General features: G+C 50.6%; 1 protein-coding gene across 1 annotated transcript; it reads right to left on the reverse strand.

The window, feature by feature from the left end:
• Nucleotides 1-18973: 18973 nt before the first annotated feature.
• Nucleotides 18974-211058, reverse strand: KCNB1 (potassium voltage-gated channel subfamily B member 1). Its single transcript, XM_066587903.1, has 2 exons — nt 210492-211058; nt 18974-22942 (listed from the first exon to the last, which is right to left on the reverse strand). The coding sequence occupies exons 1-2, from the start codon at nt 211056-211058 to the stop codon at nt 20903-20905; spliced, it is 2607 nt and encodes an 868-aa protein (XP_066444000.1). The 3' UTR covers nt 18974-20902.
• Nucleotides 211059-288358: the final 77300 nt, after the last annotated feature.

Consider the following 288358-nt stretch of genomic DNA (forward strand, 5'->3'; position numbering starts at 1 on the left):
AGTCATGTCTGGTCCCTATATATTAGGACAAGTACTAAGGGTGTCCTGTGTAGTCATGTCTGGTCCCTATATATTAGGACAAGTACTAAGGGTGCCCTGTGTAGTCATGTCTGGTCTATATATTAGGACAAATACTAAGGGTGTCCTGTGTAGTCATGTCTGGTCTATATATTAGGACAAGTACTAAGGGTGCCCTGTGTAGTCATGTCTGGTCTATATATTAGGACAAGTACTAAGGGTGTCCTGTGTAGTCATGTCTGGTCCCTATATATTAGGACAAGTACTAAGGGTGCCCTGTGTAGTCATGTCTGGTCCCTATATATTAGGATAAGTACTAGGGGTGTCCTGTGTAGTCATGTCTGGTCCCTATATATTAGGACAAGTACTAAGGGTGTCCTGTGTAGCCATGTCTGGTCTATATATTAGGACAAGTAGTAAGGGTGTCCTGTGTAGTCATGTCTGGTCCCTATATATTAGGACAAGTACTAAGGGTGTCCTGTGTAGCCATGTCTGGTCTATATATTAGGACAAGTACTAAGGGTGCCCTGTGTAGTCATGTCTGGTCTGCTATATATTAGGATAAGTACTAGGGGTGTCCTGTGTAGTCATGTCTGGTCCCTATATATTAGGACAAGTACTAAGGGTGCCCTGTGTAGCCATGTCTGGTCTATATATTAGGACAAGTAGTAAGGGTGTCCTGTGTAGTCATGTCTGGTCCCTATATATTAGGACAAGTACTAAGGGTGCCCTGTGTAGTCATGTCTGGTCTATATATTAGGACAAGTACTAAGGGTGTCCTGTGTAGTCATGTCTGGTCTATATATTAGGACAAATACTAAAGGTGTCCTGTGTAGTCATGTCTGGTCTATATATTAGGACAAGTACTAAGGGTGTCCTGTGTAGTCATGTCTGGTCCCTATATATTAGGACAAGTACTAAGGGTGTCCTGTGTAGTCATGTCTGGTCCCTATATATTAGGACAAGTACTAGGGGTGTCCTGTGTAGTCATGTCTGGTCCCTATATATTAGGACAAGTACTAAGGGTGTCCTGTGTAGTCATGTCTGGTCCCTATATATTAGGACAAGTACTAAGGGTGTCCTGTGTAGTCATGTCTGGTCCCTATATATTAGGACAAGTACTAAGGGTGCCCTGTGTAGTCATGTCTGGTCCCTATATATTAGGACAAGTACTAAGGGTGTCCTGTGTAGTCATGTCTGGTCTATATATTAGGACAAGTACTAAGGGTGCCCTGTGTATTCATGTCTGGTCTATATATTAGGACAAGTACTAAGGGTGTCCTGTGTATTCATGTCTGGTCTATATATTAGGACAAGTACTAAGGGTGCCCTGTGTAGTCATGTCTGGTCCCCTATATATTAGGACAAGTACTAAGGGTGTCCTGTGTAGTCATGTCTGGTCCCCTATATATTAGGACAAGTACTAAGGGTGTCCTGTGTAGTCATGCCTGGTCCCTATATATTAGGACAAGTACTAAGGGTGCCCTGTGTAGTCATGTCTGGTCTCCTATATATTAGGACAAGTACTAAGGGTGTCCTGTGTAGTCATGTCTGGTCTCCTATATATTAGGACAAGTACTAAGGGTGTCCTGTGTATTCATGTCTGGTCTATATATTAGGACAAGTACTAAGGGTGTCCTGTGTAGTCATGTCTGGTCCCCTATATATTAGGACAAGTACTAAGGGTGTCCTGTGTAGTCATGTCTGGTCTATATATTAGGACAAGTACTAAGGGTGCCCTGTGTAGTCATGTCTGAGTCCCCTATATATTAGGACAAGTACTAAGGGTGTCCTGTGTATTCATGTCTGGTCTATATATTAGGACAAGTACTAAGGGTGCCCTGTGTAGTCATGTCTGGTCTCCTATATATTAGGACAAGTACTAAGGGTGTCCTGTGTAGTCATGTCTGGTCTCCTATATATTAGGACAAGTACTAAGGGTGCCCTGTGTAGTCATGTCTGGTCTATATATTAGGACAAGTACTAAGGGTGTCCTGTGTAGTCATGTCTGGTCCCTATATATTAGGACAAGTACTAAGGGTGCCCTGTGTAGCCATGTCTGGTCCCTATATATTAGGACAAGTACTAAGGGTGCCCTGTGTAGCCATGTCTGGTCCCTATATATTAGGACAAGTACTAAGGGTGCCCTGTGTAGTCATGTCTGGTCTATATATTAGGACAAGTACTAAGGGTGTCCTGTGTAGCCATGTCTGGTCCCTTTATATTAGGACAAGTACTAAGGGTGCCCTGTGTAGTCATGTCTGGGTCCCTATATATTAGGACAAGTACTAAGGGTGCCCTGTGTAGTCATGTCTGGGTCCCTATATATTAGGACAAGTACTAAGGGTGCCCTCTGTAGTCATGTCTGGTCCCCTATATATTAGGACAAGTACTAAGGGTGTCCTGTGTAGTCATGTCTGGTCTCTATATATTAGGACAAGTACTAAGGGTGCCCTGTATAGTCATGTCTGGTCCCTATATATTAGGACAAATACTAAGGGTGCCCTGTGTAGCCATGTCTGGTCCCTATATATGAGGACAAGTACTAAGGGTGCCCTGTGTAGTCATGTCTGGTCCCTATATATTAGGACAAGTACTAAGGGTGTCCTGCGTAGTCATGTCTGGTCCCTATATATTAGGACAAGTACTAAGGGTGCCCTGTGTAGTCATGTCTGGTCTATATATTAGGACAAGTACTATGGGTGTCCCGTGTAGTCGTGTCTGGTCCCTATATATTAGGACAAGTACTAAGGGTGTCCTGTGTAGTCATGTCTGGTCTATATATTAGGACAAGTACTAAGGGTGTCCTGTGTAGTCATGTCTGGTCCCTATATATTAGGACAAATACTAAGGGTGCCCTGTGTAGCCATGTCTGGTCCCTATATATTAGGACAAGTACTAAGGGTGCCCTGTGTAGTCATGTCTGGTCTATATATTAGGACAAGTACTAAGGGTGTCCTGTGTAGTCATGTCTCGTCCCTATATATTAGGACAAGTACTAAGGGTGTCCTGTGTAGTCATGTCTGGTCCCTATATATTAGGACAAGTACTAAGGGTGTCCTGTGTAGTCATGTCTGGTCTATATATTAGGACAAGTACTAAGGGTGTCCTCTGTAGTCATTTCTGGTCCCCTATATATTAGGACAAGTACTAAGGGTGTCCTGTGTAGTCATGTCTGGTCCCTACATATTAGGACAAGTACTAAGGGTGCCCTGTGTAGTCGTGCCTGGTCTATATATTAGGACAAGTACTAAGGGTGCCCTGTGTAGCCATGTCTGGTCCCTATATATTAGGACAAGTACTAAGGGTGTCCTGTGTAGCCATGTCTGGTCCCTATATATTAGGACAAGTACTAAGGGTGTCCTGTGTATTCATGTCTGGTCTATATATTAGGACAAGTACTAAGGGTGCCCTGTGTAGTCATGTCTGGTCTCCTATATATTAGGACAAGTACTAAGGGTGTCCTGTGTAGTCATGTCTGGTCTCCTATATATTAGGACAAGTACTAAGGGTGTCCTGTGTAGTCATGTCTGGTCTATATATTAGGACAAGTACTAAGGGTGTCCTGTGTAGTCATGTCTGGTCCCTATATATTAGGACAAGTACTAAGGGTGCCCTGTGTAGTCATTTCTGGTCCCCTATATATTAGGACAAGTACTAGGGGTGTCCTGTGTAGTCATGTCTGGTCCCTATATATTAGGACAAGTACTAAGGGTGCCCTGTGTAGTCATGTCTGGTCCCTATATATTAGGACAAGTACTATGGGTGTCTTGTGTAGTCGTGTCTGGTCCCTATATATTAGGACAAGTACTAAGGGTGTCCTGTGTAGTTATGTCTGGTCTATATATTAGGACAAGTACTAAGGGTGTCCTGTGTAGTCATGTCTGGTCCCTATATATTAGAACAAATACTAAGGGTGCCCTGTGTAGCCATGTCTGGTCCCTATATATTAGGACAAGTACTAAGGGTGCCCGGTGTAGTCATGTCTGGTCTATATATTAGGACAAGTACTAAGGGTGTCCTGTGTAGTCATGTCTGGTCCCTATATATTAGGACAAGTACTAAGGGTGCCCTGTGTAGTCATGTCTGGTCTATATATTAGGACAAGTACTAAGGGTGTCCTGTGTAGCCATGTCTGGTCCCTTTATATTAGGACAAGTACTAAGGGTGCCCTGTGTAGTCATGTCTGGGTCCCTATATATTAGGACAAGTACTAAGGGTGCCCTGTGTAGTCATGTCTGGGTCCCTATATATTAGGACAGGTACTAAGGGTGCCCTCTGTAGTCATGTCTGGTCCCCTATATATTAGGACAAGTACTAAGGGGGCCCTGTATAGTCATGTCTGGTCCCTATATATTAGGACAAATACTAAGGGTGCCCTGTGTAGCCATGTCTGGTCCCTATATATGAGGACAAGTACTAAGGGTGCCCTGTGTAGTCATGTCTGGTCTATATATTAGGACAAGTACTAAGGGTGTCCTGTGTAGTCATGTCTGGTCTCTATATATTAGGACAAGTACTAAGGGTGCCCTGTATAGTCATGTCTGGTCCCTATATATTAGGACAAATACTAAGGGTGCCCTGTGTAGCCATGTCTGGTCCCTATATATGAGGACAAGTACTAAGGGTGCCCTGTGTAGTCATGTCTGGTCCCTATATATTAGGACAAGTACTAAGGGTGTCCTGCGTAGTCATGTCTGGTCCCTATATATTAGGACAAGTACTAAGGGTGCCCTGTGTAGTCATGTCTGGTCTATATATTAGGACAAGTACTATGGGTGTCCCGTGTAGTCGTGTCTGGTCCCTATATATTAGGACAAGTACTAAGGGTGTCCTGTGTAGTCATGTCTGGTCTATATATTAGGACAAGTACTAAGGGTGTCCTGTGTAGTCATGTCTGGTCCCTATATATTAGGACAAATACTAAGGGTGCCCTGTGTAGCCATGTCTGGTCCCTATATATTAGGACAAGTACTAAGGGTGCCCTGTGTAGTCATGTCTGGTCTATATATTAGGACAAGTACTAAGGGTGTCCTGTGTAGTCATGTCTCGTCCCTATATATTAGGACAAGTACTAAGGGTGTCCTGTGTAGTCATGTCTGGTCCCTATATATTAGGACAAGTACTAAGGGTGTCCTGTGTAGTCATGTCTGGTCTATATATTAGGACAAGTACTAAGGGTGTCCTCTGTAGTCATTTCTGGTCCCCTATATATTAGGACAAGTACTAAGGGTGTCCTGTGTAGTCATGTCTGGTCCCTACATATTAGGACAAGTACTAAGGGTGCCCTGTGTAGTCATGTCTGGTCTATATATTAGGACAAGTACTAAGGGTGTCCTGTGTAGTCATGTCTGGTCTCCTATATATTAGGACAAGTACTAAGGGTGCCCTGTGTAGCCATGTCTGGTCCCTATATATTAGGACAAGTACTAAGGGTGTCCTGTGTAGCCATGTCTGGTCCCTATATATTAGGACAAGTACTAAGGGTGCCCTGTGTAGTCATGTCGGGTCCCTATATATTAGGAGAAGTACTAAGGGTGTCCTGTGTAGTCATGTCTGGTCTATATATTAGGACAAGTACTAAGGGTGTCCTGTGTAGTCATGTCTGGTCTCCTATATATTAGGACAAGTACTAAGGGTGCCCTGTGTAGTCATGTCTGGTCCCTATATATTAGGACAAGTACTAAGGGTGTCCTGTGTAGTCATGTCTGGTCCCTATATATTAGGACTAGTACTAAGGGTGTCCTGTGTAGTCATGTTTGGTCTCATATATATTTGGACAAGTACTAAGGGTGTCCTGTGTAGTCATGTCTGGTCTATATATTAGGACAAGTACTAAGGGTGTCCTGTGTAGTCATGTCTGGTCCCTATACATTAGGACAAGTACTAAGGGTGCCCTGTGTAGTCATGTCTGGTCTCCTATGTATTAGGACAAGTACTAAGGGTGCCCTGTGTAGTCATGTCTGGTCTATATATTAGGACAAGTACTATGGGTGTCCCGTGTAGTCGTGTCTGGTCCCTATATATTAGGACAAGTACTAAGGGTGTCCTGTGTAGTCATGTCTGGTCTATATATTAGGACAAGTACTAAGGGTGTCCTGTGTAGTCATGTCTGGTCCCTATATATTAGGACAAATACTAAGGGTGCCCTGTGTAGCCATGTCTGGTCCCTATATATTAGGACAAGTACTAAGGGTGCCCTGTGTAGTCATGTCTGGTCTATATATTAGGACAAGTACTAAGGGTGTCCTGTGTAGTCATGTCTCGTCCCTATATATTAGGACAAGTACTAAGGGTGTCCTGTGTAGTCATGTCTGGTCCCTATATATTAGGACAAGTACTAAGGGTGTCCTGTGTAGTCATGTCTGGTCTATATATTAGGACAAGTACTAAGGGTGTCCTCTGTAGTCATTTCTGGTCCCCTATATATTAGGACAAGTACTAAGGGTGTCCTGTGTAGTCATGTCTGGTCCCTACATATTAGGACAAGTACTAAGGGTGCCCTGTGTAGTCATGTCTGGTCTATATATTAGGACAAGTACTAAGGGTGTCCTGTGTAGTCATGTCTGGTCTCCTATATATTAGGACAAGTACTAAGGGTGCCCTGTGTAGCCATGTCTGGTCCCTATATATTAGGACAAGTACTAAGGGTGTCCTGTGTAGCCATGTCTGGTCCCTATATATTAGGACAAGTACTAAGGGTGCCCTGTGTAGTCATGTCTGGTCCCTATATATTAGGAGAAGTACTAAGGGTGCCCTGTGTAGTCATGTCTGGTCTATATATTAGGACAAGTACTAAGGGTGTCCTGTGTAGTCATGTCTGGTCTCCTATATATTAGGACAAGTACTAAGGGTGCCCTGTGTAGTCATGTCTGGTCCCTATATATTAGGACAAGTACTAAGGGTGTCCTGTGTAGTCATGTCTGGTCCCTATATATTAGGACTAGTACTAAGGGTGTCCTGTGTAGTCATGTTTGGTCTCATATATATTTGGACAAGTACTAAGGGTGTCCTGTGTAGTCATGTCTGGTCTATATATTAGGACAAGTACTAAGGGTGTCCTGTGTAGTCATGTCTGGTCCCTATACATTAGGACAAGTACTAAGGGTGCCCTGTGTAGTCATGTCTGGTCTCCTATGTATTAGGACAAGTACTAAGGGTGCCCTGTGTAGCCATGTCTGGTCTATATATTAGGACAAGTACCAAGGGTGTCCTGTGTAGTCATGTTTGGTCCCCTATATATTAGGACAAGTACCATGGGTGTCCTGTGTAGTCATGTCTGGTCCCCTATATATTAGGACAAGTACTAAGGGTGCCCTGTGTAGTCATGTCTGGTCCCTATATATTAGGACAAGTACTAAGGGTGCCCTGTGTAGTCATGTCTGGTCCCTATATATTAGGACAAGTACTAAGGGTGGCCTGTGTAGTCATGTCTGGTCCCTATATATTAGGACAAGTACTAAGGGTGTCCTGTGTAGTCATGTCTGGTCTATATATTAGGACAAGTACTAAGGGTGTCCTGTGTAATCATGTCTGGTCTATATATTAGGACAAGTACTAAGGGTGTCCTGTGTAGTCATGTCTGGTCTATATATTAGGACCAGTACTAAGGGTGCCCTGTGTAGCCATGTCTGGTCTATATATTAGGACAAGTACCAAGGGTGCCCTGTGTAGTCATGTCTGGTCCCCTATATATTAGGACAAGTACTAAGGGTGCCCTGTGTAGCCATGTCTGGTCCCTATATATTAGGACAAGTACTAAGGGTGTCCTGTGTAGTCATGTCTGGTCTGTATATATTAGGACAAGTACTAAGGGTGCCCTGTGTAGTCATGTCTGGTCCCTATATATTAGGACAAGTACTAAGGGTGCCCTGTGTAGTCATGTCTGGTCCCTATATATTAGGACAAGTACTAAGCGTGTCCTGTGTAGTCATGTCTGGTGCCTATATATTAGGACAAGTACTAAGGGTGTCCTGTGTAGTCATGTCTGGTCCCTATATATTAGGACAAGTACTAAGGGTGCCCTGTGTAGTCATGTCTGGTCTATATATTAGGACAAGTACTAATTGTGCCCTGTGTAGTCATGTCTGGTCTATATATTAGGACAAGTACTAAGGGTGCTCTGTGTAGTCATGTCTGGTCTATATATTAGGACAAGTACTAAGGGTGCCCTGTGTAGTCATGTCTGGTCTATATATTAGGACAAGTACTAAGGGTGTCTTGTGTAGTCATGTCTGGTCTATATATGAGGACAAGTACTAAGGGTGTCCTGTGTAGTCATGTCTGGTCTGTTTATATTAGGACAAGTACTAAGGGTGCCCTCTGTAGTCATGTCTGGTCCCTATATATTAGGACAAGTACTAAGGGTGTCCTGTGTAGTCATGTCTGGTCCCCTATATATGAGGACAAGTACTAAGGGTGTCCTGTGTAGTCATGTCTGGTCTATATATTAGGACAAGTACTAAGGGTGTCCTGTGTAGTCATGTCTGGTCTATATATTAGGACAAGTACTAAGGGTGCCCTGTGTAGTCATGTCTGGTCTATATATTAGGACAAGTACTAAGGGTGCCCTGTGTAGTCATGTCTGGTCTATATATTAGGACAAGTACTAAGGGTGTCCTGTGTAGTCATGTCTGGTCTATATATATTAGGACAAGTACTAAGGGTGCCCTGTGTAGTCATGTCTGGTCCCTATATATTAGGACAAGTACTAAGGGTGTCCTGTGTAGCCATGTCTGGTCTATATATATTAGGACAAGTACTAAGGGTGTCCTGTGTAATCATGTCTGGTCTATATATTAGGACAAGTACTAAGGGTGTCCTGTGTAGTCATGTCTGGTCTATGTATTAGGACCAGTACTAAGGGTGTCCTGTGTAATCATGTCTGGTCTATATATTAGGACAAGTACTAAGGGTGTCCTGTGTAGTCATGTCTGGTCTATGTATTAGGACCAGTACTAAGGGTGCCCTGTGTAGTCATGTCTGGTCTATATATTAGGACAAGTACTAAGGGTGTCCTGTGTAGTCATGTCTGGTCTATATATTAGGACAAGTACTAGGGGTGTCCTGTGTAGTCATGTCTGGTCCCTACATATTAGGACAAGTACTAAGGGTGTCCCGTGTAGTCATGTCTGGTATGTATATTAGGACAAGTACTAAGGGTGCCCTGTGTAGTCATGTCTGGTCTATATATTAGGACAAGTACTAAGGGTGTCCTGTGTAGTCATGTCTGGTGTATATATTAGGACAAGTACTAGGGGTGTCCTGTGTAGTCATGTCTGGTCCCTACATATTAGGACAAGTACTAAGGCTGCCCTGTGTAGTCATGTCTGGTCCCCTATATATTAGGACAAGTACTAAGGGTGCCCTGTGTAGTCATGTCTGGTACCTATATATTAGGACAAGTACTAAGGGTGTCCTGTGTAGTCATGTCTGGTCCCTATATATTAGGACAAGTACTAAGGGTGCCCTGTGTAGTCATGTCTGGTCCCTATATATTAGGACAAGTACTAAGGGTGCCCTGTGTAGTCATGTCTGGTCCCTATATATTAGGACAAGTACTAAGGGTGCCCTGTGTAGTCATGTCTGGTCTCCTATGTATTAGGACAAGTACTAAAGGTGCCCTGTGTAGTCATGTCTGGTCTCCTATGTATTAGGACAAGTACTAAAGGTGCCCTGTGTAGTCATGTCTGGTCCCTATATATTAGGACAAGTACTAAGGGTGCCCTGTGTAGTCATGTCTGGTCCCTATATATTAGGACAAATACTAAGGGTGCCCTGTGTAGCCATGTCTGGTCTATATATTAGGACAAGTACCAAGGGTGTCCTGTGTAGTCATGTCTGGTCCCCTATATATTAGGACAAGTACCATGGGTGTCCTGTGTAGTCATGTCTGGTCCCTATATATTAGGACAAGTACTAAGGGTGCCCTGTGTAGTCATGTCTGGTCCCTATATATTAGGACAAGTACTAAGGGTGCCCTGTGTAGTCATGTCTGGTCCCTATATATTAGGACAAGTACTAAGGGTGTCCTGTGTAGTCATGTCTGGTCTATATATTAGGACAAGTACTAAGGGTGCCCTGTGTAGTCATGTCTGGTCTCTATATATTAGGACAAGTACTAAGGGTGCCCTGTGTAGTCATGTCTGGTCTCTATATATTAGGACAAGTACTAAGGGTGCCCAGTGTAGTCATGTCTGGTCCCTATATATTAGGACAAGTACTAAGGGTGTCCTGTGTAGTCATGTCTGGTCTATATATTAGGACAAGTACTAAGGGTGTCCTGTGTAATCATGTCTGGTCTATATATTAGGACAAGTACTAAGGGTGTCCTGTGTAGTCATGTCTGGTCTATATATTAGGACCAGTACTAAGGGTGCCCTGTGTAGCCATGTCTGGTCTATATATTAGGACAAGTACCAAGGGTGCCCTGTGTAGTCATGTCTGGTCCCCTATATATTAGGACAAGTACTAAGGGTGCCCTGTGTAGCCATGTCTGGTCCCTATATATTAGGACAAGTACTAAGGGTGTCCTGTGTAGTCATGTCTGGTCTGTATATATTAGGACAAGTACTAAGGGTGCCCTGTGTAGTCATGTCTGGTCCCTATATATTAGGACAAGTACTAAGGGTGCCCTGTGTAGTCATGTCTGGTCCCTATATATTAGGACAAGTACTAAGCGTGTCCTGTGTAGTCATGTCTGGTGCCTATATATTAGGACAAGTACTAAGGGTGTCCTGTGTAGTCATGTCTGGTCCCTATATATTAGGACAAGTACTAAGGGTGCCCTGTGTAGTCATGTCTGGTCTATATATTAGGACAAGTACTAATTGTGCCCTGTGTAGTCATGTCTGGCCTATATATGAGGACAAGTACTAAGGGTGCCCTGTGTAGTCATGTCTGGTCTCTATATATTAGGACAAGTACTAAGGGTGTCCTGTGTAGTCATGTCTGGTCTATATATTAGGACAAGTACTAAGGGTGTCCTGTGTAGTCATGTCTGGTCTATATATTAGGACAAGTACTAAGGGTGCCCTGTGTAGTCATGTCTGGTCTATATATTAGGACAAGTACTAAGGGTGCCCTGTGTAGTCATGTCTGGTCTATATATTAGGACAAGTACTAAGGGTGTCCTGTGTAGTCATGTCTGGTCTATATATATTAGGACAAGTACTAAGGGTGCCCTGTGTAGTCATGTCTGGTCCCTATATATTAGGACAAGTACTAAGGGTGTCCTGTGTAGTCGTGTCTGGTCTATATATTAGGACAAGTACTAAGGGTGTCCTGTGTAATCATGTCTGGTCTATATATTAGGACAAGTACTAAGGGTGTCCTGTGTAGTCATGTCTGGTCCCTATATATTAGGATAAGTACTAAGGGTGCCCTGTGTAGTCATGTCTGGTCTATATATTAGGACAAGTACTAAGGGTGTCCTGTGTAGTCATGTCTGGTCTATGTATTAGGACCAGTACTAAGGGTGCCCTGTGTAGTCATGTCTGGTCTATATATTAGGACAAGTACTAAGGGTGTCCTGTGTAGTCATGTCTGGTCTATATATTAGGACAAGTACTAGGGGTGTCCTGTGTAGTCATGTCTGGTCCCTACATATTAGGACAAGTACTAAGGGTGTCCCGTGTAGTCATGTCTGGTATGTATATTAGGACAAGTACTAAGGGTGCCCTGTGTAGTCATGTCTGGTACCTATATATTAGGACAAGTACTAAGGGTGTCCTGTGTAGTCATGTCTGGTCCCTATATATTAGGACAAGTACTAAGGGTGCCCTGTGTAGTCATGTCTGGTCCCTATATATTAGGACAAGTACTAAGGGTGCCCTGTGTAGTCATGTCTGGTCCCTATATATTAGGACAAGTACTAAGGGTGTCCTGTGTAGTCATGTCTGGTGCCTATATATTAGGACAAGTACTAAGGGTGTCCTGTGTAGTCATGTCTGGTCCCTATATATTAGGACAAGTACTAAGGGTGCCCTGTGTAGTCATGTCTGGTCTATATATTAGGACAAGTACTAATTGTGCCCTGTGTAGTCATGTCTGGTCTATATATTAGGACAAGTACTAAGGGTGTCCTGTGTAGTCAAGTCTGGTCCCCTATATATTAGGACAAGTACTAAGGGTGTCCTGTGTAGTCATGTCTGGTCTATATATTAGGACAAGTACTAAGGGTGCCCTGTGTAGTCATGTCTGGTCCCTATATATTAGGACAAGTACTAAGGGTGTCCTGTGTAGTCATGTCTGGTCTATATATTAGGACAAGTACTAAGGGTGTCCTGTGTAATCATGTCTGGTCTATATATTAGGACAAGTACTAAGGGTGTCCTGTGTAGTCATGTCTGGTCCCTATATATTAGGACAAGTACTAAGGGTGCCCTGTGTAGTCATGTCTGGTCTATATATTAGGACCAGTACTAAGGGTGTCCTGTGTAGTCATGTCTGGTCTATATATTAGGACCAGTACTAAGGGTGTCCTGTGTAGTCATGTCTGGTCTATATATTAGGACCAGTACTAAGGGTGCCCTGTGTAGTCATGTCTGGTATGTATATTAGGACAAGTACTAAGGGTGTCCTGTGTAGTCATGTCTGGTCCCTATATATTAGGACTAGTACTAAGGGTGCCCTGTGTAGTCATGTCTGGTATGTATATTAGGACAAGTACTAAGGGTGCCCTGTGTAGTCATGTCTGGTATGTATATTAGGACAAGTACTAAGGGTGCCCTGTGTAGTCATGTCTGGTCTCCTGTATATTAGGACAAGTACTAAGGGTGTCCTGTGTAGTCATGTCTGGTCCCTATATATTAGGACAAGTACTAAGGGTGCCCTGTGTAGTCGTGTCTGGTCCCTATATATTAGGACAAGTACTAAGGGTGTCCTATGTAGTCATGTCTGGTCCCTATATATTAGGACAAGTACTAAGGGTGCCCTGTGTAGTCATGTCTGGTATGTATATTAGGACAAGTACTAAGGGTGCCCTGTGTAGTCATGTCTGGTCCCTATATATTAGGACAAGTACTAAGGGTGCCCTGTGTAGTCATGTCTGGGTCCCTATATATTAGGACAAGTACTAAGGGTGTCCTGTGTAGTCATGTCTGGTCCCCTATATATTAGGACAAGTACTAAGGGTGTCCTGTGTAGTCATGTCTGGTCCCCTATATATTAGGACAAGTACTAAGGGTGTCCTGTGTAGTCATGTCTGGTCCCCTATATATTAGGACAAGTACTAAGGGTGTCCTGTGTAGTCATGTCTGGTCCCTATATATTAGGACAAGTACTAAGGGTGCCCTGTGTAGTCATGTCTGGTCTATATATTAGGACAAGTACTAAGGGTGCCCTCTGTAGTCATGTCTGGTCCCTATATATTAGGACAAGTACTAAGGGTGTCCTGTGTAGTCATGTCTGGTCCCTATATATTAGGACAAGTACTAAGGGTGCCCTGTGTAGTCATGTCTGGGTCCCTATATATTAGGACAAGTACTAAGGGTGTCCTGTGTAGTCATGTCTGGTTCCCTATATATTAGGACAAGTACTAAGGGTGCCCTGTGTAGTCATGTCTGGTCTATATATTAGGACAAATACTAAGGGTGTCCTGTGTTATCATGTCTGGTCTATATATTAGGACAAGTACTAAGGGTGCCCTGTGTAGTCATGTCTGGTCCCTATATATTAGGACAAGTACTAAGGGTGCCCTGTGTAGTCATGTCTGGTGACTATATATTAGGACAAGTACTAAGGGTGTCCTGTGTAGTCATGTCTGGTCTATATATTAGGACAAATACTAAGGGTGTCCTGTGTAGTCATGTCTGGTCTATATATTAGGACAAGTACTAAGGGTGTCCTGTGTAGCCATGTCTGGTCCCTATATATTAGAACAAGTACTAAGGGTGCCCTGTGTAATCATGTCTGGTCTCCTATATATTAGGACAAGTACTAAGGGTGTCCTGTGTAGTCATGTCTGGTCCCTATATATAAGGACAAGTACTAAGGGTGTCCTGTGTAGTCATGTCTGGTCTATATATTAGGACAAGTACTAAGGGCCCCCTGTGTAGTCATGTCTGGTCCCTATATACTAGGACAAGTACTAGGTGCCCCCTGTGTAGTCATGTCTGGTCCCTATATATTAGGACAAGTACTAAGGGTGCCCTGTGTAGTCATGTCTGGTCCCTATATATTAGGACAAGTACTAAGGGTGTCCTGTGTAGTCATGTCTGGTCTATATATTAGGACAAGTACTAAGGGTGCCCTGTGTAGTCATGTCTGGTCCCTATATATTAGGACAAGTACTAAGGGTGCCCTGTGTAGTCATGTCTGGTTCCTATATATAAGGACAAGTACTAAGGGTGCCCTGTGTAGCCATGTCTGGTCTATATATTAGGACAAGTACTAAGGGTGCCCTGTGTAGTCATGTCTGGTCCCTATATACTAGGACAAGTACTAGGGGCCCCCTGTGTAGTCATGTCTGGTCCCTATATATTAGGACAAGTACTAAGGGTGCCCTGTGTAGTCATGTCTGGTCCCTATATATTAGGACAAGTACTAAGGGTGTCCTGTGTAGTCATGTCTGGTCTATATATTAGGACAAGTACTAAGGGCCCCCTGTGTAGTCATGTCTGGTCCCTATATATTAGGACAAGTACTAAGGGTGCCCTGTGTAGTTATGTCTGTTCCCTATATACTAGGACAAGTACTAGGGGCCCCCTGTGTAGTCATGTCTGGTCCCTATATACTAGGACAAGTACTAGGGGCCCCCTGTGTAGTCATGTCTGGTCTATATATTAGGACAAGTACTAGGGGCCCCCTGTGTAGTCATGTCTGGTCTATATATTAGGACAAGTACTAAGGGCCCCTGTGTAGTCATGTCTGGTCCCTATATATTAGGACAAGTACTAAGGGTGTCCTGTGTAGTTATGTCTGTTCCCTATATACTAGGACAAGTACTAGGGGCCCCCTGTGTAGTCATGTCTGGTCCCTATATACTAGGACAAGTACTAGGGGCCCCCTGTGTAGTCATGTCTGGTCCCTATATACTAGGACAAGTACTAGGGGCCCCCTGTGTAGTCATGTCTGGTCCCTATATACTAGGACAAGTACTAGGGGCCCCCTGTGTAGTCATGTCTGGTCCCTATATACTAGGACAAGTACTAGGGGCCCCCTGTGTAGTCATGTCTGGTCTATATATTAGGACAAGTACTAGGGGCCCCCTGTGTAGTCATGTCTGGTCCCTATATACTAGGACAAGTACTAGGGGCCCCCTGTGTAGTCATGTCTGGTCCCTATATACTAGGACAAGTACTAGGGGCCCCCTGTGTAGTCATGTCTGGTCCCTATATACTAGGACAAGTACTAGGGGCCCCCTGTGTAGTCATGTCTGGTCTATATATTAGGACAAGTACTAGGGGCCCCCTGTGTAGTCATGTCTGGTCTATATATTAGGACAAGTACTAAGGGCCCCTGTGTAGTCATGTCTGGTCCCTATATATTAGGACAAGTACTAAGGGTGTCCTGTGTAGTCATGTCTGGTCCCTATATATTAGGACAAGTACTAAGGGTGCCCTGTGTAGTCATGTCTGGTCTATATATATTAGGACAAGTACTAAGGGTGCCCTGTGTAGTTATGTCTGTTCCCTATATACTAGGACAAGTACTAGGGGCCCCCTGTGTAGTCATGTCTGTTCCCTATATACTAGGACAAGTACTAGGGGCCCCCTGTGTAGTCATGTCTGGTCCCTATATACTAGGACAAGTACTAGGGGCCCCCTGTGTAGTCATGTCTGGTCCCTATATACTAGGACAAGTACTAGGGGCCCCCTGTGTAGTCATGTCTGGTCCCTATATACTAGGACAAGTACTAGGGGCCCCCTGTGTAGTCATGTCTGGTCTATATATTAGGACAAGTACTAGGGGCCCCCTGTGTAGTCATGTCTGGTCCCTATATACTAGGACAAGTACTAGGGGCCCCCTGTGTAGTCATGTCTGGTCCCTATATACTAGGACAAGTACTAGGGGCCCCCTGTGTAGTCATGTCTAGGTCCATTATAAGGAGAATAACGTCTCTTGACCTGTTTGTCCCTCCATATATGAGTATATAACTTATAGGCGTTGTATATAATACAGTTCTCTACATTGTGGTTTGTAGGACATCCATCCTCTGTAAGTTCATTTCCATTGTATCGACTTCTCCCAGATATGTTGATTGGGGGGAGGTGACCCCAATAATCCCAGTAGGTGGGTATCCCCTTGTGGCCCTCACTTGTGCATCACTAAGGCCTCTTTCAGAGGGGCGACTTACCGCGATTTCTGTGCGACACTGGTGTGTTCTCTCACGGCAGTGTTGTGATTTTGTTGAGCGTCTCTTAATTACTGTTTTCGGAGGAGCTTGAAATATTAGCCCTACCCTGAAAATACACCCTAGCTATATACAAACCCCCAAGCATTACATCACCTGTGAGACGCTGTTCGCTTTGCCGCACGTCTTATTCTGAAGCTCCGGCACACTTGTGTGTAGTTTTCAGGTACCGCTTCCTGGTTAGGGGGGGGCTCATAAATCCCACCTCCAGGAAGCACTGGCTGTGATTGGCTGAGGTGTGATGCTTGAGAACCAATCAGAGCCAGTGCTTCATGGAGGCGGGATTTATGAATCCTCTAACCAGGATGCGGTGGCTGAACACTGCAGACAACTGCTGTAGTACTCCGGGAAGAGAAGTGCAGTAGCGCAGCCGGCGCCTGTCTTTTTTTTTAATGCAGCTAGGGGTTATTTCAGGGTCAACCAGTTCGCCTTCCTGCTGTAAAGGTTGCATCATATCGCATGAAAACCGCCAGTTCATGCGATGCAACAGAAAGGAAGGCTCCATAGGGAAGTGTGGAAAACAGTTTGGGAACACACTTTATTATCACAATGTAGCAGCCTAGTACATCTGGCTCATGTGACGGAGCGCACAGGAGGCCCGGGCCTCACATACACGCCACTTGTAGCGCCGGCGCATCGCGGGGTCTGGTCGCCCGTGTGAAAGCGGCCTAAGGTTCACAGACACAAGTGATGCAGGGCAGCAGAACCCTCATGAGCCGCTGCTACGTAGAAACCGCCGGCACACTGATGAGGGGCGCGCCTCCAGACTGGGGGCGCTGCTCAATACCCTCTCATTGCTCTTCTGTATAATGGGGGCCAGAATCTGTCCCCTATGGCATCTATAGGCGCGTGTATTGAGCATGGGCAATGATATGATGGGCGGAGCTGTCGCCATCATCTATGGGGCTAGAACAGTACGACCACAGCGCCACCTATTGGAAGGTGACTTCCCTATAAGTCAATGTTCGGTTTTTCAGCAGCCTTCACCACCCCTAAGGACATAAAGCAAACCAACGTCTTCACCAGAAGTTAAGGCCCATCATCTGCAGATAGGCTGTCGGGGTCTTGGCTGTCAAGGCCTGGGGCAAGGTGGAACGGTTTCTTGCTATCCATTGAGTGGCGCTGTGGAGGTACTCTGCAGAGAACCATGCATGGCCTATATAAGGCTCTCTCCACTAATTTGGTGCCGTCCTCAATGAGAAACGCTCCTCTAGGTATGGGGAGGAAGAGTTGTGCCCGCCGCTGGCAGAGGCGGAGCTGGCGGTCCTTTCTGACCGTTCCCTTTTCTTGCTGTCACAGTTGGGGTTATTCCGCAGATCCCATATAGAGCCACATGGTAACCTTGGCTTGTGTCTGCACTGGCAGCCGCTGGGTCTTCCCCATGTCTCGTGCATTGTGTGACCCCCCCCCAGCCTCCGGTAATGATCAGACGGAGCCTCGTTAGTCACTTAATATTATTAAACATTACAAGGACATGGATTCCATTCTCCACAAAAAGGAAATTAAAAAAATCGAGCAGTCGAAGCGCCCTGGACACGTCTGACCAACGCAAACACGGACACATATTGCATATATTGATGATAACAGTCCCGTCATGAGACCCTCCCTCCAGCGCTGCAGTCCAGGGGATGAGTCCATGTTCTCCGGAGGATGTCGGACCACACAGCGAGGGACTCAGAAACAACCAGAAATGGAACATTTCACACTAAAGAACTGTTGTCAGAAAACCAAACTAACTGCTGGTGGGGCCCCCCAGAGGCGGAAAGTAAAGTCCGGGCCCCAACCCCAATACTTCCTCTATAGTACTGGTCTAAGCCTCAGGGGCCGCATGCAACTGCACCCAGACCGCAGACTCCTGGCTAATAACACCCCGAGGAGCCGCCCTCCGTCACAAGCCATGGATTCACTGACATCATTGAGGTCCGAGGAGCCGTTACACATTGCCGACTACAGCAGCCCGCTCTGGGGCTCCGCATGGGGCCCGACATCTACAAGGAGAGTTGCATCAGTCGGATGTCCTCTGCGTTGTGACGTTAAATGATTTCCCAACATCACGTATGTCAGCAGCCATGTTGGCGACACAATGTAACAACACATCTAGATTCAAGAAAATCTGAAGGACTGGAAAAAGACCATTTGTCACTCCGGCTGCTTGGACTGAGCAACCCGATTATCTGGAAGGGATTGGGAACCAACTGTCTGCTCTTTGTGACTTCTAGCCGCGTCCCTCCATCCTTGGAGCCCAACCCCTTTGTGTGACTTAGCTCCTTCCTCCGTGACAAGTCACCCTGCTCCTTCATCTCCTGTTTGACCACCAAATCTGCTCCTCTATGTGAATACTGGAGCGCCCTCTCTCTGGTGACCGCTTGCACCATTTATTGGGTTTGACTGCTGTTCTCAACCCTTCATCCTGTGTGACCTCTACCCCCTCCTATTCATCCTCTGTGTGACTGTTGGTCCCTGCCCTCCGTCCTGAGTGAACTCTAACAGCGACTCCATCCTCTGTATGACCTCTAACCCCGCCTCTTCATCCTCTGTGTGACCTGTAACCCCTCCTCTTTATGACTATTGGTCCCACCCCTCCATCCTGTGACCTGTAACACAACCTTTCCATCCTCTTTGTGGCCTTTAACCCCATCCCTCCATCCTCTGTGCGACCTGTAACCCCTCCTCTGTGTGACCGTGGGCCCCACTCCTCCATCCTCTGTGTGACCTTTAACCCTGGCTCTTCATCCTCTGTGTGACCTTTAACCCTGGCTCTTCATCCTCTGTGTGACCTTTAACCCCGGCTCTCCATCCTCTGTGTGACCTCTAACCCTGGCTCTCTATCCTGTGTGACCTGTAACACAACCTTTTCATCCTGTGTGACCTTTAACCCCGTCTCTCCATCCCCTGTGTGACCTGTAACCCCTCCTCTGTGGGTCCCACCCCTCCATCCTCTGTGTGACCTCTAACCCCATCTCTCCATCCTCTGTGCGACCTGTAACCCCTTCCTCTGCTGGTCCCACCCCTCCATCCTCTGTGACCTCTAACCCTGCCTCTCTATCCTCTGTGTGAGCTGTAACCCCTCCTCTGTGTGACTATTGGTCCCATCCCTCCGTCCTCTTTGTGACCTCTAACCCCACCGTTCCATCCTACGTGTGACTGCTGGTCCTGCCTCTGCATCCTCTATGTGACCTCTAACCTCACTTCTCCATCCTCTGTGTGACCTGTAACCCCTCCTCTGTGTGACTGCTGGTCTCAGCCCTCCATCATCTGTGTGACCGTTAACCCTGCCCCTCCATCCTCTGTGTCGTGACTTGCGTGCTTTGGTTGGATGTGCAGGACTCCCACCAATCATCTCACTGTCGCCTCTGAGTTGTTGCCAAGTTTGGCGCTGAATGATTCCATATTCCACACAAGCTTTCCTAATGGTCCTACAAGCCGACCGAGGCAGATGGGATGGGCCACTGACTAGGGTGCCATTTCTTTGTACAGACAATTGGACGCTGTAGTAATGGTGGGCCACTGAGACCTCTGCAATGGAGGCACCACATCAGACTGGAAGACGTCCGCTCTGGGGCAGGAATCACTAACCCTGGTTAAGGGTGCACCCTGGCACCTCTGTCTGGAGAGCTCATCCCTCAGGGCAGTAGCACATTATTACCCACAATGGATTGCATCAAAGGGCAGTACACTATGGGACCTGGCCCAATGCTCCTGGAGAGTCGGATATAAGTTCAGGGAAGATACGTGAGCCACAGACTTCCATTGGAGATTTCATCTGGTGCTCAGTACCTTCTTGTTTCATAGTGCTCCGCAGTACATAGACCGGACCCTGGACACATCCGCCATCATTACCCAGAATCCCTTGGACCGGGCATGTGCACCTCACTTTCACTGCACTATAAAGAATTTAGCTGCACTTTAAAGTAAAGGAAAACTGGAGGTGTTTGTGTGAGAGTCGCAGAACCCACCGTGTACCAGAAGCTCAAGGACCCCCCACATCATGGCCGACACCTCGGGGCCCCTCCTAGCAGTTACTCCTTACAAAAAACATAGAGGCACAAATTAAAGGGCTGAGGCTTCTCCAGCATGGACAAAAGAAAAGACCTCCCCAGAAATGAAAGATTCGTGCAGCTACAGAAGGTGTGAGGACCCTCTAGAACACTTTAGGATGCGCCAATAGAAACGCTGAATGATAGCAAACAGCTAGAATGAGGCCAATGCGCGAACAATCTCCTGCCAGTGGTGACGACTGGTGCAACTGACATCGAGCGAGAGACTGGAAGAGCTCAGCCACCTGCTCCCCAGAAACGTGGTGGCCACTGACCACACTGAGAAGCCTTATTGACAGGCCCCTCCATCACAAACAAATGCAGTGTACAATGACATAAAAAGCAGGACATCTGAATTACGTGATTTTGTTTTTTGGTCACAATGGCTTTCTAGAAACAAGTCCAGTAAAGGAGATCAAATCAATCCGAGTTGTCAGTGCAAGAGGAGGCCATGCAGAAGCTCATGGTGCATGTATGATCATTCCTCCCTGTGTCACATCCGGGGCTCGTGTGTGTGTGAACGTCCTCCTCCACCCGGTAACACATGGACCTCTGGGGAAATATGGTTGTCCATCTTGACAGGCTGCATAATCCCCCGACTATTTCCAGTAATCCCTTCTGTGGAATATATGCAGTTGTGTCCAAGGAAACGTGCGGAGCTCGCTAGTGCGACGCTCTCCAGGTGATTCTTCTCTGTTCTGTGGAGAGGGTCCCTTTGCTTTCGGTGACCACTGTTGGTTATGTTATAGTTTGGACTCATAGTGCCCAGAAACTGTTTGGAAGGACTGGAATCTAAGCCATCAAGCAGCTGACCCTCATCATCTGTGTCAGCATCTATGTACTTATTTACATTAGCATCATGAAAAGTGAAAGCTATTGCCATACGTTTCTCAGGGGATCTGGAAGGCGTTCGCGCGCTCGCCGTCGTGTACTGAGATGTTTCAGGACTACGAATGGATTGCTCAGAGAAATAAGAGCTGTCTAACTTTACCTGCCCTGGCCTGTGCTCGGTAGGGCTCATTATGTTCTGTGGAGGTATGATTGTCCTTGTGTCACCTTCCAAAAAGTTGACCTTTAGAGATCTTAGCATGAGAGGGTTTTTCACTTTGACAAGACTTTTTGGACTCTCCAATATATATGCCGAATGGCGATTCCTGTCGGTTCTTGGACTGATTTGGGCGAAGCTTTCACCACTCACATCCATGGACAGGGGCCTATCACTCGGTGTGTCCTGCCCTGAATGTAGGTTGGTTTTATATGGCAGAATTGCCATTGGACTATAAGAGAATCTACTAGAATCTGGGAAGTCAGCAGTGCAACTTATAAAGCTGTCTATACTGGACATGCTCCTCATATCATTGATGCCCTCCTTGTGAGTAGTGAGCAGTGGCACAGCGGGGCAGGGAAGGCCTTCCATTTCCAGTTCTTCTGTCAGTTTGCCGGATGGGTTGGAGTCTTTAGAGTTAAGGATGGGCTGGGATTGAGTTTTTGCCATCTTGCTGTACATATCCTCCAGCTGCTGAACATTGAGATGTTGTGGACTGGAACAAGAGCGAGTCTTCTCCGGAGAGCCTTGTTCCTTTGCATCGAAAGACTTGTTAGAACTGGTCTCGGACAAGGTTCTCTTTGTCCATTTCCACTTGCTGGGGGTTAAATGGTTATCCTGCAGCTTCTCTCTCTTCCCCATCCCATCTTCGGTCTTTTCCATCACAACGTCCATCAGTTCTATGCTGCGGCCAAAGGCGTCTTTCATGTTCATGGAGACAATGCTGCCATTTCGTTTAGCCCTTTCCAGAGCTTCTCGTCGTTTAATGGCTTTTTCCTGACGTTTCTGTTCTTTGTAGAACTCGGAGAAATTGTTTACGATGATTGGAATGGGAAGAGCGATCACCAGCACCCCGGCAATGCAGCACAATCCTCCCACAATCTTACCCAGAAGAGTCTTTGGGTAGATGTCACCATATCCCACCGTGGTCATGGTGATGGTTGCCCACCAGAAGGATGCTGGAATACTTTTGAATTTTGTATCGTCCTCATCCTTTTCTGCAAAGAAAACCAGACTTGAAAAGATCATGATTCCCATGGCTAGGAACAGAATGAGAAGTCCAAGTTCATTGTAGCTCCTTCGTAGCGTGAACCCTAAAGACTGCAGCCCTGTTGAATGTCTGGCCAGCTTCAGGATTCGCAGTATCCTCATGATACGGAAAATCTGCACCACCCGCCGGACGTTCTGGAACTGAAGTACACTTTTGTTTGATTCTGTGAGGAATATGGTAACGTAGTACGGGAGGATCGCTAATAGATCAATGACATTAAGAGGTCCCTTAAAAAACTTCCATTTGTTAGGTGATGACAAGAATCGCAGCAGGTACTCCATGGTAAACCACGCTATGCAGACTGCCTCCACGTGTGCCAACTGGGGGTTGTCTGTTGTTTGCCCAAACTCGTCTAGACCTTGTAGTTCTGGAAGTGTGTTTAGTGACAAGGCAATTGTAGATAAGACGATGAAGAGGATAGAAATGATTGCCAGAATCTGCAACAAAAACAGAGAGAGGCTCATTAGTCACAGAACGTTTAACCTGATGACTACATCAACTAACGAGCGCACGAACTGAGGGCATTAGGCGCCATTCACATCTGTGCCCTGCAGCTCCAGTCTGCTTCTGTTCTTCGGCACCAGAGCTGAACACTGAAAATGCCGGAACCAAATGATGTAAAGCGGACCCCATTCATTGTAATGTTTTTGGGGGGTTTCTGGCACTTTCCTGTATGACATCATACAGCGCAGCACGCTCTTTATCTGCCAGATCTGCAGCAGCGGCTCTGAGTGGAGCCTACCACATACAAGTGAGGATTGCCTGTGTGGCGCAGGCGCTGGCCGTACTGAGGGGGGCACGAACTCATCCAGAAGTACTACAGATACATAAAGGATACATGATGGGGCGTGCCAGCGCCATTCTAAGTGTCAGCATCAGTCCGATTTTATTTGCATTTCTTTACTTGTGTTTGTCATCTTTTCGCTCATACATTGTGCGGAGGGAGTATATTGTTAGTCCGCTTGTGGGTTGCAGTTTCCGCTGCTTTGCAAAGTCGAGTAATTAGGGGCGGAGTTATGGCCCATTTACACGTGACGATTATCACTCAGTTTGTTAAGATAATGTAGTGGCCCAGTATATCCATTTCTGGCCCCCTCTATAAAGTCATACATGTCATGTCTTATGTAGATGCTCTGTGCAAAACTGTCTCGTCATTCTGTTATGTGTATTGCACAGCTGCAGCAAGTGAGAGGTTAATGTCTGCAAAGCCTGGAGACTGTCTTAAATGTATCCGTTTATGTCCTGGACATGGTATGAGAGAGGCTATAAAAGTGAGTGTTTGAGAGCGGGAATAGGGTTCATGTCTTCTGGAGGCGGAGTCAGGAGGTCCAGCTACATGGGGGCACCTTTAGCCCTCGTGTAGTGAAGCATGGAGGAGGAGGAGAGGTTTTTCGGCTTAAATGTGCATGTGAAGAGGAAGGAGTAAGCCTCACCTAAGCAGAGCGGGAGCAACCGTGAGTGCTGGTCAAGGCCCAGTACAGAGGTACTGTCTATGTGATAATTTCCTACGCAGTGATCGAGTGGATCACAGTGTAGAGGTACACCCATTCTGTTCTGAAGTCTGGATCACCGGGTGAAAGTTTTACTGTTCAAGTCTGTTGCTTTCCTGCACTGTCCTTGCTCTAAATTGTGCCTTGTATCGTTGAAGTTTGCCAAGTATAGTTTATTTCAGGACCTAATCATTCCCAGGGACCTGAGGTACTTCATATCTGTCTGCGGCTCATTTTATTCTCTGCCAGAGTTCATTCATGCTTTAGAGAAGTCCAGATATACGAGATCAATAGACTCCCCCCGGTCCAGCCTAGAGCTTACTTCATCGTAGAAGCTGATCAGATTGGTCTGACATGATCGACCCTTCATGAATCCGTGCTGGTGAGGAGTTATCCTGTTGTTCTCCTTGAGGTATTTTAGGATGGCGTCTCTCAGAAACCCCTCAAATATTTTTCTAGTTACTGAAGTGAGACTTACTGGCCTGTAGTTACCAGGCTCTCTTTTGGTCCCCTTTTTGTATATTGGAACCACACTGGTAATACGCCAATCCAGTGGTACAACCCTGGTCTCTATAGTGTCCATAAATATAAGAAATAGCGGTCTGTCTATTACATCACTTCGTTCCCTTAGAACTCTTGGGTGTATTTCATCCGTGCCCAGCAAATTTATCGATTTTTGATCCTCCTTAGCCCGGTTCTGCACTACCTCTTGATCCAGGGATCTAGACAACCTTCTCACTAGGAGTCTCACTAGGGGTCTCACTAGGGGTCTCACTAGGGGTCTCACTAGGGGTCTCACTAGGAGTCTCACTAGGAGTCTCACTAGGAGTCTCACTAGGGGTCTCACTAGGGGTCTCACTAGGGGTCTCACTAGGGGTCTCACTCTTTCAGTAATTAGCCCGAAACAGCTAAAATATTTTGGTGAAGACCATCCTATTTGTCCTATTTTTAACGCCCTCCCCAAAATTTACACAGACCATTTTCCTTCCAACCTTAGACCATCATTGCTAGCAGGGTTTCCTTCTTTGGCTGGATACGCGGCTCCAGCCGCTGGTCACCCAAGTTCCAGGCTTCCTTAAAGGGGTTGTCTCGCGCCGAAACTTTTTTTTTTTTCTCAATAGACCCCCCGTTCGGCGCGAGACAAACCCAAGGGATGGGTTAAAAAAATATATATATATTACTTACCCGAATCCCCGCTGTGCGACGACTTCTTTCTTCCTTCTCCAAGATGGCCGCCGGGATCTTCACCCACGATGCACCGTGGGTCTTCTCCCATGGTGCACCGTGGGCTCTGTGTGGTCCATTGCCGATTCCAGCCTCCTGATTGGCTGGAATCGGCACACGTGACTGGGCGGAGCTACGATGACGACGCGGTGACCAGCTCTCCGACACGAGCGGCCCCATTCACAAGGCAGAAGACCGGACTGCGCAAGCGCGTCTAAAAACGCCAGAAGACAGCGAAATTAGACGGATCCATGGCGACGGGGACGCCAGCAACGGAGGGGGTAAGTGAATAACTTCTGTATGGCTCATAATTAATGCACGATGTACATTACAAAGTGCATTAATATGGCCATACAGAAGTGTATAGACCCACTTGCTACCGCGGGACAACCCCTTTAAGGACATTACATTTGTTTTACAGGTTCTGGACCAATTGCAATGGAAGGAATGTTACAGGGGCCCCTTGTGCCGTCCGGGCTCCATACTCTCCATGCCGCACCATGAGGCCCAGCTTGCCATCACAGATCATTTGGACACTTTCAGCAGTTATTCTTGTGACCTACAGGATACTTCAGAATGGGGACTACTTGATTTACAACTCTCTGGATGTCCCATTGTATGTGGCTTGGTGGGAAGATATTTCTGTGGACAATATTGTGAGTTATGGATGACCTATGGATGAGGTCAGAATATCGGATTCCAGATCTTCTTCACAAAAGGTTTTTCCATTATCTAAATGACAATTAGTGAAAGAGAATTATTCATTGGGGCCACAAGGGCCCGTTCACAACCAGCAGATTACATGCAGGAAGCTCAAACTATGACTAACAGGTTCCGACGACGGGGTTACCCAGCACACCCCCGTCAGACAAGAAGGCCAGGGATATCTGTCACACAATAGGAGCGCATTGAGGGCGGTCACCCCGGGTTTCCCCACTCCTCACTCCGGTCGTTTCTCTGCTCTTGTTAAGCGAGTTCGTAATAATCTAGCCATTCTGTGACCAGAATACTTCCTGCTCACATCCCGGGCAGCGGCATTCAGTTTGTGGTGCTAGCAATAAACGTATCCAATCCCAATGGGTTCCATCCAAAGGGCTGCTCTCGGTGTAGTCTGTGTAAGAGCATGCTACACACCAATGACCCTAAATACCACATTCACCCGTTCACCAGCTGCAGTGCCACCCATGGGATCTACCGGATTGTTGCAGTTTACGTCGGGTACATTATGTGGGGTGCGCTTCCAGGAAACTGACAACACGGATTGCAGAACACATTCCCAATAGAGGAGGCCGGTCCCTATCGGCGCTGCGGAGCCCGCTGGCCACATTACACACAGGTAATCGGCATACAAAGGGGCTTCAAACCCACAAGAGGAGGCAACTGGCAAGAGAGCTTTTTGGATCCTGAAGTTGAACCCCAGGACTCCCAAGGGTTTGCTCTACATTCCCGACTAGGTGCCGCATTCATGTTTATGACATAGGGGGTCAAAGTCTACACCTGAGGGGTCTTTTTGTATGCAGTATGGCATGATCTCGTGCTGTGAGATGTACATAGGGGCTTCCACACGCTTCAGTACAGTGATGACCCACAACTGCCCATCGCACCCATGCAAAGGCAAGAGAAGAGGGAAGGAAAGGGAAAAAAGAAGAGCTAGAAGCGGTGGATATATTGTGGCGTCTCTTCTGTCCCCGCTTCGATCACTGCTGTATTCTGCTTTATATACCTCAATGCTCTGTCCCATCCATGCACGGTATGTCATACCAGACGGGAGCCTCTGTCATACATGAAGGCCCTTTCCGTGCTTTAGGCCTCATGAGCGGATCTGGGCGACTGTCTCTGCAGCAATACCCCTCCATAGCCTGCTATGGAAAAACGATTGTTCATGCACACGAGCGGAGACCGACTGCAGTTCCCACTCGTGGATGAAAAATCGCAGCATGCTCCATTTGACTGCGGTTCTCGCACAGACAGCATCCATTGAAGTCAATGGAAATCGGCCGACTCGTAGCCCATCTGCAATTGACATTGCTGATTCTGCGGGAAAAGCAGGAAAAAAAATCTGTGGTGCGCTTGTCTGACAGTGAGCCGTGCGGCCCATCCGCAGTACAAACGAAGATCAAGTAAAGCAGGTACCTGCGGACGCCGCTGCTGCCAGGGCCAGATTCCGCCCCACCCATGCGAATGCGGCCTAAAGTTGAATACAAGTACGACCAAGGGCTCATACCACGATAATGTCTCGCTTCACATATACCAATGGCCTGTTCCTATGCTTGATGCACAGGGGGTTAAGTTCACACCTGAGGGGGGTCATCTGCACACATGATGTCATTTGTTCAGTATGCTGCCTATGACTAAGGCAGACCTTCTCCCGAAACACGTCAGTGTGCACAGGCTGCAGCTTTTAACAATGCTAGTGTCATGGCACATAAACTGTTAAGTTTAAGAATGCAATAAGTGTATGTATTTCTATCTTGACTGGACTATTGAACCTTACATAGAAACTAAAACCTATGTTATGTCGAGCTGGAATTAAGAATAATAAGATAAGGGAAGTTAAACAGAAAGACAGTAATACTAAACTATATTAACTTCAAGACATACAGATTTGGCAGAAATAGACTATAATGAGATAACAATACCCTGACTGCAGCTTGTCTAGGTGAGCCTCTCAGTGATTTCCTTATCTAGGTGAGCCTCTTGGTGATTTCCTTATCTAGGTGAGCCTTAAGACCTTTGGGACTGTTTTTCTCAGCAGATGTCAATAAGCCTTCTGATCAATAGTCTTTGTAACCTTTGTATGATAACGCCCTCTTCTCTTTCTGTATAACAACTTGCAATGTCTTCAATTAAACAAAACTCCCTTGAGTTTTCATGAGAAGCGTCTTGGTATAACATGAAGTGCCTCGCGCTATTCATAGATACTACTAGCAATCTTCTCATCATGGGCTTCCATATCTACCAATTTGGCTCCTGGCAACCAGGTCATCAGATCGATACCAGTGTGGTCTAATAACACTAGCATAGTTCAGGGCTTCAAGTTTCTCTGCATCCTTTTGGATCATACCTGTCCATTTTCAACCATATACATGTGGTGGGTTGAACCCTATTCTGTGTTTCATGCATCACATTGTGGGCTCATGTTCAGTCTGTGATCTATTATTATTCCCCAAGTCTGTTTGACATGTGCTGCTGCTTAGCCCAATTCCTCCCATTCTCCTTCCAGGGAATTAATATCATATACAGACCCTTGTTTCTTAAATGTACGGACTCTATAGTGGCGGGTCTGTTCCACTGCTTTGTGCAGAATCCATGCGTGCCTGCCCGCAGCCATGGGACATTTTCTCACCTCTCCGGATCCGGCGCAGGTCGCCTCCATCACGGTCGAATATTCTTTCTTCAGCACGGCGGATATGTCCGGGCGCATAGGCAGTGCTTTTGTTAAAAAAATCTCCTGCTTTCCTGCAGATCCACAACGCGTCTACAGACTACGACTTTAATGGAAGACGTCCCTGCGGGATCCGCAGGAGAATAGAGCATGCTGTGATTTCTTCCTGCGTGTGCGATCCGCACACCGGGAAAAAAATTAAAAATCACATCCGCATGCTTTTTACTGTTTTGCGGACGCTCATGCATTCCAATGGCTGGTTGATTGGCGGTGCCCCCACGTGGGTTTTGGAAATCAAATCTGCCCGTGGACATTAGGCCTTATTTGGGTTTATGAGAGATTGCTCCAGTCACACCACCCTGATCAGCTTCCACGAGGAGGTAAGTTCTACAAGGACCGGGGAGTCACTGGATCTTGTGTATCTGGACTCTACCAAAGGGTTTGATGCTGTGCCGCATGAAAGGTTGGTATATAACATGAGATGCTTGGTCTGGGGAGAATGTGTGTAAGGGGGTAACTGGGCAGTGATAGAAAACAGAGGGGGTTATAAATGGGACATACTCTGATTGGGTCACTGATACTAGTGGGGCACAACAGGGGACAGTATTAGAGGGGTCACTGTTACTAGTAGGGCACAAAAGGGGACAGTATTGGAGGGATCACCATAATTAGTGGGGTACCAAGGGAGCAGTATTGGAGAGGGTCACTGTTACTAGTTGGGTACCACATGGGCAATATTGGAGGGGTTACTGATACTACTGCGGTACCACAGGGAGCAATATTGGTTGGGTCACTGTTACTAGTGGGGGATTATAAGGGGCGGTATTGGAGGGGTTACTGTTACTAGTGGGGTACCACAGGGGGCAGTATTGGAGGGATCACCATAATTAGTGGGGTACCAAGGGAGCAGTATTGGAGGGGGTCACTGTTACTAGTTGGGTACCACAGGGGGCAGTATTGGAGGGGTTACTGATACTAGTGGGGTACCACAGGGGGCAGTATTGGAGGGGTTACTGATAGTAGTGGGGCAGCACAGATGGGTGTAAAAGCTAAGAAAGGTGTGAACTGCCAAGAGTCTGACTGGAGCCCCCCATCATGCTGCCCAGTTGGGCCAGTTGCCGCTATCACCATACATTACTGGCGCTCTATTCTGCGATTGACCCCTTCCAGACATTGACAAGAAGCAGAGGTACACTAAGGCTGCTGGCCTCTGATTGGTCACAATGGTCTGCACCCCCACTATTTCTGGTCAAAGGTCGTCATTATAGGGACCCCCGCGGGGAAGCAGCTTCTCTCCTGGCTGGCTCAGTGTCTCCCTCTACAGGAGGCCTTGACTATGACTGATCATCCCGCAGCTGGTCACACCTATAAGTAGAGAGATGAGAAGGATCTCCTTATCCCGGAGTGGCGTCAGAGCTGCAAGATTATACAAGGCACTTCATTAACACTTCAGGGGCCGCTGCAGACATCTGGCTTTATCAGGACCAGATGGGGGCGCTGAGATGACAGGACTAGTGGGGACAGTCCCGTCCTGACTGCTGGGGTGGATGACATGCGCTACCTGGGCGTCACTGAACAGATGGGACCCCAACCCTGTCCCCCTGAGTCAGACTAAGCGCAATGTATTCTGTGTACAATCACCTGGGCATTGTCTGCAGACGAGCCCTACTTGGACAAGCTCTGAGCCCTGGGTGGAGGGTCAAAGAGCCCTGGGTGGAGGGTCAAAGAGCCCTGGCAGGAGGGTCAAAGAGCCCTGGCAGGAGGGTCAAAGAGCCCTGGCAGGAGGGTCAAAGAGCCCTGGCAGGAGGGTCAAAGAGCCTGGCAGGAGGGTCAAAGAGCCCTGGCAGGAGGGTCAAAGAGCCCTGGCAGGAGGGTCAAAGAGCCCTGGCAGGAGGGTCAAAGAGCCCTGGCAGGAGGGTCAAAGAGCCCTGGGTGGAGGTCCTTGTCCCTCACTGTTGTGAATGACATCCGACAGGAGAATCCGTGGCCTGGGGGGGGGGGGGGGGGGCGCCGCTTCTCTCGCTCAGCAGAGGACAGTTAAAGGGGTTGTCTCACGCCGAAACGTTTTTTTTTTTTATTCAATAGGCCCCCCGTTCGGTGCGAGACAAACCCAAGGGATGGGTTAAAAAAACAAAACAGTTTAGTACTTACCTGAATCCCCGCGCTGCGGCGACTTCTTTCTTCCTTTACCAAGATGGCCGCCAGGAACTTCACCCACGATGCACCGCGGGTCTTCTCCCATGGTGCACCGTGGGCTCTGTGCGGTCCACTGCCAATTCCAGCCTCCTGATTGGCGGGAATCGGCACACGTGACGGGGCGGAGCTACGAGGACCAGCTCACCGACACGAGCGGCCCCATTCAGAAGGGAGAAGACCGGACTGCGCAAGCGCGTCTAATCGGGCGATTAGACGCTGAAAATTAGACGGCACCATGGAGACGAGGACGCCAGCAACGGAACAGGTAAGTGAATAACTTCTGTATGGCTCATAATTAATGCACGATGTATATTACAAAGTGCATTAATATGGCCATACAGAAGTGTATAGACCCACTTGCTGCCTCGGGACAACCCCTTTAAGGGTAAGTGTAATAGGATTGTAGTTACTATATAGAGCTGAGTAAGCCAGGGAAACACAACCGTGTCCAGCTATGGATGGGATCAGCCTCATAGATCGTCAGCTCTTGGGTTCACTGCTGAATGCATGACCCAACTGCTGGTTCACACGAGGCGGCAGCGCAGCACCATCCGCAGGTAGGGAGACTTTAGGGGATCAGGACATCAATGGTCACTTCTGCCTCCATTGCTGACGTGACCACCGCGGCGGCAGCGCTCCTCCGTCTGTGTGCCGAGAAGTAGAAGGTGCAGAAGATCCGCATCTCAGGCAAATCAACACCAAAGTGGCGCAAGTTCACCTTTGTGGAATCCTCAGGGGATTTTCTGCAGCTCATGTGAATGGATAAAGCGGAGGACTCCCTGACCGCGCCGCCACAGGCCAACGCTCCGGCTTCTATCCCTCACTAGGAGCGGCGCACTCCATCACAAAGCTGTATTAACGGTGCAAACACGACGCCCGCTCTGCAGCGTCCGGGATTCTCAGCGCCGACACAAACGATTTCATAGGATATTAAACCATCTTGATTCCGCAGCAGATGGGCGTATCAGAGATTACCCTGGGGCAGGCATAGGGATCGCCAGACGCCATCATATATCGCCGCGTGTCCATCCGTGAAATGCAACCTCAGCACTGAATGCAAGATGGTTCACAAGACCCCAGTATTGGCAGCCTCATCTCAAAGTCCCCTCTGTTGTCTCCCAGTGCCGGGGAGCCGACTACATTACACACTGCAGAGTCACATGACTAACCTACCTGACCACCGATCAAAGTGCTAACGGTCACTTGTCCGTCTGTCCGTGTGTGCTGTGTGAGTTACATGCAGAGCCTGACAGCACCTGTGATGTCAGTAACTGGCTCTTAGCTCTGCCCTCTGATCACATGACAGTGATGTCATCACAGGTACTTATCCTTGTGCAGTGAATGAGGAATTATGGGAGGACTACATCCTCCACAACCCAATGCGGCCTCGGTTGCTATGGATACAGCAGTACTCAGTCTGGCAGTTTCTAGTTGCACACCTGTGTGGAGACCCCAATAAATGACACCTCACAAATGTGCCATACATGGCTGGTGGGGCATACTGACCAAAAACATTGACGCATCGTCCTTCCATCTCCTGAACGTAATATGATGTCATCTCCAGTGCAAACCCTGCCAACACCGATCCAGCCTTCATCTAACCCTCAACTGTCCGGTGTTGGAAACATCGCTGTCGTGGAAACAGGTCATCACAGAGGGTCCAACACCACCGTGAAGCTGATGCCAACATGTCACCACAGAGGGTCCATCGCCACCGTGAAGCTGATGGAAACATGTCACCACAGAGGGTCCAACACCACCGTGAAGCTGATGCCAACATGTCACCACAGAGGGTCCAACGCCGCAGTGAAGCTGATGCCAACATGTCACCACAGAGGGTCCAACTCCACCGTGAAGGTACTGCAAACATGTCACCACAGAGGGTCCAACGCCGCTGTGAAGCTGATGCATACATGGCTGGTGGGGCATACTGACCAAAAACATTGACGCATCGTCCTTCCGTCTCCTGAATGTAATATGATGTCATCTCCAGTGCAAACCCTGCCAACACCGATCCAGCCTTCATCTAACCCTCAACTGTCCGGTGTTGGAACACACCATCGCTGTCGTGGAAACAGGTCATCACAGAGGGGTCAACGCCGCAGTGAAGCTGATGGAAACACGTCACCACAGAGGGTCCAACTCCACCGTGAAGCTGATGGAAACACGTCACCACAGAGGGTCCAACTCCACCGTGAAGCTGATGGAAACATGTCACCACAGAGGGGTCAACGCCACCGTGAAGCTGATGCCAACATGTCAGCACAGAGGGTAAAACGCCACCGTGAAGCTGATGGAAACATGTCACCACAGAGGGTCCAACACCACCGTGAAGCTGATGCCAACATGTCACCACAGAGGGTCCAACGCCACCGTGAAGCTGATGGAAACAGGTCACCACAGAGGGTCCAACACCACCGTGAAGCTGATGCCAACATGTCACCACAGAGGGTCCAACGCCACCGTGAAGCTGATGGAAACATGTCAACACAGAGGGTCCATCCCCACCGTGAAGCTGATGGAAACATGTCACCACAGAGGGTCCATCGCCACCGTGAAGCTGATGCAAACATGTTACCACAGAGGGTCCAACGCCACCATGAAGCTAATGGAAACATGTCACCACAGAGGGTCCAACACCACCGTGAAGCTAATGGAAACATGTCACCACAGAGGGTCCAACGCCACCGTGAAGCTGATGCCAACATGTCAGCACAGAGGGTCCAACGCCTCCGTGAAGCTGATGCCAACATGTCAGCACAGAGGGTCCAACGCCTCCGTGAAGCTGATGCCAACATGTCAGCACAGAGGGTCCAACGCCTCCGTGAAGCTGATGCCAACATGTCACCACAGAGGGTCCAACGCCACCGTGAAGCCGATGCAAACATGTCACCACAGAGGGTCCAACGCCACCGTGAAGCCGATGCAAACATGTCACCACAGAGGGTCCAACGCCTCCGTGAAGCTGATGCCAACATGTCAGCACAGAGGGTCCAACGCCTCCGTGAAGCTGATGCCAACATGTCACCACAGAGGGTTCAACGCCACCGTGAAGCTACTGCAAACATGTCACCACAGAGGGTCCAACGCCTCCGCGAAGCTGATGCCAACATGTCAGCATAGAGGGTCCAACGCCTCCGTGAAGCTGATGCCAACATGTCACCACAGAGGGTCCAACGTCACCGTGAAGCTACTGCAAACATCTCACCACAGAGGGTTCAACGCCGCTGTGAAGCTGATGCATACATGGCTGGTGGGGCATATTGACCAAAAACATTGATGCATCGTCCTTCTGTCTCCTGAATGTAATATGATGTCATCTCCAGTGCAAACCCTGCCAACACCGATCCAGCCTTCATCTAACCCTCAACTGTCCGGTGTTGGAACACGCCATCGCTGTCGTGGAAACATGTCACCACAGAGGGTCCAACGCCACCATGAAGCTAAAGCAAACATGTCACCACAGAGAGTCCAACACCACCGTGAAGCTGATGCAAACATGTCATCACAGAGGGTCCAACTCCACTGTGAAGCTGATGCAAACATGTCTCCACATAGGGTCCAACGCCACCATGAAGCTGATGCCAACATGTCACCACAGAGGGTCCAACGCCACCATGAAGCTGATGCCAACATGTCACCACAGAGGGTCCAACAACACCGTGAAGCCGATGCAAACATGTCATCACAGAGGGTCCAACGCCACCATGAAGCTGATGCCAACATGTCATCACAGAGGGTCCAACGCCACCGAGAAGCTGATGCAAACATGTCATCACAGAGGGTCCAACGCCTCCGTGAAGGTACTGCAAACATGTCACCACAGAGGGTCCAACGCCACCGTGAAGCTGATGCCAACATGTCACCAAAGAGGGTCCAACACCACCGTGAAGCTGATGCCAACATGTCACCACAGAGGGTTCAACGCCACCGTGAAGCTGATGCAAACATGTCATCACAGAGGGTCCAACGCCTCCGCGAAGCTGATGCCAACATGTCAGCACAGAGGGTCCAACACCACCGTGAAGCTGATGCCAACATGTCACCACAGAGGGTCCAACACCACCGTGAAGCTGATGCCAACATGTCACCACAGAGGGTCCAACGCCACCGTGAAGCTACTGCAAACATGTCACCACAGAGGGTCCAACGCCTCCGCGAAGCTGATGCCAACATGTCAGCACAGAGGGTCCAACGCCACCGTGAAGCTGATGCCAACATGTCACCACAGAGGGTCCAACGCCACCGTGAAGCTGATGGAAACACGTCACCACAGAGGGTCCAACTCCACCGTGAAGCTGATGGAAACATGTCACCACAGAGGGGTCAACGCCACCGTGAAGCTGATGCCAACATGTCAGCACAGAGGGTAAAACGCCACCGTGAAGCTGATGGAAACATGTCACCACAGAGGGTCCAACACCACCGTGAAGCTGATGCCAACATGTCACCACAGAGGGTCCAACGCCACCGTGAAGCTGATGCCAACATGTCACCACAGAGGGTCCAACGCCACCGTGAAGCTGATGCCAACATGTCACCACAGAGGGTCCAACACCACCGTGAAGCTGATGCCAACATGTCACCACAGAGGGTCCAACGCCACCGTGAAGCTGATGGAAACATGTCAACACAGAGGGTCCATCGCCACCGTGAAGCTGATGGAAACATGTCACCACAGAGGGTCCATCGCCACCGTGAAGCTGATGCAAACATGTTACCACAGAGGGTCCAACGCCACCATGAAGCTAATGGAAACATGTCACCACAGAGGGTCCAACACCACCGTGAAGCTAATGGAAACATGTCACCACAGAGGGTCCAACGCCACCGTGAAGCTGATGCCAACATGTCAGCACAGAGGGTCCAACGCCTCCGTGAAGCTGATGCCAACATGTCAGCACAGAGGGTCCAACGCCTCCGTGAAGCTGATGCCAACATGTCAGCACAGAGGGTCCAACGCCTCCGTGAAGCTGATGCCAACATGTCACCACAGAGGGTCCAACGCCACCGTGAAGCCGATGCAAACATGTCACCACAGAGGGTCCAACGCCACCGTGAAGCCGATGCAAACATGTCACCACAGAGGGTCCAACGCCTCCGTGAAGCTGATGCCAACATGTCAGCACAGAGGGTCCAACGCCTCCGTGAAGCTGATGCCAACATGTCACCACAGAGGGTTCAACGCCACCGTGAAGCTGATGCAAACATGTCATCACAGAGGGTCCAACGCCACCGTGAAGCTACTGCAAACATGTCACCACAGAGGGTCCAACGCCTCCGCGAAGCTGATGCCAACATGTCAGCACAGAGGGTCCAACGCCTCCGTGAAGCTGATGCCAACATGTCACCACAGAGGGTCCAACGTCACCGTGAAGCTACTGCAAACATCTCACCACAGAGGGTTCAACGCCGCTGTGAAGCTGATGCATACATGGCTGGTGGGGCATATTGACCAAAAACATTGAGGCATCGTCCTTCTGTCTCCTGAATGTAATATGATGTCATCTCCAGTGCAAACCCTGCCAACACCGATCCAGCCTTCATCTAACCCTCAACTGTCCGGTGTTGGAACACGCCATCGCTGTCGTGGAAACATGTCACCACAGAGGGTCCAACGCCACCATGAAGCTAAAGCAAACATGTCACCACAGAGAGTCCAACAGCACCGTGAAGCTGATGCAAACATGTCATCACAGAGGGTCCAACGCCACCGTGAAGCCGATGCAAACATGTCACCACATAGGGTCCAACTCCACTGTGAAGCTGATGCAAACATGTCTCCACATAGGGTCCAACGCCACCATGAAGCTGATGCCAACATGTCACCACAGAGGGTCCAACGCCACCATGAAGCTGATGCCAACATGTCACCACAGAGGGTCCAACAACACCGTGAAGCCGATGCAAACATGTCATCACAGAGGGTCCAACGCCACCATGAAGCTGATGCCAACATGTCATCACAGAGGGTCCAACGCCACCGAGAAGCTGATGCAAACATGTCATCACAGAGGGTCCAACGCCTCCGTGAAGGTACTGCAAACATGTCACCACAGAGGGTCCAACGCCACCGTGAAGCTGATGCCAACATGTCACCAAAGAGGGTCCAACACCACCGTGAAGCTGATGCCAACATGTCACCACAGAGGGTTCAACGCCACCGTGAAGCTGATGCAAACATGTCATCACAGAGGGTCCAACGCCTCCGCGAAGCTGATGCCCACATGTCAGCACAGAGGGTCCAACACCACCGTGAAGCTGATGCCAACATGTCACCACAGAGGGTCCAACACCACCGTGAAGCTGATGCCAACATGTCACCACAGAGGGTCCAACGCCACAGTGAAGCTACTGCAAACATGTCACCACAGAGGGTCCAACGCCTCCGCGAAGCTGATGCCAACATGTCAGCACAGAGGGTCCAACGCCACCGTGAAGCTGATGCCAACATGTCACCACAGAGGGTCCAACGCCACCGTGAAGCTGATGGAAACACGTCACCACAGAGGGTCCAACTCCACCGTGAAGCTGATGGAAACATGTCACCACAGAGGGGTCAACGCCACCGTGAAGCTGATGCCAACATGTCAGCACAGAGGGTAAAACGCCACCGTGAAGCTGATGGAAACATGTCACCACAGAGGGTCCAACACCACCGTGAAGCTGATGCCAACATGTCACCACAGAGGGTCCAACGCCACCGTGAAGCTGATGCCAACATGTCACCACAGAGGGTCCAACGCCACCGTGAAGCTGATGCCAACATGTCACCACAGAGGGTCCAACACCACCGTGAAGCTGATGCCAACATGTCACCACAGAGGGTCCAACGCCACCGTGAAGCTGATGGAAACATGTCAACACAGAGGGTCCATCGCCACCGTGAAGCTGATGGAAACATGTCACCACAGAGGGTCCATCGCCACCGTGAAGCTGATGCAAACATGTTACCACAGAGGGTCCAACGCCACCATGAAGCTAATGGAAACATGTCACCACAGAGGGTCCAACACCACCGTGAAGCTAATGGAAACATGTCACCACAGAGGGTCCAACGCCACCGTGAAGCTGATGCCAACATGTCAGCACAGAGGGTCCAACGCCTCCGTGAAGCTGATGCCAACATGTCAGCACAGAGGGTCCAACGCCTCCGTGAAGCTGATGCCAACATGTCAGCACAGAGGGTCCAACGCCTCCGTGAAGCTGATGCCAACATGTCACCACAGAGGGTCCAACGCCACCGTGAAGCCGATGCAAACATGTCACCACAGAGGGTCCAACGCCACCGTGAAGCCGATGCAAACATGTCACCACAGAGGGTCCAACGCCTCCGTGAAGCTGATGCCAACATGTCAGCACAGAGGGTCCAACGCCTCCGTGAAGCTGATGCCAACATGTCACCACAGAGGGTTCAACGCCACCGTGAAGCTGATGCAAACATGTCATCACAGAGGGTCCAACGCCACCGTGAAGCTACTGCCAACATGTCACCACAGAGGGTCCAACGCCTCCGCGAAGCTGATGCCAACATGTCAGCACAGAGGGTCCAACGCCTCCGTGAAGCTGATGCCAACATGTCACCACAGAGGGTCCAACGTCACCGTGAAGCTACTGCAAACATCTCACCACAGAGGGTTCAACGCCGCTGTGAAGCTGATGCATACATGGCTGGTGGGGCATATTGACCAAAAACATTGATGCATCGTCCTTCTGTCTCCTGAATGTAATATCATGTCATCTCCAGTGCAAACCCTGCCAACACCGATCCAGCCTTCATCTAACCCTCAACTGTCCGGTGTTGGAACACACCATCGCTGTCGTGGAAACATGTCACCACAGAGGGTCCAACGCCACCATGAAGCTAAAGCAAACATGTCACCACAGAGAGTCCAACACCACCGTGAAGCTGATGCAAACATGTCATCACAGAGGGTCCAACGCCACCGTGAAGCCGATGCAAACATGTCACCACATAGGGTCCAACTCCACTGTGAAGCTGATGCAAACATGTCTCCACATAGGGTCCAACGCCACCATGAAGCTGATGCCAACATGTCACCACAGAGGGTCCAACGCCACCATGAAGCTGATGCCAACATGTCACCACAGAGGGTCCAACAACACCGTGAAGCCGATGCAAACATGTCATCACAGAGGGTCCAACGCCACCATGAAGCTGATGCCAACATGTCATCACAGAGGGTCCAACGCCACCGAGAAGCTGATGCAAACATGTCATCACAGAGGGTCCAACGCCTCCGTGAAGGTACTGCAAACATGTCACCACAGAGGGTCCAACGCCACCGTGAAGCTGATGCCAACATGTCACCAAAGAGGGTCCAACACCACCGTGAAGCTGATGCCAACATGTCACCACAGAGGGTTCAACGCCACCGTGAAGCTGATGCAAACATGTCATCACAGAGGGTCCAACGCCTCCGCGAAGCTGATGCCAACATGTCAGCACAGAGGGTCCAACACCACCGTGAAGCTGATGCCAACATGTCACCACAGAGGGTTCAACGCCACCATGAAGCTGATGCAAACATGTCATCACAGAGGGTCCAACGCCTCCGCGAAGCTGATGCCAACATGTCACCACAGAGGGTCCAACACCACCGTGAAGCTGATGCCAACATGTCACCACAGAGGGTCCAACGCCACCGTGAAGCTACTGCAAACATGTCACCACAGAGGGTCCAACGCCTCCGCGAAGCTGATGCCAACATGTCAGCACAGAGGGTCCAACGCCACCGTGAAGCTGATGCCAACATGTCACCACAGAGGGTCCAACGCCACCGTGAAGCCGATGCAAACATGTCACCACAGAGGGTCCAACGCCACCGTGAAGCTGATGCCAACATGTCACCACAGAGGGTTCAACGCCACCGTGAAGCTGATGCAAACATGTCATCACAGAGGGTCCAACGCCACCGTGAAGCTACTGCAAACATGTCACCACAGAGGGTCCAACGCCTCCACGAAGCTGATGCCAACATGTCAGCACAGAGGGTCCAACGCCTCCGCGAAGCTGATGCCAACATGTCAGCACAGAGGGTCCAACGCCTCCGTGAAGCTGATGCAAACATCTCACCACAGAGGGTTCAACGCTGCTGTGAAGCTGATGCATACATGGCTGGTGGGGCATATTGACCAAAAACATTGATGCATCGTCCTTCTGTCTTCTGAATGTAATATGATGTCATCTCCAGTGCAAACCCCGCCAACACCGATCCAGCCTTCATCTAACCCTCAACTGTCCGGTGTTGGAACACACCATCGCTGTCGTGGAAACATGTCATCACAGAGGGTCCAACGCCACCGTGAAGCTGATGGAAACATGTCACCACAGAGGGTCCAACGCCACCATGAAGCTAAAGCAAACATGTCACCACAGAGAGTCCAACACCACCGTGAAGCTGATGCAAACATGTCATCACAGAGGGTCCAACGCCACCGTGAAGCCGATGCAAACATGTCACCACATAGGGTCCAACTCCACTGTGAAGCTGATGCAAACATGTCTCCACATAGGGTCCAACGCCACCATGAAGCTGATGCCAACATGTCACCACAGAGGGTCCAACGCCACCATGAAGCTGATGCCAACATGTCACCACAGAGGGTCCAACAACACCGTGAAGCCGATGCAAACATGTCATCACAGAGGGTCCAACGCCACCATGAAGCTGATGCCAACATATCACAGAGGGTCCAACGCCACCGAGAAGCTGATGCAAACATGTCATCACAGAGGGTCCAACGCCACCGTGAAGCTGATGCCAACATGTCACCAAAGAGGGTCCAACACCACCGTGAAGGTACTGCAAACATGTCACCACAGAGGGTCCAACGCCACCATGAAACTACTGCAAACATATCACCACAGAGGGTCCAACGCCACCGTGAAGCTGATGCCAACATGTCACCACAGAGGGTCCAACGCCACCGTGAAGCCGATGCAAACATGTCACCACAGAGGGTCCAACGCCACCGTGAAGCTGATGCAAACATGTCACCACAGAGGGTCCAACGCCTCCGTGAAGCTGATGCCAACATGTCAGCACAGAGGGTCCAACGCCTCCGTGAAGCTGATGCCAACATGTCACCACAGAGGGTTCAACGCCACCGTGAAGCTGATGCAAACATGTCATCACAGAGGGTCCAACGCCACCGTGAAGCTACTGCAAACATGTCACCACAGAGGGTCCAACGCCTCCGTGAAGCTGATGCCAACATGTCACCACAGAGGGTCCAACGCCTCCGTGAAGCTGATGCCAACATGTCACCACAGAGGGTCCAACGCCTCCGTGAAGGTACTGCAAACATCTCACCACAGAGGGTCCAACGCCACCGTGAAGGTACTGCAAACATCTCACCACAGAGGGTTCAACGCCGCTGTGAAGCTGATGCATACATGGCTGGTGGGGCATATTGACCAAAAACATTGATGCATCGTCCTTCCGTCTCCTGAATGTAATATGATGTCATCTCCAGTGCAAACCCCGCCAACACCGATCCAGCCTTCATCTAACCCTCAACTGTCTGGTGTTGGAACACACCATCACTGTCGTGAAAACATGTCATCACAGAGGGTCCAACGCCACCGTGAAGCTGATGGAAACGTCACCACGGAGAGTCCAACACCGCCGTGAAGCCGATGCAAACATGTCATCACAGAGGGTCCAACGCCACCGTGAAGCCAATGCAAACATGTCACCACATAGGGTCCAACTCCACCGTGAAGCCGATGCAAACATGTCTCCACATAGGGTCCAACGCCACCGTGAAGCTGATGCCAACATGTCACCACAGAGGGTCCAACGCCACCATGAAGCTGATGCCAACATGTCACCACAGAGGGTCCAACGCCACCATGAAGCTGATGCCAACATGTCACCACAGAGGGTCCAACAACACCGTGAAGCCGATACAAACATGTCATCACAGAGGGTCCAACGCCACCATGAAGCTGATGCCAACATGTCATCACAGAGGGTCCAACGCCACCGAGAAGCTGATGCAAACATGTCAGCACAGAGGGTCCAACGCCTCTGTGAAGGTACTGCAAACATGTCACCACAGAGGGTCCAACGCCACCGTGAAGCTGATGCCAACATGTCACCAAAGAGGGTCCAACACCACCGTGAAGGTACTGCAAACATGTCACCACAGAGGGTCCAACGCCACCATGGAAACTACTGCAAACATGTCATCACAGAGGGTCCAACGCCACCGTAAAGGTACTGCAAACATGTCACCGCAGAGGGTCCAACGCAGCCGTGAAGCTGATGCATACATGTCATCACAGAGGAGTCAACGCCACCGTGAAGCTAAAGCAAACATGTCACCACAGAGGGTCCAACGCCACCGTGAAGCTGATTCCAACATGTCACCAAAAAGGGTCCAACGCCACCGTGAAGGTACTGGAAACATGTCACCACAGAGGGTCCAACGCCACCATGAAACTACTGCAAACATGTCATCACAGAGGGTCCAACGCCACCATGAAACTACTGCAAACATGTCATCACAGAGGGTCCAACGCCACCGTGAAGCTAAAGCAAACATGTCACCACAGAGGGTCCAACGCCACCGTGAAGGTACTGCAAACATGTCACCACAGAGGGTCCAACGCCACCATGAAACTACTGCAAACATGTCATCACAGAGGGTCCAACGCCACCGTGAAGCTGATGCCAACATGTCACCAAAGAGGGTCCAACGCCATCGTGAAGGCACTGCAAACATGTCACCACAGAGGGTCCAACGCCACCGTGAAGCTAAAGCAAACATGTCACCACAGAGGGTCCAACGCCACCGTGAAGGTACTACAAACAAGTCACCACAGAGGGTCCAACGCCACCATGAAATTACTGCAAACATGTCATCACAGAGGGTCCAACGCCACCGTGAAGCTGATGCCAACATGTCACCAAAGAGGGTCCAACGCCATCGTGAAGGCACTGCAAACATGTCACCACAGAGGGTCCAACGCCACCGTGAAGCTAAAGCAAACATGTCACCAAAGAGGGTCCAACGCCACCGTGAAGGTACTGCAAACATGTCACCACAGAGGGTCCAACGCCACCATGAAACTACTGCAAACATGTCACCACAGAGGGTCCAACGCCACCGTGAAGCTGATGCCAACATGTCACCACAGAGGGTCCAACGCCACCGTGAAGCCGATGCAAACATGTCACCACAGAGGGTCCAACGCCACCGTGAAGCTGATGCCAACATGTCACCACAGAGGGTCCAACGCCACCGTGAAGCTGATTCCAACATGTCACCAAAAAGGGTCCAACGCCACCGTGAAGGTACTGGAAACATGTCACCACAGAGGGTCCAACGCCACCATGAAACTACTGCAAACATGTCATCACAGAGGGTCCAACGCCACCGTGAAGCTGATGCCAACATGTCACCAAAGAGGGTCCAACGCCATCGTGAAGGCACTGCAAACATGTCACCACAGAGGGTCCAACGCCACCGTGAAGCTAAAGCAAACATGTCACCACAGAGGGTCCAACGCCACCGTGAAGCCGATGCAAACATGTCACCACATAGGGTCCAACTCCACTGTGAAGCTGATGCAAACATGTCTCCACATAGGGTCCAATGCCACCATGAAGCTGATGCCAACATGTCACCACAGAGGGTCCAACGCCACCATGAAGCTGATGCCAACATGTCACCACAGAGGGTCCAACAACACCGTGAAGCCGATGCAAACATGTCATCACAGAGGGTCCAACGCCACCATGAAGCTGATGCCAACATATCACAGAGGGTCCAACGCCACCGAGAAGCTGATGCAAACATGTCATCACAGAGGGTCCAACGCCACCGTGAAGCTGATGCCAACATGTCACCAAAGAGGGTCCCACACCACCGTGAAGGTACTGCAAACATGTCACCACAGAGGGTCCAACGCCACCATGAAACTACTGCAAACATATCACCACAGAGGGTCCAACGCCACCGTGAAGCCGATGCAAACATGTCACCACAGAGGGTCCAACGCCTCCGTGAAGCTGATGCCAACATGTCACCAGAGAGGGTTCAACGCCACCGTGAAGCTGATGCAAACATGTCATCACAGAGGGTCCAACGCCACCGTGAAGCTACTGCAAACATGTCACCACAGAGGGTCCAACGCCTCCGTCAAGGTACTGCAAACATCTCACCACAGAGGGTCCAACGCCACCGTGAAGGTACTGCAAACATATCACCACAGAGGGTTCAACGCCGCTGTGAAGCTGATGCATACATGGCTGGTGGGGCATATTGACCAAAAACATTGATGCATCGTCCTTCCGTCTCCTGAATGTAATATGATGTCATCTCCAGTGCAAACCCCGCCAACACCCATCCAGCCTTCATCTAACCCTCAACTGTCCGGTGTTGGAACACACCATCGCTGTCGTGGAAACATGTCATTACAGAGGGTCCAACGCCACCGTGAAGCTGATGGAAACATGTCACCACAGAGGGTCCAACGCCACCATGAAGCTAAAGCAAACATGTCACCACAGAGAGTCCAACACCGCCGTGAAGCCGATGCAAATATGTGACCACAGAGGGTCCAACGCCACCGTGAAGCCGATGCAAACATGTCACCACATAGGGTCCAACTCCACCGTGAAGCCGATGCAAACATGTCTCCACATAGGGTCCAACGCCACCATGAAGCTGATGCCAACATGTCACCAAAGAGGGTCCAACGCCATCGTGAAGGTACTGCAAACATGTCATCACAGAGGGTCCAACGCCACCGTGAAGCTGATGCCAACATGTCACCAAAGAGGGTCCAACGCCATCGTGAAGGCACTGCAAACATGTCACCATAGAGGGTCCAACGCCACCGTGAAGCTAAAGCAGACATGTCACCACAGAGGGTCCAACGCCACCGTGAAGGTACTACAAACATGTCACCACAGAGGGTCCAACGCCACCATGAAATTACTGCAAACATGTCATCACAGAGGGTCCAACGCCACCGTGAAGCTGATGCCAACATGTCACCAAAGAGGGTCCAACGCCATCGTGAAGGCACTGCAAACATGTCACCACAGAGGGTCCAACGCCACCGTGAAGCTAAAGCAAACATGTCACCACAGAGGGTCCAACGCCACCGTGAAGGTACTGCAAACATGTCACCACAGAGGGTCCAACGCCACCATGAAACTACTGCAAACATGTCACCACAGAGGGTCCAACGCCACCGTGAAGCTGATGCCAACATGTCACCACAGAGGGTCCAACGCCACTGTGAAGCCGATGCAAACATGTCACCACAGAGGGTCCAACGCCACCGTGAAGCTGATGCCAACATGTCACCACAGAGGGTCCAACGCCACCGTGAAGCTGATTCCAACATGTCACCAAAAAGTGTCCAACGCCACCGTGAAGGTACTGGAAACATGTCACCACAGAGGGTCCAACGCCACCATGAAACTACTGCAAACATGTCATCACAGAGGGTCCAACGCCACCGTGAAGCTAAAGCAAACATGTCACCACAGAGGGTCCAACGCCACCGTGAAGGTACTGCAAACATGTCACCACAGAGGGTCCAACTCCACTATGAAACTACTGCAAACATGTCATCACAGAGGGTCCAACGCCACCATGAAGCTAAAGCAAACATGTCACCACAGAGAGTCCAACACCGCCGTGAAGCCGATGCAAACATGTCATCACAGAGGGTCCAACGCCACCGTGAAGCCGATGCAAACATGTCACCACATAGGGTCCAACTCCACCGTGAAGCTGATGCAAACATGTCTCCACATAGGGTCCAACGCCACTATGAAGCTGATGCCAACATGTCACCACAGAGGGTCCAACGCCACCATGAAGCTGATGCCAACATGTCACCACAGAGGGTCCAACAACACCGTGAAGCCGATACAAACATGTCATCACAGAGGGTCCAACGCCACCATGAAGCTGATGCCAACATGTCATCACAGAGGGTCCAACGCCACCGAGAAGCTGATGCAAACATGTCAGCACAGAGGGTCCAACGCCTCTGTGAAGGTACTGCAAACATGTCACCACAGAGGGTCCAACGCCACCGTGAAGCTGATGCCAACATGTCACCAAAGAGGGTCCAACACCACCGTGAAGGTACTGCAAACATGTCACCACAGAGGGTCCAACGCCACCATGAAACTACTGCAAACATGTCATCACAGAGGGTCCAACGCCACCGTAAAGGTACTGCAAACATGTCACCACAGAGGGTCCAACGCAGCCGTGAAGCTGATGCATACATGTCATCACAGAGGAGTCAACGCCACCGTGAAGCTAAAGCAAACATGTCACCACAGAGGGTCCAACGCCACCGTGAAGCTGATTCCAACATGTCACCAAAAAGGGTCCAACGCCACCGTGAAGGTACTGGAAACATGTCACCACAGAGGGTCCAACGCCACCATGAAACTACTGCAAACATGTCATCACAGAGGGTCAAACGCCACCATGAAACTACTGCAAACATGTCATCACAGAGGGTCCAACGCCACCGTGAAGCTAAAGCAAACATGTCACCACAGAGGGTCCAACGCCACCGTGAAGGTACTGCAAACATGTCCCCACAGAGGTTCCAACGCCACCATGAAACTACTGCAAACATGTCATCACAGAGGGTCCAACGCCACCGTGAAGCTGATGCCAACATGTCACCAAAGAGGGTCCAACGCCATCGTGAAGGCACTGCAAACATGTCACCACAGAGGGTCCAACGCCACCGTGAAGCTAAAGCAAACATGTCACCACAGAGGGTCCAACGCCACCGTGAAGGTACTGCAAACATGTCATCACAGAGGGTCCAACGCCACCGTGAAGCTGATGCCAACATGTCACCAAAGAGGGTCCAACGCCATCGTGAAGGCACTGCAAACATGTCATCACAGAGGGTCCAACGCCACCGTGAAGCTAAAGCAAACATGTCACCACAGAGGGTCCAACGCCTCCGTGAAGGTACTGCAAACATGTCACCACAGAGGGTCCAACGCCACCGTGAAGGTAGTGCAAACATGTCACCACAGAGGGTCCAACGCCACCATGAAACTACTGCAAACATGTCATCACAGAGGGTCCAACGCCACCGTGAAGCTGATGCCAACATGTCACCAAAGAGGGTCCAACGCCATCGTGAAGGCACTGCAAACATGTCACCACAGAGGGTCCAACGCCACCGTGAAGCTAAAGCAAACATGTCACCACAGAGGGTCCAACGCCACCGTGAAGCTGATGCCCACATGTCACCAAAAAGGGTCCAACGCCACCGTGAAGGTACTGCAAACATATCACCACAGGGGGTCCAACGCCAACCTGAAGCTAAAGCAAACATGTCACCACAGACGGTTCAACGGCACCGTGAAGGTACTGCAAACATGTCACCACAGAGGGGTGGGTCAATGCCGCTGTGAAGCTGCTGCAAACATGGCACCACAGAGGGGTCAACGCCACTGTGAAGCTAATGCAAACATGTCACGACAGAGGGTCCAACGCCACCGTGAAGCTAATGCATACATGTCACCGCAGAGGGTCCAACGCCGCCAAAAACCAAATACAAACTTGTCACCACCGAGCGGTCAACGCAGCTGTGAAGCTGATGCCAACATGTCACCACAGAGGGTCCAACGCCACCATGAAACTACTGCAAACATGTCATCACAGAGGGTCCAACGCCACCGTGAAGCTGATGCCAACATGTCACCAAAGAGGGTCCAACGCCATCGTGAAGGCACTGCAAACATGTCATCACAGAGGGTCCAACGCCACCGTGAAGCTAAAGCAAACATGTCACCACAGAGGGTCCAACGCCACCGTGAAGGTACTGCAAACATGTCACCACAGAGGGTCCAACTCCACTATGAAACTACTGCAAACATGTCATCACAGAGGGTCCAACGCCACCATGAAGCTAAAGCAAACATGTCACCACAGAGAGTCCAACACCGCCGTGAAGCCGATGCAAACATGTCATCACAGAGGGTCCAACGCCACCGTGAAGCCGATGCAAACATGTCACCACATAGGGTCCAACTCCACCGTGAAGCTGATGCAAACATGTCTCCACATAGGGTCCAACGCCACTATGAAGCTGATGCCAACATGTCACCACAGAGGGTCCAACGCCACCATGAAGCTGATGCCAACATGTCACCACAGAGGGTCCAACAACACCGTGAAGCCGATACAAACATGTCATCACAGAGGGTCCAACGCCACCATGAAGCTGATGCCAACATGTCATCACAGAGGGTCCAACGCCACCGAGAAGCTGATGCAAACATGTCAGCACAGAGGGTCCAACGCCTCTGTGAAGGTACTGCAAACATGTCACCACAGAGGGTCCAACGCCACCGTGAAGCTGATGCCAACATGTCACCAAAGAGGGTCCAACACCACCGTGAAGGTACTGCAAACATGTCACCACAGAGGGTCCAACGCCACCATGAAACTACTGCAAACATGTCATCACAGAGGGTCCAACGCCACCGTAAAGGTACTGCAAACATGTCACCACAGAGGGTCCAACGCAGCCGTGAAGCTGATGCATACATGTCATCACAGAGGAGTCAACGCCACCGTGAAGCTAAAGCAAACATGTCACCACAGAGGGTCCAACGCCACCGTGAAGCTGATTCCAACATGTCACCAAAAAGGGTCCAACGCCACCGTGAAGGTACTGGAAACATGTCACCACAGAGGGTCCAACGCCACCATGAAACTACTGCAAACATGTCATCACAGAGGGTCAAACGCCACCATGAAACTACTGCAAACATGTCATCACAGAGGGTCCAACGCCACCGTGAAGCTAAAGCAAACATGTCACCACAGAGGGTCCAACGCCACCGTGAAGGTACTGCAAACATGTCCCCACAGAGGGTCCAACGCCACCATGAAACTACTGCAAACATGTCATCACAGAGGGTCCAACGCCACCGTGAAGCTGATGCCAACATGTCACCAAAGAGGGTCCAACGCCATTGTGAAGGCACTGCAAACATGTCACCACAGAGGGTCCAACGCCACCGTGAAGCTAAAGCAAACATGTCACCACAGAGGGTCCAACGCCACCGTGAAGGTACTGCAAACATGTCATCACAGAGGGTCCAACGCCACCGTGAAGCTGATGCCAACATGTCACCAAAGAGGGTCCAACGCCATCGTGAAGGCACTGCAAACATGTCATCACAGAGGGTCCAACGCCACCGTGAAGCTAAAGCAAACATGTCACCACAGAGGGTCCAACGCCTCCGTGAAGGTACTGCAAACATGTCACCACAGAGGGTCCAACGCCACCGTGAAGGTACTGCAAACATGTCACCACAGAGGGTCCAACGCCACCATGAAACTACTGCAAACATGTCATCACAGAGGGTCCAACGCCACCGTGAAGCTGATGCCAACATGTCACCAAAGAGGGTCCAACGCCATCGTGAAGGCACTGCAAACATGTCATCACAGAGGGTCCAACGCCACCGTGAAGCTAAAGCAAACATGTCACCACAGAGGGTCCAACGCCTCCGTGAAGGTACTGCAAACATGTCACCACAGAGGGTCCAACGCCACCGTGAAGGTACTGCAAACATGTCACCACAGAGGGTCCAACGCCACCATGAAACTACTGCAAACATGTCATCTCAGAGGGTCCAACGCCACCGTGAAGCTGATGCCAACATGTCACCAAAGAGGGTCCAACGCCATCGTGAAGCTAAAGCAAACATGTCACCACAGAGGGTCCAACGCCACCGTGAAGCTGATGCCCACATGTCACCAAAAAGGGTCCAACGCCACCGTGAAGGTACTGCAAACATATCACCACAGGGGGTCCAACGCCAACCTGAAGCTAATGCAAACATGTCACGACAGAGGGTCCAACGCCACCGTGAAGCTAATGCATACATGTCACCGCAGAGGGTCCAACGCCGCCAAAAACCAAATACAAACTTGTCACCACCGAGCGGTCAACGCAGCTGTGAAGCTAATGCAAACATGTCACCACAGAGGGTCCAACGCAGCCGTGAAGCCGATGCAAACATGTCACCACAGAGGGTCCAACGCCACCGGGGAGCTAATGCAAATACGTCAGCACAGAGGGGTCAACGCTGCCAGAAAGCTACTGCAAACATGTCACCACAGATGGTCCAACACCACTGTGAAGCCGATGCAAACATGTCACCGCAGCGGGGCCAATACCGCCGTGAAGATGATATAAACATGTTACCACAGAAGGGTCAGCACCACAGTGAAGATGATACAAACATGTCAACACAGAGGGTTCTACGCTGCTCATATGCGAAAGCATTGTAGCAGAGTTGTGTGTCTGAGGTGCAGGCAGCAGAGCTGTGTGTGTGTGACACGCATGCAGCAGAGCTGTGTGTGTGACGTGCCTGTAGGGGATCTGTGCGTGCGTGACATGCAGGTAGCAGGGCTGTGCGTGCGTGACATGCAGGTAGCAGGGCTGTGCGTGCGTGACATGCAGGTAGCAGGGCTGTGCGTGCGTGACATGCAGGTAGCAGGGCTGTGCGTGCGTGACATGCAGGTAGCAGGGCTGTGCGTCAGTGACATGCATGTAACAGGGCTGTGCGTCAGTGACATGCATGTAACAGGGCTGTGCGTCAGTGACATGCATGTAACAGGGCTGTGCGTCAGTGACATGCATGTAACAGGGCTGTGCGTCAGTGACATGCATGTAACAGGGCTGTGCGTGTGTGACATGCATGTAACAGGGCTGTGCGTGTGTGACATGCATGTAGCAGAGCTGTTCGTGTGTGACATGCAAGTAGCAGAGGTGTGCTGTCAGGACAGGATCCGGGATAATGGAAGTCCCTGAGAAAACCAGCAACCCCTGTACCTGCCTACTTGCCCCCCTGGGCTAACCCACAGGGCGACAACTGGGCGGTGGTCCCTACACTAAACTAGGGAACGACAAACAGACATAGGAGATAAACAAGCAGTAGAATGGTCAGCCTATCCGGGTCGGCGATAGGAAGGTACGCGGTACTAAGGGGTCAGGCAAAAGCGAAGTCAAGTCCACAAAGCAGAAAGTCAGAAAGCAGGGATCACAACAGGAGTCAAACAATATGCGGGTGCAGCTGGAAGACCAAACTAACACTGGCAAGGCTGGAAGGAACTCCACAGGATTGATAACCTGCGAAACAGTAAACGGACCAATGAACGGAGGAGCAAGTTTCAGGGAAGGAACCTTAAGTCTCAAATTCTTGGATGACAATAAGACTTGTTCCCCGACCACAAAAGGCTCCGAGATCGTACATCTTTTCTTAGAGTATTGATGCAGTTTCTCTTGGGAGCCCTGAAGGTTCTTCCGAACCTGGGCTCAAACTGTGCCCAGCTCATCAGAGGATATGTCAGCGGCCGGATGGTCCGAAACAAAAGGAGTAGAGAGCGAGAACCGAGGATGGAACCCGTAATTACAGAAAAACGGTGACAATTGAGAAGACGAGTTAACATGGTTGTTAATTGCAAATTCGGCGAGAGGTAAGTAGTTGGCCCACTGAAACTGGTTATCAGAGACAAAAAGTCGCAGGTACTGGATCAGTTCTTGATTCATCCGTTCCGTTTGTCCGTTACTCTCAGGATGGAAGGCGGAGGAAAAAGACAAATTAACATTTAGACTTTTACAGAAAGCTCGCCAGAAGCGAGCGACGAACTGTACCCCTCTATCTGACACAATGTCCTCGGGGATCCCATGCAGCCGAACAATCTCCTTGATGAACATTTCAGACAGAAGTCTGGCGTTAGGCAACTTGCAAAGTGGAACGAAATGCGACATTTTGGAGAAAAGGTCAACTATGACCCAAATGACCGTTTTCCCCAGCGAGGATGGCAGATCAGTAATAAAATTCATGGACAGATGGGACCATGGCCTGGGTGGAATGGGCAAGGGAAGAAGAGGACCCTCAGGACGTCTTATGAAATTCTTCACCCTGCGCAAACCTGACATGCTGACACAAATAACCGTACATCCCTGGCCATATGCGGCCACCAATAGACTCTGGATAGTAACTCTTGAGTACCCCTGATACCGGGGTGACCAGCTAGGACTGAAGCATGTGTCTCCTCTAACACCTTCAATCTCAGAGATAAAGGAACAAAAAGTTTGCCTTCTGGAAGGGCTTTAAGGGCCAATTGTTGAGCAGCGTGTATAAGAGGTGAAAGGTCGGAGGAGACAGCAGCAAGAACCACCCCAGGGGAGAGAATACTCTCAGGCTCAGACTCAGAAGGTTCTGGGGTACCAAAACTCCTAGACAGGGCATCAGCCTTGACATTCTTTGAGCCGGGTCTGTAAGTCACAACAAAATTGAACCCAGAAAAGAACAAGGCCCAGCGGGCTTGCCGAGAGTTCAACCTCTTAGTGGAGTCTAAATAAGTGAGGTTCTTATGGTCTGTGAGTGCCGTGATCTGGTGGCGAGCCCCTTCCAAAAAATGCCTCCACTCCTCAAAAGTCAACTTAATAGCCAGTAATTCCAGGTTGCCTATATCGTAGTTCCGTTCAGTAGATGAGAACTTTCTAGAAAAATAGGCACACGGTCCAAGGTTAGTGAGTGTGGAGGGACCTTGGGACAGTACCGCTCCCACACCAAACTCCGAGGCATGTACCTCCACCACAAACGGGCAGGAAAGATCAGGTTGTACAAGGATGGGCGCTGAAGAGAACGCCGCCTTTAGGGTATCAAAGGCCATAAGGGCGTCGGAAGACCAGGTATTCACATCTGCTCCCTTTCTGGTGAGATCCGTTAAAGGTTTAGCCACCACGGAGAAGTTTTTAATGAACTTGCGATAATAATTAGCAAAGCCAAGGAAGCGTTGAAGAGCCTTCTAGGTACCTGGCCGGGCCCACTGCATGATGGCTTTCACCTTCCCAGAATCCATCTGGATATCACACGGCGTGATGATATACCCTAAAAAAGATATTATTTGTACCCCGAAAACACATTTCTATAGCTTTGCAAAGAGCTTGTTAAGTCTGAGTCGAGCCAACACGGTCCGAACATGTGCACGGTGGCTCGCCAAGTCGGAGGTAAAAATCAGAATGTCATCTAGGTATACGACGACGAACACCCCCATGATATCCTGAAACACAGAATTCATGTACCCCTGAAAAATGGCTGGGGCGTTACATAACCCAAAGAGCATGACTAGGTATTCAAAGTGACCGAGAGGCGTATTAAAAGCGGTCTTCTACTCATCCCCTTCCCGAATGCGAATGAGATTGTAAGCTCCCCTGAGGTCAAGCTTCAAAAACCACTGGGCACCGGCAACCTGGTTCAGGTCGGGAATGAGCGGAAGAGTGTACTGGTTTCTGACCGTGATCTTATTTAGCTCTCTATAGTCAATACAGGGCCGGAGACCCCCATCCTTTTTCTCGAGAAAGAAAAAAACGGCACCCACTGGGGATTCTGAGGGTCAGATGTGCCCCTTGGCCAAGCTGTCCTGGATATAGTCTTTAATGGACTCTCTCTCTGGAATGGTAACATTATAGATGTTACATTTAGGGAGTTTGGCCCCAGGAACCAAATCAATCTTACAATCCCATTCCCTATGAGGGGGCAAGGCTTCAGACAATTGCTTAGAGAAGACGTTCGAAAACTCAGAGAGGTAATCCGGTAGAGCAATCCCCTCACAGGTGGAGATATCCACCTCCACCGGACGCAGGTGATTGGCACAGCGGGAACCCCACTCAACCAGTTCCAACGTGTCCCAATTAACTACAGGATTGTGCTCCCGTAGCCAGGGTAGACCTAAGACGACGTCCACAGACAAGTCTCTCATCACAAGAAATGTGCAGGACTCAACATGTAGGGCTCCTATAGTAAACCTTACCTCAGGGGTAACCAGATTAACTAGACCTGCCTGCAATGAAGTGGAATCAACCCCTGAAACCAAAATCGGAGTTTCTAAGCGTAACAAAACCCCGGACAGTTGAGCCACAGAATTATAATTAACGATATTTGCAGCAGTCCCAGAATCAACGAAGGCTTGCCCAGCACGGTAGAAAGAAGGGAATTCTGGGGTGCAGGGCAATAACATCTTGGACACCACAGGGAGTACCTTAGCTCCTAGACAGTCCTCCCGACAGCTGCCTAAGAGCAGAACCTTTCCTGCCGCGGCTTCTTTCCGCAGGTCACAATGCGATGACCCGACTCCCCACAGTAGAGACAGAGATTCTTCTTTAGGCAATATTCCCGTCGTTGTTTAGGGTTCATGGTTCCAAGCTCCATGGGCTCTGCGGTGGGAGGTGATAAAGTCGGGTCATTAGAAGAAGTGGACGTGGGGAGTGGACTGGTCCAAGTGGAGTGGCTGGCTCTTAAGCGTCGGTCGGCCCGAATAGCCAGCGACATGGCTTGCTCCAAGGTTCTAGGCTCCGGGTGGGCCACGAGTAGGTCCTTAAGACCCTCAGACAGACCGGCCAAAAATAAATCTTTTAAGGCAGCGTCATTCCACCCGTATTCCGTACAATATTGGTGAAATTGGGAACAGTAGTCTTCCGCCATCTTGCAACCCTGGCGCAGGGCCAGAAGTTTAGAAACTGCGTAGCCAGCTCGGTCAGGTTTGTCATAAATTTGGTCCAAGGTGGGAAAAAAGCCGTCAAGGGACAGTCGGGTGGGAGGGTCAGCAGGTAACGAGAAGACCCAATTTTGGGGCTCTCCCCTCAGGCAGGTAATTACGATTCCCACTTTCTGGTATTCAGTACCGGAGGAGTGGGGTCGGAGGTCAAAGTAGAGCTTGCAGCTCAGCTGGAAGACCAAACTAACACTGGCAATGCTGGAAGGAACTCCTGCCCCGGCAGCTGATTGGGGCGGGGAGCCTGTCAGCAGAAGGGCCCAATCAAGGAGACACTGGGAACACGGGCCCCAGCCTTGCTGAACAGAGGGACGCCGAGGAGGCACGCCTGGAAGTCATGGAAATAGGGACGCGCCGCGGGGAGGCACCCGCTGCGTCCCTAGCAACCCGGCGGGGACCAGAGTTACAGCGGCCAGGGGATATCACTAGAACCGGGACTCCCCTGCGCCGCGCTCCTGCAACCCGGGTGGTAGGACCGGCAGTGCGGGCGCAGAGGCCACGAGAGTTGCCGGTTCTGACATGTGCATTTGTGAGAAGTGCATGTTGCATAGCTGTGTGTTTGTGATATGAACGTAGCACAGCTGTGTGCGAGAGGTGCATATAGCAGAGCTGTGTGTGTGTGTGACGTGCATGCAGCAGAGCTGTGTGTGTGACGTGCATGCAGCAGAGCTGTGTGTGTGACGTGCATGCAGCAGAGCTGTGTGTGTGACGTGCATGCAGCAGAGCTGTGTGTGTGACGTGCATGCAGCAGAGCTGTGTGTGAGACGTGCATGCAGCAGAGCTGTGTGTGAGACGTGCATGCAGCAGAGCTGTGTGTGAGACGTGCATGCAGCAGAGCTGTGTGTGAGACGTGCATGCAGCAGAGCTGTGTGTGTGACGTGCATGCAGCAGAGCTGTGTGTGACGTGCATGCAGCAGAGCTGTGTGTGTGACGTGCATGCAGCAGAGCTGTGTGTGTGACGTGCATGCAGCAGAGCTGTGTGTGTGACGTGCATGCAGCAGAGCTGTGTGTGACGTGCATGCAGCAGAGCTGTGTGACGTGCATGCAGCAGAGCTGTGTGACGTGCATGCAGCAGAGCTGTGTGACGTGCATGCAGCAGAGCTGTGTGACGTGCATGCAGCAGAGCTGTGTGTGACACGTGCATGCAGCAGAGCTGTGTGACGTGCATGCAGCAGAGCTGTGTGACGTGCATGCAGCAGAGCTGTGTGTGACGTGCATGCAGCAGAGCTGTGTGTGACACGTGCATGCAGCAGACCTGTGTGTGACACGTGCATGCAGCAGACCTGTGTGTGTGTTACGTGCATGCAGCAGACCTGTGTGTGTGTTACGTGCATGCAGCAGACCTGTGTGTGTTACGTGCATGCAGCAGAGCTGTGTGTGTGTTACGTGCATGCAGCAGAGCTGTGTGTGTGTTACGTGCATGCAGCAGAGCTGTGTGTTACGTGCATGCAGCAGAGCTGTGTGCGTGTTACGTGCATGCAGCAGAGCTGTGTGTGTGTTACGTGCATGCAGCAGAGCTGTGTGTGTGTTACGTGCATGCAGCAGAGCTGTGTGTGTGTTACGTGCATGCAGCAGAGCTGTGTGTGTGTTACGTGCATGCAGCAGAGCTGTGTGTGTTACGTGCATGCAGCAGAGCTGTGTGTGACGTGCATGCAGCAGAGCTGTGTGTGACACGTGCATGCAGCAGAGCTGTGTGTGACGTGCATGCAGCAGAGCTGTGTGTGTGACGTGCATGCAGCAGAGCTGTGTCTGTGACGTGCATGCAGCAGAGCTGTGTCTGTGACGTGCATGCAGCAGAGCTGTGTCTGTGACGTGCATGCAGCAGAGCTGTGTCTGTGACGTGCATGCAGCAGAGCTGTGTGTGACGTGCATGCAGCAGAGCTGTGTGTGACGTGCATGCAGCAGAGCTGTGTGTGACGTGCATGCAGCAGAGCTGTGTGTGTGACGTGCATGCAGCAGATCTGTGTGTGTGACGTGCATGCAGCAGAGCTGTGTGTGTGTGACGTGCATGCAGCAGAGCTGTGTGTGTGTGACGTGCATGCAGCAGAGCTGTGTGTGTGACGTGCATGCAGCAGAGCTGTGTGTGTGACGTGCATGCAGCAGAGCTGTGTGTGTGACGTGCATGCAGCAGAGCTGTGTGTGTGACGTGCATGTAGCAGAGCTGTGTTGTGCATTGCGCCACCAAAAATACTGATACTAGTAATTATTAGGAAACTATAGTACCTGCATACAGGTCATATGTTCTACCTGGGGTCAGGGGTATTAGGAGTTTTACATTGTGTGATTTAGATTGTGAGCTCCTGGGGTCGAGGATGATGGGAGTGATACATTGTTTGATGGGGGGATTAGATTGTGAGTTCCTGGGGTCAGTAATGATAAGATTAATACATAGTGTGTGATCGAGGGATTAGATTGTGAGCTCCTGAGGTCAGGGATGATGGGAGTGATACATTGTGTGTGATGGGGGATTAGATTGTGAGCTCCTGTGGTCAGGGATGATGGGTGTGATACATTGTGTGATGGGGGGGATTAGATTGTGAGCTCCTGGGGTCGGATGATAGGAGTGATACATTGTGTGATGGGGGGATTAGATTGTGAGCTCCTGGGGTCAGGGATGATGGGAGTGATACATTGTGTGATGGGGGGATTAGATTGTGAGCTCCTGGGCTCAGTGATGATGGGAGTGATACATTGTGTGTGGTGGGGGATTAGATTGTGAGCTCCTGTGGTCAGGGATGATGGGAGTGATACATTGTGTGATGGGGGATTAGATTGTGAGCTTCTGGGGTCAGTAATGATGGGAGTGATACATAGTGTGTAATGGGGGATTAGATTGTGAGCTCCTGGGGTCAGGGATGATGGGAGTTATACATTGTGTGATGGATTTGATTGTCAGCTCTTGGGGTCAGGGATGATGGGAGTGATACATTGTGTGATGGGGGGATTAGATTGTGAGCTCCTGGGGTCAGGGATGATGGGAGTGATACATTGTGTAATGGGGGATTAGATTGTGAGCTCCTGGGGTCAGGGATGATGGGGGTGATACATTGTGTGTGATGAGGGGATTAGATTGTGAGCTCCTGGGGTCAGGGATGATGGGAGTGATACATTGTGTGAGATGGGATTAGATTGTGAGCTCCTGGGGTCAGGGATGATGGGAGTGAAACATTGTGTGTGATGGGGGATTAGATTGTGAGCTCCTGGGGTCAGGGATGATGGGGGGGATTAGATTGTGAGCTCCTGGGGTCAGGGATGATGTGAGTGATACATTGTGTGATGAGGAATTAGATTGTGAGCTCCTGGGGTCAGGGATGATGGGAGTGATACATTGTGTGATGGGATTAGATTGTGAGCTCCTGGGGTCAGGGATGATGGGGGGGATTAGATTGTGAGCTCCTGGGGTCAGGGATGATGGGAGTGATACATTGTGTGTGATGGGGTGATTAGATTGTGAGCTCCTGGGGTCGGGCATGATGGGAGTGATACATTGTGTGATGGGATTAGATTGTGAGCTCCTGGGGTCAGGGATGATGGGAGTGATACATTGTGTGTTATGGGGGATTAGATTGTGAGCTCCTGGGATCAGGGATGATGGGAGTGATACATTGTGTGTGATGGGGGGATTAGATTGTGAGCTGCTGGGGTCAGGGATGATGGGAGTGATACATTGTGTGATGGAGGATTAGATTGTGTGCTCCTGGGGTCAGGGATGATGGGAGTCATACATTGTGTGATGGGGGGATTAGATTGTGAGCTCCTGGGGTCAGGGATGATGGGAGTGATACATTGTGTGTGATGGGGGGATTAGATTGTGAGCTCCTGGGGTCAGGGATGATGGGAGTGATACACTGTGTGTGGTGGGGGATTAGATTGTGAGCTCCTGGGGTCAGGGATGATGGGAGTGATACATTGTGTGTGATGGGGGGATTAGATTGTGAGCTGCTGGGGTCAGGGATGATGGGAGTGATACATTGTGTGATGGAGGATTAGATTGTGAGCTCCTGGGGTCAGGGATGATGGGAGTGATACATTGTGTGATGGGGGGATTAGATTGTGAGCTCCTGGGGTCAGGGATGATGGGAGTCATACATTGTGTGATGGGGGGATTAGATTGTGAGCTCCTGGGGTCAGGGATGATGGGAGTGATACATTGTGTGTGATGGGGGATTAGATTGTGAGCTCCTGGGGTCAGGGATGATGGGAGTGATACATTGTGTGTGATGGGGGATTAGATTGTGAGCTCCTGGGGTCAGGGATGATGGGAGTGATAAATTGTGTGTGATGGGGGGGATTAGATTGTGAGCTTCTGGGGTCAGGGATGATGGGGGTGATACATTGTGTGATGGGGGGATTAGATTGTGAGCTCCTGGGGTCAGGGATGATGGGAGTGATACATTGTGTGATGGGGGATTAGATTGTAAGCTCCTGGGGTCAGGGATGATGGGAGTGATACATTGTGTGTGATGGGGGGATTAGATTGTGAGCTCCTGGGGTCAGGGATGATGGGAGTGATACATTGTGTGATGGGGGATTAAATTGTAAGCTCCTGGGGTCAGGGATGATGGGAGTGATACATTGTGTGTGATGGGGGATTACGTTGTGAGCTCCTGGGGTCAGGGATGATGGGAGTGATACATTGTGTGATGGGGGGATTAGATTGTGAGCTCCTGGGGTCAGGGATGATGGGAGTGATACATTGTGTGTGATGGGGGGGATTAGATTGTGAGCTTCTGGGGTCAGGGAGGATGGGGGTGATACATTGTGTGTGATGGGGGGGATTAGATTGTGAGCTACTGGGGTCGGGGATGATGGGAGTGATACATTGTGTGTGATGGGGGGATTAGATTGTGAGCTCCTGGGGTCAGGGATGATGGGAGTGATACATTGTGTGTGATGGGGGGATTAGATTGTGAGTTCCTGGGGTCAGGGATGATGGGAGTGATACATTGTGTGTGATGGGGGGGATTCGATTGTGAGCTCCTGGGGTCAGGGATGATGGGAGTGATACATTGTGTGTGATGGGGGGATTAGATTGTGAGCTCCTGGGGTCAGGGATGATGGGAGTGATACATTGTGTGTGATGGGGGGATTAGATTGTGAGTTCCTGGGGTCAGGGATGATGGGAGTGATACATTGTGTGTGATGGGGGATTAGATTGTGAGCTCCTGGGGTCAGGGATGATGGGAGTGACACATTGTGTGTGATGGGGGATTAGATTGTGAGCTCCTGGGGTCAGGGATGATGGGAGTGATAAATTGTGTGTGATGGGGGGATTAGATTGTGAGCTTCTGGGGTCAGGGATGATGGGGGTGATACATTGTGTGATGGGGGGATTAGATTGTGAGCTCCTGGGGTCAGGGATGATGGGAGTGATACATTGTGTGTGATGGGGGGGATTAGATTGTGAGCTCCTGGGGTCAGGGATGATGGGGGTGATACATTGTGTGTGATGGGGGATTAGATTGTGAGCTCCTGGGGTCAGGGATGATGGGAGTGACACATTGTGTGTGATGGGGGATTAGATTGTGAGCTCCTGGGGTCAGGGATGATGGGAGTGATAAATTGTGTGTGATGGGGGGATTAGATTGTGAGCTTCTGGGGTCAGGGATGATGGGGGTGATACATTGTGTGATGGGGGGATTAGATTGTGAGCTCCTGGGGTCAGGGATGATGGGAGTGATACATTGTGTGTGATGGGGGGGATTAGATTGTGAGCTCCTGGGGTCAGGGATGATGGGGGTGATACATTGTGTGATGGGGGGGATTAGATTGTGAGCTCCTGGGGTCAGGGATGATGGGAGTGATACATTGTGTGTGATGAGGGGGATTAGATTGTGAGCTCCTGGGGTCAGGGATGATGGGATTGAAACATTGTTTCTGATGGGGGGATTAGATTGTGAGCTCCTGGGATCAGGGATGATGGGAGTGATACATTGTGTGTGATGGGGGGATTAGATTGTGAGCTGCTGGGGTCAGGGATGATGGGAGTGATACATTGTGTGATGGGTGGGATTAGATTGTGAGCTGCTGGGGTCGGGGATGATGGGAGTGATACATTGTGTGATGGGGGGATTAGATTGTGAGCTCCTGGGGTCAGGGATGATGGGAGTGATACATTGTGTGTGATGGTGGGATTAGATTGTGAGCTCCTGGGGTCAGGGATGATGGGAGTGATACATTGTGTGATGGGGGATTAAATTGTGAGCTCCTGGGGTCAGGGATGATGGGACTGATACATTGTGTGATGGGATTAGATTGTGAGCTCCTGGGGTCAGGGATGATGGGAGTGATACATTGTGTGTGATGGAATTAGATTGTGAGCTCCTGGGATCAGGGATGATGGGAGCGATACATTGTGTGTGATGGGGGGATTAGATTGTGAGCTCCTGGGGTCAGGGATGATGGGAGTGATACATTGTGTGTGATGGGGGGATTAGATTGTGAGCTCCTGGGGTCAGGGATGATGGGAGTGATACATTGTGTGATGGAGGATTAGATTGTGTGCTCCTGGGGTCAGGGATGATGGGAGTCATACATTGTGTGATGGGGGGATTAGATTGTGAGCTCCTGGGGTCAGGGATGATGGGAGTGATACATTGTGTGTGATGGGGGGATTAGATTGTGAGCTCCTGGGGTCAGGGATGATGGGAGTGATACGTTGTGAGATGGGATTAGATTGTGAGCTGCTGGGGTCAGGGATGATGGGAGTCATACATTGTGTGATGGGTGGGATTAGATTGTGAGCTCCTGGGGTCAGGGATGATGGGAGTGATACATTGTGTGTGATGGGATTAGATTGTGAGCTGCTGGGGTCAGGGATGATGGGAGTCATACATTGTGTGATGGGTGGGATTAGATTGTGAGCTCCTGGGGTCAGGGATGATGGGAGTGATACATTGTGTGTGATGGGGGGATTAGATTGTGAGCTGCTGGGGTCAGGGATGATGGGAGTGATACATTGTGTGATGGAGGATTAGATTGTGTGCTCCTGGGGTCAGGGATGATGGGAGTGATACATTGTGTGATGGGGGGATTAGATTGTGAGCTCCTGGGGTCAGGGATGATGGGAGTGATACATTGTGTGTGATGGGGGATTAGATTGTGAGCTCCTGGGGTCAGGGATGATGGGAGTGATACATTGTGTGTGATGGGGGATTAGATTGTGAGCTCCTGGGGTCAGGGATGATGGGAGTGATACATTGTGTGTGATGGGGGATTAGATTGTGAGCTCCTGGGGTCAGGGATGATGGGAGTGATACATTGTGTGTGATGGGGGATTAGATTGTGAGCTTCTGGGGTCAGGGATGATGGGGGTGATACATTGTGTGATGGGGGGATTAGATTGTGAGCTCCTGGGGTCAGGGATGATGGGAGTGATACATTGTGTGATGGGGGATTAGATTGTAAGCTCCTGGGGTCAGGGATGATGGGAGTGATACATTGTGTGTGATGGGGGATTACATTGTGAGCTCCTGGGGTCAGGGATGATGGGAGTGATACATTGTGTGATGGGGGGATTAGATTGTGAGCTCCTGGGGTCAGGGATGATGGGAGTGATACATTGTGTGTGATGGGGGGATCAGATTGTGAGCTTCTGGGGTCAGGGAGGATGGGGGTGATACATTGTGTGTGATGGGGGGGATTAGATTGTGAGCTCCTGGGGTCGGGGATGATGGGAGTGATACATTGTGTGTGATGGGGGGATTAGATTGTGAGCTCCTGGGGTCAGGGATGATGGGAGTGATACATTGTGTGTGATGGGGGGATTAGATTGTGAGCTTCTGGGGTCAGGGATGATGGGGGTGATACATTGTGTGATGGGGGGATTAGATTGTGAGCTCCTGGGGTCAGGGATGATGGGAGTGATACATTGTGTGTGATGGGGGGATTAGATTGTGAGCTTCTGGGGTCAGGGATGATGGGGGTGATACATTGTGTGATGGGGGGATTAGATTGTGAGCTCCTGGGGTCAGGGATGATGGGAGTGATACATTGTGTGTGATGGGGGGATTAGATTGTGAGCTCCTGGGGTCAGGGATGATGGGAGTGATACATTGTGTGTGATGGGATTAGATTGTGAGCTCCTGGGGTCAGGGATGGTGGGATTGAAACATTGTTTCTGATGGGGGGATTAGATTGTGAGCTCCTGGGGTCAGGGATGATGGGAGTGATACATTGTGTGATGGGGGGATTAGATTGTGAGCTCCTGGGGTCAGGGATGATGGGGGTGATACATTGTGTGTGATGGGGGGATTAGATTGTGAGCTGCTGGGGTCAGGGATGATGGGAGTGATACATTGTGTGTGATGGGGGATTAAATTGTGAGCTTCTGGGGTCAGGGATGATGGGGGTGATACATTGTGTGTGATGGGGGGGATTAGATTGTGAGCTTCTGGGGTCAGGGATGATGGGGGTGATACATTGTGTGTGATGGGATTAGATTGTGAGCTCCTGGGGTCGGGGATGATGGGAGTGATACATTGTGTGTGATGGGATTAGATTGTGAGCTCCTGGGGTCAGGGATGATGGGAGTGATACATTGTGTGATGGGATTAGATTGTGAGCTCCTGGGGTCAGGGATGATGGGAGCGATACATTGTGTGATGGGTGGGATTAGATTGTGAGCTGCTGGGGTCGGGGATGATGGGAGTGATACATTGTGTGTGATGGGGGATTAAATTGTGAGCTCCTGGGGTCAGGGATGATGGGACTGATACATTGTGTGTGATGGGGGGGATTAGATTGTGAGCTTCTGGGGTCAGGGATGATGGGGGTGATACATTGTGTGTGATGGGATTAGATTGTGAGCTCCTGGGGTCGGGGATGATGGGAGTGATACATTGTGTGTGATGGGATTAGATTGTGAGCTCCTGGGGTCAGGGATGATGGGAGCGATACATTGTGTGTGATGGGGGGATTAGATTGTGAGCTGCTGGGGTCAGGGATGATGGGAGTGATACATTGTGTGATGGAGGATTAGATTGTGTGCTCCTGGGGTCAGGGATGATGGGAGTCATACATTGTGTGATGGGGGGATTAGATTGTGAGCTCCTGGGGTCAGGGATGATGGGAGTGATACATTGTGTGATGGGATTAGATTGTGAGCTCCTGGGGTCAGGGATGATGGGAGTGATACATTGTGTGATGGGATTAGATTGTGAGCTCCTGGGGTCAGGGATGATGGGAGTGATACATTGTGTGTGATGGGGGGATTAGATTGTGAGCTCCTGGGGTCAGGGATGATGGGAGTAATACATTGTGTGTGGTGGGGGATTAGATTGTGAGCTCCTGGGGTCAGGGATGATGGGAGTGATACATTGTGTGTGATGGGGGGATTAGATTGTGAGCTGCTGGGGTCAGGGATGATGGGAGTGATACATTGTGTGATGGAGGATTAGATTGTGTGCTCCTGGGGTCAGGGATGATGGGAGTGATACATTGTGTGTGATGGGGGATTAGATTGTGAGCTCCTGGGGTCAGGGATGATGGGAGTGATACATTGTGTGATGGGGGGATTAGATTGTGAGCTCCTGGGGTCAGGGATGATGGGAGTGATACATTGTGTGTGATGGGGGATTAGATTGTGAGCTTCTGGGGTCAGGGATGATGGGGGTGATACATTGTGTGATGGGGGATTAGATTGTGAGCTCCTGGGGTCAGGGATGATGGGAGTGATACATTGTGTGTGATGGGGGATTAGATTGTGAGCTCCTGGGGTCAGGGATGATGGGAGTGATACATTGTGTGTGATGGGGGATTAGATTGTGAGCTTCTGGGGTCAGGGATGATGGGGGTGATACATTGTGTGATGGGGGATTAGATTGTGAGCTTCTGGGGTCAGGGATGATGGGAGTGATACATTGTGTGTGATGGGGGGATTAGATTGTGAGCTCCTGGGGTCAGGGATGATGGGAGTGATAAATTGTGTGTGATGGGGGGGATTAGATTGTGAGCTTCTGGGGTCAGGGATGATGGGGGTGATACATTGTGTGATGGGGGGATTAGATTGTGAGCTCCTGGGGTCAGGGATGATGGGAGTGATACATTGTGTGATGGGGGATTAGATTGTAAGCTCCTGGGGTCAGGGATGATGGGAGTGATACATTGTGTGTGATGGGGGATTACATTGTGAGCTCCTGGGGTCAGGGATGATGGGAGTGATACATTGTGTGATGGGGGGATTAGATTGTGAGCTCCTGGGGTCAGGGATGATGGGAGTGATACATTGTGTGTGATGGGATTAGATTGTGAGCTCCTGGGGTCAGGGATGATGGGAGTGATACATTGTGTGTGATGGGGGGATCAGATTGTGAGCTTCTGGGGTCAGGGAGGATGGGGGTGATACATTGTGTGTGATGGGGGGGATTAGATTGTGAGCTCCTGGGGTCGGGGATGATGGGAGTGATACATTGTGTGTGATGGGGGGATTAGATTGTGAGCTCCTGGGGTCAGGGATGATGGGAGTGATACATTGTGTGTGATGGGGGATTAGATTGTGAGCTCCTGGGGTCAGGGATGATGGGAGTGATACATTGTGTGTGATGGGGGGATTAGATTGTGAGCTTCTGGGGTCAGGGATGATGGGGGTGATACATTGTGTGATGGGGGGATTAGATTGTGAGCTCCTGGGGTCAGGGATGATGGGAGTGATACATTGTGTGTGATGGGGGGGGGGGGGATTAGATTGTGAGCTCCTGGGGTCAGGGATGATGGGAGTGATAAATTGTGTGTGATGGGGGGATTAGATTGTGAGCTTCTGGGGTCAGGGATGATGGGGGTGATACATTGTGTGATGGGGGATTAGATTGTGAGCTCCTGGGGTCAGGGATGATGGGAGTGATACATTGTGTGATGGGATTAGATTGTGAGCTCCTGGGATCAGGGATGATGGGTGTGATACATTGTGTGATGGGGGGATTAGATTGTGAGCTCCTGGGGTCAGGGATGATGGGAGTGATACATTGTGTGTGATGGGGGGATTAGATTGTGAGCTCCTGGGGTCAGGGATGATGGGAGTGATACATTGTGTGTGATGGGATTAGATTGTGAGCTCCTGGGGTCAGGGATGGTGGGATTGAAACATTGTTTCTGATGGGGGGATTAGATTGTGAGCTCCTGGGATCAGGGATGATGGGAGTGATACATTGTGTGATGGGGGATTAGATTGTGAGCTCCTGGGGTCAGGGATGATGGGGGTGATACATTGTGTGTGATAGGGGGATTAGATTGTGAGCTGCTGGGGTCAGGGATGATGGGAGTGATACATTGTGTGATGGGTGGGATTAGATTGTGAGCTGCTGGGGTCAGGGATGATGGGGGTGATACATTGTGTGTGATGGGATTAGATTGTGAGCTCCTGGGGTCGGGGATGATGGGAGTGATACATTGTGTGTGATGGGATTAGATTGTGAGCTCCTGGGGTCAGGGATGATCGGAGTGATACATTGTGTGATGGGATTAGATTGTGAGCTCCTGGGGTCAGGGATGATGGGAGTGATACATTGTGTGTGATGGGGGGATTAGATTGTGAGCTCCTGGGGTCAGGCATGATGGGAGTGATACATTGTGTGATGGGGGATTAGATTGTGAGCTCCTGGGGTCAGGCATGATGGGAGTGATACATTGTGTGTGATGGATTAGATTGTGAGATCCTGGGGTCAGGGATGATGGGAGTGATACATTGTGTGTGATGGGGGGATTAGATTGTGAGCTCCTGGGGTCAGGGATGATGGGTGTGATACATTGTGTGATAGAGGATTAGATTGTGAGCTCCTGGGGTCAGGGATGATGGCAGTGATACATTGTGTGATGGGGGGGATTAGATTGTGAGCTCCTGGGGTCAGGGATGATGGGAGTGATACATTGTGTGTGATGGGGGATTAGATTGTGAGCTCCTGGGGTCAGGGATGATGGGAGTGATACATTGTGTGATGGGGGATTAGATTGTGAGCTCCTGGGGTCAGGCATGATGGGAGTGATACATTGTGTGTGATGGGGGGATTAGATTGTGAGCTTCTGGGGTCAGGGATGATGGGAGTGATACATTGTGTGATGGGGGGATTAGATTGTGAGCTCCTGGGGTCAGGGATGATGGGAGTGATACATTGTGTGTGATGGGGGGTTAGATTGTGAGCTCCTGGGGTCAGGGATGATGGGAGTGATACATTGTGTGATGGGGGATTAGATTGTGAGCTCCTGGGGTCAGGGATGATGGGAGTGATACATTGTGTGATGGGGGGATTAGATTGTGAGCTCCTGGGGTCAGGGATGATGGGAGTGATACATTGTGTGTGATGGGGGGATTAGATTGTGAGCTGCTGGGGTCAGGGATGATGGGAGTGATACATTGTGTGATGGAGGATTAGATTGTGTGCTCCTGGGGTCAGGGATGATGGGAGTGATACATTGTGTGTGATGGGGGATTAGATTGTGAGCTCCTGGGGTCAGGGATGATGGGAGTGATACATTGTGTGTGATGGGGGATTAGATTGTGAGCTCCTGGGGTCAGGGATGATGGGAGTGATACATTGTGTGATGGGGGGGATTAGATTGTAAGCTCCTGGGGTCAGGGATGATGGGAGTGATACATTGTGTGTGATGGGGGATTAGATTGTGAGCTCCTGTGGTCAGGGATGATGGGAGTGATACATTGTGTGTGATGGGGGATTAGATTGTGAGCTCCTGGGGTCAGGGATGATGGGCGTGATACATTGTGTGTGATGGGGAATTAGATTGTGAGCTCCTGGGGTCAGGGATGATGGGAGTGATACATTGTGTGTGATGGGGGATTAGATTGTAAGCTCCTGGGGTCAGGGATGATGGGAGTGATACATTGTGTGTGATGGGGGATTAGATTGTGAGCTCCTGTGGTCAGGGATGATGGCAGTGATACATTGTGTGATGGGATTAGATTGTGAGCTCCTGGGATCAGGGATGATGGGAGTGATACATTGTGTGTGATGGGGGATTAGATTGTGAGCTCCTGGGGTCAGGGATGATGGGAGTGATACATTGTGTGATGGTGGGATTAGATTGTGAGCTCCTGGGGTCAGGGATGATGGGAGTGATACATTGTGTGATGTGGGATTAGATTGTGAGCTCCTGGGGTCAGGGATGATGGGAGTGATACGTTGTGTGATGGGATTAGATTGTGAGCTCCGGGGGTCAGGGAAGATGGGAGCGATACATTGTGTGATGAGGAATTAGATTGTGAGCTCCTGGGGTCAGGGATGATGGGAGTGATACATTGTGTGATGGGATTAGATTGTGAGCTCCTGGGGGTCAGGGATGATGGGAGTGATACATTGTGTGATGAGGAATTAGATTGTGAGCTCCTGGGGTCAGGGATGATGGGAGTGATACATTGTGTGATGGGATTAGATTGTGAGCTCCTGGGGTCAGGGATGATGGGGGGGATTAGATTGTGAGCTCCTGGGGGCAGGGATGATGTGAGTGATACATTGTGTGATGAGGAATTAGATTGTGAGCTCCTGGGGTCAGGGATGATGGGAGTGATACATTGTGTGATGGGATTAGATTGTGAGCTCCTGGGGTCAGGGATGATGGGGGGGATTAGATTGTGAGCTCCTGGGGGCAGGGATGATGGGAGTGATACATTGTGTGATGGGGGATTAGATTGTGAGCTCCTGGGGTCAGGGATGATGGCAGTGATACATTGTGTGTTATGGGGGATTAGATTGCGAGCTCCTGGGATCAGGGATGATGGGAGTGATACATTGTGTGTGATGGGGGGATTAGATTGTGAGCTCCTGGGGTCAGCGATGATGGGAGTGATACATTGTGTGATGGGATTAGATTGTGAGCTCCTGGGGTCAGGGATGATGGGAGTCATACATTGTGTGATGGGGGGGATTAGATTGTGAGCTCCTGGGGTCAGGGATGATGGGAGTGATGCATTGTGTGATGGGGGATTAGATTGTGAGCTCCTGGGGTCAGGGATGATGGGGGTGATACATTGTGTGTGGTGGGGGATTAGATTGTGAGCTCCTGGGGTCAGGGATGATGGGAGTGATACATTGTGTGTGATGGGGGGGATTAGATTGTGAGCTGCTGGGGTCAGGGATGATGGGAGTGATACATTGTGTGATGGAGGATTAGATTGTGTGCTCCTGGGGTCAGGGATGATGGGAGTGATACATTGTGTGTGATGGGGGATTAGATTGTGAGCTCCTGGGGTCAGGGATGATGGGTGTGATACATTGTGTGATGGGGGGGATTAGATTGTGAGCTCCTGGGGTCAGGGATGATGGGAGTGATACATTGTGTGATGGGGGATTAGATTGTGAGCTCCTGGGGTCAGGGATGATGGGAGTCATACATTGTGTGATGGGGGGATTAGATTGTGAGCTCCTGGGGTCAGGGATGATGGGAGTGATACATTGTGTGTGATGGGGGATTAGATTGTGAGCTCCTGGGGTCAGGGATGATGGGTGTGATAGATTGTGTGATGGGGGGGATTAGACTGTGAGCTCCTGGGGTCAGGGATGATGGGAGTGATACATTGTGTGATGGGGGATTAGATTGTGAGCTCCTGGGGTCAGGGATGATGGGAGTCATACATTGTGTGATGGGGGGATTAGATTGTGAGCTCCTGGGGTCAGGGATGATGGGAGTGATACATTGTGTGTGATGGGAGGATTAGATTGTGAGCTCCTGGGGTCAGGGATGATGGGAGTGATACATTGTGTGTGATGGGGGATTAGATTGTGAGCTCCTGGGGTCAGGGATGATGGGAGTGATACATTGTGTGATAGGGGGATTAGATTGTGAGCTCCTGGGGTCAGGGATGATGGGAGTGATACATTGTGTGTGATGGGGGGGATTAGATTGTGAGCTCCTGGGGTCAGGGATGATGGGAGTGATACATTGTGTGTGATGGGGGGATTAGATTGTGAGCTCCTGGGGTCAGGGATGATGGGGGTGATACATTGTGTGATGGGGGGATTAGATTGTGAGCTCCTGGGGTCAGGGATGATGGGAGTGATACATTGTGTGATGGGGGATTAGGTTGTAAGCTCCTGGGGTCAGGGATGATGGGAGTGATACATTGTGTGTGATGGGGGGATTAGATTGTGAGCTCCTGGGGTCAGGGATGATGGGAGTGATACATTGTGTGATGGGGGGATTAGATTGTGAGCTCCTGGGGTCAGGGATGATGGGAGTGATACATTGTGTGTGATGGGGGTATTACATTGTGAGCTCCTTGGGTCGGGGATGATGGGAGTGATACATTGTGTGATGGGATTAGATTGTGAGCTCCTGGGGTCAGGGATGATGGGAGTGATACATTGTGTGATGGGATTAGATTGTGAGCTCCTGGGGTCAGGGATGATGGGAGTGATACATTGTGTGTGATGGATTAGATTGTGAGCTCCTGGGGTCGGGGATGATGGGAGTGATACATTGTGTGATGGGGGATTAGATTGTAAGCTCCTGGGGTCAGGGATGATGGGAGTGATACATTGTGTGTGATGGGGGGATTAGATTGTGAGCTCCTGGGGTCAGGGATGATGGGAGCGATACATTGTGTGATGGGTGGGATTAGATTGTGAGCTGCTGGGGTCGGGGATGATGGGAGTGATACATTGTGTGTGATGGGGGATTAAATTGTGAGCTCCTGGGGTCAGGGATGATGGGACTGATACATTGTGTGTGATGGGATTAGATTGTGAGCTCCTGGGGTCGGGGATGATGGGAGTGATACATTGTGTGTGATGGGATTAGATTGTGAGCTCCTGGGGTCAGGGATGATGGGAGTGATACATTGTGTGATGGGATTAGATTGTGAGCTCCTGGGGTCAGGGATGATGGGAGCGATACATTGTGTGTGATGGGGGGATTAGATTGTGAGCTGCTGGGGTCAGGGATGATGGGAGTGATACATTGTGTGATGGAGGATTAGATTGTGTGCTCCTGGGGTCAGGGATGATGGGAGTCATACATTGTGTGATGGGGGGATTAGATTGTGAGCTCCTGGGGTCAGGGATGATGGGAGTGATACATTGTGTGATGGGATTAGATTGTGAGCTCCTGGGGTCAGGGATGATGGGAGTGATACATTGTGTGATGGGATTAGATTGTGAGCTCCTGGGGTCAGGGATGATGGGAGTGATACATTGTGTGTGATGGGGGGATTAGATTGTGAGCTCCTGGGGTCAGGGATGATGGGAGTAATACATTGTGTGTGGTGGGGGATTAGATTGTGAGCTCCTGGGGTCAGGGATGATGGGAGTGATACATTGTGTGTGATGGGGGGATTAGATTGTGAGCTGCTGGGGTCAGGGATGATGGGAGTGATACATTGTGTGATGGAGGATTAGATTGTGTGCTCCTGGGGTCAGGGATGATGGGAGTGATACATTGTGTGTGATGGGGGATTAGATTGTGAGCTCCTGGGGTCAGGGATGATGGGAGTGATACATTGTGTGATGGGGGGATTAGATTGTGAGCTCCTGGGGTCAGGGATGATGGGAGTGATACATTGTGTGTGATGGGGGATTAGATTGTGAGCTTCTGGGGTCAGGGATGATGGGGGTGATACATTGTGTGATGGGGGATTAGATTGTGAGCTCCTGGGGTCAGGGATGATGGGAGTGATACATTGTGTGTGATGGGGGATTAGATTGTGAGCTCCTGGGGTCAGGGATGATGGGAGTGATACATTGTGTGTGATGGGATTAGATTGTGAGCTCCTGGGGTCAGGGATGATGGGAGTGATACATTGTGTGATGGGGGATTAGATTGTGAGCTCCTGGGGTCAGGGATGATGGGAGTGATACATTGTGTGTGATGGGGGGATTAGATTGTGAGCTCCTGGGGTCAGGGATGATGGGAGTGATAAATTGTGTGTGATGGGGGGGATTAGATTGTGAGCTTCTGGGGTCAGGGATGATGGGGGTGATACATTGTGTGATGGGGGGATTGGATTGTGAGCTCCTGGGGTCAGGGATGATGGGAGTGATACATTGTGTGATGGGGGATTAGATTGTAAGCTCCTGGGGTCAGGGATGATGGGAGTGATACATTGTGTGTGATGGGGGATTAGATTGTGAGCTCCTGGGGTCAGGGATGATGGGAGTGATACATTGTGTGTGATGGGGGGATCAGATTGTGAGCTTCTGGGGTCAGGGAGGATGGGGGTGATACATTGTGTGTGATGGGGGGGATTAGATTGTGAGCTCCTGGGGTCGGGGATGATGGGAGTGATACATTGTGTGTGATGGGGGGATTAGATTGTGAGCTCCTGGGGTCAGGGATGATGGGAGTGATACATTGTGTGTGATGGGGGATTAGATTGTGAGCTCCTGGGGTCAGGGATGATGGGAGTGATACATTGTGTGTGATGGGGGGATTAGATTGTGAGCTTCTGGGGTCAGGGATGATGGGGGTGATACATTGTGTGATGGGGGGATTAGATTGTGAGCTCCTGGGGTCAGGGATGATGGGAGTGATACATTGTGTGTGATGGGGGGGGGATTAGATTGTGAGCTCCTGGGGTCAGGGATGATGGGAGTGATAAATTGTGTGTGATGGGGGGATTAGATTGTGAGCTCCTGGGGTCAGGGATGATGGGAGTGATACATTGTGTGTGATGGGATTAGATTGTGAGCTCCTGGGGTCAGGGATGGTGGGATTGAAACATTGTTTCTGATGGGGGGATTAGATTGTGAGCTCCTGGGATCAGGGATGATGGGAGTGATACATTGTGTGATGGGGGATTAGATTGTGAGCTCCTGGGGTCAGGGATGATGGGGGTGATACATTGTGTGTGATAGGGGGATTAGATTGTGAGCTTCTGGGGTCAGGGATGATGGGGGTGATACATTGTGTGATGGGGGGATTAGATTGTGAGCTCCTGGGGTCAGGGATGATGGGAGTGATACATTGTGTGTGATGGGGGATTAGATTGTGAGCTCCTGGGGTCAGGGATGATGGGGGTGATACATTGTGTGTGATGGGGGGGATTAGATTGTGAGCTCCTGGGGTCAGGGATGATGGGAGTGATACATTGTGTGTGATGGGATTAGATTGTGAGCTCCTGGGGTCAGGGATGGTGGGATTGAAACATTGTTTCTGATGGGGGGATTAGATTGTGAGCTCCTGGGATCAGGGATGATGGGAGTGATACATTGTGTGTGATGGGGGGATTAGATTGTCAGCTCCTGGGGTCAGGGGTGATGGGATTGAAACATTGTTTCTGATGGGGGGATTAGATTGTGAGCTCCTGGGGTCAGGGATGATGGGAGTGATACATTGTGTGATGGGGGATTAGATTGTGAGCTCCTGGGGTCAGGGATGATGGGGGTGATACATTGTGTGTGATAGGGGGATTAGATTGTGAGCTCCTGGGGTCAGGGATGATGGGAGTGATACATTGTGTGTGATGGGGGATTACGTTGTGAGCTCCTGGGGTCAGGGATGATGGGAGTGATACATTGTGTGTGATGGGGGATTAGATTGTGAGCTCCTGGGGTCAGGGATGATGGGAGTGATACATTGTGTGATGGGGGGATTAGATTGTGAGCTCCTGGGGTCAGGGATGATGGGAGTGATACATTGTGTGATGGGTGGGATTAGATTGTGAGCTGCTGGGGTCAGGGATGATGGGAGTGATACATTGTGTGTGATGGGGGGGATTAGATTGTGAGCTTCTGGGGTCAGGGATGATGGGGGTGATACATTGTGTGATGGGGGATTAGATTGTGAGCTCCTGGGGTCGGGGATGATGGGAGTGATACATTGTGTGTGATGGGATTAGATTGTGAGCTCCTGGGGTCAGGGATGATCGGAGTGATACATTGTGTGATGGGATTAGATTGTGAGCTCCTGGGGTCAGGGATGATGGGAGTGATACATTGTGTGTGATGGGGGGATTAGATTGTGAGCTCCTGGGGTCAGGCATGATGGGAGTGATACATTGTGTGATGGGGGATTAGATTGTGAGCTCCTGGGGTCAGGCATGATGGGAGTGATACATTGTGTGTGATGGATTATATTGTGAGATCCTGGGGTCAGGGATGATGGGAGTGATACATTGTGTGTGATGGGGGGATTAGATTGTGAGCTCCTGGGGTCAGGGATGATGGGTGTGATACATTGTGTGATAGAGGATTAGATTGTGAGCTCCTGGGGTCAGGGATGATGGGAGTGATACATTGTGTGATGGGGGGGATTAGATTGTGAGCTCCTGGGGTCAGGGATGATGGGAGTGATACATTGTGTGATGGGGGATTAGATTGTGAGCTCCTGGGGTCAGGGATGATGGGGGTGATACATTGTGTGATGGGGGGGATTAGATTGTAAGCTCCTGGGGTCGGGGATGATGGGAGTGATACATTGTGTGATGGGGGGGATTAGATTGTGAGCTCCTGGGGTCAGGGATGATGGGAGTGATACATTGTGTGATGGGGGATTAGATTGTGAGCTCCTGGGGTCAGGGATGATGGGGGTGATACATTGTGTGATGGGGGGATTAGATTGTGAGCTCCTGGGGTCAGGGATGATGGGAGTGATACATTGTGTGATGGGGGGGATTAGATTGTAAGCTCCTGGGGTCGGGGATGATGGGAGTGATACATTGTGTGATGGGGGGGATTAGATTGTGAGCTCCTGGGGTCAGGGATGATGGGAGTGATACATTGTGTGATGGGGGATTAGATTGTGAGCTCCTGGGGTCGGGGATGATGGGAGTGATACATTGTGTGATGGGGGGGATTAGATTGTGAGCTCCTGGGGTCAGGGATGATGGGAGTGATACATTGTGTGATGGGGGATTAGATTGTGAGCTCCTGGGGTCAGGGATGATGGGAGTGATACATTGTGTGATGGGGGGGATTAGATTGTAAGCTCCTGGGGTCAGGGATGATGGGAGTGATACATTGTGTGTGATGGGATTAGATTGTGAGCTCCTGGGGTCAGGGATGATGGGAGTGATACATTGTGTGGGATGGGGGGATTAGATTGTGAGCTCCTGGGGTCAGGGATGATGGGAGTGATACATTGTGTGTGATGGGGGATTAGATTGTGAGCTCCTGGGGTCAGGGATGATGGGCGTGATACATTGTGTGTGATGGGGGATTAGATTGTAAGCTCCTGGGGTCAGGGATGATGGGAGTGATACATTGTGTGTGATGGGGGATTAAATTGTGAGCTCCTGGGGTCAGGGATGATGGGACTGATACATTGTGTGTGATGGGGGGGATTAGATTGTGAGCTTCTGGGGTCAGGGATGATGGGGGTGATACATTGTGTGTGATGGGATTAGATTGTGAGCTCCTGGGGTCGGGGATGATGGGAGTGATACATTGTGTGTGATGGGATTAGATTGTGAGCTCCTGGGGTCAGGGATGATGGGAGTGATACATTGTGTGATGGGATTAGATTGTGAGCTCCTGGGGTCAGGGATGATGGGAGCGATACATTGTGTGTGATGGGGGGATTAGATTGTGAGCTGCTGGGGTCAGGGATGATGGGAGTGATACATTGTGTGATGGAGGATTAGATTGTGTGCTCCTGGGGTCAGGGATGATGGGAGTCATACATTGTGTGATGGGGGGATTAGATTGTGAGCTCCTGGGGTCAGGGATGATGGGAGTGATACATTGTGTGATGGGATTAGATTGTGAGCTCCTGGGGTCAGGGATGATGGGAGTGATACATTGTGTGATGGGATTAGATTGTGAGCTCCTGGGGTCAGGGATGATGGGAGTGATACATTGTGTGATGGGATTAGATTGTGAGCTCCTGGGGTCAGGGATGATGGGAGTGATACATTGTGTGTGATGGGGGGATTAGATTGTGAGCTCCTGGGGTCAGGGATGATGGGAGTAATACATTGTGTGTGGTGGGGGATTAGATTGTGAGCTCCTGGGGTCAGGGATGATGGGAGTGATACATTGTGTGTGATGGGGGGATTAGATTGTGAGCTGCTGGGGTCAGGGATGATGGGAGTGATACATTGTGTGATGGAGGATTAGATTGTGTGCTCCTGGGGTCAGGGATGATGGGAGTGATACATTGTGTGTGATGGGGGATTAGATTGTGAGCTCCTGGGGTCAGGGATGATGGGAGTGATACATTGTGTGATGGGGGGATTAGATTGTGAGCTCCTGGGGTCAGGGATGATGGGAGTGATACATTGTGTGTGATGGGGGATTAGATTGTGAGCTTCTGGGGTCAGGGATGATGGGGGTGATACATTGTGTGATGGGGGATTAGATTGTGAGCTCCTGGGGTCAGGGATGATGGGAGTGATACATTGTGTGTGATGGGGGATTAGATTGTGAGCTCCTGGGGTCAGGGATGATGGGAGTGATACATTGTGTGTGATGGGATTAGATTGTGAGCTCCTGGGGTCAGGGATGATGGGAGTGATACATTGTGTGATGGGGGATTAGATTGTGAGCTCCTGGGGTCAGGGATGATGGGAGTGATACATTGTGTGTGATGGGGGGATTAGATTGTGAGCTCCTGGGGTCAGGGATGATGGGAGTGATAAATTGTGTGTGATGGGGGGGATTAGATTGTGAGCTTCTGGGGTCAGGGATGATGGGGGTGATACATTGTGTGATGGGGGGATTAGATTGTGAGCTCCTGGGGTCAGGGATGATGGGAGTGATACATTGTGTGATGGGGGATTAGATTGTAAGCTCCTGGGGTCAGGGATGATGGGAGTGATACATTGTGTGTGATGGGGGATTACATTGTGAGCTCCTGGGGTCAGGGATGATGGGAGTGATACATTGTGTGTGATGGGGGGATCAGATTGTGAGCTTCTGGGGTCAGGGAGGATGGGGGTGATACATTGTGTGTGATGGGGGGGATTAGATTGTGAGCTCCTGGGGTCGGGGATGATGGGAGTGATACATTGTGTGTGATGGGGGGATTAGATTGTGAGCTCCTGGGGTCAGGGATGACGGGAGTGATACATTGTGTGTGATGGGGGATTAGATTGTGAGCTCCTGGGGTCAGGGATGATGGGAGTGATACATTGTGTGTGATGGGGGGATTAGATTGTGAGCTTCTGGGGTCAGGGATGATGGGGGTGATACATTGTGTGATGGGGGGATTAGATTGTGAGCTCCTGGGGTCAGGGATGATGGGAGTGATACATTGTGTGTGATGGGGGGGGGGATTAGATTGTGAGCTCCTGGGGTCAGGGATGATGGGAGTGATAAATTGTGTGTGATGGGGGGATTAGATTGTGAGCTTCTGGGGTCAGGGATGATGGGGGTGATACATTGTGTGATGGGGGGATTAGATTGTGAGCTCCTGGGGTCAGGGATGATGGGAGTGATACATTGTGTGTGATGGGGGGATTAGATTGTGAGCTCCTGGGGTCAGGGATGATGGGAGTGATACATTGTGTGTGATGGGATTAGATTGTGAGCTCCTGGGGTCAGGGATGGTGGGATTGAAACATTGTTTCTGATGGGGGGATTAGATTGTGAGCTCCTGGGATCAGGGATGATGGGAGTGATACATTGTGTGATGGGGGATTAGATTGTGAGCTCCTGGGGTCAGGGATGATGGGGGTGATACATTGTGTGTGATAGGGGGATTAGATTGTGAGCTGCTGGGGTCAGGGATGATGGGAGTGATACATTGTGTGATGGGTGGGATTAGATTGTGAGCTCCTGGGGTCAGGGATGATGGGAGTGATACATTGTGTGTGATGGGGGGGATTAGATTGTGAGCTTCTGGGGTCAGGGATGATGGGGGTGATACATTGTGTGTGATGGGATTAGATTGTGAGCTCCTGGGGTCGGGGATGATGGGAGTGATACATTGTGTGTGATGGGATTAGATTGTGAGCTCCTGGGGTCAGGGATGATCGGAGTGATACATTGTGTGATGGGATTAGATTGTGAGCTCCTGGGGTCAGGGATGATGGGAGTGATACATTGTGTGTGATGGGGGGATTAGATTGTGAGCTCCTGGGGTCAGGGATGATGGGAGTGATACATTGTGTGTGATGGATTATATTGTGAGATCCTGGGGTCAGGGATGATGGGAGTGATACATTGTGTGTGATGGGGGGATTAGATTGTGAGCTCCTGGGGTCAGGGATGATGGGTGTGATACATTGTGTGATAGAGGATTAGATTGTGAGCTCCTGGGGTCAGGGATGATGGCAGTGATACATTGTGTGATGGGGGGGATTAGATTGTGAGCTCCTGGGGTCAGGGATGATGGGAGTGATACATTGTGTGATGGGGGGATTAGATTGTGAGCTCCTGGGGTCAGGGATGATGGGAGTGATACATTGTGTGATGGGGGGGATTAGATTGTAAGCTCCTGGGGTCAGGGATGATGGGTGTGATACATTGTGTGATGTGGGATTAGATTGTGAGCTCCTGTGGTCAGGGATGATGGCAGTGATACATTATGTGGGATTAGGTGATTAGATTGTGAGCTCCTGGGGTCAGGGATGATGGGAGTGATACATTGTGTGTGATGGGGGATTAGATTGTGAGCTCCTGGGGTCAGGGATGATGGGCGTGATACATTGTGTGTGATGGGGGATTAGATTGTAAGCTCCTGGGGTCAGGGATGATGGGAGTGATACATTGTGTGTGATGGGGGATTAGATTGTGAGCTCCTGGGGTCAGGGATGATGGCAGTGATACATTGTGTGATGGGATTAGATTGTGAGCTCCTGGGATCAGGGATGATGGGAGTGATACATTGTGTGTGATGGGGGATTAGATTGTAAGCTCCTGGGGTCAGGGATGATGGGAGTGATACATTGTGTGTGATGGGGGATTAGATTGTGAGCTCCTGTGGTCAGGGATGATGGCAGTGATACATTGTGTGATGGGATTAGATTGTGAGCTCCTGGGATCAGGGATGATGGGAGTGATACATTGTGTGTGATGGGGGATTAGATTGTGAGCTCCTGGGGTCAGGGATGATGGGAGTGATACATTGTGTGATGGTGGGATTAGATTGTGAGCTCCTGGGGTCAGGGATGATGAGAGTGATACATTGTGTGTGATGGGGGATTAGATTGTGAGCTCCTGGGGTCAGGGATGATGGGAGTGATACATTGTGTGATGGGGGATTAGATTGTGAGCTCCTGGGGTCGGGGATGATGGGAGTGATACATTGTGTGATGGGATTAGATTGTGAGCTCCTGGGGTCAGGGATGATGGGAGTGATACATTGTGTGTGATGGGGGGATTAGATTGTGAGCTCCTGGGGTCAGGGATGATGGGAGTGATACATTGTGTGTGATGGGATTAGATTGTGAGCTCCTGGGGTCAGGGATGATGGGAGTGATACATTGTGTGATGTGGGATTAGATTGTGAGCTCCTGGGGTCAGGGATGATGGGAGTGATACGTTGTGTGATGGGATTAGATTGTGAGCTCCGGGGGTCAGGGAAGATGGGAGCGATACATTGTGTGATGAGGAATTAGATTGTGAGCTCCTGGGGTCAGGGATGATGGGAGTGATACATTGTGTGATGGGATTAGATTGTGAGCTCCTGGGGTCAGGGATGATGTGAGTGATACATTGTGTGATGAGGAATTAGATTGTGAGCTCCTGGGGTCAGGGATGATGGGAGTGATACATTGTGTGATGGGATTAGATTGTGAGCTCCTGGGGTCAGGGATGATGGGGGGGATTAGATTGTGAGCTCCTGGGGGCAGGGATGATGTGAGTGATACATTGTGTGATGAGGAATTAGATTGTGAGCTCCTGGGGTCAGGGATGATGGGAGTGATACATTGTGTGTGATGGGATTAGATTGTGAGCTCCTGGGGTCAGGGATGATGGGGGGGATTAGATTGTGAGCTCCTGGGGGCAGGGATGATGGGAGTGATACATTGTGTGATGGGGGATTAGATTGTGAGCTCCTGGGGTCAGGGATGATGGCAGTGATACATTGTGTGTTATGGGGGATTAGATTGCGAGCTCCTGGGATCAGGGATGATGGGAGTGATACATTGTGTGTGATGGGGGGATTAGATTGTGAGCTGCTGGGGTCAGGGATGATGGGAGTGATACATTGTGTGATGGAGGATTAGATTGTGTGCTCCTGGGGTCAGGGATGATGGGAGTCATACATTGTGTGATGGGGGGGATTAGATTGTGAGCTCCTGGGGTCAGGGATGATGGGAGTGATGCATTGTGTGATGGGGGATTAGATTGTGAGCTCCTGGGGTCAGGGATGATGGGGGTGATACATTGTGTGTGGTGGGGGATTAGATTGTGAGCTCCTGGGGTCAGGGATGATGGGAGTGATACATTGTGTGTGATGGGGGGGATTAGATTGTGAGCTGCTGGGGTCAGGGATGATGGGAGTGATACATTGTGTGATGGAGGATTAGATTGTGTGCTCCTGGGGTCAGGGATGATGGGAGTGATACATTGTGTGTGATGGATTAGATTGTGAGCTCCTGGGGTCAGGGATGATGGGAGTGATACATTGTGTGTGATGGGGGATTAGATTGTGAGCTCCTGGGGTCAGGGATGATGGGTGTGATACATTGTGTGATGGGGGGGATTAGATTGTGAGCTCCTGGGGTCAGGGATGATGGGAGTGATACATTGTGTGATGGGGGATTAGATTGTGAGCTCCTGGGGTCAGGGATGATGGGAGTCATACATTGTGTGATGGGGGGATTAGATTGTGAGCTCCTGGGGTCAGGGATGATGGGAGTGATACATTGTGTGTGATGGGAGGATTAGATTGTGAGCTCCTGGGGTCAGGGATGATGGGAGTGATACATTGTGTGTGATGGGGGATTAGATTGTGAGCTCCTGGGGTCAGGGATGATGGGAGTGATACATTGTGTGATGGGGGGATTAGATTGTGAGCTCCTGGGGTCAGGGATGATGGGAGTGATACATTGTGTGTGATGGGGGTATTACATTGTGAGCTCCTTGGGTCAGGGATGATGGGAGTGATACATTGTGTGATGGGGGATTAGGTTGTAAGCTCCTGGGGTCAGGGATGATGGGAGTGATACATTGTGTGATGGGGGATTAGGTTGTAAGCTCCTGGGGTCAGGGATGATGGGAGTGATACATTGTGTGTGATGGGGGGATTAGATTGTGAGCTCCTGGGGTCAGGGATGATGGGAGTGATACATTGTGTGATGGGGGGATTAGATTGTGAGCTCCTGGGGTCAGGGATGATGGGAGTGATACATTGTGTGTGATGGGGTTTTACATTGTGAGCTCCTTGGGTCGGGGATGATGGGAGTGATACATTGTGTGATGGGATTAGATTGTGAGCTCCTGGGGTCAGGGATGATGGGAGTGATACATTGTGTGATGGGATTAGATTGTGAGCTCCTGGGGTCAGGGATGATGGGAGTGATACATTGTGTGTGATGGATTAGATTGTGAGCTCCTGGGGTCGGGGATGATGGGAGTGATACATTGTGTGATGGGGGATTAGATTGTAAGCTCCTGGGGTCAGGGATGATGGGAGTGATACATTGTGTGTGATGGGGGGATTAGATTGTGAGCTCCTGGGGTCAGGGATGATGGGAGTGATACATTGTGTGATGGGGGATTAGATTGTAAGCTCCTGGGGTCAGGGATGATGGGAGTGATACATTGTGTGTGATGGGGGGATTAGATTGTGAGCTCCTGGGGTCGGGGATGATGGGAGTGATACATTGTGTGATAGGGGGATTAGATTGTGAGCTCCTGGGGTCAGGGATGATGGGAGTGATACACTGTGTGTGATGGGGGGGATTAGATTGTGAGCTCCTGGGGTCAGGGATGATGGGAGTGATACATTGTGTGTGATGGGGGGGATTAGATTGTGAGCTCCTGGGGTCAGGGATGATGGGAGCGATACATTGTGTGTGATGGGGGGGATTAGATTGTGTGCTCCTGGGATCAGGGATGATGGGTGTGATACATTGTGTGATGGGGGATTAGATTGTGAGCTCCTGGGGTCAGGGATGATGGCAGTGATACATTATGTGGGATTAGGTGATTAGATTGTGTGCTCCTGGGGTCAGGGATGATGGGAGTGATACATTGTGTGATGGGGGGATTAGATTGTGAGCTCCTGGGTCAGGGATGATGGGAGTGATACATTGTGTGATGGGATTAGATTGTGAGCTCCTGGGGTCAGGGATGATGGGAGTGATACATTGTGTGATGGGGGATTAGATTGTGAGCTCCTGGGGTCAGGGATGATGGGAGTCATACATTGTGTGATGGGGGGATTAGATTGTGAGCTCCTGGGGTCAGGGATGATGGGAGTGATACATTGTGTGTGGTGGGGGATTAGATTGTGAGCTCCTGGGGTCAGGGATGATGGGAGTGATACATTGTGTGTGATGGGGGGATTAGATTGTAAGCTCCTGGGGTCAGGGATGATGGGAGTGATACATTGTGTGTGATGAGGATTAGATTGTGAGCTCCTGGGGTCGGGGATGATGGGAGTGATACATTGTGTGATGGAGGATTAGATTGTGTGCTCCTGGGGTCAGGGATGATGGGAGTGATACATTATGTGATGGGGGATTAGATTGTGAGCTCCTGGGGTCAGGGATGATGGGAGTGATACATTGTGTGTGATGGGATTAGATTGTGAGCTCCTGGGGTCAGGGATGATGGGAGTGATACATTGTGTGATGGGATTAGATTGTGAGCTCCTGGGGTCAGGGATGATGGGAGTGATACATTGTGTGATAGAGGATTAGATTGTGAGCTCCTGGGGTCAGGGATGATGGGAGTGATACATTGTGTGATGGGGGGGGATTAGATTGTGAGCTCCTGGGGTCAGGGATGATGGGAGTGATACATTGTGTGTGAAGGGGGATTAGATTGTGAGCTCCTGGGGTCAGGGATGATGGGAGTGATACATTGTGTGTGATGGGGAATTAGATTGTGAGCTCCTGGGGTCAGGGATGATGGGAGTGATACATTGTGTGTGATGGGGGATTAGATTGTAAGCTCCTGGGGTCAGGGATGATGGGAGTCATACATTGTGTGATGGGGGGATTAGATTGTGAGCTCCTGTGGTCAGGGATGATGGCAGTGATACATTGTGTGTGATGGGGGATTAGATTGTGAGCTCCTGGGGTCAGGGATGATGGGAGTGATACATTGTGTGATGGGGGGGGATTAGATTGTGAGCTCCTGGGGTCAGGGATGATGGGAGTGATACATTGTGTGTGAAGGGGGATTAGATTGTGAGCTCCTGGGGTCAGGGATGATGGGAGTGATACATTGTGTGATGGGATTAGATTGTGAGCTCCTGGGATCAGGGATGATGGGTGTGATACATTGTGTGATGTGGGATTAGATTGTGAGCTCCTGGGGTCAGGGATGATGGGAGTGATACATTGTGTGTGATGGGGGATTAGATTGTGAGCTCCTGGGGTCAGGGATGATGGGAGTGATACATTGTGTGATGGGATTAGATTGTGAGCTCCTGGGATCAGGGATGATGGGTGTGATACATTGTGTGATGTGGGATTAGATTGTGAGCTCCTGGGGTCAGGGATGATGGGAGTGATACATTGTGTGTGATGGGGGATTAGATTGTGAGCTCCTGGGGTCAGCGATGATGGGAGTGATACATTGTGTGTGATGGGATTAGATTGTGAGCTCCGGGGGTCAGGGATGATGGGAGTGATACATTGTGTGTGATGGGGGGATTAGATTGTGAGCTCCTGGGGTCAGGGATGATGTGAGTGATACATTGTGTGATGAGGAATTAGATTGTGAGCTCCTGGGGTCAGGGATGATGGGAGTGATACATTGTGTGATGGGATTAGATTGTGAGCTCCTGGGGTCAGGGATGATGGGGGGGATTAGATTGTGAGCTCCTGGGGGCAGGGATGATGGGAGTGATACATTGTGTGATGGGGGATTAGATTGTGAGCTCCTGGGGTCAGGGATGCTGGGAGTGATACATTGTGTGATGGGGGATTAGATTGTGAGCTCCTGGGGTCAGGGATGATGGGAGTGATACATTGTGTGTTATGGGGGATTAGATTGTGAGCTCCTGGGGTCAGGGATGATGGGAGTGATACATTGTGTGTGATGGGGGGATTAGATTGTGAGCTGCTGGGGTCAGGGATGATGGGAGTGATACATTGTGTGATGGGGGATTAGATTGTGAGCTCCTGGGGTCAGGGATGATGGGAGTGATACATTGTGTGATGGAGGATTATTTTGTGTGCTCCTGGGGTCAGGGATGATGGGAGTCATACATTGTGTGATGGGGGGATTAGATTGTGAGCTCCTGGGGTCAGGGATGATGGGAGTCATACATTGTGTGATGGGGGGATTAGATTGTGAGCTCCTGGGGTCAGGGATGATGGGAGTGATACATTGTGTGTGATGGGAGGATTAGATTGTGAGCTCCTGGGGTCAGGGATGATGGGAGTGATACATTGTGTGTGATGGGGGATTAGATTGTGAGCTCCTGGGGTCAGGGATGATGGGGGTGATACATTGTGTGATGGGGGGATTAGATTGTGAGCTCCTGGGGTCAGGGATGATGGGAGTGATACATTGTGTGATGGGGGATTAGGTTGTGAGCTCCTTGGGTCGGGGATGATGGGAGTGATACATTGTGTGATGGGATTAGATTGTGAGCTCCTGGGGTCAGGGATGATGGGAGTGATACATTGTGAGATGGGATTAGATTGTGAGCTCCTGGGGTCAGGGATGATGGGAGTGATACATTGTGTGTGATGGATTAGATTGTGAGCTCCTGGGGTCGGGGATGATGGGAGTGATACATTGTGTGATGGGGGATTAGATTGTAAGCTCCTGGCGTCAGGATGGTGGGAGTGATACATTGTGTGTGATGGGGGGATTAGATTGTGAGCTCCTGGGGTCAGGGATGATGGGAGTGATACATTGTGTGTGATGGGGGGATTAGATTGTGAGCTCCTGGGGTCAGGGATGATGGGAGTGATACATTGTGTGTGATGGGGGGATTAGATTGTGAGCTCCTGGGGTCAGGGATGATGGGAGTGATACATTGTGTGTGGTGGGGATATTAGATTGTGAGCTCCTGGGGTCAGGGATGATGGGAGTGATACATTGTGTGATGGGATTAGATTGTGAGCTCCTGGGGTCAGGGATGATGGGAGTGATACATTGTGTGTGATGGGGGGATTAGATTGTGAGCTTCTGGGGTCAGGGAGGATGGGAGTGATACATTGTGTGTGATGGGGGGGATTAGATTGTGAGCTCCTGGGGTCAGGGATGATGGGAGCGATACATTGTGTGTGATGGGGGGGATTAGATTGTGTGCTCCTGGGATCAGGGATGATGGGTGTGATACATTGTGTGATGGGGGATTAGATTGTGAGCTCCTGGGGTCAGGGATGATGGGAGTGATACATTGTGTGATGGGGGGATTAGATTGTGAGCTCCTGGGGTCAGGGATGATGGCAGTGATACATTGTGTGATGGGGGGGATTAGATTGTGAGCTCCTGGGGTCAGGGATGATGGGTGTGATACATTGTGTGATGTGGGATTAGATTGTGAGCTCCTGTGGTCAGGGATGATGGCAGTGATACATTATGTGGGATTAGGTGATTAGATTGTGAGCTCCTGGGGTCAGGGATGATGGGAGTGATACATTGTGTGTGATGGGGGGATTAGCTTGTGAGCTCCTGGGGTCAGGGATGATGGGAGTGATACATTGTGTGATGGAGGATTAGATTGTGAGCTCCTGGGGTCGGGGATGATGGGAGTGATACATTGTGTGATGGGGGGATTAGATTGTGAGCTCCTGGGGTCAGGGATGATGGGAGTGATACATTATGTGTGATGGGGGGATTAGATTGTGAGCTCCTGGGGTCGGATGATAGGAGTGATACATTGTGTGATGGTGGGATTAGATTGTGAGCTCCTGGGGTCAGGGATGATAGGAGTGATACATTGTGTGATGGGGGGATTAGATTGTGAGCTCCTGGGGTCAGGGATGATGGGAGTGATACATTGTGTGTGATGTGGGATTAGATTGTGAGCTCCTGGGGTCAGGGATGATGGGAGTGATACATTGTGTGATGGGGGGATTAGATTGTGAGCTCCTGGGTCAGGGATGATGGGAGTGATACATTGTGTGATGGGATTAGATTGTGAGCTCCTGGGGTCAGGGATGATGGGAGTGATACATTGTGTGATGGGGGATTAGATTGTGAGCTCCTGGGGTCAGGGATGATGGGAGTGATACATTGTGTGTGATGGGATTAGATTGTGAGCTCCTGGGGTCAGGGATGATGGGAGTCATACATTGTGTGTGGTGGGGGATTAGATTGTGAGCTCCTGGGGTCAGGGATGATGGGAGTGATACATTGTGTGTGATGGGGGGATTAGATTGTTAGTTTCTGGGGTCGGGGGTGATGAGAGTGATACATTGTGTGATGGGGGATTAAATTCTGAGCTCCTGGTGTCGGGGATGGTGGGAGTGATACATTGTGTGTGATGGGGGGGGGGGGGGGTAGATTGTGAGCTCCTGGGGTCAGGGATGATGGGAGTGATACATTGTGTGATGGGGGGATTAGATTGTGAGCTTCTGGGGTCAGGGATGATGGGGGTGATACATTGTGTGTGATGGGGGGGATTAGATTGTGAGCTCCGGGGGTCCGGGATGATGGGAGTGATACATTGTGTGTGATGGGGGATTAGATTGTGAGCTCCTGGGGTCAGGGATGATGGGAGTGATACATTGTGTGATGGGGGGATTGGATTGTGAGCTCTTGGGGTCAGGGATGATGGGAGTGATACATTGTGTGTGATGGGGGGATTAGATTGTGAGCTTCTGGGGTCAGGGATGATGGGGGTGATACATTGTGTGTGATGGGGGGGATTAGATTGTGAGCTCCTGGGGTCCGGGATGATGGGAGTGATACATTGTGTGTGATGGGGGGATTAGATTGTGAGCTCCTGGGGTCAGGGATGATGGGAGTGATACATTGTGTGTGATGGGGATTAGATTGTGAGCTCCTGGGGGCAGGGATGATGTGAGTGATACATTGTGTGATGAGGAATTAGATTGTGAGCTCCTGGGGTCAGGGATGATGGGAGTGATACATTGTGTGATGGGGGGATTAGATTGTGAGCTCCTGGGGTCAGGGATGATGGGAGTGATGCATTGTGTGATGGGGGATTAGATTGTGAGCTCCTGGGATCAGGGATGATGGGAGTGATACATTGTGTGTGATGGGGGATTAGATTGTGAGCTCCTGGGGTCAGGGATGATGGGAGTGAGCTTCTGGGGTCAGGGATGATGGGAGTGATACATGGTGTGTGATGGGGGATTAGATTGTGAGCTCCTGGGGTCAGGGATGATGGGAGTGATACATTGTGTGTGATGGGGGATTAGATTGTGAGCTCCTGGGGGTGATACATTGTGTGTGATGGGGGGGGGGGATTAGATTGTGAGCTTCTGGGGTCAGGGATGATGGGGGTGATACATTGTGTGTGATGGGGGGGATTAGATTGTGAGCTCCTGGGGTCAGGGATGATGGGATTGATACATTGTGTGTGATGGGATTAGATTGTGAGCTCCTTGGGTCAGGGATGATGGGAGTGATACATTGTGTGTGATGGGGGGATTAGATTGTGAGCTCCTGGGGTCAGGGATGATGGGAGTGATACATTGTGTGATGGGATTAGATTGTGAGCTCCTGGGGTCAGGGATGATGGGAGTGATACATTGTGTGTGATGGGGGGATTAGATTGTGAGCTCCTGGGGTCAGGGATGATGGGAGTGATACATTGTGTGTGATGGGGGGATTAGATTGTGAGCTTCTGGGGTCAGGGATGATGGGAGTGATATATTGTGTGATGGGGATTAGATTGTGAGCTCCTGGGGTCAGGGATGATGGGAGTGATACATTGTGTGATGGGGATTAGATTGTGAGCTCCTGGGTCAGGGATGATGGGTGTGATACATTGTGTGTGATGGAATTAGTTTGTGAGCTGCTGGGGTCAGGGATGATGGGAGTGATACATTGTGTGTGATGGAATTAGTTTGTGAGCTGCTGGGGTCAGGGATGATGGGAGTGATACATTGTGTGATGGGGGGATTAGATTGTGAGCTCCTGGGGTCAGGGATGATGGGAGTGATACATTGTGTGTGATGGGGGATTAGATTGTGAGCTCCTGGGGTCAGGGATGATGGGAGTGATACATTGTGTGTGATGGGATTAGATTGTGAGCTCCTGGGGTCAGGGATGATGGGAGTGATACATTGTGTGTGATGGGATTAGATTGTGAGCTCCTGGGGTCAGGGATGATGGGAGTGATACATTGTGTGATGGGATTAGATTGTGAGCTCCTGGGGTCAGGATGATAGGAGTGATACATTGTGTGATGGGGGGGGATTAGATTGTGAGCTCCTGGGGTCAGGGATGATGGGAGTGATACATTGTGTGTGATGGGATTAGATTGTGAGCTCCTAGGGTCAGGGATAATGGGAGTGATACATTGTGTGTGATGGGGGGATTAGATTTTGAGCTCCGGGGGTCAGGGATGATGGGAGTGATGCATTGTGTGTGATGGGGGGATTAGATTGTGAGCTCCTGGGGTCAGGGATGATGGGAGTGATACATTGTGTGTGATGGGGGATTAGATTGTGAGCTCCTGGGGTCAGGGATGATGGGAGTGATACATTGTGTGTGTGATGGGGTGGATTAGATTGTGAGCTCCTGGGGTCAGGGATGATGGGAGTGATACATTGTGTGATGTGGGATTAGATTGTGAGCTCCTGTGGTCAGGGATGATGGGATTGATACATTATGTGGGATTAGGTGATTAGATTGTAAACTCCTGGGGTCAGGGATGATGGGAGTGATACATTGTGTGATGGGATTAGATTGTGAGCTCCTGGGGTCAGGGATGATGGGAGTGATACATTGTGTGTGATGGGATTAGATTGTGAGCTCCTGGGGTCAGGGATGATGGGAGTGATACATTGTGTGATGGAGGATTAGATTGTGAGCTCCTGGGGTCAGGGATGATGGGAGTGATACATTGTGTAATGGGGGATTAGATTGTGAGCTCCTGGGGTCAGGGATGACGGGAGTGATACATTGTGTGTGATGGGGGGATTAGATTGTGAGCTCCTGGGGTCAGGGATGATGGGAGTGATACATTGTGTGATGGGGGGGATTAGATTGTGAGCTCCTGGGGTCAGCGATGATGGGAGTGATACATTGTGTGATGGGGGATTAGATTGTGAGCTCCTGGGGTCAGGGATGATGGGAGTGATACATTGTGTGTGATGGGGGGATTAGATTGTGAGCTCCTGGGGTCAGGGATGATGGGAGTGATACAGTGTATGTGATGGGGGATTAGATTGTGAGCTCCTGGGGTCAGGGATGATGGGAGTGATACATTGTGTGTGATGGGATTAGATTGTGAGCTCCTGGGGTCAGGGATGATGGGAGTGATACATTGTGTGTGATGGGGGATTAGATTGTGAGCTCCTGGGATCAGGGATGATGGGAGTGATACATTGTGTGTGATGGGGGATTAGATTGTGAGCTCCTGGGGTCAGGGATGATGGGGGTGATACATTGTGTGATGGGATTAGATTGTGACCTCCTGGGGTCAGGGATGATGGGAGTGATACATTGTGTGTGATGGGGGATTAGATTGTGAGTTACTGGGATCAGGGATGATGGGAGTGATACATTGTGTGATGGGGGGGATTAGATTGTGAGCTCCTGGGGTCAGGGATGATGGGAGTGATACATTGTGTGATGGGATTAGATTGTGAGCTCCTGGGGTCAGGGATGATGGGAGCGATACATTGTATGATGGGGGATTAGATTGTGAGCTCCTGGGGTCAGGGATGATGGGAGGGATACATTGTGTTAATGGGGGAGATTAGATTGTGAGCTCCTTCCCCCGTGTGGCGTCTCCTCCATATAGCAGCCTGGCTGTCTGCATGCTGGGGGTTGTGGTGCTTCTCCCAGCTCTCTTGCATCAGTAAGTGTACGGCTTCTTTCTGGGATTTTTAGTCCCGTCCAGCATCACCTGTCACTGTCGAACCTTGCAGTGTTGCCACATCTGTCTGCTCCGCTATTTATAGATCCAAGCTATTTATAGATCCAAGCTATTTATAGTCCAGGCGGCGTATGGCGTTATAAACAGCCCAGAGTTTGAAGTTTGCTGCAGTCATCCATAATAGCTTCACAGCTCCCCCAACAACGGCGCCCAAGAGCTGCTACCAGCGAGCAACACCCAGCAGATCTCTCACAACCTGAGGAGCATTATAGGATCTCACCTGTACAGGATCACTACCTGAGGTCACCTGAGCTCCTCCCACCTGTGGGGATGATGCTGCACTGTAAGGATCACTACCTGGACTGGTAGAGTTGGAGGGACCTCCAGGGTCATGTGGTCCAGCCCCGCTCTACGGGTTTACTAAATGAAGGTCACTTGTGCTTCTTTCACCTATGGGGGTGACCCTGAACTATGGGTCTCACTATCTTAGGTGACCTGAGCCGCTCTATCCTGCGGGGTGATGGAGTCATATGTGTGAGATCTGGTGTAGATTTGACATTGGTGATATATTTGGCAACCATAGTGTCTTTAGCACATGTGGTATCTATGGCATGGGCATATGCCTCGGACCTCAGCTCAGTGCCCTGCTCTCAATTGTATGGACAAGACGCCAATACATTTGACAAGCAGTAGAGAAGGGAGCCACCGGCGGCCCTACTACTCTCCGTCTGCAGATGACACAGGAACATTATACTCACCTGCTTCCTGATTATGGCAGGGTATTCCTTACCTTATGCCTGGCACAGGCGGCATGTTGTAAGGACACTATCGTGCCTCCTGCATGGGGCAGCGATCGCGGATGAAAGACGGCGAGAAGCAGCTGCATTGATCGGGAACAGGTGAGTATAAGGTTTATTTGTGACATTGTCAGTATACTGTGCCAAGGGGCTGTTATTACTATGGGAAGAGAAATGCAAAAATATCCAGCTAATGAATACAACGGAGAGCCTCGGAAGTGGAAAGAAAGAACGAACACAAACAAAAAAATACAGAAGGCAAGTAGAGGAACAAGAGACCCCGATCACAAACTAACATGTTTCTACACAAATGCCCAGAGCTGGGAAACAAACAAGGGGAACTGGAGCTCCGAACACAGGAAGAGAAATATGATGTCATCTGTATCACGGACACCTGGTGGGATGATACACATGATTGGATACAAGGCGTGTAGGATACAATGTATTTATAAGGAACAGACCTAATAAAAGGGGAGGAGGTGTTGTGTTGTATGTTAGGAGAACATTCATCTCCACAGAGATTCAAGTTTCAGAGCTGGGAGTTCTGTAGAAACTGTTTGGGTAAGAATACAAGGAGAGAACAACAGAAAGGACACCATTGTAGGCATTTACTATAGGCCGCCTGGACAAGCAGAAGGTATGGAGGAACTCCTTCTACATCAGATGGCCAAGCTCTCAAAGAAGCCCAACATAGTGATCATGGGGGATTTTACCCATCAGACATTTGTTGGGAATCTCTCAGGTAAAAGTAATGGATCCAACAGATTCTTATCGGCTCTTGTGACAACTTTATCTTCCAGAAGGCAGAAGAGAAAACAAGGGGATCTGCTATCTTGGACCTAATTCTGACCAACAGGGAGGGAATGGTTGGGGAAGTAAGGGTGGCTGGGACCTTAGGAGGCAGTGATCATGATATCCTTGGATGTTGGATAACAAGGGGAGGAAGACCTGAGAAGACTCAGACCTCAAGGCTGGATTTCAGAAAGGCAGTCTTAGGTCTGCAAATGACTTGCTGGAGCAACACCTACGATTATGCACGAATATAGCCGAAAGTGCAGCAACTGAAATAAACAACACAAAATAAACGGGAAGTCTTTCCCTAAATGACAATCAGGGAGAGAGCCCTGCCTAGAGGCGGGCCTGCACTCATTCCTGGGACATAAGTAACCCTACTTGGCCAACAAAATAAAGGACAAAGCAAACCCCAAAAGGAAACACAAATGAAACACCACACTTAGCTGGTGCTGAAGCCGCAGCACACGGAGCGGTCTTCTGTTCATGTCATAGCAGAGACCACGCTGTTCACGGGAGCCACTTACTACCAGCTCAAACAGCAAGCAACTGGCAATTCACAGCACCTTAGCTCAATATCCAGCCCAGGTAAATACTCACAGATGTGACTACATTACGTCACACCTACTGAGCTAGAAGGTGCAGAAACAGGTCTAAGAACCGCACTGGACTTGTTAATCCGGCACGATCTCAGCACTGCTGCAACAGGCAGATTCCAATGGACTCAGAAAAAGGATAGGAAGAATCCAATGGCTGGATATTCTTAAGGACAGAAATGTCCCATAAATGACCTGGAGGAGGGAATTGAGGGGAAACTGATCAAATCTGCTGATGACACAAAGCTAGGAGGGATAGCTAACACTAGGGAAGAGAGAGAGAGAGGATTCAAAAAGATCTAGAAAAGCTTGCACAGTGGTCGGCGACTAACAGAATGGTATTTAACAAGGAGAAATGCAAAGTCCTACATCTGGGCAAGAAAAATGAAGAAAGCGCATACAGAATGGGAGGAATTGGGCTAAGTAGCAGCACATGTGAAAAAGACTTGGGTATACTAATAGATCATAGACTGAACATGAGTCAACAATGTGATGCAGCAGCCAAAAAGGCAAAAACAATTCTGGGATGTATTAAGAGAAGCATAGAGTCTAGATCACGTGAGGTCATTATCCCCTCTACTCTTCCTTAGTCAGACCTCATCTGGAATACTGCGTCCAGTTCTGGGCACCCCACTTTATAACAGACATCGACAAACTGGAGCAAGTTCAGAGAAGAGTTACCAAGATGGTGAGCGGTCTGCAAATCATGTCCTATGAGGAACGGGTAAAGGATCTGGGAATGTTTAGCAGAAGAGAAGGCTAAGAGGAGACTTAATAGCGGTCTACAAATATCTGAAGGGCTGTCACAGTGCAGAGGGATCAGCCCTATTCTCATCTGCACAAGGAAAGACTAGAAGCAATGGGATGAAACTGAAAGGGAGGAGACAGATTAGATATTAGACAGGGAGGGGATCAATGAGTGGAGCAGGTTGCCACGGGAGGTGGTGAATTCTCCTTCAATGGAAGTCTTCAGAGGCGGACAGACATCTGTCTGGGATGATTTAGTGATCCTGCACTGAGCAGGGGGTTGGGCTCGGTGACCCTGGAGTACCTGATGATCCCTGGAGGACTCGATGACCCCGGAGGACCCTTCCAACTCCACCATTTTAGGATTCTGTGATATTACAAATGGAGGCATCATTACTATACAGGAGAGCATTATTATAAAAAGGGCATTGTTCATTTAAAGGGGGCACTACTGTGGCTATTAATAGTATGTGTGGCCACAAAAGGAACACAAAGGGGGCACTGGAGAATCGAAAATCACATTGTGTGGGGTACTAAGAAGAGCAGTATCACTGTTTTAGGTACAAAAGGTGAGATTCGGACTGTCACAATATGCAGCGCCATCTGGCACCATTATTTTCAGGCGCACTGTCTGTGGCTCTTTTTTTTTGGGGGGGGGGGGGGGGGTAGTTAGAAGTATTATTTCTGAAGTACAGTATTTAGGGGCATCATATCACACAACAGGTACAGTAATAGGGGCAGATAGGGCAGGGGGGGCAGCAGGATGAAGGCTTTGTGCAGGTTGGAAAAGGTGTCTGACGTGCTGGAAAACTGAGAAGCTAAAGCTGTCTGTGTGGCAAACCTTAGTGAGGCTGCCTGTCCACGGGCATTATTGAATTGCGTTGCCCGCGGCGATCATCTGGTTGCAGGTAACGCAATGCAAGCTTTCCATAGCATTGTTATGGAGAGCGCAGTTCCCCTGTCCACAAGCCGAGAATCATTGTGATTCTCCGCTTGCAGCCGGCAATTCAGAGCCTGCAGCGAATTGCCGCGATTCTCCACAGTCAGTCTATCTGTCAGATAGGCTGACAGCGGAGATCCGTCTGTCGGCTCCTGCTCCCGGGCAGCGGAGATCCGCCGCAGGATTTCGCAACACCTGTGGACAGGAAGCCTAAAAAAAGTCATGGCTGGAGGAAATCATCATGGCGGTCTGCTCTCGATAAACAAGCAAGAAAACCACCAGACTAGACATCGCCTGTGATGACTGGATATAAGGTATTCACCCATATGCTCAGCAGAGCAGCCGTATGGAGCAGAATCCTCCACTGTATGGGGTGATATTAATCTTTCTAGTGGTTACTAGTCAGTAGCGGTGTGGTAATATTAGTCACTATGGAGCAGTAGTAGTAATGGCGTGGTGGTATTACATAGTGTTCAGTATGTAGACAATATGTAATTACTGTATGGTGGGAATATTTGCTTCTGCTATTGGGACAAAAATGTCATGTGATAACTAAATATGTATTTTCTTCGTTTTTTGGAAGGGGGCAAGATATGCCTTGGGCCTTGGGCTCCTGATCTGCTAAGACCCTAGCAACACCCCTGATCTATGTGAGTGGACCTCTACAAATCAGCTGAGCAGAGACAGAGGTGGTCTGACCGGACGTGACGTCAGACGCCAGAAGCGAGCTGGAAGCAGGGCAGAAGGGGACATTGGAGCGGCACAGGAGGATTGCCCGCTGAAGGATCCGTCCAGCGTGCAGAAGCAGGGCAGCGGGTCCTGGAGCAGCAGGAGGCCAGAGAATGCGGCCGCCAGGAGAGAGGTCCCGACGCTGAGCCTGTGCATTAATTTGAACAGGATAAGTAGAGGAGTAAATACTTAATTAGTCCATTGATAAGGGTTGTGAAGATTTTATGGTCTCCAAACTTGTGTTAGGGGGTCACCAGGCCAGCGTGTCATCTCTACTTCGTATTTCTCATTCTCCACTGATGCATGAAGCTTCCTCCGAGGTTCATGGCATTCTTGAGAGTATAAAAACATGTGAATGTCCCCGGCATCTTATAGTCCTGCTGTGTGTTGGGGTTATGTATCCTGTCTGCGGTCCGTACATGTCAGCAGATCTTACAGCTCCTTACATTACAGGGATCTTATAGTCCTGCTGTGTGTTGGGGATCTGTATCCTGCCTGCGGTCCGTACATGTCAGCAGGTCTTACAGCTCCTTACATTACAGTGATCTTATAGTCCTGCTGTGTGTATATATGTATCCTGTCTGCGGTCTGTACATGTCAGCAGGTCTTACAGCTCCTTACATTACAGGCATCTTATAGTCCTGCTGTGTGTTGGGGTTATGTATCCTGCCCGCGGTCCGTACATGTCAGCAGGTCTTACAGCTCCTTACATCACAGGGATCTTATAGTCCTGCTGTGTGTTGGGGTTATGTATCCTGTCCGCGGTCCGTACATGTCAGCAGGTCTTACAGCTCCTTACATTACAGGGATCTTATAGTCCTGCTGTGTGTTGGGGTTATGTATCCTGCCTGCGGTCCGTACATGTCAGCAGGTCTTACAGCTCCTTACATTACAGGGATCTTATAGTCCTGCTGTGTGTTGGGGTTATGTATCCTGTCTGCGGTCCGTACATGTCAGCAGGTCTTACAGCTCCTTACATTACAGGGATCTTATAGTCCTGCTGTGTGTTGGGGTTATGTATCCTGTCCGCGGTCCGTACATGTCAGCAGGTCTTACAGCTCCTTACATTACAGGGATCTTATAGTCCTGCTGTGTGTTGGGGTTATGTATCCTGTCTGCGGTCCGTACATGTCAGCAGATCTTACAGCTCCTTACATTACAGGGATCTTATAGTCCTGCTGTGTGTTGGGGATCTGTATCCTGTCTGCGGTCCGTACATGTCAGCAGGTCTTACAGCTCCTTACATTACAGGGATCTTATAGTGCTGCGGTGTGTTGGGGTTATGTATCCTGTCTGCGGTCTGTACATGTCAGCAGGTCTTACAGCTCCTTACATTACAGGGATCTTATAGTCCTGCTGTGTGTTGGGGATCTGTATCCTGTCTGCGGTCCGTACATGTCAGCAGGTCTTACAGCTCCTTACATTACAGGGATCTTATAGTCCTGCTGTGTGTTGGGGTTATGTATCCTGCCTGCGGTCCGTACATGTCAGCAGGTCTTACAGCTCCTTACATTACAGGGATCTTATAGTCCCGCTGTGTGTTGGGGTTATGTATCCTGTCTGCGGTCCGTACATGTCAGCAGGTCGTACAGCTCCTTACATTACAGGGATCTTATAGTCCTGCTGTGTGTATATATGTATCCTGTCTGCGGTCTGTACATGTCAGCAGGTCTTACAGCTCCTTACATTACAGGGATCTTATAGTCCTGCTGTGTGTTGGGGTTATGTATCCTGTCTGCGGTCCGTACATGTCAGCAGGTCTTACAGCTCCTTACATTACACGGATCTTATAGTCCTGCTGTGTGTTGGGGTTATGTATCCTGTCTGCGGTCCGTACATGTCAGCAGGTCTTACAGCTCCTTACATTACAGGGATCTTATAGTCCTGCTGTGTGTTGGGGATCCGTATCCTGTCTGCGGTCTGTACATGTCAGCTGGTCTTACAGCTCCTTACATTACAGGGATCTTATAGTCCTGCTGTGTGTTGGGGTTATGTATCCTGTCTGCGGTCCGTACATGTCAGCAGGTCTTACAGCTCCTTACATTACAGGGATCTTATAGTCCTGCTGTGTGTTGGGGTTATGTATCCTGTCTGCGGTCTGTACATGTCAGCAGGTCTTACAGCTCCTTACATTACAGGGATCTTATAGTCCTGCTGTGTGTTGGGGATCTGTATCCTGTCCGCGGTCCGTATATGTGAGCAGGTCTTACAGCTCCTTACATTACAGGGATCTTTTAGTCCTGCTGTGTGTTGGGGTTATGTATCCTGTCTGCGGTCCGTACATGTCAGCAGGTCTTACAGCTCCTTACATTACAGGGATCTTATAGTCCTGCTGTGTGTTGGGGTTATGTATCCTGTCCGCGGTCCGTATATGTGAGCAGGTCTTACAGCTCCTTACATTACAGGGATCTTTTAGTCCTGCTGTGTGTTGGGGTTATGTATCCTGTCTGCGGTCCGTACATGTCAGCAGGTCTTACAGCTCCTTACATTACAGGGATCTTATAGTCCTGCTGTGTGTTGGGGATCTGTATCCTGTCCGCGGTCCGTATATGTGAGCAGGTCTTACAGCTCCTTACATTACAGGGATCTTTTAGTCCTGCTGTGTGTTGGGGTTATGTATCCTGTCTGCGGTCCGTACATGTCAGCAGGTCTTACAGCTCCTTACATTACAGGGATCTTATAGTCCTGCTGTGTGTTGGGGTTATGTATCCTGTCTGCGGTCTGTACATGTCAGCAGGTCTTACAGCTCCTTACCCATAAGGGTGACTACCCACTACAGGGTTTTTTTCACTGCGAAATTCTCATTTTTTTTCCTGCAGGAGTCTATGGGACTTGTAATTTTAAAATCATAATCGTGCAAAATCACAATTTACTGCAAAACCGTGATTTTAACAAGTCCCATAGACCCCTGCAGAAAGAAAACGCTACGATTTCGCAGTGAACAAAACAAATGTAGTGGGCGGTCACCCTAAACCTGACATTAAGCTACTCTGTGCAGTAAATGTCCTGTGGGGGGGCTTTATGTTGGAGAAACAGGCCAAAAACTGAGGGCCAGGATGAGATCCCATCGCCACACGATTAGAGAGAGAATCATGCAATTACCTGTTGGGGTAGCATTGCTCCAGTCACCGACACAACATACAACACATGACAGTCATTATACTTCAAGGCAATTTCAAATCCCAACGTGACAGAAGTTGGGAGTACAAGTTATAACCATCCTTGATGCTCTCAGGACCGGGCTGAACCTCTGAGGGGGCTTCTTGCATCAGTGGAGAATATGAGAGATCTGGAGCAGAGATAACACGCTGGCCTGGTGACCCCCTAACACCAATCTACAGACCAGAAAGCCTTCACATCCCTTATCAGTGCACTAATCAGTACTTACTCCTCTACTCATCCTGTTCTGGTGTTGTGTTATGTACTAATTCATCTGTGCCTTGTCATAAGTATGTGCATATGCCTCTTCGGATCTATTCCATTATGCCTGAGGAAGAACCCTGAGTAGTGTGGAAAGCTCGCTATAACCTCATCTCTCTTTTTGTTCGCCATTAAAGGTATCATATCTACAAGATTACTTGGTTTCTCTGAGAACAATCACATTTTGCTCTATAGGCGACTCAGTACTAAACCTTTTCCTTTTACCATTACAGACTAAATGGGAAACCACTGGGTAACATGGAGCACCCAGTGTCAGGCAGCTGCTGCCAAGGCAAATAGCACCATGGGGGGCATCAGAAGAGGTCTAGGGGCGCATGACGAGAACATTGTTCTTCCTCTCTACAAGTCACTGGTCAGACCACACATGGGATATTGGCAACTAAAGTAATAAGTGGAATGGGCGGACTACAATACCCAGAGAGTGCTATGGAGAGGAGCATGCTGGTATAACCTGGGTTCCTCATCTCCTGCACCATGCTGGAGTGACTTGGTGTGGTGATAATGAGTGGGCTGCAGGCGTGGCCGGAGCTGCGGTGTTGGTGCATTTGTCGCAGCAGACAATAAGCAGATTAATGTACACAAGAAGATTACACGGCCTTTCCAGAGGTCAGTAAATGTGATGGAGCCGCGGTATCTGCAGGCTCGGAGGATCATGCGTAGGTCTGTGATGGTAGACGTACAGTCACTGCCCCCCCCCTCCCAATTACAAATCCAGCTTATTTGTCAACTTCACAAACTTTTAGCAAAAAAACAAGAATATTTTAAAGAGCAAATAAAACCAGTAGTTTATCCAAATTCGGCAAGAAACGCGCCCCTGCGAGGGGTGAATAATAGAGAGTGCATGTATGTAGTCACTGTAGGTACATCCGAGGCATAACATGAAGCTCCTGGGCCCCAATGCACAACCTGTAACGGGGCCCCCAACTAAAATGCTTTATTCATAGTACTGGGCTCCCTCTATGGAGAAGAGAGGCCTTATGGGGCCCGGCTGGAACCGCATCCACCATAGTTACACCCCTGGGTACATGTATGCAAAGTGCGTGTGATTGTGGGCACGTGTGTCCGGTGTGATAGCAGTACAGGCGTGACTCCTGGGTTGTTACCCCATTTCCCCCAAAATATGACAGGGTCTTATATAAATTTTTGCTCCAAGAGATGTGCTGGGGCTTATTTTCAGGGGATGTCTCACACCGATCTGTGCGAGAGCCCGCCACTTCCAGCCCTTTGTATTACTCACATGAGAGCTCAGACCTTCGCTGTTATCAGCGGTTTCACTGCATATTCTGAGCAGTAAGACCGCCAACAAAGTCTGCAGCTGCCGATACAGGAGTCATAAATCCCGCCTCCACAAAGCGATGGCTGTGATTGGTTCTTTGAGCACTGCATTCATTGGCTGATCCTGTGTCAGCGGCCAAGGACTGCGGGATACGCGCCAGAGCTGTGTAGAGCAGCGAGACGGACTTGGACCGAGCCAGCTGGGGAAGGAAAAAAGCGCTGTAACGATGCAGCAATGGCGTTTTTACGACCCGTTGACGCACCTAATGCGCTCCTCTTGACTTTTTATGAGCTTAACTAGGGCTTATATTTCAAGCCTTCCAAAAATCCTGAAAAATCATGCTAGGGCTTATTTTAGGGGAAACAGGGTAGTGCGTGTTTGGGGATTGGGTGGCATGGTCTTTCTGTGCTGGAGACCCAGGGAATAGCGCCTCCCTCTGGTTCCAATGACTGATGGGCCCAGTCAACCTACTGGTTTCGGGGTCTGTAAGCTGGTCCCGTCTCACATGCCGGCTTGTTCAGTAGTTCAGTTAGCATTAGCTTTACATTTTGTCCCCCACAGTCTCTGTAGTTTAGGGCCAATGTCCACAGGCGGATCTGATTTGCAGAATCCACGGGGGTGATCCGTAAATCAAGACGCCTGTGGGGAAGCATGGGCGTCCGCAGCTGGATTAAAGCATTCACATTTGTTTTGCGGACATTTGGTTGCAGCTTGCTCCATTTTGCTGCGGTTCCAATGAACTCAACGGGAGCTTCCAATCCGTGCCCTGTCCCCACTGGAAAGCAGGAGGTAAAGGAAGGAAACACGTGCGGCGGCCGGCGCTTCCGCAGGAAAGAAAATAGAAGACACGGAGAGGTGCGCAGGGTCCTCGGCCGCGGGCAGGGCCGGATTCCCCTGTGGACTTCCGCATACACAATCCGATCCACCCGTGGACATGAGGCCATAGTGTTCGGTGTTGTCAGTGCGCCTTGGACAGGTTCTCAGCTTCTGTCCTGCAAGAGGGTCACCCTTTTCAGGGTGGGCGCTCCACTCAAAGTAAACTAGGTCACCACTTTCACAGTTCTCTATAGTCCGCTTAGTCCGGTATGTCCCGGGTTTCCTGCCCACTGAATAGACTCTGGGTTTCAGAATCTGTGACCTCTGGTCGGTCTAACTAGGTGTACCAGACATGACAACAGTGTGTTATTGTATGTACATGTATGTGCAGGAGGTGACTGCTGGCGTGTGCAACGGTAGACAACCAGGGAAGGAAACAACAAACATTCTGGAATTCTAGTGACCGAGTCACGCTCAGAAGTGATGTGTAGGACGAGGATTCGTGTGCAGGGTAACCATGGCAACAGTCTCGCCACCAGAGACCACCATAAGAAAACTACACTACTTGAGGCGCCCACTAGGGGCAAACTACACTACCTCAGACCCCAACCCCCTCTGCCATATGGGCCAAACTACACTACCCGAGACCCCGACCCCTTCCGCCACTAGGGGCGAACTACACTACCCGAGACCCCGTCCCCCTCTGCACAGAGGGCTAACTACACTACCTGAGACCCCGACCCCCTCTGCACAGAGGGCTAACTACACTACCCGAGACCCCGTCCCCCTCTGCACAGAGGGCTAACTACACTACCCGAGACCCCGTCCCCCTCTGCACAGAGGGCTAACTACACTACCTGAGACCCCGACCCCTTCCGCCACAGGGGGAAAACTACACTACCTGAGGCTCCCACTAGGGGCGAACTACACTACCCGAGACCCCGACCCCCTCTGCCACAGAGGGCAAAGTACACTACCCGAGACCCCGACCCCCTCCGCCACAGGGGAAAAACTACACTACCTGAGGCCCCCACTAGGGGCAAACTACACTACCTAAGACCCCAACCCCCTCCGCCACAGGCGGCAAACTACACTGCCTGAGGCCCTGACCTTCTTTGCCATAGGGAGCTAACTAACCTACCTGAGACCCTGACCCCCTTTGCCACAGGGGACAAACTACACTACCTGAGGTCCCCACTGGGGGCAAACTACACTACCCGAGACCCTAACCCCCTCTGCCACAGGGGGCAAACTACACTACCCGAGACCCTCTGCCATAATGGGCAAACTACACTACCTGAGGTTCCCACTGGGGGCAAACTACACTACCCAAGATGCTGCCCCCCTACACCACAGGGGGCAAACTACACTACCTGAGGCCCCCACAGGGGGCAAACTACACTACCTGGGGACCCCACTGGGGGCAAACTAAACTACCGGAGCTCCCGAATTTCTCTGCCATAGGGGGCAAACTACACTGACTGAGGTCCCCACTAGGGGCAAACTACAGTACCCAAGATCCTGCCACCCTACACCACAGGGGGCAAACTACACTACCTGAGGCCCCCACAGGGGGCAAACTACACTACCTGAGGCCCACACTGGGGGCAAACAACACTACCAGAGCCCCCGAACTTCTCCGCCATAGGGGGGACACTACACTACCTGAGACCCCAACCCCCTCCGCCACAGGAGGCAAACTACACTACCTGAGACCCCAACCCCCTCCGCCACAGGGGGCGAACTACACTACCTGAGATCCCAACCCCCTCTGGCACAAGGGGCAAACTTCCCATGGAAACATTCAACTGAAGGAATTTTAGCCATACAAAAAGAAAAAAACAATTGCACCTAAAAAAAAGGGACATTGGCGACTGCAATTCCCTGCTGCGCAAAAAAACCCAAACCTATCTTTGGGGCACAAAGTGCAGGAGTGTCCTTAGATTTCTATGGAGGCTGTAAAAAAAGTGAGGGGGAGCGAACTCTGCCACGCTGCTAAACCCAGAAGCAGTGTGTCACCGTGGGGATTGAGGACAGCCCATTGACAGGGCACTCCCTTCATCTCCCCGGAGGTTCCCTTGACTGAATAGAGAGAGATAAAGGAAAACCCCGAGAGACAAAGGGAAACCTTGGGGGAGATGAAAGGAGGCCCCAGACGGCTGAAGGAAACCCTGGGGAGACGAAGAGAAGCCCCGGGAGACAAAGGGAAACCTTGGGATGATGAAAGGAGGCCCCAGGCAGATGAAGGGAAACCCCGGGCAAATGAAGGGAAACCCGGGGGAGAGGAAGGGAAGCCCCGGAGAGAGGAAGGGAAGCCCCGGAGAGAGGAAGGGAAGCCCTGGGAGACAAAGGGAAACCTTGGGGGAGATGAAAGGAGGCCCCAGACAGCTGAAGGAAACCCTGGGGAGACGAAGAGAAGCCCCGGGAGACAAAGGGAAACCTTGGGATGATGAAAGGAGGCCCCAGGCAGATGAAGGGAAACCCCGGGCAAATGAAGGGAAACCCGGGGGAGAGGAAGGGAAGCCCCGGAGAGAGGAAGGGAAGCCCCGGAGAGAGGAAGGGAAGCCCTGGGAGACAAAGGGAAACCTTGGGGGAGATGAAAGGAGGCCCCAGACGGCTGAAGGAAACCCTGGGGAGACGAAGAGAAGCCCCGGGAGACAAAGGGAAACCTTGGGATGATGAAAGGAGGCCCCAGGCAGATGAAGGGAAACCCCGGGCAAATGAAGGGAAACCCGGGGGAGAGGAAGGGAAGCCCCGGAGAGAGGAAGGGAAGCCCCGGAGAGAGGAAGGGAAGCCCTGGGAGACAAAGGGAAACCTTGGGGGAGATGAAAGGAGGCCCCAGACAGCTGAAGGAAACCCTGGGGAGACGAAGAGAAGCCCCGGGAGACAAAGGGAAACCTTGGGATGATGAAAGGAGGCCCCAGGCAGATGAAGGGAAACCCCGGGCAAATGAAGGGAAACCCGGGGGAGAGGAAGGGAAGCCCCGGAGAGAGGAAGGGAAGCCCTGGGAGACAAAGGGAAACCTTGGGATGATGAAGGGAGGCCCCAGGCAGATGAAGGGAAACCGCGGGCAAATGAAGAGAAACCCGGGGGAGAGGAAGGGAAGCCCCGGAGAGAGGAAGGGAGGCCCTGGGAGACAAAGGGAAACCTTGGGGGAGATGAAAGGAGGCCCCAGACGGAAGAAGGAAACCCTGGGGAGATGAAGGGAAGCCCTGGGAGACAAAGGGAAACCTTGGGATGACGAAGGGAGGCCCCGTGCAGATGAAGGGAAACCCCGGGCAAATGAAGAGAAACCCGGGGGAGAGGAAGGGAAGCCCCGGAGAGATGAAGGGAAGCCCCGAAGAGATAAAGAGAAGCCCCGGAGAGATGAAGGGAAGCCCTGAGAGACAAAGGGAAACCTTGGGGGAGATGAAAGGAGGCCCCAGACGGAAGAAGGAAACCCTGGGGAGACGAAGAGAAGCCCCGGGAGACAAAGGGAAACCTTGGGATGATGAAGGGAGGCCCCAGGCAGATGAAGGGAAACCCCGGGCAAATGAAGGGAAACCCGGGGGAGAGGAAGGGAAGCCCCGAAGAGAGGAAGGGAAGCCCCGAAAAGATGAAGGGAAGCCCCGGAGAGATGAAGGGAAGCCCCGGAGAGAGGAAGGGAAGCCCTGGGAGACAAAGGGAAACCTTGGGGGAGATGAAAGGAGGCCCCAGACCGCTGAAGGAAACCCTGGGGAGACGAAGGGAAGCCCCGGGAGACAAAGGGAAACCTTGGAATGATGAAGGGAGGCCCCAGGCAGATGAAGGGAAACCCCGGGCAAATGAAGGGGAAACCCGGGGGAGAGGAAGGGAAGCCCCGGAGAGATGAAGGGAAGCCCTGGAGAGATGAAGGGAAGCCCCGGAGAGATGAAGGGAAGCCCTGGGAGACAAAGGGAAACCTTGGGGGAGATGAAAGGAGGCCCCAGACGGCTGAAGGAAACCCTGGGGAGACGAAGGGAAGCCCCGGGAGACAAAGGGAAACCTTGGGATGATGAAGGGAGGCCCCAGGCAGATGAAGGGAAACCCCGGGCAAATGTAGGGAAACCCGGGGGAGAGGAAAAGAAGCCCTGGAGAGATGAAGGGAAGCGCTGGGAGACAAAGGGAAACCTTGGGGGAGATGAAAGGAGGCCCCAGACGGATGAAGGAAACTTTGGGGAGTTGAAGGGAAGCCCCAGGAGACAAAGGGAAACCTTGGGATGATGAAGGGAGGCCCCAGGCAGATGAAGGGAAACCCCGGGCAAATGAAGGGAAACCCAGGGGAGAGGAATGGAAGCCCCGGAGAGATGAAGGGAAGCCCCGAAGAGATGAAGGGAAGCCCTGGGAGACAAAGGCAAACCTTGGGAGAGATGAAAGGAGGCCCCAGACGGCTGAAGGAAACCCTGGGGAGACGAAGGGAAGCCCCGGGAGACAAAAGGAGGCTCCAGGCAGATGCAGGGAAACCCCGGGCAAATGAAGGGAAACACGGGGGAGAGGAAGGGAAGCCCCGGAGAGATGAAGGGAAGCCTCGGAGAGATGAAGGGAAGCCCCGGAGAGATGAAGGGAAGCCCCGGAGAGATAAGGGGAAGCCCCGGAGAGATGAAGGGAAACCCCGGGCAAATGAAGGGAAACCCGGGGGAGAGGAAGGGAAATCCCGGAGAGATGAAGGGAAGCCCCGGGAGACAAAAGGAAACCTTGGGATGATGAAGGGAGGCCCTAGGCAGATGAAGGGAAACCCCGGGCAAATGAAGGGGCAACCCGGGGGAGAGGAAGGGAAGCCCCGGAGAGATGAAGGGAAGGCCTGGAGAGATGAAGGGAAGCCCCGGAGAGATGAAGGGAAGCCCTGGGAGACAAAGGGAAACCTTGGGGGAGATGAAAGGAGGCCCCAGATGGCTGAAGGAAACCCTGGGGAGATGAAGGGAAGCCCCGGGAGACAAAGGGAAATCTTGGGATGATGAAGGGAGGCCCCAGGCAGATGAAGGGAAACCCCGGGCAAATGTAGGGAAACCCGGGGGAGAGGAAGGGAAGCCCTGGAGAGATGAAGGGAAGCGCTGGGAGACAAAGGGAAACCTTGGGGGAGATGAAAGGAGGCCCCAGACGGATGAAGGAAACTTTGGGGAGTTGAAGGGAAGCCCCGGGAGACAAAGGAAAACCTTGGGATGATGAAGGGAGGCCCCAGGCAGATGAAGAGAAACCCCGGGCAAATGGAGGGAAACCCGGGGGAGAGGAAGGGAAGCCCTGGAGAGATGAAGGGAAGCGCTGGGAGACAAAGGGAAACCTTGGGGGAGATGAAAGGAGGCCCCAGACGGATGAAGGAAACTTTGGGGAGTTGAAGGGAAGCCCCGGGAGACAAAGGAAAACCTTGGGATGATGAAGGGAGGCCCCAGGCAGATGAAGAGAAACCCCGGGCAAATGGAGGGAAACCCGGGGGAGAGGAATGGAAGCCCCGGAGAGATGAAGGGAAGCCCCGAAGAGATGAAGGGAAGCCCTGGGAGACAAAGGGAAACCTTGGGAGAGATGAAAGGAGGCCCCAGACGGCTGAAGGAAACCCTGGGGAGACGAAGGGAAGCCCCGGGAGACAAAGGAAGGCTCCAGGCAGCTGCAGGGAAACCCCGGGCAAATGAAGGGAAACACGGGGGAGAGGAAGGGAAGCTCCGGAGAGATGAAGGGAAGCCTCGGAGAGATGAAGGGAAGCCTAGGAGAGATGAAGGGAAGCCCCGGAGAGATGAAGGGAAGCCCTGGAGAGATGAAGGGAAACCCCGGGCAAATAAAGGGAAACCCGGGGGAGAGGAAGGGAAGCCCCGGAGAGATGAAGGGAAGCCCTGGGAGATGAGGGGAAACCTTGGGGGAGATGAAAGGAGGCCCCAGACAGCTGAAGGAAACCCTGGGGAGGCGAAGGGAAGCCCCGGGAGACAAAGGGAAACCTTGGGATGATGAAGGGAGGCCCCAGGCAGATGAAGGGAGGCCCCAGGCAATTGAAGGGAACCCCGGGCAAATGAAGGGAAACCCGGAGGAGAGGAAGGGAAGCCCCGGAGAGATGAAGGGAAACTCCGGGCAAATGAATGGAAACCCGGGGGAGAGAAAGGGAAGCCCCGGAGAGATAAAGGGAAGCCCTGGGAGACAAAGGGAAACCTTGGGGCTTGTAAGGGAGGCCCCAGGCAGATGAAGGAAAACCCCAGGAGACAAAGGCAAACCCCGGGCAGATCAAGGCAAACCCCGGGCAGATCAAGGCAAACCCCGGGCAGATCAAGGCAAACCCCAGGGAGATGTAGAGAGGCTCCGGGAAGATGAAGAGAAACCCCGGGGAGATAAAGGGAAACCTTGGGGAGATAAAGGGAGACCTTACGTAGATGAAGAGGAACACCGGTCAGATGAAGCGAAACCCCTGGTAGATGAAGGGAAGCCCAGGAAAGATGAAGGGAAACCCATGGAAGATAAAGGCAAGCCCCAGGTAGATGAAAGGAAACCCCAGAGAGACGAAGTTAAACCTCGTGGAGATTAAGGGAAGCCCTGGGGAGAGGAAGGAATACCCTGGGGAGATGAAGGAAAGCCCCAGAGATCAAGAAAAACTCCAGAAAAATGAAGGGAAACCGGAAAAGATGAAGGAAAGCTCCAGAGAAAAGAAGGAAAACTTTGGGAAGATAAGGGAAGCCCCGGGCAAATGAAGGGGAAACCCGGGGGAGAGGAAGGGAAGCCCCGGAGAGATGAAGGGAAGCCGTGGGAGACAAAGGGAAACCTTGGGAGAGATGAAAGGAGGCCCCAGACAGCTGAAGGAAACCCTGGGGAGTTGAAGGGAAGCCCCGGAAGACAAAGGGAAACCTTGGTATGATGAAGGGAAACCCCGGGCAAATGAAGGGAAACCCGGAAGAGAGGAAGGGAAGCCCCGGAGAGATGAAGGGAAACCCCGGGCAAATGAAGGGAAACCCGGGGGAGAGGAAGGGAAGCCCCGGAGAGATGAAGGGAAGCCCTGGGAGACAAAGGGAAACCTTGGGGCTTTGAAGGGAGGCCCCAGGCAGATGAAGGAAACCCCGGGAGACAAAGACAAACCCCGGGCAGATCAAGGCAAACCCCGGGCAGATCACGGCAAACCCCGGGCAGATCAAGGCGAACCCCGGGCAGATCAAGGCGAACCCCGGGCAGATCAAGGCGAACCCCAGGGAAATGTAGAGAGGCTCCGGGAAGATGAAGAGAAACCCCGGGGAGATGAAGGGAAACCTTGGGGAGATAAAGGGAGACCTTACGCAGAGGAAGAGGAACACCGGTCAGATGAAGCGAAACCCATGGAAGGTAAAGGCAAGCCCAGGAAAGATGAAGGGAAACCCATGGAAGATAAAGGCAAGCCCCAGGGAGATGAAAGGAAACCCCGGAGAGACGAAGGTAAACCTCATGGAGATTAAGGGAAGCCCTGGGGAGAGGAAGGAAAGCCCTGGGGAGATGAAGGAAAGCCCCAGAGAGATGAAGAAAAACTCCAGAAAAATGAAGGGAAGCCGGGAAAGATGAAGGAAAGCCCCAGAGAAAAGAAGGAAAACTTCGGGAAGATAAGGGAAGCCCCGGGGAGATGAAGGGAAAGCCTGGGGAGACAAAGCAAAATCTCTATCCAGTGAAAGATGAAGGAATTTTAGCCACCCATAATCGCACCTAAAATAATGGACACTGGAGACTGGTGGACAAAGTGCAGGAGTGTCCTTAGACTTTTATGGGAGCTGGAAAAAAAAAAGAGGGGGGGGGGGGGTTCTGCCACGCCGCTAAACACAGAAGCAGTGTGCCCCGTGGGGATGAAGGGTAGCCCAGCGGCGGTGGACTCCCTTTGTCTCTCTGGAGGTTTCCTTCACTAGATAGAGAGAGATGAAAGGAATGAAAGGAAGCCCCAGAAAAGTGAAGGGAAACCCCGGGGAGATGAATGGACGCCCTAGGGAAACAAAGGGAAACCTTAGGGAGATGAAAGAAAACCCCGGGCAGATGAAAGGAAGCCCCGGGGAGATGAAAGGAAGCCCCGGGGAGATGAAAGGAAGCCCCGGGGAGATGAAGGGAAACCCCGGGTAGTTGAAGGGAAACCCCGGGTAGATGAAGGGAAACCCTGGGACAAAAAAGGGAGGACCCCAGGCAGATGAAGGCAAACCCCAGGCAGATGAAGGGAAGCCCCGGACAGATGAAAGGAAACCCCAGGAGACAAAGGGAAAGCTCGGGGTAATGAAGGGAGGCCGCAGGCAGATGAAGGGAAACCTTCGGGCAGATGAAGGCAAACCCCAGGGAGATGAAGGGAAACTTTGGAGAGATAAAGGGAAGCCCCGGGCAGATGACGGGAGGCCCCGAGGAGCTGAAGAGAAACCCCGGGAGGAGATGAAGGGAGACCTCCAGAAGATGAAGGCAAACACAGGGAAGATGAAAGGAAACCCCGGAGAGACAAAGTTAAACCTCAGAGAGAATAAGGGAAGCCCCGGGGACAGGAAGGGACGCCCTAGAGACATGATGGAAAGTCCGGGAAGCTGAGGGGAAGCCCCGGTGAGATGAAGGGAAGCCCTGGGGAGACAAAGGGAAATCTCTCTCTATCTAGTGAAAGATGATGGAATTTTAGCCACACAAAAAAAAAACATTGGAAACTGGTGGACAAAGTGCAGGCGTGCCGTTAGACTCCTATGTGAGCTGGAAAAAAAGAGTGAGGCGGGGACGGGGATGGGGGGGGGGGGGGTCTGCCATACCGCTAAACACAGAAGCAGTGTGTCTCCGTGGGGATGAAGGGTAGCCCAGCGGTGGTGGACTCTTTTCGTCTCTCCGGAGGTTTCCTTCACTGGATAGAGATAGATGAAAGATAGCCCTGGGAAAGTGAAGGAAAGCCCCGGGCAGATGAAGGGAAGCCCTGGGGAGATTAAGAAAAGCCCCACGGAGAGGCAGGGAAGCCCTGGGGAGATGAAGGGAAGTTCCAGGGAGATGAAGGGAAACCCTGGGGAGACAAAGGGAAACCTTGGTGAGATTAAGGGAAGCTCTGGGAGAGGAGGGAAGCCCCAGGGAGTTGAAGAGAATCCCTAAGGACACAAAGGGAAACCTTGGAGAGATGAAGAGACGCCCCTGAGAGATCAGGGGAAGCCAGAGGGAGACGAAAGGCAATCTGGGGGAGATTAAAGGAAGCCCTGGGGAGATAAAGGGAGTCCTTACGCAGAGGAAGAGGAACACCGGTCAGATGAAGCGAAACCCATGGAAGGTAAAGGCAAGCCCAGGAAAGATGAAGGGAAACCCATGGAAGATAAAGGCAAGCCCCAGGGAGATGAAAGGAAACCCCGGAGAGACGAAGGTAAACCTCATGGAGATTAAGGGAAGCCCTGGGGAGAGGAAGGAAAACCCTGGGGAGATGAAGGAAAGCCCCAGAGAGATGAAGAAAAACTCCAGAAAAATGAAGGGAAGCCGGGAAAGATGAAGGAAAGCCCCAGAGAAAAGAAGGAAAACTTCGGGAAGATAAGGGAAGCCCCGGGGAGATGAAGGGAAAGTCTGGGGAAACAAAGCAAAATCTCTATCCAGTGAAAGATGAAGGAATTTTAGCCACCCATAATCGCACCTAAAATAAAGGACACTGGAGACTAGTGGACAAAGTGCAGGAGTGTCCTTGAACTTTTATGGGAGCTGGAAAAAAAAAGAGAGGGGGGGGGGGGGGGGTTCTGCCACGCTGCTAAACACAGAAGCAGTGTGCCCCGTGGGGATGAAGGGTAGCCCAGCGGCGGTGGACTCCCTTTGTCTCTCTGGAGGTTTCCTTCACTAGATAGAGAGAGATGAAAGGAATGAAAGGAAGCCCCAGAAAAGTGAAGGGAAACCCCGGGGAGATGAATGGACGCCCTAGGGAAACAAAGGGAAACCTTAGGGAGATGAAAGAAAACCCCGGGCAGATGAAAGGAAGCCCCGGGGAGATGAAAGGAAGCCCCGGGGAGATGAAGGGAAACCCCGGGTAGTTGAAGGGAAACCCCGGGTAGATGAAGGGAAACCCTGGGACAAAAAAGGGAGGACCCCAGGCAGATGAAGGCAAACCCCAGGCAGATGAAGGGAAGCCCCGGACAGATGAAAGGAAACCCCAGGAGACAAAGGGAAAGCTCGGGGTAATGAAGGGAGGCCGCAGGCAGATGAAGGGAAACCTTCGGGCAGATGAAGGCAAACCCCAGGGAGATGAAGGGAAACTTTGGAGAGATAAAGGGAAGCCCCGGGCAGATGACGGGAGGCCCCGAGGAGCTGAAGAGAAACCCCGGGGGAGATGAAGGGAGACCTCCAGAAGATGAAGGCAAACACAGGGAAGATGAAAGGAAACCCCGGAGAGACAAAGTTAAACCTCAGAGAGAATAAGGGAAGCCCCGGGGACAGGAAGGGACGCCCTAGAGACATGATGGAAAGTCCGGGAAGCTGAGGGGAAGCCCCGGTGAGATGAAGGGAAGCCCTGGGGAGACAAAGGGAAATCTCTCTCTATCTAGTGAAAGATGATGGAATTTTAGCCACACAAAAAAAAAACATTGGAAACTGGTGGACAAAGTGCAGGCGTGCCGTTAGACTCCTATGTGAGCTGGAAAAAAAGAGTGAGGCGGGGACGGGGATGGGGGGGGGGGGGGTCTGCCATACCGCTAAACACAGAAGCAGTGTGTCTCCGTGGGGATGAAGGGTAGCCCAGCGGTGGTGGACTCTTTTCGTCTCTCCGGAGGTTTCCTTCACTGGATAGAGATAGATGAAAGGTAGCCCTGGGAAAGTGAAGGAAAGCCCTGGGCAGATGAAGGGAAGCCCTGGGGAGATTAAGAAAAGCCCCACGGAGAGGCAGGGAAGCCCTGGGGAGATGAAGGGAAGTTCCAGGGAGATGAAGGGAAACCCTGGGGAGACAAAGGGAAACCTTGGTGAGATTAGGGGAAGCTCTGGGAGAGGAGGGAAGCCCCAGGGAGTTGAAGAGAATCCCTAAGGACACAAAGGGAAACCTTGGAGAGATGAAGAGACGCCCCTGAGAGATCAAGGGAAACCAGAGGGAGACGAAAGGCAATCTGGGGGAGATTAAAGGAAGCCCTGGGGAGATAAAAGGAAGCCCCGGAGAGAGAAGGGGAAACCCCGGGGAGAGAAGGAGAAACCCCGGGGAGAGAAAGGGAAACCCCGGGGAGAGAAAGGGAAACCCCGGGGAGAGAAAGGAAAGCTGTGGGGAGAGAAAGGGATGCCCCGGGGAGTTGAAGAGAAACCCTGAAGACATGAAGGGAAACCTTAGAGACACAAAGGGAAACCTTGGGGAGATGAAAATAAGTCCCAGGAAGATGAGGAGAAACCCCAGGGAGATGAAAGGAAGCCTCTGAAAGATGAAGGGAAACCACAGGGAGATAAAGGGAAATCTCAGGGAGATTAAAGGAAGCCCCGGGGAGATAAAGGGAAACCCTGGGAAGATGAAGGCAATCTCTGGGGAGATAAAAGGGAAGCCCCGCAGGGGACTAAAGGAAACTCTGGGGAGACAAACTGAAGCCGCAAGGAGATGAACGGAAGTCTCTGGGATATGAACGGAAGCACCAGAGAGATGAAGGAAAACCGCAGGGAGATAAAGGCAAGTCCTGGAGAAACGAAGAGAAACCTCAGGGAGATAAAGGGAAACCTCAGGGGAGATGGAGGGAAACCCCTGGGAGATGAAGGGAAACTCTAGGGAGATGAAGGGAAACTCTAGGGAGATGAAGTGAAGCCCAAGGGAGAGGAAGGGAAACCCCAGGACTTCCCCTTATCTCCATCTCCAGCACCGCAGATTTTCAGTCCCCTCTTTCCGCGCCGTCAGGACATTTTTTCGCAGCTATTGTTGCGATTTTTTTCACACAGCTATTAGCTGCAGGAATTCCACGCCCATGTGAACAAGCCCCTTCAGTCTACGGGTGCGTGAAATACACACTGAATACATGTTACATACGTATTTGCTGCATACTGCGAACTACTGGCATAGAACATATGCCTGTATTTTGCAGCCAAAATCCGCTGGTACAAATGAGGCTTCAGGTATGTAACCGCCACTTGTGTACATCCCTCCTCCTGCACAGCATGAAACAAGGAGTTCCGTGCCGTGGCCTCCTGATCCGGCACACTCAGTGGTTTCCTGTGATATGCAATTAACAGTAATTCAGTAAACCCCATGTAGCAGCGGCTGCTGAGTAACGAGGTCCCGGGTGACTGTAGCGGCTGCTAAGTAATGAGGTCCTATGGAGCCACAGCGGCTGCTGAGTAAGGAGGTACTGGGGGGGCTGAAACAGCTGCTGAGTGACAGAGTCCCGGGGGGGGGGGCACAGAGTAACAAAGTCCCAAGGGGCTGCAGTAGCTGCAGTGATGGGGGGCCGCGGCGGCTGCTGAGTGAGGGGGACCCACAGCGGCTGCTGAGTGATGAGGTCCTGGGGGGCAGTGGAGTGGCGGGGTCCCGAGGGGGGCCGCAGCAGCTGCTGAGTGATGGGGACCCGCAGTGGCTGCTGAGTGACAGGGTCCTGGGGGCGTTGGAGTGGCAGGGTCCCAGGGGACCGCAGTGGCTGCTGAGTGACAGGGTCCCATGTGCCACAGTGGTTGCTGAGTGACGGGGTCCTGGGGGCGTTGGAGTGGCAGGGTCCCAGGGGACCGCAGTGGCTGCTGAGTGACGGGGTCCCATGTGCCGCAGTGGCTGCTGAGTGGCGGGGTCTTGGGGGGCCGCAACGGCTGCTGAGTGACGGGGACCTGGGGGGCCGCAGCAGCTGCTCAGTGACGGGGTCCTGAGGGGCAGTGAAGTGGCTGGGTCATAGGGGGCCACAGTGGCTGCTGAGTGACGGGGTCCCAGGGGCCGCAGCAGCTGCTCAGTGACGGGGCCTGAGGGGCGGTGGAGTGGCAGTGTCCCAGAGGCAGCAGTGGCTGCTGAGTGATGAGGACCCACAGCGGCTGCTGAGTGATGAGGTCCTGGGGGGCAGTGGAGTGGTGGGGTCCCAAGGGGTCGCAGCAGCTGAGTGATGGGGACCCACAGTGGCTGCTGAGTGATGGAGTCCTGGGTGACGGTGGCGTGACAGGGTCCCAGGGGGCCGCAGTGACTGCTGAGTGACAGGGGCCTTGGGGGCGGTGGAGTGGCAGTGTCCCAGGTGCAGCAGCGGCTGCTGAGTGACGAGGTCCTGGGGGGCAGTGGAGTGGCATGGTGCCGAGGGGGCCACAGCTGCTGAGTGATGGGGACCCGCAGTGGCTGCTGAGTGACGGGGTCCTGGGGGCGGTGGAGTGGCAGCATCATAGGGGGCTGCAGTGGCTGCTGAGTGACAGGGTCCCATGTGCCGCAGCGGTTGCTGAGTGACAGGGTCTTGGGGACCCACAGTGGCTGCTGAGTGATGGGGTCCTGGGGGGCGGTGGAGTGGCAGCGTCATAGGGGGCTGCAGTGGCTGCTGAGTGACAGGGTCTTGGGGACCCACAGTGGCTGCTGAGTGACGGGGTCCTGGGGGGCGGTGGAGTGGCAGCGTCATAGGGGGCTGCAGTGGCTGCTGAGTGACGGGATCCTGGAGAGGCTACAGCGCTCCACACTCCACATAGCATTTATTCCTCAGCTGTTTTAATCAACCCATCCTGCCCCATGGCATCATTTGGACCTACCTCCAGCACCCGAGACCCATACTGACCCAACCAATCCCACCACCACAGCTGCACCCACCCAGGAGAACCTCATCAGCGAAGCAGTGGAGCCATCAAGGGGCTTTCTGATGATTAGGGTCGTGATTAGAAATCATTAACCAAGAAAGTGCTGGGGAGACTAGCTAAGGGCCAAGGTGTTACTGGGATCTGTATTGTGAGGGTAACAGGAAGAAAATGGAAGTAATGGATTGGGACAAATGTCTGGGGGTATTAAAAAAGACAGGTGTACCAGGTGGTGGGGGGGGGGGGGGGGGAGATACAAGTGAGCAGTTTTTTTGGTTTAGGTTTTGAATTATCCACCTGCACTTTCTGTCACAATCTGTGATCTCTGACATCACTCATATATTGTTGGGGTCTGTGGTCTCTGACATCATTCATATATTGTTGGGGTCAGTGGTCTCTGACATCATTTATATATTGTTGGGGTCAGTGGTCTCTGACATCATTTATATATTGTTGTGGTCTCTGACATCACTCATATATTGTTGGGGTCAGTGGTCTCTGACATCATTTATATATTGTTGTGGTCTCTGACATCATTCATATATTGTTGGGGTCAGTGGTCTCTGACATCATTCATATATTGTTGGGGTCTGTGGTCTCTGACATCATTCATATATTGTTGGGGTCAGTGGTCTCTGACATCATTTATATATTGTTGTGGTCTCTGACATCATTCATATATTGTCGGGCCTGTGATCTCTGACATCATACATTGTCAGGGTCTGTGGTCTCTGACATCATTCATATATTGTCAGGCCTGTAATCCCTGTATTGTTGTGGTCTGTGATCTCTGACATCATTTATATATTGTTGTGGTCTCTGACATCATACATTGTCAGGGTCTGTGGTCTCTGACATCATTCATATATTGTCGGGCCTGTGATCTCTGACATCATTCATATATTGTCAGACCTGTGATCTCTGACATCATTTATATATCGTTGTGGTCTCTGACATCATACATTGTCAGGGTCAGTGGTCTCTGACATCATTCATATTTTGTCAGGCCTGTAATCTCTGTATTGTTGTGGTCTGTGGTCTCTGACATCATTCATATATTGTTAGGCCTGTGATCTCTGACATCATTTATATATTGTTGTGGTCTCTGACATCATACATTGTCAGGCCTGTGATCTCTGTATTGTTGTGGTCTGTGGTCTCTGACATCATACATTGTCAGGGTCGGTGGTCTCTGACATTATTCATATATTGTCGTGGTCTGTGGTCTCTGACATCATTCATATATTGTTTAGCCTCTGACATCATACATTGTCAGGGTCTGTGGTCTCTGACATCATTCATATGTTGCCGTGGTCAGTGGTCTCTGACATCATTCATATATTGTCAGCCCTGTGATCTCTGTATTGTTGTGGTCTGTGGTCTCTGACATCATTCATATATTGTCAGGCCTGTAATCTCTGTATTGTTGTGGTCTGTGGTCTCTGCATCATACATTGTCGTGGTCTGTGGTCTCTGACATCATTCATATATTGTTGGGGTTTGCGGTCTTTGGTATCATACATTGTTGGGTTCTAGGGTCCCAGACATTCATATATTGTTGGGGTCGGTGGTTTCAGACATCATTCATATATTGCTGGGGTCTGTGACATTCATATATTGTTGGGGTCTGTGGTCTCTGGCATCACTCATATATTGTTGGGGTCGGTGGTCTCTGGCATCACTCATATATTGTTGGGGTCGGTGGTCTCTGGCATCACTCATATATTGTTGGGGTCGGTAGTCTCTGGCATCACTCATATAGTGTTGGGGTCGGTGGTCTCTGGCATCACTCATATATTGTTGGGGTCGGTGGTCTCTGGCATCACTCATATATTGTTGGGTTCTAGGGTCCCAGACATTCATATATTGTTGGGGTCTGTGGTCTCTGACATCATTCATATATTGTTGGGGTCTGTGGTCTCTGGCATCATTCATATATTGTTGGGGTCAGTGGTCTCTGGCATCACTCATATATTGTTGGGGTCGGTGGTCTCTGGCATCACTCATATATTGTTGGGGTCTGTGGTCTCTGACATCATTCATATATTGTTGGGGTCTGTGGTCTCTGACATCATTCATATATTGTTGGGGTCTGTGGTCTCTGACATCATTCATATATTGTTGGGGTCTGTGGTCTCTGGCATCATTCATATATTGTTGGGGTCTGTGGTCTCTGGCATCACTCATATATTGCTGGGGTCTGTGGTCTCTGGCATCACTCATATATTGTTGGGGTCTTTGGATTACCTTTGGATAGATCACTAGGTTAGGGCCAGGCTTCCTTCCCTACCGTCCCGCATAGCGTGGTGTTCGTCTTTTTCCTACTGTGTGTACGTTTCCTGTTGCCGTGCTGAGTGTAGTACATTTTGTGTCGCACAGGCTTTACATCTGGGCTACGTATTTCAGTTGTGGTGCGCACTGCTCTTTGGTGCATAAGTCTATCTACTAATGTAGTCGTGAAACTCCTGCGTGCGTGCTGAGCGTGGTGCTTGTGAGCCGCACGGATGTGACGTAATAAGCAGGCAGACGTTTCCTCAGTGGGTTTTTGTGTTTTCCTTGCAGGGTCATGGATCCCATTGAGGTATTATCCAACCAGCTTAGGTCTCTGGCCATTGAGGTTGCTGAAGTTAAGCAACAATGCGGAGGTTGTGTGGGTTTTGTTAAATAACCTAAGCTGGATCTGCCTGATCATTTTTCTAGTAAAAGGCAGGAGTTTTTTGTGTTCAAAGAGTCCTGCAAATTGTAGTTTAAGCTGCGCCCGTTTCTTCTGGTGATGAGTCTCAGAGGGTAGGGCTGGTAATCTCCAGGTTGCAGGGAGATCCCCAGGCTTGGGCGTTTTCTTTGCCTCCAACCTCTGAGGCTTTTTCCCCGGTGGATTCGTTTTTTTTGGCTTTGGGCCTGATCTACGATGACCCCGATAGGGTATCCCTGGCGGAAGGTAAGATGGTAAGAAGCCTATGTCAGGGAAAAACACCAATTGAGGACTTTTGTGCAGAGTTTGCCATTGGTAGACTGAGCTACAGTGGAATGATCCCACATTGCGGAGTAATTTTGTTTTGCGCTTCGTGAAAAAATCTCATGGTTTCTCATCCCACACCAAAAACTCTTGACAAGGCCATGTCCCTAGCCATACGGATTGGTCTGCGGTTGAGAGAGCGGGCAAGTCAGCCATCCTTTACCTCGAGTGAGCTACCTTTTGCAGTGTTCGTAGAACCCATGGAGCAGGGTGAACCCATGCAATTAGGCTTTGTATCTGGTGGAGCAGTGAAAAGGGAGAAGCAGGGGGACACAGGTCACTGTTTTTTCTTCGGCTGTAGAGGACACTACATACAGATATGTCGTTTTTGGGGTCTTAGCCAGGGGAACTGGCTGGTCAGGAGGTAAAGTGGAAGTTCCCTTTGGGCCTGCAAGTCGCCTGGATATTGCCCTCCAGTTTGGTCCTTCCCACAGAGATTCTTATTGCTGAGCATAGTTGTCCGGTGACAATTTTTTAGGATAGTAGAGCAGGAGTCAATTTAATCCATTATGAGGTGGCTAGACGGCTGAAACTTGATGTTAGACCCTTGGACTGCCTGATACCCGTCTCAGCCATTGATTCTGCTCCACTGTCCCAAAAGTGCTTAACATTTTTTGTTTCAGATGTTTGTCTAAAGATTGGGTTGTTCCACACCCAGAAAATAATGTTGTTGGTCATGTAGTCTCTCCCTACACAGGTAGTGTTGGGTTTGCCATGGCTGAAGTTGCACAACCCAGTGGTTGACTGCGAAAAGGGAGACGTAGTTCAGTGGAATCCTTTGTGTTGACAGAACTGCATGTCAGTTAATGTCGCTGCGATACAAACCGAGGATTTACCTGAGTACATCAAGGATTTTGCTGGTGTGTCTTCTAAAGAGGGAGCAGATAAGTTTCCACCTAATAGGCTGGGGTACAGCACTATTCGTGTACAGCCAGACTTGTCCAAGCCTTTTGTTGTCTAGGTGTTTTGTTCTGGTCGTCTCTGACGAATCCTCTGCACCCATTCTGCCTGAGGGGGTAGTGGTATCGCGGTGTCTTAGGATCTTGAGGAGCAGATCCATAAGGCACAAGATTTGGCACCTGCTGGCCTGCCTAAAGGCAAACTTTTTGTTCCGCTAGATTTGAGGTTTCAGATACTCTCCGAGATACATAGTTATGTGGTGGCAGGTCATCTGGGCAGCAATGATAGTCATTGGATAACAGTCGGTCTAAGGGGGTTAGCTTTCAGGTGGGTGACTTGGTCTTGTGGTCCACAAGGAACATCAAGCTTAAACAACCATCTTTTAAGCTGGTTCCATGGTTAATTGATCCCTTTAAGGTTACTGAGAGCATTAACCCAGTGTCCTTCAAATTGGAGATTCCCAGATCACTAAAAATCACCGATGTGTTCCATAAGTCGTTACTCAAGAAGGTGGTGAATCCCTGACATGGGTTGTCAATTCCTCCCCCAGTGTTGGTTGACGGGAATCTGCAGTTGGAGGCCAGTCGCATCATTGACTCTCGTCAAGTCAGGAACTCGCTGCAGTATAAGGTGCATTGGTGGGGGTACGGTACTGAGGAGAGGATGTGGGTTCCAGCGGCAAAGGTCAATGCAGACAGTTTGGTCAGGAATTTTCATAAATGGAATCCTGGTAAACCAGGACCTAAGGGTCCAGAGGCCCCTCCTCAGAGGGGAGGTACTATTGCGGCTTGTCGGTCGCAACAACATCATGGCATGGTGGTTTCGACACAGGTATAGACCTGCTGCCTTGTTATAGACCTGCTGCCTTGTTAAGTATTCAAGGGTTAATGCACCATGTGCAGAGTCTGCTGGTGCTGTTTGCCTTTGCTGCATGGATGAATGCTGGATTAGTCATGCCTGGGAGTAGGCTGGAGTTGCGGTTTCCTAGTCACTCTGCCAGTTTTCAGTTGCAGAGGGGCTATATATTCTCACCCCTCCTGGAGTCCAGTGCTGCTTATTCGGGTCTCCAGAGGATAGGCTGTAGTCTGGTGTTCCTCTAGGCTGGTGAATTGCTACATTTTCAGATAAGTGCTGTTGCTTGCAATCAGTTGCATTTTGTTTTTCATTATTATTATTACTTTGTGGTATTACTTCATCTCTCCAGGGTTTCCTATAGGGTCTATCAGGGCCCAGAAAGAAGACTGTGGGGCTGCCTTTATCGAGGCAATGACTCTGCTTTAGGCAGGGACTCGTCACCTCCCTGCTAGTGTTAGGACCGGCAGCTCCCGGGGTCTCCGCGTCCGCACCACCGGTCCTATCACCTGAGCTGATTGGGTGCGGCGCAGGGGAGCTCCGGTCTTGGTGACCTCCCCTGGCCGTCGGGGTCCCGGACACTGGCTCCGGGCACGTGCTCCTGTGCTCAGGTGGTCAGTTGCTGGAGATGCGGCGATGCAGTCCACGTTGCCATGACATCCTGACTAGCAGCATCTGCACTTGCTGCGGGATGTCTGGGATCTGAACTCGCTGCCTTTTGCCTGGGTCTGGCTGCTGGCAGGCTCCCCGCCCCAATCAGCTGCTGGGCGGGAGTTCTGACAGCATTTAAACGTGCCTGCTTCCTTCCAGCATTGCCAGTGTATGTTTGTCTCCAGGCTACACCCGCGTTATTATCATCTGATTTCCCGTTGTGACCCCCTGCTTTTGGACCGGACTTTGACCTCGCCTAATCCCTGGTACCGCGTGTTCTCCTGTTGCCGACCCGGACGTCCTGACTTGCCTCTGTGTCTGTTTGTCTCTGTATTTGTTTGTAAGTCTGACCCCCTGCCCCGCTTCCCTAGTGAGTATAGGGACCGTCGCCCAGTTGTCCCCTGGGGCCTAGCCCAGAGGGGCAAGTAGGTAGGGACAGGGGTTGCGGGTAGCTTTCAGGGACTTCCAGTGCCCGGACCCCAGTACCCTGACAGTTACACTGGCCCGACAGGGTCAGACTTTTTTCCTCCGACCGGCTACGTTCACAGCTCCTATGGAGGCCGTGTCGGCCTTGGCAAACCAGGTCCATGCCCTGACTAACCTGACACAGGACCTGACTGCCCGCTTGGAGCACCAGGAACAGGTGTTGGCTAAAGCTCCGGTTCAGCCTTCCCCGGTGCTGGCGACTATCTCTGAACCTCGGGCCACGCTGCCTGACTTTTTTTCTGGGGAAAGGAAGCTGTTCTTCTCGTTCCGGGAAGGCTGTAAGCTGTTTTTTGATTTGCGACCCCACTCGTCTGGCACTGAGTACCAGAGGGTGGGCATCGTGATTTCCCGACTGAGAGGAGAACCTCAAAACTGGGCATTCTCCTTACCCCCTAACTCTCCCTCACGACAGTCTTTAGACACGTTTTTCTCTGCGCTGGGTCAGATCTATGACGAACCCGACCGTGCTGCCTACGCTGTCGCCCAACTGTTGTCCTTGCGCCAGGGTCAGAAGGTGGCAGAAGATTACTGTTCCCAATTCAGACAGCACTGCACTGAGTCGGGGTGGAAAGACTCAGCCCTCAAGGACGTGTTCTTGACCGGTCTATCTGAAGACCTAAAGGATCTGCTGGTGGCCCAGCCGGAGCCTGGTACCCTGGAACAAGCAATGTCGTTAGCCATCCGAGCGGACCGGCGCCTGAGGGCCAGACGATCGGCTCGGCCTAGTCTGGTCCATCCGGTCACTTCAACGGCAAAACCAACAACCTCACCTCCCCCCGCTGAACCCCTGGAACTGGGGACGATGTCACCTAAACAGCGAAGGGAATATCGGTTAAAGAAGAACCTCTGTTTTTATTGGGGAGAGTCTAGTTATCGCATCGCTACCTGCGGGAACAAACCTCGGCAGGAGATTCTGGGGCAGCAGCAAACCTTGTGAATTTTGATTTTCTCCAAACAACTCTCTGAGGGATTGCCTCCTCATTGAGAATTTGATTGTAAAATTGATCTGATCCCAGGTGCTAAACTCCCGAAGGGTCGGATCTACAACGTAACTGTTCCTGAGAGGGAGTCCATGAAGGACTATATTCAGGACAGTTTGACCAAGGGATATATCATTACACCATGTGATATTCAGATGGATCCAGTTAAGGTGAAAACTATCACGGAATGGGCTCAGCCAGTTACCCTAAAAGCTCTGCAGCGCTTCCTAGGTTTGCTAATTATTATCGTAAGTTCATTAAGAACTTCTCCGTGGTGGCTAAGCCTTTAACGGATCTCACCAGAAAGGGGGCGGATGTGAGTAATTGGTCTCCAGATGCGCTTGCGGCCTTCACTACCCTGAAGGCTGCTCTCTCTTCAGCGCCCGTCCTCATCCAACCTGAGCTCTCCAGTCCGTACGTGGTGGAGGTAGACGCCTCCGAGTTTGGAGTTGGAGCGGTACTGTCCCAAGTTACCGCCACACTCACAAACCTTAGGCCTTGCGCCTACTTTTCCAGAAAATTCTCCTCCACAGAACGAAATTACGACGTAGGTAACCGGGAGTTACTAGCTATTAAATGGGCATTTGAGGAATGGAGGCATTTCCTGGAAGGAGCACTCCATCAAATCACGGTACTGACAAACCACAAAAGCCTCATGTATCTAGACTCCGCCAAGAGGTTGAATGCTCGACAAGCCCGCTGGGCCCTGTTCTTTTCACGGTTCAATTTTGTAGTGACTTACAGTCCCGACTCAAAGAATGTTAAAGCAGATGCCCTGTCTAGGAGTTTTGGTACCCTGGAACCTGCAGAATCTGAGCCAGAGAGTATTCTCTCCCCTGGGGTGGTTCTCGCTGCTGTCTCTTCTGACCTTTTACCTCTGATACATGCTGCTCAACAATCTGCCCCTAAAGCCCTTCCGGAAGGCAAACTATTTGTCCCTTTGTCCTTGAGGTTGAAGGTGCTAGAGGAGACGCATGCGTCTATCCTAGCTGGGCACCCCGGTATCAGGTGTCAGTATTGGGGTCTGTTCTCTGGGGTACAGAGTCAGTATTAGGGTCCAATCTGTGAGGTAGTGTTTGTATTGGGGTCCGCTCTCTAAAGTAGTGTCAGTATTAGGATCTGCTCTCTGGGGTACAGTGTCAATACTAGGGTCAGCACTCTGGGGTACAGAGTCAGTATTGAGGTCCGCTCTCTGAGGTAGTGTTAGTATTGGGGTCCACATTCTAGGGTACAGAGTCAGTATTGGCGTCCACTCTCTGGGGTACAGTGTCAGTATTGGGGCCTGCTCTCTTGAGGTAGGTGTCAGTATTGGGGTTTGCTCTCAAAGTAGGTGTCAGTACTGGGGTCCGCTCTCTTGAGGTAGGTGTCCGTACTGGGGTCTGCTCTCGAATTATGTGTCAGTATTGGGGTCCGCTCTCGAATTATGTGTCAGTATTGGGGTCCGCTCTCTTGAGGTAGGTGTCCGTACTGGGGTCTGCTCTCGAATTATGTGTCAGTATTGGGGTCCGCTCTCGAATTATGTGTCAGTACTGGGGTCCGCTCTCTTGAGGTAGGTGTCCGTACTGGGGTCTGCTCTCGAATTATGTGTCAGTATTGGGGTCCGCTCTCGAATTATGTGTCAGTATTGGGGTCCGCTCTCTTGAGGTAGGTGCCAGTATTGCTGTCCGCTCTCTGGTATAGTCTCTGTATAAAGGACCGCTCTATAGGGTACAGTGTAAGTATTGGGGTCCACTCTCTGAGGTAGTGTCAGCATTGGGGGCCCACTCTCAAAGTTGTCAGTTTTGGGTCCGCTCTTCGGTGTAGTGTCAGTATTGGGGTCTGCTTTCTGGTGTAGTGTCAGTATTGGGGTCCGCTCTCTTGAGGTAGGTATCAGTATTTGGGTCCACTCTATTGAGGTAGGTGTCAGTATTAGGGTCCGCTCTCTGGTGTAGTGTCAGTATTGTACTCTGCTCTGTTGAGGTAGGTTTCAGTATTGGGATCCGGTCTCTAGTGTAGTGTCCATATTGGGGTTCGCTCTCTTGAAGTAGGTGTCAGCAATGGGGTCTACTCTTGAGGTAGATGTCAGTATTGGCGTTCGCTCTCTTGAGGTAAGTGTCAGTATGAGGGTCTGACCTCAGGTGTAGTGTCAATATTGGGGTCTGCTCTCTTGAGGTAGGTGTCAATATTGCGGTCCACTCCCTGGTGTAGTGTCAGTATTGGGGTCCGCACTCTGGGGTACTGTGTCAGCATTGAGGTCCACTCTCTTGATGTAGGTGTCAGTGTTGCAGTCTGCTCTCTGGTGTTGTGTCAGTATTGGCTTCTGCTCTCTTCACATATCAGTAATGTGGTCAGCTCTCTTAAGGTAGGTGCCAGTATTGGGGTCCGCTGTCTTGAGGTAGGTGCCAGTATTGGGGTCCGCTGTCTTGAGGTAGGTGCCAGTATTGGGGTCCGCTCTCTTGAGGTAGGTGCCAGTATTGGGGTCCGCTCTCTTGAGGTAGGTGTCAGTATCTTGGTCCGCTCTCTTGAGGTAGGTGTCAGTATCGGGGTCCGCTCTGATGCGGTATCAAATGATTTCTAATTTATTCTAAGGTGTATGTGGTTTATATACCATAAATGAAGTCACAGGAAAAGTACATACCTCCAAGAATAATAATACATGATGGGGTACAACTAAACTGATTAACATAAGTTATACCTTTTAAGTAACCATTATAAATTCAGTGCAAAAGAATGCAAGGAAGGGGGAGGGGGTCCGGGAGTCTGTATTACCTTCTGTCTGTCTCTATCCCTACCATTCACTAGTGTGGTTGTCAGTATTGGGGTATGCTCTTTGTTGTACTGTCAGTATTGGGAGTTCGCTATCTTGAGGTAGGTGTCAGTATTGGGGTCCACTCTCGTGATAGTTGTCAGTACTTGGGGTCCGCTCTCGAGGGAGGTGTGAGTATTGGGGTCCACTCTCTTGTGGTAGTTGTCAGTACTGGGGTCCACTCTCTTGAGGTAGGTATCAGTATTGGGATTCGCTATCTGGTGTAGTGTCAGTATTGTGGTAGGCATTGGTTTTCACTCTCCTCAGGTAGGAGCCAGTATTCGGGTCCACTCTACTGAGGTAGGTGTCACTATTAGGGTCTACTCTTTTGAGGTAGGTGTCAGTATCGAGGTCTGCTCTCTGGCGTAGTGTCAGTATCGGGGTCTGCTCTCTGGTGCAGTGTCAGTATCGGGGTCCGCTCTCTGGCGTAGTGTCAGTATCGGGGTCCGCTCTCTGGCGCAGTGTCAGTATCAGGGGCCGGTCACTGGGGTACAGTGTAAGTATCGGGGTCCGCTCTCTGGGGTAGTGTCAGTATCGGGGTCCGCTCTCTGGCGCAGTGTCAGTATCGGGGTCCGCTCTCTGGAGTAGTGTCAGTATCGGGGTCCGCTCTCTGGCGCAGTGTCAGTATCAGGGGCCGGTCACTGGGGTACAGTGTAAGTATCGGGGTTTGCTCTCTTGAGGTAGGTGTCAGTATCGGGGTCCGCTCTCTTGAGGTAGGTGTCAGTATCGGGGTCCGCTCTCTTGAGGTAGGTGTCAGTATCGGGGTCCGAGCTTTCGGGTAGTGTCAGTATCGGGGTCCGAGCTTTCGGGTAGTGTCAGTATCGGGGTCCGCTCTCTGGTGCAGTGTCAGTATCGGGGTCCGCTCTCTGGTGCAGTGTCAGTATCGGGGGCCGCTCTCTGGGGTAGTGTCAGTATCGGGGGCCGCTCTCTGGGGTAGTGTCAGTATCGGGGTCCGCTCTCTGGGGTAGTGTCAGTATCGGGGTCCGCTCTCTGGCGTAGTGTCAGTATCGGGGTCCGCTCTCTGGGCTAGTGTCCGTATCGGGGTCCGCTCTCTGGGCTAGTGTCAGTATCGGGGTCCGCTCTCTGGTGTAGTGTCAGTATCGGGGTCCGCTCTCTGGTGCAGTGTCAGTATCGGGGTCCGCTCTCTGGCGTAGTGTCAGTATTGGGGTCCGCTCTCTGGCGTAGTGTCAGTATCGGGGTCCGCACTCTGGTGTAGTGTCAGTATCGGGCTCCGCTCTCTGGGGTAGTGTCAGTATCGGGGTCCGCTCTCTGGCGCAGTGTCAGTATCGGGGTCCGCTCTCTGGAGTAGTGTCAGTATCGGGGTCCGCTCTCTGGCGCAGTGTCAGTATCAGGGGCCGGTCACTGGGGTACAGTGTAAGTATCGGGGTTTGCTCTCTTGAGGTAGGTGTCAGTATCGGGGTCCGCTCTCTTGAGGTAGGTGTCAGTATCGGGGTCCGCTCTCTTGAGGTAGGTGTCAGTATCGGGGTCCGAGCTTTCGGGTAGTGTCAGTATCGGGGTCCGAGCTTTCGGGTAGTGTCAGTATCGGGGTCCGAGCTTTCGGGTAGTGTCAGTATCGGGGTCCGCTCTCTGGTGCAGTGTCAGTATCGGGGTCCGCTCTCTGGTGTAGTGTCAGTATCGGGGTCTGCTCTCTGGTGTAGTGTCAGTATCGGGGGCCGCTCTCTGGTGTAGTGTCAGTATCGGGGGCCGCTCTCTGGGCTAGTGTCAGTATCGGGGTCCGCTCTCTGGGCTAGTGTCAGTATCGGGGTCCGCTCTCTGGGCTAGTGTCAGTATCGGGGTCCGCTCTCTGGGCTAGTGTCAGTATCGGGGTCCGCTCTCTGGTGTAGTGTCAGTATCGGGGTCCGCTCTCTGGTGCAGTGTCAGTATCGGGGTCCGCACTCTGGTGCAGTGTCAGTATCGGGGTCCGCACTCTGGTGTAGTGTCAGTATCGGGCTCCGCTCTCTGGCGTAGTGTCAGTATCGGGGTCCGCTCTCTGGCGCAGTGTCAGTATCGGGCTCCGCTCTCTGGCGTAGTGTCAGTATCGGGGTCCGCTCTCTGGGGTAGTGTCAGTATCGGGGTCCGCTCTCTGGGGCAGTGTCAGTATCGGGGTCCGCTCTCTGGCGTAGTGTCAGTATCGGGCTCCGCTCTCTGGCGTAGTGTCAGTATCGGGGTCCGCTCTCTGGCGTAGTGTCAGTATCGGGGTCTGCTCTCTGGGGCAGTGTCAGTATCGGGGTCCGCTCTCTGGTGCAGTGTCAGTATCGGGGTCCGCTCTCTGGCGCAGTGTCAGTATCGGGGTCCGCTCTCTGGCGCAGTGTCAGTATCGGGGTCCGCTCTCTGGTGCAGTGTCAGTATCGGGGTCCGCTCTCTGGGGCAGTGTCAGTATCGGGGTCCGCTCTCTGGGGTAGTGTCAGTATCGGGGTCCGCTCTCTGGGGTAGTGTCAGTATCGGGGGCCGCTCTCTGGCGTAGTGTCAGTATCGGGGTCCGCTCTCTCAGGTAGTGTCAGTATCGGGGTCCGCTCTCTGGCGCAGTGTCAGTATCGGGGGCCGCTCTCTGGCGTAGTGTCAGTATCGGGGGCCGCTCTCTGGCGTAGTGTCAGTATTGGGGTCCGCTCTCTGGGGTAGTGTCAGTATCGGGGTCCGCTCTCTGGGGTAGTGTCAGTATCGGGGTCCGCTCTCTGGCGTAGTGTCAGTATCGGGGGCCGCTCTCTGGCGCAGTGTCAGTATCGGGGGCTGCTCTCTGGGCTAGTGTCAGTATCGGGGGCCGCTCTCTGGGGTAGTGTCAGTATCGGGGGCCGCTCTCTGGTGCAGTGTCAGTATCGGGGTCCGCTCTCTGGTGCAGTGTCAGTATCGGGGGCCGCTCTCTGGGCTAGTGTCAGTATCGGGGGCCGCTCTCTGGCGTAGTGTCAGTATCGGGGTCCGCTCTCTGGCGTAGTGTCAGTATCGGGGTCCGCTCTCTGGCGTAGTGTCAGTATCGGGGTCCGCTCTCTGGCGTAGTGTCAGTATCGGGGTCCGCTCTCTGGGGTACAGTGTCAGTATCGGGGTCCGCTCTCTGGGCTAGTGTCAGTATCGGGGGCCGCTCTCTGGCGTAGTGTCAGTATCGGGGGCCGCTCTCTGGGGCAGTGTCAGTATCGGGGTCCGCTCTCTGGTGCAGTGTCAGTATCGGGGGCCGCTCTCTGGTGCAGTGTCAGTATCGGGGGCCGCTCTCTGGCGCAGTGTCAGTATCGGGGTCCGCTCTCTGGGGTAGTGTCAGTATCGGGGTCCGCTCTCTGGTGCAGTGTCAGTATCGGGGTCCGCTCTCTGGTGCAGTGTCAGTATCGGGGGCCGCTCTCTGGTGCAGTGTCAGTATCGGGGGCCGCTCTCTGGCGCAGTGTCAGTATCGGGGTCCGCTCTCTGGGGTAGTGTCAGTATCGGGGTCCGCTCTCTGGGGTAGTGTCAGTATCGGGGTCCGCTCTCTGGGGTAGTGTCAGTATCGGGGGCCGCTCTCTGGGGTAGTGTCAGTATCGGGGTCCGCTCTCTGGGGTAGTGTCAGTATCGGGGTCCGCTCTCTGGCGTAGTGTCAGTATCGGGGGGCCGCTCTCTGGGGTAGTGTCAGTATCGGGGGACCGCTCTCTGGGGTAGTGTCAGTATCGGGGTCCGCTCTCTGGTGTAGTGTCAGTATCGGGGTCCGCTCTCTGGCGTAGTGTCAGTATCGGGGGCCGCTCTCTGGTGCAGTGTCAGTATCGGGGGCCGCTCTCTGGTGTAGTGTCAGTATCGGGGTCCGCTCTCTGGTGCAGTGTCAGTATCGGGGTCCGCTCTCTGGCGCAGTGTCAGTATCGGGGGCCGCTCTCTGGGGTAGTGTCAGTATCGGGGTCCGCTCTCTGGGGTAGTGTCAGTATCGGGGGCCGCTCTCTGGCGCAGTGTCAGTATCGGGGCCCGCTCTCTGGTGCAGTGTCAGTATCGGGGGCCGCTCTCTGGTGCAGTGTCAGTATCGGGGGCCGCTCTCTGGGGTAGTGTCAGTATCGGGGTCCGCTCTCTGGGGTAGTGTCAGTATCGGGGTCCGCTCTCTGGGGTAGTGTCAGTATCGGGGTCCGCTCTCTGGCGTAGTGTCAGTATCGGGGTCTGCTCTCTGGCGTAGTGTCAGTATCGGGGTCTGCTCTCTGGGGCAGTGTCAGTATCGGGGTCCGCTCTCTGGCGCAGTGTCAGTATCGGGGTCCGCTCTCTGGGCTAGTGTCAGTATCGGGGTCCGCTCTCTGGCGTAGTGTCAGTATCGGGGTCCGCTCTCTGGGGCAGTGTCAGTATCGGGGTCCGCTCTCTGGCGTAGTGTCAGTATCGGGGTCCGCTCTCTGGCGTAGTGTCAGTATCGGGGTCCGCTCTCTGGGGTAGTGTCAGTATCGGGGTCCGCTCTCTGGTGCAGTGTCAGTATCGGGGTCCGCTCTCTGGCGTAGTGTCAGTATCGGGGTCCGCTCTCTGGTGCAGTGTCAGTATCGGGGGCCGCTCTCTGGTGCAGTGTCAGTATCGGGGGCCGCTCTCTGGTGCAGTGTCAGTATCGGGGTCCGCTCTCTGGGGTAGTGTCAGTATCGGGGGCCGCTCTCTGGTGCAGTGTCAGTATCGGGGGCCGCTCTCTGGTGCAGTGTCAGTATCGGGGTCCGCTCTCTGGGGCAGTGTCAGTATCGGGGTCCGCTCTCTGGGGCAGTGTCAGTATCGGGGTCCGCTCTCTGGGGCAGTGTCAGTATCGGGGTCCGCTCTCTGTCGTAGTGTCAGTATCGGGGTCCGCTCTCTGGGGTAGTGTCAGTATCGGGGTCCGCTCTCTGGCGTGCTGTCAGTATCGGGGTCCGCTCTCTGGGGTAGTGTCAGTATCGGGGTCCGCTCTCTGGGGTAGTGTCAGTATCGGGGTCCGCTCTCTGGTGCAGTGTCAGTATCGGGGTCCGAGCTTTCGGCTAGTGTCAGTATCAGGGGCCGGTCACTGGGGTACAGTGTAAGTATCGGGGTCCGCTCTCTGGCGTAGTGTCAGTATCGGGGTCCGCTCTCTGGCGTAGTGTCAGTATCGGGGTCTGCTCTCTGGCGCAGTGTCAGTATCGGGGTCCGCTCTCTGGGGCAGTGTCAGTATCGGGGTCCGCTCTCTGGGGTAGTGTCAGTATCGGGGGCCGCTCTCTGGCGCAGTGTCAGTATCGGGGGCCGCTCTCTGGCGTAGTGTCAGTATCGGGGGCCGCTCTCTGGCGTAGTGTCAGTATCGGGGTCCGCTCTCTGGGGTAGTGTCAGTATCGGGGTCCGCTCTCTGGCGCAGTGTCAGTATCGGGGTCCGCTCTCTGGGGCAGTGTCAGTATCGGGGTCCGCTCTCTGGGGCAGTGTCAGTATCGGGGTCCGCTCTCTGGCGCAGTGTCAGTATCGGGGTCCGCTCTCTGGGGCAGTGTCAGTATCGGGGTCCGCTCTCTGGGGCAGTGTCAGTATCGGGGTCCGCTCTCTGGGGTAGTGTCAGTATCGGGGGCCGCTCTCTGGCGCAGTGTCAGTATCGGGGTCCGCTCTCTGGCGCAGTGTCAGTATCGGGGTCCGCTCTCTGGCGTAGTGTCAGTATCGAAGCCGCTCTCTGGCGTACTGTCAGTATCAGGGTCCGCTCTCTGGGGTAGTGTCCGTATCGGGGTCCGCTCTCTGGTGCAGTGTCAGTATCGGGGGCCGCTCTCTGGCGTAGTGTCAGTATCGGGGGCCGCTCTCTGGCGCAGTGTCAGTATCGGGGGCCGCTCTCTGGGGCAGTGTCAGTATCGGGGTCCGCTCTCTGGCGTAGTGTCAGTATCGGGGTCCGCTCTCTGGGGCAGTGTCAGTATCGGGGTCCGCTCTCTGGGGCAGAGTCAGTATCGGGGTCCGCTCTCTGGTGCAGTGTCAGTATCGGGGTCCCCTCTCTGGCGCAGTGTCAGTATCGGGGTCCGCTCTCTGGTGTAGTGTCAGTATCGGGGTCCGCTCTCTGGCGCAGTGTCAGTATCGGGGTCCGCTCTCTGGGGTAGTGTCAGTATCGGGGTCCCCTCTCTGGCGCAGTGTCAGTATCGGGGTCCGCTCTCTAGCGCAGTGTCAGTATCGGGGTCCGCTCTCTGGGCTAGTGTCAGTATCGGGGGCCGCTCTCTGGCGTAGTGTCAGTATCGGGGTCCGCTCTCTGGCGTAGTGTCAGTATCGGGGTCCGCTCTCTGGGGTAGTGTCAGTATCGGGGTCCGCTCTCTGGTGCAGTGTCAGTATCGGGGTACCCTCTCTGGGGTAGTGTCAATATCGGGGTCCGCTCTCTGGTGCAGTGTCAGTATCGGGGGCCGCTCTCTGGGGCAGTGTCAGTATCGGGGTCCGCTCTCTCAGGTAGTGTCAGTATCGGGGTCCGCTCTCTGGCGTAGTGTCAGTATCGGGGTCCGCTCTCTGGTGCAGTGTCAGTATCGGGGTCCGCTCTCTGGTGCAGTGTCAGTATCGGGGTCCGCTCTCAGGGGCAGTGTCAGTATCGGGGTCCCCTCTCTGGCGCAGTGTCAGTATCGGGGTCCGCTCTCTGGGCTAGTGTCAGTATCGGGGGCCGCTCTCTGGCGTAGTGTCAGTATCGGGGTCCGCTCTCTGGCGTAGTGTCAGTATCGGGGTCCGCTCTCTGGGGCAGTGTCAGTATCGGGGTCCGCTCTCTGGTGCAGTGTCAGTATCGGGGTCCCCTCTCTGGGGTAGTGTCAGTATCGGGGTCCGCTCTCTGGTGCAGTGTCAGTATCGGGGGCCGCTCTCTGGGGCAGTGTCAGTATCGGGGTCCGCTCTCTCAGGTAGTGTCAGTATCGGGGTCCGCTCTCTGGCGTAGTGTCAGTATCGGGGTCCGCTCTCTGGTGCAGTGTCAGTATCGGGGTCCGCTCTCTGGTGCAGTGTCAGTATCGGGGTCCCCTCTCTGGCGTAGTGTCAGTATCGGGGTCCCCTCTCTGGCGCAGTGTCAGTATCGGGGTCCGCTCTCTGGGGTAGTGTCAGTATCGGGGTCCGCTCTCTGGTGTAGTGTCAGTATCGGGGTCCGCTCTCTGGCGCAGTGTCAGTATCGGGGTCCGCTCTCTGGGGTAGTGTCAGTATCGGGGTCCCCTCTCTGGTGCAGTGTCAGTATCGGGCTCCGCTCTCTGGCGTAGTGTCAGTATCGGGGGCCGCTCTCTGGCGTAGTGTCAGTATCGGGGTCCGCTCTCTGGTGCAGTGTCAGTATCGGGGTCCGCTCTCTGGCGCAGTGTCAGTATCGGGGTCCGCTCTCTGGCGCAGTGTCAGTATCGGGGTCCGCTCTCTGGCGCAGTGTCAGTATCGGGGTCCGCTCTCTGGGCTAGTGTCAGTATCGGGGGCCGCTCTCTGGCGTAGTGTCAGTATCGGGGTCCGCTCTCTGGCGTAGTGTCAGTATCGGGGTCCGCTCTCTGGGGTAGTGTCAGTATCGGGGTCCGCTCTCTGGGGTAGTGTCAGTATCGGGGTCCCCTCTCTGGGGCAGTGTCAGTATCGGGGTCCGCTCTCTGGCGCAGTGTCAGTATCGGGGTCCGCTCTCTGGGCTAGTGTCAGTATCGGGGGCCGCTCTCTGGCGTAGTGTCAGTATCGGGGTCCGCTCTCTGGCGTAGTGTCAGTATCGGGGTCCGCTCTCTGGGGTAGTGTCAGTATCGGGGTCCGCTCTCTGGGGTAGTGTCAGTATCGGGGTCCGCTCTCTGGTGCAGTGTCAGTATCGGGGTCCCCTCTCTGGCGCAGTGTCAGTATCGGGGTCCGCTCTCTGGTGTAGTGTCAGTATCGGGGTCCGCTCTCTGGCGCAGTGTCAGTATCGGGGGGCCGCTCTCTGGGGTAGTGTCAGTATCGGGGTCCGCTCTCTGGGGTAGTGTCAGTATCGGGGTCCCCTCTCTGGCGCAGTGTCAGTATCGGGGTCCGCTCTCTGGCGCAGTGTCAGTATCGGGGTCCGCTCTCTGGGCTAGTGTCAGTATCGGGGGCCGCTCTCTGGCGTAGTGTCAGTATCGGGGTCCGCTCTCTGGGGTAGTGTCAGTATCGGGGTCCGCTCTCTGGGGTAGTGTCAGTATCGGGGTCCGCTCTCTGGTGCAGTGTCAGTATCGGGGTCCGCTCTCTGGTGCAGTGTCAGTATCGGGGGCCGCTCTCTCAGGTAGTGTCAGTATCGGGGTCCGCTCTCTGGCGTAGTGTCAGTATCGGGGTCCGCTCTCTGGGCTAGTGTCAGTATCGGGGTCCGCTCTCTGGCGCAGTGTCAGTATCGGGGTCCGCTCTCTGGGGCAGTGTCAGTATCGGGGTCCGCTCTCTGTCGTAGTGTCAGTATCGGGGTCCGCTCTCTGGCGCAGTGTCAGTATCGGGGTCCGCTCTCTGGGGTAGTGTCAGTATCGGGGTCCGCTCTCTGGCGTGCTGTCAGTATCGGGGTCCGCTCTCTGGGGTAGTGTCAGTATCGGGGTCCGCTCTCTGGGGTAGTGTCAGTATCGGGGTCCGCTCTCTGGTGCAGTGTCAGTATCGGGGTCCGCTCTCTGGTGCAGTGTCAGTATCGGGGTCCGAGCTTTCGGCTAGTGTCAGTATCAGGGGCCGGTCACTGGGGTACAGTGTAAGTATCGGGGTCCGCTCTCTGGCGTAGTGTCAGTATCGGGGTCCGCTCTCTGGCGTAGTGTCAGTATCGGGGTCCGCTCTCTGGGGCAGTGTCAGTATCGGGGTCCGCTCTCTGGGGCAGTGTCAGTATCGGGGTCCGCTCTCTGGGCTAGTGTCAGTATCGGGGTCCGCTCTCTGGTGTAGTGTCAGTATCGGGGTCCGCTCTCTGGGGCAGTGTCAGTATCGGGGTCCGCTCTCTGGGGTAGTGTCAGTATCGGGGTCCGCTCTCTGGGGCAGTGTCAGTATCGGGGTCCGCTCTCTGGGGCAGTGTCAGTATCGGGGTCCGCTCTCTGGGGCAGTGTCAGTATCGGGGTCCGCTCTCTGGGGCAGTGTCAGTATCGGGGTCCGCTCTCTGGGGCAGTGTCAGTATCGGGGTCCGCTCTCTGGGCTAGTGTCAGTATCGGGGTCCGCTCTCTGGTGTAGTGTCAGTATCGGGGTCCGCTCTCTGGGGCAGTGTCAGTATCGGGGTCCGCTCTCTGGGGTAGTGTCAGTATCGGGGGCCGCTTTCTGGGGCAGTGTCAGTATCGGGGTCCGCTCTCTGGGGTAGTGTCAGTATCGGGGTCCGCTCTCTGGCGCAGTGTCAGTATCGGGGTCCGCTCTCTGGGGCAGTGTCAGTATCGGGGTCCGCTCTCTGGGGCAGTGTCAGTATCGGGGTCCGCTCTCTGGGCTAGTGTCAGTATCGGGGTCCGCTCTCTGGTGTAGTGTCAGTATCGGGGTCCGCTCTCTGGGGCAGTGTCAGTATCGGGGTCCGCTCTCTGGGGTAGTGTCAGTATCGGGGGCCGCTTTCTGGGGCAGTGTCAGTATCGGGGTCCGCTCTCTGGGGTAGTGTCAGTATCGGGGTCCGCTCTCTGGGGCAGTGTCAGTATCGGGGTCCGCTCTCTGGGGCAGTGTCAGTATCGGGGGCCGCTCTCTGGCGTAGTGTCAGTATCGGGGGCCGCTCTCTGGCGTAGTGTCAGTATCGGGGTCCGCTCTCTGGGGTAGTGTCAGTATCGGGGTCCGCTCTCTGGCGCAGTGTCAGTATCGGGGTCCGCTCTCTGGGGCAGTGTCAGTATCGGGGTCCGCTCTCTGGGGCAGTGTCAGTATCGGGGTCCGCTCTCTGGCGCAGTGTCAGTATCGGGGTCCGCTCTCTGGCGCAGTGTCAGTATCGGGGTCCGCTCTCTGGGGCAGTGTCAGTATCGGGGTCCGCTCTCTGGGGTAGTGTCAGTATCGGGGGCCGCTCTCTGGCGCAGTGTCAGTATCGGGGTCCGCTCTCTGGCGCAGTGTCAGTATCGGGGTCCGCTCTCTGGCCTAGTGTCAGTATCGGGGGCCGCTCTCTGGCGCAGTGTCAGTATCGGGGTCCGCTCTCTGGGGTAGTGTCAGTATCGGGGTCCCCTCTCTGGCGCAGTGTCAGTATCGGGGTCCGCTCTCTGGCGCAGTGTCAGTATCGGGGTCCGCTCTCTGGGCTAGTGTCAGTATCGGGGTCCGCTCTCTGGCGTAGTGTCAGTATCGGGGTCCGCTCTCTGGGGTACTGTCAGTATCGGGGTCCGCTCTCTGGGGTAGTGTCAGTATCGGGGTCCGCTCTCTGGTGCAGTGTCAGTATCGGGGTCCGCTCTCTGGGGTAGTGTCAGTATCGGGGTCCGCTCTCTGGGGTAGTGTCAGTATCGGGGTCCGCTCTCTGGGGTAGTGTCAGTATCGGGGTCCGCTCTCTGGTGCAGTGTCAGTATCGGGGTCCGCTCTCTGGGGTAGTGTCAGTATTGGGCTCCGCTCTCTGGCCTAGTGTCAGTATCGGGGGGCCGCTCTCTGGGGTAGTGTCAGTATCGGGGGGCCGCTCTCTGGGGTAGTGTCAGTATCGGGGTCCGCTCTCTGGCGCAGTGTCAGTATCGGGGTCCGCTCTCTGGGGCAGTGTCAGTATCGGGGTCCGCTCTCTGGCGCAGTGTCAGTATCGGGGTCCGCTCTCTGGCGCAGTGTCAGTATCGGGGTCCGCTCTGTGGGGCAGTGTCAGTATCGGGGTCCGCTCTCTGGGGTAGTGTCAGTATCGGGGTCCGCTCTCTGGCCTAGTGTCAGTATCGGGGTCCGCTCTCTGGCGTACAGTAAGTATCGGGGGGCCGCTCTCTGGCGCAGTGTCAGTATCGGGGTCCGCTCTCTGGCGCAGTGTCAGTATCGGGGTCCGCTCTCTGGCCTAGTGTCAGTATCGGGGGCCGCTCTCTGGCGTACTGTCAGTATCGGGGTCCGCTCTCTGGGGTAGTGTCAGTATCGGGGTCCGCTCTCTGGTGCAGTGTCAGTATCGGGGTCCGCTCTCAGGGGCAGTGTCAGTATCGGGGTCCCCTCTCTGGCGCAGTGTCAGTATCGGGGTCCGCTCTCTGGTGTAGTGTCAGTATCGGGGTCCGCTCTCTGGGGTAGTGTCAGTATCGGGGTCCGCTCTCTGGGGTAGTGTCAGTATCGGGGTTTCCTCTCTGGCGCAGTGTCAGTATCGGGGTCCGCTCTCTGGCGCAGTGTCAGTATCGGGGTCCGCTCTCTGGGGTAGTGTCAGTATCGGGGTCCCCTCTCTGGCGCAGTGTCAGTATCGGGGTCCGCTCTCTGGCGCAGTGTCAGTATCGGGGTCCGCTCTCTGGGCTAGTGTCAGTATCGGGGGCCGCTCTCTGGGCTAGTGTCAGTATCGGGGGCCGCTCTCTGGCGTAGTGTCAGTATCGGGGTCCGCTCTCTGGGGTAGTGTCAGTATCGGGGTCCGCTCTCTGGGGTAGTGTCAGTATCGGGGTCCGCTCTCTGGTGCAGTGTCAGTATCGGGGTCCGCTCTCTGGGGTAGTGTCAGTATCGGGGTCCGCTCTCTGGGGTAGTGTCAGTATCGGGGGCCGCTCTCTGGGGCAGTGTCAGTATTGGGGTCCGCTCTCTGGGGTAGTGTCAGTATCGGGGTCCGCTCTCTGGCCTAGTGTCAGTATCGGGGGGCCGCTCTCTGGGGTAGTGTCAGTATCGGGGGGCCGCTCTCTGGGGTAGTGTCAGTATCGGGGTCCGCTCTCTGGCGTAGTGTCCGTGTCGGGGTCCGCTCTCTGGCGTAGTGTCAGTATTGGGCTTCGCTCTCTGGCGTAGTGTCAGTATCGGGGTCCGCTCTCTGGTGCAGTGTCAGTATCGGGGTCCGCTCTCTGGTGCAGTGTCAGTATCGGGGTCCGCTCTCTGGCGTAGTGTCAGTATCGGGGTCCGCTCTCTGGTGCAGTGTGAGTATCGGGGTCCGCTCTCTGGGGTAGTGTCAGTATCGGGGTCCGCTCTCTGGGTTAGTGTCAGTATCGGGGGCCGCTCTCTGGGGTAGTGTCAGTATCGGGGGCCGCTCTCTGGGGCAGTGTCAGTATCGGGGGCCGCTCTCTGGTGTAGTGTCAGTATCGGGGTCCGCTCTCTGGGGTAGTGTCAGTATCGGGGTCCGCTCTCTGGGGCAGTGTCAGTATCGGGGTCCGCTCTCTGGGGTAGTGTCAGTATCGGGGTCCGCTCTCTGGTGCAGTGTCAGTATCGGGGTCCGCTCTCTCAGGCAGTGTCAGTATCGGGGTCCGCTCTCTGGCGTAGTGTCAGTATCGGGGTCTGCTCTCTGGGGTAGTGTCAGTATCGGGGGCCGCTCTCTGGCGCAGTGTCAGTATCGGGGTCTGCTCTCTGGGGTAGTGTCAGTATCGGGGGCCGCTCTCTGGCGCAGTGTCAGTATCGGGGTCCGCTCTCTGGCGCAGTGTCAGTATCGGGGTCCGCTCTCTGGCGTAGTGTCAGTATCGGGGTCCGCTCTCTGGTGCAGTGTCAGTATCGTGGGCCGCTCCCTGGCGTAGTGTCAGTATCGGGGTCCGCTCTCTGGGGTAGTGTCAGTATCGGGGTCCGCTCTCTGGGGCAGTGTCAGTATCGGGGTCCGCTCTCTGGGGTAGTGTCAGTATCGGGGTCCGCTCTCTGGTGCAGTGTCAGTATCGGGGTCCGCTCTCTCAGGCAGTGTCAGTATCGGGGTCCGCTCTCTGGCGTAGTGTCAGTATCGGGGTCTGCTCTCTGGGGTAGTGTCAGTATCGGGGGCCGCTCTCTGGCGCAGTGTCAGTATCGGGGTCTGCTCTCTGGGGTAGTGTCAGTATCGGGGGCCGCTCTCTGGCGCAGTGTCAGTATCGGGGTCCGCTCTCTGGCGTAGTGTCAGTATCGTGGGCCGCTCCCTGGCGTAGTGTCAGTATCGGGGTCCGCTCTCTGGGTTCCGGCCTGGACGGGGTTAATGAGGCCGTGCCGTGGGCTCCCCTCTGGCGCCCGTCCCCACGCTCCGCACTCCCCCTCTCTCGGCGGATCCCCTGACACTTGCCATTTTTGGCAGTTGCGGCCAAAAGTATGCAGGGAACATAAATAATTCCTTTTTAGACAAAGGGAAGAGCCGCAGCAACACTAGGGGGCGCTAACAGACCGACCAGCAGGACCCCCAGCCTGCAGGGAAGGCCACTGTAATGTGGGCCGGGGCCCGGGAGCAGAGGGGCCACGGCGGACAGATAAAGAACACAGCGACGGAGAACCGTGCAGACAGATTATACCCATCGACAAAGGAGGAATAGGCAGTAGGTACCGCTGTGCAGAGATAGGCGCCCCCTGCTGTCCGGCACTGGGCATTACCTGTACGCCATATGTAATAATACAGGATATTGTACAAGGATAATGTGCGCTCCCTGTGTAATATCACATATTAGTAGAGCAGAAGTCATGTGACGTCATATTACACAGGGAGCGTCTGCATAACACGTGACATATTACACAGGGGCGTCTGCATTACACGTGACATATTACACGGGGGGCGTCTGCATTACACGTGTCATATTACACGGGGAGCGTCTGCATTACACGTGTCATATTACACAGGGGCGTCTGCATTACACGTGTCATATTACACGGGGAGCGTCTGCATTACACGTGTCATATTACACAGGGGCGTCTGCATTACACGTGTCATATTACACGGGGAGCGTCTGCATTACACGTGTCATATTACACGGGGAGCGTCTGCATTACACGTGTCATATTACACGGGGGGCGTCTGCATTACACGTGTCATATTACACAGGGGCGTCTGCATTACACGTGTCATATTACACGGGGGGCGTCTGCATTACACGTGTCATATTACACGGGGGGCGTCTGCATTACACGTGTCATATTACACGGGGAGCGTCTGCATTACACGTGTCATATTACACAGGGGCGTCTGCATTACACGTGTCATATTACACGGGGAGCGTCTGCATTACACGTGTCATATTACACAGGGGCGTCTGCATTACACGTGTCATATTACACGGGGAGCGTCTGCATTACACGTGTCATATTACACGGGGAGCGTCTGCATTACACGTGTCATATTACACGGGGGGCGTCTGCATTACACGTGTCATATTACACAGGGGCGTCTGCATTACACGTGTCATATTACACGGGGGGCGTCTGCATTACACGTGTCATATTACACGGGGGGCGTCTGCATTACACGTGACATATTACACGGGGGGCGTCTGCATTACACGTGACATATTACACGGGGGGCGTCTGCATTACACGTGACATATTATACGGGGGGCGTCTGCATTACACGTGTCATATTACACGGGGAGCGTCTGCATTACACGTGACATATTACACGGGGGGCGTCTGCATTACACGTGTCATATTACACGGGGAGCGTCTGCATTACACGTGACATATTACACGGGGGGCGTCTGCATTACACGTGTCATATTACACGGGGAGCGTCTGCGTTACACGTGACATATTACACGGGGAGCGTCTGCATTACACGTGTCATATTACACGGGGAGCGTCTGCATTACACGTGACATATTACACGGGGGGCGTCTGCATTACACGTGACATATTACACGGGGGGCGTCTGCATTACACGTGTCATATTACACGGGGAGCGTCTGCATTACACGTGACATATTACACGGGGGGCGTCTGCATTACACGTGACATATTACACGGGGCCGTCTGCATTACACGTGTCATATTACACGGGGAGCGTCTGCATTACACGTGACATATTACACAGGGGGCATCTGCATTACACGTGTCATATTACACGGGGGGTGTCTGCATTACACGTGACATATTACACGGGGGGCGTCTGCATTACACGTGTCATATTACACGGGGGGCGTCTGCATTACACGTGACATATTACACAGGGGCGTCTGCATTACACGTGTCATAATACACGGGGGGGGCGTCTGCATTACAAGTGTCATATTACACGGGGGGGCGTCTGCATTACACGTGTCATATTACACGGGGGGCGTCTGCATTACACGTGACATATTACACAGGGGCGTCTGCATTACCCGTGTCATATTACACGGGGGGCGTCTGCATTACACGTGTCATATTACACGGGGGGCGTCTGCATTACACGTGTCATATTACACGGGGGGCGTCTGCATTACACGTGTCATATTACACGGGGGGCGTCTGCATTACACGTGTCATATTACACGGGGGGCGTCTGCATTACACGTGACATATTACACGGGGAGCGTCTGCATAACACGTGACATATTACACAGGGGCGTCTGCATTACACGTGTCATATTACACAGGGGCGTCTGCATTACACGTGTCATATTACACGGGGGGCGTCTGCATTACACGTGTCATATTACACGGGGGGCGTCTGCATTACACGTGTCATATTACACAGGGGCGTCTGCATTACACGTGTCATATTACACGGGGGGCGTCTGCATTACACGTGTCATATTACACGGGGGGCGTCTGCATTACACGTGACATATTACACGGGGGGCGTCTGCATTACACGTGTCATATTACACGGGGAGCGTCTGCATTACACGTGACATATTACACGGGGGGCGTCTGCATTACACGTGTCATATTACACGGGGAGCGTCTGCATTACACGTGACATATTACACGGGGGGCGTCTGCATTACACGTGTCATATTACACGGGGAGCGTCTGCATTACACGTGACATATTACACGGGGGGCGTCTGCATTACACGTGACATATTACACGGGGCCGTCTGCATTACACGTGTCATATTACACGGGGAGCGTCTGCATTACACGTGACATATTACACAGGGGGCATCTGCATTACACGTGTCATATTACACGGGGGGTGTCTGCATTACACGTGACATATTACACGGGGGGCGTCTGCATTACACGTGTCATATTACACGGGGGGCGTCTGCATTACACGTGACATATTACACAGGGGCGTCTGCATTACACGTGTCATAATACACGGGGGGGGCGTCTGCATTACAAGTGTCATATTACACGGGGGGGCGTCTGCATTACACGTGTCATATTACACGGGGGGCGTCTGCATTACACGTGACATATTACACAGGGGCGTCTGCATTACCCGTGTCATATTACACGGGGGGCGTCTGCATTACACGTGTCATATTACACGGGGGGCGTCTGCATTACACGTGTCATATTACACGGGGGGGCGTCTGCATTACACGTGTCATATTACACGGGGGGCGTCTGCATTACACGTGTCATATTACACGGGGGGCGTCTGCATTACACGTGTCATATTACACGGGGGGGCGTCTGCATTACACGTGTCATATTACACGGGGGGCGTCTGCATTACACGTGACATATTACCCGTGGAGCGTCTGCATTACACGTGTCATAATACACAGGGAGCGTCTGCATTACACGTGACATATTACACAGGGAGCGTCTGCATTACACGCGTCATATTACACGGGGGGCGTCTGCATTACACGTGTCATAATACACGGGGGGCGTCTGCATTACACGCATCATATTACACAGGTGGCGTCTGCATTACATGTGTCATATTACACGGGGGGCGTCTGCATTACACGTGTCATATTACACGGGGAGCGTCTGCATTACACGTGTCATATTACACGGGGGGCGTCTGCATTACACGTGTCATATTACACGGGGGGAGTCTGCATTACACATGTCCTATTACACGGGGAGTGTCTGCATTACACATGTCATATTACACGGGGGGCGTCTGCATTACACGTGTCATATTACACAGGGGGCGTCTGCATTACACGTGTCATATTACACAGGGGGCGTCTGCATTACACGTGTCATATTACACGGGGGGCATCTGCATAACACATGTCATATTACACGGGGGGCGTCTGCATTACACGTGTCATATTACACAGGGGCGTCTGCATTACACGTGTCATATTACACGGGGGGCGTCTGCATAACACGTGTCATATTACACAGGGGGCGTCTGCATTACACGTGTCATATTACACGGGGAGCGTCTGCATTACACGTGACATATTACACGGGGAGCGTCTGCATTACACGTGTCATATTACACGGGGGCGTCTGCATTACACGTGTCATATTACACGGGGGGCGTCTGCATTACACGCGTCATATTACACGGGGGCGTCTGCATTACACGTGTCGTATTACACGGGGGGGCGTCTGCATTACACGTGTCGTATTACACGGGGAGCGTCTGCATTACACGCGTCATATTACACAGGGGGCGTCTGCATAACACGTGTCATATTACACGGGGGGCGTCTGCATTACACGTGTCATATTACACAGGGGGCGTCTGCATAACACGTGTCATATTACACAGGGGGCGTCTGCATTACACGTGTCATATTACACAGGGGGCGTCTGCATTACACGTGTCATATTACACGGGGAGCGTCTGCATTACACGTGTCATATTACACAGGGGGCGTCTGCATTACACGTGTCATATTACACAGGGGGCGTCTGCATTACACGTGTCATATTACACGGGGGGGGCGTCTGCATTACACGTGTCATATTACACGGGGAGCGTCTGCATTACACGTGTCATATTACACGGGGGGCGTCTGCATTACACGTGTCATATTACACGGGGGGCGTCTGCATTACACGTGTCATATTACACACGGGGCGTCTGCATTACACGTGTCATATTACACGGGGAGCGTCTGCATTACACGTGTCATATTACACAGGGAGCGTCTGCATTACACGTGTCATATTACACAGGGAGCGTCTGCATTACACGTGACATATTACACGGGGAGCGTCTGCATTACACGTGACATATTACACGGGGAGCGTCTGCATTACATGTGTCATATTACACGGGGGGTGTCTGCATTATACGTGACATAATACACAGGGACGTCTGCATTACACGTGACATATTACACGGGGGGCGTCTGCATTACACGTGTCATATTACACGGGGGGCGTCTGCATAACACGTGTCATATTACACGGGGGGCGTCTGCATTACACGTGACATATTACACGGGGAGCGCCTGCATTACATGTGTCATATTACACAGGGAGCGTTTGCATTACACGTGTCATATTACACAGGGGCGTCTGCATTACACGTGACATATTACACGGGGAGCGTCTGCATTACATGTGTCATATTACACAGGGAGCATCTGCATTACACGTGACATATTACCCGGGGAGCGTCTGCATTACAAGTGTCATATTACACAGGGAGCGTCTGCATTACACGTGACATATTACACGGGGAGCGTCTGCATTACATGTGTCATATTACACGGGGGGTGTCTGCATTACACGTGTCATATTCCACGGGGAGCGTCTGCATTACATGTGTCATATTACACAGGGAGCGTCTGCATTACATGTGTCATATTACACAGGGAGCGTCTGCATTACAAGTGTCATATTACACAGGGGCGTCTGCATTACACGTGACATATTACACGGGGAGCGTCTGCATTACACGTGTCATATTCCACGGGGAGCGTCTGCATTACATGTGTCGTATTACACAGGGAGCGTCTGCATTACAAGTGTCATATTACACAGGGGCGTCTGCATTACACGTGACATATTACACGGGGAGCGTCTGCATTACATGTGTCATATTACACAGGGAGCGTCTGCATTACACGTGTCATATTACACAGGGGCGTCTGCATTACACGTGACATATTACACGGGGAGCGTCTGCATTACGTGTCATATTACACAGGGGCGCCTGCATTACACGTGACATATTACCCGTGGAGCGTCTGCATTACAAGTGTCATATTACCCGGGGAGCGTCTGCATTACAAGTGTCATATTACACAGGGGCGTCTGCATTACACGTGACATATTACACAGGGGGCGTCTGCATTACATGTGTCATATTACACAGGGAGCGTCTGCATTACATGTGTCATAATACACAGGGAGCGTCTGCATTACACGTGACATATTACCCGGGGAGCGTCTGCATTACAAGTGTCATATTACACAGGGGCGTCTGCATTACACGTGACATAATACACAGGGGGCGTCTGCATTACACGTGACATATTACACGGGGGGCGTCTGCATTACAAGTGTCATATTACACAGGGGGCGTCTGCACTACATGTGTCATATTACACAGGGAGCGTCTGCATTACACGCGTCATACTACACAGGGGCGTCTGCATTACACGTGACATATTACACGGGGAGCGTCTGCATTACACGTGTCATATTACACGGGGGGCGTCTGCATAACATGTGTCATATTACACAGGGGCGTCTGCATTACATGTGTCATATTACACAGGGAGCGTCTGCATTACACGTGTCATATTACACAGGGGCGTCTGCATTACACGTGACATATTACACGGGGAGCGTCTGCATTACACGTGACATATTACACGGGGAGCGTCTGCATTACATGTGTCATATTACACAGGATCGTCTGCATTACAAGTGTCATATTACACGGGGAGCGTCTGCATTACACGTGTCATATTACACAGGGGCTTCTGCATTACACGTGACATATTACACGGGGAGCGTCTGCATTACACGTGACATATTACACGGGGAGCGTCTGCATTACACGTGTCATATTACACAGGATCGTCTGCATTACAAGTGTCATATTACACAGGGAGCGTCTGCATTACACGTGTCATATTACACAGGGGCTTCTGCATTACACGTGACATATTACACGGGGAGCGTCTGCATTACACGTGACATATTACACGGGGAGCGTCTGCATTACATGTGTCATATTACACAGGGGCGTCTGCATTACAAGTGTCATATTACACAGGGGGCGTCTGCATTACACGTGACATATTACACGGGGGGCGTCTGCATTACAAGTGTCATATTACACGGGGAGCGTCTGCATTACACGTGTCATATTACCCGGGGAGCGTCTGCATAACACGTGTCATATTACCCGGGGAGCGTCTGCATTACACGTGACATATTACACGGGGAGCGTCTGCATTACACGTGACATATTACACGGGGAGCGTCTGCATTACACGTGACATATTACACGGGGAGCGTCTGCATTACACGTGACATATTACACGGGGGGCGTCTGCATTACACGTGTCATATTACACGGGGAGCGTCTGCGTTACACGTGTCATATTACACGGGGAGCGTCTGCATTACATGCGTCATATTACACGGGGGCGTCTGCATTACACGTGTCATATTACACGGGGAGCGTCTGCATTACACGTGTCATATTACACGGGGGGCGTCTGCATTACACGTGTCATATTACACGGGGAGCGTCTGCATTACACGTGACATATTACACGGGGGGCGTCTGCATTACACGTGTCATATTACACGGGGGGCGTCTGCATTACACAACCACAGGTCTGTGAAAACAAACGGACTTATTGCTCCTTCCCTAGCTGTGGACTACGGAGGGTTCAGGTGAAAGGACTTTTTTGCAATCTTTCTTGTTTCTCTGGAGACCCGTCATTCATGTTCTGCCCAAACCAACAAAGATCTAAAAGTGACCATTTGGCGCACTCATTAACCCCGTGCTGCTAATATATATATATATAAAGCTGAAAGCCCTGACTGACTGACTGACTGACTGACTCACTGACTGACTGACTCACTGACTGACTGACTGACTGACTCACTGACTGACTCACTGACTGACTGACTGACTGACTGACTCACTGACTGACTGACTGACTGACTGACTGACTCACTGACTGACTGACTCACTGACTGACTGACTCACTGACTGACTGACTGACTGACTGACTGACTGACTGACTCACTGACTGACTGACTCACTGACTGACTGACTGACTCACTGACTGACTGACTGACTCACTGACTGACTGACTGACTCACTGACTGACTCACTGACTGACTCACTGACTGACTGACTGACTCACTGACTGACTGACTGACTGACTGACTGACTGACTGACTGACTGACTGACTGACTGACTCACTGACTGACTCACTGACTGACTGACTCACTGACTGACTGACTCACTGACTGACTCACTGACTGACTCACTGACTGACTGACTCACTGACTGACTGACTGACTCACTGACTGACTGACTGACTCACTGACTGACTGACTGACTCACTGACTGACTGACTGACTCACTGACTGACTGACTGACTCACTGACTGACTGACTGACTCACTGACTGACTGACTGACTCACTGACTGACTGACTGACTCACTGACTGACTCACTGACTGACTGACTCACTGACTGACTGACTCACTGACTGACTCACTGACTGACTCACTGACTGACTCACTGACTGACTCACTGACTGACTCACTGACTCACTGACTGACTCACTGACTCACTGACTGACTCACTGACTGACTCACTCACTGACTCACTCACTGACTCACTCACTGACTCACTCACTGACTCACTGACTGACTGACTGACTCACTGACTGACTCACTGACTGACTCACTCACTGACTGACTCACTGACTGACTCACTGACTCACTGACTGAGTCGCCAAAAGTTCTCCAACTTCCCGATGTCGTAGAAACATGAATTTTGGCGCAAGCATAGATTATCTCCAAAATAGGAAAAGCTAATGGGTCCCAACTCGATTATTCAATTCTAGCGCAAAAGAATTGGCGTCCACATTTTACATACGTAATCTAATTCTCTCACTTCCTGATGTCATTTTATATAAAGGAAACGTCGCATGGTTACCTCCCCGTGGTGTTTCCTGGGTAACGCAGAGAACTATGCAAAATGGTGAACATATGTTTTTCCTGGGTATCTCTAAAGTAACCACGACTGTATAAGACTTTCCGTGTGAACACCAGATAAACACCAGTACCAAACTAACTCGGGCGAAGCCGGATATATCAGCTAGTATATTTATAATTGAGACGCTCCCTCTGCAATATGACACATAGGAAAGACTAAAAGCAATGGACTGAAAGTGAAAGGGAGGAGACACAGATTAGATATTAGACAGTGAGGGGATCAATGAGCGGAACAGGTTGCCACGGGAGGTGGGGGGGGGGGGGGGGGGAGTTCTCCTACAATGGAAGTCTTCAGAGGCCGGACAGACATCTGTTGTTAAGAAAATTGTAGATCAATGTATCAGTTAATTGTTCTTCTATTAGTAGACTAGAAAGATATAGCATGATGTTAGTATAAGTAGTGAAGGGGTTAAACAAAACCTTTTCTATACCAGTGAATATTAGGGATAGAGACAGACAAAAGATAAGAGTCTCCTGGACCCCCCCCCCCCCCTTCCATTCCTTTTCACTGAAATCATAGCGGCTACATTGTATATTATAGTTACACCATAAAAGGTGTAGCTTATATCACACATTTTAGTTGTACCCCATCATGTATTATTATTAATCTTGGAGGTATGTACTTTTCCTGTGATGTCATTTATGGTATATAAACCACACACATATTAGAAATCATTTGATACCGAACAAGGCTGGTGTGATTTGTAGTTCTCCTGAGGGCCAATGCTTCTACACAAGATCTGGGATTGTCTTCTCCTTGGTAAACACATAAATTCTCTTTACATCTGTCTGGGATGATTTAGTGATCCTGCACTGAGCAGGGGGTTGGACCCGAAGACCCCGGAGAATCTGATATGATCCTGATATAATACATTTAATAGAGACACTCTCTGTGTAATAATACACATGTACTGCAGACACATATTACTCAGAGATGAGGTAGATTCTCCTCAAAATCGATATATATATAAAGACGAAAGCCCTCACTAACTCACTCACTCACTCACTCACTGACTCACTCACTGACTCGCCAAAAGTTCTCCAACTTCCCGATGTCGTAGAAACATGAAATTTGGCGCAAGCATAGATTATCTCCAAAATAGGAAAAGTAATTGGGTCCCAACTCGATTATTCAATTCTAGCGCAAAAGAATTGGCGTCCAAATTTGGCGTACGGAATCTAAATCTGTCACTTCCCAATGTCATAGAAACTTAAAATTTGGCACGAGCATTGATTATGTCATAAATAGGAAAAGCTAATGGGTCCCAACTCGATTATTCAATTCTATGCGCAAAAGAATTAGCGTCCAAATTTTACGTATGGAATGTAATTTTCTCACTTTCCGGTGTCATGGAAACGTGAAATTTGGCAGAAGCATTGATTATGTCATAAATAGGAAAAGCTTATGGGTCCCAACTCGATTATTCAATTCTATGCGCAAAAGAATTAGCGTCCAAATTTTACGTATGGATGTAATTCTCTCACTTCCTGATGTCATTTTATATAGAGGAAACGTCGCATGGTTACCTCCACGTGGTGTTTCCTGGGTAACGCAGAGAACTATGCAAAATGGGGAACATATGTTTTTCCGGTATCTCTAAAGTAACCACGACTTCATAAGATTTTCCGTGTGAACACCAGATAAACACCAGTACCAAATTAACTCAGACGAGACGGGTATATCAGCTAGTATACAAATAGAGGGTAGGTAGATTCTCCTCAGTATATACACATAGAGGTGAGGTAGATTCTCCTCAGTATATACACATAGAGGTGAGGTAGATTCTCCTCAGTATATATACATAGAGGTGAGGTAGATTCTCCTCAGTATATACACATAGAGGTGAGGTAGATTCTCCTCAGTATATACACATAGAGGTGAGGTAGATTCTCCTCAGTATATACACAGAGAGGTGAGGTAGATTCTCCCCAGTATATACACGTAGAGGTGAGGTAGATTCTCCTTAGTATATACACATAGAGGTGAGGTAGATTCTCCTCAGTATATACACATAGAGGTGAGGTAGATTCTCCTCAGTATATACACATAGGTGAGGTAGATTCTCCTCAGTATATACACATAGAGGGGAGGTAGATTCTCCTCAGTATATACACAGAAAGGTGAGGTAGATTCTCCTCAGTATATACACATAGAGGTGAGGTAGATTCTCCTCAGTATATACACATAGAGGTGAGGTAGATTCTCCTCAGTATATACACATAGAGGTGAGGTAGATTTTCCTCAGTATATACACACAGAGAGGTGAGGTAGATTCTCCTCAGTATATACACATAGAGGTGAGGTAGATTCTCCTCAGTATATACACAGAGGTAAGGTAGATTCTCTTCAGTATACACACAGAGGTGAGGTAGATTCTCCTGAGTATATACACATAGTGGTGAGGTAGATTCTCCTCAGTATATACACATAGAGGTGAGGTAGATTCTCCTCAGTATATACACATAGAGGGGAGGTAGATTCTCCTCAGTATATACACACAGAGGTGAGGTAGATTCTCCTCAGTATATATACACATAGAGGGGAGGTAGATTCTCCTCAGTATATACACATAGATGGAAGGTAGATTCTCCTCAGTATGTACACATAGATGTGATGTAGATTCTCCCCAGTATATACACACAGAGGGGAGGTAGATTCTCCTCAGTATATACACATAAAGGGGAGGTAGATTCTCCTCAGTATATACACATAGTGATGAGGTAGATTCTCCTCAGTATACACACATAGAGGGGAGGGAGATTGTCCTCAGTATATACACATAGAGGTGAGGTAGATTCTCCTCAGTATATACACATAGAGGTGAGGTAGATTCTCCTCAGTATATACACATAGAGGGGAGGTAGATTCTCCTCAGTATATACACATAGAGGGGAGGTAGATTCTCCTCAGTATATACACATAGAGGTGAGGTAGATTCTCCTCAGTATATACACATAGAGGTGAGGTAGATTCTCCTCAGTATATACACATAGAGGTGAGGTAGATTCTCCTCAGTATATACACATAGAGGGGAGGTAGATTCTCCTCAGTATATACACATAGAGGGGAGGTAGATTCTCCTCAGTATATACACATAGAGGTGAGGTAGATTCTCCTCAGTATACACACATAGAGGGGAGGGAGATTGTCCTCAGTATATACACATAGAGGTGATGGAGATTCTCCTCAGTATATACACATAGAGGGGAGGTAGATTCTCCTCAGTATATACACATAGAGGGGAGGGAGATTCTCCTCAGTATATACACATAGAGGTGAGGTAGATTCTCCTCAGTATATACACAGAGAGAGGAGGTAGATTCTCCTCAGTATATACACATAGTGGTGAGGTAGATTCTCCTTAGTATATACACATAGAGGTGAGGTAGATTCTCCTCAGTATATACACATAGAGGTGAGGTAGATTCTCCTCAGTATATACACAGAGAGGTGAGGTAGATTCTCCTCAGTATATACACATAGAGGGGAGGTAGATTCTCCTCAGTATATACACATAGAGGTGATGGAGATTCTCCTCAGTATATACACATAGAGGGGAGGTAGATTCTCCTCAGTATATACACATAGAGGGGAGGGAGATTCTCCTCAGTATATACACAGAGAGTTGAGGTAGATTCTCCTCAGTATATACACAGAGGTGAGGTAGATTCTCCTCAGTATATACACATAAAGGTGAGGTAGATTCTCCTCAGTATATACACAGAGAGGTGAGGCCGATTCTCTTCAGTATATACACATAGAGGGGAGGGAGATTGTCCTCAGTATATACACAGAGGTGAGGTAGATTCTCCTCAGTATATACACATAGAGGTGAGGTAGATTCTCCTCAGTATATACACACAGAGGTGAGGTAGATTCTCCTCAGTATATACACATAGAGGGGAGGTAGATTCTCCCCAGTATATACACAGAGAGGTGAGGTAGATTCTCCTCAGTATATACACATAGAGGGGAGGTAGATTCTCCTCAGTATATACACATAAAGGGGAGTTATATTCTCCTCAGTATATACACATAGAGGTGAGGTAGATTCTCCTCAGTATATACACACAGAGGTGAGGTAGATTCTCATCAGTATATACACATAGAGGTGAGGTAGATTCTCCTCAGTATATACACATAGAGGTGAGGTAGATTCTCCTCAGTATATACACATAGAGGGGAGGTAGATTCTCCTCAGTATATACACATAGAGGTGAGGTAGATTCTCCTCAGTATATACACAGAGAGGTGAGGTAGATTCTCCTCAGTATATACACAGAGAGGTGAGGTAGATTCTCCTCAGTATATACACATAGAGGTGAGGTAGATTCTCCTCAGTATATACACATAGAGGGGAGGTAGATTCTCCTCAGTATATACACATAGCGGGGAGGTAGATTATCCTCAGTATATACACATAGAGGGGAGGTAGATTCTCCTCAGTATATACACATAGAGGGGAGGTAGATTCTCCTCAGTATATACACATAGAGGTGAGGTAGATTCTCCTCAGTATATACGCATAGAGGGGAGGTAGATTCTCCTCAGTATATACACATAGAGGTGAGGTAGATTCTCCTCAGTATATACACATAGAGGGGAGGTAGATTCTCCTCAGTATATACACATAGAGGGGAGGTAGATTATCCTCAGTATATACACATAGAGGTGATGTAGATTCTCCTCAGTATATACACATAGAGGTGAGGTAGATTCTCCTCAGTATATACACATAGAGGTGAGGTAGATTCTCCTCAGTATATACACATAGAGGGGAGGTAGATTCTCCCCAGTATATACACAGAGAGGTGAGGTAGATTCTCCTCAGTATATACACATAGAGGGGAGGTAGATTCTCCTCAGTATATACACATAAAGGGGAGTTATATTCTCCTCAGTATATACACATAGAGGTGAGGTAGATTCTCCTCAGTATATACACACAGAGGTGAGGTAGATTCTCATCAGTATATACACATAGAGGTGAGGTAGATTCTCCTCAGTATATACACATAGAGGTGAGGTAGATTCTCCTCAGTATATACACATAGAGGGGAGGTAGATTCTCCTCAGTATATACACATAGAGGTGAGGTAGATTCTCCTCAGTATATACACAGAGAGGTGAGGTAGATTCTCCTCAGTATATACACAGAGAGGTGAGGTAGATTCTCCTCAGTATATACACATAGAGGTGAGGTAGATTCTCCTCAGTATATACACATAGAGGGGAGGTAGATTCTCCTCAGTATATACACATAGCGGGGAGGTAGATTATCCTCAGTATATACACATAGAGGGGAGGTAGATTCTCCTCAGTATATACACATAGAGGGGAGGTAGATTCTCCTCAGTATATACACATAGAGGTGAGGTAGATTCTCCTCAGTATATACGCATAGAGGGGAGGTAGATTCTCCTCAGTATATACACATAGAGGTGAGGTAGATTCTCCTCAGTATATACACATAGAGGGGAGGTAGATTCTCCTCAGTATATACACATAGAGGGGAGGTAGATTATCCTCAGTATATACACATAGAGGTGATGTAGATTCTCCTCAGTATATACACATAGAGGTGAGGTAGATTCTCCTCAGTATATACACATAGAGGTGAGGTAGATTCTCCTCAGTATATACACACGGAGGTGAGGTAGATTCTCCTCAGTATATACACATAGAGGGGAGGTAGATTCTCCTCAGTATATACACATAGAGGGGAGGTAGATTCTCCTCAGTATATACACATAGAGGTGAGGTAGATTCTCCTCAGTATATACACATAGAGGGGAGGTAGATTCTCCTCAGTATATATACATAGAGGGGAGGTAGATTCTCCTCAGTATATACACATAGAGGTGAGGTAGATTCTCCTCAGTATATACACATGGAGGGGAGGTACATTCTCCTCAGTATATACACAGAGGTGAGGTAGATTCTCCTCAGTATATATACATAGAGGGGAGGTAGATTCTCCTCAGTATATACACATAGAGGGGAGGTAGATTCTCCTCAGTATATACACACAGAGGTGAGGTAGATTCTCCTCAGTATATATACATAGAGGGGAGGTAGATTCTCCTCAGTATATACACATAGAGGTGAGGTAGATTCTCCTCAGTATATACACATAGTGATGAGCTAGATTCTTCTCAGTATATACACAGAGAGGGGAGGTAGATTCTCCTCAGTATATACACATAGAGGTGAGGTAGATTCTCCTCAGTATATACACATAGAGGGGAGGTAGATTCTCCTCAGTATATACACAGAGGTGAGGTAGATTCTCCTCAGTATATACACATAGAGGGGAGGTAGATTCTCCTCAGTATATACACATAGAGGTGAGGTAGATTCTCCTCAGTATATACACATATAGGGGAGGTAGATTCTCCTCAGTATATACACATAGAGGTGAGGTAGATTCTCCTCAGTATATACACATGGAGGGGAGGTACATTCTCCTCAGTATATACACATAGAGGTGAGGTAGATTCTCCTCAGTATATACACAGCGGTGAGGTAGATTCTCCTCAGTATATACACATAGAGGGAAGGTAGATTCTCCTCAGTATATACACATAGAGGGGAGGTAGATTCTCCTCAGTATATACACATAGAGGGCAGGTAGATTCTCCTCAGTATATACACATAGAGGGGCGTCAGAAAAAATGGACCTCTACCGTAACCCCTCAGTGACCAAGCCTGTTTGCGCCTTAATGACCAGGCCAAATTTTGCAAATCTGACATGTGTCACTTTAACATGGAAAACACCAGAAAGGCTTTACATATCCCAGCGATTCTGACGTTGTTTTTTCGCCACATGTTGTACTTCATTTCACTGATAGAATTTGTGTTTATTTATTAAAAGCGCCAAAATTGGGTAAATATTGAAAAAATCGTCATTTTTTCACATTTCCAACTGCAATATCTTAAATATGTGCAAACATAATATAGAAATTTTTGCTCAGATTTATATTTCCATCCGTTTATTTTATTCTGGAAGCACATTGGAAAAACTTTCGTTTTTTTTAACCATTTAGGAGACGTACAAATTTAACATTACTTTTCAGCATTTTGAGGAACACTTTGTTTTCCTACACCAATCCAAGATTGGAAAGGCTCATAGGAGTCAAAATGATAGAGACCCCACAAGTGACCCCATTTTAAAAACTACACCCCTTACTGTATTCACTGAGGGGGGTCATGAGTATTTTGACCCCACAGTTTTTTTTTCAGGAATTAATTCAATTTAGAGGAGAAAAAGTAAAATTTCATATTTTTGCAAATGTGTCATTTTAAAGACATATTTTTTTCCTATAGTGCCCAGGAAAATGAAGACTTTCGCCCCAAAATGAATAGCCCTGTTTGTCCCGTGTTCAGAAACATACCCATTGTGGCCCTAATCTTATGTCTGGATGCACAACGGGGCCCAAAATGAAAGGAGCAGCTGGTGGCTTTCAGAACATAAATTTTGCTTGAAGTCCTTTTAGGCCCCATTGCCCACTTGTAGAGCCCTTGAGCAACCAAAACCATAGAGAACCCCCACAAATGACCCCATTTTGAAAACTTGACCACTTAACGAATTCATCTAGGGGTGTACTGCGTATTTTAACCCTACAAGTTTTGAATAGATCTAAGCAAAGCAGTAAGAAAAATTATGATTTTCATTTTTTTGGCAATTGTGTCAATTTAAAATCAGGTTTTTTTGTACAGCACATGAATAAATGAAGACTTTCACCCCAAAATGGATCCCCCTGTTTGTCCCATGTTCAGAAACATACCCATTGTGGCCCTAATAGACTTACAGGACCCATGGCTAGGCCTACAATGAAAGGAATACCCGTTGGATTGCAGGGTACAACTGAATAAATTCCAGGCCCCATTGACCACTTATAGAGCCATTGAGCGGCCAAAACGATAAAGAACCCCCTCAAAACAACCCCATTTTGAAAACTAGACCCCTTAACAAATTCATCTAGGGGTGTACTGCGTATTTTAACCCCACAGTATTTGAATACACACAACAGAGACCATACACTACATGGATCATATACACCACAGAGATCATATACTGCATGGATCGTATACACCACAGAGATCATATACTACATGGATCATATACACCACAGAGATCATATACTGCATGGATCCTACACACCACAGAGATCATATACTGCATGGATCCTACACACCACAGAGATCATATACTGCATGGATCGTATACACCGCAGAGATCATATACTGCATGGATCGTATACACCACAGAGATCATATACTGCATGGATCGTATACACCACAGAGATCATATACTGCATGGATCCTACACACCACAGAGATCATATACTGCATGGATCGTATACACCACAGAGATCATATACTGCATGGATCCTACACACCACAGAGATCATATACTGCATTGATCCTACACACCACAGAGATCATATACTGCATGGATCCTACACACCACAGAGATCATATACTGCATGGATCCTACACACCACAGAGATCATATACTGCATGGATCCTACACACCACAGAGATCATATACTGCATGGATCCTACACACCACAGAGATCATATACTGCATGGATCCTACACACCACAGAGATCATATACTGCATGGATCGTATACACCACAGAGATCATATACTGCATGGATCGTATACACCACAGAGATCATATACTGCATGGATCCTACACACCACAGAGATCATATACTGCATGGATCCTACACACCACAGAGATCATATACTGCATGGATCCTACACACAACAGAGATCATATACTGCATGGATCCTACACACCACAGAGATCATATACTGCATGGATCCTACACACCACAGAGATCAGATACTGCATGGATCCTACACACCACAGAGATCATATACTGCATGGATCGTATACACCCCAGAGATCATATACTGCATGGATCCTACACACCACAGAGATCATATACTGCATGGATCGTATACACCACAGAGATCATATACTGCATGGATCCTACACACAACAGAGATCATATACTGCATGGATCCTACACACCAGAGATCATATACTGCATGGATCCTACACACCACAGAGATCAGATACTGCATGGATCCTACACACCACAGAGATCATATACTGCATGGATCGTATACACCCCAGAGATCATATACTGCATGGATCGTATACACCGCAGAGATCATATACTGCATGGATCGTATACACCACAGAGATCATATACTGCATGGATCGTATACACCACAGAGATCATATACTGCATGTATCCTACACACCACAGAGATCATATACTGCATGGATCGTATACACCACAGAGATCAGATACTGCATGGATCCTACACACCACAGAGATCATATACTGCATGGATCGTATACACCCCAGAGATCATATACTGCATGGATCGTATACACCGCAGAGATCATATACTGCATGGATCGTATACACCACAGAGATCATATACTGCATGGATCGTATACACCACAGAGATCATATACTGCATGGATCGTATACACCGCAGAGATCATATACTGCATGGATCGTATACACCACAGAGATCATATACTGCATGGATCGTATACACCACAGAGATCATATACTGCATGGATCCTACACACCACAGAGATCATATACTGCATTGATCCTATACACCACAGAGATCATATACTGCATGGATCGTATACACCACAGATATCATATACTGCATGGATCGTATACACCACAGAGATCATATACTGCATGGATCCTACACACCACAGAGATCATATACTGCATGGATCGTATACACCACAGAGATCATATACTGCATGGATCCTACACACAACAGAGATCATATACTGCATGGATCCTACACACCACAGAGATCATATACTGCATGGATCCTACACACCACAGAGATCAGATACTGCATGGATCCTACACACCACAGAGATCATATACTGCATGGATCGTATACACCACAGAGATCATATACTGCATGGATCCTACACACCACAGAGATCATATACTGCATGGATCCTACACACAACAGAGATCATATACTGCATGGATCCTACACACCACAGAGATCATATACTGCATGGATCCTACACACCACAGAGATCAGATACTGCATGGATCCTACACACCACAGAGATCATATACTGCATGGATCGTATACACCCCAGAGATCATATACTGCATGGATCCTACACACCACAGAGATCATATACTGCATGGATCGTATACACCACAGAGATCATATACTGCATGGATCCTACACACAACAGAGATCATATACTGCATGGATCCTACACACCAGAGATCATATACTGCATGGATCCTACACACCACAGAGATCAGATACTGCATGGATCCTACACACCACAGAGATCATATACTGCATGGATCGTATACACCCCAGAGATCATATACTGCATGGATCGTATACACCGCAGAGATCATATACTGCATGGATCGTATACACCACAGAGATCATATACTGCATGGATCGTATACACCACAGAGATCATATACTGCATGGATCCTACACACCACAGAGATCATATACTGCATGGATCGTACACACCACAGAGATCATATACTGCATGGATCCTACACACCCCAGAGATCATATACTGCATGGATCGTATACACCACAGAGAGATCATATACTGCATGGATCCTACACACCACAGAGATCATATACTGCATGGATCCTACACACCACAGAGATCATATACTGCATGGATCGTATACACCACAGAGATCATATACTGCATGTATCCTACACACCACAGAGATCATATACTGCATGGATCCTACACACCACAGAGATCAGATACTGCATGGATCCTACAGACCACAGAGATCATATACTGCATGGATCGTATACACCACAGAGATCATATACTGCATGGATCGTATACACCCCAGAGATCATATACTGCATGGATCCTACACACCACAGAGATCATATACTGCATGGATCCTACACACCACAGAGATCATATACTGCATGGATCCTACACACCACAGAGATCATATACTGCATGGATCCTACACACCCAGAGATCATATACTGCATGGATCCTACACACCACAGAGATCATATACTACATGGATCGTATACACCGCAGAGATCATATACTGCATGGATCCTACACACCACAGAGATCATATACTGCATGGATCGTATACACCGCAGAGATCATATACTGCATGGATCGTATACACCACAGAGATCATATACTGCATGGATCGTATACACCACAGAGATCATATACTGCATGGATCGTATACACCACAGAGATCATATACTGCATGGATCCTACACACAACAGAGATCATATACTGCATGGATCCTACACACCACAGAGATCATATACTGCATGGATCGTATACACCGCAGAGATCATATACTGCATGGATCGTATACACCACAGAGATCATATACTGCATGGATCGTATACACCACAGAGATCAGATACTGCATGGATCCTACACACCACAGAGATCATATACTGCATGGATCGTATACACCGCAGAGATCATATACTGCATGGATCGTATACACCACAGAGATCATATACTGCATGGATCGTATACACCACAGAGATCATATACTGCATGGATCGTATACACCGCAGAGATCATATACTGCATGGATCGTATACACCACAGAGATCATATACTGCATGGATCGTATACACCACAGAGATCATATACTGCATGGATCCTACACACCACAGAGATCATATACTGCATTGATCCTATACACCACAGAGATCATATACTGCATGGATCGTATACACCACAGATATCATATACTGCATGGATCGTATACACCACAGAGATCATATACTGCATGGATCCTACACACCACAGAGATCATATACTGCATGGATCGTATACACCACAGAGATCATATACTGCATGGATCCTACACACAACAGAGATCATATACTGCATGGATCCTACACACCACAGAGATCATATACTGCATGGATCCTACACACCACAGAGATCATATACTGCATGGATCCTACACACCACAGAGATCATATACTGCATGGATCGTATACACCACAGAGATCATATACTGCATGGATCCTACACACCACAGAGATCATATACTGCATGGATCGTATACACCACAGAGATCAGATACTGCATGGATCCTACACACCACAGAGATCATATACTGCATGGATCGTATACACCCCAGAGATCATATACTGCATGGATCGTATACACCGCAGAGATCATATACTGCATGGATCGTATACACCACAGAGATCATATACTGCATGGATCGTATACACCACAGAGATCATATACTGCATGTATCCTACACACCACAGAGATCATATACTGCATGGATCCTACACACCACAGAGATCATATACTGCATGGATCGTATACACCGCAGAGATCATATATTGCATGGATCGTATACACACCAGAGATCAGATACTGCATGGATCCTACACACCACAGAGATCATATACTGCATGGATCCTACACACCACAGAGATCATATACTGCATGGATCCTACATACCACAGAGATCATATACTGCATGGATCCTACACACAACAGAGATCATATACTGCATGGATCCTACACACCACAGAGATCAGATACTGCATGGATCCTACACACCACAGAGATCATATACTGCATGGATCGTATACACCCCAGAGATCATATACTGCATGGATCGTATACACCGCAGAGATCATATACTGCATGGATCGTATACACCACAGAGATCATATACTGCATGGATCCTACACACCACAGAGATCAGATACTGCATGGATCCTACACACCACAGAGATCATATACTGCATGGATCGTATACACCACAGAGATCATATACTGCATGGATCCTACACACCAGAGAGATCAGATACTGCATGGATCGTATACACCACAGAGATCAGATACTGCATGGATCCTACACACCACAGAGATCATATACTGCATGGATCGTATACACCCCAGAGATCATATACTGCATGGATCGTATACACCGCAGAGATCATATACTGCATGGATCCTACACACCACAGAGATCATATACTGCATGGATCGTATACACCACAGAGATCATATACTGTATGGATCCTACACACCACAGAGATCATATACTGCATGGATCCTACACACCACAGAGATCATATACTGCATGGATCCTACACACCACAGAGATCATATACTGCATGGATCGTATACACCACAGAGATCATATACTGCATGGATCGTATACACCACAGAGATCATATACTGCATGGATCCTACACACCACAGAGATCATATACTGCATGGATCGTATACACCACAGAGATCATATACTGCATGGATCGTATACACCACAGAGATCATATACTGCATGTATCCTACACACCACAGAGATCATATACTGCATGGATCCTACACACCACAGAGATCATATACTGCATGGATCGTATACACCGCAGAGATCATATACTGCATGGATCGTATACACCACAGAGATCATATACTGCATGGATCGTATACACCACAGAGATCATATACTGCATGGATCCTACACACCACAGAGATCATATACTGCATTGATCCTATACACCACAGAGATCATATACTGCATGGATCGTATACACCACAGAGATCATATACTGCATGGATCGTATACACCACAGAGATCATATACTGCATGGATCCTACACACCACAGAGATCATATACTGCATGGATCGTATACACCACAGAGATCATATACTGCATGGATCGTATACACCACAGAGATCATATACTGCATGGATCCTACACACCACAGAGATCATATACTGCATGGATCCTACACACCACAGAGATCATATACTGCATGGATCGTATACACCACAGAGATCATATACTGCATGGATCCTACACACAACAGAGATCATATACTGCATGGATCCTACACACCACAGAGATCAGATACTGCATGGATCCTACACACCACAGAGATCATATACTGCATGGATCGTATACACCCCAGAGATCATATACTGCATGGATCGTATACACCGCAGAGATCATATACTGCATGTATCCTACACACCACAGAGATCATATACTGCATGGATCCTACACACCAGAGATCATATACTGCATGGATCCTACACACCACAGAGATCATATACTGCATGGATCGTATACACCGCAGAGATCATATATTGCATGGATCGTATACACCACAGAGATCATATACTGCATGGATCGTATACACCACAGAGATCATATACTGCATGGATCGTATACACCGCAGAGATCATATATTGCATGGATCGTATACACACCAGAGATCAGATACTGCATGGATCCTACACACCACAGAGATCATATACTGCATGGATCCTACACACCACAGAGATCATATACTGCATGGATCGTATACACCACAGAGATCATATACTGCATGGATCGTATACACCACAGAGATCATATACTGCATGGATCGTATACACCACAGAGATCATATACTGCATGGATCCTACACACCACAGAGATCATATACTGCATGGATCCTACACACCACAGAGATCATATACTGCATGGATCCAACACACCACAGAGATCATATACTGCATGGATCCTACACACCACAGAGATCATATACTGCATGGATCCTACACACCAGAGATCATATACTGCATGGATCCTACACACCACAGAGATCATATACTGCATGGATCCTACATACCCCAGAGATCATATACTGCATAGATCCTACACACCCAGAGATCATATACTGCATGGATCCTACACACCACAGAGATCATATACTGCATGGATCCTACACACCACAGAGATCATATACTGCATGGATCCTACATACCCCAGAGATCATATACTGCATAGATCCTACACACCCAGAGATCATATACTGCATGGACCGTATACACCACAGAGATCATATACTGCATGGATCGTACACACCACAGAGATCATATACTGCATGGATCCTACACACCACAGAGATCATATACTGCATGGATCCTACACACCCCAGAGATCATATACTGCATGGATCGTATACACCACAGAGATCATATACTGCATGGATCGTATACACCACAGAGATCATATACTGCATGGATCGTATACACCACAGAGATCATATACTGCATGGATCCTACAGACCACAGAGATCATATACTGCATGGATCCTACAGACCACAGAGATCATATACTGCATGGATCGTATACACCACAGAGATCATATACTGCATGGATCCTACACACCACAGAGATCATATACTACATGGATCCTACACACCACAGAGATCATATACTGCATGGATCCTACACACCACAGAGATCATATACTGCATGGATCCTACACACCACAGAGATCAGATACTGCATGGATCCTACACACCACAGAGATCATATACTGCATGGATCCTACACACCCCAGAGATCATATACTGCATGGATCCTACACACCCCAGAGATCATATACTGCATGGATCCTACACACCACAGAGATCATATACTGCATGGATCCTACACACCACAGAGATCATATACTGCATGGATCCTACACACCACAGAGATCATATACTGCATGGATCCTACACACCACAGAGATCATATACTGCATGGATCCTACACACCCAGAGATCATATACTGCATGGATCCTACACACCACAGAGATCATATACTGCATGGATCGTAAAGACCCCAGAGATCATATACTGCATGGATCGTACAGACCCCAGAGATCATATACTGCATGGATCCTACACACCCAGAGATCATATACTGCATGGATCGTATACACCACAGAGATCATATACTGCATGGATCCTACACACCACAGAGATCATATACTGCATGGATCCTATACACCCCAGAGATCATATACTGCATGGATCCTATACACCACAGAGATCATATACTGCATGGATCCTACACACAACAGAGATCATATACTGCATGGATCCTACACACCACAGAGATCATATACTGCATGGATCCTACACACCACAGAGATCATATACTGCATGGATCCTACACACCCCAGAGATCATATACTGCATGGATCGTACACACCACAGAGATCATATACTGCATGGATCCTACACACCACAGAGATCATACACTGCATGGATCCTACACACCACAGAGATCATATACTGCATGGATCCTACACACCACAGAGATCATATACTGCATGGATCGTATACACCACAGAGATCATATACTGCATGGATCCTATACACCACAGAGATCATATACTGCATGGATCCTATACACCACAGAGATCATATACTGCATGGATCCTACACACAACAGAGATCATATACTGCATGGATCCTACACACCACAGAGATCATATACTGCATGGATCCTACACACCACAGAGATCATATACTGCATGGATCCTACACACCCCAGAGATCATATACTGCATGGATCCTACACACCACAGAGATCATATACTGCATGGATCCTACACACCAGAGATCAGATACTGCATGGATCGTACACACCACAGAGATCATATACTGCATGGATCCTACACACCACAGAGATCATATACTGCATGGATCGTACACACCACAGAGATCATATACTGCATGGATCCTACACACCACAGAGATCATATACTGCATGGATCCTACACACCACAGAGATCATATACTGCATGGATCCTACACACCACAGAGATCATATACTGCATGGATCCTACACACCACAGAGATCATATACTGCATGGATCGTATACACCACAGAGATCATATACTGCATGGATCCTACACACCAGAGATCAGATACTGCATGGATCCTACACACCCCAGAAAATCATATACTGCATGGATCCTACACACCACAGAGATCATATACTGCATGGATCCTACACACCACAGAGATCATATACTGCATGGATCCTACACACCACAGAGATCATATACTGCATGGATCCTACACACCACAGAGATCATATACTGCATGGATCGTATACACCACAGAGATCATATACTGCATGGATCGTATACACCACAGAGATCATATACTGCATGGATCGTATACACCACAGAGATCATATACTGCATGGATCCTACACACCACAGAGATCATATATTGCATGGATCCTACACACCACAGAGATCATATACTGCATGGATCCTACACACCACAGAGATCATATACTGCATGGATCCTACACACCCCAGAGATCATATACTGCATGGATCCTACACAGCCAGAGATCATATACTGCATGGATCGTATACACCCCAGAGATCATATACTGCATGGATCGTATACACAACAGAGATCATATACTGCATGGATCCTACACACCACAGAGATCATATACTATATACTGCATGGATCCTACACACCACAGAGATCATATACTGCATGGATCCTACACACCACAGAGATCATATACTGCATGGACCGTATACACCACAGAGATCATATACTGCATGGATCCTACACACCACAGAGATCATATACTGCATGGATCGTATACACCACAGAGATCATATACTGCATGGATCCTACACACCACAGAGATCATATACTGCATGGATCGTATACACCACAGAGATCATATACTGCAGGGATCCTACATACCCCAGAGATCATATACTGCATGGATCCTACACACCACAGAGATCATATACTGCATGGATCCTACACACCACAGAGATCATATACTGCATGGATCCTACACACCCCAGAGATCATATACTGCATGGATCCTACACACCACAGAGATCATATACTGCATGGATCCTACACACCACAGAGATCATATACTGCATGGATCGTATACACCCCAGAGATCATATACTGCATGGATCCTACACACCACAGAGATCATATACTGCATGGATCGTATACACCACAGAGATCATATACTGCATGGATCGTACACACCACAGAGATCATATACTGCATGGATCCTACATACCCCAGAGATCATATACTGCATGGATCGTATACACCACAGAGATCATATACTGCATGGATCCTACACACCTCAGAGATCATATACTACATGGATCCTACACACCACAGAGATCATATACTGCATGGATCGTATACACCCCAGAGATCATATACTGCATGGATCCTACACACCACAGAGATCATATACTGCATGGATCCTACACACCACATAGATCATATACTGCATGGATCATATACACCACAGAGATCATATACTGCATGGATCGTATACACCCCAGAGATCATATACTGCATGGATCCTACACACCACAGAGATCATATACTGCATGGATCCTACACACCACATAGATCATATACTGCATGGATCCTACACACCACAGAGATCATATACTGCATGGATCCTACACACCACAGAGATCAGATACTGCATGGATCGTATACACCACAGAGATCATATACTGCATGGATCGTATACACCCCAGAGATCATATACTGCATGGATCGTACACACCACAGAGATCATATACTGCATGGATCCTACATACCCCAGAGATCATATACTACATGGATCGTATACACCACAGAGATCATATACTACATGGATCCTACACACCACAGAGATCATATACTGCATGGATCATATACACCACAGAGATCATATACTGCATGGATCGTATACACCACAGAGATCATATACTGCATGGATCCTACACACCACATAGATCATATACTGCATGGATCCTACACACCACAGAGATCATATACTGCATGGATCCTACACACCACAGAGATCATATACTGCATGGATCCTACACACCAAAGAGATCATATACTGCATGGATCGTATACACCCCAGAGATCATATACTGCATGGATCGTATACACCACAGAGATCATATACTGCATGGATCGTATACACCCCAGAGATCATATACTGCATGGATCCTACACACCCCAGAGATCATATACTGCATGGATCCTACACACCACAGAGATCATATACTGCATGGATCATATACACCACAGAGATCATATACTGCATGGATCCTACACACCACAGAGATCATATACTGCATGGATCGTACACATATCAGAGATCATATACTGCATGGATCCTACACACCCCAGAGATCATATACTGCATGGATCCTACACACCCAGAGATCATATACTGCATGGATCGTATACACCACAGAGATCATATACTGCATGGATCGTATACACCACAGAGATCATATACTGCATGGATCCTACACACCACAGAGATCATATACTGCATGGATCGTATACACCACAGAGATCATATACTGCATGGATCGTATACACCACAGAGATCATATACTGCATGGATCGTATACACCACAGAGATCATATACTGCATGGATCCTACACACCACAGAGATCATATACTGCATGGATCCTACACACCACAGAGATCATATACTGCATGGATCCTACACACCACAGAGATCATATACTGCATGGATCGTATACACCGCAGAGATCATATACTGCATGGATCGTATACACCACAGAGATCATATACTGCATGGATCCTACACACCACAGAGATCATATACTGCATGGATCCTACACAGCCAGAGATCATATACTGCATGGATCCTACACACCACAGAGATCATATACTGCATGGATCCTACACACCACAGAGATCATATACTGCATGGATCCTACACACCACAGAGATCATATACTGCATGGATCGTATACACCACAGAGATCATATACTGCATGGATCCTACATACCACAGAGATCATATACTGCATGGATCCTACACACCACAGAGATCATATACTGCATGGATCCTACAGACCACAGAGATCATATACTGCATGGATCCTACACACCCAGAGATCATATACTGCATGGATCCTACACACCCCAGAGATCATATACTGCATGGATCCTACACACCACAGAGATCATATACTGCATGGATCGTATACACCACAGAGATCATATACTGCATGGATCCTACACACCACATAGATCATATACTGCATGGATCCTACACACCACATAGATCATATACTGCATGGATCCTACACACCACAGAGATCATATACTGCATGGATCCTACACACCACATAGATCATATACTGCATGGATCGTATACACCCCAGAGATCATATACTGCATGGATCCTACACACAACAGAGATCATATACTGCATGGATCGTATACACCACAGAGATCATATACTGCATGGATCCTACACACCACATAGATCATATACTGCATGGATCCTACACACCACAGAGATCATATACTGCATGGATCCTACACACCACAGAGATCATATACTGCATGGATCCTACATACCACAGAGATCATATACTGCATGGATCGTATACACCACAGAGATCATATACTGCATGGATCGTATACACCACAGAGATCATATACTGCATGGATCCTACACACCACAGAGATCATATACTGCATGGATCCTACACACCACAGAGATCATATACTGCATGGATCGTATACACCACAGAGATCATATACTGCATGGATCGTACACACCCCAGAGATCATATACTGCATGGATCCTACACACCACAGAGATCATATACTGCATGGATCCTACACACCACAGAGATCATATACTGCATGGATCCTACACACCACAGAGATCATATACTGCATGGATCCTACACACCACAGAGATCATATACTGCATGGATCCTACACACCACAGAGATCATATACTGCATGGATCGTATACACCACAGAGATCATATACTGCATGGATCCTACACACCACAGAGATCATATACTGCATGGATCCTACACACCACAGAGATCATATACTGCATGGATCCTACACACTACAGAGATCATATACTGCATGGATCCTACACACCACAGAGATCATATACTGCATGGATCCTACACACCACAGAGATCATATACTGCATGGATCGTATACACCACAGAGATCATATACTGCATGGATCCTACACACCACAGAGATCATATACTGCATGGATCCTACACACCACAGAGATCATATACTGCATGGATCCTACACACCCCAGAGATCATATACTGCATGGATCCTACACACCACAGAGATCATATACTGCATGGATCGTATACACCACAGAGATCATATACTGCATGGATCCTACACACCACAGAGATCATATACTGCATGGATCCTACACACCACAGAGATCATATACTGCATGGATCCTACACACCCCAGAGATCATATACTGCATGGATCCTACACACCACAGAGATCATATACTGCATGGATCGTATACACCACAGAGATCATATACTGCATGGATCGTATACACCACAGAGATCATATACTGCATGGATCGTATACACCACAGAGATCATATACTGCATGGATCGTATACACCACAGAGATCATATACTGCATGGATCGTACACACCACAGAGATCATATACTGCATGGATCCTACACACCCAGAGATCATATACTGCATGGATCGTACACACCACAGAGATCATATACTGCATGGATCCTACACACCACAGAGATCATATACTGCATGGATCGTATACACCACAGAGATCATATACTGCATGGATCCTACACACCACAGAGATCATATACTGCATGGATCCTACACACCACAGAGATCATATACTGCATGGATCCTACACACCCCAGAGATCATATACTGCATGGATCCTACACACCACAGAGATCATATACTGCATGGATCCCACACACCACAGAGATCATATACTGCATGGATCCTACACACCCAGAGATCATATACTGCATGGATCCTACACACCACAGAGATCATATACTGCATGGATCCCACACACCCCAGAGATCATATACTGCATGGATCCTACACACCCAGAGATCATATACTGCATGGATCCTACACACCACAGAGATCATATACTGCATGGATCCTACACACCACAGAGATCATATACTGCATGGATCATATACACCACAGAGATCATATACTGCATGGATCGTATACACCACAGAGATCATATACTGCATGGATCGTATACACCACAGAAATCATATACTGCATGGATCCTACACACCACAGAGATCATATACTGCATGGATCCTACACACCCAGAGATCATATACTGCATGGATCCTACACACCACAGAGATCATATACTGCATGGATCGTATACACCACAGAGATCATATACTGTATGGATCCTACACACCCCACAGATCATATACTGCATGGATCCTACACACCCCACAGATCATATACTGCATGGATCCTACACACCACAGAGATCATATACTGCATGGATCCTACACACCACAGAGATCATATACTGCATGGATCGTATACACCACAGAGATCATATACTGCATGGATCCTACACACCACAGAGATCATATACTGCATGGATCGTATACACCACAGAGATCATATACTGCATGGATCGTATACACCACAGAGATCATATACTGCATGGATCCTACACACCACAGAGATCATATACTGCATGGATCCTACACACCACAGAGATCATATACTGCATGGATCGTATACACCACAGAGATCATATACTGCATGGATCCTACACACCACAGAGATCATATACTGCATGGATCGTATACACCACAGAGATCATATACTGCATGGATCCTTAACACCACAGAGATCATATACTGCATGGATCGTATACACCACAGAGATCATATACTGCATGGATCGTATACACCACAGAGATCATATACTGCATGGATCGTATACACCACAGAGATCATATACTGCATGGATCCTACACACCACAGAGATCATATACTGCATGGATCGTATACACCACAGAGATCATATACTGCATGGATCGTATACACCCCAGAGATCATATACTGCATGGATCCTACACACCACAGAGATCATATACTGCATGGATCCTACACACCAGAGATCATATACTGCATGGATCCTACACACCACAGAGATCATATACTGCATGGATCCTACACACCACAGAGATCATATACTGCATGGATCCTACACACCACAGAGATCATATACTGCATGGATCGTATACACCACAGAGATCATATACTGTATGGATCCTACACACCACAGAGATCATATACTGCATGGATCCTACACACCCACAGATCATATACTGCATGGATCCTACACACCACAGAGATCATATACTGCATGGATCGTACACACACCACAGAGATCATATACTGCATGGATCCTACACACCACAGAGATCATATACTGCATGGATCGTATACACCCCAGAGATCATATACTGCATAGATCCTACACACCACAGAGATCATATACTGCATGGATCGTATACACCACAGAGATCATATACTGCATGGATCCTACACACCACAGAGATCATATACTGCATGGATCGTATACACCCCAGAGATCATATACTGCATGGATCCTACACACCCCAGAGATCATATACTGCATGGATCGTATACACCACAGAGATCATATACTGCATGGATCCTACACACCACAGAGATCATATACTGCATGGATCCTACACACCACAGAGATCATATACTGCATGGATCGTATACACACACCAGAGATCATATACTGCATGGATCCTACACACCACAGAGATCATATACTGCATGGATCCCACACACCACAGAGATCATATACTGCATGGATCGTATACACCACAGAGATCATATACTGCATGGATCCTACACACCACAGAGATCATATACTGCATGGATCCTACACACCACAGAGATCATATACTGCATGGATCCTACACACCCCAGAGATCATACACTGCATGGATCGTATACACCACAGAGATCATATACTGCATGGATCCTACACACCACAGAGATCATATACTGCATGGATCCTACACACCCAGAGATCATATACTGCATGGATCCTACACACCACAGAGATCATATACTGCATGGATCCTACACACCACAGAGATCATATACTGCATGGATCCTACACACCCCAGAGATCATATACTGCATGGATCGTATACACCACAGAGATCATATACTGCATGGATCCTACACACCCCAGAGATCATATACTGCATGGATCGTATACACCCAGAGATCATATACTGCATGGATCGTATACACCACAGAGATCATATACTGCATGGATCCTACACACCCCAGAGATCATATACTGCATGGATCCTACACACCCCAGAGATCATATACTGCATGGATCCCACACACCACAGAGATCATATACTGCATGGATCCTACACACCACAGAGATCATATACTGCATGGATCCTACACACCACAGAGATCATATACTGCATGGATCGTACACACCCCAGAGATCATATACTGCATGCATCCTACACACCACAGAGATCATATACTGCATGGATCCTACACACCCCAGAGATCATATACTGCATGGATCGTATACACCACAGAGATCATATACTGCATGGATCGTATACACCACAGAGATCATATACTGCATGGATCCTACACACCACAGGGATCACATACTGCATGGATCGTATACACCACAGAGATCATATACTGCATGGATCGTATACACCCCAGAGATCATATACTGCATGGATCCTACACACCCCAGAGATCATACACTGCATGGATCATATACACCACAGAGATCATATACTGCATGGATCCTACACACCCAGAGATCATATACTGCATGGATCCTACACACCCCAGAGATCATATACTGCATGGATCCTACACACCACAGAGATCATATACTGCATGGATCCTACACACCACAGAGATCATATACTGCATGGATCGTATACACCACAGAGATCATATACTGCATGGATCGTATACACCACAGAGATCATATACTGCATGGATCGTATACACCACAGAGATCATATACTGCATGGATCCTACACAGCACAGAGATCATATACTGCATGGATCCTACACACCACAGAGATCATATACTGCATGGATCCTACACACCCCAGAGATCATACACTGCATGGATCGTATACACCACAGAGATCATATACTGCATGGATCCTACACACCACAGAGATCATATACTGCATGGATCCTACACACCACAGAGATCATATACTGCATGGATCGTATACACCACAGAGATCATATACTGCATGGATCGTATACACCACAGAGATCATATACTGCATGGATCCTACACACCACAGAGATCATATACTGCATGGATCCTACACACCCCAGAGATCATACACTGCATGGATCGTATACACCACAGAGATCATATACTGCATGGATCGTATACACCACAGAGATCATATACTGCATGGATCCTACACACCACAGAGATCATATACTGCATGGATCGTATACACCACAGAGATCATATACTGCATGGATCCTACACACCACAGAGATCATATACTGCATGGATCCTACACACCACAGAGATCATATACTGCATGGATCCTACACACCCAGAGATCATATACTGCATGGATCGTATACACCCAGAGATCATATACTGCATGGATCCTACACACCACAGAGATCATATACTGCATGGATCGTATACACCCAGAGATCATATACTGCATGGATCCTACAGACCACAGAGATCATATACTGCATGGATCCTACACACCACAGAGATCATATACTGCATGGATCCTACACACCCAGAGATCATATACTGCATGGATCGTATACAACACAGAGATCATATACTGCATGGATCGTATACACCACAGAGATCATATACTGCATGGATCCTACACACCCAGAGATCATATACTGCATGGATCCTACACACCCAGAGATCATATACTGCATGGATCCTACACACAACAGAGATCATATACTGCATGGATCCTACACACCACAGAGATCATATACTGCATGGATCGTATACACCACAGAGATCATATACTGCATGGATCCTACACACCACAGAGATCATATACTGCATGGATCCTACACAGCCAGAGATCATATACTGCATGGATCCTACACCCCAGAGATCATATACTGCATGGATCCTACACCCCAGAGATCATATACTGCATGGATCCTACACACCACAGAGATCATATACTGCATGGATCGTATACACCACAGAGATCATATACTGCATGGATCCTACACACCACAGAGATCATATACTGCATGGATCCTACACAGCCAGAGATCATATACTGCATGGATCCTACACCCCAGAGATCATATACTGCATGGATCCTACACACCACAGAGATCATATACTGCATGGATCGTATACACCCAGAGATCATATACTGCATGGATCCTACACATATCAGAGATCATATACTGCATGGATCGTATACACCCCAGAGATCATATACTGCATGGATCCTACACACCACAGAGATCATATACTGCATGGATCCTACACACCACAGAGATCATATACTGCATGGATCCTACACACCCAGAGATCATATACTGCATAGATCCTACACACCACAGAGATCATATACTGCATGGATCCTACACACCACAGAGAGATCATATACTGCATGGATCCTACACACCACAGAGATCATATACTGCATGGATCGTATACACCACAGAGATCATATACTGCATGGATCCTACACACCCAGAGATCATATACTGCATGGATCGTATACACCACAGAGATCATATACTGCATGCATCCTATACACCACAGAGATCATATACTGCATGGATCCTACACACCCAGAGATCATATACTACATGGATCCTACACACCACAGAGATCATATACTGCATGGATCCTACACACCACAGAGATCATATACTGCATGGATCCTACACACCACAGAGATCATATACTGCATGGATCCTACACACCCAGAGATCATATACTGCATGGATCGTACACACCACAGAGATCATATACTGCATGGATCCTACACACCACAGAGATCATATACTGCATGGATCCAACACACCACAGAGATCATATACTGCATGGATCCTACACACCCACAGATCATATACTGCATGGATCCTACACACCACAAAGATCATATACTGCATGGATCCTACACACCACAGAGATCATATACTGCATGGATCCTACACACACCACAGAGATCACATACTGCATGGATCCTACACACCACAGAGATCATATACTGCATGGATCCTACACACCCAGAGATCATATACTGCATGGATCCTACACACCACAGAGATCATATACTGCATGGATCCTACACACCACAGAGATCATATACTGCATGGATCCTACACACCACAGAGATCATATACTGCATGGATCGTATATACCACAGAGATCATATACTGCATGGATCCTACACACCCCAGAGATCATATACTGCATGGATCGTATACACCACAGAGATCATATACTGCATGGATCCTACACACCCCAGAGATCATATACTGTATGGATCCTACACACCACAGAGATCATATACTGCATGGATCCTACATACCCCAGAGATCATATACTACATGGATCGTATACACCACAGAGATCATATACTGCATGGATCGTATACACCACAGAGATCATATACTGCATGGATCCTACACACCCCAGAGATCATATACTGCATGGATCGTATACACCACAGAGATCATATACTGCATGGATCCCACACACCACAGAGATCATATACTGCATGGATCCTACACACCACAGAGATCATATACTGCATGGATCGTACACATATCAGAGATCATATACTGCATGGATCCTACACACCCAGAGATCATATACTGCATGGATCCTACACACCCCAGAGATCATATACTGCATGGATCCTACACACCACAGAGATCATATACTGCATGGATCCTACACACCACAGAGATCATATACTGCATGGATCCTACACACCCAGAGATCATATACTGCATGGATCGTATACACCACAGAGATCATATACTGCATGGATCGTATACACCCCAGAGATCATATACTGCATGGATCGTATACACCACAGAGATCATATACTGCATGGATCCTACACACCACAGAGATCATATACTGCATGGATCCTACACACCCCAGAGATCATATACTGGATAGATCCTACACACCACAGAGATCATATACTGCATGGATCCTACACACCACAGAGATCATATACTGCATGGATCCTACACACCACAGAGATCATATACTGCATGGATCCTACACACCCAGAGATCATATACTGCATGGATCCTACACACCACAGAGATCATATACTGCATGGATCTTACACACCACAGAGATCATATACTGCATGGATCCTACACACCACAGAGATCATATACTGCATGGATCCTACACACCACAGAGATCATATACTGCATGGATCCTACACACCCAGAGATCATATACTGCATGGATCGTATACACCACAGAGATCATATACTGCATGGATCGTATACACCACAGAGATCATATACTGCATGGATCCTACACACCACAGAGATCATATACTGCATGGATCCTACACACCACAGAGATCATATACTGCATGGATCCTACACACCACAGAGATCATATACTGCATGGATCGTATAGACCACAGAGATCATATACTGCATGGATCGTATACACCACAGAGATCATATACTGCATGGATCCTACACACCCAGAGATCATATACTGCATGGATCGTACACACCCAGAGATCATATACTGCATGGATCCTACACACCCCAGAGATCATATACTGCATGGATCCTACACACCACAGAGATCATATACTGCATGGATCCTACACACCCCAGAGATCATATACTGCATGGATCCTACACACCACAGAGATCATATACTGCATGGATCCTACACACCCCAGAGATCATATACTGCATGGATCCTACACACCCCAGAGATCATATACTGCATGGATCGTATACACCACAGAGATCATATACTGCATGGATCCTACACACCACAGAGATCATATACTGCATGGATGCTACACACCACAGAGATCATATATTGCATGGATCGTACAGACCCCAGAGATCATATACTGCATGGATCGTATACACCACAGAGATCATATACTGCATGGATCGTATACACCACAGAGATCAGATACTGCATGGATCGTATACACCACAGAGATCATATACTGCATGGATCCTACACACCCAGAGATCATATACTGCATGGATCGTATACACCACAGAGATCATATACTGCATGGATCGTACAGACCCCAGAGATCATATACTGCATGGATCGTATACACACACCAGAGATCATATACTGCATGGATCGTATACACACCAGAGATCATATACTGCATGGATCCTACACACCCCAGAGATTATATACTGCATGGATCCTACACACCACAGAGATCATATACTGCATGGATCGTATACACCACAGAGATCATATACTGCATGGATCCTACACACCACAGAGATCATATACTGCATGGATCGTATACACCCCAGAGATCATATACTGCATGGATCGTATACACCCCAGAGATCATATACTGCATGGATCCTACACACCCAGAGATCATATACTGCATGGATCCTACACAGCACAGAGATCATATACTGCATGGATCCTACACACAACAGAGATCATATACTGCATGGATCCTACACACCCAGAGATCATATACTGCATGGATCCTACACACCACAGAGATCATATACTGCATGGATCCTACACACCGAGAGATCATATACTGCATGGATCGTATACACCCCAGAGATCATATACTGCATGGATCCTACACACCACAGAGATCATATACTGCATGGATCCTACACACCCAGAGATCATATACTGCATAGATCCTACACACCACAGAGATCATATACTGCATGGATCCTACACACCACAGAGATCATATACTGCATGGATCCCACACACCCAGAGATCATATACTGCATGGATCCTACACACCCCAGAGATCATATACTGCATGGATCCTACACACCTCAGAGATCATATACTGCATGGATCCTACACACCACAGAGATCATATACTGCATGGATCCTACACACCCAGAGATCATATACTGCATGGATCCTACACACCCAGAGATCATATACTGCATGGATCGTATACACCACAGAGATCATATACTGCATGGATAGCATACACCACAGAGATCATATACTGCATGGATCCTACACATCACAGAGATCATATACTGCATGGATCCTACACACCCAGAGATCATATACTGCATGGATCGTATACACCACAGAGATCATATACTGCATGGATCGTATACACCGCAGAGATCATATACTGCATGGATCCTACACACCACAGAGATCATATACTGCATGGATCCTACACACCCAGAGATCATATACTGCATGGATCCTACACACCCAGAGATCATATACTGCATGGATCCTACACACCACAGAGATCATATACTGCATGGATCCTACACACCACAGAGATCATATACTGCATGGATCCTACACACCCAGAGATCATATACTGCATGGATCCTACACACGGGAGATTTTATACTGCATGGATCCTACACACCACAGAGATCATATACTGCATGGATCCTACACACCACAGAGATCATATACTGCATGGATCCTACACACCCAGAGGTCATATACTGCATGGATCGTATACACCACAGAGATCATATACTGCATGGATCCTACACACCACAGAGATCATATACTGCATGGATCCTACACACCACAGAGATCATATACTGCATGGATCCTACACACCACAGAGATCATATACTGCATGGATCCTACACACCACAGAGATCATATACTGCATGGATCCTACACACCACAGAGATCATATACTGCATGGATCCTACACACCACAGAGATCATATACTGCATGGATCCTACACACCCCAGAGATCATATACTGCATGGATCGTATACACACCAGAGATCATATACTGCATGGATCCTACACACCCCAGAGATCATATACTGCATGGATCGTATACACACCAGAGGTCATATACTGCATGGATCGTATACACCACAGAGATCATATACTGCATGGATCCTACACACCACAGAGATCATATACTGCATGGATCCTACACACCCAGAGATCATATACTGCATGGATCCTACACACCACAGAGATCATATACTGCATGGATCCTACACACCACAGAGATCATATACTGCATGGATCATATACACCACAGAGATCATATACTGCATGGATTGTATACACCACAGAGATCATATACTGCATGGATCCTACACACCCAGAGATCATATACTGCATGGATCGTATACACCACAGAGATCATATACTGCATGGATCCTACACACCCCAGAGATCATATACTACATGGATTGTATACACCACAGAGATCATATACTGCATGGATCCTACACACCCAGAGATCATATACTGCATGGATCCTACACACCACAGAGATCATATACTGCATGGATCCTACACACCACAGAGATCATATACTGCATGGATCCTACACACCACAGAGATCATATACTGCATGGATCATATACACCACAGAGATCATATACTTCATGGATCCTACACACCACAGAGATCATATACTGCATGGATCCTATACACCACAGAGATCATATACTGCATGGATCCTACACACCACAGAGATCATATACTGCATGGATCCTACACACCCAGAGATCATATACTGCATGGATCGTATACACCACAGAGATCATATACTGCATGGATCGTATACACCCCAGAGATCATATACTGCATGGATCGTATACACCACAGAGATCATATACTGCATGGATCCTACACACCCAGAGATCATAGACTGCATGGATCCTACACACCCAGAGATCATATACTGCATGGATCCTACACACCACAGAGATCATATACTGCATGGATCCTACACACCACAGAGATCATATACTGCATGGATCCTACACACCACAGAGATCATATACTGCATGGATCGTATACACCACAGAGATCATATACTGCATAGATCCTACACACCCAGAGATCATATACTGCATGGATCGTATACACCACAGAGATCATATACTGCATGGATCCTACACACCGCAGAGATCATATACTGCATGGATCGTACACACCACAGAGATCATATACTGCATGGATCCTACAGACCCCAGAGATCATATACTGCATGGATCCTACACACCACAGAGATCATATACTGCATGGATCCTACACACCACAGAGATCATATACTGCATGGATCGTATACACCACAGAGGTCATATACTGCAAGGATCCTACACACCACAGAGATCATATACTGCATGGATCCTACACACCACAGAGATCATATACTGCATGGATCCTACACACCCAGAGATCATATACTGCATGGATCCTACACACCACAGAGATCATATACTGCATGGATCCTACACACCACAGAGATCATATACTGCATGGATCCTACACACCACAGAGATCATATACTGCATGGATCCTACACACCCCAGAGATCATATACTGCATGGATCCTACACACCACAGAGATCATATACTGCATGGATCCTACACACCACAGAGATCATATACTACATGGATCGTATACACCACAGAGATCATATACTGCATGGATCCTACACACCACAGAGATCATATACTGCATGGATCCTACACACCCCAGAGATCATATACTGCATGGATCCTACACACCACAGAGATCATATACTGCATGGATCCTACACACCACAGAGATCATATACTGCATGGATCGTATACACCACAGAGATCATATACTGCATGGATCCTACACACCACAGAGATCATATACTACATGGATCGTATACACCACAGAGATCATATACTGCATGGATCCTACACACCACAGAGATCATATACTGCATGGATCCTACACACCACAGAGATCATATACTGCATGGATCCCACACACCACAGAGATCATATACTGCATGGATCCTACACACCACAGAGATCATATACTGCATGGATCGTACACATATCAGAGATCATATACTGCATGGATCCTACACACCCCAGAGATCATATACTGCATGGATCCTACACACCCAGAGATCATATACTGCATGGATCCTACACACCCCAGAGATCATATACTGCATGGATCCTACACACCACAGAGATCATATACTGCATGGATCCTACACACCACAGAGATCATATACTGCATGGATCCTACACACCACAGAGATCATACACTGCATGGATCCTACACACCACAGAGATCATATACTGCATGGATCCTACACACCACAGAGATCATATACTGCATGGATCCTACACACCACAGAGATCATATACTGCATGGATCCTACACACCACAGAGATCATATACTGCATGGATCGTATACACCGCAGAGATCATATACTGCATGGATCCTACACACCACAGAGATCATATACTCCATGGATCGTATACACCACAGAGATCATATACTGCATGGATCCTACACACCACAGAGATCATATACTGCATGGATCCTACACACCACAGAGATCATATACTGCATGGATCGTATACACACCAGAGGTCATATACTGCATGGATCGTATACACCACAGAGATCATATACTGCATGGATCCTACACACCACAGAGATCATATACTGCATGGATCCTACACACCACAGAGATCATATACTGCATGGATCGTATACACCCCAGAGATCATATACTGCATGGATCCTACACACCACAGAGATCATATACTGCATGGATCCTACACACGACAGAGATCATATACTGCATGGATCCTACACACCACAGAGATCATATACTGCATGGATCCTACACACCCCAGAGATCATATACTGGATAGATCCTACACACCACAGAGATCATATACTGCAGGGATCCTACACACCACAGAGATCATATACTGCATGGATCCTACACACCCAGAGATCATATACTGCATGGATCCTACACACCACAGAGATCATATACTGCATGGATCCTACACACCACAGAGATCATATACTGCATGGATCCTACACACCCAGAGATCATATACTGCATGGATCCTAAACACCACAGAGATCATATACTGCATGGATCCTACACACCACAGAGATCATATACTGCATGGATCGTATACACCACAGAGATCATATACTGCATGGATCCTACACACCAGAGATCATATACTGCATGGATCGTATACACCACAGAGATCATATACTGCATGGATCCTACACACCCCAGAGATCATATACTGCATGGATCCTACACACCACAGAGATCATATACTGCAGGGATCCTACACACCACAGAGATCATATACTGCATGGATCCTACACACCACAGAGATCAGATACTGCATGGATCGTATACACCCCAGAGATCATATACTGCATGGATCCTACACACCACAGAGATCATATACTGCATGGATCGTACACACCACAGAGATCATATACTGCATGGATCCTATACACCACAGAGATCATATACTGCATGGATCCTACACACCCAGAGATCATATACTGCATGGATCGTACAGACCCCAGAGATCATATACTGCATAGATCCTACACACCACAGAGATCATATACTGCATGGATCGTACAGACCCCAGAGATCATATACTGCATGGATCGTATACACACACCAGAGATCATATACTGCATGGATCCTACACACCCCAGAGATCATATACTGCATGGATCGTATACCCCAGAGATCATATACTGCATGGATCGTATACACCACAGAGATCATATACTGCAGGGATCCTACACACCACAGAGATCATATACTGCATGGATCCTACACACCACAGAGATCATATACTGCATAGATCCTACACACCCAGAGATCATATACTGCATGGATCCTACACACCACAGAGATCATATACTGCATGGATCCTACACACCACAGAGTTCATATACTGCATGGATCGTATACACCCCAGAGATCATATACTGCATGGATCGTATACACCACAGAGATCATATACTGCATGGATCCTACACACCACAGAGATCATATACTGCATGGATCGTACACACCACAGAGATCATATACTGCATGGATCCTATACACCACAGAGATCATATACTGCATGGATCCTACACACCAGAGATCATATACTGCATGGATCGTATACACCACAGAGATCATATACTGCATGGATCCTACACACCCAGAGATCATATACTGCATGGATCGTACAGACCCCAGAGATCATATACTGCATAGATCCTACACACCACAGAGATCATATACTGCATGGATCCTACACACCCCAGAGATCATATACTGCATGGATCGTATACACCACAGAGATCATATACTGCAGGGATCCTACACACCACAGAGATCATATTGTTAAGAAAATTGTAGATCAATGTATCAGTTAATTATTCTATATTGCATTGTAGAGCATGATACTGGTATGAGTAGTGAAAGAGTTAAATATATCCCTTCTTTAGGCCTCCATGTCTTCTCAGGAAAGATGATAGTCTACTAGACCCCCCATGTATGCATATCTATAGACAGGAAGCTACACACCACAGGGGATAGGTCTGGAAAGTATTACATGTATTCCTTTCTCCTGAATTCATAGTGGTCTCATTGTATGTAATAGATACACCCTAGAAGGTGTAACCTATGTTAAGCATTTTTTATCTTAACCTATCATATATTCTATCCATTTTTGGAGGTATAATCTTTACTGTGATGTCATTTAGACTATATATGCTTTGTCCACTTCAGAATAAAGCAGAAATTATTTGATACCACATAAGTGGTTTGATTTGAATTTCTCCTGAGCTCAGATTACTACACGGAATCTGATAGTCTTCTTCTTGAAAACAAATTCTCTCTACATTTTTGGTCCTTCGAGCCGGAATCACTCACTGCAGAGGGAGAGGACAGCCTGGCTGTGAAAAGGTGGGTCTGAAGTACTCTCCGATCATTAAAAGACCTCCGTCTTGCTTAGACGTAATTAGAGGCCAGTCGGGCATCCTGTCTGAAACAGTGACGTTTTTCCGAACTAGCCGGAGAATTTGGAAGCCTCCCAGATAACGTGTAGTAAGTATAGCAATGGTTAAACTTCTCTTCTCTCTTCTTCTTCTTCTGTATACTTTAGTGTTAGTAGAATTTACAATGTGTATTGTAAATGAGAGGCAATCATAGACGAAGGGACAATAGCAGTAGTCTATGTGAAATGTGTAAGGTAAATGAGAAGTATAGACGAATGGGTTGCCAAAGGGGCAATAGCAGTAGTCTATGTGAGACCATAGCCATTGTGAGAAGGCTACAGGAAAGAATTAACTCCGTGCGACACGTAAAAAGTGGTTAGATGACGTCATGGGACACAGGGGTGTCCAGGAACTTTACTTCTTATCTTTCTATTACTTTCTCTTTGATATTGTGTTATAGAGTAACTAAGAATATGAAGAGGGCGGCCGCCTACTAACATAATGTACTATTTGTATTGCTGTCTTATATTGCATGAAGCGAATGTGTGAGTGATTGAGATGAGTGGAATAAATAAATAAATTAAAAGTTCTAGTTGTAAAGAATTATGTGATAAAATACGGACAAAATCAGCTAAAAGATCAGCAGAAATACGGATTATCCGCTGCTGAAGTCTGGTTAAAAGAAGCCCCAAACTGTCACGCCCATATAAAAAGAGACGCCCGACAGTTTGATGGACAATTCAAAGGGTTAATGGGGAGTTCCAATTGAATGAAAAATAGAGAGAGCAGATAGAATAATTCTATGGCCAGATTGGAGTTCTGTAGAAGGAAATTAGAATGGGAGGGGAGGAGATGGTAGACCCCTTCCATAGTATAATCAGGGGGCATGAGAGATGATCCTAATGCTGCATATAATCAGCCATTAAGGAACACGTTAGTAAGTGCAGTGAAGAAGGAAATAGGAGGTTATATAATGAGATACATGGTTACCCTGAGGATGGGATCGTTGGAGGAGGTTATATAATGAGGTACATGGTTACCCTGAGGATGGGACCATTGGAGGAGGTTATATAATGAGGTACATGGTTACCCTGAGGATGGGATCGTTGCAGGATGTTTTGCAATATGCAAAACATGCAGAAAAGTGTTACAAAGAAAAGGGTCAGAAAGTGAGGTTTTTTATATAGGGAGAGGAATGTGATATGATGGTTCAAGTAAGTCAGAGAGGTCATTGGACAGCGAGAGGATGTGAAAGTAGAGACAGAGGGAGAAGCAGATGTGGGATGCAGCTCGGGGATTTAAATGTGTGTTTGAATAATGGAAGTCTAGTGATTTTGCCCGAGAGTGCCCTGAGAAACAATGTTCTCAGCCACCTTGGGGAAAAATGACTAGGAGGGGTCGATGTACAACACTTGGAGGCTCTCATGGCAATCTCCACTGCCTGAGATAGATCTCCAGGTGAATGGGCGGATGATTACTTTCCTGGTGGGCTCAGGAGCAACCAGGGCATTAACACATCCCAATATGTAGCCAATGTAAAATGTAGTAATAGTCATATCCTGGTCAGAGGGGTTAATGGCCGGACCCACAGGGAATCCCTCTCTGAACCAGTTATAACAGACCTAGAGACAAATAAGCCTGTGAATGTCAGATTATGTAGTCTTGAATATGTCCAGTAAATGTGTTGTAATGAGATATTATGATAAAATTAGGTATACCTTCACCAGAGTACCTCAGGGCTGCTGTGAATCTCCAACAATTGTCTCCCAGGCTATGTCAGCACACTTAGCCCAGTTCCAGCCTCTTAGAGGTAGTCAGCGACTACTGCATGTTGGTAGTCAGCAGCAGACAGTGGAGAGCATTGTGGAGGGACACAGTCGTACTCTTGAGGTTTATTTATGAGCAAGGCCATAAAGTAAACAGGTAGAAACTCCAATACGGTCAGCAAACGGTTAAATATTTGGGGTATAACCTGTCAGATGAAGGTAGGCAAGCAATTCTGGAGGTCCCACAACTATGAGCAAATGATCTCCTTTTTGGGAATGAGAATGTTACGTGTGCTGCTGGGATTTGTTGTTCTATTGTGTTTCCAGCAGCACAGCACTCACAGGGTTAATGATTGAGCTGGCTGGGTGTGGTGCTGTCTGCTAGCCAATCCCCTGGTCAGTCTATCAGGTGGGCCGTCATGAATGCTTGTCTGGTGAGGGTTGCAGTGTGACTTGGTTCATGTCCGTTTGTACGTTTAAATTCTGTCAGTTTTGTGTTAGCTTGCTGTGTGTCCTGCTATCTGTGTCCTGTCCTGTGGCTGCGTACGGTGTGAACGGTGTCCGGTTCTGCTGGACTCCTGGTTAGTGTAGGGACTAGCAGTATAACCAGGAGCCATGAAGTGGCCTGCTAGCTTTCAACATCTTGTACAACATGTCAACTAATACCTGGTATTTATATTCAGCTTCCAATCTGTTACTAGTGGTTGTATGTTGTATGCAGTGTATTCTGGGTCTGTCATGTGGCATGTGAATGCATCCTGTTCTGGTGTGTGGCTCCTAGGATCAGCTAGGGCCCAGATCCGAAGACCGCTGGGCTGCCCTTATTAGGGCAATGTCCCCGCTTAGGTAGGGCCACTGTCATCCTCCTTTGTAGCACAGGGTCAGTTGCCTGAAACCGGTGTGAGTCCCGTGTGACCCTGGTGATACCCGTGTGCGTCCCCTTTGGTCATGATCATGTGGGTTCCGTGCTTTGCTTGCCCACACGATCGTAACAGACAAACTTCTATAGCTCCTGGATCTCAAATTCTGCATCTCTGACAGCGCTTCTTACCAGAATCATCTATGATGACCCTCTGGCTGCAGCCGGCAGGATCCAGTGAGATGGGCCTCTGAGGAAGCCTTTGTCAGGTTAAAACAGACTCTGGTGGGCACATCAGTCTGGGGGGCTGCTGAACTACAGCAAGCCCTTTGTGCTAACTGTTGACTCAGGAGAAGGATATATCACCTCTGTGTTAACTCAGGAACACGGTGGGAAGCAGACCGCTGGCATACTACTCTGCAGACTAGATCCAGTGGCCGAGCGCTCCCACCCTGTGTACAAGCGGTAGTCAGACCTTCTGCCACTATAGTGCTGTCCCCCCACACACTGAGTACCGCACGCAGTTAGTTATACTCATATCTTAGTCCTCCTAGACATCCCCCTGCAGGGCACTACTGCTCTCAGCCACACCTGACAACCTAGGGATGTGCTACGCTCCATCCATCTACCTTACTGCCTATTTCTTCAGACGGTCCTCCACACAACTGTCTAGGAGAGATGGCACATGAGGTGTTACCCGGACCAGATCTGCAGGAGGTATCTCTTGTAGATGCTGAATACACTCTTGTAGATGGACTGTACATCTCCGTTAAAAAAAAAAAAAAAAAAAAGCTATCTTACCTAAATCGTTCTTCAGATGTGCAGCAGTTTTGAGCCATGGCCTGTGTCATGTCTCAACAGGGGGGATGGTGGCACTCATATGGACAGTGTTCACAGCCTAGGGGTTTATGGCCTGTGTCATGTCTCAGCAGGGGGGATGGTAGCACTCATATGGACAGTATTCACAGCCTAGGGGTTTACAAACTACTCTAAAAAAATTTTTTTTGTCTTGTATTATTTGTGCTAAACAATGCCGAAGGGAGTATAAGACCAGGAGGGGGCGCCGTCCTACACATGGGGGATGCTGGGAGAGCTCTGAGTGTAACTTCTATAGAAGGAGTGACGAGCGCCATACTGGTAGATCTGCTCCCTGACCTACTGACTGCAATCCCTGCTAGCCGTCATAAACCAGCCCTGCAGTCACACCGTTTCTGCCGTCACACGGCTAAATGTCTGACCATTTGTCTATGTGTATAGCATCCCTCACTCTTCACTTCGCCATACCGTGCACATCTCCAGCCCTTTACCTTCTGTATCCCCCCATTACCTGTAGTATGTAAGCTGGTTGGAGCAGGACCCTCACCCCTATTGTTTCCATCAGCTGATTACTATGTAATTGTGGTTCTGTAATGTTTGTCCTTCTGTCTTTCTGTATCCCCCCTGTCTATGTAAGCGCTGCGGAATATGTTGGCGCTATACACAAAGATTATTATAGATGTGTGTCAGATGAGGGACTTGTTGGCATTGCACACAAAGGGGTAAGGCGTGGCTTGATGCTTGCCTGGCTTGATAGTACTCCTAGTCAGGCCACGTCCCTGGTGGCCATCTTAGTGCTAGTCATGGCCTGCGGCCATTTTAGTACCTGCTGTAATACCTTTGGCCGCCGCCCAGACGCCATCTTGGCTCCTTACATCCCATAGCTGTACCTTCTACCTGGCATCCCAATGCTTGCACTTGTAGTACACAACACCAGTGATTAGTGCCTTCTCTGAATTGCATAGGAATAGTCAGCAGCCTCCATCACTGTCCTCTGTGTGCTGATGATATGTTGTCTATCTTATTAAGTGTGTGCTATAAGATGGGGTCAGCTCACAAATGGTTAAATCGTCTGTTACATGGGAATGCTTGTTTCACCCTCGCCCCCACCTTTCAGCTTTAGAGTTCAGTGAGGGAGGGAGGGGGGAGTGTGACTGACTCTAGCCATGCTCTGCTTGCTTGATATGAATAGACCTGTAATGAAGATGATCAGGAATGAAGTTTAGTATAAACCTGTGTGAACAGGGAACGTCCATTCTTGCTGTTATTTGTGTACATGTCAGTTCTGTGATTGGTTTGCAGTGATTTTGATTGTTAAATGGTGTTTTCAATGTGATAATGTCATGTAAGATATAATAATAATGAAGTTGTTGATAATGTGAGAGCTGAGTGTCCCTATTACGGGGAGGATAGCACAAGGATGCTGCAGTTAGCTGTAGGAGTCCAGCCACAGCTAAAGCTCTGTTTATCTTACTCCATCACCTCTCCTTGATAAGAGAAATTCCTGAGGGGGGTTGTTAAGGTTGGAGGATCAAGCGACTGCAGATGATTGGAGTAGTAGTAGTTGTGTGAATCTTAATGTTATGCAGTAAATATTGTGTATAGAGAATGTTAATAATTATGAGATAGAAAGACTTGACCCCACGATAGATAAAAGTTAATGACAAGTCCTCACACTGTGATGAATGTAAAATGTGTGATTAAGCTTCTTAACTCTACCTACCCCCCACAGATAAGTGATCCATGTTATACATTGAGTTTGCTGTTTCCACCTGTGAGCGGGGACCAAATGCCTGCTGTTGCCTCTGATCCTGGGGTTATACTTGCTTCGCGCTACCTGGTAATGGGACTGAGGCAGACTATGGGAGACTGCCTGAGGGATGCTGTGCGGAGAGGAGAACCGTAAGGGCACGCTGTCTCTGGGATATGGCCTGAGCTACAGAGAGCACGCACAGACGTGTGATGGTTGTGTGGTGACCGGGCCTAGAACAGGTGCCAGGTACAGCCCCTAACGGGATTGTGCTTGGTACAACTGATAATGCCTATATACCTCATGACCTCCGAGGGTAACAGCAAGGGCCGTGTCCGGAGAACTAGGGACACCTCTCCCAAAGGTTCCTCTGACCCATCGGGGTCCCAAGGGGGGTACCGGACGAGTATGGGACGAGAAATCGGATGGCTGCAGGGGGTTTGAGTCTCTTCTTGCATGGTGGGTAACAGTGAATAAAAATGTAGACTGGATTAATTACACATACTATAACCAACAGAGATTTGTTAATTATACAAGAGATGCAATCAAGGGCCTAGCGGAACAACTAGGACCTACCTCACTTATTGCATGGCAAAATAGAATGGCTCTTGATATGTTACTAGCAGAAAAAGGAGGAGTTTGTAAAATGATTGGAGGATATTGTTGTACTTTCATTCCTAATAACACAGCACCTGATGGTAGTGTTACTCGAGCACTGGAAGGGTTAAATGCATAATAAAATGAACTAGCTGATAACTCTGGCATAGACGATCCATTCACAGACTGGTTGGAAGCTTGTTCGGACACTGGTCACAAGTCATATACTCCACATTAGTCTCTATGTCAGTATTTGCCTCCATTCTAATACTCTGTGGTTGTTGTTGTATTCCATGTATTCGAGGACTATTACAAAACCTTATTAACACTTCCATCACCAAAACTATGTTCCAAAATATACAAGATGACGAAGAACAGGATGATTTACTGGGTCAGGTGACCACCTTTTATGACAAGTGATGGTTAAAAGTTCTATGAAGAAAGCACCATTTTTCTTTGATGATTTTGAAGTGTGACATTTTGATTCCAGTGCGTTCTGATTGTACCGGAGGATTGCTCTAAATCACTGATGGACATTTCGATACGTAAGATTTTATATCATGATGGACAATCATTTATATATGAAGAAAGGAGCATCAATCTCATAATAAATCAAGGCCAAGCTTCTCTTGGAGGCGGGCCTAATTGTGGGTACAATTGGTGGAATGACTTTATATATATAGATATCAATGTAATACTTTTATATGAAATAATTATATACTTAGTCTTGAAGTGTGAACCCAGGCGTCCTGGTAATAAAGCTTCGGGCCGTAGCCAGGGAGTCTGTGGTAGAGTCATTATATATGTGTATTACTGTTATACTGTGTTGACATATTGATCTAAAGTGGGGAATGTTAAGAAAATTGTAGATCAATGTATCAGTTAATTATTCTATATTGCATTGTAGAGCATGATACTGGTATGAGTAGTGAAAGAGTTAAATATATCCCTTCTTTAGGCCTCCATGTCTTCTCAGGAAAGATGAGTCTACTAGACCCCCCATGTATGCATATCTATAGACAGGAAGCTACACACCACAGGGGGTAGGTCTGGAAAGTATTACATGCATTCCTTTCTCCTGAATTCATAGTGGTCTCATTGTATGTAATAGATACACCCTAGAAGGTGTAACCTATGTTAAGCATTTTTTATCTTAACCTATCATATATTCTATCCATTTTTGGAGGTATAATCTTTACTGTGATGTCATTTAGACTATATATGCTTTGTCCACTTCAGAATAAAGCAGAAATTATTTGATACCACATAAGTGGTTTGATTTGAATTTCTCCTGAGCTCAGATTACTACACGGAATCTGATAGTCTTCTTCTTGAAAACAAATTCTCTCTACACATATACTGCATGGATCCTACACACCACAGAGATCATATACTGCATGGATCCTACACACCCAGAGATCATATACTGCATGGATCCTACACACATCAGAGATCATATACTGCATGGATCCTACACACCACAGAGATCATATACTGCATGGATCCCACACACCACAGAGATCATATACTGCATGGATCCTACACACATCAGAGATCATATACTGCATGGATCCTACACACCACAGAGATCATATACTGCATGGATCGTATACACCACAGAGATCATATACTGCATGGATCCTACACATATCAGAGATCATATACTGCATGGATCCTACACACCCCAGAGATCATATACTGCATGGATCCTACACACCCCAGAGATCATATACTGCATGGATCCTACACACCACAGAGATCATATACTGCATGGATCCTACACACCACAGAGATCATATACTGCATGGATCCTACACACCACAGAGATCATATACTGCATGGATCCTACACTCCCAGAGATCATATACTGCATGGATCCTACACACCACAGAGATCATATACTGCATGGATCCTACATACCACAGAGATCATATACTGCATGGATCCTACACACCACAGAGATCATATACTGCATGGATCCTACACACCACAGAGATCATATACTGCATGGATCCTACACACCACAGAGATCATATACTGCATGGATCCTACACACCACAGAGATCATATACTGCATGGATCCTACACACCCAGAGATCATATACTGCATGGATCGTATACACCACAGAGATCATATACTGCATGGATCCTACACACCCCAGAGATCATATACTGCATGGATCGTATACACCACAGAGATCATATACTGCATCGATCGTATACACCCCAGAGATCATATACTGCATGGATCCTACACACCCCAGAGATCATATACTGCATGGATCCTACACACCACAGAGATCATATACTGCATGGATCCTACACACCAGAGATCATATACTGCATGGATCCTACACACCACAGAGATCATATACTGCATGGATCGTACAGACCCCAGAGATCATATACTGCATGGATTGTATACACACACCAGAGATCATATACTGCATGGATCCTACACACCCCAGAGATTATATACTGCATGGATCCTACACACCCAGAGATCATATACTGCATGGATCCTACACACCACAGAGATCATATACTGCATGGATCCTACACACCACAGAGATCATATACTGCATGGATCGTATACACCCCAGAGATCATATACTGCATGGATGCTACACACCGAGAGATCATATACTGCATGGATCGTATACACCACAGAGATCATATACTGCATGGATCGTATACACCCCAGAGATCATATACTGCATGGATGCTACACCCCAGAGATCATATACTGCATGGATCGTATACACCCCAGAGATCATATACTGCATGGATGCTACACACCGAGAGATCATATACTGCATGGATCCTACACACCACAGAGATCATATACTGCATGGATCGTATACACCACAGAGATCATATACTGCATGGATCCTACACACCACAGAGATCATATACTGCATGGATCGTATACACCCCAGAGATCATATACTGCATGGATGCTACACCCCAGAGATCATATACTGCATGGATCCTACACACCACAGAGATCATATACTGCATGGATCCTACACACCACAGAGATCATATACTGCATGGATCCTACACACCCAGAGATCATATACTGCATGGATCCTACACACCAGAGAGATCATATACTGCATGGATCGTATACACCACAGAGATCATATACTGCATGGATCCTACACACCACAGAGATCATATACTGCATGGATCGTACACACAACAGAGATCATATACTGCATGGATCCTATACACCACAGAGATCATATACTGCATGGATCCTACACACCCAGAGATCATATACTGCATGGATCCTACACACCACAGAGATCATATACTGCATGGATCCTACACACCACAGAGATCATATACTGCATGGATCGTATACACCACAGAGATCATATACTGCATGGATCCTACACACCACAGAGATCATATACTGCATAGATCCTACACACCACAGAGATCATATACTGCATGGATCCTACACACCACAGAGATCATATACTGCATGGATCCTACACACTACAGAGACCATATACTGCATGGATCCTACACACCACAGAGATCATATACTGCATGGATCCTACACACTACAGAGATCATATACTGCATGGATCCTACACATCACAGAGATCATATACTGCATGGATCCTACACACCACAGAGATCATATACTGCATGGATCCTACACATCACAGAGATCATATACTGCATGGATCCTACACACCACAGAGATCATATACTGCATGGATCCTACACACCCAGAGATCATATACTGCATGGATCCTACACACGAGAGATTTTATACTGCATGGATCCCACACACCACAGAGATCATATACTGCATGGATCCTACACACCACAGAGATCATATACTGCATGGATCCTACACACCACAGAGATCATATACTGCATGGATCGTATACACCGCAGAGATCATATACTGCATGGATCCTACACACCACAGAGATCATATACTGCATGGATCGTACAGACCCCAGAGATCATATACTGCATGGATCCTACACACCACAGAGATCATATACTGCATGGATCGTATACACCCCAGAGATCATATACTGCATGGATCCTACACACCCAGAGATCATATACTGCATGGATCCTACACACCACAGAGATCATATACTGCATAGATCCTACACACCACAGAGATCATATACTGCATGGATCCTACACACCACAGAGATCATATACTGCATGGATCGTATACACCACAGAGATCATATACTGCATGGATCCTACACACCACATAGATCATATACTGCATGGATCCTACACACCACAGAGATCATATACTGCATGGATCCTACACACCACAGAGATCATATACTGCATGGATCCTACACACAACAGAGATCATATACTGCATGGATCATATACACCACAGAGATCATATACTACATGGATCCTACACACCCAGAGATCATATACTGCATGGATCCTACACACCCAGAGATCATATACTGCATGGATCCTACACACCACAGAGATCATATACTGCATGGATCCTACACACAACAGAGATCATATACTGCATGGATCATATACACCACAGAGATCATATACTACATGGATCCTACACACCCAGAGATCATATACTGCATGGATCCTACACACCACAGAGATCATATATTGCATGGATCCTACACACCACAGAGATCATATACTGCATGGATCCTACACACCCAGAAATCATATACTGCATGGATCCTACACACCCCAGAGATCATATACTACATGGATTGTATACACCACAGAGATCATATACTGCATGGATCGTATACACCACAGAGATCATATACTGCATGGATCGTATACACCCAGAGATCATATACTGCATGGATCGTATACACCCCAGAGATCATATACTGCATGGATCGTATACACCACAGAGATCATATACTGCATGGATCGTATACACCACAGAGATCATATACTGCATGGATCCTACACACCCAGAAATCATATACTGCATGGATCCTACACACCCAGAGATCATATACTGCATGGATCGTATACACCACAGAGATCATATACTGCATGGATCGTATACACCACAGAGATCATATACTGCATGGATCCTACACACCACAGAGATCATATACTGCATGGATCCTACACACCACAGAGATCATATACTGCATGGATCCTACACACCCAGAGATCATATACTGCATGGATCCTACACAGCACAGAGATCATATACTGCATGGATCCTACACACCACAGAGATCATATACTGCATGGATCGTATACACCACAGAGATCATATACTGCATGGATCCTACACACCTCAGAGATCATATACTACATGGATCCTACACACCACAGAGATCATATACTGCATGGATCGTATACACCACAGAGATCATATACTGCATGGATCCTACACACCCAGAGATCATATACTGCATGGATCCTACACACCCAGAGATCATATACTGCATGGATCCTACACACCTCAGAGATCATATACTACATGGATCCTACACACCACAGAGATCATATACTGCATGGATCGTATACACCACAGAGATCATATACTGCATGGATCCTACACACCCAGAGATCATATACTGCATGGATCCTACACACCACAGAGATCATATACTGCATGGATCCTACACACCACAGAGATCATATACTGCATGGATCCTACACACCCAGAGATCATATACTGCATGGATCCTACACACCCAGAGATCATATACTGCATGGATCCTACACAGCACAGAGATCATATACTGCATGGATCCTACACACCACAGAGATCATATACTGCATGGATCCTACACACCACAGAGATCACATACTGCATGGATCCTACACACCACAGAGATCATATACTGCATGGATCGTATACACCCAGAGATCATATACTGCATGGATCCTACACACCACAGAGATCATATACTGCATGGATCCTACACACCACAGAGATCATATACTGCATGGATCCTACACACCACAGAGATCATATACTGCATGGATCCTACACACCACAGAGATCATATACTGCATGGATCCTACACACCTCAGAGATCATATACTGCATGGATCCTACACACCACAGAGATCATATACTGCATGGATCCTACACAGCACAGAGATCATATACTGCATGGATCCTACACAGCACAGAGATCATATACTGCATGGATCGTATACACCCCAGAGATCATATACTGCATGGATCCTACACACCACAGAGATCATATACTGCATGGATCCTACACACACCACAGAGATCATATACTGCATGGATCCTACACACCACAGAGATCATATACTGCATGGATCCTATACACCACAGAGATCATATACTGCATGGATCGTATACACCACAGAGATCATATACTGCATGGATCGTACACACCACAGAGATCATATACTGCATGGATCCTATACACCACAGAGATCATATACTGCATGGATCCTACACACCACAGAGATCATATACTGCATGGATCCTACACACCACAGAGATCATATACTGCATGGATCCTATACACCACAGAGATCATATACTGCATGGATCGTATACACCACAGAGATCATATACTGCATGGATCGTACACACCACAGAGATCATATACTGCATGGATCCTACACAGCACAGAGATCATATACTGCATGGATCCTACACACGAGAGATCATATACTGCATGGATCCTACACACCCAGAAATCATATACTGCATGGATCCTACACACCCAGAGATCATATACTGCATGGATCCTACACACCACAGAGATCATATACTGCATGGATCCTACACACCCAGAAATCATATACTGCATGGATCCTACACACCCAGAGATCATATACTGCATGGATCCTACACACCACAGAGATCATATACTGCATGGATCCCACACACCACAGAGATCACATACTGCATGGATCGTATACACCACAGAGATCATATACTGCATGGATCCTACATACCACAGAGATCATATACTGCATTGATCGTATACACCACAGAGATCATATACTGCATGGATCCTACACACCACAGAGATCATACACTGCATGGATCCTACACACCACAGAGATCATATACTGCATGGATCGTATACACCCAGAGATCATATACTGCATGGATCCTACACACCCCAGAGATCATACACTGCATGGATCGTATACACCACAGAGATCATATACTGCATGGATCCTACACACCACAGAGATCATATACTGCATGGATCGTATACACCACAGAGATCATATACTGCATTGATCCTACACAGCAGAGATCATATACTGCATGGATCGTATACACCCCAGAGATCATATACTACATGGATCCTACACACCCCAGAGATCATATACTGCATGGATCCTACACACCACAGAGATCATATACTGCATGGATCCTACACACCCAGAGATCATATACTGCATGGATCCTACACACCACAGAGATCATATACTGCATGGATCCTACACACCACAGAGATCATATACTGCATGGATCCTACACACCACAGAGATCATATACTGCATGGATCGTATACACCACAGAGATCATATACTGCATGGATCGTATACACCACAGAGATCATATACTGCATGGATCCTACACACCACAGAGATCATATACTGCATGGATCCTACACACCCCACAGATCATATACTGCATGGATCCTACACACCCCAGAGATCATATACTGCATGGATCCTACACACCACAGAGATCATATACTGCATGGATCCTACACACCACAGAGATCATATACTGCATGGATCCTACACACCACAGAGATCATATACTGCATGGATCCTACACTCCCAGAGATCATATACTGCATGGATCCTACACACCACAGAGATCATATACTGCATGGATCCTACATACCACAGAGATCATATACTGCATGGATCCTACACACCACAGAGATCATATACTGCATGGATCCTACACACCACAGAGATCATATACTGCATGGATCCTACACACCACAGAGATCATATACTGCATGGATCCTACACACCACAGAGATCATATACTGCATGGATCCTACACACCCAGAGATCATATACTGCATGGATCGTATACACCACAGAGATCATATACTGCATGGATCCTACACACCCCAGAGATCATATACTGCATGGATCGTATACACCACAGAGATCATATACTGCATCGATCGTATACACCCCAGAGATCATATACTGCATGGATCCTACACACCCCAGAGATCATATACTGCATGGATCCTACACACCACAGAGATCATATACTGCATGGATCCTACACACCAGAGATCATATACTGCATGGATCCTACACACCACAGAGATCATATACTGCATGGATCGTACAGACCCCAGAGATCATATACTGCATGGATCGTATACACACACCAGAGATCATATACTGCATGGATCCTACACACCCCAGAGATTATATACTGCATGGATCCTACACACCCAGAGATCATATACTGCATGGATCCTACACACCACAGAGATCATATACTGCATGGATCCTACACACCACAGAGATCATATACTGCATGGATCGTATACACCCCAGAGATCATATACTGCATGGATGCTACACACCGAGAGATCATATACTGCATGGATCGTATACACCACAGAGATCATATACTGCATGGATCGTATACACCCCAGAGATCATATACTGCATGGATGCTACACCCCAGAGATCATATACTGCATGGATCGTATACACCCCAGAGATCATATACTGCATGGATGCTACACACCGAGAGATCATATACTGCATGGATCCTACACACCACAGAGATCATATACTGCATGGATCGTATACACCACAGAGATCATATACTGCATGGATCCTACACACCACAGAGATCATATACTGCATGGATCGTATACACCCCAGAGATCATATACTGCATGGATGCTACACCCCAGAGATCATATACTGCATGGATCCTACACACCACAGAGATCATATACTGCATGGATCCTACACACCACAGAGATCATATACTGCATGGATCCTACACACCCAGAGATCATATACTGCATGGATCCTACACACCAGAGAGATCATATACTGCATGGATCGTATACACCACAGAGATCATATACTGCATGGATCCTACACACCACAGAGATCATATACTGCATGGATCGTACACACAACAGAGATCATATACTGCATGGATCCTATACACCACAGAGATCATATACTGCATGGATCCTACACACCCAGAGATCATATACTGCATGGATCCTACACACCACAGAGATCATATACTGCATGGATCCTACACACCACAGAGATCATATACTGCATGGATCGTATACACCACAGAGATCATATACTGCATGGATCCTACACACCACAGAGATCATATACTGCATAGATCCTACACACCACAGAGATCATATACTGCATGGATCCTACACACCACAGAGATCATATACTGCATGGATCCTACACACTACAGAGACCATATACTGCATGGATCCTACACACCACAGAGATCATATACTGCATGGATCCTACACACTACAGAGATCATATACTGCATGGATCCTACACATCACAGAGATCATATACTGCATGGATCCTACACACCACAGAGATCATATACTGCATGGATCCTACACATCACAGAGATCATATACTGCATGGATCCTACACACCACAGAGATCATATACTGCATGGATCCTACACACCCAGAGATCATATACTGCATGGATCCTACACACGAGAGATTTTATACTGCATGGATCCCACACACCACAGAGATCATATACTGCATGGATCCTACACACCACAGAGATCATATACTGCATGGATCCTACACACCACAGAGATCATATACTGCATGGATCGTATACACCGCAGAGATCATATACTGCATGGATCCTACACACCACAGAGATCATATACTGCATGGATCGTACAGACCCCAGAGATCATATACTGCATGGATCCTACACACCACAGAGATCATATACTGCATGGATCGTATACACCCCAGAGATCATATACTGCATGGATCCTACACACCCAGAGATCATATACTGCATGGATCCTACACACCACAGAGATCATATACTGCATAGATCCTACACACCACAGAGATCATATACTGCATGGATCCTACACACCACAGAGATCATATACTGCATGGATCGTATACACCACAGAGATCATATACTGCATGGATCCTACACACCACATAGATCATATACTGCATGGATCCTACACACCACAGAGATCATATACTGCATGGATCCTACACACCACAGAGATCATATACTGCATGGATCCTACACACCCAGAGATCATATACTGCATGGATCCTACACACCCAGAGATCATATACTGCATGGATCCTACACACCACAGAGATCATATACTGCATGGATCGTATACACCACAGAGATCATATACTGCATGGATCCTATACACCACAGAGATCATATACTGCATGGATCCTACACACAACAGAGATCATATACTGCATGGATCATATACACCACAGAGATCATATACTACATGGATCCTACACACCCAGAGATCATATACTGCATGGATCCTACACACCACAGAGATCATATATTGCATGGATCCTACACACCACAGAGATCATATACTGCATGGATCCTACACACCCAGAAATCATATACTGCATGGATCCTACACACCCCAGAGATCATATACTGCATGGATCGTATACACCACAGAGATCATATACTGCATGGATCGTATACACCCAGAGATCATATACTGCATGGATCGTATACACCCCAGAGATCATATACTGCATGGATCGTATACACCACAGAGATCATATACTGCATGGATCGTATACACCACAGAGATCATATACTGCATGGATCCTACACACCCAGAAATCATATACTGCATGGATCCTACACACCCAGAGATCATATACTGCATGGATCGTATACACCACAGAGATCATATACTGCATGGATCGTATACACCACAGAGATCATATACTGCATGGATCCTACACACCACAGAGATCATATACTGCATGGATCCTACACACCACAGAGATCATATACTGCATGGATCCTACACACCCAGAGATCATATACTGCATGGATCCTACACAGCACAGAGATCATATACTGCATGGATCCTACACACCACAGAGATCATATACTGCATGGATCCTACACACCACAGAGATCATATACTGCATGGATCGTATACACCACAGAGATCATATACTGCATGGATCCTACACACCTCAGAGATCATATACTACATGGATCCTACACACCACAGAGATCATATACTGCATGGATCGTATACACCACAGAGATCATATACTGCATGGATCCTACACACCCAGAGATCATATACTGCATGGATCCTACACACCCAGAGATCATATACTGCATGGATCCTACACACCTCAGAGATCATATACTACATGGATCCTACACACCACAGAGATCATATACTGCATGGATCGTATACACCACAGAGATCATATACTGCATGGATCCTACACACCCAGAGATCATATACTGCATGGATCCTACACACCACAGAGATCATATACTGCATGGATCCTACACACCACAGAGATCATATACTGCATGGATCCTACACACCCAGAGATCATATACTGCATGGATCCTACACACCCAGAGATCATATACTGCATGGATCCTACACAGCACAGAGATCATATACTGCATGGATCCTACACACCACAGAGATCATATACTGCATGGATCCTACACACCACAGAGATCACATACTGCATGGATCCTACACACCACAGAGATCATATACTGCATGGATCGTATACACCCAGAGATCATATACTGCATGGATCCTACACACCACAGAGATCATATACTGCATGGATCCTACACACCACAGAGATCATATACTGCATGGATCCTACACACCACAGAGATCATATACTGCATGGATCCTACACACCACAGAGATCATATACTGCATGGATCCTACACACCTCAGAGATCATATACTGCATGGATCCTACACACCACAGAGATCATATACTGCATGGATCCTACACAGCACAGAGATCATATACTGCATGGATCCTACACAGCACAGAGATCATATACTGCATGGATCGTATACACCCCAGAGATCATATACTGCATGGATCCTACACACCACAGAGATCATATACTGCATGGATCCTACACACCCAGAGATCATATACTGCATGGATCCTACACACACCACAGAGATCATATACTGCATGGATCCTACACACCACAGAGATCATATACTGCATGGATCCTATACACCACAGAGATCATATACTGCATGGATCGTATACACCACAGAGATCATATACTGCATGGATCGTACACACCACAGAGATCATATACTGCATGGATCCTATACACCACAGAGATCATATACTGCATGGATCCTACACACCACAGAGATCATATACTGCATGGATCCTACACACCACAGAGATCATATACTGCATGGATCCTATACACCACAGAGATCATATACTGCATGGATCGTATACACCACAGAGATCATATACTGCATGGATCGTACACACCACAGAGATCATATACTGCATGGATCCTACACAGCACAGAGATCATATACTGCATGGATCCTACACACGAGAGATCATATACTGCATGGATCCTACACACCCAGAAATCATATACTGCATGGATCCTACACACCCAGAGATCATATACTGCATGGATCCTACACACCACAGAGATCATATACTGCATGGATCCTACACACCCAGAAATCATATACTGCATGGATCCTACACACCCAGAGATCATATACTGCATGGATCCTACACACCACAGAGATCATATACTGCATGGATCCCACACACCACAGAGATCACATACTGCATGGATCGTATACACCACAGAGATCATATACTGCATGGATCCTACATACCACAGAGATCATATACTGCATTGATCGTATACACCACAGAGATCATATACTGCATGGATCCTACACACCACAGAGATCATACACTGCATGGATCCTACACACCACAGAGATCATATACTGCATGGATCGTATACACCCAGAGATCATATACTGCATGGATCCTACACACCCCAGAGATCATACACTGCATGGATCGTATACACCACAGAGATCATATACTGCATGGATCCTACAGACCACAGAGATCATATACTGCATGGATCCTACAGACCACAGAGATCATATACTGCATGGATCCTACACACCACAGAGATCATATACTGCATGGATCGTATACACCACAGAGATCATATACTGCATTGATCCTACACAGCAGAGATCATATACTGCATGGATCGTATACACCCCAGAGATCATATACTACATGGATCCTACACACCCCAGAGATCATATACTGCATGGATCCTACACACCACAGAGATCATATACTGCATGGATCCTACACACCCAGAGATCATATACTGCATGGATCCTACACACCACAGAGATCATATACTGCATGGATCCTACACACCACAGAGATCATATACTGCATGGATCCTACACACCACAGAGATCATATACTGCATGGATCGTATACACCACAGAGATCATATACTGCATGGATCGTATACACCACAGAGATCATATACTGCATGGATCCTACACACCACAGAGATCATATACTGCATGGATCCTACACACCCCAGAGATCATATACTGCATGGATCCTACACACCCAGAGATCATATACTGCATGGATCGTATACACCACAGAGATCATATACTGCATGGATCCTACACACCACAGAGATCATATACTGCATGGATCCTACACACCACAGAGATCATATACTGCATGGATCCTACACACCCAGAGATCATATACTGCATGGATCGTATACACCCCAGAGATCATATACTGCATGGATGCTACACCCCAGAGATCATATACTGCATGGATCCTACACACCACAGAGATCATATACTGCATGGATCCTACACACCACAGAGATCATATACTGCATGGATCCTACACACCCAGAGATCATATACTGCATGGATCCTACACACCACAGAGATCATATACTGCATGGATCCTACACACCACAGAGTTCATATACTGCATGGATCCTACACACCACAGAGATCATATACTGCATGGATCCTACACACCACAGAGATCATATACTGCATGGATCCTACACACCACAGAGATCATATACTGCATGGATCCTACACACCACAGAGATCATATACTGCATGGATCCTACACACCCAGAGATCATATACTGCATGGATCGTATACACCCCAGAGATCATATACTGCATGGATCGTATACACCCCAGAGATCATATACTGCATGGATGCTACACACCGAGAGATCATATACTGCATGGATCCTACACACCACAGAGATCATATACTGCATGGATCGTATACACCCCAGAGATCATATACTGCATGGATGCTACACCCCAGAGATCATATACTGCATGGATCCTACACACCACAGAGATCATATACTGCATGGATCCTACACACCACAGAGATCATATACTGCATGGATCCTACACACCCAGAGATCATATACTGCATGGATCCTACACACCACAGAGATCATATACTGCATGGATCGTATACACCACAGAGATCATATACTGCATGGATCCTACACACCACAGAGATCATATACTGCATAGATCCTACACACCACAGAGATCATATACTGCATGGATCCTACACACCACAGAGATCATATACTGCATGGATCCTACACACTACAGAGACCATATACTGCATGGATCCTACACACCACAGAGATCATATACTGCATGGATCCTACACACTACAGAGATCATATACTGCATGGATCCTACACATCACAGAGATCATATACTGCATGGATCCTACACACCACAGAGATCATATACTGCATGGATCCTACACATCACAGAGATCATATACTGCATGGATCCTACACACCACAGAGATCATATACTGCATGGATCCTACACACCCAGAGATCATATACTGCATGGATCGTATACACCACAGAGATCACATACTGCATGGATCCTACACACCCAGAGATCATATACTGCATGGATCCTACACACGAGAGATTTTATACTGCATGGATCCCACACACCACAGAGATCATATACTGCATGGATCCTACACACCACAGAGATCATATACTGCATGGATCCTACACACCACAGAGATCATATACTGCATGGATCCTACACACCACAGAGATCATATACTGCATGGATCTTACACACCACAGAGATCATATACTGCATGGATCCTACACACCACAGAGATCATATACTGCATGGATCCTACACACCACAGAGATCATATACTGCATGGATCCTACACACCACAGAGATCATATACTGCATGGATCCTACACACCCCAGAGATCATATACTGCATGGATCCTACACACTACAGAGATCATATACTGCATGGATCCTACACATCACAGAGATCATATACTGCATGGATCCTACACACCACAGAGATCATATACTGCATGGATCCTACACACCACATAGATCATATACTGCATGGATCCTACACACCACAGAGATCATATACTGCATGGATCCTACACACCACAGAGATCATATACTGCATGGATCCTACACACCCCAGAGATCATATACTGCATGGATCCTACACACCACAGAGATCATATACTGCATAGATCCTACACACGAGAGATTTTATACTGCATGGATCCTACACAGCACAGAGATCATATACTGCATGGATCGTATACACCACAGAGATCATATACTGCATGGATCGTATACACCACAGAGATCATATACTGCATGGATCGTATACACCACAGAGATCATATACTGCATGGATCCTACACACCCAGAAATCATATACTGCATGGATCCTACACACCCAGAGATCATATACTGCATGGATCCTACACACCCAGAGATCATATACTGCATGGATCGTATACACCACAGAGATCATATACTGCATGGATCGTATACACCACAGAGATCATATACTGCATGGATCCTACACACCACAGAGATCATATACTGCATGGATCCTACACACCACAGAGATCATATACTGCATGGATCCTACACACCCAGAGATCATATACTGCATGGATCCTACACAGCACAGAGATCATATACTGCATGGATCCTACACACCACAGAGATCATATACTGCATGGATCCTACACACCACAGAGATCATATACTGCATGGATCGTATACACCACAGAGATCATATACTGCATGGATCCTACACACCTCAGAGATCATATACTACATGGATCCTACACACCACAGAGATCATATACTGCATGGATCGTATACACCACAGAGATCATATACTGCATGGATCCTACACACCCAGAGATCATATACTGCATGGATCGTATACACCACAGAGATCATATACTGCATGGATCCTACACACCCAGAGATCATATACTGCATGGATCCTACACACCCAGAGATCATATACTGCATGGATCCTACACACCCAGAGATCATATACTGCATGGATCCTACACACCTCAGAGATCATATACTACATGGATCCTACACACCACAGAGATCATATACTGCATGGATCGTATACACCACAGAGATCATATACTGCATGGATCCTACACACCCAGAGATCATATACTGCATGGATCGTATACACCACAGAGATCATATACTGCATGGATGCTACACACCACAGAGATCATATACTGCATGGATCCTACACACCCCAGAGATCATATACTGCATGGATCATATACACCACAGAGATCATATACTGCATGGATCGTATACACCACAGAGATCATATACTGCATGGATCCTACACACCACAGAGATCATATACTGCATGGATCCTACACACCACAGAGATCATATACTGCATGGATCCTACACACCCAGAGATCATATACTGCATGGATCCTACACACCCAGAGATCATATACTGCATGGATCCTACACAGCACAGAGATCATATACTGCATGGATCCTACACACCACAGAGATCATATACTGCATGGATCCTACACACCACAGAGATCACATACTGCATGGATCCTACACACCACAGAGATCATATACTGCATGGATCGTATACACCCAGAGATCATATACTGCATGGATCCTACACACCACAGAGATCATATACTGCATGGATCCTACACACCACAGAGATCATATACTGCATGGATCCTACACACCACAGAGATCATATACTGCATGGATCCTACACACCACAGAGATCATATACTGCATGGATCCTACACACTACAGAGATCATATACTGCATGGATCCTACACACCACAGAGATCATATACTGCATGGATCCTACACACCACAGAGATCACATACTGCATGGATCCTACACACCACAGAGATCATATACTGCATGGATCGTATACACCCAGAGATCATATACTGCATGGATCCTACACACCACAGAGATCATATACTGCATGGATCCTACACACCACAGAGATCATATACTGCATGGATCCTACACACCACAGAGATCATATACTGCATGGATCGTATACACCACAGAGATCATATACTGCATGGATCGTATACACCACAGAGATCATATACTGCATGGATCCTACACACCCACAGATCATATACTGCATGGATCCTACACACCACAGAGATCATATACTGCATGGATCGTACACACCACAGAGATCATATACTGCATGGATCCTACACAGCACAGAGATCATATACTGCATGGATCCTACACACGAGAGATCATATACTGCATGGATCCTACACACCCAGAGATCATATACTGCATGGATCCTACACACCCAGAAATCATATACTGCATGGATCCTACACACCCAGAGATCATATACTGCATGGATCCTACACACCACAGAGATCATATACTGCATGGATCCTACACACCACAGAGATCACATACTGCATGGATCGTATACACCACAGAGATCATATACTGCATGGATCCTACATACCACAGAGATCATATACTGCATTGATCGTATACACCACAGAGATCATATACTGCATGGATCCTACACACCACAGAGATCATACACTGCATGGATCCTACACACCACAGAGATCATATACTGCATGGATCGTATACACCCAGAGATCATATACTGCATGGATCCTACACACTCCAGAGATCATACACTGCATGGATCGTATACACCACAGAGATCATATACTGCATGGATCCTACACACCCCAGAGATCATATACTGCATGGATCCTACAGACCACAGAGATCATATACTGCATGGATCCTACAGACCACAGAGATCATATACTGCATGGATCGTATACACCACAGAGATCATATACTGCATGGATCCTACAGACCACAGAGATCATATACTGCATGGATCCTACAGACCACAGAGATCATATACTGCATGGATCCTACACACCACAGAGATCATATACTGCATGGATCGTATACACCACAGAGATCATATACTGCATTGATCCTACACAGCAGAGATCATATACTGCATGGATCGTATACACCCCAGAGATCATATACTGCATGGATCCTACACACCACAGAGATCATATACTGCATGGATCCTACACACCCCAGAGATCATATACTGCATGGATCGTATACACCACAGAGATCATATACTGCATGGATCATATACACCACAGAGATCATATACTGCATGGATCGTATACACCACAGAGATCATATACTGCATGGATCCTACACACCACAGAGATCATATACTGCATGGATCGTATACACCCCAGAGATCATATACTGCATGGATCCTACACACCCCAGAGATCATATACTGCATGGATCCTACACACCACAGAGATCATATACTGCATGGATCCTACACACCACAGAGATCATATACTGCATGGATCCTACACACCCAGAGATCATATACTGCATGGATCCTACACACCACAGAGATCATATACTGCATGGATCGTATACACCACAGAGATCATATACTGCATGGATCCTACACACCACAGAGATCATATACTGCATGGATCCTACACACCACAGAGATCATATACTGCATGGATCCTACACACCCAGAGATCATATACTACATGGATCGTATACACCACAGAGATCATATACTGCATGGATCGTATACACCACAGAGATCATATACTACATGGATCGTATACACCACAGAGATCATATACTGCATGGATCCTACACACCACAGAGATCATATACTGCATTGATCCTACACACTTTGGGCATCAAACGCTGCATAAATTCTACAAATCCCGAAGATCACACATCGCATGGATATCATTTCATACATTGCCTGGAGGTCTGCATGAATCCTGCACGGTCCAGAGATCATATCCTACCCGAAGAGTTCATACACTGCACTAAACTCCTACCTGGCCTCACAGAATGTACAATCCACCCGAAATTATCAACACCAATACTACACTGTTCTGGAAATCATATACTGCCCCAGAAGTCACACATAGGCTCCATAGATCCCTCCCCTAGAGATCATCAATCCTCAGGGTTTCCCGCCTTCCCCAGAGATCATACAACTCCTCCACAGCCTCAGAGTTTTCTGCCTTCCCCAGAGATTATACAACTCCTCCATAGCCCCAGAGATTCCCCCTTCCCCAGGGATCACACAAGTCCTTCATAGTACCGTTAAAAATCACCCCTTCTGCGGAGTTCATACAACTTCTTCACTGCCCTAGAGATCATGCAACTCTGCCTCAGCCCGGGAGATTCCCCCTTTGCTCAGAGATCATACAACTCCTCCTCAGACTCAGAGATCGCCCTTTCCCTGGAGATCATACAACTCCTGCACTGCCGCAGAGATTATACAAGTCCTCAACTGTCCCGGAAATCCCCTCTTCAGGGAGGCCATACAAGTCCTCCACTGCCCCAGAGGCCAGACAACCATACAAGTCCTCCACTGCTCCAAAGGCCATACAAGTCCTCCACTGCCCCAGAGATCCACCCTTCCCCAAAGATCATATAACTCCTCCACTGCCCCGGAGATCCTTCCCTTCCCCGGAGATCATAAAAGTCCCCCTCAGCCCCGGAGATCTCAACAGTGTCAGGAGATCATACAAGCCCTCCACAGCTCCAGAGATCCCCCTTTCTCCATAGTTCATACAAGTCCTCCACTGCCCCGGAGATCATACAAGTCCTCCACTGCCCCGGAAATCATACAAGTCCTCCACTGCCCCGGAGATCATACAAGTCCTCCACTGCCCCGGAGATCATACAAGTCCTCCACTGCCCCGGAGATCATACAAGTCCTCCACTGCCCCGGAGATCATACAAGTCCTCCACTGCCCCGGAGATCATACAAGTCCTCCACTGCCCCGGAGATCATACAAGTCCTCCACTGCCCCGGAGATCATACAAGTCCTCCACTGCCCCGGAGATCATACAAGTCCTCCACTGCCCCGGAGATCATACAAGTCCTCCACTGCCCCGGAGATCATACAAGTCCTCCTCAGCCCCGGAGATCATACAAGTCCTCCACTGCCCCGAAGATCATACAAGTCCTCCACTGCCCCGGAGATCATACAAGTCCTCCACTGCCCCGGAGATCAGACGAGTCCTCCTCAGCCCCGGAGATCAGACGAGTCCTCCTCAGCCCCGGAGATCAGACGAGTCCTCCTCAGCCCCGGAGATCAGACGAGTCCTCCTCGGCCCCAGAGATCATACGAGTCCTCCTCGGCCCCGGTGATCATACAACTCCTCCTCGGCCCCGGTGATCATACAACTCCTCCTCGGCCACGGTGATCACACAACTCCTCCTCGGCCCCGGTGATCACACAACTCCTCCTCGGCCCCGGTGATCACACAACTCCTCCTCGGCCCCAGAGATCATACAAGTCCTCCTCGGCCCCTGAGATCATACAAGTCCTCCTCCGCCCCGGAGATCATACAAGTCCTCCTCAGCCCCAGAGATCATACAAGTCCTCCTTAGCCCAGGAGATCATACAACACCTCCTCGGCCCCGGTGATCATACAACTCCTCCTCAGCCCCAGAGATCATACAAGTCCTCCTTAGCCCCTGAGATCATGCAACTCCTCCTCGGCCCCGGTGATCATACAACTCCTCCTCGGCCCCGGTGATCATACAACTCCTCCTCGGCCACGGTGATCATACAACTCCTCCTCGGCCCCGGTGATCACACAACTCCTCCTCGGCCCCGGTGATCACACAACTCCTCCTCGGCCCCGATGATCACACAACTCCTCCTCGGCCCCAGAGATCATACAAGTCCTCCTCGGCCCCTGAGATCATACAAGTCCTCCTCCGCCCCGGAGATCATACAAGTCCTCCTCAGCCCCAGAGATCATACAAGTCCTCCTTAGCCCAGGAGATCATACAACACCTCCTCGGCCCCGGTGATCATACAACTCCTCCTCAGCCCCGGAGATCATACAAGTCCTCCTCAGCCCCGGAGATCATACAAGTCCTCCTCAGCCCCGGAGATCATACAAGTCCTTCTCGGCCCCGGAGATCAAACAAGTGCCCCTCAGCCCAGGAGATCATACAACACCTCCTTGGCCCCGGTGATCATACAAGTTCTCCTCAGCCCCGGAGATCATACAAGTCCTCCTCGGCCCCGGAGATCAAACAAGTCCTCCTCAGCCCCGGAGATCATACAAGTCCTCCACTGCCCCGGAGATCATACAAGTCCTCCTCGGCCCCGGAGATCAAACAAGTCCTCCTCGGCCCCGGAGATCATACAAGTCCTCCTCGGCCCCGGAGATCATACAAGTCCTCCTCGGCCCCGGAGATCATACAACTCCTCCTCAGCCCAGGAGATCATACAAGTCCTCCTCAGCCCAGGAGATCATACAACTCCTCCTCAGCCCTGGTGATCATACAACTCCTCCTTAGCCCAGGAGATCATACAACACCTCCTCGGCCCCGGAGATCATACAAGTCCTCCTCAGCCCCGGAGATCATACAAGTCCGTCTCGGCCCCGGAGATCAAACAAGTGCCCCTCAGCCCAGGAGATCATACAACTCCTCCTCAGCCCCGGTGATCATACAACTCCTCCTCGGCCCCGGAGATCATACAAGTCCTCCTCAGCCCCGGAGATCAAACAAGTCCTCCACTGCCCTGGAGATCATACAAGTCCTCCTCAGCCCCAGAGATCATACAAGTCCTCCTTAGCCCCGGAGATCATACAAGTCCTCCTCAGCCCCTGTGATCATACAAGTCCTCCTTAGCCCCGGTGATCATACAAGTCCTCCTTAGCCCCGGAGATCATACAAGTCCTCCTTAGCCCCGGAGATCATACAAGTCCTCCTCAGCCCCGGAGATCATACAAGTCCTCCTTAGCCCCTGAGATCATACAAGTCCTCCTTAGCCCCTGAGATCATACAAGTCCTCCTTAGCCCCTGAGACCAAACAAGTCCTCCAATGCCCCGGAGATCATACAAGTCCTCCTCGGCCCAGGAGATCATACAAGTCCTCCTCGGCCCAGGAGATCATACAACTCCTCCTCAGCCCAGGAGATCATACAACTCCTCCTCGGCCCCAGAGATCATACAAGTCCTCCTCAGCCCCAGAGATCATACAAGTCCTCCTTAGCCCCGGAGATCATACAAGTCCTCCACTGCCCCGGAGATCATACAAGTCCTCCTCGGCCCCGGAGATCAAACAAGTCCTCCTCGGCCCCGGAGATCATACAAGTCCTCCTCAGCCCCGGAGATCATACAAGTCCTCCTCGGCCCCGGAGATCATACAACTCCTCCTCGGCCCAGGAGATCATACAAGTCCTCCTCAGCCCAGGAGATCATACAACTCCTCCTCAGCCCTGGTGATCATACAACTCCTCCTTAGCCCAGGAGATCATACAACACCTCCTCGGCCCCAGTGATCATACAACACCTCCTCGGCCTCGGAGATCATACAAGTCCTCCTCAGCCCCGGAGATCATACAAGTCCTTCTCGGCCCCGGAGATCAAACAAGTGCCCCTCAGCCCAGGAGATCATACAACTCCTCCTCAGCCCCGGTGATCATACAAGTCCTCCTCAGCCCCGGAGATCAAACAAGTCCTCCATTGCCCCGGAGATCATACAAGTCCTCCTCAGCCCCGGAGATCATACAAGTCCTCCTCAGCCCCGGAGATCATACAAGTCCTCCTCAGCCCCGGTGATCATACAAGTCCTCCTCAGCCCCGGTGATCATACAAGTCCTCCTTAGCCCCGGAGATCATACAAGTCCTCCTTAGCCCCGGAAATCATACAAGTCCTCCTCAGCCCCGGTGATCATACAAGTCCTCCTCAGCCCCGGTGATCATTCAAGTCCTCCTCAGCCCCGGAGATCATACAAGTCCTCCTTAGCCCCGGAGATCATACAAGTCCTCCTCAGCCCCGGAGATCATACAAGTCCTCCTTAGCCCCTGAGATCATACAACTCCTCCTCGGCCCCAGAGATCATACAAGTCCTCCTTAGCCCCTGAGATCATACAACTCCTCCTCGGCCCTGGTGATCATACAACTCCTCCTCGGCCCCAGTGATCATACAACTCCTCCTCGGCCACGGTGATCACACAACTCCTCCTCGGCCCCGGTGATCACACAACTCCTCCTCGGCCCCAGAGATCATACAAGTCCTCCTCCGCCCCGGAGATCATACAAGTCCTCCTCAGCCCCAGAGATCATACAAGTCCTCCTTAGCCCAGGAGATCATACAACACCTCCTCGGCCCCGGTGATCATACAACTCCTCCTCAGCCCCAGAGATCATACAAGTCCTCCTTAGCCCCTGAGATCATGCAACTCCTCCTCGGCCCCGGTGATCATACAACTCCTCCTCGGCCCAGGAGATCATACAAGTCCTCCTCAGCCCAGGAGATCATACAAGTCCTCCTCAGCCCAGGAGATCATACAACTCCTCCTCAGCCCTGGTGATCATACAACTCCTCCTCAGCCCTGGTGATCATACAACTCCTCCTTAGCCCAGGAGATCATACAACACCTCCTCAGCCTCGGAGATCATACAAGTCCTCCTCAGCCCCGGAGATCATACAAGTCCTCCTCAGCCCGGAGATCATACAAGTCCTCCTTAGCCCCAGAGATCATACAAGTCCTCCTCGGCCCCTGAGATCATACAAGTCCTCCTCAGCCCCGGAGATCATACAAGTCCTCCTTAGCCCCAGAGATCATACAAGTCCTCCTTAGCCCCAGAGATCATACAAGTCCTCCTCAGCCCCGGAGATCATACAAGTCCTCCTCAGCCCCGGAGATCATACAACTCCTCCTCAGCCCCGGAGATCATACAAGTCCTCCTTAGCCCCAGAGATCATACAAGTCCTCCTCGGCCCCTGAGATCATACAAGTCCTCCTCAGCCCCGGAGATCATACAAGTCCTCCTCAGCCCCGGAGATCATACAACTCCTCCTCAGCCCCAGAGATCATACAACTCCTCCTCAGCCCCGGAGATCATACAACTCCTCCTCAGCCCCGGAGATCCCACCCTTCCCCGCGGCTGTTCTTACCTTGGCCGCTACGGACGAGTTGGGCTTCTCCAGCAGGTCCCAGAGCTTCTTGCGCTTGTCGGCGCAGCAGGTGTTGTCGAACTCGTCGCCCTCCCGCTCCCGCAGCGTCTCGGCCTCCCGCTTGAGCTCCTCGTTCATCTGCTCCTTCTTCTGGTGGTAGCGCGCCTGGCAGCACGACTCCAGGTAGATCTCGTCCACGCCCCAGTAGTCGAGCTCCTGGCTGAAGGACAGCGCGCACATCTCCTCCATCATGTGCAGCTTGCCGGTGCGGTAGAAGTTCAGGATGGACGTGAAGGCGCCCGGGTGGCGGTCGAAGAAGTACTCGTTGTCCTCCAGGCTGTAGTCGTCGCAGAGCTCCAGCAGCGCCTCGTGGCTGTTACAGTCCCGCAGCTTCCCCAGCCGCGTCCGCGGGAGCCGCTCCAGGGTCCGCCACAGCACCTCGTGCGCCAGGCCGCCCACGTTCAGCTTCACCCGCCGGCAGCACGCCTTGCTGCGCACGATGTCCCCGGGCTCCGGCGGCAGGGAGGCAGTGGAGCGGCCGCCGGGCTTGTTCATCCACCCCGGCATGCTGGCGCTGCTGTGCGGGCAGCTGTGCGCTCACCGGCGGCGTGCCGTCACCTCGTCCATCCGGGGAGCAGCAGCACAAGGACGGCCCGGGACTCTGCGGTGACCTAGGAGATAAGCAGCGGCTTTACCGCTAATCGCCAGCAGCCACAGTAATCAGCTCAGCGGCAGCCGGGCGCTCTCCACCCCGAGGGTGCTGAACGGTTCACCACTGCCTGCACGAGAGGGGGCGCCGGGGGGAGAGGGGCAACACCGGGGGAGAAGGGCAACACCAGGGGGAGAGGGGCAACACCAGGGGGAGAGGGGCAACACCGGGGGGAGAGGGGCAACACCGGGGGGAGAGGGGCAACACCGGGGGAGAGGGGCAACACCGGGGGAGAGGGGCAACACCGGGGGGAGAGGGGCAACACCGGGGGGAGAGGGGCAACACCGGGGGGAGAGGGGTAACACCAGGGGGAGAGGGGCAACACCGGGGGGAGAGGGGCAACACCGGGGGGAGAGGGGCAACACCGGGGAAGAGGGGCAACACCGGGGGAGAGGGGCAACACCGGGGGAGAGGGGCAACACCAGTGGGAGAGGGGCAACACCGGGGGGAGAGGGGCAACACCGGGGGGAGAGGGGCAACACCGGGGGGAGAGGGGCAACACCGGGGGGAGAGGGGCAACACCGGGGGGAGAGGGGCAACACCGGGGGGAGAGGGGAAACACCGGGGGGAGAAGGGCAACACCGCGGGGAGAGGGGCAACACCGGGGGGAGAGGGGCAACACCGGGGGGAGAGGGGCAACACCGGGGGGAGAGGGGCAACACCGGGGGAGAGGGGCAACACCAGTGGGAGAGGGGAAACACCGGGGGGAGAGGGGCAACACCGGGGGGAGAGGGGTAACACCAGGGGGAGAGGGGCAACACCGGGGGGAGAGGGGCAACACCGGGGGGAGAGGGGCAACACCGGGGAAGAGGGGCAACACCGGGGGAGAGGGGCAACACCGGGGGAGAGGGGCAACACCGGGGGGAGAGGGGCAACACCGGGGGAGAGGGGCAACACCAGTGGGAGAGGGGCAACACCGGGGGGAGAGGGGCAACACCGGGGGGAGAGGGGCAACACCGGGGGGAGAGGGGCAACACCGGGGGGAGAGGGGCAACACCGGGGGGAGAAGGGCAACACCGGGGGGAGAGGGGCAACACCGGGGGGAGAGGGGCAACACCGGGGGGAGAGGGGCAACACCGGGGGGAGAGGGGCAACACCGGGGGGAGAAGGGCAACACCGGGGGGAGAGGGGCAACACCGGGGGGAGAGGGGCAACACCGGGGGGAGAGGGGCAACACCGGGGGGAGAGGGGCAACACCGGGGGGACAGGGGCAACACCGGGGGGAGAGGGGTAACACCGGGGGGAGAGGGGCAACACCGGGGGGAGAGGGGCAACACCGGGGGGAGAGGGGCAACACCGGGGGGACAGGGGCAACACCGGGGGGAGAGGGGTAACACCGGGGGGAGAGGGGTAACACCGGGGGGAGAGGGGCAACACCGGGGGGAGAGGGGCAACACCGGGGGGACAGGGGCAACACCGGGGGGGAGAGGGGCAACACCGGGGAGAGAGGGGCAACACCGGGGAGAGAGGGGCAACACCGGGAGGAGAGGGGCAACACCGGGGGGAGAGGGGCAACAACGGGGGGAGAGGGGCAACACCGGGGGGAGAGGGGCAACACCGGGGGGAGAGGGGCAACACCGGGGGGAGAGGGGCAACACCGGGGGGACAGGGGCAACACCGGGGGGAGAGGGGTAACACCGGGGGGAGAGGGGCAACACCGGGGGGAGAGGGGCAACACCGGGGGGAGAGGGGCAACACCGGGGGGACAGGGGCAACACCGGGGGGAGAGGGGTAACACCGGGGGGAGAGGGGTAACACCGGGGGGAGAGGGGCAACACCGGGGGGAGAGGGGCAACACCGGGGGGACAGGGGCAACACCGGGGGGGAGAGGGGCAACACCGGGGAGAGAGGGGCAACACCGGGGAGAGAGGGGCAACACCGGGAGGAGAGGGGCAACACCGGGGGGAGAGGGGCAACAACGGGGGGAGAGGGGCAACACCGGGGGGAGAGGGGCAACACCGGGGGGACAGGGGCAACACCGGGGGGAGAGGGGTAACACCGGGGGGAGAGGGGTAACACCGGGGGGAGAGGGGCAACACCGGGGGGACAGGGGCAACACCGGGGGGGAGAGGGGCAACACCGGGGAGAGAGGGGCAACACCGGGGGGAGAGGGGCAACACCGGGGGGAGAGGGGTAACACCGGGGGAGAGGGGCAACACCGGGGGGAGAGGGGCAACACCGGGGGGAGAGGGGCAACACCGGGGGGAGAGGGGTAACACCGGGGGAGAGGGGCAACACCGGGGGGAGAGGGGCAACACCGGGGGGAGAGGGGCAACACCGGGGGGAGAGGGGTAACACCAGGGGGAGAGGGGCAACACCGGGGGGAGAGGAGCAACACCGGGGGGAGAGGGGTAACACCGGGGGGAGAGGGGCAACACCAATGGGGGAGAGGGGTAACAGCTGAAGGGAAGAGGGGCAACAGGGGGGAGAGTGGTTTCACCAGGAAGAGAGGGCCAACACCGAGGAAGAGGGGTAACACTGGGGGGATAGGGGTAACACAGAGGTGAAGAGAGGCAACACCAGGGGGGAGGGGCACAAATGGGGGGAGAGGGGCAACACCGGGGGGAGAGGGGCAACACCGGGGGGAGAGGGGCAACACCGGGTGGAGAGGGGCAACACCAGGGGGAGAGGGGCAACACCAGGGGGAAAGGGGCAACACCGAGGGGAGAGGGGCAACACCAGGATGAGAGAGGGGTAACACCGAGAGGAAAGGGGCAACACTGAGTGGAGGGGGTAACACCAGTGGAGAAAAGCAACATTGGGGGAGAGGGATAACACAGGGTGCTGTCCACCCCGAGGGAACTGAACAGATGCCTGCCCGGGAGGGGCCGCTGTGGGGCAACACTGAGCGCTGTCCACCCCGAGGGTGCTGCACGGATAGTAGGCGGCACTTATATCAGGTTTGTATCGCCCGTCCAGCAGAACGCTTCCCGATGGAGGTGGCGCCTATTAATACCCAAACAATGCCACTAACTTCAGGGTTGTGCGGCGCCTGCAGACCCCCTGGGCGGGGCGAACTCAGAGGGAACGAAAACTTTACAAAATATCTTGATACCACGAGGGTGTAATACATGAAAAAAAGGTAATATGAAGGTGGGGAGCAGCAGACCATGTGACACAGAATGACTCCATCTACATGCTGGGATGTGTAGTACTACAGACACCACTACTGGATCACCTCAATACCCTACATCTATAGTAGTGGCCTACATCATGGGGAGTAGTAGTCCAGACCTGTGATGAGGGGAGTAGTAGTCCAGTCCTGTGATGAGGGGAGTAGTAGTCCAGTCCTGTGATGGGGGGAGTAGTAGTCCAGTCCTGTGATGAGGGGAGTAGTAGTCCAGTCCTGTGATGAGGGGAGTAGTAGTCCAGTCCTGTGATGAGGGGAGTAGTAGTCCAGTCCTGTGATGGGGGGAGTAGTAGTCCAGTCCTGTGATGAGGGGAGTAGTAGTCCAGTCCTGTGATGAGGGGAGTAGTAGTCCAGTCCTGTGATGAGGGGAGTAGTAGTCCAGTCCTGTGATGAGGGGAGTAGTAGTCCAGTCCTGTGATGAGGGGAGTAGTAGTCCAGTCCTGTGATGAGGGGAGTAGTAGTCCAGTCCTGTGATGAGGGGAGTAGTAGTCCAGTACTGTGATGAGGGGAGTAGTAGTCCAGACCAGTGATGGGGGAGCAGTAGTCCAGTCCTGTGATGAGGGGAGTAGTAGTCCAGTTGTGTGATGAGGGGAGCAGTAGTCCAGTCCTGTGATGGGGGGAGTAGTAGTCCAGTCCTGTGATGGGGGGAGTAGTAGTCCAGTCCTGTGATGAGGGGAGTAGTAGTCCAGTCCTGTGATGAGGGGAGTAGTAGTCCAGTCCTGTGATGGGGGAGTAGTAGTCCAGTCCTGTGATGGGGGAGTAGTAGTCCAGTCCTGTGATGAGGGGAGTAGTAGTCCAGTCCTGTGATGAGGGGAATAGTAGTCCAGTCCTGTGATGGGGGTAGTAGTCCAGTCCTGTGATGAGGGGAGTAGTAGTCCAGTCCTGTGATGGGGGAGTAGTAGTCCAGTCCTGTGATGAGGGGAGTAGTAGTCCAGTCCTGTGATGAGGGGAGTAGTAGTCCAGTCCTGTGATGGGGGAGTAGGAGTCCAGTCCTGTGATGAGGGGAGTAGTAGTCCAGTCCTGTGATGGGGGAGTAGGAGTCCAGTCCTGTGATGGGGGAGTAGGAGTCCAGTCCTGTGATGAGGGGAGTAGTAGTCCAGTCCTGTGATGGGGGGGTAGAAGTCCAGTCCTGTGATGAGGGTAGTAGTAGTCCAGTCCTGTGATGGGGGAGTAGTAGTCCAGTCCTGTGATGGGGGAGTAGTAGTCCAGTCCTGTGATGGGGGGAGTAGTCCAGTCCTGTGATGGGGGGAGTAGTAATCCAGTCCTGTGATGAGGGGAGTAGTAGTCCAGTCCTGTGATGAGGGGAGTAGTAGTCCAGTCCTGTGATGGGGGAGCAGTAGTCCAGTCCTGTGATGGGGGAGTAGTCCAGTCCTGTGATGGGGGGAGTAGTAGTCCAGTCCTGTGATGAGGGGAGCAGTAGTCCAGTCCTGTGATGGGGGTAGTAGTCCAGTCCTGTGATTGTGGACAGTAGTAGTCCAGTCCTGTGATGAGGGGAGTAGTAGTCCAGTCCTGTGATGGGGGGGGTAGGAGTCCAGTCCTGTGATGAGGGGAGCAGTAGTCCAGTCCTGTGATGAGGGGAGAAGTAGTCCAGTCCTGTGATGAGGGTAGAAGTAGTCCAGTCCTGTGATGGGGGAGTAGTAGTCCAGTCCTGTGATGAGGGGAGTAGTAGTCCAGTCCTGTGATGGGGGGAGTAGTAGTCCAGTCCTGTGATGAGGGGAGTAGTAGTCCAGTCCTGTGATGGGGGAGTAGTAGTCCAGTCCTGTGATGGGGGGAGTAGGAGTCCAGTCCTGTGATGGGGGAGTAGTAGTCCAGTCCTGTGATGAGGGGAGTAGTAGTCCAGTCCTGTGATGGGGGGAGTAGTAGTCTAGTCCTGTGATGAGGGGAGTAGTAGTCCAGTCCTGTGATGGGGGAGTAGTAGTCCAGTCCTTTGATGAGGGGAGTAGTAGTCCAGTCCTGTGAAGGGGGAGTAGTAGTCCAGTCCTGTGATGAGGGGAGTAGTAGTCCAGTCCTGTGATGAGGGAAGTAGTAGTCCAGTCCTGTGATGAGGGGAGTAGTAGTCCAGTCCTGTGATGGGGGAGTAGTAGTCCAGTCCTGTGATGGGGAGAGTAGTAGTCCAGTCCTGTGATGAGGGGAGTAGTAGTCCAGTCCTGTGATAGGGGGGTAGTAGTCCAGTCCTGTGATTGTGGACAGCAGTAGTCCAGTCCTGTGATGAGGGGAGTAGTAGTCCAGTCCTGTGATGGGGGAGTAGTAGTCCAGTCCTGTGATGAGGGGAGTAGTAGTCCAGTCCTGTGATGGGGGGAGTAGTCCAGTCCTGTGATTGTGGACAGTAGTAGTCCAGTCCTGTGATGAGGGGAGTAGTAGTCCAGTCCTGTGATGGGGGGAGTAGGAGTCCAGTCCTGTGATGGGGGAGTAGGAGTCCAGTCCTGTGATGAGGGGAGTAGTAGTCCAGTCCTGTGATGGGGGAGTAGGAGTCCAGTCCTGTGATGAGGGGAGTAGTAGTCCAGTCCTGTGATGAGGGGAGTAGTAGTCCAGTCCTGTGATGAGGGGAGTAGTAGTCCAGTCCTGTGATGGGGGGAGTAGTAGTCCAGTCCTGTGATGAGCGGAGTAGAAGTACAGTCCTGTGATGGGGGAGTAGTAGTCCAGTCCTGTGATGAGGGGAGTAGTAGTCCAGTCCTGTGATTGTGGACAGTAGTAGTCCAGTCCTGTGATGAGGGGAGTAGTAGTCCAGTCCTGTGATGGGGGGAGTAGTAGTCCAGTCCTGTGATGAGGGGAGTAGTAGTCCAGTCCTGTGATGGGGGGAGTAGTAGTCCAGTCCTGTGATGAGGGGAGTAGTAGTCCAGTCCTGTGATGAGGGGAGTAGTAGTCCAGTCCTGTGATGAGGGGAGTAGTAGTCCAGTCCTGTGATGAGGGGAGTAGTAGTCCAGTCCTGTGATTGTGGACAGTAGTAGTCCAGTCCTGTGATGAGGGGAGTAGTAGTCCAGTCCTGTGATGAGGGGAGTAGTAGTCCAGTCCTGTGATGAGGGGAGTAGTAGTCCAGTCCTGTGATGGGGGAAGTAGTAGTCCAGTCCTGTGATGAGGGGAGTAGTAGTCCAGTCCTGTGATGAGGGGAGTAGTAGTCCAGTCCTGTGATGAGGGGAGTAGTAGTCCAGTCCTGTGATGGGGGAAGTAGTAGTCCAGTCCTGTGATGAGGGGAGTAGTAGTCCAGTCCTGTGATGGGGGGAGTAGTAGTCAAGTCCTGTGATGAGCGGAGTAGTAGTCCAGTCCTGTGATGGGGGAGTAGTAGTCCAGTCCTGTGATGAGAGGAGTAGTAGTCCAGTCCTGTGATGGGGGAAGTAGTAGTCCAGTCCTGTGATGAGGGGAGTAGTAGTCCAGTCCTGTGATGGGGGGAGTAGTAGTCAAGTCCTGTGATGAGCGGAGTAGTAGTCCAGTCCTGTGATGAGGGGAGTAGTAGTCCAGTCCTGTGATGAGGGGAGTAGTAGTCCAGTCCTGTGATGAGGGGAGTAGTAGTCCAGTCCTGTGATGGGGGAAGTAGTAGACCAGTCATGTGATGAGGGGAGTAGTAGTCCAGTCCTGTGATGAGTGGAGTAGTAGTCCAGTCCTGTGATGAGGGAAGTAGTAGTCCAGTCCTGTGATGAGGGGAGAAGTAGTCCAGTCCTGTGATGGGGGAGTAGTAGTCCAGTCCTGAGATGGGGGGAGTAGTAGTCCAGTCCCCCATCCAGTCCTGTGATGGGGGAGTAGTAGTCCAGTCCTGTGATGGGGGGAGTAGTAGTCCAGTCCTGTGATTGTGGACAGTAGTAGTCCAGTCCTGTGATGAGGGGAGTAGTAGTCCAGTCCTGTGATGGGGGAGTAGTAGTCCAGTCCTGTGATGAGGGGAGTAGTAGTCCAGTCCTGTGATGGGGGAGTAGTAGTCCAGTCCTGTGATGAGGGGAGTAGTAGTCCAGTCCTGTGATGAGGGGAGTAGTAGTCCAGTCCTGTGATGAGGGGAGTAGCAGTCCAGTCCTGTGATGGGGGGAGTAGTAGTCCAGTCCTGTGATGGGGGGAGTAGTAGTCCAGTCCTGTGATGGGGGAGTAGTAGTCCAGTCCTGTGATGAGGGGAGTAGTAGTCCAGTCCTGTGATTGTGGACAGTAGTAGTCCAGTCCTGTGATGAGGGGAGTAGTAGTCCAGTCCTGTGATGAGGGGAGTAGTAGTCCAGTCCTGTGATGAGGGGAGTAGGAGTCCAGTCCTGTGATGGGGGGAGTAGTAGTCCAGTCCTGTGATGAGGGGAGTAGTAGTCCAGTCCTGCGATGGGGGGAGTAGTAGTCCAGTCCTGTGATGAGGGGAGTAGTAGTCCAGTCCTGTGATAGGGGGGTAGTAGTCCAGTCCTGTGATTGTGGACAGTAGTAGTCCAGTCCTGTGATGAGGGGAGTGGTAGTCCAGTCCTGTGATGGGGGGAGTAGGAGTCCAGTCCTGTGATGGGGGAGTAGGAGTCCAGTCCTGTGATGAGGGGAGTAGTAGTCCAGTCCTGTGATGGGGGAGTAGGAGTCCAGTCCTGTGATGAGGGGAGTAGTAGTCCAGTCCTGTGATGAGGGGAGCAGTAGTCCAGTCCTGTGATGAGGGGAGTAGCAGTCCAGTCCTGTGATGGGGGAGTAGTAGTCCAGTCCTGTGATGGGGGGAGTAGTAGTCCAGTCCTGTGATGAGGGGAGTAGTAGTCCAGTCCTGTGATGAGGGGAGTAGTAGTCCAGTCCTGTGATGGGGGGAGTAGGAGTCCAGTCCTATGATGAGGGGAGTAGTAGTCCAGTCCTGTGATGAGGGGAGTAGTAGTCCAGTCCTGTGATGAGGGGAGTAGGAGTCCAGTCCTGTGATGGGGGGAGTAGTAGTCCAGTCCTGTGATGAGGGGAGTAGTAGTCCAGTCCTGCGATGGGGGGAGTAGTAGTCCAGTCCTGTGATGAGGGGAGTAGTAGTCCAGTCCTGTGATAGGGGGGTAGTAGTCCAGTCCTGTGATTGTGGACAGTAGTAGTCCAGTCCTGTGATGAGGGGAGTAGTAGTCCAGTCCTGTGATGGGGGAGTAGTAGTCCAGTCCTGTGATGAGGGGAGTAGGAGTCCAGTCCTGTGATGAGGGGAGTAGGAGTCCAGTCCTGTGATGAGGGGAGTAGTAGTCCAGTCCTGTGATGAGGGGAGTAGTAGTCCAGTCCTGTAATGCGGGAGTAGGAGTCCAGTCCTGTGATGAGGGGAGTAGTAGTCCAGTCCTGTGATGAGGGGAGTAGTAGTCCAGTCCTGTGATGGGAGAGTAGTAGTCCAGTCCTGTGATTGTGGACAGTAGTAGTCCAGTCCTGTGATGAGGGGAGTAGTAGTCCAGTCCTGTGATGGGGGGAGTAGTAGTCCAGTCCTGTGATGGGGGGAGTAGTAGTCCAGTCCTGTGATGGGGGGAGTAGTAGTCCAGTCCTGTGACGGGGGGAGTAGTAGTCCAGTCCTGTGATGGGTGGAGTAGTAGTCCAGTCCTGTGATGAGGGGAGTAGTAGTCCATTCCTGTGATGAGGAGAGTAGTAGTCCAGTCTTGTGATGGGGGGAGTAGTAGTCCAGTCCTGTGATGGTGGAGTAGTAGTCCAGTCCTGTGATGGGGGGGTAGTAGTCCAGTCCTGTGATGAGGGAAGTAGTAGTCCAGTCCTGTGATGGGGGAGTAGGAGTCCAGTCCTGTGATAGGGCAGTAGTAGTCCAGTCCTGTGATGGGGGAGTAGTAGTCCAGTCCTGTGATGAGGGGAGTAGTAGTCCAGTCCTGTAATGGGGGGAGTAGTAGTCCACTCCTGTGATGGGGGGAGTAGTAGTCCACTCCTGTGATGGGGGGAGTAGTACTCTATTCCTGTGATGGGGGGAGTAGTAGTCCAGTCCTGTGATGGGGGAGTAGTAGTCCAGTCCTGTGATGGGGGGAGTAGTAGTCCAGTCCTGTGATGGGGGGTAGTAGTCCAGTCCTGTGATGGGAGAGTAGTAGTCCAGTCCTGTGATGGGGGAGTAGTAGTCCAGTCCTGTGATGGGGGAGTAGTAGTCCAGTCCTGTGATGGGGGGGTATTAGTCCAGCCCTGTGATATGGGGAGTAGTAGTCCAGTCCTGTGATGATAAGAGTAGTAGTCCAGTCCTGTGATGATGGGAGTAGTAGTCCAGTCCTGTGATGATGGGAGTAGTAGTCCAGTCCTGTGATGAGGGGAGTAGTAGTCCAGTCCTGTGATGGGGGGAGTAGTAGTCCAGTCCTGAGATGAGGGGAGTAGTAGTCCAGTCCTGTGATGAGGGGAGTAGTAGTCCAGTCCTAAGATGAGGGGAGCAGTAGTCCAGTCTTGTGATGAGGGGAGTAGTAGTCCAGTGCTGAGATGAGGGGAGCAGTAGTCCAGTCCTGAGATGAGGGGAGTAGTAGTCCAGTCCTGAGATGGGGGGAGTAGTAGTCCAGTCCTGTGATGGGTGGAGTAGTAGTCCAGTCCTGTGATGGGGGGGGGTAGTAGTCCAGTCCTGAGATGCGGGGAGTAGTAGTCCAGTCCTGTGATGGGGGGAGTAGTAGTCCACTCCTGTGATGGGGGAGTAGTAGTCCACTCCTGTGATGGGGGAGGAGTAGTCCAGTCCTGTGATGGGGGGAGCAGTAGTCCAGTCCTGTGATGAAGGGAGCAGTAGTCCAGTCCTGTGATGAGGGGAGTAGTAGTCCAGTCCTGTGATGGGGGGAGTAGTAGTCCAGTCCTGTGATGAGGGGAGTAGTAGTCCAGTCCTGTGATGGGGGTAGTAGTCAAGTCCTCTGATGGGGGGAGTAGTAGTCCAGTCCTGTGATAGGGGAGTAGTAGTCCAGTCCTGTGATGGGGGGAGTAGTAGTCCAGTCCTGTGATGGGGGGAGTAGTAGTCCAGCCCTGTGATGAGGGGAGTAGTAGTCCAGTCCTGTGATGAGGGGAGTAGTAGTCCAGTCCTGTGATGGGGGGAGTAGTAGTCCAGTCCTGTGATGGGGGGAGTAGTAGTCCAGTCCTGTGATGGGGGGAGTAGTAGTCCAGTCCTGTGATGGGGGGAGTAGTAGTCCAGTCCTGTGATGAGGGGAGTAGTAGTCCAGTCCTGTGATGGGGGAGTAGTAGTCCAGTCCTGTGATGAGGGGAGTAGTAGTCCAGTCCTGTGATGAGGGGAGTAGTAGTCCAGTCCTGTATTGAGGGGAGTAGTAGTCCAGTCCTGTGATGAGGGGAGTAGTAGTCCAGTCCTGTGATGAGGGGAGTAGTAGTCCAGTCCTGTGATGAGGGGAGTAGTAGTCCAGTCCTGAGATGAGGGGAGCAGTAGTCCAGTCCTGTGATGGGGGGAGTAGTAGTCCAGTCCTGTGATGGGTGGAGTAGAAGTCCAGTCCTGTGATGGGGGGAGTAGTAGTCCAGTCCTGTGATGAGGGGAGCAGTAGTCCAGTCCTGTGATGGGGGAGTAGTAGTCTAGTCCTGCGATGGGGGGAGTAGTAGTCCAGTCCTGTAATGCGGGAGTAGTAGTCCAGTCCTGTGATGGGGGAGTAGTAGTCCAGTCCTGTGATGGGGGAGTAGTAGTCCAGCCCTGTGATGGGGGGAGTAGTAGTCCAGTCTTGTGATGAGGGGAGTAGTAGTCCAGTCCTGTGATGAGGGGAGTAGTAGTCCAGTCCTGTGATGGGGGGAGTAGTAGTCCAGTCCTGAGATGAGGGGAGTAGTAGTCCAGTCCTGTGATGGGGGGAGTAGTAGTCCAGTCCTGAGATGGGGGAGTAGTAGTCCAGTCCTGTGATGGGGGAGTAGTAGTCCAGTCTTGTGATGAGGGGAGTAGTAGTCCAGTCCTGTGATGAGGGGAGTAGTAGTCCAGTCCTGTGATGGGGGGAGTAGTAGTCCAGTCCTGAGATGGGGGAGTAGTAGTCCAGTCCTGTGATGGGGGAGTAGTAGTCCAGTCCTGTGATGGGGGAGTAGTAGTCCAGTCCTGTGATGAGGGGAGTAGTACTCCAGTCCTGTGATGGGGGGAGTAGTAGTCCAGTCCTGAGATGGGGGAGTAGTAGTCCAGTCCTGTGATGAGGGGAGTAGTAGTCCAGTCCTGTGATGGGGGAGTAGTAGTCCAGTCCTGTGATGAGGGGAGTAGTAGTCCAGTCCTGTAATGCGGGAGTAGTAGTCCAGTCTTGTGATGAGGGGAGTAGTAGTCCAGTCCTGTGATGAGGGGAGTAGTAGTCCAGTCCTGTGATGGGGGGAGTAGTAGTCCAGTCCTGAGATGGGGGAGTAGTAGTCCAGTCCTGTGATGGGGGAGTAGTAGTCCAGTCCTGTGATGGGGGAGTAGTAGTCCAGTCCTGTGATGAGGGGAGTAGTACTCCAGTCCTGTGATGGGGGAGTAGTAGTCCAGTCCTGTGATGGGGGAGTAGTAGTCCAGTCCTGTGATGGGGGGAGTAGTAGTCCAGTCTTGTGATGAGGGGAGTAGTAGTCCAGTCCTGTGATGAGGGGAGTAGTAGTCCAGTCCTGTGATGGGGGGAGTAGTAGTCCAGTCCTGAGATGAGGGGAGTAGTAGTCCAGTCCTGTGATGGGGGGAGTAGTAGTCCAGTCCTGAGATGGGGGAGTAGTAGTCCAGTCCTGTGATGGGGGAGTAGTAGTCCAGTCCTGTGATGGGGGAGTAGTAGTCCAGTCCTGTGATGAGGGGAGTAGTACTCCAGTCCTGTGATGGGGGGAGTAGTAGTCCAGTCCTGAGATGGGGGAGTAGTAGTCCAGTCCTGTGATGAGGGGAGTAGTAGTCCAGTCCTGTGATGGTGGAGTAGTAGTCCAGTCCTGTGATGAGGGGAGTAGTAGTCCAGTCCTGTAATGCGGGAGTAGTAGTCCAGTCTTGTGATGAGGGGAGTAGTAGTCCAGTCCTGTGATGAGGGGAGTAGTAGTCCAGTCCTGTGATGGGGGGAGTAGTAGTCCAGTCCTGAGATGGGGGAGTAGTAGTCCAGTCCTGTGATGGGGGAGTAGTAGTCCAGTCCTGTGATGGGGGAGTAGTAGTCCAGTCCTGTGATGAGGGGAGTAGTACTCCAGTCCTGTGATGGGGGGAGTAGTAGTCCAGTCCTGAGATGGGGGAGTAGTAGTCCAGTCCTGTGATGAGGGGAGTAGTAGTCCAGTCCTGAGATGAGGGGAGTAGTAGTCCAGTCCTGTGATGGGGGGAGTAGTAGTCCAGTCCTGTGGTGAGGGGAGCACTAGTCCAGTCCTGTGATGAGGGGAGTAGTAGTCCAGTCCTGTGATGAGGGGAGTAGTAGTCAAGTCCTCTGATGGGGGGAGTAGTAGTCCAGTCCTGTGATGGGGGAGTAGTAGTCCAGTCCTGTGATGAAGGGAGCAGTAGTCCAGTCCTGTGATGAGGGGAGTAGTAGTCCAGTCCTGTAATGCGGGAGTAGTAGTCCAGTCCTGTGATGGGGGTAGTAGTCCAGTCCTGTGATGGGGGGAGTAGTAGTCCAGTCCTGTGATGGGGGGAGTAGTAGTCCAGCCCTGTGATGAGGGGAGTAGTAGTCCAGTCCTGTGATGAGGGGAGTAGTAGTCCAGTCCTGTGATGGGGGGAGTAGTAGTCCAGTCCTGTGATGAGGGGAGCAGTAGTCCAGTCCTGTGATGAGGGGAGTAGTAGTCCAGTCCTGTGATGAGGGGAGTAGTAGTCCAGTCCTGTGATGAGGGGAGTAGTACTCCAGTCCTGTGATGAGGGGAGTAGTAGTCCAGTCCTGTGATTGTGGACAGCAGTAGTCCAGTCCTGTGATGAGGGGAGTAGTAGTCCAGTCCTGTGATGAGGGGAGTAGTAGTCCAGTCCTGTGATGAGGGGAGTAGTAGTCCAGTCCTGAGATGAGGGGAGCAGTAGTCCAGTCCTGTGATGGGGGGAGTAGTAGTCCAGTCCTGTGATGGGTGGAGTAGAAGTCCAGTCCTGTGATGTGGGGAGTAGTAGTCCAGTCCTGTGATGAGGGGAGCAGTAGTCCAGTCCTGTGATGGGGGAGTAGTAGTCCAGTCCTGCGATGGGGGGAGTAGTAGTCCAGTCCTGTGATGGGTGGAGTAGAAGTCCAGTCCTGTGATGGGGGGAGTAGTAGTCCAGTCTTGTGATGAGGGGAGTAGTAGTCCAGTCCTGTGATGAGGGGAGTAGTAGTCCAGTCCTGTAATGCGGGAGTAGTAGTCCAGTCTTGTGATGAGGGGAGTAGTAGTCCAGTCCTGTGATGAGGGGAGTAGTAGTCCAGTCCTGTGATGGGGGGAGTAGTAGTCCAGTCATGTGATGGGGGGAGTAGGAGTCCAGTCCTGTGATGAGGGGAGTAGTAGTCCAGTCCTGTGATGAGGGGAGTAGTAGTCCAGTCCTGTGATGAGGGGAGTAGTAGTCCAGTCCTGTGATGAGGGGAGTAGTAGTCCAGTCCTGTGATGAGGGGAGTAGTAGTCCAGTCCTGTGATGGGGGGAGTAGTAGTCCAGTCCTGTGATGAGGGGAGTAGTAGTCCAGTCCTGTGATGGGGGGAGCAGTAGTCCAGTCCTGTGATGAGGGGAGTAGTAGTCCAGTCCTGTGATGGGGGGAGTAGTAGTCCAGTCCTGTGATGGGGGAGTAGTAGTCCAGTCCTGTGATGCGGGAGTAGTAGTCCAGTCCTGTGATGAGGGGAGTAGTAGTCCAGTCCTGTGATGGGGGGAGTAGTAGTCCAGTCCTGTGATGGGGGGAGTAGTAGTCCAGTCCTGTGATGGGGGAGTAGTAGTCCAGTCCTGTGATGGGGGAGTAGTAGTCCAGTCCTGTGATGGGGGAGTAGTAGTCCATTCCTGTGATGGGGGGAGTAGTAGTCCATTCCTGTGATGGGGGGAGTAGTAGTCCAGTCCTGTGATGGGGGGAGTAGTAGTCCAGTCCTGTGATGGGGGGAGTAGTAGTCCAGTCCTGTGATGAGGGGAGCAGTAGTCCAGTCCTGTGATGAGGGGAGTAGTAGTCCAGTCCTGTGATGAGGGGAGTAGTAGTCCAGTCCTGTGATGAGGGGAGTAGTAGTCCAGTCCTGTGATGGGGGGAGTAGTAGTCCAGTCCTGTGATGGGGGAGTAGTAGTCCAGTCCTGTGATGGGGGAGTAGTAGTCCAGTCCTGTGATGAGGGGAGTAGTAGTCCAGTCCTGTGATGGGGGGAGTAGTAGTCCAGTCCTGTGATGAGGGGAGTAGTAGTCCAGTCCTGTGATGAGGGGAGTAGTAGTCCAGTCCTGTGATGGGGGGAGTAGTAGTCCAGTCCTGTGATGGGGGGAGTAGTAGTCCAGTCCTGTGATGAGGGGAGCAGTAGTCCAGTCCTGTGATGAGGGGAGTAGGAGTCCAGTCCTGTGATGAGGGGAGTAGTAGTCCAGTCCTGTGATGGGGGAGTAGTAGTCCAGTCCTGTGATGAGGGGAGTAGTAGTCCAGTCCTGTGATGAGGGGAGTAGTAGTCCAGTCCTGTGATGGGGGGAGTAGTAGTCCAGTCCTGTGATGAGGGGAGTAGTAGTCCAGTCCTGTGATGAGGGGAGTAGTAGTCCAGTCCTGTGATGAGGGGAGTAGGAGTCCAGTCCTGTGATGAGGGGAGTAGTAGTCCAGTCTTGTGATGAGGGGAGTAGTAGTCCAGTCCTGTGATGAGGGGGGTAGTAGTCCATTCCTGTGATGAGGGGAGTAGTAGTCCAGTCCTGTGATGAGGGGAGTAGTAGTTCAGTCCTGTGATGGGGGAGTAGTAGTCCAGTCCTGTGATGGGGGGAGTAGTAGTCCATTCCTGTGATGGGGGGAGTAGTAGTCCATTCCTGTGATGGGGGGAGTAGTAGTCCATTCCTGTGATGGGGGAGGAGTAGTCCATTCCTGTGATGGGGGAGTAGTAGTCCAGTCCTGTGATGGGGTAGTAGTCCAGTCCTGTGATGGGGGGAGTAGTAGTCCAGTCCTGTAATGAGGGGAGTAGTAGTCCAGTCCTGTGATGGGGGGAGTAGTAGTCCAGTCCTGTGATGAGGGGAGTAGTAGTCCAGTCCTGTGATTGTGGACAGTAGTAGTCCAGTCCTGTGATGAGGGGAGTAGTAGTCCAGTCCTGTGATGAGGGGAGTAGTAGTCCAGTCCTGTGATGATGGGAGTAGTAGTCCAGTCCTGTGATGAGGGGAGTAGTAGTCCAGTCCTGTGATGGGGGGAGTAGTAGTCCAGTCCTGAGATGAGGGGAGTAGTAGTCCAGTCCTGTGATGAGGGGAGTAGTAGTCCAGTCCTAAGATGAGGGGAGCAGTAGTCCAGTCTTGTGATGAGGGGAGTAGTAGTCCAGTGCTGAGATGAGGGGAGCAGTAGTCCAGTCCTGAGATGAGGGGAGTAGTAGTCCAGTCCTGAGATGGGGGGAGTAGTAGTCCAGTCCTGTGATGGGTGGAGTAGTAGTCCAGTCCTGTGATGGGGGGGGGTAGTAGTCCAGTCCTGAGATGCGGGGAGTAGTAGTCCAGTCCTGTGATGGGGGGAGTAGTAGTCCACTCCTGTGATGGGGGAGTAGTAGTCCACTCCTGTGATGGGGGAGGAGTAGTCCAGTCCTGTGATGGGGGGAGCAGTAGTCCAGTCCTGTGATGAAGGGAGCAGTAGTCCAGTCCTGTGATGAGGGGAGTAGTAGTCCAGTCCTGTGATGGGGGGAGTAGTAGTCCAGTCCTGTGATGAGGGGAGTAGTAGTCCAGTCCTGTGATGGGGGTAGTAGTCAAGTCCTCTGATGGGGGGAGTAGTAGTCCAGTCCTGTGATAGGGGAGTAGTAGTCCAGTCCTGTGATGGGGGGAGTAGTAGTCCAGTCCTGTGATGGGGGGAGTAGTAGTCCAGCCCTGTGATGAGGGGAGTAGTAGTCCAGTCCTGTGATGAGGGGAGTAGTAGTCCAGTCCTGTGATGGGGGGAGTAGTAGTCCAGTCCTGTGATGGGGGGAGTAGTAGTCCAGTCCTGTGATGGGGGGAGTAGTAGTCCAGTCCTGTGATGGGGGGAGTAGTAGTCCAGTCCTGTGATGAGGGGAGTAGTAGTCCAGTCCTGTGATGGGGGAGTAGTAGTCCAGTCCTGTGATGAGGGGAGTAGTAGTCCAGTCCTGTGATGAGGGGAGTAGTAGTCCAGTCCTGTATTGAGGGGAGTAGTAGTCCAGTCCTGTGATGAGGGGAGTAGTAGTCCAGTCCTGTGATGAGGGGAGTAGTAGTCCAGTCCTGTGATGAGGGGAGTAGTAGTCCAGTCCTGAGATGAGGGGAGCAGTAGTCCAGTCCTGTGATGGGGGGAGTAGTAGTCCAGTCCTGTGATGGGTGGAGTAGAAGTCCAGTCCTGTGATGGGGGGAGTAGTAGTCCAGTCCTGTGATGAGGGGAGCAGTAGTCCAGTCCTGTGATGGGGGAGTAGTAGTCTAGTCCTGCGATGGGGGGAGTAGTAGTCCAGTCCTGTAATGCGGGAGTAGTAGTCCAGTCCTGTGATGGGGGAGTAGTAGTCCAGTCCTGTGATGGGGGAGTAGTAGTCCAGTCCTGTGATGGGGGGAGTAGTAGTCCAGTCTTGTGATGAGGGGAGTAGTAGTCCAGTCCTGTGATGAGGGGAGTAGTAGTCCAGTCCTGTGATGGGGGGAGTAGTAGTCCAGTCCTGAGATGAGGGGAGTAGTAGTCCAGTCCTGTGATGGGGGGAGTAGTAGTCCAGTCCTGAGATGGGGGAGTAGTAGTCCAGTCCTGTGATGGGGGAGTAGTAGTCCAGTCTTGTGATGAGGGGAGTAGTAGTCCAGTCCTGTGATGAGGGGAGTAGTAGTCCAGTCCTGTGATGGGGGGAGTAGTAGTCCAGTCCTGAGATGGGGGAGTAGTAGTCCAGTCCTGTGATGGGGGAGTAGTAGTCCAGTCCTGTGATGGGGGAGTAGTAGTCCAGTCCTGTGATGAGGGGAGTAGTACTCCAGTCCTGTGATGGGGGGAGTAGTAGTCCAGTCCTGAGATGGGGGAGTAGTAGTCCAGTCCTGTGATGAGGGGAGTAGTAGTCCAGTCCTGTGATGGGGGAGTAGTAGTCCAGTCCTGTGATGAGGGGAGTAGTAGTCCAGTCCTGTAATGCGGGAGTAGTAGTCCAGTCTTGTGATGAGGGGAGTAGTAGTCCAGTCCTGTGATGAGGGGAGTAGTAGTCCAGTCCTGTGATGGGGGGAGTAGTAGTCCAGTCCTGAGATGGGGGAGTAGTAGTCCAGTCCTGTGATGGGGGAGTAGTAGTCCAGTCCTGTGATGGGGGAGTAGTAGTCCAGTCCTGTGATGAGGGGAGTAGTACTCCAGTCCTGTGATGGGGGAGTAGTAGTCCAGTCCTGTGATGGGGGAGTAGTAGTCCAGTCCTGTGATGGGGGGAGTAGTAGTCCAGTCTTGTGATGAGGGGAGTAGTAGTCCAGTCCTGTGATGAGGGGAGTAGTAGTCCAGTCCTGTGATGGGGGGAGTAGTAGTCCAGTCCTGAGATGAGGGGAGTAGTAGTCCAGTCCTGTGATGGGGGGAGTAGTAGTCCAGTCCTGAGATGGGGGAGTAGTAGTCCAGTCCTGTGATGGGGGAGTAGTAGTCCAGTCCTGTGATGGGGGAGTAGTAGTCCAGTCCTGTGATGAGGGGAGTAGTACTCCAGTCCTGTGATGGGGGGAGTAGTAGTCCAGTCCTGAGATGGGGGAGTAGTAGTCCAGTCCTGTGATGAGGGGAGTAGTAGTCCAGTCCTGTGATGGTGGAGTAGTAGTCCAGTCCTGTGATGAGGGGAGTAGTAGTCCAGTCCTGTAATGCGGGAGTAGTAGTCCAGTCTTGTGATGAGGGGAGTAGTAGTCCAGTCCTGTGATGAGGGGAGTAGTAGTCCAGTCCTGTGATGGGGGGAGTAGTAGTCCAGTCCTGAGATGGGGGAGTAGTAGTCCAGTCCTGTGATGGGGGAGTAGTAGTCCAGTCCTGTGATGGGGGAGTAGTAGTCCAGTCCTGTGATGAGGGGAGTAGTACTCCAGTCCTGTGATGGGGGGAGTAGTAGTCCAGTCCTGAGATGGGGGAGTAGTAGTCCAGTCCTGTGATGAGGGGAGTAGTAGTCCAGTCCTGAGATGAGGGGAGTAGTAGTCCAGTCCTGTGATGGGGGGAGTAGTAGTCCAGTCCTGTGGTGAGGGGAGCACTAGTCCAGTCCTGTGATGAGGGGAGTAGTAGTCCAGTCCTGTGATGAGGGGAGTAGTAGTCAAGTCCTCTGATGGGGGGAGTAGTAGTCCAGTCCTGTGATGGGGGAGTAGTAGTCCAGTCCTGTGATGAAGGGAGCAGTAGTCCAGTCCTGTGATGAGGGGAGTAGTAGTCCAGTCCTGTAATGCGGGAGTAGTAGTCCAGTCCTGTGATGGGGGTAGTAGTCCAGTCCTGTGATGGGGGGAGTAGTAGTCCAGTCCTGTGATGGGGGGAGTAGTAGTCCAGCCCTGTGATGAGGGGAGTAGTAGTCCAGTCCTGTGATGAGGGGAGTAGTAGTCCAGTCCTGTGATGGGGGGAGTAGTAGTCCAGTCCTGTGATGAGGGGAGCAGTAGTCCAGTCCTGTGATGAGGGGAGTAGTAGTCCAGTCCTGTGATGAGGGGAGTAGTAGTCCAGTCCTGTGATGAGGGGAGTAGTACTCCAGTCCTGTGATGAGGGGAGTAGTAGTCCAGTCCTGTGATTGTGGACAGCAGTAGTCCAGTCCTGTGATGAGGGGAGTAGTAGTCCAGTCCTGTGATGAGGGGAGTAGTAGTCCAGTCCTGTGATGAGGGGAGTAGTAGTCCAGTCCTGAGATGAGGGGAGCAGTAGTCCAGTCCTGTGATGGGGGGAGTAGTAGTCCAGTCCTGTGATGGGTGGAGTAGAAGTCCAGTCCTGTGATGTGGGGAGTAGTAGTCCAGTCCTGTGATGAGGGGAGCAGTAGTCCAGTCCTGTGATGGGGGAGTAGTAGTCCAGTCCTGCGATGGGGGGAGTAGTAGTCCAGTCCTGTGATGGGTGGAGTAGAAGTCCAGTCCTGTGATGGGGGGAGTAGTAGTCCAGTCTTGTGATGAGGGGAGTAGTAGTCCAGTCCTGTGATGAGGGGAGTAGTAGTCCAGTCCTGTAATGCGGGAGTAGTAGTCCAGTCTTGTGATGAGGGGAGTAGTAGTCCAGTCCTGTGATGAGGGGAGTAGTAGTCCAGTCCTGTGATGGGGGGAGTAGTAGTCCAGTCATGTGATGGGGGGAGTAGGAGTCCAGTCCTGTGATGAGGGGAGTAGTAGTCCAGTCCTGTGATGAGGGGAGTAGTAGTCCAGTCCTGTGATGAGGGGAGTAGTAGTCCAGTCCTGTGATGAGGGGAGTAGTAGTCCAGTCCTGTGATGAGGGGAGTAGTAGTCCAGTCCTGTGATGGGGGGAGTAGTAGTCCAGTCCTGTGATGAGGGGAGTAGTAGTCCAGTCCTGTGATGGGGGGAGCAGTAGTCCAGTCCTGTGATGAGGGGAGTAGTAGTCCAGTCCTGTGATGGGGGGAGTAGTAGTCCAGTCCTGTGATGGGGGAGTAGTAGTCCAGTCCTGTGATGCGGGAGTAGTAGTCCAGTCCTGTGATGAGGGGAGTAGTAGTCCAGTCCTGTGATGGGGGGAGTAGTAGTCCAGTCCTGTGATGGGGGGAGTAGTAGTCCAGTCCTGTGATGGGGGAGTAGTAGTCCAGTCCTGTGATGGGGGAGTAGTAGTCCAGTCCTGTGATGGGGGAGTAGTAGTCCATTCCTGTGATGGGGGGAGTAGTAGTCCATTCCTGTGATGGGGGGAGTAGTAGTCCAGTCCTGTGATGGGGGGAGTAGTAGTCCAGTCCTGTGATGGGGGGAGTAGTAGTCCAGTCCTGTGATGAGGGGAGCAGTAGTCCAGTCCTGTGATGAGGGGAGTAGTAGTCCAGTCCTGTGATGAGGGGAGTAGTAGTCCAGTCCTGTGATGAGGGGAGTAGTAGTCCAGTCCTGTGATGGGGGGAGTAGTAGTCCAGTCCTGTGATGGGGGAGTAGTAGTCCAGTCCTGTGATGGGGGAGTAGTAGTCCAGTCCTGTGATGAGGGGAGTAGTAGTCCAGTCCTGTGATGGGGGGAGTAGTAGTCCAGTCCTGTGATGAGGGGAGTAGTAGTCCAGTCCTGTGATGAGGGGAGTAGTAGTCCAGTCCTGTGATGGGGGGAGTAGTAGTCCAGTCCTGTGATGGGGGGAGTAGTAGTCCAGTCCTGTGATGAGGGGAGCAGTAGTCCAGTCCTGTGATGAGGGGAGTAGGAGTCCAGTCCTGTGATGAGGGGAGTAGTAGTCCAGTCCTGTGATGGGGGAGTAGTAGTCCAGTCCTGTGATGAGGGGAGTAGTAGTCCAGTCCTGTGATGAGGGGAGTAGTAGTCCAGTCCTGTGATGGGGGGAGTAGTAGTCCAGTCCTGTGATGAGGGGAGTAGTAGTCCAGTCCTGTGATGAGGGGAGTAGTAGTCCAGTCCTGTGATGAGGGGAGTAGGAGTCCAGTCCTGTGATGAGGGGAGTAGTAGTCCAGTCTTGTGATGAGGGGAGTAGTAGTCCAGTCCTGTGATGAGGGGGGTAGTAGTCCATTCCTGTGATGAGGGGAGTAGTAGTCCAGTCCTGTGATGAGGGGAGTAGTAGTTCAGTCCTGTGATGGGGGAGTAGTAGTCCAGTCCTGTGATGGGGGGAGTAGTAGTCCATTCCTGTGATGGGGGGAGTAGTAGTCCATTCCTGTGATGGGGGGAGTAGTAGTCCATTCCTGTGATGGGGGAGGAGTAGTCCATTCCTGTGATGGGGGAGTAGTAGTCCAGTCCTGTGATGGGGTAGTAGTCCAGTCCTGTGATGGGGGGAGTAGTAGTCCAGTCCTGTAATGAGGGGAGTAGTAGTCCAGTCCTGTGATGGGGGGAGTAGTAGTCCAGTCCTGTGATGAGGGGAGTAGTAGTCCAGTCCTGTGATTGTGGACAGTAGTAGTCCAGTCCTGTGATGAGGGGAGTAGTAGTCCAGTCCTGTGATGAGGGGAGTAGTAGTCCAGTCCTGTGATGAGGGGAGTAGTAGTTCAGTCCTGTGATGGGGGGAGTAATAGTCCAGTCCTGTGATGGGGGGAGTAGTAGTCCAGTCCTGTGATGGGAGGAGTAGTAGTCCAGTCCTGTGATGAGGGGAGTAGTAGTCCAGTCCTGTGATGGGGGGAGTAGTAGTCCAGTCCTGTGATGGGGGGAGTAGTAGTCCAGTCCGGTGATGGGGGGAGCAGTAGTCCAGTCCTGTGATGAGGGGAGTAGTAGTCCAGTCCTGTGAAGGGGGGAGTAGTAGTCCAGTCCTGTGATGGGGGGAGTAGTAGTCCAGTCCTGTGATGAGGGGAGTAGTAGTCCAGTCCTGTAATGAGGGGAGTAGTAGTCCAGTCCTGTGATGGGGGGAGTAGTAGTCCAGTCCTGTGATGGGGGAGTAGTAGTCCAGTCCTGTGATGAGGGGAGTAGTAGTCCAGTCCTGTGATGAGGGGAGTAGTAGTCCAGTCCTGTGATGGGGGGTAGTAGTCCAGTCCTGTGATGAGGGGAGTAGTAGTCCAGTCCTGTGATGAGGGGAGTAGTAGTCCAGTCCTGTGATGGGGGAGTAGTAGTCCAGTCCTGTGATGGGGGAGTAGTAGTCCAGTCCTGTGATGGGGGGAGTAGTAGTCCAGTCCTGTGATGAGGGGAGTAGGAGTCCAGTCCTGTGATGAGGGGAGTAGTAGTCCAGTCCTGTGATGGGGGAGTAGTAGTCCAGTCCTGTGATGAGGGGAGTAGTAGTCCAGTCCTGTGATGAGGGGAGTAGTAGTCCAGTCCTGTGATGGGGGGAGTAGTAGTCCAGTCCTGTGATGAGGGGAGTAGTAGTCCAGTCCTGTGATGAGGGGAGTAGGAGTCCAGTCCTGTGATGAGGGGAGTAGGAGTCCAGTCCTGTGATGAGGGGAGTAGTAGTCCAGTCTTGTGATGAGGGGAGTAGTAGTCCAGTCCTGTGATGAGGGGGGTAGTAGTCCAGTCCTGTGATGAGGGGAGTAGTAGTCCAGTCCTGTGATGAGGGGAGTAGTAGTTCAGTCCTGTGATGGGGGAGTAGTAGTCCAGTCCTGTGATGGGGGGAATAGTAGTCCATTCCTGTGATGGGGGGAGTAGTAGTCCATTCCTGTGATGGGGGGAGTAGTAGTCCATTCCTGTGATGGGGGAGTAGTAGTCCATTCCTGTGATGGGGGAGTAGTAGTCCAGTCCTGTGATGGGGTAGTAGTCCAGTCCTGTGATGGGGGGAGTAGTAGTCCAGTCCTGTAATGAGGGGAGTAGTAGTCCAGTCCTGTGATGGGGGGAGTAGTAGTCCAGTCCTGTGATGAGGGGAGTAGTAGTCCAGTCCTGTGATTGTGGACAGTAGTAGTCCAGTCCTGTGATGAGGGGAGTAGTAGTCCAGTCCTGTGATGAGGGGAGTAGTAGTCCAGTCCTGTGATGAGGGGAGTAGTAGTTCAGTCCTGTGATGGGGGGAGTAATAGTCCAGTCCTGTGATGGGGGGAGTAGTAGTCCAGTCCTGTGATGGGAGGAGTAGTAGTCCAGTCCTGTGATGAGGGGAGTAGTAGTCCAGTCCTGTGATGGGGGGAGTAGTAGTCCAGTCCTGTGATGGGGGGAGTAGTAGTCCAGTCCGGTGATGGGGGGAGCAGTAGTCCAGTCCTGTGATGAGGGGAGTGGTAGTCCAGTCCTGTGAAGGGGGGAGTAGTAGTCCAGTCCTGTGATGGGGGGAGTAGTAGTCCAGTCCTGTGATGAGGGGAGTAGTAGTCCAGTCCTGTAATGAGGGGAGTAGTAGTCCAGTCCTGTGATGGGGGGAGTAGTAGTCCAGTCCTGTGATGGGGGAGTAGTAGTCCAGTCCTGTGATGAGGGGAGTAGTAGTCCAGTCCTGTGATGAGGGGAGTAGTAGTCCAGTCCTGTGATGGGGGGTAGTAGTCCAGTCCTGTGATGAGGGGAGTAGTAGTCCAGTCCTGTGATGAGGGGAGTAGTAGTCCAGTCCTGTGATGGGGGAGTAGTAGTCCAGTCCTGTGATGAGGGGAGTAGTAGTCCAGTCCTGTGATGGGGGGAGTAGTAGTCCAGTCCTGTGATGAGGGGAGTAGTAGTCCAGTCCTGTGATGGGGGGAGTAGTAGTCCAGTCCTGTGATGAGGGGAGTAGTAGTCCAGTCCTGTGATGAGGGGAGTAGGAGTCCAGTCCTGTGATGAGGGGAGTAGTAGTCCAGTCCTGTGATGGGGGGAGTAGTAGTCCAGTCCTGTGATGAGGGGAGTAGTAGTCCAGTCCTGTGATGGGGGGAGTAGTAGTCCAGTCCTGTGATGAGGGGAGTAGTAGTCCAGTCCTGTGATGAGGGGAGTAGTAGTCCAGTCCTGTGATGAGGGGAGTAGTAGTCCAGTCCTGCGATGAGGGGAGTAGTAGTCCAGTCCTGTGATGGGGGGTAGTAGTCCAGTCCTGTGATGAGGGGAGTAGTAGTCCAGTCCTGTGATGAGGGGAGTAGTAGTCCAGTCCTGTGATGGGGGGAGTAGTAGTCCAGTCCTGTGATGAGGGGAGTAGTAGTCCAGTCCTGTGATGAGGGGAGTAGTAGTCCAGTCCTGTGATGAGGGGAGTAGGAGTCCAGTCCTGTGATGGGGGGAGTAGTAGTCCAGTCCTGTGATGAGGGGAGTAGTAGTCCAGTCCTGTGATGAGGGGAGTAGTAGTCCAGTCCTGTGATGAGGGGAGTAGGAGTCCAGTCCTGTGATGAGGGGAGTAGGAGTCCAGTCTTGTGATGAGGGGAGTAGTAGTCCAGTCCTGTGATGAGGGGGGTAGTAGTCCAGTCCTGTGATGAGGGGGGTAGTAGTCCAGTCCTGTGATGAGGGGAGTAGTAGTCCAGTCTTGTGATGAGGGGAGTAGTAGTCCAGTCCTGTGATGAGGGGGGTAGTAGTCCAGTCCTGTGATGAGGGGAGTAGTAGTCCAGTCCTGTGATGGGGGAGTAGTAGTCCAGTCCTGTGATGGGGGGAGTAGTAGTCCATTCCTGTGATGGGGGGAGTAGTAGTCCATTCCTGTGATGGGGGGAGTAGTAGTCCATTCCTGTGATGGGGGAGTAGTAGTCCATTCCTGTGATGGGGGAGTAGTAGTCCATTCCTGTGATGGGGGAGTAGTAGTCCATTCCTGTGATGAGGGGAGTAGGAGTCCAGTCCTGTGATGGGGGGAGTAGTAGTCCAGTCCTGTGATGGGGGGGAGTAGTAGTCCAGTCCTGTGATGAGGGGAGTAGTAGTCCAGTCTTGTGATGAGGGGAGTAGTAGTCCAGTCCTGTGATGAGGGGGGTAGTAGTCCAGTCTTGTGATGAGGGGAGTAGTAGTCCAGTCCTGTGATGAGGGGGGTAGTAGTCCAGTCCTGTGATGAGGGGAGTAGTAGTCCAGTCCTGTGATGAGGGGAGTAGTAGTCCATTCCTGTGATGGGGGAGTAGTAGTCCATTCCTGTGATGGGGGAGTAGTAGTCCATTCCTGTGATGGGGGGAGTAGTAGTCCAGTCCTGAGATGAGGGGAGTAGTAGTCCAGTCCTGTGATGGGGGGAGTAGTAGTCCAGTCCTGTGATGGGGGAAATAGTAGTCCAGTCCTGTGATGGGGGGAGTAGTAGTCCAGTCCTGTGATGGGGGGAGTAGTAGTCCAGTCCTGTGATGGGGGGAGTAGTAGTCCAGTCCTGAGATGAGGGGAGTAGTAGTCCAGTCCTGTGATGGGGGGAGTAGTAGTCCAGTCCTGTGATGGGGGGAGTAGTAGTCCAGTCCGGTGATGGGGGGAGCAGTAGTCCAGTCCTGTGATGAGGGGAGTAGTAGTCCAGTCCTGTGAAGGGGGGAGTAGTAGTCCAGTCCTGTGATGGGGGGAGTAGTAGTCCAGTCCTGTGATGAGGGGAGTAGTAGTCCAGTCCTGTAATGAGGGGAGTAGTAGTCCAGTCCTGTGATGGGGGGAGTAGTAGTCCAGTCCTGTGATGGGGGAGTAGTAGTCCAGTCCTGTGATGAGGGGAGTAGTAGTCCAGTCCTGTGATGAGGGGAGTAGTAGTCCAGCCCTGTGATGGGGGAGTAGTAGTCCAGTCCTGTGATGGGGGGTAGTAGTCCAGTCCTGTGATGAGGGGAGTAGTAGTCCATTCCTGTGATGGGGGAGTAGTAGTCCAGTCCTGTGATGAGGGGAGTAGTAGTCCAGTCCTGTGATGGGGGGAGTAGTAGTCCAGTCCTGTGATGAGGGGAGTAGTAGTCCAGTCCTGTGATGGGGGAGTAGTAGTCCAGTCCTGTGATGGGGGGAGTAGTAGTCCAGTCCTGTGATGAGGGGAGTAGGAGTCCAGTCCTGTGATGAGGGGAGTAGTAGTCCAGTCCTGTGATGGGGGAGTAGTAGTCCAGTCCTGTGATGAGGGGAGTAGTAGTCCAGTCCTGTGATGAGGGGAGTAGTAGTCCAGTCCTGTGATGGGGGGAGTAGTAGTCCAGTCCTGTGATGAGGGGAGTAGTAGTCCAGTCCTGTGATGAGGGGAGTAGTAGTCCAGTCCTGTGATGAGGGGAGTAGGAGTCCAGTCCTGTGATGAGGGGAGTAGTAGTCCAGTCTTGTGATGAGGGGAGTAGTAGTCCAGTCCTGTGATGAGGGGAGTAGTAGTCTAGTCCTGTGATGAGGGGAGTAGTAGTCCAGTCCTGTGATGGGGGGAGTAGTAGTCCAGTCCTGTGATGAGGGGAGTAGTAGTCCAGTCCTGTGATGAGGGGAGTAGTAGTTCAGTCCTGTGATGGGGGAGTAGTAGTCCAGTCCTGTGATGGGGGGAGTAGTAGTCCATTCCTGTGATGGGGGGAGTAGTAGTCCATTCCTGTGATGGGGGGAGTAGTAGTCCATTCCTGTGATGGGGGAGTAGTAGTCCATTCCTGTGATGGGGGAGTAGTAGTCCAGTCCTGTGATGAGGGGAGTAGTAGTCCAGTCTTGTGATGAGGGGAGTAGTAGTCCAGTCCTGTGATGAGGGGGGTAGTAGTCCAGTCCTGTGATGAGGGGAGTAGTAGTCCAGTCCTGTGATGAGGGGAGTAGTAGTTCAGTCCTATGATGGGGGAGTAGTAGTCCAGTCCTGTGATGAGGGGAGTAGTAGTCCAGTCCTGTGATGGGGGGAGTAGTAGTCCATTCCTGTGATGGGGGGAGTAGTAGTCCATTCCTGTGATGGGGGGAGTAGTAGTCCATTCCTGTGATGGGGGAGTAGTAGTCCATTCCTGTGATGGGGGAGTAGTAGTCCATTCCTGTGATGGGGGAGTAGTAGTCCAGTCCTGTGATGAGGGGAGTAGGAGTCCAGTCCTGTGATGGGGGGAGTAGTAGTCCAGTCCTGTGATGGGGGGAGTAGTAGTCCAGTCCTGTGATGAGGGGAGTAGTAGTTCAGTCCTGTGATGGGGGAGTAGTAGTCCAGTCCTGTGATGAGGGGAGTAGTAGTCCATTCCTGTGATGGGGGGAGTAGTAGTCCATTCCTGTGATGGGGGGAGTAGTAGTCCATTCCTGTGATGGGGGAGTAGTAGTCCATTCCTGTGATGGGGGAGTAGTAGTCCATTCCTGTGATGGGGGAGTAGTAGTCCAGTCCTGTGATGAGGGGAGTAGGAGTCCAGTCCTGTGATGGGGGGAGTAGTAGTCCAGTCCTGTGATGGGGGGAGTAGTAGTCCAGTCTTGTGATGAGGGGAGTAGTAGTCCAGTCTTGTGATGAGGGGAGTAGTAGTCCAGTCCTGTGATGAGGGGGGTAGTAGTCCAGTCTTGTGATGAGGGGAGTAGTAGTCCAGTCCTGTGATGGGGGGAGTAGTAGTCCAGTCCTGTGATGGGGGAGTAGTAGTCCAGTCCTGTGATGAGGGGAGTAGTAGTCCAGTCCTGTGATGAGGGGGGTAGTAGTCCAGTCCTGTGATGAGGGGAGTAGTAGTCCAGTCCTGTGATGAGGGGAGTAGTAGTCCATTCCTGTGATGGGGGAGTAGTAGTCCATTCCTGTGATGGGGGAGTAGTAGTCCATTCCTGTGATGGGGGGAGTAGTAGTCCAGTCCTGAGATGAGGGGAGTAGTAGTCCAGTCCTGTGATGGGGGGAGTAGTAGTCCAGTCCTGTGATGGGGGGAGTAGTAGTCCAGTCCTGTGATGGGGGGAGTAGTAGTCCAGTCCTGTGATGGGGGGAGTAGTAGTCCAGTCCTGTGATGAGGGTAGTAGTCCAGTCCTGTGATGGGGGGAGTAGTAGTCCAGTCCTGTGATGGGGGGAGTAGTAGTCCAGTCCTGTGATGAGGGGAGTAGTAGTCCAGTCCTGTGATGGGGGGAGTAGTAGTCCAGTCCTGTGATGGGGGGAGTAGTAGTCCAGTCCTGTGATGGGGGGAGTAGTAGTCCAGTCCTGTGATGGGGGGAGTAGTAGTCCAGTCCTGTGATGAGGGTAGTAGTCCAGTCCTGTGATGGGGGGAGTAGTAGTCCAGTCCTGTGATGGGGGGAGTAGTAGTCCAGTCCTGTGATGAGGGGAGTAGTAGTCCAGTCCTGTGATGGGGGGAGTAGTAGTCCAGTCCTGTGATGGGGGGAGTAGTAGTCCAGTCCTGTGATGGGGGGAGTAGTAGTCCATTCCTGTGATGGGGGAGCAGCAGTGATGGGTGGTCCTGCAGTGCTGCTGGGTGGTCGTCCCCTCCCCGCCCCTCCCCCTCTACCTGCTCCGGGGTCTCCGGTGTTTCCGGCCTCCTCCGTTCTCGCCGCTTCTGATGGAAATCAACAAGTCAGACGGAGGCGCCGCCGGTTCTCCTTCTCTCCGCCGCGCCGAGTGATTAGCGCGCCCCCTGCAGGCCGGAGCCGGCGCCGCACGGGCTGTCCACGGGGGCCGCACGCCGAGGGGTCTGTTCACACAAGGCGGAAATGCGGCAGAATCACCCTGAAGGCCGGAGAACAGACTCGTCTGCAGACCGGGAGACCGTGTGCTCATTCATGGGGGGAGGGAGGTGTACGACTGCGTGCCCCATTCAATTAGGGGGGGGGGGGACAATGTGTCTCATTCATGGGGGGGAGGGGGGGTGTACGACTGCGTGCCCCATTCAATTAGGGGGGGACAATGTGTCTCATTCATGGGGGGAGGGAGGTGTACGACTGCGTGCCCCATTCAATTAGGGGGGGGGGACAATGTGTCTCATTCATGGGGGGAGGGGGGTGTACGACTGCGTGCCCCATTCAATTAGGGGGGGACAATGTGTCTCATTCATGGGGGGAGGGAGGTGTACGACTGCGTGCCCCATTCAATTAGGGGGGGGGGACAATGTGTCTCATTCATGGGGGGAGGGGGGTGTACGACTGCGTGCCCCATTCAATTAGGGGGGGACAATGTGTCTCATTCATGGGGGGAGGGGGGGTGTACGACTGCGTGCCCCATTCAATTAGGGGGGGGGGGGACAATGTGTCTCATACCACTATGGGGGAGGGGGACCCTGTGCCTCATTCAATTGGGGGGGCGCGTGCCTCATTGCCATGGGGGGTGGGTACGACTGCGTGCCCCATTCAAGTAGCGCAAGGGACTGTGTGCCTCATTCTACATCGGGGGTGACTGTGTACCTTATTCCAGGAGGGGGGGTGACCATGTGCCTCATTCCACTAGGGGGGCGACCGTGTACTTCATTTAATTAGCGTGGGGGCCGTGTGCCTAATTCTACTACGGCGGGGACCGTGTGCCTCATTCATATAGGAGTGCGACCATGTGCCTCATTCCACTAGGGGTTGGGGGGCACTCTGTGCCTCATTCAATTACGAAGGGGCATCCATGTGCCTCATTCCACTTTGAGAGAACCGTGTGCCTTATTGCAGTAGGGGGGGCAGTGTTCCTCATTCCACTATGGTAGAGGACCGTGTGCCTCAATCCACTACGGGGTGGGGCGTGTGCCTCATTATACTAGGGGGGGACCGTGTGCCTCCTTCAACTAGGAGAGGTAACTGTGTGCCTCATTGCATTAGGGGGACCGTGTGTCTCATTCCATCGGAGGAGCCATGTGGGTCTCATTCCACTGGGGAGGGGATTGTGTGCCTCATTGAATTGAGAGGGGGAACTTGTGCCTCATTCCACTAGGGTGCGGGGGGCGTGTCTCATTCCAGTAGGGGGGAGAGACCGTGTGCCTCATTCCACTAGGGGGGGAGAGACCGTGTGCCTCATTCCACTAGGGGAGGTAACTGTCTGCCTCATTCCACTATGTGGTGGACCGTGTGCCTCATTCAACTAGGGTGCGGGGGGCGTGTGTCTCATTCCAGTAGGGGGGAGAGACCGTGTGCCTCATTCCACTAGGGGGGGAGAGACCGTGTGCCTCATTCCACTAGGGGAGGTAACTGTGTGCCTCATTTTACTTGGGGGAGGACCGTGTGCCTCATTCCACTAGGGGAGGTAACTGTGTGCCTCATTTTACTTGGGGGAGGACCGTGTGCCTCATTCCACTAGGGGAGGTAACTGTCTGCCTCATTCCACTATGTGGTGGACCGTGTGCCTCATTCCACTAGGGGTGGAGAGACCGTGTGCCTCATTCCACTAGGGGAGGTAACTGTCTGCCTCATTCCACTATGCGGTGGACCGTGTGCCTCATTCCACTAGGGGGGGAGAGACCGTGTGCCTCATTCCACTAGGGGAGGTAACTGTGTGCCTCATTCCACTATGTGGTGGACCGTGTGCCTCATTCCACTAAGGGGAGCGACCGTGTGCCTCATTCCACTAGGGGAGGTAACTGTCTGCCTCATTCCACTATGCGGTGGACCGTGTGCCTCGTTCCACTAGGGGGGAGACTGTGTGCCTCATTACATTAAGGGGTGGACCATGTGTCTCATTTGATTAAGGGGGGAACTTCTGCCTCATTCTCCTAGGGAGAGGGGAGATCGTCTGCCTCATTTCACTATAGGGGGACCATGTGCCACCTTTCACCCCCCGGACTGTGTTCCTCATTCCACTGGGAGGGACCATGTGTCTCATGCCACTAGGGGGTGCAGGTCCGTGTGCCTCATTCCACTTCGGGAGGACTGTGTGCCTCGTTCCAAAAGGAGGGGGGGGGACCATGCGCCTCATTCCACTAGGGAAGGGTGGGGGCCATGTTCCTTATTTCACTGAGGGGAGGGGGGAGTGTGCCTCATTCTAATAGGGGGCGACTGTGTGCCTCATTCAATTAGAGGGGCAACTGTGTGCCTCATTTAATTAGGAGGGGGCGTTCATGCGCTTTATTCCACTTGGGGGGGGGGGGTAACCGTGTGCCTCATTCCATTAAAAGGGGTGACCACGTGCCTCATTCCACTAGGGGGCGCCCTGTGAGTCTCATTCCACTATGGGGGGGGGACTGTGTGCCTCATTAAATTAAGGGGTGGACCATGTGCCTCATTCGATTAAGTGGGGGAACGTCTGCCTCATTCCACTAGGGTGCGGGGGGCGTGTATCTCATTCCACTAGGGGGGGCAGTGGCGTGTGCATCATTCCACTGGGGAGGGGGACCAGTGTACCTCATTCAATTAAGGGGTAAACCGTGTACCTCATTCAATTGAGGGTAGGGGAACTTGTGCCGCATTCCACTAGGGTGCGGGGGGCGTGTGTCTCATTACACTAGGGAGAGGGGGGATCGTCTGCCTCATTCCACTATAGGGGGACCGTGTGCCACCTTTCACTGGAGGGAGGGACTGTGTTCCTCATTCCATCGGTAGGGGGACACTGTGTGCCTCATTCAATTGAGGAAGACGGTATGCATCATTCCACTTAGAGGTGGGGACCATATGCCTTAGTCATATAGGGGTGCAACCGTGTGCCTCATTCCACTAGGTGTTGGGGGGGCAGTCGTGTGCCTCATTCAATTACGAGGGGGCATCCATGTGCCTCATTCCACTTTGAGAGAACCGTGTGCCTTATTGCAGTAGGGGGGGCAGTGTTCCTCATTCCACTATGGTAGAGGACTGGGTGCCTCATTTTACTAGGGGGGGGTGACCGTGTGCCTCAATCCACTACGGGGTGGGGCGTGTGCCTCATTATACTAGGGGGGGACCGTGTGCCTCCTTCTACTAGGAGAGGTAACTGTGTGCCTCATTGCATTAGGGGGACCGTGTGTCTCATTCCACCGGGGGAGCCATGTGGGTCTCATTCCATTCCACTGGGGAGGGGATTGTGTGCCTCATTGAATTGAGAGGGGGAACTTGTGCCTCATTCCACTAGGGTGCGGGGGACCGTGTGCCTCATTCCACTAGGGGGAGAGAGACCGTGTGCCTCATTCCACTGGGGGGGGGGCACCCTTGTGCCTCATTCCACTAGGGGAAGGGACCATGAGCCTCATGCCACTAGGGGTTACGGGTCCGTGTGCCTCATTCCACTAGGGGGGGGAGAGACCGTGTGCCTCATTCCACTGTGGGGGGGGGGGGGGGACCCTTGTGCCTCATTCCACTAGGGGAAGGGACCATGTGCCTCATGCCACTAGGGGTTACGGGTCCGTGTGCCTCATTCTACTTTGGGAGTACTGTATGCCTCGTTCCAAAAGAGAGAGGGGGTTGACCATGTGCCTCATTCCACTAGGGGAGGGGGGGGGCCATGATCCTTATTTCACCGGGGGGAGGGGGGGTGTGCCTCATTCTAATAGGGGGGCGACCATGTGCCTCATTCAATTAGGGGGAGGCGTTCATGTGCTTTATTCCACTTGGGGGGGTAACCATGTGACTCATTCCATTAGGAGGGGTGACCACGTGCCTCATTCCACTAGGCGGAGCGACCGTGTGCCCCGTTCCACTACAGGTAGCGACCTTGTGCCTCATTGCAGTGGAGGGAGTAACAGTATCCCTCATTCCACTACAGGGGGTGACCGTGTGCCTCATTCCACCAGGAGGGGTGACCGTATGCCTCATTCCACTAGGGGGGGTGACCTTGTGCCTCATTCCACTGGGGGGGGACCGTGTGCCTCATTCAATTAGGGGGGTGACTGTGTGCCTCATTGAATTAGGAGGGGGCGTCATGTGCCTTATTGGACTTCGGGAAGACCGTGTGCCTCATTCCAGTAGATGGAGTGACCGTGTTCCTCATTGCACTGGGAGGGGGCCATGTGCCTCATTCCACTATCGGGGAAACCGTGTGCCTCCCTTAATTAGGACAGTGCACCCATCTTCCTCATTCCTTTTTGGGGAGACTGCATGCCTCATTCCACGGGGAGAGGGACTGTGTGGCTCATTCTACTAGGGGGCGGGGGGGGGCATGTGCCTCATCTCACTAGAATGGTGGACCATGTCCTTGATTCCACTAGGGGAGTACCGTTTGCCTCATTCCACTAAGGGGGCGACCGTGTGCCTCATTCCACTAAGGGGGTGACCGTGTTTCTCATTCCACTAAGGGGGGGACCGTGTGCCTTAGTCATATAGGGGTGCAACCGTGTGCCTCATTCCACTAGGTGTTGGGGGGGCAGTCGTGTGCCTCATTCAATTACGAGGGGGCATCCATGTGCCTCATTCCACTTTGAGAGAACCGTGTGCCTTATTGCAGTAGGGGGGGCAGTGTTCCTCATTCCACTATGGTAGAGGACCGGGTGCCTCATTTTACTAGGGGGGGGGGGGTGACCGTGTGCCTCAATCCACTACGGGGTGGGGCGTGTGCCTCATTATACTAGGGGGGGACCGTGTGCCTCCTTCTACTAGGAGAGGTAACTGTGTGCCTCATTGCATTAGGGGGACCGTGTGTCTCATTCAATTACGAGGGGGCATCCATGTGCCTCATTCCACTTTGAGAGAACCGTGTGCCTTATTGCAGTAGGGGGGGCAGTGTTCCTCATTCCACTATGGTAGAGGACTGGGTGCCTCATTTTACTAGGGGGGGGTGACCGTGTGCCTCAATCCACTACGGGGTGGGGCGTGTGCCTCATTATACTAGGGGGGGACCGTGTGCCTCCTTCTACTAGGAGAGGTAACTGTGTGCCTCATTGCATTAGGGGGACCGTGTGTCTCATTCCACCGGGGGAGCCATGTGGGTCTCATTCCATTCCACTGGGGAGGGGATTGTGTGCCTCATTGAATTGAGAGGGGGAACTTGTGCCTCATTCCACTAGGGTGCGGGGGACCGTGTGCCTCATTCCACTAGGGGGAGAGAGACCGTGTGCCTCATTCCACTGGGGGGGGGGGACCCTTGTGCCTCATTCCACTAGGGGAAGGGACCATGAGCCTCATGCCACTAGGGGTTACGGGTCCGTGTGCCTCATTCCACTAGGGGGGGAGAGACCGTGTGCCTCATTCCACTGGGGGGGGGGGGACCCTTGTGCCTCATTCCACTAGGGGAAGGGACCATGTGCCTCATGCCACTAGGGGTTACGGGTCCGTGTGCCTCATTCTACTTTGGGAGTACTGTATGCCTCGTTCCAAAAGGGAGAGGGGGTTGACCATGTGCCTCATTCCACTAGGGGAGGGGGGGCCATGATCCTTATTTCACCGGGGGGAGGGGGGGGGTGCCTCATTCTAATAGGGGGGCGACCATGTGCCTCATTCAATTAGGGGGAGGCGTTCATGTGCTTTATTCCACTTGGGGGGGTAACCATGTGACTCATTCCATTAGGAGGGGTGACCACGTGCCTCATTCCACTAGGCGGAGCGACCGTGTGCCCCGTTCCACTACAGGTAGCGACCTTGTGCCTCATTGCAGTGGAGGGAGTAACAGTATCCCTCATTCCACTACAGGGGGTGACCGTGTGCCTCATTCCACCAGGAGGGGTGACCGTATGCCTCATTCCACTATGGGGGGTGACCTTGTGCCTCATTCCACTGGGGGGGGACCGTGTGCCTCATTCAATTAGGGGGGTGACTGTGTGCCTCATTGAATTAGGAGGGGGCGTCATGTGCCTTATTGGACTTCGGGAAGACCGTGTGCCTCATTCCAGTAGATGGAGTGACCGTGTTCCTCATTGCACTGGGAGGGGGCCATGTGCCTCATTCCACTATCGGGGAAACCGTGTGCCTCCCTTAATTAGGACAGTGCACCCATCTTCCTCATTCCTTTTTGGGGAGACTGCATGCCTCATTCCACGGGGAGAGGGACTGTGTGGCTCATTCTACTAGGGGGCGGGGGGGGGGCGTGTGCCTCATCTCACTAGAATGGTGGACCATGTCCTTGATTCCACTAGGGGAGTACCGTTTGCCTCATTCCACTAAGGGGGCGACCGTGTGCCTCATTCCACTAAGGGGGTGACCGTGTTTCTCATTCCACTAAGGGGGGGACCGTGTGCCTCATTCCACTGGGGGGGGGGGGACCGTGTGCCTCATTCCACTGGGGGGGGGGACCGTGTGCCTCATCCCACTGGGCTGAGATCATGTGCCTCATCATTTATTTGGGGGGGGTTCCTTGTGCCTCATTTCACTAGGGGAGGTAACTCTGTGCCTCATTCCACTAGGGAAGAAGCCATGTGCCTCAGTATACTGGGGGGGGGGGGGGGGGCGTGTGCCTCATTTCACTAGGGGAGGTAACTGCCTCATTTCACTTGGGGGAGTACCATGCATCTCATTCCACTAGGGGGGAAACCGTGTGCCTCATTAAATTAAGGGGTGGACCATGTGCCTCATTCGATTAAGGGGGGAACTTCTGCCTCATTCCACTAGGATGCGGGAAGCGTGTATCTCATTCCACTAGGGGAAGTAGTGGTGTGTGCCTCATTCCACTGGGGAGGGGGACCGTGTGCCTCATTCAATTAAGGGATAAACCGTGTACCTCATTAAATTGAGGGTGGGGGAACTTGTGCCTAATTCCACTGAGGTGGGGGTTGGGGGGAGGGCGTGTGTCTCATTCTACTAGGGATAGGGGGGATCGTCTGCCTCATTCCACTATAGGGGGACTGTGTGACGCCTTTCACCCCCCCCCCCCCCCCCCACGGACTGTGTTCCTCATTCCACTGGGAGGGGACCATGTGCTTCATGCCACTTGGGGGTGCAGGTCCGTGTGCCTCATTCCACTTCGGAAGGACTGTGTGCCTCGTTCCAAAAGGGGAGGGGGGGTGGACCATGTGCCTCATTCCACTAGGGAAGGGGGGGCCATGTTCCCTATTTCACTGGGGGAGGGGGAGCGTGCCTCATTCTAATAGGGGGCGACTGTGTGCCTCATTCAATTAGGACGGGGTGTTCATGCGCTTTATTCCACTTGGGGGGGTAACCGTGTGCATCATTCCATTAGGAGGGGTGACCACGTGCCTCATTCCACTAAGCAGAGCGACTGCGTGCCTCATTCTACTACGGGGGGCTACCTTGTGCCTCGTTATAGTAGAAGGGGTAACCGTGTCCCTAATTCCACTAGGGGTGGACGACCGTGTGCCTCATTCCATTGTGGGGGGGGGGCACCCTGTGCCCCATTTCACCACGGGAGGGTTAACCATGTGCCTCATTCCACTGGGGGGTGACCATGTTTCTCATTCCAGTAGGGAGGACTACCCTGTGCTTCATTCCACCAGGGGGGGTTACCGTCTGCCTCATTCCACTAGGGGGGGGCGACCTTCTGCCTCATTCCACTGGGGGGGGGGGGGACCATGTGCTTCATTCAATTAGGGGGACGACTGTGTGCCTCATTCAATTAGGAGGAGGCGTCCATGTGCCTTAGACCGTGTGCCTCATTCCAGTAGGTGGGGGTACCGTGTGCTTCATTCCACTAGGTGCGGGGACCATGTTCCTCATTACACTAGGAGGCAACAATGTGCCTCATTTCACTATCGGGGAGACCGTGTGCTTCATTCAATTAGGGGGCGACTGTGTGTACCTCATTCAATTAGGAGGAGGCGTCCATGTGCCTTATTGGACTTCAGGAAGACCGTTTGCCTCATTCCAGTAGGTGGAGGGACCATGCTCCTCATTACACTGGGGGGGGGACCGTGGGCCTTATATTCCACTTGGGGAGGGGGACCGTGTGCCTCTTTCCACTAGGAGAGTGAACCATGTGCCCATCCATGTGCTTGATTCCACTAGGGGAGTACCATGTGCCTCATTCCACTAAGAGGGTGACCGTGTGCCTCATTCCACTAAGGGAGGGACCATGTACCTCATTCAATTAGGGGGGTGACCGTGTGCCTCATTTCACTAAGGGGGCATCCATGTGCCTTATTCCACTTCGGGAAAACAGTGTGCCTCATTCCAGTGGGTGGGGGGACAGTGTGCCTCACTCCATTAGGAGGGGTGACCGTGTGCCTCATTTCACTAAGGGGGCATCCATGTGCCTTATTCCACTTCGGGAAAACAGTGTGCCTCATTCCAGTGGGTGGGGGGACAGTGTGCCTCACTCCATTAGGAGGGGTGACCACGTGCCTCATTCCACTGGGGTGTACCGTGTGCCTTATTTAATTAGGTGGGGGGACCGTGTGCCTCATTACACTAGGGAGGCGACCATGTGCCTCATTCCACTGAGGGGGTAACCATGTTCCTCAGTCCACTAGTGAGAGCAACCCTGTGCTTCATTTCACTAGGGGCGTGATTACGTGCCTCATTCCACTGGGGGGGGGGGGGCATGTGCCTCATTCAATTAGGTGGGGGGACCGTGTGCCTCATTACACTAGGGAGGCGACCATGTTCTTCATTCTTCTGAGGGGGTGACAATGTTCCTCATTCCACTACGACGGGGACCACGTGCCTCATTCAATTGAGGGAGAGCGTGTGTATCATTCCACTTAGGGGTGGGGACCATGTGCCTCATTCAATTCACACGACTGTGTGCCTTATTCATGCTATGACGTGTACGAATGCAGCACACTGTTAATCCACCTTTTGTGCCTCATTCAATTACAATAGGGCCTCATTCCACTTCGGGGATTGATCATTCCTGTACGTGTGGGACCGTGTGCCTCATTCCATTAGGAGGGGTGACCACGTGCCTCAGTCCACCAGGGGGGACCGTGTGCCTCATTCAATTAGAGGAGCTGTGTGCCTCATTCCACTAGGGTGGGGACCATGTGCCTCATTCAAGTAGGGTGGGTACAGCGTGCCTAATTCCACTAGGGGTGGGACCGTGAGCCTAATTCCACTAGGGGGTTAACCGTGGGCCTCATTCCACTGGGGAGCTGGACTGTGTGCCTCATTCCACTAGGCGGTGCGACTGTGTGCCTCATTCTACTACGGGGGGCGACCTTGTGCCTCGTTGTTGTAGAGGGGGTAACAGTGTCCCTCATTCCACTAGGGGTGGGCGACCATGTGCCTCACTCCACTGTGCGGGGGGCACCCTGTGCCCCATTTCACTACGGGAGGGTTAACCATGTTCCTCATTCCACTGAGGGGGTGACCATGTTCCTCATTTCAGTAGGGAGGACTACCCTGTGCTTCATTCTGTGAGGGTGTATGTATATATTGCCATATGTTTTTTATGCTTTATACCTGTATGCAAGTTCTATTCAAAGTTAAAATGAGAAAAACTTAATACATCACCTTACATCAGATATTCCAAAGGCCTTGCAAGGCGAAGACAAAATGTATCTTAAACACCGCAAGGAAGAACCGGATACGAAGGCCGTGTGCTTGGGTGTTTTCCCAGAAGCGCCGTATCTAGATAACGACTGTTCAACTACGTATATAATCATCACTGTCTCAGGCGGAAATCCGGACTTTACATATATGGTTATGCTGTGAATTTTAGCCAATGAGACCATCACCCGTCCCTGGTGATGAGACCAAAGGGTATAAGATCCCATGTAATCTGTAATAAAGTGCGCAGTCATGTCCCCGTGTGAGGAACTATACCAGACCTCCGTGTGTGGTGTCTCTTCTTTACCGCCGGCAGCGGGGCATTGGGGTGGGCCTGATTGGTGCTGTACGCAGAAATTTCCCTGACAAATGGCGCCCAAAGGTGGGGCGGTAAAACCGAAGCCGTGCAGCGCAGTCCTCCCGGATCCACGCCACGGGGAAGCCGTCCTGCTGCAAACCGAGCCTGATCAACTCACAGAACTCCAGGTAAGACCAGCATATATTTATGTTGTGTTTTACGCTGAGAGTCTTGCAGCAGGACTGACTATCTGTGGTTTGTGACCGGACGGCTTGGGTTAAGAGTTCTACACTGTAACTCGTGTGGGCTCCGGGTTTGCCGTCACGGACCACTGACCGTGATATGCGCACCAATCGCCCATCCACTGGGTCGATAGTTTATTTGTTGCTGAAGTCCGTAGTGTTTTAACGATAGTGGAGATTGTTTGTTGTATTTGCAGGATTTTTTTCTCTTTTCATTTAGTCTCATAGGAGAAGGGACCCTCGGTTGTTTTGCCTTGTATATGGGGCTAACGATTTGATTTCAGAGGGATGCATTCTGTGAGGCTGGTTCCATAGGAGAAGAGACCTTCGGTTGTTTTGCCATATTATAAGGGCCTGACAATTTGGTTTAAGAAGGATACATTCTATGGAGCGTGTTATTATTATTATTATTATTGTTGTTGTTTTAATATGCGTAAGACCTTATTAAAGAAGATGGAGCCCCTCAAGGGCTGCCGCCGTGCGGATCAATTGATGGCGGAGAGACAAGGTTCCCAATTTGTAAACTGTAAGAAAACTTATGAAAATGTGTGACATCGACCCGCACGGTAGATTACAATATAGGGACTGGGAGGAGGTCTTTAGGACCAAGAAGGGCGCCTTGAAAGACCAAGGGTTGCTAGAAAGTGCTGAAGTGAGAAGCAGAGAGACAGTCAGAGAAAGTTAAGTATTAAGAAAGTATCCGTAAGTGAAATGTTGGAAAGTACAGTAAGTGATCAAGAGGGTGTCAGGAGAGTGTCTACTGAAGGTTACATTGGCAGTTAGGTAGGGGGAGAAGTATGGGGAACAAGCAAAGTTGAGAGGAAAGTTACAAAGCATGTGATTTGTTGGCAGAGAGAGAGGAAAAAGTGTATAATACTAGATAGATATAGATGTATGTGTATGTGTATATATGTATATATGTGTGCAAATGGTTAACTAAGCTTGCTTTTAGAGGAGAAGGCTTGTTTACTTGAAGCTGCAGCTTGTGTCTAGTTTTCAAGGTCAAGCGATAACAAAGCGAGAGAAAATGCAATACTAACCCTGGAAAGTAGCCTTGCTTGCTGTAATGGAATGAATTTATACTGTCTTCAGAAGGCAGGAAATATAGCAATTTCTAAGGTATATTCTTACTGGGTTCTGAGGTCACAAATGGAGACGTCTTGGTCTCTTTCATACAGGTGTAAGTTATACCCCACTCACATCCTGTGGGGGCTTTTAAGAATACAGGGGTTGAAAATGTAGAACATGTTGCGCTGTCAGAAGGTCCCAGCATATGTGTTATTTATGAGTTCAAATGCAGGGAATAGTTAAACTAAAACAACTCTGTTCAGTTGGTTTTGCATATTTGTAGAGAGATAACAGTTATTTTGCAAAGGTGGGGGCTTTCAGACTTCACTTTTTGTTCAGGGTCACGGCCTGAGAAGGAAAAGGCAGGGGGGCTGAAAGATACCCACAGATTCTAAAGTACTTCAGCGTTTAATATAGCATATAATAGCTTCAGTAAATAAGAAAAATAGAATGTCTCAGTCACTCAGCAAACTTTTTCACATAATTTGTCAAAGATAGCGCTCATTCACAATCTCATCTCAATAGAATCATGTACTTTATAACATTATAGCACTCACCTCAATGTTTTTCAACTGATGTATGTTTGTCACACTTTTTTTCTGTGTATCTGTATGTACTGGTACACCTTCAATAGGGGGTGACGGAGCAGACTTGAGCGCATGGATGGATGAGAGTTAGTGCCCAGTGTTCAGGCTGTGATGAATGTAAAATGTGTGATGCAGATATTGACTGGGAATAAAAGTCCCCCCCCCCCCCCCCCCCCCATGCATAAGACTTTACTTGGTTGTGATGTGGACGTGCAGACTGTAGAGCTTAAATGAAGCTGTGTAGAAAGACGCAAGCGACCAGTATTGAAGGGGTGGAGCTAGATGATGTAAAGGACGTAGTAATGTTTCATCCCTCTTGTCCACAAGAGGGTGAGGATCTTGAGCAGCTAGTAAAAGTTTTTTTTTTTTGTTTTTTTTCTCTCTCAAATTTGATAAGACATTGCAGGCAGGATCAGATTAATAATGAATTTGCTTAAAGGATCTCACATTTCCAATATTAATAGATGTTTGTAGATTATTCTGCCCCGATGTAACTCATGCCTCTGTTATTGGTGCTAACATTTTACAGGGCTTATCTGCATCCATCAAATCTTTTTACAATGTGATACTACCTTAAACCCGGCTACTCTTCTTACAATTGAGTACCCTGGTTCAAAGGGGGGGAGGAGAAGGCATAGGTGATCGAGGTATTGCAAATCAGCCATTTAAAAATTTTTTTTTTTTTTTTTTTGCAACAAGATTCTGATCTTTTTGAAATAGAATATCAGCCTGATTGTCTAGCATTGATGCAACAAGAAAATTTAAGTTTTAAAAAGTTACTGAAAGCCCTTGTTAACAATGCATATTTTGAGTTGTTTTTTATAGATGGTCCCAGGGTGATTGACGACTCCACACTGGATATGCAGTGGTTACACAACAAGATGTCCTAAAAGCAGAATGCCTCCGCATGTCTCAGGACAAGAAGCGGAACTGAAGGCCCTCACTGAGGCGTGTAGAGTGGAGGAAGGTAAGATGGCAAACATTTACACTGACTCCCGGTATGCATTTGGCATAGCTCATGATTACGGCCCAACATGGAAGGCCAGACACTTCTGTACCTCAGCAGGACAGCCAATTAAGAATGATGCAACGGTGCAGAGTCTCACGGAGGTTCTACTTCTATCTGACAAAGTGGAAAGCTCACACCAATTCCTACACCAGAGAAACAAGAGGCAACGCCATCACAGACCACACAGCAAAGGCAGCGGCCCTGAAGCCGTGGAAGAAAAGAAGAAAAGGTAGAATTTAACAATAACTTTGGACTTTGATAAAAACTTTGGACTTTGATAAAAACTTGGACTTTGATATGCTAAAGACTTTACAGTTACGAGCCAGCAAGGAACAAAAAGACAAATGGACTAAAAAGGGACGGCGTATGGTGAACAGTCAACAGCACTTGCCTACCACGGTCCCTGTGCCCCATGATGGCCCAGCTGATGCCCGGAAAGACGCACCTCTCAAAGCAGCAATGATGTCAACGCTTGAACGAGGACGGGTGGCTCCTGGGTTTTCTGTAGCTGCTGCATCATTTGTCCAATTTTGCATGATCTTTGCCGTAAAGCAACAGGGCAGAAGTAAATTTGCCACATCACACTTGCCTAGACCACTCTACCCATTTCAGGGATTGCAAATTGGCTACACTCAGCTCCCACTTGTTGGGAAGTATGAATATGTGCTTGTTGTTGTTGATGTTTTTCAGGTTGGAGACCTACTCTGTTACCAAAGTAAATAAGCAGGTAACCGCTCAGAAGCTCATGAATGAGGTAATCTGCAGATACGGGGTACCGGAAGTGATTGAGTCAAACAAAGGTACACACTTCACAGGTGAAATAATGCAATACATCACGTCTACTTTGGGTATATTCCAGGCTTTTCACACACCCTACCATCCGCTGAGTAGTTGGAAAGTAGATACAAAAGGCAATGAAGAAAACGGGCAAATTTTGAATTGAGTGTCTTCCATTAGTTTTTCTTTTTCTCAGGAGGATACATGCCACAGTAGCTGAGTTTGGGGAATGATTTTCTTGTTAATTTTGTCATAGGCCTCTCCAAGGAATTGTCAATAATGCATTCTGTAGTCTCTGCTTTGCTCCCAGGTCCTACAGATGAGTGTCACAATCTGAAACCAGGTGACCGAGTCTATGTAAAAAAGTTTGAGCGAGAAACCCGGTTTGAATGTCCCTACCAGATGTTGCTTACCACCCCAACTGCAGTCAAGCTCGAAGGAAAGCCCACTTGGATCCACACTTCGCACTGAAAAAACTCATGATCCTGCATATCCTTTACATGCTATAATGTGGTACAATTCCTCTAACACACACCTTTGACTACTGTACACTAGCCCCCTGTTTCAGAACAAATTAATATAATCAAATGTGCAATATGAAGCCTACACTGAGGGTGAGAATCCAACACCGCATCGTGCTAAGAGAGACGTTGACACTCCAGGTGGTAACTTTGATCCACATATATACATAGATGCAATAGGAGTGCCAAGGGGGGTGCCAGATGAATTTAATTCTAGAGATCAGGTTAAAGCAGGTTTTGAGTCCTTATTTGCTTTTGTCACTGTTAATAATAATGTAGATTGGATGAATTATATCTATTACAATCAGCAGAGGTTTGTAAACTACACCAGGGATGCTTTACAAGGGTTAGCTGACCAGTTAGGGCCCACTGCATCCATGGCGTTCCAAAATAGAGTGGCCCTGGATATGATTTTAGCAGAAAGAGGTGGGGTATGTAACTTCCTGTACATGTATAATCCCTTTGATCAAAAAGAGTATGAGTAAGGGACTGGACAATGTGACACCAACATTTCCCTTGTTTGAAAAAGATGAAGAGCCAGTTCCGATAATGCCAACCATGTACATTACCAGAAGAATGGAGAGATGGACTAGTACTGCGCCTGTCCCGATCTCCTAAGATGGACTGTCAGTGGAATTCCCATTTGCCTAGGGTTAGTGCAGAAGAAGACCTTAGGTTCCGGCGAGGGCACACTCTGCGGGGTGTTAACTTGTACAGATAGAGGGTATGGATGCCCGGAAATGAGCCCAGGGAATCCATGGCCTCCTTCTGAGGTGAGGTAGGGATCCCCCCTCCTAGGAGTAGGGACTTACGGGCAGTGGGAAAAAACCTGACACAAGGGAGAGGCGACCGAGGAAGAGTGCAAGGCCTGGTGCTTGATCTCCATATTAAGTTTTTAGGGGGGTTTGTGAGGATATATGTATATATTGCCATATGTTTTTTATGCTTTATACCTGTATGCAAGTTCTATTCAATGCTAAAATGAGAAAAACTTAATCTGTCGCCTTACATCAGATATCCCAAAGGCCTTGCAAGACAAAGACAAAATGTATCTTAAACACAGCAAAGAAGAATTGGACACGAAGGCCGTGTGCTTGGCTGTTTTCCCAGAAGCGCCGTATCTAGATAACGACTGTTCAACTACGTATATAATCATCAGTGTCTCAGGCCGGAAATCCGGACTTTCCATATATGGTTATGCGGTGAATTTGAGCCAATGAGACCATTACCCATTCCTAGTGATGAGACCAAAGGGTATAAGATCCCATGTAATCTGTAATAAAGTGCGCAGTCATGTCCCCGTGTGAGGAACTATACCAGACCTCCATGTGTGGTGTCTCTTCTTTACCGCCGGCAGCGGGGCATTGGCTGGGCCTGATTGGTGCTGTACGCAGAAATTTCCCTGACAATTCCACTAGGGAGGGTTACCATCTGCCTCATTCCACTGGGGGGGGCGGCCTTGTGCCTCATTCCACTGGGGGGGGGGGAACCATGTGCCTCATTCAATTAGGGGGGCGACTGTGTGTGCCTCATTCAATTAGGATGAGGCGTCCATGTGCCTTATTGGCCTTCAGGAAGACCGTGTGCCTCATTCCAGTAGGTGGGGGGACCGTGTGCTTCATTCCACTAGGTGCGGGGACCATGTTCCTCATTACACTGGGAGGCAACAATGTGCCTCATTCCACTATCGGGGAGACCGTGTGCCTCATTCAATTAGGGGGGGCGACTGTGTGTGCCTCATTAAATTAGGATGAGGCGTCCATGTGCCTTATTGGCCTTCAGGAAGACTGTGTGCCTCATTCCAGTAGGTGGGGGGACCGTGTGCTTCATTCCACTAGGTGGGGGGACCATGTTCCACATTACACTGGGAGGCGACCATGTGCCTCATTCCACTATCGGGGAGACCGTGTGCCTCATTCTACGGGGAGGGGGACTGTGTGGCTCATTCCACTGTGGGGACCCTGTGTGCCTCATTCCACTAAGGGGGCGAACGTGTGCCTCATTCCACTAAGGAGGGGGGGACCGTGTACCTCATTCAATTAGGGGGGGGCACCGTGTGCCTCATTTCACTAAGGGGGCGTCCATGTGCATTTTTCCACTTCGGGAAGACCGTGTGCCTCATTCCAGTGGGTGGAGGTACTGTTTGCCTCATTCAACTAAGGGGGAGGGGGGAGGAGTGTCCCTCATTTAATTAGGTGGGAGGACCGTGTGCCTCATTCCACTTGGGGTGACCGTGTGCCTCACTCCATTAGGAGGGGTGACCACGTGCCTCATTCCACTGGGGTGTACCGTGTGCCTTATTTAATTAGGTGGGGGGACCGTGTGCCTCATTACACTAGGGAGGCGACCATGTGCCTCATTCCACTGAGGGGGTAACCATGTTCCTCAGTCCACTAGTGAGAGCAACCCTGTGCTTCATTTCACTAGGGGCGTGATTACGTGCCTCATTCCACTAGGGGGGGGGGGGGGGGCGTGTGCCTCATTTAATTAGGTGGGGGGACCGTGTGCCTCATTACACTAGGGAGGCGACCATGTTCTTCATTACTCTGAGGGGGTGACAATGTTCCTCATTCCACTACGACGGGGACCACGTGCCTCATTCAATTGAGGGAGACCGTGTGTATCATTCCACTTAGGGGTGGGGACCATGTGCCTCATTCATTTAGGGGGGCGACTGTGTGCCTTATTCATGCTATGACGTGTACGAATGCAGCACACTGTTAATCCACCTTTTGTGCCTCATTCAATTACAATGGGGCATCCATGTGCCTCATTCCACTTCGGGGATTGATCATTCCTGTACGTGTGGGACCGTGTGCCTCATTCCATTAGGAGGGGTGACCAGGTGCCTCAGTCCACCAGGGGGACCGTGTGCCTCATTCAATTAGGGGAGCTGTGTGCCTCATTCCCCTAGGGTGGGGACCATGTGCCTCATTCAAGTAGGGTGGGTACAGCGTGCCTAATTCCACTAGGGGTGGGACCGTGAGCCTAATTCCACTAGGGGGTTAACCGTGGGCCTCATTCCACTGGGAAGGGGGACTGTGTGCCTCATTCCACTAGGTGGAGCGACTGTGTGCCTCATTCTACTACGTGGGGCGACCTTGTGCCTCGTTGTAGTAGAGGGGGTAACAGTGTCCCTCATTCCACTAAGGGTGGGCGACCATGTGCCTCACTCCACTGTGCGGGGGGCACCCTGTGCCCCATTTCACTACGGGAGGGTTAACCATGTTCCTCATTCCACTGAGGGGGTGACCATGTTCCTCATTCCACTATGGAGGGCAACCCTGTGTTTCATTCCACTAGGGTGGGTGACTGTGTGCCTCATTCCACTAGGGGGACGACAACCGTGTGCCTCATTCCACTAGGCGGCTACCATGTACCTCATTCCGCTAGGGGGGATCAATAGTGTGCCTCATTCCACTAAGGAAGGAGGGAGTGGGTACGATCTGCCTCGTTCCATTAGGGCTGGGGGCACAATCGTGAGCTTCACTGCTCTAGGGGAGTTGACAGTGTGATTCATTCCACTTGTGGGGGGGGGGGGGCAGGGGAAGGTGGCTTCTGTGTGGCTCATTCCACTAGGGAAGAGAGGGTGGCCATGTGCCTCATTCCACTGGTGTGGGTGGGAACCATGTGCCTCATTCCACTGGGGGGAGGGCGGCTGTGTGCCTCATTGCATTAGGGGGGCAACCGTGTTCCCCATTTCACTTCGGGGTACCATATGTCTCATTCTAGTAGGGGTGTGGGGCGACCGTTTGCCTCATTCTACTTGGGGGGATGACCATGTTCCTCATTCCACTAGGGAGGCTGACCCTGTGGCTCATCTACTAGGACTGGGGTGACTGTGTGCCTCATTCTACGAGCGGGATGACCATGTTCCTCATTCCAATCAGGAGGGCGACCTTGTGCTTCATTCCACTAGGGCTGGGGTGACTGTGTGCCTCATTCCACCAGGAGGTTACCGTGTGCCTTATTACACTGGGGGAGGACGACCATTTTCCTCATTCCAATGGGGGGAGGCCGACCGTGTGCCTCATTCCACTGCGGGAACCATGTACCTCATTCTACTAGGGTGGTTGAACATGTGCCTCATTCTACTGGGAGGGGTGGTGACCGTGTGACTCATTCTTATAGGGGAGATGACCCTGTACCTCATTCCACTAGAAGGGGTGATCCTGTGCGTCATGCGACTAGAGGGAGGGGGCGGCCATGTGCCTCACTCCGCTAGGGAAGGTGACTGTGTGCCTCATACCACTAGGGGGAGTGACCGTGTGCCTCATTCCACTGTGGGTGGCAACCTTGTGCCTCATTCCACTAGGAGGGGTGGGGTGACTGTGTGCCTCATTCCACTGGGAGGGTTGACCGTGTGCCTCATTCCACTGGGGGGAGTGCGGCCTTGTGCCTCATTCTACTATGGTGGGGAGACCGTGTGCCTCATTCTACTAACGGAGGCGACCGTGTGCCTCATTGCACTAGGGGTGGCTGAAAATGTACCTCATACCACTGGTGGGGGGGTGCGACTGTGTACCTCATTTCACTTGGGAAAGGGGGCAACCATGTGCCCCATTCCACTAGAAAAGGGCGACCATGTGCCTCATTCCACTAGAAGAGGGCAACCATGTGCCTCATTTCACTGGGGGGGAGGGTGGCTGTGTTCCTCATTCCACTAGGGGTGGGGGTGACTGTGTGCCTCATTCCACTAGGGGGGCGACCTTGTTCCTTATTGCAGTAGAGGGAGTGACAGTGTGCCTAATTCCTCTGGGGGGAGGACCATGTGCCCCATTCAGCTATGGGGATGAGGGGGGGTTGACCATGTACCTCTAAACCTAAAACTAAACCTCTCTAAAACTGACTTATTGGTATTTCCGCCCTCCACTAACCGACCTCCTCCTGACATCTCCATCTCAGTGTGTGGCACCATAACTCCCAGCACGCCCGCTGCCTTGGGGTCATATTCATCTCCGATCTCTCCTTTACCCCCTACATCCAATCTCTGGCCCGAACATGTCAGCTGCACCTCAAGAACATCACAAGAATCCGCTCTTTCCTCACTGTGGACGCGATAAAAACGCTCACTGTCGCCCTCATCCACTTGGCTTGATTATTGCATCTCGTTGCTGATCGGCCTCACGCTCCAGACTCTACCCCCTCCAATCCATCCTGAATGCGGCAGCCAGGCTCATCTTCCTGTCCAGCCGCTACTCGGACGCCTCTGCCCTGTGCCGGTCACTGCCAGGCTGCCCGTCAAATACAGAATACAATTCACACTCCCTACCCTCATCCATAAAGCCCTCCACAGCGCAGCACCGCCCTACATTGTGTCCCTCATCCACAGCACTGCACTGCCCTACATTGTATCCCTCATCCACAGCACCGCGCCACCCTACATTGTATCCCTCATCCACAGCACCACCCTACATTGTATCCCTCATCCACAGCACCGCGCCACCCTACATTGTATCCCTCATCCACAGCACTGCATCGCCCTACATTGCATCCCTCATCCACAGCACCGCGCCACCCTACATTGTATCCCTCATCCACAGCACTGCACTGCCCTACATTGTATCCCTCATCCACAGCACCGCGCCACCCTACATTGTATCCCTCATCCACAGCACCACCCTACATTGTATCCCTCATCCACAGCACCGCGCCACCCTACATTGTATCCCTCATCCACAGCACTGCATCGCCCTACATTGCATCCCTCATCCACAGCACCGCGCCACCCTACATTGTATCCCTCATCCACAGCACAGCCCTACATTGTATCCCTCATCCACAGCACCGTGCTGCCCTACATTGTATCCCTCATCCACAGCACCGCGCCACCCTACATTGTATCCCTCATCCACAGCACAGCCCTACATTGTATCCCTCATCCACAGCACCGCCCTACATTGTATCCCTCATCCACAGCACCGCGCCGCCCTACATTGTGTCCCTCATCCACAGCACTGCACTGCCCTACATTGTATCCCTCATCCACAGCACCGCGCCGCCCTACATTGTATCCCTCATCCACAGCACCACCCTACATTGTATCCCTCATCCACAGCACCGCGCCACCCTACATTGTATCCCTCATCCACAGTGCAGCGCCCTACATTGTATCCCTCATCCACAGCACCGCGCCGCCCTACATTGTATCCCTCATCCACAGCACCGCGCCGCCCTACATTGTATCCCTCATCCACAGCACCGCCCTACATTGTATCCCTCATCCACAGCACCGCCCTACATTGTATCCCTCATCCACAGCACCACCCTACATTGTATCCCTCATCCACAGCACCACGCCGCCCTATATTGCCTCCCTCATTTCAATCCATCACCCATCCATCACTTTGCTAACGAAACTAGACTGCGCGCCCCTCTAATTCGAACTTCTTATTCCCGCCTCCAAGACTTCCCCAGAGCAGTACTCTGGAACGCACTACCAAAGGATACCCGGTCAATCCAGGACTCGAAAAACTTCAGGCGTGCTCTAAAAACACACCTCTTCAGGGAGGCATACCGAATTCCCTAAACAAACCCCTCTGTACCCCCTGATAACATGCTCCCTGACCTACTGACTGCAATCCCTGCTAGCCATCATAAACCGCTCCTGCAGTCATACCGATTCTGCTGTAACATGGCTAAATGTCTGACCATTGTCTGTGTGTAGCATCCCTCACTCTCCACCCCCCCATACCGTGCACATCTCCACCCCGCCATACCGTGCACATCTCCACCCCCCCATACCGCGCACATCTCCACCCCCCCATACTGTGCCCATCTCCAGCCCCTTTACCTTCTGTATCACCCCATTACGTGTAGTATGTAAGCTTGTTGGAGCAGGACCCGCACCCCTATTGTCTCCATCAGCTGATTACTATGTAACCGTGGTTCTGTAATGTTTGTCCTTCTGTCTTTCTGTATCCCCCCTGTCTATGTAAGCGCTGCGGGATATGGTGGCGCTATACAAATAAAGAGTATTATTATTATTATTATTATTCCACTGGTGGTGGGAACCGTGTAATTCATTCCACTAGGGTGGTTGAACATGTGCCTCATTCCACTCGGTAGGGAGGGGAGGGGGGGGACCATGTGCCTCATTCCTCTGGTGGGTGGTCGACCGCGTACCTCATTCCATTAAGCAAGGGGGGCGACCATGTGCCTCATTCCACTAGGGGGGTACAACAGTCAGGGCTGGGGGGCAATTGTGAGCCTCACTTCACTAGGGGGTAGCGAGCGTGTGCCTCATTCCACTAGAGGGGGTCGACTGTGTGCCTCATTCCACTGGAGGAGTGGGGGGTTCCGATGCGCCTCATTCCATTAGGGCTGGGAGCACGACAGTGTGCCTCATTCCACTGGGGGGAGGCAACTGTATGCCTCATTCCAATGGGTGTGGGGATGATCGTGTGCCTCATACCCTGGGGGGGACGTGTGCCTCATTCCACTAGGCGGAGCGACCATGTTCCTCATTCCACTATGGGGGGCGACCTTGTGCCTCATTCCACTAGGGGGCTGACCATGTGCCTCATTCCACTAGGAGGGGTGGGGCGACCGTATGCCTAATTCAACTAGGTGGGGTGGGGGGGGGGGAGACCGTGTGCCTCATTCCACTGGACGGAGGGTGGCCGTGTGCCTCATTCCACTATGGGCGGGGAGGTGTCTTATTCCACTGGGGGTGGGAACCGTGTGCCTCATTCCATTATTAGTGGTTGACCATGTGCCTCATTCCAGAGAATTCCATGCAGGACAAAGTGTCATCCAGGCTGCTTGCAGAATAAAATCTATAATCTTCCTTTATTTAGACATATTTAAGATTGCCAGGTATACACATCTCTGAGCAGAGGCGTACCCTACCACTGACGAGGGCTCTGTGCAGCCGATACGCCTCTGGTCAGAGATGTGTATACCTGACGAGGGCTCTGTGCAGCCGCTCCGCCTCTGGTCAGAGATGTGTATACCTGACGAAGGCTCTGTGCAGCCGCTCCGCCTCTGGTCAGAGATGTGTATACCTGACGAAGGCTCTGTGCAGCCGCTCCGCCTCTGGTCAGAGATGTGTATACCTGACGAGGGCTCTGTGCAGCCGATACGCCTCTGGTCAGAGATGTGTATACCTGACGAGGGCTCTGTGCAGCCGCTCCGCCTCTGGTCAGAGATGTGTATACCTGACGAAGGCTCTGTGCAGCCGCTCCGCCTCTGGTCAGAGATGTGTATACCTGACGAAGGCTCTGTGCAGCCGCTCCGCCTCTGGTCAGAGATGTGTATACCTGACGAGGGCTCTGTGCAGCCGCTCCGCCTCTGGTCAGAGATGTGTATACCTGACGAAGGCTCTGTGCAGCCGCTCCGCCTCTGGTCAGAGATGTGTATACCTGACGAAGGCTCTGTGCAGCCGCTCCGCCTCTGGTCAGAGATGTGTATACCTGACGAGGGCTCTGTGCAGCCGATACGCCTCTGGTCAGAGATGTGTATACCTGACGAGGGCTCTGTGCAGCCGATACGCCTCTGGTCAGAGATGTGTATACCTGACGAGGGCTCCGTGCAGCCGCTCCGCCTCTGGTCAGAGATGTGTATACCTGACGAAGGCTCTGTGCAGCCGCTCCACCTCTGGTCAGAGATGTGTATACCTGACAAGGGCTCTGTGCAGCCGCTCCGCCTCTGGTCAGAGATGTGTATACCTGACGAGGGCTCTGTGCAGCTGCTCCGCCTCTGGTCAGAGATGTGTATACCTGACGAAGGCTCTGTGCAGCCGATACGCCTCTGGTCAGAGATGTGTATACCTGATGAAGGCTCTGTGCAGCCGCTCCGCCTCTGGTCAGAGATGTGTATACCTGACGAGGGCTCTGTGCAGCCGATACGCCTCTAGTCAGAGATGTGTATACCTGACGAAGGCTCTGTGCAGCCGCTCCGCCTCTGGTCAGAGATGTGTGTACCTGACGAGGGCTCTGTGCAGCCGCTCCGCCTCTGGTCAGAGATGTGTATACCTGACGAAGGCTCTGTGCAGCCGCTCCGCCTCTGGTCAGAGATGTGTATACCTGACAAGGGCTCTGTGCAGCCGCTCCGCCTCTGGTCAGAGATGTGTATACCTGACGAGGGCTCTGTGCAGCTGCTCCGCCTCTGGTCAGAGATGTGTATACCTGACGAGGGCTCTGTGCAGCTGCTCCGCCTCTGGTCAGAGATGTGTATACCTGACGAAGGCTCTGTGCAGCCGATACGCCTCTGGTCAGAGATGTGTATACCTGACGAAGGCTCTGTGCAGCCGCTCCGCCTCTGGTCAGAGATGTGTATACCTGACGAGGGCTCTGTGCAGCCGATACGCCTCTAGTCAGAGATGTGTATACCTGACGAGGGCTCTGTGCAGCCGCTCCGCCTCTGGTCAGAGATGTGTATACCTGACGAAGGCTCTGTGCAGCCGCTCCGCCTCTGGTCAGAGATGTGTATACCTGACGAAGGCTCTGTGCAGCCGCTCCGCCTCTGGTCAGAGATGTGTATACCTGACGAGGGCTCTGTGCAGCCGATACGCCTCTGGTCAGAGATGTGTATACCTGACGAGGGCTCTGTGCAGCCGATACGCCTCTAGTCAGAGATGTGTATACCTGACGAGGGCTCTGTGCAGCCGCTCCGCCTCTGGTCAGAGATGTGTATACCTGACGAAGGCTCTGTGCAGCCGCTCCGCCTCTGGTCAGAGATGTGTATACCTGACGAAGGCTCTGTGCAGCCGCTCCGCCTCTGGTCAGAGATGTGTATACCTGACGAGGGCTCTGTGCAACCGATACGCCTCTGGTCAGAGATGTGTATACCTGACGAAGGCTCTGTGCAGCCGTTCCGCCTCTGGTCAGAGATGTGTATACCTGACGAAGGCTCTGTGCAGCCGCTCCGCCTCTGGTCAGAGATGTGTATACCTGATGAGGGCTCTGTGCAGCCGATACGCCTCTGGTCAGAGATGTGTATACCTGACGAAGGCTCTGTGCAGCCGATACGCGACTGGTCCAGAGATGTGTATACCTGACGAAGGCTCTGTGCAGCCGCTCCGCCTCTGGTCAGAGATGTGTATACCTGACGAGGGCTCTGTGCAGCCGATACGCGTCTGGTCCAGAGATGTGTATACCTGACGAAGGCTCTGTGCAGCCGCTCCGCCTCTGGTCAGAGATGTGTATACCTGACGAAGGCTCTGTGCAGCCGCTCCGCCTCTGGTCAGAGATGTGTATACCTGACGAAGGCTCTGTGCAGCCGCTCCGCCTCAGGTCAGAGATGTGTATACCTGACGAAGGCTCTGTGCAGCCGCTCCGCCTCTGGTCAGAGATGTGTATACCTGACGAAGGCTCTGTGCAGCCGCTCCGCCTCTGGTCAGAGATGTGTATACCTGACGAAGGCTCTGTGCAGCCGCTCCGCCTCTGGTCAGAGATGTGTATACCTGACGAGGGCTCTGTGCAGCCGATACGCCTCTGGTCAGAGATGTGTATACCTGACGAGGGCTCTGTGCAGCCGATACGCCTCTGGTCAGAGACGTGTATACCTGACGAGGGCTCTGTGCAGCCGATACGCCTCTGGTCAGAGATGTGTATACCTGACAAAGGCTCTGTGCAGCCGATACGCCTCTGGTCAGAGATGTGTATACCTGACGAGGGCTCTGTGCAGCCGATACGCCTCTGGTCAGAGATGTGTATACCTGGCGAGGGCTCTGTGCAGCCGATACGCCTCTGGTCAGAGATGTGTATACCTGACGAGGGCTCTGTGCAGCCGCTCCGCCTCTGGTCAGAGATGTGTATACCTGACGAAGGCTCTGTGCAGCCGCTCCGCCTCTGGTCAGAGATGTGTATACCTGACGAAGGCTCTGTGCAGCCGCTCCGCCTCTGGTCAGAGATGTGTATACCTGACGAAGGCTCTGTGCAGCCGCTCCGCCTCAGGTCAGAGATGTGTATACCTGACGAAGGCTCTGTGCAGCCGCTCCGCCTCAGGTCAGAGATGTGTATACCTGACGAAGGCTCTGTGCAGCCGCTCCGCCTCTGGTCAGAGATGTGTATACCTGACGAAGGCTCTGTGCAGCCGCTCCGCCTCTGGTCAGAGATGTGTATACCTGACGAAGGCTCTGTGCAGCCGCTCCGCCTCTGGTCAGAGATGTGTATACCTGACGAGGGCTCTGTGCAGCCGATACGCCTCTGGTCAGAGATGTGTATACCTGACGAGGGCTCTGTGCAGCCGATACGCCTCTGGTCAGAGACGTGTATACCTGACGAGGGCTCTGTGCAGCCGCTCCGCCTCTGGTCAGAGATGTGTATACCTGACAAAGGCTCTGTGCAGCCGATACGCCTCTGGTCAGAGATGTGTATACCTGACGAGGGCTCTGTGCAGCCGATACGCCTCTGGTCAGAGATGTGTATACCTGGCGAGGGCTCTGTGCAGCCGATACGCCTCTGGTCAGAGATGTGTATACCTGACGAAGGCTCTGTGCAGCCGCTCCGCCTCTGGTCAGAGATGTGTATACCTGACGAGGGCTCTGTGCAGCCGATACGCCTCTGGTCAGAGATGTGTATACCTGACGAGGGCTCTGTGCAGCCGATACGCCTCTGGTCAGAGATGTGTATACCTGGCGAGGGCTCTGTGCAGCCGATACGCCTCTGGTCAGAGATGTGTATACCTGACGAAGGCTCTGTGCAGCCGCTCCGCCTCTGGTCAGAGATGTGTATACCTGACGAGGGCTCTGTGCAGCCGATACGCCTCTGGTCAGAGATGTGTATACCTGACGAGGGCTCTGTGCAGCCGATACGCCTCTGGTCAGAGATGTGTATACCTGACGAGGGCTCTGTGTAGCCGATACGCCTCTGGTCAGAGATGTGTATACCTGACGAAGGCTCTGTGCAGCCGCTCCGCCTCTGGTCAGAGATGTGTATACCTGACGAAGGCTCTGTGCAGCCGATACGCCTCTGGTCAGAGATGTGTATACCTGACGAAGGCTCTGTGCAGCCGCTCCGCCTCTGGTCAGAGATGTGTATACCTGACGAAGGCTCTGTGCAGCCGCTCCGCCTCTGGTCAGAGATGTGTATACCTGACGAAGGCTCTGTGCAGCCGCTCCGCCTCTGGTCAGAGATGTGTATACCTGACGAAGGCTCTGTGCAGCCGCTCCGCCTCTGGTCAGAGATGTGTATACCTGACGAGGGCTCTGTGCAGCCGATACGCCTCTGGTCAGAGATGTGTATACCTGACGAGGGCTCTGTGCAGCCGATACGCCTCTGGTCAGAGACGTGTATACCTGACGAGGGCTCTGTGCAGCCGCTCCGCCTCTGGTCAGAGATGTGTATACCTGACAAAGGCTCTGTGCAGCCGATACGCCTCTGGTCAGAGATGTGTATACCTGACGAGGGCTCTGTGCAGCCGATACGCCTCTGGTCAGAGATGTGTATACCTGGCGAGGGCTCTGTGCAGCCGATACGCCTCTGGTCAGAGATGTGTATACCTGACGAAGGCTCTGTGCAGCCGCTCCGCCTCTGGTCAGAGATGTGTATACCTGACGAGGGCTCTGTGCAGCCGATACGCCTCTGGTCAGAGATGTGTATACCTGACGAGGGCTCTGTGCAGCCGATACGCCTCTGGTCAGAGATGTGTATACCTGACGAGGGCTCTGTGTAGCCGATACGCCTCTGGTCAGAGATGTGTATACTTGACGAAGGCTCTGTGCAGCCGCTCCGCCTCTGGTCAGAGATGTGTATACCTGACGAGGGCTCTGTGCAGCCGATACGCCTCTGGTCAGAGATGTGTATACCTGACGAGGGCTCTGTGCAGCCGCTCCGCCTCTGGTCAGAGATGTGTATACCTGACGAAGGCTCTGTGCAGCCGATACGCCTCTGGTCAGAGATGTGTATTCCTGACGAGGGCTCTGTGCAGCCGCTCCGCCTCTGGTCAGAGATGTGTATTCCTGACGAGGGCTCTGTGCAGCCGCTCCGCCTCTGGTCAGAGATGTGTATACCTGACGAGGGCTCTGTGCAGCCGCTCCGCCTCTTGTCAGAGATGTGTATACCTGACGAGGGCTCTGTGCAGCCGATACGCCTCTGGTCAGAGACGTGTATACCTGACGAGGGCTCTGTGCAGCCGCTCCGCCTCTGGTCAGAGATGTGTATACCTGACGAGGGCTCTGTGCAGCCGATACGCCTCTGGTCAGAGATGTGTATACCTGACGAGGGCTCTGTGCAGCCGCTCCGCCTCTGGTCAGAGATGTGTAGACCTGACGAAGGCTCTGTGCAGCCGATACGCCTCTGGTCCAGAGATGTGTATACCTGACGAAGGCTCTGTGCAGCCGATACGCCTCTGGTCAGAGATGTGTATACCTGACGAGGGCTCTGTGCAGCCGATACGCCTCTGGTCAGAGATGTGTATACCTGACGAGGGCTCTGTGCAGCCGCTCCGCCTCTGGTCAGAGATGTGTATACCTGACGAAGGCTCTGTGCAGCCGATACGCCTCTGGTCAGAGATGTGTATACCTGACGAAGGCTCTGTGCAGCCGATACGCCTCTGGTCAGAGATGTGCACACCTGGCTGAGGCTCTGTGCAGCCGATACGCCTCTGGTCAGAGATGTGTATACCTGACGAAGGCTCTGTGCAGCCGATACGCCTCTGGTCAGAGATGTGTATACCTGACGAGGGCTCTGTGCAGCCGCTCCTCCTCTGGTCAGAGATGTGTATACCTGACGAGGGCTCTGTGCAGCCGCTCCGCCTCTGGTCAGAGATGTGTATACCTGACGAAGGCTCTGTGCAGCCGCTCCGCCTCTGGTCAGAGATGTGCACACCTGGCGGAGGCTCTGTGCAGCCGATACGCCTCTGGTCAGAGATGTGTATACCTGACGAGGGCTCTGTGCAGCCGATACGCCTCTGGTCAGAGATGTGTATACCTGACGAAGGCTCTGTGCAGCCGCTCCGCCTCTGGTCAGAGATGTGTATACCTGACGAAGGCTCTGTGCAGCTGCTCCGCCTCTGGTCAGAGATGTGTGTACCTGACGAAGGCTCTGTGCAGCCGATACGCCTCTGGTCAGAGATGTGTATACCTGACGAGGGCTCTGTGCAGCCGATACGCCTCTGGTCAGAGATGTGTATACCTGACGAAGGCTCTGTGCAGCCGCTCCGCCTCTGGTCAGAGATGTGTATACCTGACGAAGGCTCTGTGCAGCTGCTCCGCCTCTGGTCAGAGATGTGTGTACCTGACGAAGGCTCTGTGCAGCCGATACGCCTCTGGTCAGAGATGTGTATACCTGACGAGGGCTCTGTGCAGCCGATACGCCTCTGGTCAGAGATGTGTATACCTGACGAAGGCTCTGTGCAGCCGCTCCGCCTCTGGTCAGAGATGTGTATACCTGACGAAGGCTCTGTGCAGCTGCTCCGCCTCTGGTCAGAGATGTGTGTACCTGACGAAGGCTCTGTGCAGCCGATACGCCTCTGGTCAGAGACGTGTATACCTGACGAGGGCTCTGTGCAGCCGCTCCGCCTCTGGTCAGAGATGTGTATACCTGACGAGGGCTCTGTGCAGCCGATACGCCTCTGGTCAGAGATGTGTATACCTGACGAGGGCTCTGTGCAGCCGCTCCGCCTCTGGTCAGAGATGTGTAGACCTGACGAAGGCTCTGTGCAGCCGATACGCCTCTGGTCCAGAGATGTGTATACCTGACGAAGGCTCTGTGCAGCCGCTCCGCCTCTGGTCAGAGATGTGTATACCTGACGAGGGCTCTGTGCAGCCGCTCCGCCTCTGGTCAGAGATGTGTATACCTGACGAAGGCTCTGTGCAGCTGCTCCGCCTCTGGTCAGAGATGTGTGTACCTGACGAAGGCTCTGTGCAGCCGATACGCCTCTGGTCAGAGATGTGTGTACCTGACGAAGGCTCTGTGCAGCCGATACGCCTCTGGTCAGAGATGTGTATACCTGACGAAGGCTCTGTGCAGCCGCTCCGCCTCTGGTCAGAGATGTGTATACCTGACGAAGGCTCTGTGCAGCCGATACGCCTCTGGTCAGAGATGTGTATACCTGACGAGGGCTCTGTGCAGCCGATACGCCTCTGGTCAGAGATGTGTATACCTGGCAATATTAAATATGTCTAAATAAAGGAAGATTATATATTTTATTCTGCAAGCAGCCTGGATGACACTTTTTCCTGCATGGAATTCTCTGCGGTTTAAGCCCAGGAGCGGGGCCGGTGAACCCGCCGGAGCAAGCAGTGGATCGTGAGATATATGAAGTGAGCAAGGTGACAGCACAGCACACTATTTTCAAGTGCCTCATTCCACTGGTGGTGGGAGAGGGTGGGGGGCGACCATGTGCCTTATTCCACTAGGGAAGTACAATAGTGGGCCTCATTTCACTAGGGTGCGGGGGGCGTGTGTCTCATTCCATTAGGGAGAGAGACCATGTGCCTCATTCCACTGGGGGAGGGGGGATTGTGTGCCTCATTCCACTAGGAAAAACGACCGTGTGCCTCATTCCACTAGGGGAGGTAACTGTGTGCCTCATTCCACTATGGGGTTCACCGTGGGCCTCATTCCATTAGGGAGGGGGACCGTGTGTCTCATTCCACTAGGTGGGGCCATGTGCTTCAGTATAGTAGGTGGGGGGACCATGTGCCTAATTTCACTAGGGGAGGTAACTGTGTGTTTCATTGCACTAGTGGGGTTCCTGTGGGTCTCATTCCACTACGGGAGGGCGACCTTGTGCCTCATTGCGGTAGAAAAGGTAACCGCATCCCTTATTCCATAACGGGGTGTCCGTATGCCTCATTCCACTAGGGGTGGGTGACTGTGTGCCTCATTCCACTGGGAGGGCACTGTGTGCCCCATTTCACTACGGGAGGGTTAACCATGTGCCTCATTCCACTAGAGAGGGCAACCTTGTGCCTCATTCCACCGGGGAGGGGAGGGCGAACATGTGCCTCATTCCACTAGGGGGTATACCCGTGTCCCTCATTCCACTAGGGGGGCGACCTTGTGCCTCATTCCACTACTGGGGCAGAACCATATGCCTCACTTCATTAGCGTGCCTCATTTAATTAGCGGGGTGACCATGTGCCTCATTCAATTGGGGGGGGGCTTGTGTCCCTCATTACACTAGGCGGGCGATCATGTGCCTCAATCCACTTCGGGGGGACCGTGTGTCTCATTCCACTAGGCTGGAGGGGGGGTGCCTCATTCCACTTCGGGGGAACGTGTGCATCATTCCAGTACGGGGGCGACCGTGTGCCTCATTCCACCAAGGGGGCAACCGTGTGCCTCATTTCACTAGGGGGGCAACCGTGTGCCTTATTCCACTAGGGCAGGGACCATGTGCCTCATTCAATTAGGGCGGGGACCGTGTGCCTCATTCAATTAGAGTAAGGACAGCGTGCCTCATTCCACTAGGAGGGGCGACCATGTACCTTTTTTCACTAGGGGTGGAACCATGAGCCTCATTCCACTAGGGTGGGACCGTGTACCTCATTCAATTGAGGAGGGGAACTTGTGCCTTATTCCACTAGGGTTTGTGGGGCGTGTGTCTCATTCCACTGGGGAGGGGGACAGTGTGCCTCATTTAATTAAGATGGGGACCGTGTGCCTCATTCAAGTATTGGGAGGGACCGTGTGCCTCATTCAATTAGGGTGAGGACAGTGTGCCTCATTCCACTAGGAGGGGCGACCATGTGCCTTATTCCACTAGGGAGGTGGACTGTTAGCTTCGTTAGCTTCACTCCTCTAGGGGGGTTGACCGTGTGCCCTATTCCACTGGCAGCTGCGACCATGTGCCTCATTCCACTGGTGAGGGGGCGAGGAAAGGTGGCGTCCGTGTGGCTCATTCCACTAGGGAAAGGGGGCGGAGACCATGTACCTCATTCCACAGGTGGGGATGGGAACCATGTGCCTCATTCCACTGGAGGGAGGGCGGCCGTGTGCCTCATTCCATTAGGGGGGCAACCGTGTGCCTCATTCCACTTTAGGGGTACCGTGTGTCTCATTCCAGTAGGGGTGGGGTGGACAGTGTGCCTCATTCCACTAGGGCTGGGGCGACTGTGTGCCTCATTCTATTTGGGGGGAGGGCAGCCGTGTGCCTCGTTCCACTGGGAGGAGGGGCGGGGGGGTTCGACTGTGTGCCTCATTACACTGTGGGAAATGTGGCTGTGGTGACTGTGTGCCTCATCCACTAGGGCAGGGGCGACTGTGTGCCTCATTCTATGAGGGGGAATGACCATGTTCCTCATTCCAATTGGGAGGGCGACCCTGTGCCTCATTCCACTAGGGCTGGGGTGACTGTGTGCCTCATTCCACTCGAGAGGACGACCGTGTGCCTCATTCCTCCAGGGAAAGGCGACCGTGTACCTCATCCCACTGGGGGGAGGATGATTGTGCGCCTCATTCCACTGGGGGAGGGCAGCCGTGTGCCTCGTTCCACTGGGAGGAGGGGGGGGGGTCGACTGTGTGCCTTATTACACTGTGGCAAATGTGGCTGTGGTGACTGTGTACCTCATTCTACTGGGGGGGGGGGGGCAGCCATGTGCCTCATTCCACTAGGGGGGAAGTGACCATGTGCGTCATTCCACTGGGGGGCGACTGTGTGTCTCATTCCACTGGGGAGCTGTGGAGACTGTTTGCATCATTCCACTGGGGGGAGGGTGGCTGTGTACCTCATTCCACTAGGGGGGAGCGACCATATGCCTCATTCCTCTAGGGAAGGTGATCATGTGCCTCATTCCACTAGAAGAGGGCGACCATGTGCCTCATTTCACTGGGGGGAGGTAGGCCATGTTCCCCATTCCACTAGGGGTGGGGGCGGGAGCGACTGTGTGTTTTATACCACTTGGGGGTGGGGGTAACTGTGTGCCTCATTCCACAGGGGGGCTGGAACTGTGCCTCATGCCATTTGGGGGAGTGACCATGTGCCTCATTTCACTTGGGGGGAGTGACCGTGTGCCTCATTCCACCAGGGTAGGGGGACTGTGTCCCTCATTCCACTACGGGGGGTGAACTTGTTCCTCATTGCAGTAGAGGGGATGACCGAGCCCCTCTTTCTACTGGGGTGACCATGTGCTTCATTCCACTAGGGGGAATGACTGCGTGCCTCATTTCACTAGGGTGGGTTACAGTGGGCCTCATTCCACTGGGGGGAGGACCCTGTGCCTCATTCTACTAGGGGGGATGACCGTGTGCCTCATTTGACTAGGGGGAGGACGCGACCATGTGCCTCACTCTTCTAGGGAAGGTGACCGTGTGCTCATACCACTAGGGAAGAAGGGGCAACCATGTGCCTCATTCCTCTATGGGGCTACAACAGTGTGCCTCATTCCATTAGGGCTGGGGGGGTGACTGTGAGCCGCACTTAACTACCGGGGAAGTGAGTGTGTGCCTCATTCTACTAGAGGGGGTCGACTGTGTGCCTCATTCCACTATGGGGGGCGACCTTGTGCCTCATTCCACTTGGGGGGTGACCATGTGCCTCATTCCACTAGGAGGGGTGGGGCAACCGTGTGCCTAATTCAGCTAGACCGTGTGCCATATTCCACTGGAGGGGGGTTAACCGTGTGCCCATTCAACTGGGGGTGGGCGGCCGTGTGCCTCATTCCACTAGTTGGGGTGACTGTGTGCCTCATTCTACTAGTTGGAGTGACTGTGCCTTATGCTACTACTGGTGGACGACTGTGTGCCTCATTCCACTACCGGTGGACGACCGTGTGCCTCATTACACTATGGGGGGGTGCAGAGTGTGCTCATTCCACTGGTGGTGGTGGTGGGTCGTGACCGTGAACCTCATTCCACTTGGAGGGTACAACAGTGGGCCCCATTCCATTAGGGCTGGAAGGGGCGACTGTGAGCCTCTCTTCACTAGGTGGGGGGAGAGTTTGTGCCTCCTTCACTAGAGGGGGTCGACCGTGTGCCTCATTTCACTTGTGGGGGGGGGGGGGGACGACTGTGAGCCTCACTCCTATAGGGGGGTTGACTGTGTGCCTCATTCCACTGGGGGCAGAAACCTTGTGCCTCATTCCACTGGGGTGGGAGGGGACTGTTTGCCCCATTCAACTGGGGGGGGGGGGACCGTGTGCCTCATTCTACTAAGGAGGCGGCAACCATGTGCCTCATTCCACTAGGCGAGGTGACCGTGTGCCTCTTTTCACTTGGGGGAGGGTGGCCATGTGCCTCATTCCATTAGGGGGGAGGGGCGACCGGGTGCCTCATTCCACTAGTGGAAGATTATGTGCCTCATTTCACTAGGCAAAGCAACCGTTTGCCTCATTCCACTAGGCGGAGTGACCATGTGCCTCATTCCACTAAGTAAGGGGGGGCGACCGTGTGTCTCATCCCACTGGTGGAGGGGGGGGGGGGGCAAGCGTCTGCCTCATTCCACTAGGGAGGGTATCCGTGTGCTTCATTTCACTTCAGGCGGACCATGTGCCTTATTCCACTGGAGAGGGGGGCGACCATGTGCCCCATTCCACTATGGGGGTACAACAGTGGGCCTCATTTCATTATGACTGGGAGGGAGACTGTGAGCCTCACTTCACTATGAGGGGAGCGAGCGTGTGCCTCATTCCACTAGAGGTGGTCGACTGTGTGCCTCATTCCACTGGGGGCGGCAACTGTTTGCCTCATTGAATTAGGGGATAAGACCATGTGCCTCATTCCACTGGAGGGGGGGGGGGGCGACCGTGTGCCTCTCTCCATTGGGGGGGGGGGGCATCCGTGTGTCTCATTCCACTAGAGTGGAACAACAGTGTGCCACATTTCACTCGGGGGGCATCCATGTGCCTCATTCTGGGGAATGGTGAACCGTGTGCCTCATTCCACTGGGGGGGCACGACCGTGTGCCTCAGTCCACTTGTGGGTGGGGGGACTGTGTGGCTCATTCCACTGAGGGGGTGACCATGTGCCTCATTCCACTTCAGAGGGACCATGTGCCTCATTCCACTGGAGGAGGGCCCTCCATGTGCCTCATTCCAATAGAGGGGGCAACCGCGTGCCACATTCCATTGGTGGGGAGGCTAACGTGTGCCTCATTCCACTGGGAGGAGGGGGGTCGACTGTATGCCTCATTACACTGTGGTGACTGTGGCTGTGGTGACTGTGTGCCTCATTCTACTGGGGGGGGGGGGGGAGGCGACCATGTGCCTCTTTCCACTGGGGAGCTGTGGAGACCGTGTGCATCATTCCACTGGGGGGAGGGTGGACGTGTTCCTCATTCCACTAGGGGTGGGGGTGGGGACGGGGGCGACTGCAGTAGAGGGGATGACCGTGTCCCTCATTCTACTACATGGGGTGACCATGTACCTCATTCCACTAGGGGGAGCGACTGCGTGCCTCATTTCACTAGGGTGGGTGACAGTGTGCCTCATTCCACTTCGGAAACCATGCGCCTCATTCCAATGGGGGTGGGGACTGCGCCTCATCCCACTAGGCAGAGGGCGACCGTGTGCCTCATTGCACTGGACGACGGGGGTTGACCGTGTGCCTTATTCCACTGGGGGGGATGGGCGGCCGTGTGCCTCGTTCCACTAAGCAGGGGGGGGTGACCGTGTGCTTCCTCCCTCTAGGGCGAGGCAACCGTGTGCCTCATTCCACTAGAGGGGGGCAACTGCATGCTTCATTCCACTGGGGGAAGGTGGGGGGGGGTCAGTTTGCCTCATTCCACTAGGGGCAGCACCCGGGTGCCTCATTCTACTTCAGGGGGACCATATGCCTCATTCCACTTCAGAGGGGACCGTGTGTCTTATTCCACTGAAGAGGGGGGCAACTATGTGCCTCATTCCACTAGAGGGGGGGCAACCGCGTGCCACATTCCAATGGTGGGAGGGCAAGCATGTGGCTCATTCCACTGGGGGCAGAGGGCGACCGTGTTCCTCAGTGCACTGGGCGGAGTAGCCGTGTGTCTCATTCCACTAAGCAGGGGTGGCGGGGTGACCGTGTGCTTCATCCCACTAGGGGAAGGCAACCGCATGCCTCATTCCACTAGAGGGGGGCAACCACATTCTTTATTCCACTGGGGGGAGGGCGTCAGTTTGCCTCATTCCACTAGGGGCAGCACCCGTGTGCCTCATTCCGCTTCAGGGGGACCATGTGCCTCATTCCACTTCAGAGGAGGCTGTGTGTCTTATTCCACTGGAGAGGGGGGTGACCATGTGCCTCATTCCACTAGAAGGGGGCGACCATGTGCCTCATTCCACTAGAGGGGGGCAACCACGTGCCACATTCCATTGGTGGGGGGGCAACCGTGTGCCTCATTCCACTTTGAGGCGACCATGTGCCTCATTCCAATGGGGGGGGGTGAACCGTGTGGACCGTGTTCCTCATTGCACTGGGCCTCCGGGGTTGACCTTGTGCCTTATTCCAGTGTCGGGATGGGCTGCCATGTGCCTCATCTCACTAAAGAGGTGACCGTGTGCTACATTCCACTAGGGCAGGTGAACGTGCGCCTCATTCCACAAGGGGAGAGAGACTGTGTGCCTCATTCCCCTGGGGGGGGGGGCTGTGTTCCTCATTCCACTGGGGCGGGGGGTTGACTGTGTGCCTAATTCCAATGGGGGTGGGGACTATGCCTCATTTCACTTGGGGGGCAACCGTGTACCTCATTCCACTGGGCGGAGTAGCCGTGTGCCTCATTCCACTAAGAAAGGGTGAGGGGGTGACCGTGTGCTTCATCCCACTAGGGGGAGGCAACCATGTGCCCCATTCCACTGGGGGTGGAGGGCAACAATGTTTCTCATTTCACTGGGGGTTGACCTTGTGCCTTATTCCAGTGTCGGGATGGGCGGCCATGTGCCTCATCCCACTTAAGAGGTGACCGTATGCCACATTCCACTGGAGCGGGGGGGGGTTGACTGTGTGCTTCATTCCAATGGCGGTGGGGACTATGCCTCATTCCACTTGGGGGGCAACCGTGTACCTCATTCCACTGGAGGGGGCAACCGTGTACCTCATTCCACTAGGGGGGGGGGGCAACCGTGTACCTCATTCCACTGGGGGGATGACTTTGTGCCCCATTTCACTAGCGGGGAGCAACAGTGTGCTCCACTAGGGTGCGAGGGTTGGCCATGTGGCTCGTTCCACTAGGGTGGGGTATGATATGTCTCATTTCACTAGAGGGGGGTGTGCATGTGGCTGTCATTATGATGTAAGTGTATTGGCTCCTTGCTGTGGGGGCGGGGCCTCACTAATTTGTAGCACTGTTTATATGTGACAGTTGTTGCTACAGTTCGGTCTATGGAGGAGGCCCGCTCTACTTGCAGCGTGCATGCGGTTACCTTCTCCTTCGATTTGCTTGAAGACTGGATTGTGGTGACGGCATGCGTTGCCCCCTGGACTAGTGCCTGGGACCGTCCCGCACCGCATGGACTTCTAGAGCAGTTACTTTGTAGGGGCCGTGAGTGAGTCCCAGACCGTTGCCATGAATGAGCCGCTGACTGCGGCACTCGCTGCACATGCTGCGGTCCCGGATCCCAGGTATGCATCGCATGACATGAGAACCGCAGGATAAAAAGAAGTCTCCACGGCAAACACGGGACACAGTGCAGAATAATAGCGCTGGAAATCATTGCTTTCGTAATTTTGTGTTTTTACGCGCATCGCACAATTTTCTCGCCAGTGTGAAAGCCAGAAGCAGATAGCAATACATAAAGTAAAAGCCGCTCCCCTCCCCCACGCAATGTCTCCCTTTACTTAATGCCACCCTGGGATCAGCTCCTCTTGGAAAAACCGGCTTTTTAAGTCCACTGCCGTTCCATCCAACCGGCTCAGTGGTCAAGAATGCAATCATTTTCAGGAACTTCGGACTTTCATAAAAGTAGGTTGCTTGCTTTCTTATAACCTTGTGCTCATAACCCCGTGGTCAGGTGTCCCTGGGGTACGCCTTTCGATCTTGGTCTATTCCCATGGTGCAATCCGTGCCTTTAACCCTGATGTATTAACCCTTGTATTAGACCCACCTGTTGGTCCGGTCCGTACGCCCCTGTATCAGGCCATGGCCACACGGCACATTGTACTATTGGCCTGTTCACATTCCACTGATACGTTGGTGTCTAGTCCTGCATCCTCAGCACCATTGTGGGGGTTATTAGGGCTTGTCCTTCCTCTATCACCAATACACAATGCGCTTGGTCTGCTATATACTGCATACACCTATGATATATAGAGATCTGTCCAGACGTTGACCTGACCATTTTCTACCATCACTAATAATACATACATGTAGCCCCTCCCATTGACAGGAATTAACAATTAGCAATGTTACCATTCTGTTAGATGACATTGCATAACACATTGTTTCCATATATTCACACCACCTTAGTTAATTACAGTCCTCTGCATTAAATTCATTCCCACCTACCTCAGAGCAGCGCTCCTTTCATTGGTGACAATAACACTAGAGATGAGCGAGCACACTCATTCAAGCATTAGGGTACTCAGGATGCTCGTTACTGGAGACGAACCCCACGTGGTACTCGAGACAATTGCATTTCCTTCCCAGCATGTTTAGCGCCATTTTCTAGCCAATAGACATGCGGGGAAGGCATTACCACTTCCTGCTGTGACGTGCCAGCCCTCTCCCTCCCCCCCCCCCCAGTAGTGAGGGGCTGGGCCAATCAGGTGACCACCGAGTACTTAAAGGGGTTGTCTCGCGGCAAGCATCAAAATTTAACATTCCCCCATTCCCCCTGTCACCCCCCTGGCATAAAATAGCAATTTGAAGCGGTTTTTAAACCGCTTGCTACTCACCGATCCGACGAAATAAGGAGTTATAAAAATCTTCTACCTAAGATGGCCGCCGGTCCTTTCCCAGGGATGCACTGCGGTTTTCTCCCATGGTGCACCGCGGGTCTTCTCCCATGGTGCACTGTGGGCTCTGTGCGTTCCATTGCCGATTCCAGCCTCCTGATTGGCTGGAATCAGCACACGTGACGGGGCGGAGCTACGATGACGACGCGGTGACCAGCTCTCCGGCACGAGCGGCCCCATTCACAAGGCAGAAGATCGGACTGCGCAAGCGCGTCTAAAAACGCCAGAAGACAGCGAAATTAGACGGATCCATGGCGACGGGGACGCCAGCAACGGAGCAGGTAAGTGAATAACTTCTGTATGGCTCATAATTAATGCACGATGTACATTACAAAGTGCATTAATATGGCCATACAGAAGTGTATAACCCCACTTGCTGCCGCGAGACAACCCCTTTAAACTGGTCCCGCTCGTGGCTCGCCTCAGACGCATGCTGGCAGAGGTTAGGGATAGTGCTGCTGCTGATATAGGGACAGTGTTAGAGTAGGATCCCGTCGTCAAGAACCCCAACGGTCCTTCTTAGGGCTACTCCTCATAGTGTGCATTACTGTTGTGGCTGGCTGGGAGCAGTAGTGCACCAATTTTGTTTTTAAGCATCTAAGGCTGTGCAGGCCATTTCAGCTGTACTGTTCTGTGTGTGCAGTGTATTACACAGAGTGTAGGGACACAGCTACTTATATAGGGAAAGTTATACAGTCCTCCTGATCCTCTGTACAAGAACCCCAACACTCCTTCTTAGGGCTACATCTGACCGTGTGCATTATACTTGTGGCTGGCTGGGAGTTGTAGTACATAACTTTTTGTATTACGCATCTAGGCCTGTTCCCAGCCTTTCAGTTATACCGTTCTGTGTCTGCAGTGCATTAGACAGCGGTCTCACCGCTAAACAGTACTGTAATATTACCGGGGCCACTGAATAGTATTTCAGCTCTGCCGCTGTGCAGATCGTCTCACAATACCATTTCCTTGGTGCGGTTGAGATCGCCGCAGTTACCAGCACTATCCACTGGCTTTACAGTCTTCTCCCACTCCACACAGCCTCTATTATCTACAAGTCTCTGCGAGCAGTAAATTACCCCTAGGTATCAGCGCAAGACAGCGGTCACAGCATAGAGCCTCCGCTATCTACAAGTCTCTGTGTGCGGTGAATTAGCCACAGTTGTCAGTGCTGTACAGTGGGGTAATTTATTTGGGCCCTGCTCTATTCCTAATCCGCCATGATGAGGAGTAGGGGTAAGGGTCGAGGACGTGGACACGGATGAGGACGCGGGTGTCCAAGTGAGGGTGTGGGCACAGGCCGAGTTCCTGGTCCAGGTGTATCCCAGCCGGATGCTGCGGGATTAGGAGAGAGGCAAGTTTCTGGGCTTGCCAGCTTCATATCACAATTTATGGGTCTGCGTGGCAGACCTTTATTACACACAGAGCAGTGTGAGCAGGTCCTGTCGTGGATGGCAGAAAATGCGTCCAGCAATCTATCGACCACCCAGTCTTCTACGCAGTCCACTACTCCCGGCCTAGGGACTGCAACTCTGAATCCTCTGGCTGCTCCTCCTTCCTCCCATCCTCCTCACTCCATGAAAATGACATATTCTGATGAGCAGGCAGACTCCCAGGAACTGTTCTCGGGCCCCTGCCACGAGTGGGAAAAAACGGTTCCTCTCTCACCTAAGGAGTTTGTCGTGACCGATGCCCAACCTTTGGAAAGTTCCTGGAGTCCGGGTGATGAGGCTGGGGACTTCCGGCAACTGTCTCAAGAGCTTTTTGTGGATGAGGATGATGAGACACAGTTGTCTATCAGTGAGGTAGTAGTAAGGGCAGTAAGTCCGAGGGAGCAGCGCACAGAGGATTCGGAGGAAGAGCCGCTGGACGATGAGGTGACTGACCCCACCTGGTTTGCTAAGCCAACTGAGGACAGGTCTTCAGAGGGGGAGGCAAGTGCAGCAGCAGGGCAGGTTGGAAGAGCCAGTGCGGTGGCCAGGGGTAGAGGCAGGGCCAGAGCGAAGAATCCCCCAACTGTTTCCCACAGCACCCCCTCGTGCCAAGCGTCTGTGTAGAGGGCTAGGTGTTCAAAGGTGTGGATGTTTTTTAGTGAGAGCGCGGATGACTGACGAACAGTAGTGTGCAACCTGAGTTGCCCCAAGATCAGCCAGGGAGCCACCACTACCAGCCTAACCACCACCAGCATGCGATATATGATGGCCAAGCACCCCACAAGGTGGGACAAAGGCCATTTAACGCCTGCAGGTCACATCACTGTCTCTTCCCCTGTTCCCCAGCCTGCCACACAGATCCAATCCCCCTCCCAGGACACCGGCACGAGCGCCTCACGGCCTGCACCCACACCCTCACCTCCACCGTCCTCCACTCCATCCAGCAATGTCTCTCAGTGCAGCGTTCAGCTGTCGCTAACACAAGCATTGGAGCAAAAGCGCAAATACGCCGCCACCCACCCGCACGCACAAGCTTTAAATGTGCACATTGCCAAATTAACCAGCCTGGAGATGCTGCTGTACAGGCTTGTGGAAACTGAGGCTTTCAAAAACATGATGGCGTCGGCGGTCTGGCTATACTCGGTCCCCAGTCGCCACTATTTTTCCCGCTGTGCCGTCCCAGCCCTGCACCAGCAAGTCTCCCGCAACATAAATCGTGCCCTCACCAACGCAGTTACTGGGAAGGTCCACTTAACCACGGACTCGTGGACAAGTACTGGCGGGCAGGGCCACTATATCTCCCTAACGGCACATTGGGTGAATTTGGTGGAGGCTGGGACCGAGTCAGAGCCTGGGACCGCTCACGTCCTACCCACATCCAGAATAGCGGGTCTTACCTCAGTGCTGGTATCTGCGGTGTTTTATGCCACCTCCTCCAAACCCTCCCCCACCTCCTCCTCCACCACCTCTACCTCTCAATTAAGAAGTGTGAGCATGTCGCCAGCAGTCGGTAACGCACGGCAGCACAGCGGTGGGCAAGTGTCAGCAAGCGGTGCTGAAACTAATCAGCTTAGGTGACGAGGCACACAGCCCCCGAGTTGCTGCAGGGTCTGACAGAGCAGACCGACCTCTGGCTTTCGCCGCTGAGCCTACAATTGGGCATGGTCATGTGTGACAACGGCCGTAACCTGGTGGCAGCTCGGCAGCCTCACACACCTGCCATGCCTGGCCCACGTCTTCAATCTGGTGGTTCAGCGGTTTCTGAAAAACTACCCGCACTTGTCTGACCTGCTCGGCAAGGTCCGCCGCATCTGCACACATTTCCGCAAGTCCACCATGGACGCTACCACCCTGAGGGCCAGCTGGCCACATTGCAGAGGGTACCCATGCTGCTTGCTTCTCATCTGTTCAGCGTGTATGGGCTGTAGAGGAGGAGGATCCTGAAAGTCATCTTCCTAGTGAGGACAGCGATGTGTTGCGTACTGGTACCCTGGCAGACATGGCTGACTTCATGTTAGGCTGCCTTTCCCGTGACCCACGCGTTAGACGCATTCTGGCCAACACGGATTACTGGGTGTACACCCTTTTCGACCCACGGTATAAGGAGAACCTTTCCACTCTCGAGGAGGAAAGGGTATGAGAGTGATGCAATACCACAAGGCCCTGGTGGAAAAAGTGATGCTAAAGTTCCCATCTGACAGCGCTAGTGGCAGAAGACGCAATTCAGAGAGCCAAGTAGCAGGGAAGGAGCCAGGATCAGGCAGCATATCCAGCGCAGGCAGGGGAACACTCTCCAAGGCCTTTGCCAGCTTTATGGCTCTCCAGCAAGACTGTGTCACCATTCCCCAGTCAAGGCTGAGTCGGCGGGAGCACTGTAAAAGGATGATGAGGGAGTACGTAGCCGATCGCACGACCGTCCTCCGTGACGCCTCTGCTCCATACAACTATTGGGTATAAAAGCTGGACACGTGGCACGAACTTGCGCTGTATGCCCTGGAGGTGCTGGCCTGCCCTGCCGCTAGTGTCTTGTCAGTGAGGGTGTTTAGTGCAGCTGGGGGAATCATCACGGACAAGCGTACCCGCCTGTCAACTGACAGTGCCGACAGGCTTACACTCATAAAGATGAACAAAGGCTGGATTTCCCCAGACTTCTCTTCTCCACCAGCGGAGAGCAGTGGAACCTAATGATTCTTTTCGCTGCAACCGGAGAAAAAAGCATTCTCTATCACCGGAAAAAAGAGGGGAATTGGCTTCATCAATAACTCTCGGATATTATTACTCCTCCTCCTCCTAAAACAGCATGTCATCACGCTGAACTGGCAATTTTTCTGCGGCCAAAAAGGCTCTGTTTATAATTCTTTTACAATTTTTCAAAGTTTCAAAAGTATTGATACTTTAACAGAAAACATTTTTTTTCACAGGGCTGCCTCCAGGCTCTGTTACAAATTAAGCAACAGCGAGCTGTATCTTTAAAAAATATTTCTGGGTTTCACCTGCCCTCGCGTTTGAGCAAATTTTCAGGGGTGCACTTCTACTCTTGGTACACCAATTTTTCTGTCCATTGACTATACTGTTATCGAACTAATTTTTCCGGCCTTCGCCTACACTCATTGTACACCAATGTTTCAGGGGTCCGCCTATACTCTTGCTACAGAAATGTTACAGGGGTCCGCCTATACTCTTGCTACAGAAATGTTACAGGGGTCTGCCTATACTTTTACTACAGAAATGTTACAGGGGTCTGCCTATACTTTTACTACAGAAATGTTACAGGGGTCTGCCTATACTTTTACTACAGAAATGTTACTGGGGTCTGCCTATACTTTTACTACAGAAATGTTACAGGGGTCTGCCTATACTTTTACTACAGAAATGTTACAGGGGTCTGCCTATACTTCGGCTACAGAATGTTACTGGGGTCTGCCTATACTGCTGCTATAGAAATGTTACAGGGGTCTGCCTATACTTCTGCTACAGCAATGTTACAGGGGTCTGCCTATACTTTTACTACAGAAATGTTACAGGGGTCCACCTCTACTTCAGCTACAGAATGTTATTGGGGTCTGCCTATACTCTTGCTACAGAAATGTTACAGGGGTCCGCCTATACTCTTGCTACAGAAATGTTACAGGGGTCTGCCTATACTGCTGCTACAGAAATGTTACTGGGGTCCACCTATACTCTTGGTACAGAAATGTTACAGGGGTCCGCCTATACTTTTGCTACAGAAATGTTACTGGGGTCCGCCTATACTTTGTCTACAGAAATGTTTCAGGGGTTCGCCTATACTTTTGCTACAGAAATGTTACAGGGGTCCGCCTATACTCTTGCTACAGAAATGTTACTGGGGTCCGCCTATACTCTTGCTACAGAAATGTTACAGGGGTCCTTATACTTTTGGTACAGAAATGTTACAGGGGTCCGCCTATACTCTTGCTACAGAAATGTTACTGGGGTCTGTCTATACTCTTGCTACAGAAATGTTACTGGGGTCTGTCTATACTCTTGCTACAGAAATGTTACTGGGGTCTGTCTATACTCTTGCTACAGAAATGTTACTGGGGTGTGCCTGTAGCTTTTCTACTGAATGGTTTGAGGGGTCCGCCTATACTCTTGGTACAGAAATGTTACGGGGGTCCGCCTATGCAGTTTCTACTGAATGGTTTGAGGGGTTCGCCTATACTCTTGGTACAGAAATGTTACTGGGGTCCGCCTATACTCTTGCTACAGAAATCTTACTGGGGTTCACCTATTCTTTTGCTACAGAAATGTTACTGGGGTCCGCCTATACTTCTGCTACAGAAATGTTACTGGGGTCCGCCTATTCTTTTGCTACAGAAATGTTACTGGGGTCCGCCTATACTCTTGCTACAGAAATGTTACTGGGGTCTCCTTATACTTTTGCTACAGAAATGTTACAGGGGTCTGCCTATACCTTTGCTACAGAAATGTTACAGGGGTCCGCCTATACTCTTGCTACAGAAATGTTACTGGGGTCCGCCTATACTCTTGCTACAGAAATGTTACTGGGGTCTCCCTATACTTTTGCTACAGAAATGTTACTGGGGTCTGCCGATACTTCTGCTACAGAAATGTTACAGGGGTCTGCCTATACTTCTGCTACAGATATGTTACTGGGGTCTGCCTATACTTCTGCTACAGATATGTTACTGGGGTCCGCCTATACTCTTGCTACAGATATGTTACTGGGGTCCGCCTATACTTCTGCTACAGATATGTTACTGGGGTCCTTATACTTTTGGTACAGAAATGTTTCAGGGGTTCGCCTATACTTTTGCTACAGAAATGTTACTGGGGTCTGCCTGTACCATTTCTACTGAATGGTTTGAGGGGTCCGCCTATACTCTTGGTACAGAAATGTTACAGGTGTTCGCCTATACTCTTGGTACAGAAATGTTACTGGGGTCCGCCTATACTCTTACTGCAGAAATGTTACAGGGGTCCGCCTATACTTTTGCTACAGAAATGTTACTGGGGTTCGCCTATACTCTTGCTACAGAAATGTTACTGGGGTCTCCCTATCCTTTTGCTATAGAAATGTTACAGGGTCCGCCTATACTCTTGCTACAGAAATGTTACTGGGGTCTCCCTATCCTTTTGCTATAGAAATGTTACTGGGGTCCGCCTATACTCTTGCTACAGAAATGTTACAGGGGTCTGCCTATACTTTTACTACAGAAATGTTACAGGGGTCCGCCTATACTGCTGCTACAGAAATGTTACTGGGGTCTGCCTATACTCTTGCTACAGAAATGTTACTGGGGTCCGCCTATACTGCTGCTACAGAAATGTTACTGGGGTTCACCTATACTCTTGGTACAGAAATGTTACTGGGGTCCGCCTATACTTTTGCTACAGAAATGTTACAGGGGTCTGCCTATACTGCTGCTACAGAAATGTTACTGGGGTCCACCTATACTCTTGCTACATAAATGTTACTGGGGTCCGCCTATACTTTTGCTACAGAAATGTTACTGGGGTCCGCCTATACTTTGTCTACAGAAATGTTACTGGGGTCTGCCTATACTCTTGGTACAGAAATGTTACTGGGGTCCGCCTATACTCTTGGTACAGAAATGTTACTGGGGTCCGCCTATACTCTTGCTACAGAAATGTTACTAGGGTCCGCCTATACTTTGTCTACAGAAATGTTTCAGGGGTTCACCTATAATTTTGCTACAGAAATGTTATATGGGTCCGCCTATACTCTTGCTACAGAAATGTTACTGGGGTCCGCCTATACTTTTGCTACAGAAATGTTACTGGGGTCCGCCTATACTTTTGCTACAGAAATGTTACTGGGGTCCGCCTATACTTTTGGTACAGAAATGTTACAGGGGTTCGCCTATACTTTTGCTACAGAAATGTTACTGGGGTCTGCCTATACTCTTGTTACAGAAATGTTACTGGGGTCCGCCTATACTTTTGCTACAGAAATGTTACTGGGGTCTGCCTATACTCTTGTTACAGAAATGTTACTGGGGTCTGTCTATACTCTTGCTACAGAAATGTTACTGGGGTCTGTCTATACTCTTGCTACAGAAATGTTACTGGGGTCTGCCTGTAGCTTTTCTACTAAATGGTTTGAGGGGTCCGCCTATACTCTTGGTACAGAAATGTTACAGGGGTCCGCCTATACTCTTGGTACAGAAATGTTACTGGGGTCCGCCTATACTTTTGCTACAGAAATGTTACAGGGGTCCGCCTATTCTTTTGCTACTGAAATGTTACTGGGGTCCGCCTATACTCTTGCTACAGAAATGTAACTGGGGTCCGCCTATACTCTTGCTACAGAAATGTTACAGGGGTCCGCCTATACTCTTGCTACAGAAATGTTACTGGGGTCTCCCTATACTTTTGCTACAGAAATGTTACTGGGGTCTCCCTATACTTTTGCTGCAGAAATGTTACTGGGGTCCGCCTATACTCTTGCTACAGAAATGTTACTGGGGTCTCCCTATACTTTTGCTACAGAAATGTTACTGGGGTCTCCCTATACTTTTGCTACAGAAATGTTACTGGGGTCTCCCTATACACTTGCTACAGAAATGTTACTGGGGTCCGCCTATACTTTTGCTACAGAAATGTTACTGGGGCCTGCCTATACTTTTGCAACAGAAATGTTACTGGGGTCCGCCTATACTCTTGCTACAGAAATGTTACAGGGGTCCGCCTATACTCTTACTACAGAAATGTTACTGGGGTCTGCCTATACTCTTGCTACAGAAATGTTACTGGGGTCCGCCTATACTCTTGCTACAGAAATGTTACAGGGGTCCGCCTATACTCTTACTAAGGAAATGTTACATGGGTCCGCCTATACTTTTGCTACAGAAATGTCACTGGGGTCCGCCTATACTTTTGCAACAGAAATGTTACTGGGGTCCGCCTATACTCTTGCTACAGAAATGTTACAGGGGTCCGCCTATACTCTTACTACAGAAATGTTACTGGGGTCTGCCTATACTGCTGCTACAGAAATGTTACTGGGGTCTGCCTATACTCTTGCTTCAGAAATGTTACTGGGGTCCGCCTATACTTTTGCTACAGAAATGTTACTGGGGTCTGCCTATACTTCTGCTACAGAAATGTTACGGGGGTCCGCCTATGCAGTTTCTACTGAATGGTTTGAGGGGTTCGCCTTTACTCTTGCTACAGAAATGTTACTGGGGTCCGCCTATACTTTTGCTACAGAAATGTTACGGGGGTCCGCCTATGCAGTTTCTACTGAATGGTTTGAGGGGTTCGCCTTTACTCTTGCTACAGAAATGTTACTGGAGTCCGCCTATACTTTTGCTACAGAAATGTTACAGGGGTCCGCCTATACTTCTGCTACAGAAGTATTACAGGGGTCTGCCTATAGTCTTCCTACAGAAATGTTACTGGGGTCCGCCTATACTTTTGGTACAGAAATGTTACATGGGTCCGCCTATACTCTTGCTACAGAAATGTTACAGGGGTCCACCTCTACTTCGGCTACAGAATGTTACTGGGGTCTGCCTATACTGCTGCTATAGAAATGTTACAGGGGTCTGCCTATACTTTTGCTACAGAAATGTTACTGGGGTCTGCCTATACTCTTGCTACAGAAATGTTACATGGGTCCGCCTATACTCTTACTACAGAAATGTTACAGGGGTCCGCCTATACTCTTGCTACAGAAATGTTACAGGGGTCCACCTCTACTTCGGCTACAGAATGTTACTGGGGTCTGCCTATACTGCTGCTATAGAAATGTTACAGGGGTCTGCCTATACTTTTGCTACAGAAATGTTACTGGGGTTCGCCTATACCTTTGCTACAGAAATGTTACTGGGGTCTGTCTATACTCTTGCTACAGAAATGTTACAGGGGTCTGCCTATACTTTTGCTACAGAAATGTTACTGGGGTCTGTCTATACTTCTGCTACAGAAATGTTACAGGGGTCCGCCTATACCTTTCCTACAGAAATGTTACTGGGGTCCGCCTATACTCTTGCTACAGAAATGTTACTGGGGTCTGTCTATACTCTTGCTACAGAAATGTTACAGGGGTCCTTATACTTTTGGTACAGAAATGTTACAGGGGTCTGCCTATACTCTTGCTACAGAAATGTTACTGGGGTCTGTCTATACTTCTGCTACAGAAATGTTACAGGGGTCCGCCTATACTCTTGCTACAGAAATGTTACTGGGGTCTGCCTATACTCTTGCTGCAGAAATGTTACTGGGGTCTGCCTATACTCTTGCTACAGAAATGTTACTGGGGTCTGCCTATACTCTTGCTACAGAAATGTTACTGGGGTCTGTCTATACTCTTGCTACAGAAATGTTACTGGGGTGTGCCTGTAGCTTTTCTACTGAATGGTTTGAGGGGTCCGCCTATACTCTTGGTACAGAAATGTTACTGGGGTCCGCCTATACTCTTGGTACAGAAATGTTACTGGGGTCCGCCTATACTCTTGCTACAGAAATGTTACAGGGGTCTGCCTATACTTTTGCTACAGAAATGTTACTGGGGTCTCCCTATACTTTTGCTACAGAAATGTTACTGGGGTCTTCCTATACTTTTGCTACAGAAATGTTACTGGGGTCCGCCGATACTTCTGCTACAGAAATGTTACAGGGGTCTGCCTATACTTCTGCTACAGATATGTTACTGGGGTCTGCCTATACTTCTGCTACAGAAATGTTACTGGGGTCCGCCTATACTCTTGCTACAGATATGTTACTGGGGTCCGCCTATACTTCTGCTACAGATATGTTACTGGGGTCCGCCTATACTTCTGCTACAGATATGTTACTGGGGTCCTTATACTTTTGGTACAGAAATGTTTCAGGGGTTCGCCTATACTTTTGCTACAGAAATGTTACTGGGGTCTGCCTGTACCTTTTCTACTGAATGGTTTGAGGGGTCCGCCTATACTCTTGGTACAGAAATGTTACAGGGGTCCGCCTATACTTTTGCTACAGAAATGTTACTGTGGTCCGCCTATACTTTTGCTACAGAAATGTTACTGGGGTTCGCCTATACTCTTGCTACAGAAATGTTACAGGGGTTCGCCTATTCTTTTGCTACAGAAATGTTACAGGGTCCGCCTATACTCTTGCTACAGAAATGTTACTGGGGTCTCCCTATCCTTTTGCTATAGAAATGTTCCTGGGGTCCGCCTATACTCTTGCTACAGAAATGTTACAGGGGTCTGCCTATACTTTTACTACAGAAATGTTACAGAGGTCCGCCTATACTGCTGCTACAGAAATGTTACTGGGGTCCGCCTATACTCTTGCTACAGAAATGTTACTGGGGTCCGCCTATACTGCTGCTACAGAAATGTTACTGGGGTTCACCTATACTCTTGGTACAGAAATGTTACTGGGGTCCGCCTATACTTTTGCTACAGAAATGTTACAGGGGTCTGCCTATACTGCTGCTACAGAAATGTTACTGGGGTCCACCTATACTCTTGCTACAGAAATGTTACTGGGGTCCGCCTATACTTTTGCTACAGAAATGTTACAGGGGTCCGCCTATACTTTGTCTACAGAAATGTTACTGGGGTCTGCCTATACTCTTGGTACAGAAATGTTACTGGGGTCCGCCTATACTCTTGGTACAGAAATGTTACTGGGGTCCGCCTATACTCTTGCTACAGAAATGTTACTAGGGTCCGCCTATACTTTGTCTACAGAAATGTTTCAGGGGTTCACCTATAATTTTGCTACAGAAATGTTACTGGGGTGTGCCTGTAGCTTTTCTACTGAATGGTTTGAGGGGTCTGCCTATACTCTTGGTACAGAAATGTTACAGGGGTCCGCCTATACTTTTGCTACAGAAATGTTACGGGGGTCCGCCTATGCAGTTTCTACTGAATGGTTTGAGGGGTCCGCCTATACTCTTGGTACAGAAATGTTACAGGGGTCCGCCTATACTTTTGCTACAGAAATGTTACGGGGGTCCGCCTATGCAGTTTCTACTGAATGGTTTGAGGGGTTCACCTATACTCTTGCTACAGAAATGTTACTGGGGTCCGCCTATGCAGTTTCTACTGAATGGTTTGAGGGGTTCGCCTATACTGTTGCTACAGAAATGTTACAGGGGTCCTTATACTTTTGGTACAGAAATGTTACAGGGGTCCGCCTATACTC

The sequence above is a fragment of the Eleutherodactylus coqui genome, chromosome 13 (assembly GCF_035609145.1).
Source record: "Eleutherodactylus coqui strain aEleCoq1 chromosome 13, aEleCoq1.hap1, whole genome shotgun sequence".
Taxonomy (NCBI): Eukaryota; Metazoa; Chordata; class Amphibia; order Anura; family Eleutherodactylidae; genus Eleutherodactylus; species Eleutherodactylus coqui.

Bases quoted from the DNA above. Each gene is read 5' to 3' on its own strand.
- KCNB1 (XM_066587903.1), bottom strand. From the start codon at position 211,058: ATGCCGGGGTGGATGAACAAGCCCGGCGGCCGCTCCACTGCCTCCCTG. The intron at 22,943-210,491 runs GTAAGAACAGCC...TTTTTGTTGCAG, and splicing joins ACTCGTCCGTAGCGGCCAAG to ATTCTGGCAATCATTTCTAT.